Source organism: Paramormyrops kingsleyae, chromosome 15, assembly GCF_048594095.1.
Source record: "Paramormyrops kingsleyae isolate MSU_618 chromosome 15, PKINGS_0.4, whole genome shotgun sequence".
Taxonomy (NCBI): domain Eukaryota; kingdom Metazoa; phylum Chordata; class Actinopteri; order Osteoglossiformes; family Mormyridae; genus Paramormyrops; species Paramormyrops kingsleyae.
The window spans coordinates 20,873,015-21,161,372 of NC_132811.1; the positions used below are offsets into that span (position 1 = coordinate 20,873,015).

Here is a 288,358-nt window from a genome sequence, read left to right on the forward strand (position 1 = left end):
AACCAGCAATCACAATCATATTTTACAGAGCTGCACAATGTGCAATATTACACTTTTTCCTCAATTGCTTTGGCACATTTTGAGAAACATACTGAACATTCTCAAGCCTGTAAAAAAGTTCTTGCTTATAGTACACTTTACAGGTTACATAGATCACAGTATGTAAACTGTAAAATGATGCTGGTTGTATTTGTCATTTCGGTGGCACTTACTAATTCATTGATAGAATTACTTGCTTTTGAGACATGAGCTAATCATTTTGGGTGAGTGATGGCTTACTGCAGTTAAAGAATAGTGTGGTGCTATATGCATAATCTGTTTTGAGAAATGCTCTTATAGTTGTGAGAATGTTAAGTATGTTTCATGAAATGTGCCAAAGCAATCGAGAAAAACTGTAATTAACCAAGATCCAGGGTGTCCCCTGCCCCATGTCCTGTGACGGATCTGGCATCTTGTCCAGGGTGTCCCCTGCCCCATGTCCTGTGACGGATCTGGCATCTTGTCCAGGGTGTCCCCTGCCCCATGTCCTGTGACGGATCTGGCATCTTGTCCAGGGTGTCCCCTGCCCCATGTCCTGTGACGGATCTGGCATCCTGTCCAGGGTGTCCCCTGCCCCCTGTCCTGAGACAAAGTGATTCAATGCTAGTTAGTCTGCAGTGAAAAGTTCCACTGACAACCTGGAAAATTCAAAGGTGCTATATAAATGGCAAGTATTCCCTTCGCAGTGGACATCTTCCAGAAACTAAGAGCTCCAACACCAATTACGCGAGCGAGCGCCTCGCCAGGACGTGGGGTCTCGCACAGAGAGTCGCTCGCCTGTGCCCTCTGTCTCAGCCAAACCCCACTGCGAAGCCCACTGTGTTTAATGCGACGCTTAAAAAGCACAAGTCGGGTTAATGCCCCTGCTGGAAAAGCTTCCACTGCATAGCACATTACAGCACTGCAGCAGCCCGGGACGAAATCATTGTCGTTTGTATTAGCAAATTTATTTGGGGGCGATAAGTAAGGAATTGGATTTGTTTTCATGGCATGCTTCCTGATTTCTACTGACTCTGGACTATGTCTATTGAAGCTAGACTCTTTTCATTAATGTTGGACACTTATTACTGAACATGGACTTCTTACTGAACACGAACTGTTTCTATGGAAGCTGGACTCTTTCCATTAAAAAGTTCAAAAATAACAGCTCAGTACAGCAGTAGAACGCAGAAAGACTTCCCTGAACACACAACTTGTCCACCTTTAAAGTGGTTCTGAAAGTAAAAGTGGGCCCTACCCAGTACTAGCTAAGTGTTTATAATAAATTGGTTCCTACCCGGTACTACTGTAGCTAGGTTTACCTAGTAAAGTGGGTCCTGCCCTGTATGAGGGAACCACGCTGCCTTGGTGAAATGAACTGGAAAATAGTGAGAAATCACTCCACATACAGAGGGGGGGTGGGAGGGGGGGTACGATTTGAACCAAAAACCATGGAGGTTTTAAGCTGCAATAAGACAGAGTGTCATGATTAAACTAGCAGGCAATCTTGTGAGTGTTCTTAAACTTTTGAAATGAAATGATTTGGTTAGAATTTTGAGAAGACTTTCTTCAAGCATTTTTGAAGGATTTTGGGATCTCACACCTTGAAGGTGGAAATGGTTGATTTGTGATGACTTCAGCAGATTTCTTCACTCTAACTGGGCTCGTTTAGGGTTCTGGTTCTGCCTGAGAGCCCCCCCTTCCACCCGCATATGCCTTCATTACCATGCACATGGATTTGCTCTCTGCTGGCTTTGAAGCAGAGCCAGTGCACACATGAAACATTGTTGTTGCAGATTCAAGCAATGTTTTGTCAAACATTCTAGTTCCCTCATTTATAATTTCCAACACAGAATGGATTCATTTTCACGCCTCTGGAGTAACTCTGAACATTTTGGGGAAAGGCTCCATCTTCTGCATACACAAGTTTTAACTTACAAATGCGTAAAAGAGAGAAAATGACTTTAATGACTAACAGCTTCAGGCCACTTTTGGAAGTTCTGAGAAGGTTTATTTAGATGAATAAACCAACAGTGTTCAGCTGGGTTGAGTTGTGAACAATAAAGCAGATACAGTCTTGCATGTGTTTTTAATTTACCCATCCCCCATTCTCCTGAGATGAAGGGTTATCAGACTCTGATCCTTCCTTCAGCACCGAAAACTTCTGAATGCCTCCAGTGTGAAAGTCCAGATGATCCGGCCACCCCTCAGTGGCCCAGCTGTCCTATTACACTCTGCAGATCACTGTCAGATCTGTCTGGGGAAGATGAGCCTCACTGTGAGGATGTTTCTGCACATATAAGATGTCACTCATCTCAAAGTCATGGGTGGCGAACAGACCGACCATGGGAGATCATCCGATTAATCACGTCAGAGTGTGTCAAGCAGATGGACTTATGGGAAATGCAAGTTCAAACTCAGCTACTGTCACCTTGTTTCAGTCCAGGCTCCTTTACAAAACTCTGCAAGCTTATTAGGTAATGAATAATGCCCAGTTCTTCCTTGCTAGTTCGCCTACATCTGAATCCTGACTATACATTTTTATTTCTGCCCAAAAGAAAAACATTATTACAGTACCACTACAGCACACTTTGGTTTGCAGCACCTGTGAATAATTTTTAAAGGTTTTTTGATGATGCCATTTTCATCACTGCGCTGTTACCGTATCTTTGAGTCACCTGAGGGCTTCACCTCCCGGTGCCCTGGGGCCCTCGGGGTAAACGGGGGGAAAGCCCTTCCACCAAACCATGACACTGAGATAATATTTACGAACCCCTGAGCATGTCATGAATTTCTTTGCCCGAAGTGGGCCCCCATCTCCCCCTCGGACAGCAGCGAGATGGATAATAGCAGCGTGGTGGGGGCCACTGGCTGCGGGGCTGGTAAGCAGCCTCATTCTGGAACCCTCCATCTGGACGGCCATCAAAGGCCCAGCCGGGACCTGCAGCGGGTGAGGGTCCGGGCCTGGATGGGGGGGGAGGGGGGGGGACTTGAAAGGCACTCAGCAGGGTGTCTCGATGGGGGGCAGTTACAGCCGGTGAGGAGGCACATGCAGCTTGAGAGCCCAGTGAAGGCAGGCCAGCTTATTTGTGCACGGCTTCAGGTTCTTTAAAACATTGCTCTGGTCTTGTAAAGCCACCTCAAGTCGTTCCATATTTTTCTTCCCTGTATGACATAATGTTAAGCTTGGCAGCAGAGACTCTAAACAGCGATAAGGTCATTTCCACTCATCTAGCATATACACACACACACACACAGACACACACACACACACACACGTTTGTATACATAACTTTTTAGGCGGACCATCCATTCCTTTGCATGAGCATAACCCTAATATCAACTATGACAACCTTACCCCCTACCCAGCCCTAACCTTAACCATAAGTAACCAAACAGAATACAAGACTAGTTTTTTGATTGCATTCATAGATTTTTTGAAAATTTAGGTTTCTATTGTGGGGTCCTGAAAAATGTCCCTACAAGCTAAAACGTTACAGGTTTTACCTCATTGTGGGGAGGAAATGTGATCCCCGCAATGTGGTTAAATGCAATCCTACAAACGCACACTGACACTCACAAACACGGACACCCACACACACACACACACACACACACTATAAGAGGGAACTTTTCCATCTCTCAGACACGTTCTACATTGGCCTGCTTTGGCCTCAGTGGCACAGCATGCATCCATTCAGCCATCGTTTACTGGGTGAAGTCAACACAAGTAACGGAAATCTGACCTGCAGTTGGCAAGAGTTCACAAGGGTTCCCAAAAGAAGTCTACCCACTCCATGCCAGGGCCACAACATCCTGCCCCTCTGTGGTGAAGGCCACTCTTACACTATTGCCATCTCCCTGGCAACAGGGCCCCAATCAATGGGCTCGAGAAAGGGTACTGTCACCTGTAATACTCACACTGTGACCTCATCAGTCAGTGAAGGCATTCATGTCATTTCTGTTTTATATTGCTGTGAATTACAGTTCTACTACTTATGTCTGATTTCAGTCAAGGTACAATGTCTTGTGCAGAATTAATTTTCAGAGAATAGAAGATGTTTTGTGTGATGGTGCTCCTTGTCATTCTAATTCTTTATAATAATTGTGAATAACATGCCAAAGAAAGGACATGATCTAGCTTTGCACAGTGCTGTGTTCCAGATTTGATCTCAGATTCATGTTGTTTTTGTGAAAGCATTTTACTTAATCAGGCTGAATTGTTCCTACATATGAAATCTGTTTCATGGTATTTACACTTGCACTGTCTCTATTCATCTAAAATATGTGAAATGATGGGATGCTTTACTCCCCATTGAAGGAGTTCACCAAGGACATACTCCAGAGTGTTGAAGTTTGGGTTTCACAATAAGTATGACGCTGACTAGCTTGAAAGGTACTTCAGAAGCAGCAGATAAATAGCTCACCGTCCCCTATCTGTGGCCTGGGCAGTGGGGGGATCCGGCAAAGAATAACATGGATTCACAAACACTCAGATGTCCGCACACATGCACACACAGAGGTCCCGCCAGCAAAACACATGGCTCTCACGCTGATAATGGCTTCAGCAGAACGGAACGTTTCAGTATAGAGCCTCAGAGCTTTGGCAGGCTCTCTGGTCGCTTATCAGCCTCCTCTTTGTTTTTGTGCTGCACTGACCGGTGATGTTTGGTCTGTGCTAATCTGCAGTGGATACACACCACACATCATTTTGCTCTTTTCCTAGAAAACAGTGCATTTTGCTCTGTAGCCAAAATGCTAAATGTTATTCTGACAGAACAAAGATATCACTGCTTTAAATCTTGGCAGGTATTAGAGCGTCACTCTGCTCATGGTCTCTCAGGTTATTGAAATGATGAAAAAGGTCAGTTATGTCAGTCGCCTATAAGTTGCCTTTGTCCGGAGCTGTGTACATACATTGTGCAGCCCAAGGTGAAAGTGCATATTGGCAGAAGGAGTTTAGGTCCCTCGCCGAATGGTACAATAGCAGTTCCCCTATAGTAAATGGGAAGGTGAAAAGTTCAAAGGTGACAGTGTCAAAAGTCTGCATCCTCTCCTCATTGAGTCGTTATCTGGGTGGATCTAAGCCCAAACATTGGGGGACGCGATGTCCCCCGGCATGGAAACGGCCCCTAGAGAGAGGAGGCGATGACGTCAGGGTGCCTACGTGAAGAAAGAGAGGAAGTGAGACTTGGTCACCCCCAAGCAGCCGAAGTGGAGCCCTCCATGGGAAATGGGCACCGCACCCACAGGTCCCTGCTCTTCAGAAATGTCACCAAGATAGCGTTCTCCAAAGCGCTGGGGGGGGAATAAAAGAATATCTTTGTTAAGTTAACAGACAGGCTGCTTCTCCTGTGAAGCAATCAGGCCCAGTCTGGATAGAGGTCGACTTTCAGCCATTCATATGGTTGTCCCACTACAATTAGCCATGATCCCTGGAGGGAGCAAATGTCATCCAATCGGGTGAAGGTTCTGCAGGCCTTAGAGGAAATTATACAGTTTTTGGCTAACAAATGAGGTAACTAATTATGCAGTTAATTATTACAATTAAGAGCTGTGGCTGACTGGACAGCAGAGCGATTGCAGCACTCAAAAAGCATGGCTGGGTACCTGCTAAAGTAAGATTTATTTAAGGTCATTTTAAGATTAAAGGCAATTTACTGTCTACAAAATACTGTTGACTTGTTGGCAAAGAATGCAAATAACACTATTCAAATAACAATCCAAACTGCAATTTAATTATAATTAATAAGATGCTATAACTAATGACATGTTATCATGAAGCCAACTGTGCTGTGTAATTCTCTCGTTACTCCATCTCACCCAGCCAGTACGAATGTGTGTACAGGAACCAAAGAGCTCCGAAATTTAAACCTTGGCCTAAAGACTGATTTAAACCCCAGGGCTTGAACAGAAATCCTGGCATGGGAGAATTTGTTTTAATCTATCATGCTGAGATCCACCATCTGCTCTCCAGGTCCGTTTTTAAGCAGACAAGTGCAGAGCTAGAGAAGATGGAGTGGGAAGCTGATGTGACCACAGGTCTTGCATGCTTGAAACTGGTTTGTAATGCTGCTCTGGGTGATGACAGGGATCGTTAATTCCACACCTGGTTACTCCATGGTGTCAGAGTGTCTTATTTCACATCTTGAGGCAGCACTAATATATACTAACGGTAACAAAGGCCAACACACATAGCCCTGCTGCATCATCATAAATAAATAATAGCTTCCTTCACTGTGCTCATTAATAAGATTAGAATGCCTTGCACGTATAGACAGAATGATACAGTCTCATTTGGCTAAACTCTCAGTTCTGTGTTAGCCACAAATTCTGATAAATCAGTCTCTGAAGGACATGAACATGCACATACTAAAAATGTAGCAATTACAATGTTTGTTTGCATTGTATTGTTGCTTTATGTATGTGTGGGGGGGGGGGGGTTATTAGCCAATGTTTCTTTGTCTTCGGGAGACCTGTGTCAGTGTGAAGCTGACAATCGGCACATCCGTACGGCACATGGGCCTGATCGCAGCGAAAGGCACACAGACCACTGTTTGAAACGTCCCAAATGTGATTAGCATTTACTTCGGCGTTATATCAAAATGGAGCATTTATTCCAAAATCAGATTTTAGCCTCCAAGGTAAGAAAATATAAATAGACGGAAAAATACGCCACATTGCAGCATCTGTGTTCGATCACACAATCGCTGCTTTCATCACCGAAATGGAGATTAAATTGAGGCTGACAGAGGGAGCAGTCTGTACCCACCTCACCCACTACGACTGCTGGGCAAATCGCATTTATTCAGTCTGACGTGGTACCAGTCCAGTCTAATTACCCTGTGAGAACCAGTACCTCAGGCCATATGCCACTTTGAACCTGTGCCTTATAAAGTCCCTTATTGGTTGAGTTTAATGTGCTTCTCGGCATGTTGTGGAGCGTTATTTGATGAGTGTGAGACAGGTTAGTGAAGAATGATTGAGACTGGTGAAGAGCCAAAGCAGGAAACCCAAGAAGGAGGTCGTGCTCAATGGTAGAATGACTCACTTAAACCAAGTGCAACCTCCCAGCCATCAATGGATTATCCTTCTTCTTTTTAAAGGACGTTCAGGAATAGTTGTTGTTATGATTTCATCTATTATTCATGTTAAAAAGATTCCCCCAGGTCAACATGAGATGGAAATGCATGGGGACAACTTCAATGTGACAGGGAGGTTGGAGAATTTATGGAATTGTTATCTGTTGATCCCAATGATGAACTTCGGAGCATTAGATGCATTCTGATTTTTGCTTTGTTTCCTAACAACTTTATGCTTGGCCTCATTTGGTAGCATCATGGATTTAGCATTTTACAGATTCACCTTTCCGGTTTACCCTTATAGTATAGGTAGGCAGGGGCATTTTAAGGGGCATGGATACCAAGGCAGATTCCAGGGGCCTGCACTGCATAGGGGCTGCAAAAAGCTACCACCAAGGGCCGGATCAAAATTTAGGGGGGTTGGAAAATTTTGACAACTCTTGCCAACCTAAGCAGGGGGCCCAAGGTGACAATTCTCAGAATTGCTAGGTATATCCCTGAATATAGGTATTTAAATAAATAACAAATTGTCATTCAAATATTTTTTTTTCTTGTTAGCCGTGTAACTAATTTGTTTCTAGCCACAGTCCCAAATTATAGTCTTCGTTAGGGCTCCTTCAAACCTGTATCTGAGTCCATATGAATCTGCCATATGAATGAACTTAAATAACCCTATTCTGAATTAATGTCTGTTAGTTTCCGTCCGTCTTCCTGATCATGTTGTAATGGTTTTGATGTTGGGAGAGTATTTCAAATTATTTATAATTAAACACACAGAGGTTCAATGTTTATATAATTCAGAATCTCAGTAATACTGGTGCAGAGGACAGGCACACATCTGCAAAAGTATTGCCTCAAACTGCTGGCCAGGTGCCGCATAATTCCACAGGAGCAGTTTCTATGCTGCATCACGGTTAATCTACAGCCACGAAGTCCTACTGTGTAATAACTCATAAAATCATACTTCATTCAATTCCAGTCATTTTATTCTTCAGGTTAATCTGTTTTGTCCAGTTTTATTTTTCAATCTATTTCCCAAACACTGAGGTATCTACTGAATGGAGAGTATCTTAAATTGATGCCATAGTCTTTCTTAATATTTAATAGTTTCTCCATCTGTTGGTATCATGGTGTCATTTTACATTAACTGTTAATACTTGCAGAATGTACAAATCAGTAGAAAAACAGTGTGCTGCAAAAAGACTTTCAATCAAGACCTTCAGTTATACTTGTAATTCATGCAACCCGAACATATTTATCTGAGGTATAAAAATCTTTTAATTTTTCAATTTTTCTCTGATAAATATGTTTCCAAAATGTAAGGGAACACGTTAATTTTACATCAGTCATCGCAGGTAAAATATAATGAAGAGTGTTCATGGGGGTAAAATATATATAAAAATAAAGCCTCTATTGTTTAATTTCCCTTCAGCTCTCCATTCTGAGATTTTTTTTAAATAAAAATCTCGATGGCCTCATCCAGGGAATTCTAACAGCACAGAACGTCCTGCACTATCGTGCCAAATCAACGATGAACGGCCAGAGGATTCGCACAGGGTTATATCATTTGATTAAAGGCGTACTACGGGAAAAGCCAGTGGTAGTTTAGCCAAAGGCTATCCAAAAAAACGAAAAGACACTAAAATTATGCAGTGCCTCAGTCGAGGGATTCTTCTTGTTAAACATCCAATATCTCATTTTCCATTCATTACATAACTGCCCGTAATAAGTGTCTCAGTTGGGGAATTGTGGATTTCTGCTCTTGGAATCATACATGGGAGCCCAAGAGTGATGGTTTAGATTTGGTGTGAAGCAGTGGCGGCTGGTGAAAAAAATTCTTGGTGGGGCTGACGTACCAATAGATTTCCCTTCCTAGTCCAGTATAAGCATTCAAATGAAGTCAGAAAATGACAACAATTTCACAATCATAATTTAATTTCCTTCTCAAAATCAGCAGTTTCACAGATAAAGTAAATTAACATTGGAACAAACCACCGCAGAAGGTCCTGTTGTAGGCTTTAACTTTCTCCTTAGTTGGCTGGGTGATATTTATTTCGGGCTTCTCGGGTCCCAGCTCCTTAACATGGATTTTTTCCACCATCGTCCTTCTCGCAAAAGGGTGATTCAATAACAATCTCACCGAATTTGGTGGAAGCTGCCCCTCAACTGTCGTCGTCGCCATCATCTCTCTCTTACTGACTGACCTGAGAGCAATCCCAAAACTTTCCCGCATTTTCTGTAGCAGGGGCAAAATTTCCAGCACCCCAAAACCATTTAATTCGCCGATGCTGATAGGCCAAATCTTTAATATTTTCGCCTAGCAACCATACACGATTGGTTATTTCACTGCACTTCTGGGGTGCTTTGATGAGCGCCTAAGAATGAAAAATGATTGATGGAAATCTGTCCGTGGAAATTCACTGTTGAATGAGAGTCTGTTGGTGGAAATGTTGTTTAAATAATTCAGATTGGATGTAGGCACACACTATTAAGTAAAACTGACATTGATAAAAATATATATGTATATATATTTTTTTCATTTTTATATATTTTATACCCCCCCCCCCCCCCCCCCCCACATCTGGGAGGGCGGCGCCCGAGCGCCCCCTATGGGCCAGCCGCCACTGGTGTGAAGAGGCTTTGAGTGTGATTTAGCATAGCGAATATGCTAAGCTAACAGCCAGTAGTGTTTGACATTCTGTCACCTCTGTGTGAAGACCAGAGTGCTACTGACGAGAGGAACTCATCACAAAAGCTCCTAAGAAGATCAGATTGTCAGGAGAGTCTGTAGCACTGTTCCCAGAGCCTGTCTGACTAATGCTTGTTGCCCAAGAGACTCCTTCCTGATTATCTCAGGCCCTGATTCAGTTTCAAAACAGAGAACATCACTTCTCTTTGAGATCACTGCATTGAATTGAGGAATGCCAAGAAGAGGCGATCAGGAGAAGATGGTAGCTTTGAAGGGCCATTTTTTGGTTTACAACCATTTCAGATTTAATTTGTATTTACTGGTTTGACACAGTAGTCTTAATTACTTAATAACTTAATAGTCAGTTAACTTGCTCAAAATTATATGGCGCACAGCATACTCCACACAGAAGTATCTCCCAAATGCCCAAAAAACTTTTATTACAGGAGCCAAGTTGACGCATGAAAAATATAAGCAAATGCAGGAGTGTTGATCAAGGCTGAGCAGGAAAACAGGCACATGAATGAGGGTAGCGCTTCTGGGAACCGCTATCAAGGTTCCTGTGGAAAAGACAAAACTACATCCAAGGCCAAAATACACATACATTTTCAAGAACCACAGGGCAGGTTGAACAAATCATTTCAAACACACCAGGTCACCTGACTCTCCCTCCCAGTACGAGGCTGGGCCCCTCCCAGAATATTGTTCATAAATTTCTTAAATACAGTGGCACATTCATATATTACTAGTCATCAAAACCAGTTTGTCCAATTTATGGCAGTTTATTCCACATTGAGAAGATGTTTGTGCCAGTTCCTTTCAGGCACAGATAAACTGGCTCGCTGATGGAACCACGTGCCTCCTCCATCTGCCACTGCCACAAACAATTTCCTTTTTCCAGCTTTTCATTTCCTGTTCGAGGATAGAATACAAGAACGTCGATAAAAGCCACTCTGCCCCACTTTCTAGCATATTCTGGAGTCGTCCAGCCATCCTCATATCCTCTAGCATTTTCTCTCTGGCTGTGACCTGTCTCACTGCATTAGGAATTTAAATATGGTGCAGCATCCCAGACTCCATTCTCATAGCAGGGAATTCTGTCAGCAGGATCGGAACATGGGTAAAATAAAAGTTGTTGGCGTGTAACGAAATCCCTTCCCACAAATGAGCCTACGAACAAAACGCCTCATGTCCACAACAGGAACACTGCCGGGTGTTTTCCTTCAGTCTGGAACTCCGAGTAGAGTCAAGGAACCAGAGCTTTTGAAGCACACGTCAGTGAATGACAAAGTGCTTCATCCTGCACCAGCTGATTTAACTCAACATCCCAGTCGTCCCAGACTCCCGGGAGAGCAAAAACTGCAGTGGGAGACGAATACATTCACTCCATATGGAATTTTTAAATTAAACTGTCACATGGTGTTTTCCTTGCAGATAAAAATTTTGACTAACGAAAAACATGCAGAGCTGCTGTTGTGGACCATCCTGCTGTTATTGGCCGAACATACAAAGTGTCCTCACGGTGTCTCTCTGCTTTCTAAACTGTCAGCTTTCCTCAAGTAACAGCTTCTCCCACTTCAAGACATAATGCGCAGAGAGAAAAAAGAGAGAATCATTCATGAAATACTCTCAAGTGTAAATATAGCCCACTTTCTAATGGGGGCAAGAAAATACCAGATATGTATTAAAATACAAGACATTTTATTGCAGAACAGAAGTCTTCAGCCTGTTTACAGTTAGAGATACCTTTACAAAAAAAAATCTGGCGAGGGCGATGGATAAAAATGGAAGTAAAATTAATTATTATTTTGCGTCCACTTTGCAGAGTGCTGTGACAGTGCAGGGCTCATTGTCCATGACTAAATCAAATACATATGCTCCTTGTTGGTTACTGATAGCTTGCGATTGATGCATTGGCGACCACTGTATTACTGCACTCTCTGTATGCTAATAAAGTTAGCTAGTGACCTGGCAATGCTCAGCCTAACAAAATTTTTAGTTTTTTGAATGCACAGATTTTTTTTTTAAAAAACCTGAGGTTATCCTTGTGGGGACTAAAAAAGGTGAAAAGTCACAGGTTTTTATCACTTTGTGGGGAAATCCCGTGCCCACAATGTAATAATTGCAAAAATGTGCAGTAACATATATACAGTACACAGACTTACTATTGGCAATTGAGTGATTCCAGTTACCCCCGAGGTACAGTAGGAGGCATTGCAGTATACACTGGGTGAATTTGGGCAGTGGAGATGCAGATGATGGCTCAAGGAGAGTGGTATTTGTCCGGATTTGTGCTGGACATTTCCAGCAGGGGGAGGATGATCATACCCCGAAGCTTCTTCTTCCTTTGGCTGCAGTGTCAATGACACATACTTTCACACCAAATCCCTGGGTCAGGGAAGCCAATTTTTTTACTCTGAACATTCCCAACACTGAGCTGCATTGCTCAGTTTCTTGGGGTGTCATTCCAAGTCATCTGTTCCTTTTTAGCGAACCCAAATCATCATGGCCCATAGACCCAGCAAGAGCTGGATTTGTATTTAATTCCGGCTCGCCATGATATTCTTCTAGCACGCTGAAACTCTGAGTGCTGTCCAGCCTGATACTGGGGAATCTCTCGGGATTATAGCTCACCAGTATGGTAAAAATGGCTTACACTGAAATGTCACCACAGACACACGTTCCAGAATGAACGTTAAAAGTAACACTTTTCTCAGGCAGAAATGTCCATTACGTAATAGAAACAGCGGTGACATGCTGAGGCGGACAATATCTTTCACACCCCGTGACTGACTTTCTTGTGGCTTTTATACAAAATATTTTGGACACAACATGGGTATGACATCACTGAGCCGGCAGGAAGTGTCCTGTGTACAAACAGGATGTGGTAAAGGCTCGACGGAGACAGCAGCTCGCCATTTGCCTGATGCCTCCATCTCCGCTTCAGCACCATCTTGCTCCACAGCTGACTTTAATTTTGGATCCATTTTCCTGGCAAGGGTCTTGCTATAACTTTTGTATGACAGCATCTTTAACATTTTTTATTGTTAAAAAGCGTTTTTTTTTTTTTTTTTTTTTTATTTTACACAGTATTTCAATTGTTTTGAAAAAGACTTTAAAGTTGTTTCATCCTAACAGCCATCATCCGACTCAACCAAACCAAATCTCCAAAGAATGTACAAAAATCCCCAGATCATGATGTTGGAGGCTGACAGAAACACACTCAAATCTGAAAATGCTACCAGAGGTGCTCATGCAAAGCATTAACTACAAAGAGGACGACTGATTATGACAGGATGTTTCACTGAATTTTTGTTAACTAGTATAATTTCCAATACTTCAAAATGTCAAATCCTTTATGTCACTGGATTAAAAATAAGACCTTATTAATGCACTGCCTATACTATAATAACAGAGATATTTGATATTTCATGTTCAAATGGAGTCAACACTTTGATTTTATGAAGGGGAGCAAATACTTTCTGAAGCCCCAAATGTCTGTTCTGTCTTTATAATTAAATAACTGTGTATAACAGGAGGGATCCGAATGGGGGGGGGAGGGGGGTGACAGTGATCCGAATGGGGGTGACTAATGGTGTATATCAGGATGGATCAGAATGGGGGGGTGCCAGTGATCAGAATGGGGGTGACTGTTGGTGTATAACAGGAGTGATCAGAATGGGGAGTGACTTGGGGTATAACAAGAGTGATCAGAATGGGGGGGGGGGTGTCTGTTGGTATATAACAGGATGGATCAGAATGGGGGGTGACTGTTGGTATATAACAGGATGGATCAGAATGGGGGGGTGACAGTGATCAGAATGGGGAGTGACTGTTGCTGTATAACAGGAGTGATCAGAATGGGGGGTGACTTTGGGTATAACAAGAGTGATCAGAATGGGGGGGGGTTGACTGTTGATGTATAACAGGAGTGATCAGAATAGGGAGAGGTAGGGAAGGTGATTGGTAGCCAACCAGTGAGGTTGGGTGATGATGCTTTTCACTGGGAGTGAAACCAGGCTACAACGCACTAAACTCAGCTAAAGTGAGCGGATAGATGATATGAATATGCTGCTCTCTAGGTTGAAGCCAGCCTGGGGCCGTCCCAGGGGTCAACATGGCTTCGCTATTCCTTTTGGGCACCGTCTTCTTTTTTTCTTTCTCAAGTTTTATCAGACTTCAGGCCCATTTATGGAATTCTGTCACACCCTGACAAGTGCCTAGCGGGGACTTGGGCCGCGGCCATCCAAGGCCCGGTTCAGCCTAGGCTGTTATGCGGCTTCTGTGGAGCAATATGAGAAAAGCATAAACCAGGGGTGGCCAGTCTAATCCGCAAAGGGCCGGTGTGTATGCAGGTTTTTGGGATAACCAGTAGGTCAGCTGTCCAAACCCAGGTGTGAGGACTCTTCAGCCAATCAGTCCTCTACTTAGTCATATAATTAGGGAGTTGCAGCGAAAACCACTGCGGCCCTTTCTGGATAAGATTGGCCACCCCTGGCATAAACCATCCCCTGAATATGAAGGGCAGCAGAAACAGAACGAGCAGCACAATGTTTACCAACCTCTTACCCTCCGCTGAATAACAGAGTCTATGTTTGGCTGCACACTCTAATTTAATGCAAACTGACATGGCTGCTACTAAGATACCACATTTTCTCTGCACAGTCCAATACTTTTGACTATTTGTGCACCTGTGATCAGATAAATGCACATCAGATCAGAAAGCGAATGTGAAAAGACAATCCTTATGCCTGATTATGCATACCATCTATAAATATCCTCCTGAGACCCGAGGAAAAAAGTGTCCTTCAATTTTAGGTTATTTGTCTTTGGAGTAAATAAGACAACTTACAGTTTAGATTTTTTCAAATTTATTTTTATTTTTAATTTCACAGCATGTCCTCTTTAGTGTACAACATGAATAAATACATTTCCTTGCATGAGTGAAAAGATCGATGCAAAAACAAAATGTCCACTACAATGGACATAAATGAATGGGTGGAGTCTCAGGAGGATATAATGCCCTTCATTTTTCACTCTCAGTGCAGTCAGGACGGTGAGCCACTTGTAGGGGTTTAACCAAAAAGACTGAAAAAAATATGCTAAAGTTTGGTGCTGCATTCAGTGATTAGAGCATATTAAATTAAATCCGTACCTGGGCCATCCATCATCCATCCACCATCTATTCATTATCCATCCATCCATCCCTCCATCAATGGTCAGGCTCCTATTCCAGTTATATGAGGCTGGAGTACACTCTGAATGGGATGCTTGTCCATCACAGACCACACGCATCACACTTTATGGGCAATTTAAAGACCCCAATTAGCCTGTCTTTGAATTACAGGGAAAAAAACATGTAGCTAATGTTCTCGGGGCTTTAAAAAACTCTTCATAAGTAAGATGTCATCCAAACTCATTTAGAAGGTACTGTAACAGAGCTGCACCAAAAGGCAGAGCCTAGGCCACATTAGGACACATGCGCAGCCAGACTTTCACCAAATTCTCTTTTTGTATTTCAGATATGCCAAAGCTTAACTTGATTCATGCTGGTTGTATTTTCATTAATCACAAGTTTTCAAATGAGCAGTAATTTCACCAGAATTGTTAATGTATTTGTAAGAGTTCTTCTTCGAGTAGCTAGTGTTCAAGCATGATATGCTCTGGCCCGACACCAATTTTGGTTTTTCTGTGGACTTTGCATGTTCTCCAGTGTCTGTGTGGGTTTCTGTCAGTATGGGTATCAGCATGTTAGGCAGGTGTCAGGATGGGCACTGGGCTCTAGATAGGATTCCCAGGGGTGAGAAAGCGCCAAGCAGAGCAGACATAAACAAGGCGCCAGTGGACTGAATCAGGGTAAACAGCCACAATCAGCTGGTCTTCCCACCCAGAATGCCAGCAAAACAACAGACACCAGAAACTTGGAGCACAAATTGCACATTTCCCAGCTGACGCATTCCCATTGATCTCAACGTATGATTCTCCGGGGAAGTGTTTGGTGGACTCAGCTTGTCTGAGAAACTTCAAAGGGTAGCATGGATGCAAAAATGCGGCCGTAACACTGTAATCTCTGTAAAGCCACGGCCTTGTCTGAAGCAAAACTGCCAGTGCTAAACATTCACTGCAACGTTTAGGATTCAGAACTTTTACATGCCAATAAAAATCTCGGCAAGAATCCCGGCTTACGCTTTTATTGTCTTTCGTATATTTGTTTCTTGGCATGTGCATTTGATTAAACGTTCTTTGCGTGCAAGTAAACCATACAGTGTGTGTATGGTTATCCACATTATTCAAGGATCAGGCACTATGAACTCTGTGTAACAAAGTAACTTGTCTGGCATGGGGAGCAAAATGATACAAAATGCACGCCTCAGCTTTTTGGCAGGTGCCACCACGATAGCCTGCTGGGAACTGACCACGGGTGATAGGTGGGGGATTTGAGTAGATGAGTAGATGTTTGATCACATCAAAAGGAGGCCATGGTTTGAATGGACATATTTACTCTTGGCACATTAACTGATTTCATATCTCACTCTGGATCATTTGAAAAAACCCGTAGTTGTGGTAGGAACTTGAGCAGGGGTGGGGAACCTGATCCACGGAGGGCCAGTGTGGGTGCGGCTTTTTGGGATGACCTTTCTATCAGCCAATAATAAAGCCAGTGGTCCTTAACTCCAGTTCTGGGGACCCACTGTTACCGGCTGATTGAGAGGCTATCCCAAAAACTCGCACTCACAGCGGCTCTCCATGGATCCAGTTTCGCCAGCCCTGAACTAGAGTGTGACACATGTACCCAGATTTGTACTGTACACCTAAGGTCCTTGAAGGTCATATGACACATTTAGTTCTATGTCCTTCGTGACCTAAGTTGCTCATCTGAAGTCAGCGAGGGGCAGGTTTGGCTTATAGGGCATGTTGTCCTAGTCATGAGGCAGGTCCCCATTAAAACGTGTAATACAGGAGCCCTTGAAGGTCAACATCGCCATGGAAGCGTTCAACTGAGGGTCATACCTAATGCCCTCAGTGCCCTGTAGTCCAGAAGTTGCTGACTTAGAGATAGATAGATAGATAGATAGATAGATAGATAGATAGATAGATAGATAGATAGATAGATAGATAGATCCATTGTTAAAGTGGTTTTAGGGTTAATACATTTTGTTATTGTTTCATTGTTTATTTTTTTTAATTAGAACCAGCTTGCAAAGTCACATCATTCTGATAAAAAGAGAACAGTAACACAAATTGCCAAGCATGTGTTTCCAATTTTGCACACATGTCCTCAAAACACGAGTTTGAGTCCACTGTTTATTCGACTCTCAGGACAGGAAATGCACTGCATGACATCAGAACAAATGAGTGATGGACGTCTGCCAGCGGTCAATCCCATTGGTCCAGCAGCTTTCATTTCCTGCAGTGGCTGTGGCCTGTGTCTCCGGGTTTATAGTCTGATGGTCTGCGTCACCAGTTAACAATGAGTGGTTGTTGTCATACCTGCACCACTGAGTTCATTGTCACTAACAACCCTAAAATTAAAAGTATAGATGTGTGACCTTTGAGGTAATAATTAACACATTAGGGATTCCGTGAAGTCAGATGACAGGCCAGCTAAATCAAATTCGTGTGTACATGTAGCATCTGTCAAGCATCTGCTTTTTTTTCTTTTCTTCCATCACTGGTGGTGGGTGGTAATCATTAAAACATAAACTATAATTAGTTAAGATAATCATCATTATACAGGGTCTGCTGCTAACTCTTACTTGACTGCTCCAGTAAATGTTCAGGTTTATACTTAAGTAATTTGCATTTAATAAGCGACACCAGTGACTTAATGGAATTAGGCAGCGTATAAATGGTATGTTCCATGGCAGGATCATAGCAAACATCTCAAGCCCCAAATGAGTCAGGGGCAGCATCTCCTGCCTTTGGGAAATGGCAGGGTGGTGCCAAAAGCTATTGTTGTCTATCTCAGCTATAACTGATCTGGCGGGGGGGGTCCTGGGCGATTTCCTGACACAGTGTGATGTCATCACATTTCCACGTCCAGCACAAACATGCACAGGATGCTTGTCGACTCCAGATCCAAAGTCCTCCCGTCTCCAAGTTCAGATCTGTACCAAGACTCATCCCAGAAGTTACGAGCTCAGGGGAATAACTCTGGATGGGGTGCAATCCCTTGGCAGACCGCAGACACATATACACGGACAATTTGGAAATTCCAATTCACCATAACATGTTTTTGGACTGCGGTGGAATCCCTACGATGACATGGGGAGAACATGCAAGCTCCACACAACCTAGTTCCCAAGGTCTGGCAACTGAGAACATACCACCTCAACACTATCACCCCCTCATGTTCAGATCAGTCCTAACCAGACATTTCTACCAGAACCCATCTGTACAACTGCAGTGTGCAGAAGGTCAATACTTACAATAAGATATTATTTTAGGATTGTGTTATGGTAAGTGTATCCATCCTTTCAGTTTCTGTACCCACTTGTTCCATTCAGGATTGGAGGGGGTCCATATCCTATCCTGGGTGCTACGGGCACAAGGCAGGGAATAACCCAGGATGGGGCTCCAGACCGGAATACTGTGGAGGAAACCCCACGATGAAGCAGGGAGAACATGCAAACTCTACACATGGAACCATAGTGGAGACTGGAACACTGGTCCCAGAGGAGTGAGATAACAGTGCTAACCAGTACACCCAGCCAACACTGTGCTGTCCTTAGTATGTCCAAATAGAAGCATACAGAACATGAGGAATCATTCAGTTTTATTTCAATATCTCACCATGGACAGCATGGACCTGTGTTCTATCTCTCATATATTGTCTGAGTTTATAGGGTCACGAATGTAAACACATGATGTACCGGGTTGTACCCTTCCTCTAACGTTAATAGGCTAAGAAGCTGTTCGTCAAAGACACCCCAACCTCCCCAGCTGCTGAGGTCGGCTACTTGTTTTGAAACTAAGCGCATTTCACATAACGCCACTTGAACCCAGATCATACGCATCCTCCAGCTTTGTGCCATGACCTCGTGAGATATTTATTTATGCGTAATTGCGTTCAGAAATTGAATACTTAATCAAACAAAGCAAACGCCTCCCGCACTGTTGGAGGAGGACATTTGGATGTTTGTAAATGCACACTGGGGCCAGGAGGATCATACCACACACACTCAGAATGGAAAGGGGTCGGGTTCTGTGCTGATGGCCCCCTTCCTGTTTGGCCCGATCTTCGGCTTTGCAGGTCAAGCCATAGCCTGGACTCGCAGTGGAGATAATGACCTCCAGTCCAGAATGAGAAAGCTAACCCTTCTGTCAACAAGCACAGGGTGCAAACACGTTTTCAGCAAAAATCTCCACAATGAAGGGCTTTGGTCTGGGGATGCATTTTTCCATGGCAAGCTGTTAAACAGGGGGGTTGGTCTGGGTCCTCTTTTGTACACGTTGATGGATGGTGTGTGTTACTGCATTCTGCGTCACTGAAGATCGTGGCGGCGTTGCATGACATTGCTACTGCTGCGGCTGTACAGCATCTATGGTATTCCAAGCAACAAAAGATCCCTGCACCATCTCTAATTCAGAGGTCTGTCAGAGTAAATTGGGTTAGAAGTAACGATCAAGATACAAAATAATTTACTACACCATTTAAAATGTGCACTGTATTTTCTTCTGATATGAAAAGGCCAGTAACAATTAAGTATACAAATGACTCAATTAAAGCTGTCTAGAGTTCTCACTTCATGGATATTTGTAAGGACCAGCATGTCATTAATTTCACTGAATCTGGCCTTCAGAGCAGAGAGGAGATGCATTTGCTCAGGAGCTCATTGTAAATGACCGAGACAGCTGCGAATGGCACTCATGTGGTCAGCAGCCTGGACCAATGACGCGTCGTTGCTAAAGTTAGCTTGCCAGTGGAGTCCGAGCGCGCTCCGAAGCAACTCACATGTCATTTTCCATCAGGGCTGAACTCTGACCTTGGCACCCGGTTGCTCTCATCCTCGGGGAATGCCAGCATGCCGGCGCGATCTCATATGACACTTTCCCCGACACAAAGCTGCCGTTTGTGCGTGCTCATCAAGCCAGAGAGATTCTGCCCCCCAAACAATCGTCTGCATATTATGGAAACTCACGGAGCGGCCTGCTCCCCAAAATAGAGATGGAAATTATTATATCGGGCTGAGATGAATGCACTCTTCACAGACACTGCACCCTTTGTGTAAGCTAGAAGGCTGCCTTTAATTAAATACATGGGGGGTGGGTGATGCATCTACAGTACCCCTTCCAGCATGCCCCACAGCCCCTGCTGAAAGACCCCCCTCCCATCACCCAACCACAAGTCCACTACCATGAGAACAAACTCATGATCAGGGTGTCGGTTCCTCATCTTTATCCACATAGGAGATGTGGAGCAAGAGGGATGACTTCTTGAATGAGCTATCACTGCACTGAAGGGTTAGTATAGCGCTGCAATTCCTTCTATAAGAAAGACACTCATTTACCATATTTACTTGGGCATCAAGAGTTCCCAGGTGAAATAAAAACCACAGGCTACTTTAGGTGTACTTGTGTTACACATACTCTGTACAAGAATATTTCAGAGGATACAAGGCAGAGCGTAATCTTTTCGTGCCGAAATCCCCAGTGCTACTGATCTCCTCTTCTAACATTATAGCTGAGCCGAGGAAGGGAACAGAGCATCTTGACTGTTTAAATTTATCCACCAGTAACATCAGATGACATGAATAAGCCCCGTGACGCCAAATGAGTTATCAAGTCCACCATGTTCCTGTCGCTCCACATGCAGTCAGCCAACCGTGAAGAAGGTCAAGGGTCTTTTTTTAAAAGACTCACTTGGCAGACAGCTCTTGTTCACAAGCTACATCAAACGATAACTATGAATCTGAGTAAATATGAATCCCATGTACAAAATAAAGTGTCTCAACATTTTTAAGATGATTATTTAAAAAATTAGCTGTTTTTTTCATACATTATCCTAATTTTTGCATACATTAATTTGCAACTTAGTTCATAAAGTATGCTTTGTATTTGAAGTAGATACTGTAAATTATGAACATATTTAAGCCATTTGCTGACTATGAAATGTGTACATAAGTTTTATGTGTGATATATTTTAGACCATATGTGAGCCCGTGTGATGGGTCACAATGGCAGGGTCTCTTTAGGCCCCAAAGGCTGATCTTTCAGAAGAACCTTATGGGTATCAGGCTAGGCTGTTTGTCCTCCACACCATCTCCGCAGAGACACACATGGGGAGCCTCCTACAGAGCCGGAGGTGAAAGGCACACTGAGGGGCTGATAATGAGGCCCGCACACACACAGTGCCCCCACACGTGTGGCACACGCAGCACAGTCTCACGCACAGCCCCACACCCAACCTTCCGGACAACAGCTGGTGGCTACGTCCCCTACTGGAGCCTTTTTATTTCTGCCCCTCACTGGGGGCCTAGCACCATGTGGAAGGTTCTAGAAGGAGCTCTGAAGCATAGCCTAGGGCTGTGGGGTGCCCTCACGGTGAACATGCTGTGCATCTCTGAGGGCCATGCGTTTGCTGTCATGTTTAACATGTCACATTTCTGCTGGATCAAAGAGATTAATGGTTTATTCGGTACTTAAGCAAAGCAATATCGTTACTGTCATATAGGACACAGGATGGCCTTTGCTTTGTCGACATCCCTGAATTGTCGGAGACCTGCGGGTTCATTCCCAGCTTCCTTAATGACCTCGGATTATCCCAGCACCACATTTAACAGGGTCCAGGACGTGGGCAATGAAACACCCCTAATATTAGACTCTGTCCCTTCAAGTACTGCCAAGATTGTAGCTCCTCGGCAGCTGTCAGCACTGGAACATGCTAACATGCTATCATGCTAACGGGCGACAGCCAATGGTCTCTGAACGTGGCCAGTTCATTAATTGTATTTGACATAATCATCACAACTTTCAATTGATTTCAAATGACTCTGATGATTTTAAGCTTCTGTGGATCTAAAATTATTTCATGTCCATCTTAAGATCATTGTAATTCACCTAAAAAAATACAGCACTAATTCACAAACTTTCTGAGATGTTTCTCTGCGCATTTGAACATTTGAAAGCAAAATTTATTGAAGATTAAACTGTATGTCTTAGAAATTGTTTGGATTCTCCTTTAAACATTGTTAATACATCTTTGATTTTAGGCTGGTAAAGATGTCAAATTCATTGGACCAAGAATCCCAGCAAAAACAGACCCTTTACTGTGTTACGATAAAAACGGCAGGCCAGGCTTGCAGGACATGGCGTACTTTGGATCCTCTGCACTCGTGACAGATCCCTCTGGCAGTTTGTTTTCTGTGAAACACAATGACAGCATTGCCAAAACATAAACATGGCTTGAAATATCCCATGGGGACTGTCAGGCTTGTTTACTTATTTATTTGCAGTTATGCACAGATGGTTTCCATTTCGTTTAATCAGCTAGCTACTCATTACTGCATGTTGATATTGAACCATTTACCCATCGAACCATGTTTAATATCATTTTGCCCAATTACAGTATTGGTGGTGCAGAGTTCAGAGGCGGTAACTGAAGGTCACAGGGGCTACCTGATGAGCTATCATGCTGACCACCAGTAAAAACACAGCTTATTTATCAGAACAAAGTGTGATACGGACCGTGTGGTGGCTCGGTGACTGCCTCGGGCATTCAGGGGCCTGGGGTCCGGTCCCCACCTCCTTTCTGTATGTGTACGTTTGGCATGTTCTCCTTGTCCTCTGGGTTTTCAGGTTTCCATCCACAGGTCAGTCTCTCTATCTCCCATAGAATAGAATAGAATAGAATAGAATTTCTTTATTCAGGGGTGGTTTAAGGGTTTAAGGGGGGGGGTGGATGGCAATACCCCCATGACAACATTCATGGCCCCTCTAAATATGCATGCTACTTGGGTCTGAAATAAATGAAATATTATTATTACTATTATTATTATTTACATTTAAGTACATGAGATAAAAATTTGTGTGCTGGGAAGAGGCAAGACATAAACGTGAGCACATTTTCCTGACGGACTCTTAACGCAGTTGCGCTGGGTGGCTGAGTCGCTTCATTTGGTGAAAAGCAAACTTAACGACAGAAAAATAATCAAGCTTGTGGAAGCAGGACAGTCTTAACAGGAAATCAGAGTGAGTTACATATTTGTAAAAACTGTGAAATGTTACTGCAAAGCGCTGCATAAATAACACTGATTTACAAAATTGTCTTTTGCTTGTTAATGCTGGCAAGTTGGTGTAAGTCATATTTGGAAGACATTTAGGTCAAATGCATGTGCCCCCCCCCCTAACAGAACAACTGGCCACAGTTGAAATGGTCTATAACCACACTGTTTATTGCCATTGTACTGATTTATACAATTAAAATCAGGCACGTTACCTGAGCAGAGCTCTAAGAATGAATAAAAGTCACGGTAAAATAAACAAATACTATAAAAAGAAGAAGAATATAAAACTATATATGCGAGACACACACCCATGCACACACACACACATATATACACAATATGCCTACATATGTACACCTCGGGAATACTGGGCAATAATTCCTGAATATACAACCAAGGGTTTAGGATATTGCAAGGGGGGGAGCTATTGTACAGAATGTGTAGCCCAGTTGAAGGTATTGCACACTGTACATATAAATATTGCACAAGGTTAGTTATTGCACAATATATTTATATATAGGTCCATAGTACGTCCATGACCCTGATGGAGTGGTATCCTGTTCAGGGCGTCCCCTCTGTATTGGGGAAGCGATTCTGGCTGCTGGATGGGAAATATAATATTATGTTTATTTATGGTCTAAGTGAGGATTCACTTTCATTGCTGATTTAATTTGTTGGCGTTGTGTCTGTAAACATGGCTCAAATTTTAATACTTTTTGTCTGCCTAAAAATACTCTTTGCTTATTTGTGTCTTGACATTGTGGAGATTTACAGTGAAAGAAGAACATGGGCAATTTTGGCATGAACGTTTCAGCGCCAGGTAGAGCGGCTGACGCTTGATTCCATCCGCTGCCCCTGTTTCTCAAAAGCCATTTGAATAATATTTGAACAATAAGATTATGGTGCACCTGTGACTTTACTGATCAAGCGGCTTCCCTTGTTACAATATTATCGTCATTTTGGGCCTTGTGTTTTTGTATATCTTGTGTTTCCACTGAAATTATTTAGATGACATTGGGTAGTTCAGAGCACAGTATTAACGACTGCGAGTTCCAGCACTGGGATTCAGCATTTCTGGGTCAAAAAACCCAGACAGACTGAGGGTGTGGTGAAAATTGTGAACATAAGTTATTCTATTACATTCATTAAATTATGGTTGTTACGGAATCGCGCAAATAACTAACCGCATATTTATCCTGTTAACACTGGAGAGATTTCACTGTGGAATGACCGTCTGCTATAAATTCAGTAATTCATTTCCCAAAAGCTACACATTCATACATCCCATAGCTAGTAGCCAGTCACGAGCCTTTGGCAGATGAGTTGGGCGCAATCTCTGTTGTGTCCCTACCTCTCATCGCAGTCCGATGTCACCCATCAACATGCAGGCAGGGGCGGGAATGCAGGAGCACTTTAGCCCCCCTGCAGTCGCCCTTAAGCAATGCTTTCCTGCTGAGTCACACTCAAGCGAGGCATCCCGCTTGAACAGTGAGAACATCCCCCCCGACGTTACTTCATGGTGAAGGAAACAGCATCGAATAATGTGCTCGATCTTCACAGAGCATCCCGTTGTCTGTTCTTTTTGAAAATATGAAAGAAGAAGGGTCATCCATCTTGGGAGTGTTAACCAACAAAGGAAATGATGTCACTGCTCTTCTGTCAAATTAGTCCATTATATCTTCTCCCTGAATGGATGCTCTCGCCCACAGGGCGCCAAGCTGTCTGCCTTGTGTCTGTGCTGCCTCGTGCCTGTGCTGCCCTGTGCCTGTGCTGCCCCATGTCTGTGCTGCCCAGGGTCTGTGCTGCCCTGTGTCTGTGCTGCCTCGTGTCTGTGCTGCCCAGGGTCTGTGCTGCCCTGTGTCTGTGCTGCCTCGTGTCTGTGCTGCCCTGTGCCCGTGCTGCCCAGGGTCTTTGCTGCCCTGTGCCTGTGCTGCCCAGGGTCTGTGCGGCCCCGTGCCTGTGTTGTCCCGTGCCTGTGCTGCCCATGGTCTGTGCTGCCCTCCACGCTGTCCTGTTTCTTTCACATCTACGTTTGTTTCCACTGGAAGATACTAATCAGGCTTACACTCCTCCTCAGTCCTCCGTGTGAGCCAGGGACAAATGAGCACTCTTATGTGAGATTAAGCCATATTCTGCCTTTAGCTGTGTGTAGCATTTAAATTCATGACCACAAATCTTCTGCTGTGAAACTGTCACAGAGCACTAACTCAGAGTAACATTGGCTTATGGTAATTATCAAGCAGTGAATCGTTTGCAGTCCGTAGCCCTGCACATCTCAGATGTTGAGTACCAAACGAAGTGGTCCCTGGGGACGTGGCTGGGCCTTCATGCTTCACTGACTTCACAGGCTTCTTCGACACTGGATGGGAATCGCAGGTGCTCCTAATCCATCGCTGGATGGGCTTGTGTGCCATTTGCTGTAGCCATTCCAGGAACTGCACAGGCTCCAGAGACACACGGTCCAAGATCCAGTCCAAGGCTCTGCCATGAGCTCAGTCCCTGCCCACCAGGGCACATTCCTTACCTGTCATCGACATGTGCATTTAGTTGCCGTCGTCTGAGATCCAGGCCTCCAGTCAGGACAGAAGCAATGAAGATAAAAATCAGTTCAGGGGAGGCCTGACACTAGCAAAGCCATCCATCCATCCGTCTTTCTAACCACTTGTCCTGATCAGGGTCACAGGCATAACAAATACAACTCTGACAACAATGAGCATTACAGCTTCAACCCTGCCCATGCTGACCATCTTTGTCCAGTATTTCATTATCTCTGCAAGAAGGGAAAAGACACATCATTTTGCTGATGGTGTCTGAGTCCCTGCTCAACCCTCTGGATTTTAAGCTCTTCCCATAGCCTGTCAATCATTTATCTAGAGCTGAGCAGACCCCTTCTTCACAGAACGTCCACCTGAGACGACACTAGGATGCCAGCCGTGATTCCAGTTCTAGGTGTTTATACCGCGTTTTATGTCATGGGGGGGCATGTCTATGGGAACCCGGGTGTTTCCACTATCCTTCATGTTTTAGATGATTCTAAAATCATGTTAGAGCTGGAATACAGCTTAAGCACTGATTTGCTAAATGGGGAATTATTGTATTAGTTTCAAGTTCGTGGTCTGGAGTTTATGCTGTACGCATCGTTCAATTAAAGCCAAAGCACAGGAAACACACGCATGCGCTTCTTTCACAGTTAGGCTGCATTTCTCAGCTACGTACAGAACTATAAAACGATACAGCTTGGATTTCCATATTATCACAGCAGAGTCATGTTTGTGAGGCCTGGACATAAACACGCACGGCTGGAGCCCAGGGCCCTAAACTCAACTCACATCTTTATACCAGAAAGCTTTCAGCAAATGCTGGAACATTCTGTGCGTGGATGAAAAGTAGGTTATAATGAAAAGCCACACATGTTGTGATTGTGATATAAATGAATGTGATTGTGAAATAAATAAAGCTTATAAAAACAAAAGTCTGACGTGCAGGGCAGGTTTTCGGTCAAGTCTTCTAAGCCAGCTGCTTAATGAAGTGCATTTTATTCCTAATTACACATCAAACAAGAGATTTAGCGCAGAAAAGAAAAACAGATTTCTGGAGTACAACAATGAAAAAGATAAAGTCAGTGGGAAGGTTTCTGTGATTCGTCACCGGCTACAGAGTAACGTCAGAGTAGCTGTAGAGGACGAGAGACTGGGGTCGACGCGCTGTAAGGTTACTGCAGGCAGGCAGGGATCGTTAGCACACATACTAATCAGGCTGCAGGAGTTCCTGGAAACAAATTACCCCGGCCTCATCCCCGTCCAATTCCCAGATCCGATTTCTTTTTAAAAAGATTTGCAAAGATTACCTCCACATGTTCTCCGAACAACTTATGATACAAAACAAGAAAACATATATTGTTATTCCTCACTTAGAAATTATACTCTTGAAAGAAACCCCCTGCTCCCCATATGTTGGTCTAGTTCTGCTCATTAATGTTCATTCACATTGAATCAAATTGCTGTTATCTTATATGAAGTTTCGTCATAGTGTCTGGTGCTGATGTGTTCTCAATTGCTTTTAATTTATTTCGTTCTATGAAAGTGAATGTATTTCCAAGAAACACACGGCTAAATTTGTGCCGAGGACAGTCATCTCATTGCATCCGGCCTGATTCAGTCTTAGATAATTCAGGGCCGAGATTCTAGTGAATAAAGGAGTTGTAGGTACTGCTGTTCTGCCCCGCAGCTGTGAGTTCCTGCGTCCACATCTGCCACGGGAAGTGTGGATGATTATTTTCATCTCCGCCTGGGTTTCTCTTGCTCCTTTTCGCCTCCAAATGTTTCTGCCCTGAAAACCTCAGTGAGGAAACCTGAAACCCCAAAGATGTTTCTCATTTTCACATGTGAATGTTTCTCGTCTTTATAGACAATTGCGGGAAATTGCAAACTTTTGTTCCTGTAGTCATCCATTTGAAAACAGAGTAAAACAATTCATACGGGGTCATAGGGCTCGGAGTTCAGGGGTTTCCCGGACACAAGGGCATCTGTGGGATTCACTTGCCTTCACTGTTTGCAAAAACCAGACAGTTTGCGCAAACTGTGACAATCGCAGCTCTTTCTTCGGCTACCTCCCCCGGCCGGCATATTTGTGAGGGTCTTTTCGTGCACGCCAGCAGAATCCCGAATCCCTAAAGATTTTGCCCTGCAAACTATGCTGTGCGGTATGTGCTTTTCCGCCCAGTTGGATGACAGAAGTCTTTAGGAGAAATTCCTTGGAAAGCTCACATTACTCACATCCCGCTCGAGCTCCAAGAGCCTCGGCACCCTGACCGCGGAGCTGCCACAGCCCCAAGCGTACGTGTGGCCCCTGCACATGGTTAGCCTGGGTGCTGTCCTCAGGGATGGAGTTCATGTGCGGGCAGGTGTCTGGCCAGTGAGGGCGCCCCCCAGAGGCTGGATCCTGCAGAGCTGAGCTTCACACCACAGAAAGATGTCAACAATGGTCAGCACTATGTAGCTGTGATTCATGCATCAACCTGCTTAGATATTTCAGAGAATAAATGTCTGAGTTAAATGAAAAACACCACATATATGTACTTCCATCTTGTGGCATAACTGACATCAGCACGACATGGCATCAGTCTCACATGATCCAGCATTGTTCACATATATTTTCACATGTCATATGTACAGGCGCGGTTGGGTGAAGCCTTCACGTTCCCGTTCCTTTTGTCCTTCCCTGTTCCACTGTAAGGAGACTAATGACCCTAACTCCTCATTCCATGTTTTACTGTCGGAAAACAATCCCAGAAGACGTGTTTGTGTCCAGTGTAGCTCAAAGCACAATTTTTTTCTTTTATTTGAGCTATAAACATCAGTGGGGGCTTCATATTGTTGTAGCTATAATGAGAAAAAGTTAGCGTGGTGATGTCCATGTGGCAGGAGGTTCTGAAAACGCTGCTTTGCATTACGGATGCTGGGGCAGCTGATTATAAGCACAGAATCACACGTGATTTCAGCCCTATTGGCGTGTCCAAGATACTCCTCAGTCACTGAGGGAAATAATCCACTCAGCTAAGGCTTTGAAGCAGGCAGATGAGACACGGGTTCAAAATGACACTTAAGAGCAAACAGTGTGACGGTTTGAATCCCTGGGATGTGTGGAGGCTGGATCAGGGCCTGGAGGAGAGTAGCTAAGAGCTTCCACAGATATGGCTGTTCCTTCTTTGTAGCACGTAGACAAAGGGTGGCGCTCTGGAGAGCCTTTCTGTGTGCGAGCGAATGGAGGGATGAGAGGCAGGAGGCAGCTGATGGGCATCGGCTGCCTGCGAAGGCCACCCCTCACCCTGCATATCAACATATGCAACTCACAGTGCATCCCAGCAAGTAATGCGAAAACCCAGTATACCTGCATATGGGTGGTATAACATTAAAGCCTGCTTATTATTTGTATTCTTCTTCTTCTTCTTCTTATTATTATTATTATTATTATTATTATTATTATTATTATCGTTGTTGTTGCTTGCTGCCTGTATGTTGTACTGTGGACCTGGAGAACGTTACTTTCTGCTGTTGTTTACCTATATGCATGGGTGGCATGACAGTGAAGTGCCCTTGACTTAAGTTGACTTGATTTAATGAGCCAACCTGGTGCTGCTAACTTAACTGTTTAACTGCTGAACACTAAGCCACACTTCTGAGGGCATTTGGATGGATACTTGCCTGCTGTGTGCAGTCCTAAGTCATTCACGAAGGAGAGAAAAGGGGTCAGGAAATTTGAGCCAAGAAACATCTCGCTTGGTTCTCCTTCCCTGCCTGGATCTCGTCCATCCTGGCACAGGGAGTAGAGCTGATTAAGAATCCAGTGATGTAATCCGCAGGGACCCTCCCCCCGTAGCGGGCAGTAAATCACCGTGACCCCCACTCGCTGGCTCCCAGGGACCACGCAGGGGGCCGACATGCCGTCCAAAGAACGGCTCTACTCAGAGATCTGAGGAAAACTGATATTCAGCAAGGAGAAGTGGATAAACAACAGCATCTGTGATGGAATAATCTGTCAAAAAGAAAGATCTGCATCCTTTTGAAACCAGAGCACATTTTAAAATGTCCTCAGAGAAAGAGGAACATATGAGCCGCTCGAAAGCGACATTCTCTGTGGCAAACTGCAAGACTGCACTCAATTTTTCCAACAAGCCTCTTTCTGCACATGCTCTGGTTTTCCATTGCCTGTTGTAGGATAGAAGTTAAAGTGATACATCCTTGGAGCTTCTCAGTGTGAGGAGAGCCCTCACCAATGCCCTCGTCACCTTGCTGTGAGCTGCAGGAATGGGGGGACTTAGCCATGACAGACGTGCTGATCAGCCTCGTCACATGGGGGCCTGCACACGCACACGCACAAACAGACTCTGAAATCCCCCCCCCCACCCCGCCCACCCCAGCCCCACCGTGAGGCTGGAATGAAGATGATGAGGTGCCTTATCAGGCCAGTGAAGAGTGAGCAAGGCCCACTGGACAGGGTGCTTAACCAGTGGGCTGGAGGCCTCGTGATGACCCAAGACGAGTGTTCGATGGTTCAAGTCCCAGGGTTGGCAGAGTGATATCAAAGTTGGGTCCCTCAGAAAGGCTTCCTGTTGTTCTAGGAATTGTCTGGTGCAGCTTGGTCAAAAAAAGAAATGTTTTGAGTAAAAATAAATAACATGTAAAAGTACAATGTAGAGAAAAGAAAACAGACTATTAACATTTACAGAGTGGATATTTATTAAGTTGTTTTACCTGAGGATGTGCACTATAACTTGCAGTGCATGCTGGGAACTCGAGAGCACACTGACATTGGTGGAGTCCAGTGAGTAACAAGGACATTAGCACCAATGCTAATTGATAGCAGGCCTGGGATTGGGATTATAAACTGGTGTTTAAGACGGACAGCCATTGCTGCAGTGATGAGCTCTCTGTTGGGTTTATCAGTTCTCACATCACAAAACTATGTTTGGTATTTCCAAAGAGAGAGCTTTAATTCCTTAACCCATTTGTTTTAATTGTTCCTAGATAACACATTCAGTGAGGAATTGAATGTCGTTTATCTTGGTGATTAAGATGTTTCAGGTAATACGATATGGTTATAAAACTAACGTTTGCCTGGTCCACACTTGTGAATTTAGGACCAGATTAGTTTGTACTTACACAAAAGAAAAACAAATTCATTTCACTGTACTGCTGCATTTCCTGGCAAGATAAAAAGTTTAGCAGGTAACAGTCCATAGTATTAAGTAAGATAGGGTTTCCTGACTTCACAGCCAAAGTGATCGTGTTGTTTCTCTGGCAACGGCTTCAGTGTTAGGAAATAAATCCACAAAAACATTGAAGAAGCTGAAAGGAATCCTGCTTTACTGCGGTATTACATTCATCTTTGTGTTGATCAGGGAATTGGAATAGAAACTGAAATTTGAAAAGCTGACTTAGCAAACCACACTTCTAACAGCATGCATGACAAGCAGGAACACTGGCAGGAACAGCGCAAAATGTGGACATTGAAGCTGTTGATTGGTTGCTGGCAGTAGCAGCGTAAAATGTGAATGTCGAAAGCAGTCGATTGGCTCCTGCTAGGAACACCGCAAAACGTGAATGTCGAAGCAGTCGATTGGCTCCTGGGACTTATTATGACACCAATGGCTCAGGTGAGGGAAACATCTCTGGCAGGACAGCATCCTGGGAAGCGTGCAGAGCAGCCCAGACGATGGCCTCTCCCAGTTATTTTCCATTGTCGTTCCTTCCCCCATAATTTGCCAGCTAAATTTAACAAGTTTGACAAGCCCATTGTTCCGTACTGCAGTGTCTCCTCCTCCTGCCGGAACTGGCTTGTGATGGTTTGCATCCTTTCTCGTGTGGGAACGCAGGAAAGCGGAGACGGGAGGAGTCGCTGGTCAAACTGGTGGGGCTGCAAGATAGATATGCCATTTACAAACAGTGCACACAGGTAGTCATTTCTGATACTTTTATTTTATAAAATATTAACATTTCTAATTTATTCTTCTGTGAAAGAAACTCTAATGCCACCTAATTCAACCCCAAACAAATTTAAGAGACTGAAACAAACCTGCTTGAACAAACAGCAATAACATATAGCATTCCTGAGAATAACTTTGTCTGCAATTTTCATTTTATCCACCAGAGGGTATGTATGAAAATTTGGGCAGAGTCACGTTTGCTGATTTTCCTTACATGGATTCTTCCACTGTGATGTTTAATGTGAGATATCAACGTATTTCTTTTCTGAAGATCTAGGCTCATATACTAACTTGAACTTAAAACTCATAAAATCAATTATCAATGTCCTTTATCAACTCTTGCATCCTTGGGTGAGTCAGGAATTGTGGCAATGTTCAGTAGGTATCCAGTTCGAATCCCAGACCTGGCAGACTGATGCTGCCTTTGGGCCCATGAGCAAGGCCCTGACCCCACAGCTGGAAGGGCACAGCACACTGGCTGACCCTGCACTGTGACCCCCCAGCTGGAAAGGCGCAGCGCACTGGCTGACCCTGCACTGTAACCCCTCCAGCTCGAAGGGCACAGCGGACTGGCTGACCCTGTACTGTGACCCCCCAGCTGGAAGGGCACAGCGCACTGGCTGACCCTGCACTGTAACCCCTCCAGCTGGAAGGGCACAGCACACTGGCTGACCCTGTACTGTGACCCCCCAGCTGGAAGGGCACAGCACACTGGCTGACCCTGCACTGTAACCCCTCCAGCTGGAAGGGCACAGCACACTGGCTGACCCTGTACTGTGACCCCCCAGCTGGAAGGGCACAGCACACTGGCTGACCCTGTACTGTGACCCCCCAGCTGGAAGGGCACAGCACACTGGCTGACCCTGCACTGTAACCCCTCCAGCTGGAAGGGCACAGCACACTGGCTGACCCTGCACTGTGACCCCCCAGCTGTAAGGGCGCAGCGCACTGGCTGACCCTGTACTGTGAAGCCACAGCTTGCTCTCACTAGCATATCCATCTGTGTGTCTCATGGAAAACAAGATAGGGTAGTGGAAGACATAGTTTCGCTACTGGGAATTTCTGCCTATTCTATTTTTTTATTTGACTTGTTTTACGACTTTTGTCTTCACTTTTTCATATAACTTAAAAAGTTAAAAGCAGAGCATACTTTAGACGTATTGAAGTTATCTGTGTCGTCTTTAATGGCAAATTTCGCAATAAAAAATACATGCAAAATTAATCAATTAGGTCATGCAAATATCTTAACCATTTCCAAGTTCAAGATTATAAATCCTCATGAAGTCAGAGTCCAATTAGGAGAGAGAGTGGAACCAGTGAGAAAGTGGATGGTGTTGATCCATAGCTCCACCCTGCATGGGTGCTGCTGCAAATGACGTAATCCTCATGTAAACACAGCAAACAAAGTCCGTGGCCCGCAGATGGTAAGAGCAGCAGCATGCCCCAGGGCCCTTGGTGTGCATCCCAGTGAGCAAATCACCACGACCTCCACTCACCTGGACGGAAGGTTCTACGTATCTGATGTTCATCTCTATTTATAGCAGCGAAGCTGAGATGGAGGATCGGTGCTCTATGTCTGCTCTCCGCTCTCGGTTCTGGGTCCGTCAGATGATGGACTCACATGACCTGCCCGGCCTTTAAACATGTGGCACGTCAATATGAGGTCATTCCTTTGGAATAAGCTCTTCAGTTTAGCGTGGTATGTGTGTTGTATGCCAGTGAACCCCACCAGTGCTGGCCGCCCCTACACCACCTTTCAGAACACTCTCACACTCTGCTCCTGCTTGGCGTCATGTGAACCCTGCAGATGCCATCCTGTTCGATTGCACTTGAAAAGGAATCCCACCTGCCAAGTAAAACACTGGCCTTGTTTGGCAGGTCTCTCACTCGTTTCCACCAGGTTCTTAAACGATCTGTTACATTTGAAGTGCCGTTTGAGTGGGGGTGCGTAGGCTCTGCAGCTTTAGTTCGGGCACAGATGTTGGGCTGGCCGGTCCAGACCCTAAACTTTGTGTGGCAGACAAGTGTTACATTTACGGCGCCACGATGAGCTAATTGCAGTCAGGGTAATGTTATGGCAGCTTGCACCTGTTTGGAGCGAAAGCACAGTGCCCACTGCCCCCCTCCCAGAGAGGGCTTTCCAGGTAACAGCCAATCAGCACTTGCACCTGAGGGACATTGACACGTCACACAGGAGCATCGTAGAGTAGGCGTCATGTGACCCTAACAGATGCAGTGAGCAATTTCCATGTGAGAATGTGCTTTTCTCTAATGGCTCAGAGGAAGCACATTTTTCAAGGGTTTAAAGGATTAGACATGGTTAGGTTGCTGCCCTTGTAACCAAGACATTGTCAGTTCAGCTCAGAGATGGTGCCTTGTTTCACCTTTGAGCCAGTATTTAACTGCTGAAAGATTCAGTCGTTTTGCATGAAATTCTACCAGCAATGCTATTATATACAGCCGGCCTCTACACATGAATATTCACAGGGGACTTACACAGGCCATCCATACTCCATAAATCATGAGGAGAGCATGCAGTCCACACATGTAGGGTGGGACCGGGATGCTGGAGTGTAACATCATGACACACTGTAGTGAGTCACCGTGCCGAATGAATCACAAAGTGCTACAGCTACAGTACGTTTCCAGAAGATGCTTTACATTCATCTTCCAACCAAATATTATGTTATAGTAGAAAAGTTAACAAAGTAGACAGGAATGACCTTTCACCATACGCTGAGCTCAGCAATGTTCCATTATATTTTCTAGTTTTATTTGTCACAGACACAACCGTACACTGCAGTACTGTATAGTCAAGTTGCGCTGAAGGAAATATGCATTGCAAAGGAAAACAAAATAGTATAAAAAGATAAGAATTAATTAGAATAAAATAATAAAATAAAATAAAAATACAATGACAATAAAAGTAACAATCAAGAAAAAATAATGTCAAAATAGACAAAAGTAGAGAGCAGTATGTAAACAGCAGTAAAATAATATGCATGCACAGAATGGAATGATTAAAGTGAGAGAGTGACATAGCGTGACCTGTTAGCTATTATAATGTGTGTGGATGCTCCGATCGATCTGCAACTGATTTAAATTCGCCAGTTTGCAGTCTTAATTACTCAGTCAACGGGCTTTAATTTGACTGATCTCGAATACTGAATTTACAGATGACGTGCAATATGTGAGCTGATGACTTAAAATATGTTCATGAAGTTTCAAACACAGCAGCACTGTGCTGTCTCTGGTCTGACAGTTTTACCAGATACTGTATCTATTAAGGATGAAAGATCTGCAATTTGCAACATATGTGCAAAAGACGAGGCATGTGGAGCATCATCTGCTAAAGCATTTAAAACCACGAATGTCATTAAGACATTTGCATCTTCACCGAGAGTAATATGAGGAATATGAGCGCTTGAGTTTATCTCTGTGCTCTGGGTTGGTGAGTGGAGGGTACAGCTACACAAATTTTGGACGAGTAATGGACTCCCCCTAAAAAATGCAGAGATGCTTATCTTTCTTTTTTTTAAATCTACCTTTGTTTCTCGGACAAAAATTCTGAGCCTTTCATTTATTTGTTTGCTTATTTTGTGGTAATAAGTGTGATCGGCAGTTGGTGATCAGTTTTGGGCAAATCTGATTCCAGTCATCGAAAATCAGTGATCGGCCCCAAAAATCCTGATCAGAGCATCCCTGAATGTGTATGTATGTAACAGTGAGAAGTCAGCCAGGCAGAGGTGTCACTCTCACCTGGTGAGCCTCACTGAAGGTTTTCACTACTGTCTGCGTCTCTCAACATCTGTTTTAATGCTTTGATAATTTATTTCTAACTCCAGAGATCACAGGCGACCCCCAGTGAAATCGATGACTTCTACAGTACTGTACAAAAGTCTTATGCAGTCAAAGAAAATGTTTAAGGCTATTTATCTTGGTAGTAATTGTATATTTTCTCAGAAAAAAAGAACAATTTACCATTATATCATATTCAAACTAACAGTAATACAATAAAAAAATAAACAAGGACTTCGTCTGCTCTCCAAAAAGTTTACTGATATCTTCTTGGAAAGCTAGTTAAACTGTGCTTCAGTCCCCAAACCTCTCCTTATGGGCACCTAAGCCATTCTATGTATTCATTGAACTCAGTTAATCAGCTCAGTTAATTAATTAACTTGATTTGTTAAATAACTCAATGGTGTATTGATTAGTCAAACAAGGTGGGGTAGTGGCTGAGTCAAAAATACATGTGTGTATTGGACAGTTGCTGCAAATACTGTGGTGGTGATTGTAGGAGAACCTCAGCTGACAGACACAATATTGCAGGTTTACACCAACAAGAAAAAGATTTAAATATCATTTTCTATGACTACCTGAGGCTTTGGCAAAGTACTGTAAAAATAACTTAACACACAGTGCTAAGCACTAATCATGCAGGGTTTATCTCCTGAAAAGGTTAGCGGAAATGCTAACAGACGTACACTTGAGTTGCTCTTCCTCTTCCCCCTGGTACCTCGTCAGACGCCACCATTGTCCAGGGATATGAGTTAACATTTCTGACTGGATCAGCTGTATTACATTAAAATTATGCCCGATTAATGTGTTTTTCTAAGGGAGGTAATGCGTACCCAGGGCAGCGTGTCGCCACTCACATGCGTTACTTTACGGTACATTAAAATTCACCCTGTGGATAGCGTGCCTGGCCCTCTAAGGGAAGCTTCCCAGCCTTAGTCTGCTGTCAGACAGCCTTCCTGCTTACAGCCATTTAGCCCAGGAAGTGCCTCTTCATCCTAGAAAACCAAAGTTTTATGTGCGCTTGTCTTTACCCAAATCACAAGACAGACATGCACACATGGGAGGCAGTAAGAGTGCCGTTGGCCAGTTTGTTTGCTTGTCCATGTTGGGATGAGATACACCAGGAGCTGGAGCACCGTGTAGCTCACTGGCGGCGTGCCCTCCCCCCCAACCCCCCGGATGAAAGGGCCCGGCTGCACCCCCCCTCACCTGCTCCTGCCCCGGTGCACTCGGTGCCTTTTCTTCACACTGCGCTCTCTGGGAGGGGCTCTTTAAAATCCCACACTGCTGACGGAGGCCAAAAAACAGGCCAGAAAAACATCCGCCACCAACGATTTCTCATGGCTCCGAATGCTGATTTAACCTGAGATCCGTGCATGAAATGTTTATGAGTGAAGTTCATGAACTCCAGCTCTGCTCTTGACTAGAACCCGCATAGTAGGGTAACCATATCTAAGGGTCGGTTGCTTCTTTACAACGACGAGTGCTAGCAAACAGACAGTACCTCTCCATCCTGTCTAGATGAAGCTGCTCTGCACCATTTCGAGGAACCTCTTCCTAAAGCAGGTCCCATGGAGCACCAGGCCTCCACAGGACTGCCTGAAGTCCATGAGCACCATGCTCACCTGTGATTGACTTTGCATCCTCAATTCAAATGATCAAAGTGCAAAGATGCAGTGCCAGTGAGCCAGTAACCTTGAACTTGTCTTAAGGGCACCTCTGTGTGTAAGTGAATGCCCTGCTAGCGTCACTTTCTGGGTGATTCTGTGCCTCAGAAGACCAACTCAGCCTTAGCATCCACCCTTCAAAGTTGAGTGGACTGGGATTCCTCAAAGGAAAATTGTCTTGGAACACGCTGAAGACACATTCCTCTAAATCACAGACCTCCTGCTTCTCCGCCGGTGAAGAAAGGTCAGTGACAGCATTTCAGCAAGGGGGAGCCATCATGATTAGCTAGCAGACTTCAGTGATCTTCTGCAAGGTTGGGTGCTGCAGCTGTTAGCAGCGGCCATTGGGAAGCCCCCATGTCAACTGTGAGGGGGCACCTAGAGCTGTCAGCCCCCACTGTGGTAAATAAGGCCCTTTTGTCCTGCTCACTGTCTGTCACTGGGGGGGGGGCTCCTGCAGGAATTTGTGCCTGACAGAGGTGAGCCAAGACGAGCAGATTAACCCAGGAGTCACCGCTCTGGACCTTTACATTGCCGGAATGTTCTAAACATCCCCAGCTGCCCCAGGGGCAGCTTCAATACACATTCCTGGCATTAGCGGCTTATTGCTGCTGACCAGATAAGTTATAACCAATGCCAAGGAAGAGGGTGTGGCCTTCCCAAGCTGTGGGTTCTCTGTACTGTGACGATACATGCGGCGCCCCCTTCAGGGCTTTGTGGGGATGTCTCCTATTGGTACTATGGTATTTTTCTGAAAAATACCTGATATCTAAGTCTCAGAATCCACAGAAATGCCCTGAGAACAACTATTACTCATCCATCCCATCCCAAGAGCCCTTGCAGGAATGTAGCATAGCAGTCAGTTACGGGTTCTATATATGTTTTATTATACTTATTTTATTATATTTATAGTCATTCCCAAGTGAAAATACCTCCCACTTATCTACTCCATCATCTTCAGCACCAGAGAACATTACAGAGATTACAGTTTTTACATACCGGGCCGCCCCTTCTCCACCGGACATTGGCAGGAGCCAGTGTTGGGGGGCTCGTAGGGGGGGTGTGGGGACAGCTGGGCTTTGAGCAAAGCAGGTGCTGACCCAAACCCGGCAGTGACTTGATGGTCCCAGTGTCACGTTTCATCCTGCGGTTTGTGAGGCTCCCAATCACCCCCCACCCCCCCCCCCCCTTCCGCTTGGGGAGGCCGCAGCTGTGCCATTCCATGAAGGTGGGGCTGCAGCATGGCTGGGAGGGTCTGTAGGGGTCTGAATGGCACTCCGGTGGCTGATGCGGACCACGTGTTTGGGGTTTCCTGTATCGGTTTACCTCAAGCGCATTAATTGTAACGTTTTACCTGTAGCTTTCCTCTGTAGCGTTTTATCTGTAGATTTCCTCTGTAGCATTTTACCTGTAGCTTCCCCCTGTAGCATTTTACCTGTAGCTTCCCCCTGTAGCATTTTATCTGTAGCTTTCCTCTGTAGCATTTTACCTGTAGCTTCCCCCTGTAGCATTTTATCTGTAGCTTTCCTCTATAGCATTTTACCTGTAGCCTTTCTCTCCCACACATCACCCTGTGACAGTCCATGTCACCACGTTGAGGTGCTTCGGTGAAACCAAGTGTGTAAAGGAACATCAGCAGAATCAACAGATTACGGTCATCCTAATGAACTGAATCTGACTGTAGGGGCATTCCAAATCATATGAAGGTCAGATTTGTATTAACATTTACGTAACACGGTAAACAATGGTAATACAGAAACATAGGATAGTCATTTTCACAAGTAAATCTTTAACTTTAGGACATTTTCTTTTGTATCACCTATATTCTTCACAAGACTGTTTATTATCTGTTTAGCATGTGTAGCATGTTCTTTGCACGCACCATATGCAGAGACCCGTGTGTCTGATCGGTTATGCCAGTATGAGCAGCAAACACGCTGGAAAGATGCCTGGGCTGAACCCTGTCTGTGCTTTGCTCTTACCGTCATCTGTGACGCGCAGCGAAGCACAGATATCCGTCACTGACGTGTGTGCGTGTGAATGTACAATGAAGAGGATCTTCTGAGCACACCATCCTCACTGGGGAGCGCCAGGAGCTGGCAAAGATGTCGTGTCCCCGGGGTGCTCAGCTCTCAATCACGGTTATTACATGCTGTGTTTGCATGAGGAAATACAGCAGATTACCAACCACTGTGATGTCACTGCAGCCTGAATGGCGTGACCTTTCAGCTATGTGGGAAAACATGATTTTCCCGGTTTGCTTTGGGAGTTTTGGGAAATGGGGCAGGAAGAGTCCCTGACCTTAAGCTAACGCAGGACGGCAGTTTTTCGTGCTGAATCATGAGAGAGACAGATGTGTGCCCCCGAATATATCTGCCTGCTCTGCTCACCCAAACTGTACAGTGAGCCTGCACAATCCAAATCCAGCTGCATCTGTGAAAAGGCTCGAATTCCAGTTAGCACCCATTTCTCATTCAGTACAACTCATCACGTCAGTTTATAGTTTTTAATAATTGCGGGTATAATTGATGACCATTAAATATGCATCAGCAGTGATTAGGAGTACACACAGATGCTAGACGTCACATGTTATCTGTAATTATACAGCGCACTGATTACTGCACAACATTACTCTGGCCTGCAAGCCAAAGACAAGTCCTGTAGTGAGTGATAACTAGTAATGATGTGGCAGGAAAACCAGCATTTCAGGGAAAATTTAGTTAAAACAACAGATTTTTCATGGTAGCAGTATTTGCTCTGAGAGGTGTGTGATGCTGTCCTCGAAGGACACTAAGCTCTGACAGGTGATCCTGCCATTTTCTCCTCCCTCTTCCTGATATGTAGCGACACTTTTCAGGGCTGTTCGCTGTGAGGTGGCCAGACATGGTGGGCGGGACGTCCTCGCTCATTCTAATCGGGGAATTCCCGGTCTGGACCACAGACCTCCTCATTTTCTGCCTGGTGAAGAAAGCCCGATGACAGCATTTCAGTGTGGATGGGTGTGAGCATCATGATTAGCTACCCAAGGTCAGTGATGAACTGCAAAGTTCGGTGCTGCAGCTATTAGCAGCAGTCACTAGGAAACCCCCACGTCAACTGCAGGGGTTGGGGGCGGGGGGGGGACCTGAAGATGTCAGCCCCTACTGTGGTAAATAAGGTCAATTTCAATGGGTTCAGGACCAATTTCCTGAAGCCACTTGTCCTACTCAGGGTCATAGGGGGTCCGGAGCCTATCCCAAAGGCTACAGCCACAAGGCAAGGAGCGACCCAGCACAGGGCGCCAACCCATTGCAGGGCACACTCACACACCATTCACACACACATGCAATGGGGCAATTCGGCAACTCTATTAACCTCAGCATGCTTTTGGACTGTGGGAGGGAAACTAAAGTGGACCAAAGCATCTCACAGATAAATAAATGTACTTTTGAATAGCACCAGTAGCTCAGCTAGCATGACGCAACGTCACTTACACACTATGTTACTGTTGGGATGTATAGACAGGCGAGTGCTGCTTGGGGTTAGGGGCATGAAGGATGAGCCAAGCTCACGAATAGCACACAGGCCCCTGGAAATGACCGGGCAAAAGAAGCTTCCAGATGTGACCCAGGCCACAGACGCATCAGATCATAGCGGGAATCAGAGCTCCAGGTACTGTAACCAGTGTGAGTCTCCACATGTGCATTTACGTGCATGTTGGGGAAGCGTGAGCATAGTGCAGGAATGACTGGCTATGTTAAGGTAGGACGCCTTTAACAGCTCCATGGGTAGCATAAAACTGAGAATTTAGCCAAGAGGATTAAACAGCCGCTTTCTTTGACTGATCATACAAAACAATTTCTTAGTTTCTACAAGAATCTCAAACGGAACGATCCCATAGAAAATGTATTGCATCTATGCTGAGGAAGTGTCTGAATATTTAGTGTGAAGAAGTGTTTGTGTCCTGTTGGTAAATGTGTAAAAGGGAGAGTAAAAAAACTCACCATTGAATGAACTTTGTTTAAGTCCATAAAGGGGAGGATGGGATGCCTCAAGTTACCATGACAACAGCACCTAAAAGAGCTTGTTCAGTCAGCACTGATGTTTCAATAAAAAAGCAGAATCCGCATGTGAAAAGCAGGGAAAAACGATGGATGAATATGAAAACAGACACGTTAGCTGGAATCAAAAAGCAAACGACGGTATTAAAAACTCTGCGGTCACACGGTTGGTTACAGAGCAAAACCCACCTCATCATGGTCAACCCATTTCCCCTCATTAAAACAGAGTTTACTAGTTTTTAACCGTACATAATGATCCTTGACATATAAGCGGTCTTTTTCAGGTTGTTTATGTTATAATGTGTGGAACTTTGTCAAGGAAACAACATAAAACAGCAATCTTCTAAAACTGTAGTGAGGATTAAACCAATATGTTTATTTACATTGTTGGAATTCACTACTCATTACATTCTGATCAGCTGACTGCATAAACACGACTTTACCTGCTGGAGTTATGTGTTCATTTTTAAAAAAGGTATTAAGAGCAATTTTAATGTTGCAATTATATTAAGATGAATTTAATCTGTCAGCTGCTAAACCTTCATCTGCCCCCCAAAATAAAATGGCTGCTCCAGAAATCATAGCACTGGTTTCAACAGACGGGTTACTGGTGTGTTTCTAGTGTGTCAAACAAAAGGTGCTTAGCTTTTGTGTCCCCGTATTCTCTGTTCACTGGGTAAAGAACATCTGCCTTTTCAAGGCTGCTAGATGCTTATCTTCTTACCAAAACTGTGAAAATGGGGAGACGGGAGGCAACTCCCCCCCCCCCCCCCCCCCATTTTCACAATGAGGACCTTTCTGAGCACGGATATACATATGAATGAGCACCGACTCTCTCACTGCTGGTCTATTGAGGCTTTTGTGTTTGTCTCAGGCTGCGTTGAGAAGGGTTTCTGAGTCTGCTAATCTGCCATTTAGCTATAGACGTGAGGTGCCTGCAGTGTAGGTCACTGAATTCATTTGCACTCACCAGGAAAGAGAGAGACAGAATACCAACAGAACGATCCAGCCACTCAGCACATTCCGGGGCAGTGGAAGCCCAGGATCCTTCCCGTCTAAAGGCAGCCATACAGAGCCTCTACGCAGGGACCAGTCCAGAAACCCCGGGAAGCCAGTTTCTCAGAGAAACCACAGAGATCTGAGTGACTCGCATCAGTCCAGGCTACACCAGCTTTCTGGAACATCAAAACAGCAGGGCAAAGATGGCTTAAACTCTGCAGTCCAAGGTATATCTAGGATACAGGATTCTGGAAGATCACAGCAGAGCCAGAACAGTTTCACTGTTAGTTCTTAACTGTTAAATCACAGTTAAGTTCTACAGACAGTATAGTTTTGGATTCATGCTTTTTTGCAGACTCTTGCACATCGCAGTCACCTGCAGCTTCCCAGATGTCCTTTACGTTTTATCAGATTTATAAGAACATTTGATAAATGGGGCCATTGTTTTATTACTCTATAACTGACACTATGTACTTTCTAATCAGCCCTCTCAATGAACACACCCCATCCCACCACACCCTGCCTCGGCCAACAGACACCTGTAACATATCTAATAATTACACTCGGGGAGATAGAAGGAATTTCCCTGAACTGGAACCTCTGTGTGTCAATGAGATTGGCCCTTGCTGACCTGTATTCAGTCTCTGCGCTTCCCGCTGATCAGAGCTGGCTCTATGGACCTTTCCTGCTTTCACGTAGCGTTTGAGTCTCAGTATGTTTATGACAGTGACCCACACCCACCTTCCTTGACCACATTTCATGCTTTGTAATCCATTGTTTTGCATTTTGACTCATTAAACCACAGCTTTGACCGCGTTGTTTTTGCCCAGGGACATCCAAAAGCGCATGTGAGCATTAATTACGAAAAAATAAAGACAGAATTCAGGCTGTGGTGTTTTTCCTGAAATGAATCGTAGGCATGTCTGAAATCCTCTCAGGATAAACAGGATGAACTTGTTTCCTCCTCGGATGATTGAATACAAGTATAGACTGCAAACGTGAGCCGGAGTTATCCTGTTCCATCTGAGATCAGCTCCTCCCGGTGTGATTCATGAGAGGATCTTCAGAGAGCACACGTGAGGGGGAGACACCTGACAGATTTAATAGAAGGATGACGTCTTGAGAAGGTCCACCTGGAGCTACACACACTTGTCTCCTCTGACTGGCAACCAAGCTGCCATGTTTGCGTAATATTAGCACTCGCCGGAGCGTTCAGTCTGGGTGTCATTTTACAAGGATGCAGCCACATCACGCCGTGTGTGCTGATGGTGATGTAATTTTCATCAATGGAGCAGGCCTTGCAGACGGCCTACGGGGATGTACCATTCAGAAACGAGCCTCAATCACTCCTGATAATGCATTAGCCAGGGGAAAAGTAACAAAAAGTCAGAGTGAAGATTGGACCAGCATTTATATGATTCCTCCCAGATAACTACAAACTAAAATAAAATACGTTTGTAACTCTAATGTTATGCACCTTTGCATGTCCTTGCATCAGTGTTATTATAGTTCTGATGTTTTTTTAGTTTTTATGTTATTTTCAATTTTCATTTGAAATCCAGTTTAGTTTTAGTTAGTTTTCAGTGTGCTTTTATTTTAAAGATGTGTATCTTCAGTTAGCGACCTCCGGGGCATTAACACTCACTGGAGCTGTAATGCTGCCTGGGGAATTAGCACTTGCTAGGGCATTAGCGCTCACTGCAGCATTAGCACACGCTGTGGCATTCACGCTCGCTAGGGCATTAGCGCTCACTGCAGCATTAGCACACGCTGTGGCATTCACGCTCGCTAGGGCATTAGCGCTCACTGCAGCATTAGCACACGCTGTGGCATTCACGCTCGCTAGGGCATTAGCGCTCACTGCAGCATTAGCACACGCTGTGGCATTCACGCTCGCTAGGGCATTAGCGCTCACTGCAGCATTAGCACACGCTGTGGCATTCACGCTCGCTAGGGCATCACTCGCTAGGGCTCACTGAAGCATTAGCGTATGCTGAAGCTCTAACGCTCACTGAGCATTAGCACTCCCTGGATCATTAGTGCTCGCTGGAGCATTGGCGCACGCTAAGGAATTAGCGCTCACTGAAGCCTTAGCACTCCCTGGAGCTTTCGCAGTCCCTGGAGCATTAGTGCACACTGCAGCATTAGCACACGCTGGAGTTTTAGCTCTTGCTGGGGCATTAGCATACACTGTGGCATTAATGCTCACTGGGGCATTAGCACTCCCTGGGGTTTTTGTACTCTGGAGCATTAGTACACACTGCAGTATTAGCTCACACTGGAGCTTTAGCTCTTGCTGGAGCCGCATGCTACGGCCCGGCTGAGCCTCAGCTGAGGGCACCTGAAAAGCTGTCCCAGGTACCCAGGTGCATGGAAGGACACTGCACACTGGGCCCATTTATCTGTTGGATATGGCGCTGTAATAATTCACACATACACCTTCTGTTTATAATCCAAGTAGTGAAGCACAGCGCTGGTCCACACCCAACCAAGTCCATTCTTAAAGCAGACTTTTTCAGAGCACAATCATGCCTGAATAGGAAGTAGTATTAATCATGTATTTATTTCACATGACTTTAGGTCTTATTCACCACTTAACCTGATTCATCAAAAAAATAAGCTCCATAAATTCCACATAATTAGGTACATGGACATTTTTTAAAAAAGTATTAATAGTTTCTCCACTCATTTTTCTTCGATTCCTTTTAACACAGCTGTATATACATAGGAAATGATAAATATACATGTTAAAAGAATAGGATTATTTGGATCGCTATTCTATAAGTCTTTCATAAAAATAATTGGCATGAATTTAGTTGGGTCCTGCAGCTCGTGTTCAAACTCAGCCTGTTTCATTTGCAGATGCCCCAGGCAGTGGAACAAACTGGCCTTGTTCCACCAGGGGTCCAGGTTCGGCTGTTCTGCCCATGAATTCATTGGGCACCTGGCACCTGGCCAGTCACTGGTTGTATGCCATGATGGACATGATGCTCCTCCAATTGGCACTGAGATCTGTTATGGGGCATTAGCTGGTTGTTAGACTGACAAGATACCTGGTCTGTTATTGGCTGTCTGCCATGATGGACATGTCACTCCTCCAGTTGGCACTTAGATCTATTATGGGGAACTGGCTGGTTGTTAGACTGATTAGTTAGCCATGTTGCAGGCCAGGGGGGCTGGAGGATGCCACAGAGCCTGTCGTCTTGTGGCAAAGAGTCCCGCCTTGGTATCAGTGATGACCTGTACGGCGTGTCTTCAGTCGAACCAGAATGATCATCTGGCTCTGAGATCTGATAGGGCTGACTGGACATGCTGAGTTTACTTTCACTGTGGCTGAACACCAGAACATATGCAGAACGTGGCAGTGCATGAGGGTCCTCGGAGGACAGACAACTCTCAGTTTCCCATAGACAATAATCTGTCCCTCATCTGCGTCTGCTACCTGCTGACCCCTGGCCTCTAGGTTCAGGCAGTTATCATTAAAAAAGCCTTTGATAGTGACTATGACTGCATGTTTATGATGCAGAGTCCCGTCCATGATGTGATGCAGAGTCCCATCCATGATGTGATGCAGAGTCCCGTCCATGATGTGATGCAGAGTTCCGTCCATGATATGATGCAGAGTCCCGTCCATGATGTGATGCAGAGTCCTGTTCATGATACAATGCAGAGTCCCGTCCATGATATGATGCAGAGTTCCGTCCATGATGTGATGCAGAGTCCCGTCCATGATGAGATGTAGAGTCCTGTCCATGATACAATGCAGAGTCCCGTCCATGATATGATGCAGAGTTCCGTCCACGATGTGATGCAGAGTCCCATCCATGATATGATGCAGAGTCCCGTCCATGATGTGATGCAGAGTCCCGTCCATGATACGATGCAGAGTCCCGTCCATGATGTGATGCAGATCCCGTCCATGATGTGATGCAGAGTCCCGTCCACGATGTGTTCAAAATCCCCTGTGCATGCTGTCCATGGTGCACAGAGTCCCATCAAAACTCAACAGCACTATCAACAGATGGGTAGCAAAGCCTTGAAAAATAAATCAATATCTTTGTTGTTTCTCATAAACATAACCTTTTGTATATACACTTCATGGGTACCAATTTTTGAAGTAAAAATTTACTTATGCTTGAGGAAAGCTCTACAAAAAAAGTCATCTTATGAAGAAAAATAGAAAGTGAAATGCTGAATTTTGTACAGTTCCCTAAATCAAATATCTCACACAACTAGTTTAGTGTCTTAGCTTCCAAGTGCCTTGGCAGGAAAACAAATGCAGCTGTTTCATTCGCTGTTAGCTGTGCTACAGCAGGAAATGGCTCTGAGCCTCATAGCTTCAGAATCAGCATGGCAGTGTTGCGAAATTTTGCTGCAAAAATATTTAAAGGATAGTGAAAAACAAAAGATGAGGTTAAGTGCTTTATTTCAGCAAATATTTGTATTAATAGGGTAACGTTGTCTTTTGGAGTAACTTCCTGCTCTCCTATTGCAGCAAGAGAGACCGTCTCTGAACTCTGGGAAAGTTCACAAGTGGAAAATGTGATTTGTTGCAGCTTTAGCGGGATGGTAACAGGCATGAAATTGGCCATAAGGTGCCAGGTCTCTGAGTGGGAGCAAGATCGCTGCGTGCAACACAGAGGTCACTCTGCCCAGCAGTGAACTAACATGAGATGCAATGCCCAATGGTGAACTGGCATGAGACGCTTTGTCTAGTGATGAACTGGCGTGAGACAATCTGCCCAGTGGTGAACTCACATGAGACGCTCTGCCCAGTGGTGAACTCACAGGAGACGCTCTGCCCAGGGGTGAACTCATATGACATGCTCTGCCCAATGGTGAACTCGCATGAGACGCTCTGCCCAGTGGTGAACTCGCAAGAGACGCTCTGCCCAGTGGTGAACTCGCATGTGACACTCTGCCCAATGGTGAACTTGCACGCGATGATCTGCCCAGTGGTGAACCATTGTTTACAGCCCACCGGACAGCCCAGTGACCCGAAAGCTGGGCTGGTTGGGGAGGGCAGCAGGCCAGCTTGGGCTCCTGACATTGATTGTCCATCGTGTCTTAGTCACATAAGTGTTCAGTGAAAAACTTGCTGAATCCAACCATTTGTTTTTTATTTTAACAGTAAGTTACACAACATAAGATCCAAAAACAGCCCTTGACAGCCTCGGGCAGCCATCACCGGTCATGTTGAACCCAGCACAGAAATAAACCCCTTAATTTTGAAATGTACGCAAATGTCCCAGCAAACGGCTACGAGAGTCTAATGGTCATTATGGTGCTGGGTACTGGTTCTTCACATGAGCTTGCAGCCCCAAAGAGCTGAGGGGCCTCCCCCACTCCCACCACCCCCCCCCCCACCCCCGCGTGCCAGTGGGGGACCATGGGGAGGATTTTCACGCATCGTCCTTCTGAACTTCATGCTGATTTTTAGCTCTACAAAAGGCGACTCTGGACAGGCCAGTATCTCACTGCGCCACACAGAATGTCAGGCTGAAAAAGGAAGAAAATGGCTTTTCAATTTCCATATGAACAATATGCTTTTCTTTACAAATAGGCCAACTGACATTGCAAAGCACAAGAGGATTGAATTGTACCTTTCAACGCCCCACCCCCCACCAGAAACATCAAGATGAAACTGACAAGCTGAGACCAAAACTAATTCTCATACAATGGGGCAGACGAGCTCTCAATAAGGCAGTCTTCTGGTGTTTTATGACTATTCTCTAAGAACCATCCGGAACATCGTACATCTTTCCTGATCAGGATGTATTTGTTCATTAGCTGAGTGTGAAATCCAGCAGTGCCGGAAGGTCCAGATCGCATCTGCAACAGGCAGCTGTTTGCTTTGGGCGCCAGAAGAGAGTTTGCATTTTATACTAGAAGGACTTTCCTGTGTTTGCGCTCCATCCACATCAGGAACATATTCGGAGATGTCAAGGCCAAGGAACATTCCGTATGGAAGATTGACATTTTAAATAAAAATGATGGCAAACACGACACCAGTGACGTGCATCGTATCACCTGTGGTCCACATCTTCATTCACACAACTTAAAACTTTATTTAGCACCGCACCCCTAACACCAGCCACGTCACCAGACCTCACCGTGGACCATTCGCTTCTACATAGGATTGCTTTTCAGAAAGAACATTCCAGAAAGAATGCCGTCCTATAATCTTTTCCTCCATGTAAAGGAATTTAACTGAAGCAGCACAGTGCAGAGCTGGTGCAAGTTAGCAAAGGCTAACTTCACTCACACTCATTCCCCACTGCTGTGGAAGCTACATATAACATATAGTCGTACTGTTTCATATTAACAAAAACTCCAAAGAGATGTTTAAATGTTCTTATTTTGGAATAAACTTGCATTTTAGCTTTTTCTTTTAATGTTTTGCTGGTGTGAAATGCCTCTCTTTTACATAAAATTTGCACATTTGTTATGTCTCTGTGTATTTGCGGTGCTTTGCTCTGTGACTGTGTTGTGTTGCAGGACATTCCAGTGACAGCGGTGGTTAATTGTTCCTGTTCCTGCCATCGGCGATTGGGTTGGCAGCTGTATAAAGGGGTGCTGCTCCCGTGAGAGAGGACACTGCGCTCTTCCATTAGTGATGCTCCGCCCAGTCACATTCTGTCGTCATGACCGCTTTTTGCTTGTGTGAGAGACAGGCATGGCTCTGGCATTGTGCCTTGTTATTTTTGTTATTGGGTCTTGTCATTGGTTTGGTTATACGAGCCATTATTTGTATTATTTGTAATAAACCTTTTGTTTTACTGATTATTTTGTTTGTCGTGTGTTGGAGGTTTTTCTCCATCTCCTTTTCTTTGTTAAGGTGTCCTCTCCCTAGACTGCCACTTAACAAACTTCAAATCTATTCATTTTGTTAAACAAAGACCCTACATAAAATCCCCCTTTAGAAAAACAGAAAAAGAATTTGGAAAATAGGTCAACTTTTGTATTTCAGCATTTGACGGATGTTTGGATGGATTTTTTCGGATCTTCGGTTGTGATGTGATGTGAAAATGAAGCGAATGAATCCCATAAACTTAATGGTAACATATTTATTTTTAATACACATACACATACATTCCAATAAGAAGAATATATTAATGTTTGATTTTATGAATCACAAGATATTGCAATTTAATTTCTGCAGCATGTCAGTGTAATAGATATCACTGTATGCAGTTTATTGCACCAATCAGTAAAGGGTGTGACATTAACATTGCAGCTATTAGGGTGGCATTTTACTGTAAAGGTACATTTTACAGGTAGATTTTAGCAAAGTAAAGCAGGTATTGACACTCATGGTGGTATAAAGGTTAACCATTTCAGGTCAGGTCAGGTTGGGGAGCATGCACTGGTATGTTGCGTTGTGACACCCACCACATGATGAAACACCTCAGGATCCCGGTTGGCGACCCCCCAAGCAGACACTCGGTCCAGTCCCACCCTCCGGAAATGGCCGTCTATCTGCCGCATCCAGGTGTTATGTGGGCGTCCCCTTAGCCCCGCCCAACAGCTCAGGTCCTCAGCAATGAGGATCCTGTGAGCTGGATCAACCTCAGGGAATCACCTCACATTGCCTTAGTGCCATAACTGATGCTACCTCACAATGCAGGTAATGTGCCTCATTCGGGACTCCAAGAGCAACCGCTTATTCGACTAAAAGTCAAATCCGCGGCACCCAAAGATTCTCGGAAGAAACACAATACCGAAGGAGTCCAGTCTTTGTCTAAGGTCGCTGAATAGCGTCCATGTCTCACAGCCATGTAGCAAATCTGGGAGCACCAGGGCTCAAAAGACATGGACCTTCCTCCTCAGACAAAGATATCAGGAGCGCCTCACACCCTTTCCCAGACCTTATAACTCTCCATGTTCTCCCAGAGTCCCAATGACTGCATTGCCACAGTACTTAGCAGTACAAATGCACAGTTTTTTCCCTGACAGATAGAGAACCGCTTGCAGGGCCGGATTTTTCATCATACCCATTTCAAGGAGGTGAAAAGATTTTTCTAAAACAATTGTAGTTTGCACTTCAAGTTAATACAAATTATTATTATTAACTGAAATACTTCTCCAGCTGTCCAGCCATCCATCATCTAACCATTGTCGTGGGAATAAGCAGTTAAAAGTAAGTAAATAAAATGTATTTATTAAGCACTTTATAAACATTTAAATTTTAAATTTTTTTATTTTTAAAATCAGAAACTGAAGAGGCAGTCCTGCTATGGGTGGGAAGACGGTTCAACAGCCTGGGTGCTGTTACCAGTGCAGTGACCCTTTGATTTTAACCTCACCTGAGGAACTGGCAGTAGAAGCTGCTCAAATGACCTCAGCAGTTTTGTGGTGGTGGGTTGATGGATGGATGGATTGATGGATGGATGGATGGATGGAAGGAGGAAGCATGTAGACAGCATTTACACAGAGTGGTCATTTGTAGAAGAGTGAGCGTTGACAGTGCATAGAGACGCCTGTGTGTGGCTGCACAGAGGGATTATTACGGATCACACAGAGCCGGCTGCGGCCACCCAAAGGGGCAGCTCTGCGCTTCCTGCTCTCAGTGTAAACCGAATGTCTGCATTGCGCGCTTGGTATTTTCTCAGAGAGTGATTGAGATGCATAACATTTACCTAAAGGAACTGCATAATGGAGCTCCAAGCTGCCTGAAAACGTCTGATGTCTGGAAGGCTTCCCCCCCCCCCCAGTGCCCTGCTTGTGGCAGCGGTTTCGCCAGTGCATTATGGGAGAAACTGCAGTGCACATAAAGTCACTTTCAGGCATTCGCACACACAGAGGGCCCCAATAGTTCTGCTGACGGTGCGATCTGTACACTTCCCCAGGTCGAGGAAAATGGTGCATGACACCCGAAAGCGGAATATCGCAAAGTACTTCCATTTGATTGTGGGTGAGTAAGAAAACGCCATTGTCAGGCTTTGAGGACTTTAAACCATTGACTTTGGGGGCCTTGGTGATGAGGTGAAACGCAGTCACACACACACACTGCATCTAGCAATGCCTACATACTCATGCTGTAGTACACCTCACACTATAAACAGAATGTATATACACTCACCTAAAGGATTATTAGGAACACCATACTAATACGGTGTTTGACCCCCTTTCACCTTCAGAACTGCCTTAATTCTACGTGGCATTGATTCAACAAGGTGCTGAAAGCATTCTTTAGAAATGTTGGCCCATATTGATAGGATAGCATCTTGCAGTTGATGGAGATTTGTGGGATGCACATCCAGGGCACGAAGCTCCCGTTCCACCACATCCCAAAGGTGAACTATTGGGTTGAGATCTGGTGACTGTTGGGGCCATTTTAGTACAGTGAACTCATTGTCATGTTCAAGAAACCAATTTGAAATGATTCGAGCTTTGTGACATGGTGCATTATCCTGCTGGAAGTAGCCATCAGAGGATGGGTACATGGTGGTCATAAAGGGATGGACATGGTCAGAAACAATGCTCAGGTAGGCCGTGGCATTTAAACGATGCCCAATTGGCACTAAGGGGCCTAAAGTGTGCCAAGAAAACATCCCCCACACCATTACACCACCACCAGCAGCCTGCACAGTGGGAACAAGGCATGTTGGATCCATGTTCTCATTCTGTTTACGCCAAATTCTGACTCTACCATTTGAATGTCTCAACAGAAATCGAGACTCATCAGACCAGGCAACATTTTTCCAGTCTTCAACTGTCCAATTTTGGTGAGCTCGTGCAAATTGTAGCCTCTTTTTCCTATTTGTAGTGGAGATGAGTGGTACCCGGTGGGGTCTTCTGCTGTTGTAGCCCATCCGCCACAAGGTTGTGCGTGTTGTGGCTTCACAAATGCTTTGCTGCATACCTCGGTTGTAACGAGTGGTTATTTCAGTCAAAGTTGCTCTTCTATCAGCTTGAATCAGTCGGCCCATTCTCCTCTGACCTCTAGCATCAACAAGGCATTTTTGCCCACAGGACTGCCGCATACTGGATGTTTTTCCCTTTGCACACCATTCTTTGTAAACCCTAGAAATGGTTGTGCGTGAAAATCCCAGTAACTGAGCAGACTGTGAAATACTCAGACCGGCCCGTCTGGCACCAACAACCATGCCACGCTCAAAATTGCTTAAATCACCTTTCTTTCCCATTCTGACATTCAGTTTGGAGTTCAGGAGATTGTCTTGACCAGGACCAAACCCCTAAATACACTGAAGCAACTACTATGTGATTGGTTGATTAGATAATTGCATTAATGAGAAATTGAACAGGTGTTCCTAATAATCCTTTAGGTGAGTGTATATATACACTATATATATATATATATACAGACACACACATATATATAGTGACTGATCCAGGATGTCTGAATTCTATGAAAACTATAATATTGATTATATACAGTATATCGTTCTTCGTACAGGCAGCATGGTAGTGCAGTGGTTAGCACTGTCACCTCTGGGACCTGGAATCGGGTCTCCATCAGGATTCCATGTGTGTGGAGTTTGTATGTAGGTGCACCAGAAAAATTACCTCTGAGAAACTGATTTTCGTTTCACAAAACGAGTTAAGCTCAAAACAAAGACCTTGTTATGGAAAAATCTGCACACAAAATTCATCCTAGGAGCCACAAATGGCCCAAACGCCTACGAATCTATTTGTCATATAGTTATTTCTGGGCGCAAGGTTTTCTGGCACCATTTCACGCAAAGTATAAAGGTGTAATAATAAGCTCCTTGTTTTCAATTCCAACACCCAGAAAAGTCTCAAGGCAGTTTGGTTTGTGTCAAACCTGATTTTCAAGCTGATGATGCCCCAGCACTCGTTAATTTGACTGCTTGGCTAATGGAAAATAAGACAGAGAAACAGGGTAAACAGCCACACATGAGTTTGTTTGTGATGAGGTTTTTATTTAAAGGCATATGTATTATAACTAAGTACATTTAGCAGGGGGAAAATGCTAATAATTTCTTTTGTACAAAACCAGACAATACAAAAATACTAAAATATATCTTTTCATCTGTAGTTGTAATGAGATTTACGCTCCTTACAAATCCAGAATATTTTAGTTTACTAAATACAAAATATAGTCAATCGATGCATTTGTTTAAGCAGCATTTTGTAGGTAACACAGGTCATGACACAAACATTTTAATTCATAGTGGATATATCTAAAAAAGTCAGGCATAATATTTTACATAGTTCATTTTTAGTGATATATACATTATTTATACAGTTATCAAAAAAAACAGCTTACTGTGTTTGAAATGACAGGACGGACTAAATAATATGTAAGACGCGCAATGTACGAGTTTTCTTTTCAGGGTTCTTGCATAAAAAGTGAAATACCAAGACAAACTGTACATTATTATGGTTAATAAGGCAGAAGGCACAGTATTAATGGTGTTAGATGCAGTTATAACACACAAAAAAATCCACAGTTTTTTTTTTTTTTTTTGAAACATAATAACAGACGACGCCTCTGCCCCCCCCCAGACGGACGGCTGTATTCGTGTAGCAGACTGACGTTCAGGCCCCAACTTGTCTGAGACTGATCCACAGACTGGGGGTGGCGGGGGACGGGGGGGGCGCTTTTCTTTGTGTCAGTTCCCAACATGTTGTGCCGTTTGAGTCAACGGGGCCCATCCCAACCAGCGGAAAGAGCCCCCAGCCCAAATGTGCCTACCAGCCCCCGGAGTCAATCCCAAGACCCCCACCCCCCCCCACCCAGACAAACAGCCCCAGCCCACAACACTGACCCCACCGTGGCACTCAGCCTGGGGGTAAACAGCAACAGGACCCCATGTCTCTCCATCCACCAAAGTCCCCTCGCCGAACGTCCGTGCCATAACTAAACTTACACTGCAGTTCTGTTTGCAGGCATCCTAATGGGGCAAACAAGTGGCTCATTTATGCCGGGAATCCTCGTTTTCCTTGGAAAAGGACAAACACCCCCTTGGCGTCTGATTAAGGCTTTTTAAATCATCCCATTCAGGACAGTGAAATGGTGACAGTTAGCTTGGATATAGTGCTGTGAGTTATTTAATATTGTTAAATTTTGTGCAGAAAAATATCATTCCTATTACTAAGGAATTTGTTGTCCTATATGCATACAGGTTTGGAAACAGAGGGAATGCATGACCACTTCTGTCCCGGGGAAGAACTGGAGCGCAGTGAATCCTCACCCCCATTTCACGTTTTCGCTTCTCTTTCGTTCATTCTGGTGATTCCTCTTTGCCTTTTCATCCAGTTATTTCCCACAGAAGGAGAGCCATTCTGAGCCAATGAGCCAGTAGCTGCTCTTCAAAGTCACTCACATTTAGGATTCTGGCTCTCCTCTAACGTGGCTCTAATGAACGTCATGATGAATAGTCTTAGTAGTGGGAATTAGTTCCCTTGCCTACATTCTAGTGTCAGACGAGGAGAATGAGCAGCAGTGGGGGCCGGCTGTCAGTCAGGTGTATTTTCCACGTGGTTCCCATTGTCCTGGGGTGTGAACCCCCCCTCACACAATGTTATGGTGGTTGTTCCTGTCAGTTATGTCTGCTGGAGGAAGAAGCTCCTTCTTCACTGGAGATGGTGGCGAGACAGTCTTAGCCTTGGGCTTGAAGAGGTCAGACACATAGAAAACCTGGGAGATGGGAAAGAACAGGATTAAAGGGTGAATCAGGCCACACGGTTCAGTTCCGGAACGTTCTCCGCTCTTCAGATACAGTGATTATACTGGCAACTTCCTGCACCAGAGGTGTTCGACACCAAGGCTGGAAGCTCCATTCAGCTGTGGAAAGAAAATGTTTGTCCTAGTACTATATTACACATCGTGTGAATCACACTGTCAACTATAATTGCACATCGTTCATTTTCCACCAAGATTTTGTCATAGGTCGTGTTTAAGCAAGAAATTCACTTTCTTGCTTACTAATGATTAATTTAAAGAGTGGCAGCACTCAAGGGGGTAGAATTTTGCAAGGAAACTGTGGAGGCTGGTGTCTCAGGGTCACAGATTTAGAATGACCGAATGAAACCACGTGTGACAGCTTTCAGTCAAGAGCCACTGATGTAAGTCATTTATTGTAAGACCTGCTTACTCAGACAATCTGTGTTTTTCAATACCACATCTGATCCCTTTATGATTTTATAAAAATAAGATGGTTTACGGATCGCGTGTGTCGCTGGAGATGGGGTGAATTTCCTGGTTTAGCAGGATACTGTTGATAAGTATTCTGTTGAGTATTAGAAACATCCGTTAACCACTATGGCGTTTAGGGTGAAATGTTGAGCCTCACCTCATTGCACATGTTGAAGGGTATCCTGTGTTTCGTCAAACACAAAATCACAAGATCTTGTATGTGGACCTCACCGCTACACAGATCAATTGCTATGAAGCTTCTTGATAATCACAGTTCTGCACCATGAAAGCGCCATTGAGCCAGGAATAATGAATAATGGCGTGCTTGAGTTGCCCGCCTTGATGATGCTCTGGACGCAGGGACACAACTGCAGGAACTGTTTTTGCTAGCAGGCACAATTCTGTCATGTTTCCTCTGTCACTGTCCCATCAGATCTGGCAAGCCAACTGGTGCCAGTCAGAAAAGCCAGCGGCTAAAAAAAGGAATTCACTTCCTGTTTTGTGTAAAGAGTCCGGAATCCCAGACAGAGGCATTCTTTGCTTCGCTGTGGCTGTAACACCGAGTGAGATGCCCTTTGGGAGGAGCTGAACACTGGAGAAAGGGTGTAGCAGGAGATGGGCGTGTGACATCAGCTGCCTGCCAAACACGAAGTGAGGGAGCAGGCTCAGTGATGAGCGGCAAAGTGGCCGTGTATCCCTCCCTCAGGAAGTGTCATTTGTGCCATTATCTTCTGCAGTATGACAAGCAGCACTATTCTATAACGGAGGACAGTTAATTCTACTCTGACATGAACGGACCTTTTGTGTACAAGTGGTCACACAGGACTGCAGGACCAGAATATCTTAAAGAGGCCCTAGACTGAGCTCTGCCACGAGAGGCTGACCTGATGAGGAATGTCCTGACCCCAGTGTGAAGCCTTATCAGAGCTGGGAGACTTCCTGTGTCGTAACCTGTAGAATGCAAGCGACCTTCGCCTCACTCTAGGGCCCATTGTGCTTCGAATGCACAATCAGCAACAGGAACCAGCTATGAGCCTGTTTGCCCTGCTCCGGTCCAGCTGGAGACCCCGCAGCCAGTGGAGGGGTAGGGGTAGTGGTTGGGGGAAGGGGAGGGCCAGCAATGAGCTCCAGCGGATGTTAGCAGAGCGGCGGCCACAGAGATGAGACCAGGACTGAGGCAGCCCGAGGCTTCTCTGCTTCTGCCTCTGATTTTGAGGTCTTCTGGCAGACGTGTGTGACAGTGGCACAAGCAAGTGACTGGAAGAGTGAATTCACACTCAACGGATAACATGAGGGGAGATTAATCACAAGTCTCTATCCATGATTACGCTTCTCCTACGGTGGAGAATATTAAGTATGGAGAAGAGGCGGGCTTGAGTGGGTAAAAACTACATTCAAGAGAGACTCGAAGAATGATAGGATGGATAATGTCAGGAAATATGTGCAGAGAGAAAGGCCTTGATAAGTACAGCGCGGAGCGGGGGAGACGGCCTTAGCGTGGTTTCACAGCTGCTTCCTCATGCCTGACCTTGGGGTTGGCATTTCAGGAACACGCAGTCTGCCCCCCCTTCCCGCTGGCGTACGTTAAGGTCACGACACCGTGGACAGGAAGCCCCACGGGATGCGAGGTACTGAACTTCCTGTCGAACCACTCTTAACTATTCCTGCCTGTCTGCGACTAGAAAACGTCTAAGAGTTCGCTTAGTGATTCAGACCAGTTAAAATATATGGCACGACCGCTCATGTAAATCAATGTGGCCACCGGCATGTGCGAGCGAGTGTCCCGTCACGTCATGGCCCTGCCGTTTAAATCGCCACGTCCCAGTGCTCTCAGGGTCACTGACACAATGAAACTACAGTGGCAAGTGTCCATCTGGCAAGGAGTGCCGAGGGCCACTATTCATCGAGGGAGAGGAGCCCAGCTGGCTCCTTCCGCGGGAACACAAACGCGAATAAGAGCCGAAAATATGGAAAACAGACATTCGGCTCTTCCTGAAATCAAAACTGTTTTTCAATAAAAAGACATGCTATTTTCAATTTTTCTGGAGGAGAACAGAAAACGAAAATCCTTACGGAGTGTCACAGCATTCAGGCTGCCATAGCTGTGGCACAGATCCCAAATGTAGATGGGGAAAAAGGTCCGGAAAGTTTATACCAAATGACAAACAGGGCAGAGTTCACTCCGACCTCAAGTTTAAGGTTCTGTATTTGTAACCAAGCCAGGAGAACATCCAGCCATCCATTTACTCTATCCATTATTCAAGGTTGTGGGGGGGGGGGGTCTGGAGCCTAACCCAGAAGCTACCAGCACAAGACAATGAATAATACAGGATAGGGTGGCGACCCATCACAGGGGGCAAGCATGTGCGTGTCTGCACACACACACGGACACACACACAGACACACACAGGTTTGTAATTATATCTTTGTGGGGACTCCATTCATTTCTATGGGGAAAAAATCACAACAACACAACCTTAACCCCTACCCAGCCCTAAACTTAACCATAAGTAACCAAACAAAATACAAGACTTTTGGCATTTTTAGTTTTTTGATTGCAGTCATAGATTTTTATAAATCTGAGTTTCCCCTTGTGTGGTCTGAAAAGGTGATCCACAGAAGGACAAAATCACATTATGGGGACATTTGGGCCCCACAATGTAATATATACATGACTCACACACACCTACAGGCAAACTGGCAAACTTTTGGACTGTGGGGGGGAACCAGAGCACCTGGAAGAAACCCCACAAAAACACGGGGAGAACATGCAAACTCCACACACGCATACAGAGCCAGGGCAGAGACTCAAACCTCAGGCCGAAAGGCATCAGGCACCAGTGCTAACCACCGCGCCACCGTGTCACCCAGCCAGAATGAAAAGGAAGACTCACATTAGCCAAGCAGCGGAAGACCCAGACATTTAGTTATGGAGAATGAGCCAATACGTGAGAAACAGCACATCAGGCTTTAAGAAGTAATACTCCATTGCTGCAGTAATGAGCCTGTCGGTGTCAATTTCTGCGATTAATAGCATGTCTGGTCTTGAGAGTATCTAGGGTGACGGATTGTGAATGACTGCCAAGTTTAACCTGGAGCACAGTGACAGTAGTTAGCCTGAGACCTAGCGGTTGGCTGGTCTCAATGAAAGCCATTTCAATTCATGAAAATCTCTGCGACTGTGTTTGTGGGAGCAGGGAAGCCCTGTAAAGTCTGATGTTTCTTAACAAGGACCTGATAATAAGAAAGAGTCGTGAGATTGAAGGATGCAGCGAAGGTGGCGGCTCTGCCAAGCGTGTGCTCAGCGGCAAACATCACCAGCAACATTCTCCTCATCTCACAGCTGGCTGCCAGGTTTATGGAGAGAAATGATACCAATGTGGTAAGAGCATAAGAATGACACACTGTTTTTCACTAGAAACATTAGCCTGCTGTAATGAAATGTAATACAGATGCTCCTCTACTTACGAACGAGTTACGTTCCGAACGGCCCTTCGTAACTTGAAATGTTCGTAAGTCGTTATTTAACATCGTTTTAAGGGTATATGCAAGTACAAAGAAGTAGGATGCTGGGAGTACGTACGCTACACTGCTGCGTGGTGGGAGTAGCGGCCAGAAGTTGTACTAGGCGGAATTGGCGCGTAGAAAACAAAACTGATGTTGTGGACAGGAAACAGGAGCCCAAGGGACACAATTTGGACTTAAAGTCCTCTTTCTTCGTAAGTTGAAAGTTCGTTAGTAGAGGAGTGTCTGTATCTTCATTTTTTTTACGAGATACTTTGTGAAGCAGATTTCTATACTATGCTAATGGTCAAACAAACAGGCACATCCAGAGGTGACGGGGAATGTGAAGGAGATGGGTACAGGGGCCCGGAAGGGAGGACATGCGAGGCCGATTGCGACGACCGCGAGGAGGCACTCACCACGCAGTAGGCCACGAGTGCGCCCTGCACGAAGCCCGCCAGCACGTCGGTGGGGTGGTGCTTGTGGTCTGAGACGCGGGACAGTCCGGTGTAGAAAGCCATCATGAGGAGGGTGAACTGCAGGAGTGGCCTCAGGAGACGGGCGCCGCGCCACGTGAAGCGTGACTGAAGGTAGAACTACAGGGGGCGACATGGAGCAGATGTTAGTGTTGCCAATCAGACATTACAAATAATAACCCACCTGTCCATCCATTTTATCAAGAGATTTTAATGGTTTTAATGGTCAAAATCAACTTCCAGTTCTTCCAGCACTCAGATGTATGAGTTAAATGAATATATTTACTTTAGTATGATAAGCATTAGCGGAATGTTAGATGTACGTTTTCTAAAGTTAATAGAATGAAGTGGCTCTTCTTTCTGCTGGAAGACCAAAATCCAGATGCTCTAAGCTTATAACAATGTCAAGCGAGAAGCCGTAGACTTCCTGCTTCAGTCTCCTCTCGCTGAACTTCATCACTTAGTTTTCCTCAGTTTCCTGGAAGAGTGGCCAGGAAATGTGGACTGTGGGTGGAGCACAGATCTCTCCTTGACCTCCTCAGACAACAGAGCACTTAAGAAACCCAACAATGTGGAAGACATACGGGGCTGCTGTTAACGTAAAACTTCGAGTAACGGGGTGGACAAGGTCCTGCTTGACTTCTGGAGCTGCCTGTTAGCTGACTCCCAGATGGATAAAACTCTGTACATATATAAACTGCATAAATGATGACTTTTAGGAGGCATGGTGAGGTTCAAAATAAGGACCACAAACTTAAATAGACAGGGGGTGACCATTGGTTTTGGGATTTAGCCAAACAAGCCTAGAAGACTTCATATAGCCACAAAAAGTATGCAAAGCTCATCCATCCATCAATCCATCCATTTTCTGTACCCACTTGCCCTAAAATGGGACAAAGATATAAATATTACATTGTCCACCAAAAATCATATTTCACTAGCCACCATTAAATCAAAATTTCTCCTAAAAAGTACACTTGCAGCAACAGGTTTCTAGGTCAGTGCAAATGAGCGGAAGAATAAGGCAGCTATTGCAGCTCAAGAGGCAGTAAATGCAACATCTGTGAGCATCACACCACAGCAGAGGAACTCAGAGCTCCAGCCTGTGTGTAGGAGATTAGAAGGGGAGCAGGACACTGGTAATGTTTGTGACTAAACCATGAAATTACTGTGCTTGCTTGTTTTTTCTGATCAGCCTGTTTTATGGTTTCATAATGATGCTTTAGCTATAAGTTTACATGTTGTTTTACCATGAAATTTAGTTAGGTATTCAAAACTATTTTCAACCTGTTTATGTAACGTGTATTTCACAACTAAGCATTCCAGTGGCATGGGATCATTTTTATTAGCCGGACACAGCTAATCTTTAATCCATTTTCAGTTTAAAACCTTGCTACAGTGTACTCTATACACAGCAATTTTCCATAGTATTCGCAAAGTGTTAGTAGAGCAAAACGATAAGAAATACACAAGATATAATGTGACACAGAGATTTCTTCTTTATTCATTTAGCAGAAGGACTTTTGAGAAAGGAGGGCCGAAGGGTCATGAAGCAACTGGGGCTTAAGGGTCTTGCTGAAGTGAAACTACTTTGCGGATCCAGTGATTTAAACCAGGGACCTTCTGATCACAGACACAGCCTCTAACTGACTGGGCCAGACGCCTCCTATATGCCCACAGAGCAACAGAAAGAACATCAATAAACAGAACAAGCCCTCAATTTCAAAGGAAATATAGAAATACAAGCAGTAGAATACTGTTCACTGTGATCAACTTAGGTTGGGTCATCATAGTTAGAGTTGTATTGGATAATCCTTCCACTATACAAATGAATCAGTTCCACCCAAATAAGTCTTAGTATCTATAAACACTCAGGACACACTCAAATGTAGGGCAGACATATTATAGTAGTATGTCCACTACATTTCCCCACAAGTCCTTATTTCAAACACTATATGGATAAAAGTATTGGGACACACCTCTGAACCCATGAATTCAGGTGTGTCATTCAGAGCCATTGCCACAGGTGTGTAAAATCAAGCAGCTTTTTGAAAAAAATGGGTCGTTCTGTAGAGCTCAGTAAATTCAAGCGTGCTACTGTTGTAGGATGCCTCCCTTGCTATAAGTCAGTTTCCAAAATTTCTTCCCTGCTGGATATTCCACTTTCAACTGTAAGTGGTTTTATTCCAAAGTGGAATCGTTCAGGAACAACGGAAACTCAGCCACGAAGTGGCAGACCACGGATAGTAGTCTGCTGAGGGGCACAGTGCGTAAAAAAAAGCTCTATTGACTCGATAACTACAGAGGTCCAAACTTCCTCTGACATTGGGCCTCATTCACCAATATTTTCTTAAGAATTCTCTTAAATTTGTTCCTACGAAATTTGTTAAGAAAAACCCAAGTCGGATTCATGACGTGTTTTTAAGTAGCAGAATTGTTCGCACCTTTGTTCTTAAGAATGGTGAATCCCACGTCTTCGTAACTGAAAGCGCGTGCCAGTTTGTCCTAATTAGCATAGGGAAACGCCCTGCAATTTCCCATAAAAGGGCATGAGACTGTAGGACCTTGTGCAAGGAATGGCGAAGAGGCGCGCAGGTTGTGAGCCGCTTGGCACTAAGAGGAAAAAAAACTTAAGTAATGCTGAAGTAGAAGTATTAATACAGTAAAATCCCATTATAGTGGACTTGGCTTATAACAGAATATCGTCTATAATGGACGAGATCCGCTGGTCCCGGCCGTGCGCCTTCAAGAACATGCAGAAAACGTATCGGATATAGCGGACTCCCATATAACGGAATTTCACTTGTAATGGACAAATAATTTAGTCCCCAGAGCCACTTTTAGCTGTAGTTTTGTTCAGTTATAATGGACATGCAGCTCCTCCTACGAGGCACCTGGCGTGCCGGTGATATCCAGCGCAGATACGTAGTCGGGATTATTAATAGTCACACATCTGCTCAGGTAAAGTTGGATTACTACATGTACAATATAATAATCTATACCACAAGTGTGTCTGCTGGGGTGTGGCATGAGTAAATGGTGTCCTGTAGTTGTGTTCTGGCCATACAGCAACTCTGGATATAACGGACTTTGGATATAATGGACTGTTTTGCCAGGTCCCTTTAAGTCCGTTATAACTGGATTTTACTGAGCAGAAGGTAAATGCAAATAGACACATGTTATTTAGTAGCGTAACCAGTGGATATAAAGCCCCAGAGAAAGCTGATACATGGAGAGATATCACCTTCTCTGTGAGCGCTGTGTGCCAAATAAATCTAAGTGATCTTCAAACATGCGTTCCCTTCTCAGAGCACGATTGGCAAGCTCTTCAAGAAGTAACAGAAATGCCATTTTGATAGCAAGGCCAATGCGCAGAAACAGGCCTATTTATAATCCGCATGATAGCCGATCCGATTTTTACACTTAAAAATTATTTTTTATATTTTACTTTTATAAATTATTCAAATACTTTCATTTTATGAACTGTGGAATGAAAAAAACTGCTATAACCGATTATTTTGAACAAACTATCATTACTCAAATGTGCGTACGAATGGTCTTGAGTGTGTGTAGATTCTGTTCTTAGCGAAGAACAAATTCAGATAAGAAAACATTGGTGAATGTCAGAATCTTCGTAAAAAAGTGCGTACGTGGGGTTTAAGAACAAATTTGTTCGTAAGAATGGTTGATGAATGAGGCCCATTAACCCCAGCACAAAAACTGTGTGCTGGGAGCTTCATGGAATGGGCTTCCATGGCTGAGCAGCTGCATGCAAGCCTTCTCTGTCTGGGTCGAGGTTTGGCGGACGCCAGGAGAACGTTACCTGTATGACTGTATTGTGCCAACTGTAATGTCTGGTGGAGGAGGGATAATGGTGTGGGCTTGTTTTTCAGTGGTTAGGTAAGGCCCCTTAGTTCCAGTGAAGGGAACTCTTAGTGCTTCGGCATACCAAGACATTTTGGACAATTCCATGCTTCCAACTTCGTGGGAACAGTTTGGGGAAGGCCCTTTTCTGTTCCAGCATGACTGTGCCCCAATGCACAAAGCAAGGTCCATAAAGACATGGTTGGGTGAGTTTGCTGTGGAAGAACTTGACTGACTCGCATAGAGCCCTGACCTCAATCCCAATGAACACCTTTGGGATGAACTAGAACGGAGATTGTGAACCAGGACTTCATGTTCAACATCAGCGCCTGACCTCACAAATGCTCTTCTGGATGAGTGGGCAAAAATTCCCACAATCTTGAGGAAAGCCTTCCGGGAAGAGCGGCAGCTGTTATAGCAGCAAAGGGGGACCAACTCCATATTGGTGCCTATGGATTTAGAATGGGATGTTCCTGTAGGTGTAATGACCAAGTGTCCCAGTGCTTTTGTCCGTACAGTCCATGTACACTAATGTCCCCAGAGACACCTGCTCTCTCCTGCCTCTCCTGGTCACCATCTATGACCAGCACACAGGCCAAGTTGGCCCTTCTCTGTCTCCCAATGGTCCAATGCAGGTTTTATAACACCTCACAACAGCAGCCACACTGTTATTACCCTCTTCTCTCAGCACTGAGGTTTGCTATCACCTCACTATCTCAAAAGAAACGTCTCCTCTTCCATTTGAAGAGGACGGGTGCCACTGATTGCTAGCAAATGGAATTAATGCACAGAGGTCGACTCACGGTCTTTCTGTGAGTGAATTCTGAAGGCCACGAGGCCTCGGTGAATCCAGAGCAGGCTGCCCGCTGGATGGTGAGCTGCAGCAACGCCAATGGAGGTGCTGGAGGACCTCAAAGCCGGCAAAACTCCTCATATACTGTATGCTTCCTACATGTGATTGACCTGTTCATCCAGTACACAACCTCGGATCAAAATTACAAGCAGATATTGAGTTTTGACCACTAAATGTAGGACAAGAACAGAACTGAAATTATCCTGAGCCCTTTCCACAGACTGTGTGATTGGGCTGGAGAGAGGCCATTTGGAGCATGTTTCCGATTTGCCATCCAAAGAACACCCCCCTCCGCCAGTTCTCATGGATCTCCTCGGCCTCGGCGCCTTTCTGCCAGGTGGGACTGCCCTTCACGGCTCCCGATATGTGTCTGTGGAACTCTGGGGAACCCCCCCGGCTAAACCACAGGCCACCTGGTGCTCGGCGGCACATGGGGAGGTTGGAGAGGGCTGGGAAATCACGGCCTGGCCTGCTCAGGCATTAGCGGCAGCTTGCTGCCTCTCTGAGTCATTCCTCTAATTTCCATTGTTATCGTCTGCATCGGCTGCCCGCCCCGATGCACGAGCGCAGCTCGAACGAAAAAGAACACAGGGATGGATATCATGGCAAGACATCCTGCCCTGTAATTATGAGTCATTATCTGAAAGATTGCAAAACCTCTTTAATGCAAATACGCTAATGGGAATGAATGAAGTGGCAGACTTCAAAGCGCCGCACATGCTACAAAGGCCTCTGGTTTCTCCATGCCCTGATGGCACAGCTCATTCAGCATGAAGGGAACCACATTCATCCCAGTGACTAACGCTAACCAACCCCTTCCAGGGCCCTTCTGTCTCTGCTGAGCCGACAGTCAGCCCGCTGAAGCACACATACACTACCTGTTGCAGCAGGTAGGTCTCTCTGCACCACTTCAATATCAATACCATAAAGACATTAATAAGCAACAAGTTCAGTATCTCACCTGACACAAACCTGCTATGTCTAGCTTCAAAAAGTACAGCATTTCTTTCCCAAAGAACAGAGGTAGTAAAGTTTCTCAAGATTATATTATATTATATTATATATTACAATCCCCAGGTTAAGAACATCCATCTTACAGAAAGCTCATACTTATGAGATTGACAAAGCCTGTTGTATTAAAAATTTGGGTTAAATACAATGGTTCGTAATAACTTTGTGATGCTGGTGAAAACATTGGGCAGCTTTGGTGGTTCATCGACTTGAGGTACAGTACAGTACCGTATGTAATTACTTTTATTATTACTATATAATTATTATTATTGTGTACTGTATTATTATTCTGACTTACCTACAAATGTGACTTAAAAACAGGCTAAGGGCAGTTTTCCACCGCACCAAGTACCATACTTTTACGGTACTTTCACTCTTCCATTGACTTCTGGTTGAGTACCAGTACCAAAAGTTCCAATACGGAAAGTGCCAAACCAGCTGGGGTACTTCTTTGGTACTTTGGGGTGGGATTTGAAAGGCTTTCTTTGCCGATTGGTTATGCAAATAGCCTGCCTCTAAACATAATACAAACACCACCTTGAAAACAGTTGCAAATTCAGAAAACAATGATAAATGCCGTACAAAAAATGCAATTTGGTCACAAAAACATATACAACAAAAAATGCAGTTGGCATGGCGAGAAATTAAAAAGCATTTTGTCGAATATACTAATACAGCAGGCATATAGCATGCTGTCCTAGCAATATGATTTTGTTATAAATATATATAATGATTTTTTTGTAATAAATTTGAGGTATTTATAAAACAAAAAAGGAGTTAGTCAATTTCTCACAAACTCCGTCTTAAAGTGATTTAAACAGCAAGGATGTGATGTTGGTATTAATATTGAACATCACCAGCCGTATTATACACTACAACCATTTTTTGATTTCAGTACAAAATACCCTGCCTCGAGTTGTGATGTCATTCGGCACCTTGAAGTACTGTACTTTTGGTACTTTCTCAAAGTACCAAAAGTATGGTACCTGGTGTGGTGGAAAAACGCCCTTAGAGAACGGATGTCGTTCCTAACCTGGGCACTGCCTCTATATTACATTTATGACCACTTTACTGGACCACTCCAAGTTAACAGCTTAGCCCAAAGCTACAACAGCTGGAGCCCCTGAGGAATGAAAGCATTGTTGTGTGAAAACGCTCCAAGCCGTGCTCCTCCAACCAACGCACACGGGACACACACACAGGAAGACTGTTTACTCACCACCAGGTACAGCATGGCGAACATGGAGAAGGAGGCGTGGCCTGAGAAGAAGGACTTCCTGTGGGATATGACAGCACACAAGATAAATCACACTGTAAACGCTAGGATAATCACGACATCTATAAAAACAACATAAAACATGAGCAATATGAAATTCGTTTTTTTTTGTGCAACCACTGTGAGGAAAGTGAAGATTAAATTTTATTAGGATTTCATTCCAGTATGACTACTAACTACCAGTCTAATTATGATTTAATCAGTAGAGTTAATCAGTAGAGTTAATCAGGCCAATCAGATCACGGTGAGCTTTTTCCTGCATACCTTGCCTCTTGGACCCTGCTCTCCTGGCCTCGGCACTTGTAATCCACGACGTATCCCACAGAGCAGTTGATGAGGCTGAAATCGGGGTCACACACAGCCAGGAAGTGGGGGCGCATTCGGCCCACGGACACCTTGGCGATATCGGTGAATGATTGGCTGACGGCGCAGCCAAAAATGAAGAAGCCCACTTGTTTATAAAGAGCTGAGACGTAGGGGTTGCCGATGAAGGATCTGGAGCCTTGGCTCAGGTAGTGGATCCTGTAGCATTCACCTATGATTATCTGCGCAGGAGGAAACGCGTCTCAGGTAATCACGCTTTGCACAATCCCCCAGTGACGCAAATTCTGCTGCTTTTCTATCTGTCAGTTTCTTCAAGTCAGGGCAGTAGTTGAACGGATGCTGCGAGTGTTGACATCGCTAGACTTTGCATATTTTTATAGCAGCACAGAGTTTGAGTCACTGTCAGGTTGCACACTGGTCACACACATGCATAGACACGCAGGGGTGAACGTGGCAGAGGAGGAGTGTGGTGAGAGATGGCGGAGAAGAATGTCAGCATGGCCTGCCTTGCCTGGACAAACGATTGTTAGCGTAGCAGAATGTAAACGTTGCTGGTACGTTGCTAAAGCATTTTTCAGGAGCCCATCGTCTCACACGTACACCAGATTCTTTTCCTAGCAAACACTGCCAGCCACTCTTTGTGTTAGACGAATGACTTATGGAATGATGTTGGGATGAAGGGGAAAGTTTAGTGCTAAATTAGCCATTAGCGGTGGTTTTATTTCTACAGACAAACAGAACCATAAAAGCTTAGTAAAGTTTAAAACAAAGTAAACTGGCATTGAACTTAAAGCACATAAATAGCTGCCTGCTGTGTGAGTACCCTCCAGCATTAATAATTATATGTAACCAGGAGTGAGTAATCTAATAAAAGTGAGCGGCATGGCCCAGGCTTGGCAGGGCCATGACAGAAATACTGAAATGCACTGTTCCAGCAGGGGAGATGGAGGCCAAGCAGTGGTCACGCAGGGACGTGCTGATCAGACACATCAATCAGGAGTCATCCCGGGGACCTGACAGGCACCCAAAAACACATCGCTGTCCTCCACATCCTCTCAGTTGACTTACAAATAACCTAACTGAGTTTCTACAGGATCTTATCCATCTTTAACATCTCCAACAACAATTCCAGCACAACTAAAATGGCCAGTAGTAATAATGGGTCGCAAAAAGCTGAATAAACAAATATTGATTCTGTTATTAGTGGTGGCCTGTTGTGTCCTGTATCTAGTCCATAAACCTCTGGATGTAAAAAGTCCTCAGTTTTGCACCGGTGATGTTGAGAGCGCCACCAGCTGGTTACTCAAGCCCAAAGCCTCCAATGCTGCATAAAAGTTTAGGTCAGATGTAATCTGAACTATGTGGACTATGTTTAAAACTGCTACATGTGACAAACATAACTCCCAAAATGGACACCCCACACCTTCCCCGTGATAACATATGCCTGAACTCTATCTTCCCAAGTGGTTCTAATTCCAGGAATCGCTCACAACACAATTTGCTACATAACACCCGAAATTGCTCCCCACCAACAGACACCGACAGCTATGAGATTCCGTAGCCTGAGGGCCAGCAACGCTGGGAAGCCTGGCTCTAGAATGTTCCGCGGATTTATCAGGAAACTATGCACCATCCAAGAATGTTTCATTCCCATACATACTGGGGGACCGGCATAATGGCCCTACTGGGGGGGCTTCCTCCTCCCTGCTGGCTCAGCCCCTGGTTTTCTCTCAATGGCACTTTCACTGAAACTTAGTCCAGAATCTGACGAGTGGGTCTCAGAGACCCCATCAGCGAGTAGCTGGAGGCTTTCTGGAGGCAGCGAGGCAGCTTTGGCTCTCTGGGATGGAATTATTTATCGTTGCTATGCGAAGGGGATTTGCAGGGCAGCGACACGCACAGCGCCGACACCACGGGGAGGTGACGGAGAAAAGCAGAGGGACAGAGGAAGCCCATATTGAAGCCAAGAAGAGAGGGATAACTAAGGAGGAACGCTGAGGAGGGACGCTAAGGAGGGATCGCTAAGGAGGGACTCTTAGGATGGACCGTAAGGAGAGAGCCTAGGGAGGGATCGCTAAGGAGGGACCCTAAGAAGGGACCCTAAGAAGGGACCCTATGGAGGGACCCTAAGGAGGGATTGCTAAGAAGGGACTCTATGGAGGGACCCTAAGGAGGGATTGCTAAGAAGGGACTCTATGGAGGGACACTAAGAATGGACCATAAGGAGGGATCGCTAAGAAGGGACTCTAAAAGCTCATAATTTCCAACTCTACACAAAGGGCACGAGCAACACACTCGGCCTGCAGAGAGTATCTTCTCCTATTTGTACCTGTCAGTGCTTTTAAATTCCACAGAGGGTGGGGGTGGTGGTGGTGCCAACATTGATTTCGTTGAAAAGAAAAAAAGACTTACAGAAAAGACGGTAATAAGAATGCCAGCAGCGGTAAGCACAGCATCGCTTATGGTGTCTCCGTCTTTGAGCGGGAGCTTGATGGACTCGTCGCTGCAGTAAAAGCCGCGCCGGTAGGGCTCGACAGCGCTCGTTTCGATAACCAGGAAAGGCAGGCCGGCTACAGCGAGGTCGACAGGAAGTAGAGAGACAAGACAAAAAGAGAAGGGTTCAAAGTCAGTGAGGAGGACACTCAGACTTAGGTGCAGCGTGGGGCTGCCTGGGGGCGTGGCAAGGGGGCGGACGGGGCTCTGGGTGGGCGTGGTCTATGCTTCTGTCATTCCTTGCCATGAGAAAGTGGGCAAAGCTAACTAAGCTAACTAGCCTAACTAGCACCACCCCCATGCCCCTCCACTGCCCCGGCGAGCCCCCAGGCAGCACCGTGCTGTAACCGACTTACAGAGGTGATGGGCAGAATGAGGCCAACGGCTAGCAGCACCGACGAGGAGACGGTGCTTTTCTTATAGGAGAAGCGGATGCTGCCGTCATCACAGTAGAAGCCCCTCTGATAGGGCTGGACGCTCGACTTGTGGAGCATGAAGAAGGGAAAGGTGACTGTGCAAACAGACAACAGGAAGAGCGTCAGGCCTCGGGGGGGGCGCCACCCACCTACCTGCCAGTCCGGGGCGGGCTGGGATTTCAGGACACTGTCATTCTCACACCACGGATTACTGATTATTTTGTTTAGCATTTTTGGTTTGTTCAACTGAGCATTGAATGAATCTCTGGAGGTAACATCTGCATAACGATTATCCCTCAGCAGTATGCAATGAAAACAGGAGTAATGAGATTTCTGTCCAGATATTTAGAAAAACGATAGATCACTATTTTACTCTTCATCGTTCAGGATCATCTTCTCGTCCACTTTAATATTGTGTTTTGGAATCTTATATTAATGATTGAATTGCATATTTTTGCCAAGTCACACAGAAAAAGTGATCTACCTGTCTAACATGCTGGCAAACGTGCTGCATCAGCTTCCCCAGGGCAGACAAACAGAGAAATCTCTGATTAAGCTTGTGGCTACAAACAAAAAAAAAAAAGCACTTTCCTTAACCACCCAAAATCCTGAAAGCTCTCAAGAAGGGGAACTTTTACGTTCGTGTGGTAGTGGTTGGGGGAGACGAGTCAGCCTCAGGACCTTCAACTTTCAACCATAGATTTAGAAAAAAAAACAAACATGGTTGACTTTGAAGACCAGTCACTATGCTCTAGGGTTAGAAGGTGACAGGGTGACACAAACCCAGAGGACACATTGCGTCTCCAAATCCCGAAGGTGTTCAGAATGTGATCTTTCCATGGGAATCCATAGTTTTCTCCCCCAATTCTCAGGCCTGCTTCCAACGGCTCAAAGGTCAGACCCAACACAAAATAATTAAGTAGCTACTTTGAAACCCAAAATAAATACTTTTAAAGAATCGTAGGCACCATTACAAACAAGTTCAGTCTTCTCCAAAAACAACACAGATCAGATTTTCAATATAGACAGATGACAAGGAATATGGCGTAAAGTGCATCTCATAAATGATCTGCGGAAATACAGGAAATCCTCAATGAAAACCACTTAGATATGTGGGTTCTTAAGCGGTGCTGTGCTGTACATTTGGGATCAGGTGCTAGTTAGTGTTCTATTTCCTTTCTGTACCATTTGGACTGGCCTTTTTTCAGTTACTGCTAGAATGGATGCCATTAATAGACTAACAGCTGCACAAATAGAGGAGGGGATTTGGTGGGATTGGAGGGACAGAGGAAATTATACTGGATAGCTGTGTCATACTGTACTTTACATAAAATGCCATCGTTCAGCTGTTAAAGGGGGTGGATGGAGCTGCCCGAGGCAGTACTGTACATAACACCAAGATACCCGGTTCCTCCCGAATGGCCACTGAGGTTCTTTCAATCGCATTCATTTTCCACCCAGGAGAGTCAGCTCAAACACACTCAGGTAACGTTACCATGTTCCACTCATCACCCGGAAACCCAAGTAGAAAGTTCCGTAGAGTAACCAGCCTACTGAGTGCAATTCCCTATTGGACCAGTGGATCAGAAAATGCAAAAAGGTATCCTGAAAAAGTGGGGACACTTTGGGACATGGGAGACCACAGTGGGGGGATTTTAACAAACTGAGGAAGCGCTGAGGCAGACAGACCCCAGGGAGGGAGAGCAGATAGCATGAAGGGGCAGGGCGGAGCTTCCACTGAGAAACCCAGCGTCCATACAAAGCTCGAGTGGCTTTCTAAAAAACACTTTGACCAGTGAGGGGCCTGATCCAGCCCCAATCTTTCCACGCTGTATCTATCTGTTTACAAAAACCCCTCTGTCCCCATTGCCTCCCTCCAGCCTATGGGAGGCACTGTAGCAGAGTACCTTTGTATCGCCCTCCATACCATTGCCATGAGAGCAGCCTGGTATGTTGAAAACACTCACCCCCCCCCCTCCACCCCTGCCCCCCATTTCACCCCAAACAAAGCAAAAACCTGAAGAAAAACAAAAAGCCACTTTCCTGAGGCAGACAACTAGCGTACAGAGATGAGATGAGAAAGCAACAGAAAATGTGTATCCACATACAAGAAGAAAATGCGTGGGTAACTCCTTTATCTGGCAGTTTTTAGACGAAAGGAACAGAAAGGAAGCAGAGGAGAGGAACAGAAGAGGGCAGGAGAGACAGAGGAACAGGGTCCATTGAGTCTGAGTAAAATAAAGACCAGAAAAAGAGGAAAGAAGAGCCACTGGCATGGAGCGTAGAGCATGTGTGCTCAGTGACACAGGGGAGGTGGAGGAGAGACAGACAGGATGGGGAGCGAGACAGAATGAGCAGAAAGGCAGAACGAGTGGAGAGGCAGAAAGGGCAGAGAGGCAGAAAGGGCAGGGAGGCAGAAAGAGCGGAGAGGTAGAAAGGGCAGAGAGGCAGAAAGGGCAGAGAGACAGAAAGAGCAGATAGACGATGAGCTTTTCAGCATCTTTTTTTTTTTAAAGTTAGAAATGTATAAAGCAACAGTGGGTGGGGCTGGAGGGCTGAGCAGTGTGTTGGGGGTGTTGGTTACAGTCCCATGGGCAGGGACGTGTCTCCCATAATCAGCGATGTCAAACTGGCTGCTAAATTAGAAAACATTTCCATATAGAAATAGGCTGGGGGGTGGGGGGGGCAGTGCACCAGCGATGACAAACAGCCGTAGAGTGGTGCGGTGTCCCCCTAGTTTTGAGTGACTTATCAGATCTGGACACACAGCCTGCCACGTGAGGAAATCACCACACAGATCATGGGGGGCGACGGGGCCTCCCCAGGCTGCAAGAAGAATGGCCCATCAGAAGGCATGATATGCAGTGGAGGGGAACCTTCCTATCGGCATTCATATCATCCCTGCTTACAGGACCGCACCGGTCCAGCTGGGCTCACGAACGGCTCTTTCTCATTGAAGAAAAACACCACAGAATCCCTCTTTCTGAAACATCTACTGGTCTTCTCAGTACCTTCACATGGCCAAAATGCAAAGCAAAGCCAGCACTGAACTGAACCCGTCTCATTACAAAAAACAGGATTAGAGACGAGGGGATCTTCCAGCTCATCCTATCACTGTATTGAACACAAGCACTGGGATAAAGTACTTAGATAATGGCTGTAAAGCACCTTGGGATTTACCTGTAAATTCCTCACTTTCGCTAACTGGTTGGATAATTAAGCTTTACTTGTCTCAGAGCATCATCATATCAACACAAGGATTCCATTGCCGTTCCATCTCCAGCCTTCAGTGAAATGCTTCATATTGCAGAAGAGAATGATTGTATTAACCAAGTGCATAAAATGATCATGATGTAAGTGATTTTCCCATAATGGACAATGCAAACCATTCAGCTAGATGAGCAGGCTTTTGTTTCTGGCGTTATGCAACCTTTTAGATATCACTTGAAGAAACTCAAAATGAATTTTACAACAGTGTAATTGAATCTCCTTTTTAAAATTTGAAAATGAGCGCTAAAAACTGTAATTATATTTTTTTAACATTCTTTAAGCTTGCAATGTGAATGGAAAGAAGTTAATTGGGACTATAGTAATTCATCTCACCGATTATAACCTAACCTAACCTTATCTAACCTAACCTAACTTATCACTAACCCTACCCCCATGGTCAGAGAGTGTGGTCAGCCTTTGTCCTCAGCCTATTACTTAGTCTCTTACTGGCAGTGCAGAGATCAGTTGCAGCTCAGGGATGGGGCACTGACCAGAGAGAGTGATGGAGGACAGCAGGAAAAAAGGTAGGGTGACAGATGCCTACTGCTCTCCTCCAGAGCATGGTGTGCACGTGCCCTCCATCATTCTGCACACAGAGGTGGGGAAAGGAAGATGGGCTGGGTGGAGGGAGATGGGGGTGCAGTGGGAACCCACACACATACAAACAAATGCACCTACACACAGACACACACAAACACACACGCACCTTTTTTAACAGGAGCATTTCTCCTTTGCAACCAGTACCAGTTAGACGTGTATGCAGATCATCTGCTGTGCTTGCTACAAAACTACTTAACCACTGCGTGAAGATAATGTGTGCCAGGGCACAGGCCAGGGCTTGTCAAGGCATCATGCATCACAGGACCAGCTAGGGAACACAGTTCTAATCTGTCAACAACAGGGCGGCGCCAGTGTGCTGAAATGGACCTGTGGCAGTTTGTTAGGAAGCCAGTGAGACGTGCCAGTGTAGCCTGCTCAGTGTCCCATATTAATCATCACATCAGTGCCTCTAGATCAGGTAAAGCAAAAAGTTGGTACTCTGGGGGGGGCGGGGGGAGGAGGCAGGTCCCTGGTGTCTGCAAGGTCTCTATGCAGAATTTGGTGTCAGAAATTCACTGGCATCCTAACAGCTGAACAGCCACAGAGGGGCAAGTCCGGCGGTGAGGAAAATAAACACACATATACTGAAGCCAGCATGGGACACAATGAATATTCACTTCTGGAGACGGCCAGGCAGTGACATGCAGCGCGGCGGTGGGCCGTGTGGACAGAAAAGGCCACTCAGGCCCGAGCCCGTCAGCACAGCCCCCACCGTGTGTATTTAGGTGATCTCTAGCGTAGTTATATTTAGAAGTGAAGTTTGCGGGTGGAAATCCTCTTTAGCTGCCATGTGATTGCTGTGAGGAGATTCTTGGCAGGCCGGGTCTGCATTTTAAACTGGGGGGGGGGGGGGGTTTCACGCCTGGGCACATGCTGTAAACACAACGGTTCAGACTGCATTCTTCAACCCAAAGGAGAGCAATGGTGACATTGAACATGGGGCAGATCGGGCCTATAATTAGTACCCCGACACACCCGCAAACTCGAACTCTGTCCAGTCTTGAACTGCAGGAGTTTAGGAATGGGGGCAGCACCATTAAAGGGGGTACACAGAGACTTATAACGTCCGTTGAAAAATGCTGCTGTCATATATAGATCTGCTTAATGTATTCAGCTGTTAACAAATATAATATTGTTAGATAGGAGGCACTGTTTGTTTGTGATAACCAGACATTAGGAAATGCTCCCATAAAGAGATAACCAAAAATAATTCCTTAAAAAACTAAGAGATCATGTCTCGTGGCAGTCAAGGAGGGAGTTTGACTTGGTCAGAGTAAAGCTGACCGCACTTCATCATGGTCAGAATAAAGCCGACCGTGGTTTAAGTCGATCATGCTGCATCGTGGTTAGAGTAAAGCTGACCGCACTCCATCATGGTCAGAATGAAGCCGACCGTGGTTTACGTCGATCATGCTGCATCGTGGTTAGAGTAAAGCTGACCGCACTCCATCATGGTCAGAATGAAGCCGACCGTGGTTTACGTCGATCATGCTGCATCGTGGTTAGAGTAAAGCTGACCGCACTCCATCATGGTCAGAATGAAGCCGAACGTGGTTTACGTCGATCATGCTGCATCGTGGTTAGAGTAAAGCTGACCGCACTCCATCATGGTCAGAATAAAGCCGACCGTGGTTTAAGTCGATCATGCTGCATCGTGGTTAGAGTAAAGCTGACCGCACTCCATCATGGTCAGAATGAAGCCGACCGTGGTTTACGTCGATCATGCTGCATCGTGGTTAGAGTAAAGCTGACCGCACTCCATCATGGTCAGAATGAAGCCGACCGTGATTTAAGTCGATCATGCTGCATCGTGGTTAGAGTAAAGCTGACCGCACTCCATCATGGTCAGAATGAAGCCGACCGTGGTTTAAGTCGATCATGCTGCATCGTGGTTAGAGTAAAGCTGACCGCACTCCATCATGGTCAGAATAAAGCCGACCGTGGTTTACGTCGATCATGCTGCATCGTGGTTAGAGTAAAGCTGACCGCACTCCATCATGGTCAGAATGAAGCCGACCGTGATTTAAGTCGATCATGCTGCATCGTGGTTAGAGTAAAGCTGACCGCACTCCATCATGGTCAGAATGAAGCCGACCGTGGTTTAAGTCGATCATGCTGCATCGTGGTTAGAGTAAAGCTGACCGACCTCCATCATGGTCAGAATGAAGCCGACCGTGGTTTACGTCGATCATGCTGCATCGTGGTTAGAGTAAAGCTGACCGCACTCCATCATGGTCAGAATGAAGCCGACCGTGGTTTACGTCGATCATGCTGCATCGTGGTTAGAGTAAAGCTGACCGCACTCCATCATGGTCAGAATGAAGCCGACCGTGGTTTAAGTCGATCATGCTGCATCGTGGTTAGATTTAAGCCAACCGCACTCCATCATGGTCAGAATAAAGCCGACCGTGGTTTAAGTCGATCATGCTGCATCGTGGTTAGATTTAAGCCAACCGCACTCCATCATCTGAGTTCTTGCTGTTAGCTGGTTTACAACTTGAATGCCCAATGAGGGCGACTTTCATCAACTAAATGATAGAATGACTGAAAGAGGGAACGCAGCACCCCCTGTGGTTGGCATGGAGTCCAGGGTTGCGATTTCACCCCTGTGGTATCCTCAGTCAGAAGTGCGTTAAAGTGGCTGCGGTTTATGCCCATTCCAGAGGCCATTTTGGCTCCTTCTTGACCAGGCTGCCCCCCGGCTTGGACACCGTGACCTGTTTCCCGCTTCGGGGAGCTTTGTCTGCACAAGCTGCTGAGGTCAGCAGGTCGTAGGTTCAGCCAATCCCTTCCTTTCTTGTTCGCTCAACACATTAAGCAGGGTAAGGACCCACAGAGCGGCAGCAAACATGCCTGTTCAGAATTTTATTTAAATAAAAGACAGTCCGCACTTTGGCCAGACCGACACCCTCCCTGTGCAGGATGTTCTGTGGTAAAATTCCCAGCTGCCACAAGTGGTCACAAATCAGAATAAATGTCCTCACTGCTCCCGCAACACTCTTAGGCTTCAAAACAAGTCAGGAACTGAATTTGGGGCCTCGTATTTCAATTACTTCTGACACAGTGTAACCAAAGAAAACTATAATACAGCCACAGGTGGTTAGTAGCCAAAGAATTCACTGGTGGGAACTGAAATGCACCAACGGTATATACTATTTCACAAAGTCAGGTGAGCAACAGAACAGGAGGGGAAATAGGGCTCTCACTGTTTTTCATTTTCACGCCAACCAAAGTTGAGGATATAAATGTTTTTTGTTTTAAGAATGAATATGATCATTTAATGATTTTCCTGAACCAGCCAGACCTGTTTCGGTGTGAGGTGTAGGCGAAGTTGATTGCTTCTCTGCAGTGCCTTTGAACTCAAAGGTGCCGTCACACTTCAGATCACTGCTACTGTATATAAGATGCTGTGGGAATTTAAAAAATAAATGCTCAGGGGTCAGTGGGGCAGATCATGGCATTTCCACTTTCCCATCCATCATCAATCATCTGGCTGGCAATCTGGCAATCATCTTGAGCTCCTAACTAGTAGTTAGGGAGGCGGAGATCCAGAAACCAGACAAGCAGGATGACTTACTTTGAGGTGTCATGGGATATTAAATACAAAACTTGGGACTAGAATGGCAGTGAGAGCTAGATACACCACCTTTGCCTCAATCTTATGTTTCCATGGTGGTTGCAAAAGACTCCCCAACAAGTCTCCTCATGCAAGCGAAAGAGAAAGCACCTGTAAGGATCACCACAGAAGATCATCACCCCAGCCTGGTATTTTGCTACAGGCACAGGTGAAGATGAGAACACTTTCTCCAAAAAAGGGTTTCTCAGGTACATTGGTGTCATAATAATTTTTATTGTTCTACTAGGAATGATGAAAGAGTAATTAAATAATGACATCCTGACAATAAAAACACGGTTTACAGAACTGCTCAGTCACTCGAATGTTAACCATTTCTAAACTTTGACGGTGGGCTTTGTGGAAGTAGCGCCTTGAGTAAGATTGCAGTGATGGAGTACGCTTGCTAAATTTGGCCTCAACGCCACGCCTTGTGTAAGGCGACAGTGACAGCAGAGCGGTTTGGAGTACGCCTGCTCTGTTTGGCCTGACAGGGGCTCCTCAAGTACGATGACAATGACGACACAGTAGTTTGGAATTCGCTTGTTCTGTTTGGCCTGATAGAGGATCGTCGAGTAAGATGACAGTGACGGCAAGGCAGATCGGAGTACGCCTGCTCCGTTTGGCCTGATAGGGGCTCCTCGCAGGTCCTGACAAAGGGACACCAGTGCAGCACCCCCAAGTCCCCCTCCCCCCGGGCAGCTCTGACACATTCGTGCCCGTCGGCCTGTGGTCCATCCAAAGGCGGCTTTGTTCACATACAGGCAGAGCTTTTCTCTCGTGCTCTCGGGGGGCATCTATTGTTGACAGGAAGGGAGCCGCAGCAGCAGGGGCCGGGACAGAGATCCAGTTGGGTGCTGAGTCAAGTGAAGGGGGAAGAAAGGGATAACAGCAGAGGGCGCTCCAGTGCCTCACGTAGCGCTGAGAGCTGAACATGCCACAGCAAAAGCGGCAGTTTACCACACTTACTTATTAATAATTACAGTGCAAGTTAATTTCTGTCTTTTCTACTGGCGTAATTATGGACATACCCAAGGCTGTGAGTTATTCTCCATCTGCATCACGTCTCATGTGCTCTCCATGTTCTTAGTCATCCTTCATGAGAGGACGTCCAGAAAGCCCCAAATATAGGCTCATCCTTGTCTCTTCTCAGCAAGGACTTTCGGGGAAAACTTAAGTCTCTTATCAGTAAAATAAAAACTTTCACGGAACAGTTAACATTTTGTGTGTTAAACCCTTTGCAGAAGGAATATCATATTTCACTTGCCATCCTGTTAAGGTTTTCCAAAAGCAAAAGACACAAAATACCAGCACAATTCATCTTAACGACGCACAACTGCGGCGTGTCCTGTGGCTGTAGCACCACAGCGCATTAACAAAACAACGTTTTTCTGAGGTATAACATGGTATTACACCGCATTCAAAAGTTCAAGACTTTTTCCTGTAAAAGCTCAACAATAAACTATATGTTTTGTATAGAAAAAGTAACATATTAATATATAGTTCATTTTATTTGTAGAGTCATAAACATAAGATTTTATGGTGGTAACATAGACCACAGTGTTTATCCATCAAAAGCTTCTGGTCTGAGTTTCAAGAAAATGCCGATCCAGATGTTACACAATAAAACGCTTTATTTACTTACTGTTTTCCTCAACTGTACTTTTTTGCAGCTTAATTACATAAAGAGCAGTGTGGCTGCAGGGCTGCCTATGAATGTAAACAGAACCGCCCCCAGTCAATGACGCAATTCCCAGAAAAGGCACCCCCACACCAGTGGAGTGACCCCCCAGGAACGCCCCCTGGTCCCGACACCTCCTAATCGTCATTCCCATCACACAGACGCTGGCTTAGTCGCCCGGCACAGGGGACAAGAGACGTTCACAGCCTCCCCATTAGGGGCCGTGAGACGCTGCCTTAATCGCCGGCTTGCACAAGCCTTCATGCCCTTTAAATCTCACTGCTGTATAATTTGGTGATATTGTGAGCGGCCTCAGAAACCGCGCGACGTTGTAAAGGGAACGAGGCCCTTACGCGAGGCAGACAGGGCCGGCCATCACACCGGAGCGGTTTGGAGTCGAGGGCGGCTGGTCACCACACGCAGACACTGCCTCATTTCCCACGGAAGTCTGCTCTCCGCCATCCATCTCTCTGTCTATTGCACTGCCCACTGCAAGCTGCCCCGACATCTGCCCTCAGCCACACAGGCATGCGGGCGAGAACCTTCTCCATCACACGCTATGCACCAGCTTCCTGTCTGTTGCCAGGTGACCTCGATTAAGGTGTGTGACCCTAAACATAACAATGATGCTGCTTTTGCAGTGATTATCAAGCCTTTCCTATTATGACACAGCGAAAATTAAAACACTACTTATAATACGTCACAACCACCCACTTACCAAGGGAAATTAATCTGATTAATCTGTAGCAACTAAGCTCAACTATGGCAGAATGAATGCTTAACACTGAATGTCTGAGTCTATTTGGCCTAGACCGAAGAGAGAAATTTATGATCGGACCAAAAAAATATTCACCAAATTCCCCAGACAGAGCATTAGAGATTCCTCCATCAAATCCCTGATAAATGCTGTCTGTAGGGTTTAACTGTCAGCCAACAGCCTGCTCAGCTGCTAAAGCTCTGAAAGTCCATGTAATAATATGCAAGGTGATAGGCCGGGGTTTCTCTCCCAATTACTATGTAACCACGACGGTGGTCGATGGCAACGGCTGGGGAAAAAAAAAGGATTTCATTTCAGAGGGAAGTGGGCCACACCTAACTCAGCTGAGCCGCTGTGCCTCTGGCCACCCGTTCATGGATTTAGGCAAACATACTCACCTCCAAAATAATACCAGATGTCACTTCAAGAGAGACCTCTGCTTGCTCGCCAGTGAAGAATGCGGGAAATTCTTAAAAATATTTTTAGAACGGGCCAAGTCAAAAGAGTTCAAAAGGTAAATAGCGGCGTGAAAAATGCAGAAAGGGTCCAGGCAGAGAGTGGGCCGTCTTTAAGGCAGGTGTGCGGCGTTAACATGTTACAGGAGAACAGAAAGCAGTTCAAATGTGATATGAAAAGTGAAAGATTGTAAGATGCTTTCCGTACAAAGGACAATACATTTGATAATTACACATTTCTCTATGAAGGTTAAAAATATATATTAATGGCTGACAGTAGGTCTTCACACATTACATAATCTGAAGATTTTATTAGGTTTCTGATGGTTATACTGACCCCAGTGCATTGTTGGGCACTTTCACACCACAGGAACTTCTTTCAGGAACCACAACCTTTTTTCAGGAACCAGGAACTTTTGTTGTGTTTCCACGAAAGGAACTTGGCCTGATTAAAGCTCATCAGAGGTAGTTCCAGAACCCCTTTTTTAAGTCCCTACTCCAGACAAGGTACTTTTTGTTTGAACACAAACTACTGAGGAGTCTCTTACAATAATAGCTTGCTGACTATGCGGATGGACTGGGAAGAAAAGACAAAAGTTGTGGAGTTAAAAATAAGCAGATGGAATTATTTTTGGTAACTCAGTTACATTAAATGCATTGATGAATACCTTTTTGCACGTGTGCATCAAAAAATTTGCTTGATAACTGATATACACTTTTGTCTATATCGCTGGTACCAACAAATCCTTTGCAGCCTTGCAGTCTAGGTCTTCAAAACAGGACAGCCTTGTCGCGCTGCTGTCACACATTCAGTCTTCAAATGCAGCCTTAGAAAGCTGCAGCCACTGAACTGGGACACAGTTAGCCTATAAGGTTTTATGAAAAGGAAGTTGGTATCTCCACCGCTAACATGTGGCCCAGTGGATGTTCCAGTAGTGGGGATCAGTCCAAACCTCATACACATTCCAGTTTGTGTCCAATTATGCATTAACAGCAACTCTGTGTCAGTCTTTCTTAGGCATTATTTTTAGATAGCACAAGATCTCTTTTTTTCCCAACTTATTTTGCTTTAGTGTATTGCCACAGAAGAAAAGAAGATTATTAAACTTCAAATATAGGTAAGTGGTTGGTACCAACTCACCAAATTTCACAATTATGTCATCATACAAGACAACTGTACTGTATTTCAATCGATTGCTGTCCAATCGGTATAGTCCTATTTGCCATTTAAAAAAAGAAAAAAAAATTGGTCTGTGTGATTTAAAGTATTTGTGAGACATTGTTTTGATAAAGAGGAGTGACACAGGCACGCAGACCAGCAATACCGGATCAGGGTATCTCAGAAACAGACAACAGACGGGGAAGGGTGATGTGGAAGCGATCTGCACCGGAGCTCTTAGGGTCTGTCTGTTAAACAGCCTGTTGCAGATCGCATACTGTAAACCTGGTTAGGCTCGGCTCTGGCCGGATATATAAACAAAACACCACGATAATAAAGGACACCATCCCACGTCCCAGGGTTTTAACTGGGCCCCCGACACTCCGTTACAAACGCATCTCTCCTCTTTTTTTGATTCATGTCGAGTAACCCAGATTTCTCTGTAAATGGACATGTCTCTCTGTTGCCCTGCTGCCTTCTCCTAATTACCAGTTGTCCACTTCATATGAAGTCTACATTTCACTCAAACCCTGCTGAAACATAGATCAGAATGTAGCTATATTCTTATTGTGTTCAAAAATATTTTTATATACTCATTTTGTAATTTAAAAATTATATAGGCCTACGTGTTAAACACATTTAGTAAGCACACCATCCACATTAATTAAAAACATAAGGACATAAGGAAAAAATAAGGTCATTTGATAGCCGGGGGTGGGGGGGTTACATTGGCAGGAAGCTCTTATATAGAGAATGTGTGAGGTTGGCTCAAGTTTCTTAATGCTCTGCATCCCAAACCTGAAGAGCCACCAGTCTCATGGAGCCAAAGTGGTTCTGAAGGCGTCATGAAGCGTATGGGTGTCCTTTCAATTCACCGTGTTTACCACGAGAAACGTACAGAGAAAGCGAACACTAAACCATTCGCATTTCTATACAAATTTCCCAAACATTTATTTTCCAGGCACAATCTGTTGAAATTTAAAACGTTTCAGCACCATTATACGTCACGTTTGACCCGTGGCATTACAAACAGTCCACTTGTCATTAAGTTGGATCTTCTTAGTCCTCGCATTTGAATGAGACACATGACATATAATTCAGTGTTCCCTGTACCCTACAAATTGTTGATTGTTAGGCTTCTGCACATTCACGCATGCATAATTCAAAATAACTGAGGAGCAGACATTGCCTAAACATTTAATTAATGAGTTTTAAAATGATCCCAGATGTGTTGCAAGAAATTAAGTGTACTTTATCTTGGCCAACCCTTGATCAAATCTAATTTAGCTATGTGATTGATTTCCTAATGACCGACTGTAGATGCCTGGCATTTAATCGCATCTCAACATTCCTTGAATAATCTCTTTAAACTGTAATAAGACATCGGCTTTATTTAAATAAAAGTGATCATTAACACTTCGCATTACACGTCAATAGTCCCAGTTACATCCCTCACTGCGCTATATTCCTAGTTGATAAACGGCACTGGCACAGTCGTGTAATTTACAACAGTTGAAAATAAAGTCGTAAAAGCACTCACCTAAAAGCAAACAGAAGACATCTAAGATAATGAGAAGTTTCCTTTTGCAACTGTCCATGCCGTTGCTATTATTTAACGTTGCGTTTCCTCCGTTCCTGCTCTCTGGTGCCATTGCCTTCTCATATACGTACTTTTGCATTGACAACTGTCTTCCGTTTTTGGGTTAAAATCCAAAGCAAAATAGATGAATCATTAAAAAACATTAAGTTCCGAGAAACGTTTTGCATTCGGTGGGAGGGGACCATGCAATACTGATGAAAGCAAAACTTTTACAAAGTTCGCACCAGCCGATGCGATCGCTTTGATTTGCACTGCAGTAGTCTATTTATCTGCAGGTCAGACACGAACTATAACCGGTAACTTCGATTCTCCAAATTCGCTTGAAAACTTGAAACAAACAGAGAAATATATATAAATATATCTGTGTTTTTATGTAATAAATGGAAATTCAGTGCAGTCCTGCTGTGTTCAAGATCCGAACCTAATGCATAGTCTTCCGTGCCTGGCGATCAGCTCCCGTTTAAGGAAAACCTCCTCCTTCTTCTTCTTCTCCTCCTCCTCCCCAGAGTAGTGTAAGAAGCTCAGCCCCCTTCCCGAAGGTTTTTATCCCCAAACCTCCACTGGAGCGGTATATGAAAGGGCATCTTTGGTACTCCATGTGGTCGCGTTGGGTAAAAAAAAAGAAGAAAACTAAGGCAACAGTTGGTTGAGGAAAAAATGTACACATGCCCCCACGTGGCTGAAATTACAGCTCAGCTTCACTGATAAACAATCGTACAAATACATAAAGTAAATAAATAAACAAATGGGAAAAAAACGTATGATAGGAGTAGGATAGGAGTCACCTTCATATCGTAGACCTTTACTGATATTAAAATTACTATTAAATATATTAGGCTAAAATACCTTCCGATGTTACGTAGGTGCCTTCAGTAACAATTGTAGAAATATGAATGTTGATAATAAGTCCTTTTAAAGGTGTGGGATAATGTTTGTCTGAAACATGGCATCCATTAATCCATCCATTTTCCAACCGCTTATGCTGGTCGCCTAGGCAGGGGTGTTGCTAGAGATTTTGGGCCCCATGAAAGCATATCATATTAGGCCCCCCAGTCCAAACCAATCCAGTTATTTTCCTAATTTTTTAGGGCCCCTGTTGCCAGGGGCCCTTGGAATCGTCCTAACTTTCCTCCCCCTTACGGCGCCCCTGCGCCTTGGAATAATAATAATAATAATAGTAATAATAATAATAATAATAATAATAGGTTGTATGCCATTTGGTTTAACTGCATGGAATCAGAATCTTGTATTGTCCTAAAGGAAATTTTTCTAGGGTTTAATTTATAAAAACAGTTTTACAGTTTTTGTAGTATATAGGTATACATTTGAAATTAATATGAAACAGCACGTTTAGAAAATAATAAAAAATTCTGACATTTGTTAAGCAACTAAGTGTTGAATGGTATATATGAGGGGTGTGCAATCTTATCCGCAAAGGGCCGTTGTGTATGCGGGTTTTCGCTGCAACTACCTAATTACATTACTAATTAGAGGATAGATTGCCAGAAGAGTCCTCACACCTGGGTTTGGACAGCTGACCTACAGGTTATCCCAAAAACCTGCATACACACCGGCCCTTTGCGGATAAGATTACACACCCCTAGTGAATATACTGTGAAAATGAAACGTCTCCCTTGAATACGTAGTGCTACGCACTTTCTGCCATCTGGTGTTCAAAAATATGAATTACAAGCGTCTCGAATGGATATGTCATCTATAAACAGTGGTACCTCAGTTCTCGAACTCATTAGAACTCGAATTTCTTAAAAGTCGAACCAACCAGTTCGATAAAAAAAATTACCTAGAGCTCGATCTGAATCTCAGAAGTCAAACTGTGAACGCCGACATAAGGTAACTTGTACGCGCGGGGAAATGAGTCACGCTGCGCGTCTCTCAGCGGAAACAAAGGGTAATGCTTCAGTCTCAGCCTCGCGTTCGCTGTGATAGCATCCTGCATGTTTACACTAACTGAATACATATATTTAGACAGTAAAAAATACATTTACACAATGATAGACAGTAACAGTAATTATTATTATATAATAAAAAACATTTAAAAATGAAGATTTCTTATTCATTATTTTAATATTAATAATAAACCATTAATACGTTTAATTATAATAATATTGTTGTGCCGAGCAGGACGGAACAGACACAAAGGCGCAGACGTCAGGGTATCGGGGAATACGGGGTTTAATTACACGTAAGGCAGGCAAAACGCAGACGGACAATACAATGACAAGACTGGGGAAACAAACTGAAACGTGGGCGAAATACAGAGGACTATAATGACAACAACCAGAAACAACTCAGGGGATTCCACTCAGGGTTAACGAGGGGGCGTGGCACATGGAAGGAGCGGACGATCGTGGCAGGACATATTGTTTGGATACATTTTTCTTACTTTACAAATTACTGTTTTGATAAATGTGCTTAGGTGTGTTTAGTACAGTATATGCTCTTCTTGTTTTATCCGGTTCATTTTGTGTTTAAATGCTAAAAAAAAACATATTTAGGTGTAATTTTTGGCGCACGGAACCAATTAATTGGTTTTCCATTATTCATATGGGGAAAATTCGATCACAACTCGAACTTTTTAGGATTCGATCCGGAGTTCTGAACGGATTAAATTCGAGTTTTGAGGTACCACTGTGTCTGTTTATTAATATTCATCTACTTTACATTCGCTTATCCTTGACTATCATGTTTTTTTTTTTTTTGTTCAGTGTGCGTGCGTGCGTGTGTGTCGGGGGGGTGGCTAATAGCAGGTGTCTGGGGTGCGGTTAACTGGGATGCCAGTCCGTCACAGTGCAAATAGGACTATACGCACATTAACATGCATTATTATAATTATTATTATCGTCGTCGTTATCATTATCATCATCAAATGCAATACAAGCTAATAGCCTATATATGACCACAGAAAAGGCAAGAAGTTAATTTAATCTAATATTACACATAGGGCTATAATATCTGCTCACGATAGCCTATTTATCATAAAGTCGGTAAAATACGAGTTACCATCACAGATTGATGGGTACATAATTATTGCACATGAATACCCACGTAGCACCGGAATATCGGGAAACTGCATGGAAACGAAATACGCGTGAAGTCACCCGCCACGAGCTCCATGCATTAGTGATGCTGGGAGTGCATCGATATCAGATAGCAGGTTTCTCCAAACAGACTGACACACGCGTCCTGTGATCATGTGAGAAGTGCTGTTTCTTTATCAAGGAACGTAAGAATTGTGGGGGGGTCCAGTTGAGGACCGGGTCAGAGAAAATTAAATAAAAATGGAAACAGACTCGAGGTCGTGTGTGTAAGGCGCGGCATTGATTAATCCTATATAATATTTTATCAAAGCACTTCTGTTGAGTCCAGCTCAGGCATATTAACAAACATATTAAAAATCAGTGCGGTATTAAATTGTGCGCTGATTGATCATCAGTACAAGCAGAAGTACTAAGTTAAATTTATTTTTATATAGCGCCTTTCATAACACAGCCGCACCATGGTGCAAGAATGTGTGGCGACCCATTACTACATCGTGTATACGAAATGATGCATGACACGGAGAAATGTGGCGAGAGAACGTAAAGATGCCAGGACCGGGAGCAGCAAACGGACAGGAGCGTTTACGGGTGTGAGACAAACGCCGCACCGCGCCGCGCCGCACTCGGACCCGCCTCCCCGGGCACTCTGGGTAAAGCCGCGCCGGGCTGTCCCAAACGCTAAAATGGCTGAGAAGCAGAAATACGAAGGTAGGGTCAAAATAGGGCACTACATCCTGGGAGACACGCTCGGAGTCGGCACCTTCGGAAAAGTCAAGAGTTAAGTCATATCCTTTTTTAAATTCGCATGTTAACTAAATGTTGTAACGGATTGCAGGGGAAACCCTGCAGGTGTATGCCTGTATTTTTAAAACCCGATAGTGTAAAAGTTGCCGGTAGGAAGCGTACGCCGTTTGCGCAGTGTGGGGCGCTCCGGCCGCGGGTAGCGGGGAAAACTGCGTAAAGCGTATCTGAGAATGGGGAGGGTTATAAATGTAAATTCACATCGCACCAAAGATTGGAGGTATTCTGTTGCACTTTTATCCTGATCTGATACATTGTATGTTGAAAGCACGTTTGCGCGAAATAATTTTTTTATTATCGTGTATTCCTTAAATACCCGGCAGTTTGTCATCGCGTCCATTAATATAAACTGGAGCCCTTCAGGTGCAAATTATAAAATAACAGGAACATGTTACTGTTACTATGTAATCGTATTATATTTTACTGTTAAAAGCGGCATCCGACGCCCAAAAGGATTTCCGTGTCGTTTCGCTTACGGGCGCGGTCGATTAAAACGTTACTGATTTGCTTTAGTTTGACCTTGTAGCGTCAGTGAGAGATTATTTGATGTTTTTCATGTTGTTGTTGTTGTTTGTTTAGGAAACTGGAGATATCATAATCTATTTCGCATGTGTGTTTGTTTTCGGCAAGCGGATAAATGAATGCACTGTAGCCCCCACCCCCCTATACCGTAGTATTACTGATGTATCCTCATTTAAGTTTCCCATCACGTCACGATTGGTATTGTGCACACCCAGATTAACGTTGTTTTATAGTCATAAAACTGCTGCTTATACGATAGTTTAGCGGTTAAAATGGTGACACTTGACACTAAGGAGAGCTTCTTCAAATATAAATTTCACGGGATTTAATACATTGTAAGTTTTAGGTATTGTTCTAATATGCTGTAACATTACATGAAAACAAAGATCACAACAGTTATGCAATTACCCAGTATACCTTAAGTGTTGACTCTTTCACGCATTCTCCACTATAGTGTTTGAAATAGCAGAGAACAGTAGGACCTTAATGATTAGTAAATAGTGACATTCAGGTAGCATTTTTATTTTGGGACACATTCCTTCTCAGAATCACAGAACATTACAGGTTTTTCCCAGAAGGCCGGTGTGAAGGAATCGTCATTTATCATTAATTTAGGATTTTTAGCATTTTGCTTGCATGTTCCTCTGTCTGATTTAAGAGACTAATTAAAACAGTGTACACAAGATACAGGCATAATTGCTGTTGTTTCTATAGTCCTTAATATTATGTGGTAATCTTATACGGGATGTTGTGTTATGCATAAATTGTTTAGGAACAGGAGAATCTGAGTGGGGGGTTTCTGGCACTCCCCTCCTCTCTAAACACAGTTATAGTTAGCCTGAAAGTTATCTTGGGAAGCACAGAGTGAGGTGTACACTCAGAAAGGGCATCCGCCCTGCAGCGATGAGCACTGGCCCACCGGGCGGGGGTCTGAGAGGGCGGCTCACTCTGGCATCAGAGCTGTGAGAATAAGCCAGATTAACTGAGCCATCCTTTAAAGGCACAGAACCCTTTTCCCTCCATTAATAGCATTACTTCTATATACGGATCTTGCTAGAATTTTACTCGCATAATCTTAAATTCCAAAGTTAATCCCAGAGGGTACAGGTAAAATGCTTGGTGAACCGGCGGTTTGGACTACAGTCATGCAGCTTCAGGATGTAGTCCATTTCTGGTGCTGAAAGAGAGTTCGTTCCATTTTCTTTCTGGTTGTAGTCTATGTTTTTAAAATAGCTTCCAACTGCTAACTTCCAATAATTAGGTTCCTCTTTCGCATTGAGGACGTTACCCAGAAGACACAATTATGTCCCTCCTATAGGTCTCTGTGAAGCAACTGTTAAATGATCAGGGACTGGTTTCTCCAAACCTTCTTAACGCTACGTCCTTCGTAAGTTCTACCTTAAGGTGTCTGTTAACGCTCCAAGGTGTTTCCTGAAATATTCTTAGTTAAGTATATCTTCCGTAAGATACTCTTTCTTAAGGTTGGTCTCAGCCTCTTACTTGGCTCTTATACTGTCGGCTCATACTGCTCATTTAAAATAAGACTACAATCGCTAAGGGTACAGATTCATAACCAAATATCTAATTAAAAAATAACTGATCCATATCATAAAATAATTTTGTCTGATATATGACTGCAGTCTTCGTTAGGTTTCGTCCTTGCGCAGTGAATCGGCCTCAGTTACGCGGATTTATAATGAAAGATAAGGATCACGGCGTTAATTATGTATTTATTAATTGGGGGGGGTTCTGTCGATGTTGGGGTGGACACGCGTTACCCCAATTTTCTTCGCCGTTGGAATGCACACACCTCTGCAAATGTGCCAAAGTCACACTAGGCCGATATCAAAACTTTGGTTCATTAGGTATTTCGTTACGACGTATTTCGTTAAGATTCGACACTGCAGGTTCATTTACATGTTAGTCTAATGTATTTTCCACAACACGCGCCATGGAATAGTGCTTAATTGTCAATACTTAAGCACATCGGATATTTTCTTATGTTTAAACAGTAGCGCAACTTTTCTTTCGGCTGTTGTGCCATTGTTCGTCTCGATATCAATGACATGCACACATATTGGTTCAAGCAGGTGTTTTATAGAACAGATAAAAATAAAATGGTTGGGAGACTGCTTCGTGCAGTCAGTCGGCGAAAATCATATTTACGATTAGATGATTCAAGTTGTTAACGTTGTATTTTATTTTTAGGTTCTCCCAAGTTCTGATTACTGCAATATTTTGAAGCATTTCTGCAATATTATATTTATAAAGAACACCACTTTCTCTCATGCGGCAGTCAAGCAATTGCTGCATGGAGGGAATAATCAATTCTCGAGTCATCGATATCAACCAATCAGGTGTTCTAGCCCCAATTAAGGTCGCACTTAAGAGCCTCCCTTAAGCAACCTCTTAAGAGACTGTTCGGGTAACATACGTAGGAAAACAAATACCTTTCGGTAAGACGCTAAGAGTGACTTATCAAGAAACTGAGCCAAGACGTATTAATCAATTGCAGAACGTTCTTAGTGGGGACCTCACCGTGGTTAAAGTCCGTTTACCTTTTTCGCTGGTCTGGATAACGCTCTGTTGGACTTCATATTTGAGCAAAAGTGATGTGCTTGTGGTTTATTAGCTTGTTTTTTGGTGGAGCTATGCTGGTTTTCACCCTCTTCATGTTTAGGCGGTATTGTTTTACCCGGCTTCAGTGCAGTGGATCATGAGGGCCTCTCAATGAGGTTTCAGTCTGATTTGAAGTAGGGCTATTATGGGGGTATTAAGATTATTGTAATATATTGTGGCATCGGGCAGACCGAGGTATCGCAGCAGCAGAGAGACATGCTCTATGTTAGTAGCCCTGAAAAGGATTATATCAGACACCCAATAAATACCAAACCAATTATATGCAGGAAACACAAGGTTGTCAGACGCTGAACTATAAGATGCATACACGGTGGGAGATTTACACGAACTGAATATACGCGAGGATTGGACAGGGTACACACAAGACATGGGCAAACACACACGACAACGGGGAAATGCAACTATTAACATTAACAGCAACACAACAAGGACTACTTACAATTGACCGCGGGGCATGCGGCCCGCCGGTGCTGCATTATTGATAGATTTAATTTGCAAGTTAGTAAATATTTTTTAAATCTTTCAAAAAAATCTTACTAGTTAAGCTATAAACTTTTTTCCCCCTGGATACTCTAGTGATTTCAGTTATGTACATTGTTCTGATTTTAACAGCTAGGAATCTGAGATTTTAGGATCTGTTTACATGACTGTTGTCTGTGTAGCATTACAGATTTTCATGTTAAGGTCACTGTTCCCAAGAACGTCACCTTTGCTGCAATCTGTCTGTTATTGATCCCGGTTAAAAACACAGTCATGCTGACATAAGTTTGCTTTAAACATCAATTACAGACCAATGACTTATTTATGCTATGTCAGCAGCAGACCAATGGCAGTCTAGATCTGGGATATGATTCTTATCGAATAGGCAGATTTTATCATCAATATTAGAGGAGGACCTATCAGGGTTACTGGACATCCCACAAAATTTATTTCTGGCTACGGTGCTGTGGTCGTGACCTTCACTGACTCCAAGACACAAATGAATTACCTAGTGAGCATTAAGAAATTCTGTGAACAAGAATAATATGCGTGACATAAATAGAGATACGGTTGTTTCTGAGGAAATGGTGCTCGCTTAAGCATGATCATTGCAACAAAGAAATATGTCACTCTCATACAGTAGCAATCAGAAAACGCTTGTCCTTTTCACGTTACCATTTGTAATGATTTCATTGTCAGGACTGTGCGTAAATGCGGCAGTGGGGATTGGTGCCTAAAACGGTGGAACTGCACATGCGTAGAAAGGCTCGATAACACGTCTCGATAGGTAGCTGAACTTGACAGAAGACCGGTGTTCTGTCGATATATGCTGCCTTGTCGAAAAATGCCACCGTAGCGCTAATCGATAGCCCTAACTCTTACCCTAACCCTAACCCTAACCCCCCAAAACCCCTAAAACCCTTACCTTAACCCTAACCCTAACCACTAAAACCTTACCCTAATCCCAAGACGGTGGAATTGCACATGCGCAGAAAGGCTCGATAGCACGCCTCGATAGGTAGTATTTTTCGACAGAACACCGGCGCTTCGTTAACGGAGTCGTCGGGAGGGGGGCGGGTGGAAGCGGGTGTTCAGGACCAATCCCACAGCCCGGGGTGTTCGGCAGACTTATGGGCCATTGTTCTTGCATGCTGCAATAGCAATTAATCTGCTCCACTGACCAGCATCCCTAACAGGAGCTGACGGCAACCTCCTCAGTCTGACACTGATAACACACGTTGGCATTAGAAATTTACAACAGAGCACAGAAATTCCTCACTCTACGTCAGTTATTGGTTCGAAAAGGCACGACAAAAGCCCCTAAAAAATTGTACCAAACACCGGGTAAAAAAAAAAAAAAAATGTATTTTTTAAATTTGTAAGCTTTTATTTGATTCTGTACATTGTGATTTATTGTTATTATTATTATTATTATTTTTTTTTTTTTTTTTTTTTTTACATATTTTTAACATCGCCTGACCGACATAAGGTTGCGTGAACCGACTTAAGACGATGTGTATTTTTTGTATATTTTTAACAAAAAAAAAAAAACGATGTAAAGTGACGTTACACGAATCGACGTATGACGAGGTATTACTGTACTACCTTTGGAGTACAACAGAGATGCGTAGACATTTTCATATTTTTCAAGCTTAAATCTGCAGAAATGCTCTGTACTGTGAGCTGTAACTAAGTTCTATGTAATTCAGTGACCCCGTGTAACGTCAATGACTTAAATTGTCTTTCTCGTTTTCATAAAAGAGGATATCTTAGTAAGTTAGCTGTTATTTCTTCATATTGCCTGCATACTGACACAAAGGTCATTTTTGTTGATTTCATAGTATGGCTATTTACTACTATACTATTAGTACTATTAGTATTAATGTGCAGCCAAGACCAGTAAATAAACAATGTTATACACATAAGAAGAAGTCACTGTTAGCTTGCTAGCTCTGTGTGTGTCCATTTCCTGCAATATGCCTAATGGTATATTATCTGTATTATTTGTACTGGAGTTGATAATAGGAATTGGCATACTAATTGCTGGGGTGGGGAGGGGGTTCTATATTAAGAATAATTAGTGATTACGATGATAAAACTGTATCTTTTCTCGAGATTTCGACACATGCTTAGTAAATACTCTCTAAACACCCCACACCAACAGTCTGACATGCAGTGGCTTCTGTCTGTGATCTCTGTGAGAAGACATTCGCAACTTCGCTTGGTGGTTGATGACTATACTACTGACTGTATATTGTGCTGTATACTGTACAGAGGTTTACTATTTTAGTTTTATTGTATTTATCTTATGTCTTATGTTTATACTTTTTATATATATATAAGCCACTGCATGTCAGACTGTATACTGTGTGTATATATTACGAAGACGGGAGAGGAACAGCATTTCGATTCCCTTGTATGTTATGAACAAATAGGGAATTGACAGTAACAGTCTGTATATCCCATCAGTCGGAGAGCACCAGCTCACAGGACACAAGGTCGCAGTGAAAATCCTCAACCGGCAGAAGATCCGCAGCCTCGATGTGGTCGGAAAGATCAAGCGGGAGATTCAGAACCTCAAGCTGTTCCGGCACCCACACATCATCAAGCTGTGAGTATGCTGTGGTGTTGTCCCTTTACTGGGAGCCCAGTGGAAACATCTGGAGCGCAGTTATGCCCAGAGGAAGGAGGAAGTGGGATATTATATCAGTCACTCAGAGACGCAAGTGTTCAGCCAGCTGTGCTCCTGTACTGAGGGGTTTGTGGACTTTCACCCCACAGCTGGATTAGAAGAATCCAGCTTGTCCAGCCCACCCTGGATCTTGCTGCTAATTACATTTGATGTTACAGTATGGAGTGATTTAATAGCAGTGCCAGTGTTACTGCCTGTCGTCTGTTTCTGTATGAGCTTCCAGTCAGTAGGAAAGATTTATACAATAAAATATGTGAAACCTATGATAAGACTAAGATTTGATAGCACATAATGGTGTACACCCACAGAACCATCAATACAAGCACCTACAAGTAAATTGTAAATAAACAAGCGAATAATTGGACTACAGAGAAGTATATTTCATGTCCAAACAGGAGTTAACCCAAAACATTAGTAGCATTTTACAATTATAAGTATATTAGTGTCAGCAGGAAGGCTCCAGTCAAAGTCGATATGGGTGCTTTTGGCTGTTATGAAGATTATTTTATGTCGGAAAGTCTGCCTGCATCCTGTGTAAAAATCAGTTCAGGTAACAAAGCCCCAGTGATGACTGTTTCCTTAGAGGTTAATGCTGTGCTGTTATTTTTAGGACTTGAGCTGCACTGGTCAGTATGAAGCACCAGAGACCTCAGCACCCCACCGACGCTGTGAGGCAGACTCTGAAATAACTTATTTATCTCTCACAGTAGCAGCCCAGACATCTTCTATTCAATTTAGCAAAATATCCGCTGCAATCGTGGCAAAACTGTGAGGTTTGCTTTTCTCTGCAGCGCTATTGGCAAGCTGTTCTCCCTGATATCTCATTTGTCACCGTGACTGAGGAAGATTAAGGAAAATGGGATGTACTGTTTTAGAGACTGTAGTGAAAACCATGGTTAAACTCTTCCTCCGCTTTTGTAAACACGTCTGAAGGTCTTTCACCACGTATCTTTCAAGCTGTCTGCCTTGATTAGAGTCAAAACATCATGCTGAACATCAAATGCGGAAACATTATGGAGGTAAATATTGACTTCAGCTTGTATTGAATGTAGAAAATATGTTATTGACACGCAGCTACGTGTAGAAAAATTGTTATGGGATGCAATGCAGGGCTGAGATGATGCTGTCCTGCCAGCAAGAGCCATCTAACAAAATTCAGTATGTACAGTCGGTATATGACGGAGGCTGTAGGTAAGCTGTCCCACAGTGACATCCCAGACATGTTAATAGAGGATATGAGCCAGTTTACACAGGGTTATTTGTGGTACAGTGTTACTCCTGTGTACTGCTTTTGGTTCTATGACGATCAGGCAAACTGCAAAGATATTCAACCACAATGTTAATGTAAGCATGCTTAAAGCTACAGTGCCTGGTGTATGCATCTCAGATGGATTTCTGTATATACTACAGTGATACTTCATTTGTTTATCCTTCATCTCAGTAAAGGACTGGTATATTATCTGTATTATTTGTACTGGAATTGATCATAGGAATTGGCATATTAATTGCTGGGGGGGGGGGGGGTTCTATATTAAGAATAATTAGTAATTACGATGATAAAACTGTATCTTTTCTCAAGATTTTGATACATGCTTAGTAAATACTCTCTAAACACCACACACCAACAGTCTGACATGCAGTGGCTTCTGTCTGCTCTGCTGGACAAGCATAAAGTCTCCCCTGGTTTTCATCATTCATCAGAGGTGTTTTCTGAGTGTATAATTTCCCAGACCCCTCCCCCCATTAAGAATATTATAATGAAAATTTTTTATATTTAAAAATGTACTAAAACCATCATCATTGTATGTAGCAGTGATCACTGCTTTTCAATGTAATTTTTGATTTAATTATGGCCAATATATTAAAATGAGGTAACGCATTATAAAGTAGCTGTATATGGTTAGAACTATAATTTGCCCATTGTTTTTTTTTTACCGTTTTTTATGTTGGAATAGTAGTTTGTAATTAATTTTTCACATGGTCATGTGACTAACACAGACCGCCTTTCTGTTTCAGGTACCAGGTGATCAGCACACCTACAGACTTCTTCATGGTGATGGAGTACGTATCAGGAGGAGAGCTCTTTGACTATATCTGTAAGCATGGAAAGGTAAGATCAGGGAATCTTCTAGCTTATGTTCGAGACTGTAGTTGGTATATTAGTTTACCACTGTACCGGTGAATGTCGACGTGTTTGGCCATATCGGCACTGGCCCTTGGGAAACCTGATCTGAAAAAGTTAGTGAGGGCTGGACTTCATGAGTAATACGGACCAAACCTCCCTGACATCAGGCGATAAATTATTACGGGATTTTGGGGAATGCAACTGGACACCTCACTGAATGTCCTGTGGTCCACCGTGTTCCGGTAGCATTCTGTGGTCACGGCTGTGCTGCTTGTTGCAGGTGGAGGACACAGAGGCAAGGCGCCTCTTCCAGCAGATCATCTCCGCCGTGGATTACTGCCACCGCCACATGGTCGTCCACCGTGACCTGAAACCTGAGAACGTGCTACTGGATGGCAGCATGAATGCCAAGATCGCCGACTTTGGTAGGCCGTCGTGTCTAGCTGAGGGGCAAGGCCAACTGCTGGGTTGCTGGGTACATCAGCTTCGTTCTTGTTTGGTGGTGGTGGTGGTGGGGGGAGGGTGGAGGGTAGCTGCAACTTAATAGGTTTGGGGGGGGCCGCTAGCTGCCATTTGTCACCCCAGGCCATTTCTGGATAGTGCAGGACATGTGGGCTGAATTTGGCATCTAGTGTTGAGGGGATTATGAGTCAGATCAGCCGTTTGAATTGATCTTCAATGCAGGTACTGCTAAAGGTTAGAAAGGCCAACTTATTGGACGTAATAGAGAGGGAGAATTTCCAGTGTGCATTAATCATGACACCCTGATGAGTTTATTTAATTGTATTAATGAAGCCAATTTACCAAGTCTTTGCTTACAGGAATATAAAGAGAAAGTAAATAGTTATTGGTAAGCATTTTTTCTTTTAATATGCATAATCATAAAAGCTGATAGCCTGCATTTCATTATTTTTCCATCAATCCATATTCCAAACACTTGCCTGGCCACATGAAGCCAATCCCAGTCCGTCACAGGGCACGAAGCAGGGGACACTCTGGACAGGATGCCAGTCCGTCACAGGACACATGGGAGGGGACACCCTGGCCAGGATGCCAGTCCATCACAGGGCATATACACACTCACATGCTATGATCAATTTTTAGATGTCTTTGGTCTACACGAAGAAACCTGCACAAAAAGTGTAAACTCCACACACAGAATGGCGGTGGGATTTGAACCCCAAGCCTGGAAGTGTTTCCCAACCTGCAGGGAAAAACTTGGGGGTTGTTGATGGGATTGACACTCCAGCGACCCTAAAAACTTCACTTGGATCTAAAACAGCAGAAGGGACTCTTTTCTGCTCCACGGGAGTAGCTCCTCTGCAGCCACCCACAGGAAGGCTGCACATATCAGGAAGGGGGTGAGGAAAAGCCCTCAGGAGCCTCATCCCCAGACGATTGTAAAGCTCTGGAGTGCCAGTGGGGTCAGGCCTGTTGGCAATCAGCACTGGTGGGTAGTGTGGTGCTGAGCCATCCCCTAATGTATCGCAACACTCTCTTTTAAACTCTGCATTTCACTGATGGCACTTTGTGGTACACAGACCAGGGAGTGGCCAGATCTCTGTAGGTGGGTATAGCTATTATTGATGTGGTAGCTCCGATGGCTGCCATACTGAGGGAGTGGCTGTTGCTGTGGTAGTTTGGCTGCTTCTGATGATGTCTGATGTTACTCCTTTCAACAAGCATGTTATGAGACTCTGATTAAGGCACTCTTTGGGTGTCTTGTCTGTTGTCTCAGTGTATGCTCCGACTATGTCTAGTGATCTCTCTTGGTGGTTGATGACTGTACTACTGACTGTATATTGTGCTGTATTCTGTACAGAGATTTTGATTTGATGGGTCCCCACGAGGTCACACTCCTCAGGTCATGGGTGACTTCAATAGACCATTGGCACTGACAGGACTGCCAATGAGGAATATGTCAGTACCACTGGTCTAGCAACTGTGATGAAACTGGCTTTATGTTCCTGTTGCAGTCAGGGCAGGTGATGGAGCATCTTTTATGGAGGATACTTGCAGTTGTCACTTGCTGGGCCAGCTACTTTGAGCAGTTTAAAGCTGATCTACTGGCTAGGATGTTGGACATCTCTCGGTCCACAGTTCTTGAGGCTGATCCTCCACTTAGCTGTGAATCAGTCAATCTCACCGAGATTTCATGGGTGGTGAACCAGCTGGGAGTAGTGGAGGTCACAGGGATCTATGGTATCTTGAGTGAGTTATGGCAGAATGGCCATGTGGCACGTTTCCCTGAGGGTGATCCGGCTCGCAGGATCCTCAACACTGAGGTCCAAAGTGGCTGGACCAGGCCGAAGGGACCCTTGCATAACCCCTGGCTGTGGCAGATAGATTATCACTTCCGGAGGGTGGGACTGGACCGTGTGTCGGCCTGGGGTGTCGGCAACTGGGATCCTAAGTTGTTTCATCGTGCGGTGGGTGCGCCAACGTGCTGCACCAGTGCATGCTCCCTGACCTGACCTCACCCGGAGATGTAAAGTGATGGTGCTTCCTACTGTGTACGTGTCATAGTAAGAAATCTACCAAGGCTCCATATTCTCCATGCACTGCATTTTAACAACTTAATTCTTAATATTATTCATACCATTACCCCTGCGCACTATACGGAAGAGTATGGTGATGTGCTACATTCTTCTTTCAGGGCTCTCCAATATGATGTCTGATGGAGAGTTCCTCAGAACGAGCTGTGGATCCCCCAACTATGCAGCTCCTGAGGTCATCTCTGGCAGGTCCGACTAATCCCTCTCTCATCACCCTGTCCATCCCCCTGGAACGGGTCCTACGCCTATCTGTTGACATAATTTTGTACTTGTGTTATTGTACTGTATTATGTACCTTCCAGATATAGATGTTATGTGAACACTAACCAGACCACGTGTGAAACCTGAACTCTCTTCTTTTGTAATGGTAAATGATGTGACTATTTCACTTTAATATATAAATCTGGGCCCTTTCCAGCACAGATGTGCTAATATGCTGAGGAATGTGCAATCGAAATACATTTAGATTAGATACAGAGGCGGTAGCAGTGCAGTTAGTGTTTGCTGGGTGACGTTTGTAGGTGAAGGTAACGTGATGTTCTTCCCAGGCTGTATGCAGGCCCTGAGGTGGATATCTGGAGCTGTGGGGTGATCCTGTACGCCCTGCTATGTGGGACCCTGCCCTTTGACGACGAGCACGTGCCAACCTTGTTTAAGAAGATTCGAGGAGGGGTTTTCTACATGCCTGAGTACCTCAACCGCTCTGTGGCCAGCCTGCTGATGCTGATGCTGCAGGTGGATCCTCTGAAGAGAGCCACCATAAAAGACATCAGGTTTGCATTGTCACCGGCGTGCTGAAGGGCACAGGAACGCAAGGAAAACCGTACGGAGAGTGCTGGGGCCGCCATATTGCATTGCTAAGGTTCAGTGTTCTTCGGTAGCAGAACTGAGCAAATATAGGATTGCAGGAAATATAAAACTCATATTTATTATTTTCCCTATTAATTTTCATAGCTCCCCTGCAGTGGGTCGCACTACCTAACCATACGTTCGATTGTCAGTTTGGCTGCAAAGTGTACGTGACACTAGCTAGTTTTAAATTAACCCCGCATTTTGTCAGTTGCACTACTGCTACTTAAGTTACAATGTAGTTAGTAGCTACTAAAAAAAATATTATTGCACTGTGATGTTTTCACCATGGACAACCAATCGATATCACTGTCTGATATTACCAGAGCCAACTCGCTGTTCCACATGTTTGTTGAGTTACACATAGCTACTGATGTATTTTCTCTGTATTTGTGAAACGTATTTCAGCCACATGTGTATTGGAAACCCGTGATGTGCCACCACCATGCCGTGGTGCAGTGTAAGATGTGTGTGTGTTAGGTAGCTTGCTAGTTATGGTTCAGCAGTGCACAAAACGTTTGGTTTGGGCTCGTATCACATTTTTGTTTTGGATTGGCAAAGAAAAAGGAAACAAATTTAAACTTTGTTTTCCAGTTAATACGTAAAGATCTTAAGGAAAACTCAAAGCAAGAAACTCTTAACATGCCCTGTTCACGTGAACACGATTGCTTTGTCTGTATCTTTTCACTGCAACTCTGCATCATACACATGCAATAATATTTTTTCCGGTCTTATTCACTTATTTTTTCCTCATACTTTCATCAGAGCCAAACTTGATTTCTCTAGATCACGAAATAAAAGTTATCTCAGGAAAACAAAAAAGTTGTAATTAGGCACACAAACAGCATTTTTCAGGAGAAAGAGGGAAGCAGATTCCACAAAAAATGCCATGGCCAATGCTATTGAATCCATGCATTTTTTTTATTGCATTCTCACAAAAAAACTAAACGTCTCCCTTGTGCTATACATAGGGGGGGAACTTCAACTTTTAAAAAGCGACAGCAGCAGTGAAACTGTATTTCACACTATCATGGTTGAACTTTGCAGTTACAAACTGCAGAAAGGGATCCTCATGGTTCATGGATCAATTATGGTCCGTTTCACTGCTAGTATGTTTAGCAAATTAGTAATTTTGTTGTAATAAAGTTTATTAGACATTTATTAAGACATTTATTTGTATTCCTTGAGCTCAAGCATCTTATGTAGCAGAACAGATGCCAAGCACCTACAATAGGGTTAACTCGGACCAAAAGGCAGGGCAACAAATATTTCTAGCTTGCCAATGATGTTAACTGACTAGACTGTGGGTTGACAGCAAGCCTGTGACCTTGTTTTATCCTAAATCAGTGAATAAGGTAACAAGTTATTAAAATTATTTCTTATAACGGTGTAATGGTTCCATTTTCACCACTTTTTTTTTCTTCTTTTTTTAACAATGGACTTTACACCTAATGATAAAGATGTGTATAGTTTACGTTTGAACTTAATGTTACTTTGAAACTCCTTGTGTGGTGTAAACTCGAACGTAGGTGCAGTTTACGTCCACCGTATGCTACGATCGAACTTGTGCTTAACTGGTACAACCCACTGCATGTTATATAACCCATCTTTGCTTGAACTTCTTCAAGGGACTTTCAGGTCTCGCATTTTCCACGCAGATGGGCGACAGCATTATTAGCCAGTGTAACGTCGTGGTTTGGTTTACGATTTCCAGGGAGCACGAGTGGTTCAAACAGGATCTGCCTGGCTACCTGTTCCCCGAGGACCCTTCTTACGATGCCAACGTGATCGACGAGGAGGCGGTGCGGGAGGTCTGCGAGAAGTTTGAGAGCACCGAGTCCGAGGTGATGAGTAGCCTGTACAGCGGCGACCCACAGGACCAGCTGTCTGTGGCGTACCACCTGATCATCGACAACCGGCGCATCATGAACCAGGCCAGCGAGTTCTACCTGGCCTCCAGCCCGCCGACCGGCTCTTTCATGGAGGAAGGCATGCCTCTGCCCCCAGGGGTCAAGCCCCATCCTGAGCGCATGCCGCCACTGCTGGCAGACAGTCCCAAGGCCCGCTGCCCTCTGGACGCCCTGAACACCACGAAGCCCAAGCCGCTGGCCGTGAAGAAGGCCAAGTGGCACCTGGGCATCCGCAGCCAGAGCAAACCCTACGACATCATGGCGGAGGTGTACCGGGCCATGAAGCAGCTCGAGTACGACTGGAAGGTACAACCTGCTCATCCCAGAGCCACAGTCAGGAGTTGGTGCACGATGGTCCATTTCACCCCCGTCTACTAACATACATCTGAAAGTTACTTGAGCAATGGTCAGACAGCTTCAGGATCTTAGGAACTAGGCCTGTACCCAGTAAGAAGAGGAATGAATACTTTGTCTGTTCCTTTTTCCAGTATCAATATATTAAAGAAATTAAATGTCCTTTTACAGCAGAAAACAAAGATGGTGGTATAAGCGTGTGCATTCGTATGTGGATTACTTACAGTTAGGTACAGAAATAACATAATAGAATTGCTCAAGGTAAAGGTCTCACAGGGTTTGTGTCATGGGCTGCTTTGTTGGACAGGTAGTCAATCCCTATCACCTGCGGGTGCGACGGAAGAACCCAGTCACAGGGAACCTGGTGAAGATGAGTCTACAGCTCTACCAAGTGGACAATCGCAGCTATTTGCTGGACTTTAAGAGCATTGATGGTGAGTCATACTGAATAAACCTTCTCTGTGTCCCCTGAAGCCACCCACTCCCCGTGTCCCCACCCCTTCTTGACTCACAAGAACTAAACGCCCTTAGTGCCGGACATCTTGGTCTCTCCAGCCTGACTTGAGGGCAGCATAGCAGCAGGTACATGTGCTTCTTTAATGCTAGTGGTCACATCACCGCAATACAGGTGTCCCTCGATTCCCACAGACGACGTCACAGAGCAGAAGTCGGGCTCCTCCACTCCGCAGCGCTCTGGCTCAGCCGCAGGACTCCACCGGCCGCGGCTCAGCATCGACTCGGCCTCTCCTGCCGTGGAGGTGCCCCTGCTCAGCAGCTCGCTGCCAGGCTCCTTCACGGGCTGCGTGCCACTGCTCGCCCCGCGCCAGGGCAGCCACACCATGGACTTCTTTGAGATGTGCGCCAGCCTCATCACCACACTGGCACGCTGAGCTGCCCAGTCGAGCTGCCCTGCCGGCGTCCTGATTGGCCAGAGACTGCCTGGCACTAGGGGGCTATTCCTGGAGTAGTATCTGTGGTAAACCAATCAGCCGTACCCCCCACCCCCTCCGTGTTCACTGAATGCCAGCTGTAGCAATACATTGGCATATTACCCAGTGAGGTTGCAAATCTATTCATTTAGTATTTCTTGTTTCACATATATAAATATGTGTGTGTATGTATGTATGTATATTTATATTATTTACCATAGCCTCCTAACATTACTATTTAGATTTCTCACCAGAAATGAAATACACACATGAAAAAAGTTTTTATTTATTTTTAACATGTTTTATAAGTGCTTTATGTAAGTATTATACTTTCAGCTTTCAGGCTTTTATCTTGTGTTGTGCAGCAATTTGTATTTATAGCGCCTTGCCCTATATGGTCAGTAGGGAAGCCCAGTCAGCCAACACAGGCCGGCTGAGCGCTGCCGGCACCGCCCGTGTCCCATGATGCACCCCAGCTCCCACAGCTTGCCATTATCAGCAGCAGGTAAACCAGAACAGTGAGACTGGGACCTGGTAAATAACTCCTACCTTGATGAATCAGTCCAGTCTGGTTGCATGGTCAGAATCACATTTTGTCAGACGTCCCATTCGCAAATCTGTCATTTAACCGGTTGGCTTGTTTCCGGATGCTGTGACAACATCTAAAGACGCTTGGCACAAAACGTGCGGCCAGGTGCCGTGGATGCGGCCTGCAGTAATCCTGACGCTCCATATGAGCTGAGGTGGTGCAGCGGAGTAGTAAAGCGCTGGACATAAGCTGTAATCTCCAAAAGCTCTGCAGAAGTGCGACCAGCTCGGGCTGATAAGATTCAGCAGCTTTGGCTGGAGCAGATGAGCAACTAATCTCTTATACCCAGTCTCATTTAAGGTGAGGAGCGGAAAAATCCCCCGGAGAATGGCCACTCCCACCTTCCAAGCCACAGAGGCTGGGGGGGGGGGCAGAGCTGGAATGAGCTTTGGGATGGGAGGCCGTGCATTTGGCCCAGCGCTGCTAGACTGTCCCCGGACAGGCTGAGACAGACTCCTGCCAATGTAAAGACCACAGAAGTGTCTGTTAAGCCAGATAAGCAGCCTGTATCAGCAAGGCTGCACAATATGCACATTCTGTATATCAGCACATTAAAAGAAATGAGGCATAAATAAGCATATATCATCTTTTCAAGGATTTAGCTGAAGACAGGTGCTGCAAAAAGGTTGTTGTTAGTCTGTAAATAGTATTAAAACTGTCTGGTGTATTTGCTAAGATTGGGAATCGCTGTCAGCATCCGGCTGGTGTTGTGGTTTGGGGTGTTAGCAAGTAGCATTGGAAACAGCTAAGGTAACATCGCCTTCACGTTAAACCACAGAAACATCTTCGCTGTTGCCTTAACACACTTTTTTTATTTATTTTTTTTATTGAACTTCTGTGGTGGGACATATTTTATGTTAGAACTCCGTATTAGTGCAATATTTCACACGACCTCACTCTTCGGAAGTTACTGTGAATCGGGGTGAGACGCGGGTGAGCGCTCAGCAGTGGCGTTTTGGTGCCAACGTGGTTGCTGGTGCTATAACCAAACCGTAGAAATGAGGAACAGAGCAGCCCTGTGGCCAGTGAAAGGTTAATTTCTCTTCCTTCCGTCTTTGGAAAAAGCCTTGGAGTCACATCACTGGCTTTGTCTGAGAGGCAGTCAGATGGTCCCAGCTGCAAAAAAAGAGCGGGACAGGCGATCACTCATCCGTGCGTCAGTTCCTGCCGTCTCCTTTAATGGCTGCTCGCAGTACATGGCCAGACCGGTTGTCCCTGCGTGAGCTCTGTGTATTCCTCTGGTACCGCTTCATGTGTGTTTCTTGTGTATGCAGTGGTGGATTCTTGTCTTAGATCCTCGTGCACAACTGTGGCTCTTTTTAAAAACCATGTTGATTTTGTACTTGGAAGTAAAGTCTCATATTTGCCACCTACAAAGGAATGTATAAACCTCGTGAAATTGTCAGTGAAGCACGCTGTGGGTGTCTGACGGGCCGCGGATCCTCAGGGCTCTGTCTTGCGGCCTTCCTACACCATGTTCTCCAAGTCTACACTAAACGCTCCCACTGCGTCGTCTTGCTGTTTGGTTTTCCCCACTCTTCATGCAGGACCTGTGACGTACTCTGTGACTTGACCTGCTTATTGTGTCTTGTGGGTGTGTGGGAGTCTGAATGGGCTTTGTGTGTCTTGGTAAACTGTAAAAAATGCAGCCTCAGCATGCACAAAAACTGAATGAGATATCTTACTGCAGCGTGTCAGCATAAATTGTGCCACCTGCTGCTGAAAAAATGCAATTACACTCAATTACAGTACAATAACATGATTACAGGTTACAATCATTGTAGATAACACAAATGATATATAAAATGATATATAAAACAAAAAAAAAACTAACTAAATAACTGAGCTGTATGTTTGTGAACGATGTAGGGTGTTTTCTGCTAATTCACTTCCTGAAAACTATTTCTAGGTATTCTGTGAATCCTTACTTGACGTTCTGTTATCTAATTCCGTTTTTGTGATGAGGACGTTGAGGCTCTCTTATTCATAAACCGTGTCTTTGGGTCTGAGGAATGCATGCTTTAGAGTCGCACAGTGAAGACACTTGCTGTCACGTAATGTCCACTGTGCCCAGAAAACATGTTTGTATTTGATCTTCTGTGTGGATTTTAGCTGTACAATCTGCAGTGAGTACACAATAGATGGTTCTGGGGTGCATTTCCCAAAAGTTTTGTGACATTAAGTACGTTATCGTACTAAAGATCTTTAGTTGATTAGTGAGTCTTTCTCAAAACCCTTTGTAACAACTAAAGTAGTTAAGTTGACATAAATTTGTAAATTTAACAAGTGAACTGACCGAATTATTTTAATGAAGTCGTACTTCATTTCAGTTTTTGCCTGCTGTTCTGTCACAGAGAGACAAAGGTCGCCGTAAATGGATCACAGAAAAATACACACTGGAGGTCTTTTTTGGACAACGTGATAATAATAATATTTGGCCAAGGTTGCAATATAAAATTGTAATTGTAATGTAGGTTATAAAATATAGCAAAAAGGGCTCTTTGAAGTTGTTACAGCTCTATGTAAATTTAGTATTTACCAGGGTTGTGCATCATTCAGAACTAAATTGAGAATATCCCCTGAAATTTAATTCATGAATTTCTGCAGTGGGTAACTGGATGCAGAATTGCAATTTGAATTGAATGAAGTAGAATAAAAATGGAATTGAATTCACATAAATTAATATAAATTGTGTGTATGCTTTTAACAATATTTCAATGTGAATTACACAAGCATGTTAAAATACACAGCATATAATGTTGCAGTAAAAATGGTATTCAGAATGAAAGAATGCAACATTAGAAGAGCTTATAATTTAAGTAATTTTGTGTACCATCGTGAAAGAGCACTTCATACAGTAATCAAGTATCCCTATCCATCAGACAACCCACAGGTACTCACGTAAAAAGCTACTGAATACTCAAAAAAAATGCTGCCATGCATAAATGGTTAAATCTGAAAAAACAAAAAATATTTGCCCATGGAAAATGACGTAGTGGACCATCTAAACCAAATGTATATTACAATACAATAAGATAAAAGTTATATATAATTTTAAAAGTTATACATAATTAAACATTACCCACTCATACCTATATAAACTTAGTATATACATCTACCCTCTAGGAAATGTCTAATATATGATTATTTTCATTTTGCTATATTAAATCATATGTGATTTCATTGAATTTCTTTGAAGTGAAATCAATGAATTTTCTTCCTGTCATTGTCATGTCAATTCAAGTCAGGTAGGTTTATTTGTCATTTTAGCCATATACACAGTATATAGTGAAATGAAGCATTGTTTCTTCAGGGCAAAAGCGCACAAAAAAGGACAGAAACGACACAGGAGTACACAACTGCAATATACAGGACTAGACAACATACAGTGCAGTCGACAGTAGTAACTGTGCTGGTCTGAGATGGATGCTTGAATAAATAGTGTTATTACAGAAACGGTATTTATGACTTATACTGTATTTTAGCAGCAGCAAGATGCCAATAAATAGTAAATAAAGAGTAAGTAAAGAGTAGAAACAGCAGCAGCAGCACAGAGAGTGCATGCAACAACACAATTCTGTTGCCTTCACAAGTTCTCAGGGGTCCAAGATTTTCCCCCGAATGCTTCTGTGCTGCACAACATTGCAGTAATTATTGAATTATTAAAATGTTTTCTCATGTGTTTGCTGCGGAGGAGCCAGCTAAGAATTATAAATTCATTGGTTAAAGCTTTTGGGAAACATTCACATAACTCGCTTCTTTACCTACGTTGTTAGTTATCTTGTGTGTTATTTACCAAGGTCAGTCATTTTTGGGAGATGCACCCCTGACTGGTTACATGTCTGATGTGTTAATCACTGTTCCTCTCGGATTTTTGTTTTGCTTGTTCTGAATGATTCTCAGTACCAGTGTCATCTCACACCCCAGGTTTTGGACTCGAATCCTGCCTCCACTCCAAGTGTGTAGTTTGTATTGTGTTGTAAGGCTGTCCTCTCGCTGTTTGGTTAACTGGCATCTCTAAGCAGCCCATTGTGTGAGCCTTGTCTGGCATCCCATCCAGGACGCACCGTGGGCCTTATCCCCCCTCAGTCTGGTATGAAGGGTTGGAAGATGGACGGATTTTTCTTTGTACTGCACTGCATGGTGTTGCTGTTCTGATTTGCACTTTCTCCAATATTCATTGTGAAAAGACAGTCCTGTTATATTTTTGTGACATTATGAATTAAGCCAAATGCTGTTTTGGTGCAAAATTAAATGCTAATAATTATATATATGTATATATATTTGTGTGAATGTGTATATACGTGGTACTATGTTTCACCATAAGCAGTGGTTCAGGTCCAGAGAGTACAAATCCAGACCAAGATTTTTTTCTCAACCAACCAGTTGAGTATAGCGTCACAGTCAGAGTACTCAGCTGTTGGTTGAAATAAAACCCCGGTTTGGATTTGTACTTTCTTGACCTGAACTTTACACCTCTTATCATGGCACTATTGTACTACAGACCTGGGAAAACTGGTGTTATGGAATATTTCCATGTTGCCCTCGGTAGAAACTGCCATCACTGACAGGAGCTGTAACGTTTGTTACATATGGGATTGCATGGAGGCTCACTGGGTGGCACTGCTGTCTCATACTCAACCTAGAAATCACGTCTCTGTCCTTTAAGTGTCACAGGGAAAATCTGCAGACTCCACTGTCATATGAGTTTCCTGTGTCTTCCTGCGGTCTAAAGACATGCAATCAGGCTATTAGAGGTGGGATTCAAACCCACCGCCATATAGGTATGAGGCAACAATGCTCACCAGTGTCACCAAAACATGTTTTTATTTAATTCTCAAATTCATATGCAAAATATCTCCAACAGTGAGGTCAATGAACATTCCGATTGACCATTTCCAGTGAAGTTCCGCTCCACTGATGTTCCTTGTGTTACATATTCATGGCACCTGAGGAGTTTTGAGGCTGTCCGGATGTTCCTAGTAAATCCTAAAATTTTAAAGGCTTAAATTGCCTAAAGCTAACCCCATAAATTGCTGAGTCACTGTGGCCAAAGACATACAGTATGACTCAAATTAATGTGGCGGAAGGGGTTAGGGACCTTAGACAGGACCACGGCACCTGAAGCAAAGTAACCCGACCAGCTCCGATATCAGGGGCAGTCAAGAGGCAGCCAAATCCCGAAAACAGGATTTACGAGAGAGTACTGTTCTGGAGCCCACACCTTTTCGATCAGAAGAAAGCCAATTTTCCCATCTGTGAATAAAAGAAATGCTCATATAAAACGAGTCTAATAATATTCATTTTTCCAGTAATTTGTATCAGCATGCAGACCCGGGACACTTTCTCTTCCAAATGCCAAACCAAAGATTGCAGTACATCACAAGAAGAATAGAGTCATTCACAAAGAGCCATTGTAGCCATAGGCCAAAAGGAGAATGATATATACATATTGTAACTCTTAATGTTTTGGTATAGTTTCCACACTGGCTGAGCCAGAAATCCCGATGCCCCCTTGACCTTCAGTGTTCATCGGATCCCGTCGGTCCATGGATTCTGATTTTGCTTTCTCATGGTCACCTGCCCCCGTCCCCGTCATGTGCACTGGATTTTCATTGGTAGCTTATGAAACCGGTCACTCCCACCGTGAGAAGATGACCGGCTTGATAGAGGTAGGCTGACGTCCACTGCGATTCCCACCATGTGGCCAAAAGTATCAGTATCAGTCATCAATCAATGCTCAATACATTTAGTCTCACTAAAATACTGTACAGCGTGCTGGAGCAACAAAGGATGTGAACTGCGTGGGCAACCTTCCAGAGGTGACAACTGGAAACACTTTCCACTGAATTCATGGTTTTTATCTGTAACAACTGACATAACAGAAGATTAAATCATCCTCTTTGATGAACAGATAGTTGGTCCTTTTTAAAAATAACTAACGTACAAGACATCGAAAAATCATGCACTTATAGTTCATTTGCTTATACATTTCCTTAGACGGTAACAGTTTATAAAACAAATGTGTTTATTGTTAATAAATCACAGAGAACCATGGTTCTGGCATTCATTTAATCTGTTTCATCCCCAGTACTAATACTTATGTAAAACATTGTTAATACTTATTTAAAGCTTATGTCCATGTCTCAATTAGAATTTTTTATGTATTACATATAAAAGTAGAATATTTAAAGAGAATGAATAAAAATGATCATGTTATGGAATCACCATATATACAGATATTAAAGGGTCTTTGGGTTTCTGTGTTTTGTAGCCATATTGAAACACTATTCTGTTTTCAGGGTGTTTGCCACATGTTTCTAGTAAAATCAATGACTCCTGCCTTCTGGGGCTGAATGCAGTACTGAGTCCAAACAGTCTACATTGGTTATTCCTTTTCGTAAGCTAAAATTCATAAATGGCTTGAAAAACAACGCGGTACTTCTATACTTCGTCAGTAACTCGGGTCTCTTGATGAGATGAGAGCATTTCCTCATAGCAGATGACACCTGTAACTTCTATACCGACGCCCCCTGGTGGAAACCATCTGTCAAGTCTTGAACTCACAGCGGTCTGCCAACACAAACTGTAAGAGGAAAAAAGTATGCAAGCATTCCAATGGGTAAAGGCATCCCGGGAATGTTAAAAAAGGAATTCTGCCCTAAAGCTTGGGTTCAGTCACCAAAATGTGAGCCATGTTTATGTTCATAATGTACATAACCCCACCTCTATTATCTTGATGCCCTGCACATCCGTCTTGTTTTAGGATTAACGTTTTTGTCAATGTTGGGTTCATGATGTAAGGGACTGGGTTAAAACTTTCTGTGAATTACACGTACTGCCCCAAAACGTAGTTCACACAGGTTTGATGTTATAAGTTTGTGTGTGTGTGTGTGTTTCCCTACTATGCCCTGGCACAGCTTGGGGGCAGAAGGGGCAGGTTTGTCAGGTCCTGGTTCTGCCTTCCAGGATTATTTCCAGCTCCACCCTCATATGGGGTTGAGTGGTTCAGAGGAGATGAGGAATGCTCTACACGTCAGGCTGCTCGCTGAGAGCAAAAGATTACAAAAAGACAATTAACCTGCAGAATCACTAAGCAGATCAGTCCAAGGTGTCGGCATAGAGATCAGGAGGAGGAATGATGTCCATCACCGTTTCCTCTTCCTGGTTACGGCTTTTAGGGAAAATGAAAGAAAAAGACCCGCATCACAGAAAGCCACAGTGACATGGTGGCCAAGTTTAACTAGTGATAAGGAAATGAGATAAGGAAATGAGATGCATAATGTTCACACAATGGAGCGTGAAATACTCACAGGGATGACGGCTCGTTTTCATCATTTGTGATGCCTACAGGTAAAAATCAGTACAAGAAAATTATTGTTTCTGAGGGTATTCCTACAGTATCTACCAGTATCTACCAGGGCTGGACTGGCCTGTCGTACTGGGCATAGCGTTCTCCCAGAGGACCAGCAAAATTCATTAACAAATTTTTATTCTTATTATTTTATTCTTTCATTCGTTTGTATGTATGTATGTGTGTGTGTGGGCCTCCAAAAGTCCAGGGCTCATCTTTAATTACAGTCCAGCCCTGGTCTTCACCAAATCCCCCATTTAACTGAACAAGATGTATCATTAGAAAATCTTCATATCATACACTGCACGGGATGAGCTTTTTTCCTGAAGTTCTGCTTATTTGATTTATGTACCTAATCTTCTTTGCCATCTGGGTCCATGCTGACCCACCCTGGCCGCCCCAGGTCACACAGGAAGCCCAAACGAACCCAAAACCCGTGACGACAGAGCAGTATGCTGCCAGGTCACAGCCACCCAAACCCTTCCAGCCAGACTGCCCCAGGTCAAACACAGCAGCCTCACTTACTTGGTTCACTTCTGCATAGAGAGAGACAGAGAGAGAGAGAGAGAGAGAGAGGGATGAGTGAGATGCACATGGCCCAAGGAGACAGTCACTTCACGGCACCTTCATTAAAAGGCTCACCTTACTGATGGGCTGCTTTCTGTCACCTTCTGGTTCTGGAAGAATGTGGCCAACTTCTGAAGAGCTTCCAGGCTTGACGAGAGAGGAAGAGCAGGGAGAGGAGGATGCCACAGAAACAGTTTAATTTCTCAGAACAAGGCTTTTTCTCCACTCCGATGCTATTATAACAAGTTACTTTACCCACTGAAACCAATGAATGAACTGCAATTACGCTCTCATGTATTTCCACATACGGAACTGCCCACTGGCCCTGCCGCATCATGAATAGTGCCATAAATTAGTCACGGAACTTGCTGAATTTGACATGAAAGCCTGGTACCATTTTCCTTTGGGGGAGTCTTTGGTGCAGGTTAGGACAGGAAGGTGCATTAACTTACTGGGTAACGTTATTCTCCATGCTGCCATCGTGCTGGGTCTCCACGAGGCTGGAGTGCCGCTCTGTCGAGAGCAGATCATGGGCCAGATTTAATACTCAGCTGGTTTCATTTACCATTATTCAGCTCTGACCCTGAGGACCTTTTAGAAGAGCAAGTCTCTGAAATATATCTGCTTTTACAGTCCAGGGCACTACAAATGAGTCACAAAATACTGCAAGCTAAGATACTTTAGACAGAGATGACCTATTGTACAGCAAATCCAAAAAACAAAAACCATGGAGTCACTGAAAAAATGAACAAGCCATGAAGCATAACCAGAATAATTTGTTTCTCTATCGTAAATCATAGTATTTATGCTATTAATTTTACTCACTTATTTCAGGTGCTGAGAAATGATCAGGTTCCCTGTAAAATAAGAAGGTCCACATGTAAATAACTGCCAGACGGGTTTTAAATAAATTAACATAGAAATAAATACTTTAAATATAAAGTGCCAAATACGTTCTGAAAAATGCATCATTAGGTGATTTTGCTGTTGAGCATCATGGAGTACTTACACAGACCTAGATGGTACAGCTTACTACACACCTAGGCTATGTGGTGTAGACTACATAAGGCTAAAAAGTACAGTATAGTAAATACATGAACCAGAAACAAAGTTATTATCATCCAGTGTTATGTACTGTGTATAATATACTTTGACATGACTGGCAGTGCAGTAGGTTTGTTTACACCAGCGTCCCCCAAACCCGTCAGAAATGTGTCGTGCATTGATGACTTTGACGTCACTAGGCCACAGGAATTTTCCAGCTCCATTATAACCTTATGTCACCACCATCGTATATGCGGTCTGCCGTTCACCGGAACATCGTTATGTCAGGCATGACTGCATATTAGTACATTTTTATTTAGCAGATGTTTTTATCTAAAGTGACATACATTTGGGGAAGACAAATTCAGACAGTCCCTGCAGCAAACAGGAATGGAACCAGCAAGCAGGTGCACATTGTCCATTGGCAAGTTTGGAAATGTTCCCGGTGTGCTGGTCTTGTGAGTGCTGGTCTTTTTTCTACAGCCTATAACCCAGGGATGCCCAACCAGTAGGTCTATCTCGGCACAGACTGGTCAGTGGCAAATTCCTGGGCTGCTTTTCGTTGCCAGTCCCCCCCTGACCACAACCTTCTGACCTTCTGATCACAGACACGACATCATGACCTGAGATGCACACCCCCCCTTGACCCATTCCTACTCTACACAGGAAAAAATGATTAGTATATATTAATAGCATTAATAGCTTAGATATGAACAACCCCTTTAGCAGACTCACTTGGGCAGTGTGGGGGACATGGCTTCCTCATCGTCGTACGTCCATTCCTCACTGTCATCTGAAACTGAGCGAGAACCCAATCACATTTGTGTGAAGATACCCAGAATCCTCAGCACCATCTTTATGAAGCCTACTGCGGTATATTATATATAAACACTATATAAAGTATGAAATACTCACAACTGCCACCGGACAGGGGAAAGTGATTGGAGGACCTGAAAATGTGCGAATCACAGTCCTTCTGAGCAACAATGTCAAAGCTAAGACTGTCAGGGATTAAGCGCCATATATACACAGAATTTCAATAAAAAAGGGCCTCTGTCAGCTGGGTTACCTGCTGCCCACGCTGGTGGTCTCTCCGTTGACTGGTCCGCGGCCTGCAGCCTGGGCCGCCTTCTTTCCCAGCTCCATCATCTCCTGGATGTCCAGCTCGATCCCCTCCACGGAGATGTAGCCATCTGGGGGACAAAGACAACACACACGCCGCCTGTCAGTCCAGGGTGGCGGGAGCAGCCTGCGTCTAAGCTTGGGTGCGCTGAGCTGATACCTACCATACAGAAGTAGGGGCCTCCACACATACGTAAACACAGAAATGCACGCTTGTTTGTAAGTGTGCAGTGAAGTGCAAAATTGTTATAACTTCAATGAATAACAATAAACCTTATAATAATTTTAAATGCATATAATAATTTTTTTTTTTTTTTTAAACTGGCATCTTAATGCTGTTGTGGTGCGACAAACATAATCTGAGGGTTAGGACAGACATGAAAGCTAATTATTCCTAAGCATTTTAGAAGAATTCATTCTTAGGTTAACCCCCTTAGTATTAAAAAAGCTACAAAAAAGCAAAAAGCTAAATAAGAATATCTCCAGGGAGGCAGTGACGCTGGTGAAATGATGAACAAAAAGTGAAGTGCTGAAGTAAGGTTACCATCATTCACATCTGCTACCAGCTCAGCACCATCATGGCCGCCACGCTCACACTCACAGTTGTTGTCCGCGCTCCTCGCCAGCCACTTCCCCTTCGGGCAGTTGGTGGTGCGGATGATGCTGATGATGTCCCCGCTCTTCACGGCCAGGCTGTTCCTACGGCCTTTGCTGGCCACCGTCACCTTAGCCTGGTATATGACCTCCTCCTGCCCAGTAATCTGCATAAATAATAACACTGGCCAATCAGTCACCACGCAGTGCTAATGACATACTAATCGCTCTAACGGCCACGTGACAGCACAGCATTACACCTGAATGGCATGGGTCATACTAACAGCAGCGTGTCAGTATTCCAAGTATGTGAACTCCAGACCAGAATGACTGAAACACAGCTGCCTCAACTGAACTTGTTGGCAGACAGAAGCAACAGGCACAACAATTTCTTATTTCTCATCTATAAAATCAAATGTAAAATCATACTTGTACACCTCTGAAAATGAGAATACTTACAACTTAAAAATCAATTAACAAGCAGTGACACTCAGCATTGTTTGATTATAAAGTTTATCTGTTCTGTCCTGAAACACACAGGACACTTTCTGTGAAGCTGGGCATCCAGATGCTGCGATGCCTGACTGATATCACCGTAAAATATACTGCATTCAGTCTATAGCCGGGGGGCCCTGCTTTTCCCTGTATTTTTTCTCCCTACTTGGGGTTTTTTGGTTCATTTTTTCTCAGCTGCCATCTGTCTGTCTTTCTTTCATTCATTTCTTTCATTCATTTCATTTCCTTTTCTTGTATTACTATCCCTTAATGATGTTGTAATGTCTCATAACAAAGTACTCTGAAGCACCTTGGGGCAACTCTATTGTGAAAGGCGCTATATCAAAATAAATTAAACTGAACTGAACACGTATTTTAAAAAGCATTTAATGGGGTGTGGTGGCAAACTGCAGTGCTGTCGGGATTTCTGAGCTCAACAGCACCTCATGTGTCTGGAATGAGGAAGTATGTGGAAAAGCGTGCTGATGATGCTGTACAAACTCAGCAGAGGCTCAGAGCAGAGCTGGTGTCTCGTCATCCATGGAGAACTTCCTCCTTCCTTACCGTCTGTGCCGGGGCACAGGAAATATCACTAAGAACGTGAACTAAATGAGTGAAAAAAGGAATTTGTTATTACAAATTAAATAGAAAATTTGGTCGGGCGGAATGTAGCCAACAGGATAAACTAAAAAAAGGGAAGCAAAAAAAAACACACAACAGTAACATATTCAGAAAAACTAGCAACAAACAGAAAATGCTTCCAAAAAGCTAAAATAAATATATTAAATGACCCAGCCATTCGAAAATCTAGATCACATTGTGAATTGAACATAAAAATGTATAATGAATGACAAAGAGAAACAGAAGAGCAACCTGGCTGACACTATACAGCAGGCCTGTATGAATACCATGACGAGCCGGAAATTTCTTGAAGGTCTCTTTCATTGTTATTTTGACTGAGAGAATCACACTTGGGGACATGTGTAAGGAGCTGTCATCCAGATCATAAACATACAGGGCAACCCCCCCCCCCTCCCGCCTGCCTCCTGAAATGTCACCCTGGTGACAGACGGGTGACAGTGTCTCTCACGGTGTATGTATTACCCTTTTCCGTAGTCACATCAGATATCGCCCCTTGATAGAACTAAGTAATAAAGTACAGTCTTTAATAAAATCTGATAATGTGTGCTTTATTCACATGTGTGTTGTTTGATTACAAATAAGAAACTGTGGAGCACAGAGACATATACGAACACTATGAAGGGCGCTACAAATGCAACAAATGAAATATCCTAATATATCAGATTAATGCAGATCAGACTTAATAGTGAGCCCCCGCATAATGTAAGGTTACTCTCTTGCTGTGACCTCCATGGGTGGCAGCCCATGTTTGTGGGGGGGTTGCTGTGTGGCTTAGGCCACTGTGCCTCTGATCAGAGGGTCACAGGTTCAAATCCCAGCAGGCGACCGGCTGAGCCCATCTCCTGAATCATATGTCGCTTTGTAGAAGCACTGGTGCGTTTTAACCTTAGTGGGGCTCCCACAACATGCCCCCAACCTCTGCTTGTGGAGGAATGTATTCCTATGGCTTTTCTGCCTTTACAGCCCCCCACTACCTCACCTGGAACTTCTTCTTCAGCGTGCTCTCTTTCTTCTCCCTCTTTTTCTGCTCCTTCTTCTCCTTCTCCAGACGCTGCTTGTCTTTCTTCCTCAGCTCCTTCTCTCCCGGTCCACTGGGGTCACCTTTCTGCTCGCTCTTCTCCTGGCTGGGAGGGAAGAGTGGTGCCTTTGAGCACAGACTGACACCTCGGTTGGGATGGCGCCTCACAGTGGCCGCACAGGATAAGGGTCACTGAGGAAGCCCTGCCTCTTTCGGGTTCATTAGGAGAGACGGTGATTCTCAGCTTTAAACCCAACAGCCACTTCTCTTATATGGTTTGATAATGCAGAATCGGCACTTATCTTAATTAATGTAATTAAATTGGAAAACAGCAAAAAGAGGCAGAAATGGGCCATTTTCAATTAATGCCTCGTACATATTTTGGTTTCCTTTACTGACAAATTGGATAATTCTTTCACCATGCAGCAGAAAGTACAGAGATACCGTAACCCCCTAATTCTCACACCAATGAAAACCAAAACCGACGATTTCTTGTTATCTAACGATTCTAAAAATCCATCAGTGTTTATCATTTTTAAATCATTATTCATGGACTGAAAAAGAACTTTTGGATTAGAAGATTAGGCAGGAAACACACGATGATCCTTGTGGCAAAAGGACATACCGGGATTTTCGGAACCACGAATTCCTGGAGACATCTGGGGTCTGGACAAAAAGAAAACAGGAAAACACGAGAAAGACAGTTAAGGCCGGAAAACGCTGGAATATCAGAATGTACACATCATGAGTATGTGGTAATATGTGACAATAGCAAAACAAAGGCAAAAAGCACATTATATATTACTGTCAGGCTTCTCTCACAGTGTAACAAGTCAAACAGTTCGAAACACGATCACAGTGATCATAACAAAACAGTGATGGATGTGTTTAAAGCCATACAATGTGCTGCCATAACTGATTGTGAGTAATCAAAGACATCAACTGAAATGCAGTGTTGTAGTTACTCTTTTCCCATTTATTATTAATTGTGCAGTGTGGCACCAAACCCCATTTACCCAAAGCATTTACCATTGCCTGTGTTTCATAGGGGTCTGTAAAACAAAAACAAACAAAGGTGAAAAAACTGCGGAGGGATATACACTGTATTTAAATACACAGTTTACTTTGTTTCTGTGGCATACAAATTAAATCTTTGTCAGATAAGGATTTCAAGAAATATCTTTCATACAGGAACAGTCAGTACCTCTACCAGGATCTATACCAGAGAGTGTAGAAGATCATATTCATAATGTGTCATTTTTATCTTGAAGGCACATAGCCTTGCACTCGAGATCTACCTGCTATGACATCATAATGTAAGCAATACAGAAGCCGTCTCACTACTGCCAAAGGTTATCTTACTTTTGGGGTGTCCGTTACGTTTGCGCCCATTTAGACCCTTGCGGGTCTTCTTCTTGTCCTGAGCATCTTTGTGACTGACAGGGCTTTCATTTGGAGTCTGAACCCTACAAAGAAAAGTCATAAAAGAACTCAGTTCTGTCAGGAACCTCATAAATTTTATATTAAAATACAGATAAAATGGACATGAAAATAAAAAACATACTAATTTCAGTCAAAGTTTCATACAATCACATTACCCAGATACTGGCAAATGGTCAGCGATGGGCCCAGTCATCTCAGCAAGTGGATCATTGTGTTCCAATTCTCCATGGCCCGATTGCTCAAATTTTGGAACCTCACAGTCCGTAACTTCAGGTTCTGCGGCTTCAAACTCAGGGGCCTGAGATTCTTCAGGGTTAAACTCTGGTGTCCAATGATCTGGAAAATCTGAAGCTACCACTTCGTGGTCTGGACCTTCAATTTGCGACATCACAAAAGCTGGATCTTCAAGGACTGACTCTTCTTGTGCTGCAAATTCAAGGTCATATCATCTGAGACTACCAAATACATGCTTGAATTGCATAAGCAGTCTGCTCATAAATTCTTCAATAATATGGACCAAATATGTTCTTAGCCCTGTAAACTACTAAGCCTTTCCCATTTGTGCATTGCAAAAAATGATTCAAGAATCACATTACGCTTATACATTATTCTTGTGTTGCACATTTGGTGATTCGAGGTCCACAACTGACCTTAGTGGCTTCAGTGCGAAAGGACCCAAAGAATTTTTTTAGAAACTAACTTCAAAACCTGGCCTTCCAAAAAGTGACAGAGTGTCATTCTTGAGGTGCTGAGCAAATAAAAGGCTCAGAACTGAGACAAACATGTCAACAAACACAGGCACTTCTCCCCCGCTGATGTTATGAAAAGAATGTTCTCCTGTGTTGCACATTTCTCACCATAATTTAAAGAGCCTTTTCGTTGCCGTCGTCTTGTGGTTCTGTAACTGTGACGTTTGCATGGTTCCCCTTTGCAGTAAAGACTGAAGCTCTACCTCACAAGCCCCCTGATAGTGGCATACGTCTCACTGTACATAACCCCAGTGTTACAAATGCGATATTTCAGATACTCTCCCCTCCTTATGAATCACGCTGGGCACAAAGCAGCCTTTCAGTCTTTTGATATGTGGTCTAGCCTGGCCTTCAAATCCCAGCACACATATTTCTCACATGTTTAAATTTCACCGAGTGCTGTCTGTTTGTACCATACAATATAAATTTGTATATATATCAATGTGATGATATCATCATTCTGCCTTGAAAAAAGGGTAAAATAAATCAACGTGACCTTAATTCCAAATTCTAGCCTTGGGTTAGGATCAGCCAATCCATTCTTTTTCTTCAAATAGAAATTATTTGTATTTATGGTTACACTTTAATAAACACACAAAAAAACATACTTTGAGATGAACCGTTAATCTCAGCAGCTGGAGGAGAATCAGAGCAGGTTTGGGTGCAGCTTTCCACCAGTGGGTCCTGATAGTCTATGGGGGGCAGAACCAGCAGATTGCTATCCACCTCCTCTTGGGGTATGCTGGCAAAAGGCTGAGCTGGGGAGATCTTCATCTTAGCTTTCTCCAGAGCTCTCAGAACACGCTTGTCACAAGGTAGGGTCTTGCATAAAACAGGGTCAAGTTCAGCCTTCGGTTTTGTGGATTCAGCTGCAGCAGGGTGATCCTTTTTGGGAAAGCAGGTCCCCTGGCTTTCACCCAGCTTCTGGGCTTCTGTGAAGGCTTTTGTGGGTGTCTGGGTCTCTGTGAAGGCTTTGGCGGGTGTCGGGGTCTCTGTGAAGGCTTTGGCGGGTGTCGGGGTCTCTGTGAAGGCTTTGGCGGGTGTCGTGGCTCGTGGCTCTGCAGTCCCGCAGGCTGCACTGGTGGAGCCTTTACTGGTTTGGGGGGATTCCTTGTCAGGATTTAAGGTTGGTGTTGAGCTGACGGCTGGCTTTTCCCATTTAGGCGGAGGACTTTTGGCAGGAGTGAGCAGTGCCGGGCCTGAGCTGGCTTTACCTTCTTTAGCAGACACGAGAGGCATCTTTTTATCATTATGGGCCGGCTTCACCATGCAGACCTCATCCTTCTGGTTCAGATCCTGGACCTCTGCACTGAACATGGGCTTTTTATCATCCTCTTTGCCTTTGGGGGATGTGGGGGATGTGGGGGACATGGGCTGACATTCTGGCCGCTTCTTGCTTAACCCCTTATTGTCATCTTTGAAGACCACTCTTGGTATGACTGGCATCTTGTTCTCCATGGCTAAATTGATGGAGGTCAGAATGGAGGAGCGGCCCCCGGGAGGGGGAATCTGACTCGGTTTCTCTGGAAGAGCAGGTTTGCTTGTTATCTGTTTCACAGCTGCCTCTTCCTGAAACTTGGCCCGCAGGGACTTAAAGTCAGTGGCGTCCTGGCTTGGACCCTAAGTGAAGAAAAATATATATAATGTGAGAAATGTTCATATCTGGGAAAAAAAAAAACCTGATGCAACCAAGAGTAAAACCAACAAATGACACACAAAAGCAAAATATCATTGGCAAATGTGGCTGAAAGTTTTTTGTCAAAACCTGTAATATGTATCGTAAGCTTTTATTGAATTAATAGAAAAATACCGCGTCTGCGAATTCACTCAGAACACTACGGCCAACCTAGGCAGTGTGTCTGAAAGTGTGTGATATATCTTTGTGTTTGATTCATTTGTTAGAGACATTAGATAGATAGATAGATAGATAGATAGATAGATAGATAGATAGATAGATAAATAGATAGATAGATAGATAGATAGATAGATAGATAGATAGATAGATAGATAGATAGATAGAGCGTAAATCAGGGAAAACAAAGGTCTTGCATCAAAATGTATATAATTGCATATATAATATTGACATATGCTTATGTATAGTAATGACATTGGCAACACGCTTACGGAAAGCTCAGCATAAACGCACCAAGGAAGATTGTAAAGAAAACTTTTAAACTATGTATAAAACACATACATAAGAATAAACGTAAAAAGAATAAAATAAGAATAAAAGTACCACCATGTGCACATTAATTTGGCTGAAATTTAACTTTAAATATCTCGCAGGAGAATGGGGATGTCCAGTGGAATGTTAAATCTAGGTAATGCTAACTTCATAGCGTAACGCTTAGAAACTGTCAATTACACGTTATTTTCGTATCAAGACAAACTTTATTCTCTTACCTGCTCCATGGTCAATCTCGTGTAAAAGTCCCTGCAAAAACTGGATGGCGAATATCCTTTGTCTATTTATTTCTAGGAAACCTTCATAGTATGTACAGTATATGATTTTTCCCTATATTAATTCACGATACAAGACGCCGGTGCAGTTCCAGCATCAGCTTATTTTACTGCGGCATTTGTGAGACCGCCCCCGGCTTCTCTGAACTGCCAGACCTGCTTCTGGGTTGCAAATAAACCAGAGGACGGAAGATTCACGCAGAAATGATTCAGTCTGTCAGGCTCGTTTGACTTGTCCTTCCTCGGCGGCGCGCAGCGCGCTCTGCCTCTCCAGGAATGCCGCAGATCAGGTGCATCAGTGCTCCGCATTACTCCATACGAGGGTTCGCTACATGACTTCATGATCCGCATTAATGTCCATGTCTACTGTTTTAAAAAACGTCTATTTTTTTTTACTAATATGCCGTATGGGATAAGTACCCTAACCCCTAACAACCCCCCTCCACCCTCCGGTAATGATGCCTTGTTGTGGACTTGTAAAGTTACCAACGATAGATTACATGTGAACAAAGTGCAGTTTGATGTTAAAAATCTGTAAACTGTGATCGGTATAGTTAAGGTCTGCCTTATCATGCTGTACGAAAGCACTTTAAGTTTCAGGGCAGTGTGAGCTGACAAATCAGATTAAGTGTTTTTGAAATGCATTTCCTCATGCCATGTGCCTTCTTATCAGTACCTATAATCCAAAATCTACCTGAATATGATCATTTATACAATCACAACTGCCGTAACTATGGTATGTTTGACCATCCCTCATGATACTTGAGGAGGGTTCTGATTTTCAGTGGACCGCCGTGTTATACCCACGTCAATGTCGTTCTTCAAGTCTCTAGAGAGTAGAGCATCTCCTTAATGTAGCAGCAGATTATGCATGGAATGAGAGTGAAAGGCATCCTGGCCATATTAGAAAATTCCTAACTAAAATGACTGGATTAGTTGACAATTAGCATTAAAAGGGTTCAATTAACAGATAAACAGTGTTAAAGTGAAGTCTAAGACCCAGTTTAAAAGAAGCATGGCTAAACAAAGAGATAGATAGATAGATAGATAGATAGATAGATAGACAGACAGACACCCAATTAATCAGAAGAATTTCCTATTTAATCCACACCCACAGCTGACACAGATATTTAAGTAAGCATACAGTCATTATCAGCAGAAAGGGTGGTTCTTGCAGAGGACAAGTTAATGACTTTCCTCTTGGCACCATGTCATCTTTCCAATAAGTCAGTCTGCCACTTTTCTGCCCTGCTAGAGTTAAACACAAGTGAAGTGATTGTAACACACAAATCATCTGGGATCAAGTTCAGATGTGAAGTGGTTGGCCACACAAATTGACAGAAATCCCCAACATCAATAACCAACCTCCAAATCCAGCAATGTTCCAACACTGCTGGACTTCCAACAGAAAAGTAGAGCTTTTGAACTGCCAACTTTATATTAATACCCTTGCTTTCATAAAGAGATGTTAGACCAGCAGATACTTTTGGCCATATTGGATGGATGGATGGATGGATGATAGATAGATGAACAGAACAGTAAATGACACCCATATAGAGACTTCTTGGTTAATCTGCTCATGGAGTCTTAATAAAACAGACACTATATTATTGGTCAAACTGGTCAGGTTGGATTTCTTGCCCAAAAGGGTAGATGCTTGTCATTCCACAGAGTCCTTTGCAGTGCTGACAGTCGGAGCCGGCTACAGTCCAGGTAGGCAAGGTTACTGAGCTCTAGTGGTATCTCGATTTAAATAGCTAGAACAGGTTCCGGTAGCCTTTGTTTGAATGCTGTGACAAGAAGATGCGTGAATGAGGAACTAACCTGGATTTGCTCCAAAAAGATAGACACATGTGGAAAGGTTATGTTGCCTCATTTAAAAACACAAGTGACGCAGTGTAAATGAAACTTCCTGTGAGCCTCCCACGCTTTTGCTCAATTAAAAGCTAACTCTGGAGCAGGACTCTGGAGAATGTGAAGATGAAACTTGGAGGATGAGCTGTCACATAGGTAGCAAACCACAGGAGAGCCTGAAGCAATAAAGAATGCAAAGCAATGCCGTGGCAGGACATGCACTGATCCCAGGTCAGTGAGTAGGATTTCAAAAGGAAACTCTGGAGTAGTCTTACACTAAATCAGAGTATTATGGGTTTGTTAAATAACTGATACTCACTGCATGTGCATACCACAATGACTATTATTCTTATTTATCTCTGACAAGGAGAATAGGGACTAGCTAGACACCAAAGAGTGAGACCATTGGTGGGTTGTTGTCCTCTAGGAGAATCACAATGCTCGGCAGCAGGGCATTATTATGTATAGTATGCTTATTCGATCTGGGGTATGATAGAAGAGGGTGTCATTCATTTTCAGAAACCGAAACCAAACTAGTGCTTGTAGGACTATGGCCCAAAACCTCATCCTCTCAGAACTTTCTGTACTAACCTACTCAACCCACCAATCAGGTCAGGTACGAAGCACCATGCTGTATGTGGGGGGGGGGGGGGGGTAACCCACAGTTTGTGGTTGATAATATGAAGCTTCCCCTTGCTGCTCACAGCAGAGCCGAGAAAAGGAAATCATTATTCCTACCAAGAGGAAACAAATGCCAGCATTTTGTTTTCCTGTAACAATTGAACCACACCTTATGAATGATATGGATCTACCCCATGACATCCTGACAATGCCTAACGCTTCTTTTAATAAAGTCAAAAATTTTCAGCAAGTTTGTTGTGTACAGCTGTAAGCATCTCACTGTGGCACTCAAAAATGATAATTTATCCATCCTGTTACGGCCGCACCTTTCTTCAGCCCCATCTGTTCTTGCAGTGAAGGGCAGTGGGACGGGTGCTTCATTATTCTCATCATCTGCACCTGAGGAGTGGCTAGCTAATGAAAGGGGGCACCGTGGCTGCCTCCTTTGGCTCGCATTTTGTAACTCAGCGCAGGAAGGAACTGCTTGCCTGTTAATTGGATTTTCCTTCTAATGTGTTCCGCTAGTTGAAATTATGTCAGTCCATCACAGGAAGTATAGGGCATAAGGCTGGGTACACCCTGGGCGGGATGTCAGTCCGTCACAGGAAGTATAGGGCATAAGGCTGGGTACACCCTGGGCGGGATGTCAGTCCGTCACAGGAAGTATAGGGCATAAGGCTGGGTACACCCTGGCTGGGATGTCAGTCCGTCACAGGAAGTATAGGGCATAAGGCTGGGTACACCCTGGGCGCGATGTCAGTCCGTCACAGGAAGAATAGGGCATAAGGCTGGGTACACCCTGGGCGGGATGTCAGTCCGTCACAGGAAGTATAGGGCATAAGGCTGGGTACACCCTGGCTGGGATGTCAGTCCGTCACAGGAAGTATAGGGCATAAGGCTGGGTACACCCTGGGCGGGATGTCAGTCCGTCACAGGAAGTATAGGGCATAAGGCTGGGTACACCCTGGGCGGGATGTCAGTCCGTCACAGGAAGTATAGGGCATAAGGCTGGGTACACCCTGGGTGGGATGTCAGTCTGTCACAGGAAGTATAGGGTATAAGGCTGGGTACACCCTGGGCAGGATGTCAGTCTGTCACAGGGTACATGCGCTAATCTGGCAACTTAGATATTCCACTTAGCCAAGCTGCATTTCTTTGGATTGTAGGAGGGAGCCCTCGTATCCAACGGAAACCCACCTGACACAGGGGGGGGATCTCCTCATGTAGATGGGAGGTAGAATCCAACTCCTCCGGAGGTGTGGAGGTGTGAGGAGACGCAGAGTGACCCTCCTCAAGCAAAAGAACAAGTCCAAAAGCAAGCAGCACATCCACTTACAATGTTCATGTTTCTGTTTTTTTCTTTTATCATCAAATTTAGTTTCTTGTGCTACTTTATTTTAATGACCACAGAAATGCTATGGAAATGAAGAGGGAAAAAAAACCCACTTAATTATTTTGAGCCAAACACTAAATCAGCACTAAACATTAATTGGCCTCAAAGAAACATTTTATGCTGAGACACAAAAAATATATTTTTTTTTCTAGGCAAAAACTGATTTGGTGAATATGTGTATGTGGGAAGTGTTACTACAAAACACACCAAAGACAAGTCAGGTACATTTGTATGGGTGCCTGTTACAGTGTCTTGCTCAATGCTGTGCATCAGCGCGCAGAGATACTCTGCCCCGGTGTCAGTGTACGCAGGACCCGATCCTGCTCAAGGAGAAGTGTCACCTGCCAGCCATTCACGCTCTTATGCAATGAGATTCCACTCATAGCACAGCATGCAACCTCAATCTCCACAAAGGCCCCTATTATTAAGCAGAGCTTTCATTTTTTTTCAAGGTGCTACAGGATTCAATACTAAGCTATTACTGTAAAAAAAGAGACCTTTATTTGTCTGAACAAGAAATGAGTAAAATATCTAGCATGTTTAGTTCAGTTAACTAAAACGCTATGCAGCATTTTAATGCAGTATAAGACTATTTTTTTCAATCAGTCGCATACAGAAGAAGCAGACCGTGCGTTTTGCGTGTGTTTATTGGTAACAGTATTACATAGTGGCATCCATAAACCAAGAGAGCGTGATGAGATTCTAAAAAACCCACGGGCGCATGTTTACAGAAAGATAAAAATAATGTCGATTTACATTAACAAATCGTTAGCTGAGGTAAAGTTAAAATAAGTCTACAAACATACTCAAACAGTAATGCTTCCCTTTTTCTTACCTTTTTAAATTCAGTTAAGAGCTAAGAGTTGAAAAAATTACTCAAATCAGAACAGGCCTCTGGCTATGAAATAGGAAGTGGGTAACAGCACAGTCGTTTACAGAGAGACCGTCACACTCAGTTCCACGTCCCTAGTGCTTGGCAAGCCCACAGAACGAGCGCGTGGCACGTCTTCCCGTCGGGTGGCCGTGGGGCTGAGTACGAGGCTCTGTCACATCATGCGGGACACGGAGCGAGTCGTGACAGCTTGGTGGCCTTTTGCGTTTCTGGACGGAGCGTTACACACACCGTTCTCGCTCTGGTGATGCAGCTTACTCAAAGGATAGTTTACGCAGAGATGTACGAACGTGGAAGTGTGGCGGAGGCGGGGCAAGTGCATTTTGTGTCTTGGGCGATGGTTCGATATCAAAAGGAGCCGTCAAAAACACAACAGTGTGGTGTCCAAGGGCAACTGTCTGCTGGTTAAAGTTCAAGCTACAGGTGACACACTGCAAGAGCTCTGGGTTAATGTGGCAGACGAAAAGTCACTGGTCCTGTAAACAGACCATGGAAACATGATTTAAAAATGTAAAACTCACATTAATTAGTGCCCCAATACTGGAGCGAGCACTGTAGGGAAAGACAGCTCAAATGAGCATGTTTTTGCGGAGCTGATTCTGACAACAGCCATTAAAGGGAGTGTAAACGCCAACAACCCTCTGCGAGGTGTGGAACCCTTAAAAACACACACTTCAGGCTTTTGAAAGCTCTCCTGTCGTCCTTGAGATTTCTCTCAAGATCACAGTAAAAATTATGGGATGTCTAAAATGCAGGACAAAGGAGAGCTTAAAATCACGCAGAAAGTCTGTCGTCAAGCCAAGGTGTAAAAGTAATCGGGTGTTAAGGGAGGCAGGCTCATGAACTTGAATCGCTCCCTTAAATTCGCAACGACATAAGAAATCAAAGTTATGAATGATTTCAGGATACACAAGCAGCGTAAACCATCGATAGACTCACTGTATTGCTTGGGTACAACTACAACTGAGGCCTGTCTATTTTATGGCACAGAGGTCCCGGTGAAAAATGAACACTATTATTTACAAAATTAATTTGGCAAACTTTAGTTCAGATGCCTTAAAGCCATTTTTAACCTAAAATACATATAGAGACGACCCCAACGGCTCCCGTGACTTATAAAATAAAAACTCATTTTGTTTTGTGTTTTAATTAGTATTGTACAAAAGTTATAGGTAAGGAACAGTTCCATCACAGAATCAGAGTTGCCATGTCTGTGCCCAGCGACGCCCGTGTTGCCTGAAGCCCCGCCCACTCACGTCTCACGCAAAAGGAAATTCGGCCAGTGCCTTCACACGCCCTTCTCCAAATGGGGATCCACAGCTGGTCTTTTCTGCATAGCAGTCTAGCAGCAGATGGAATCGTGGGAAGAGCGAAGCGTCTGCTAACCGCCTCCGCTGCACCGAACGGCAAAACTGCGAAGGCTGTGGCGGCCATCTTGCGGACTTCCAAAGGGCACACTCCGTGCGAGGGAGTCCGGGGGCTGGGGGGGGGGATCACACATGGCCATGGACCAGCATCTCCTGTCCCTCAGCAGATCCGTGAAGAAAGCACAGTAGAAAATAGGGTCATGAAGAAAGAGTAACAGAGTCATTTCTCCTCTTGTTTTTTTTTTGGGTGGGGGTGGGGAGAGCAGCCTGGCTCTGTGGCCACCCGGACCCCTGCTGTGTCAGTCCCGAGTCCCCCTGTCATCCCCCTGCACACAGCCAGGGGCCAATAAAGTTCCTCAGCATTCCTGCTTCTTTCCTTTGCTTATCTGGGCATAAAGGGGATCCTTTCCCTGCAGATATGGGAGACAGGAGGTTAGTGTGTTGGGATTAGGGCAGGCCCCACCCTGGGCCAAAAATCTCTGAACATCCAGGGGAGAAAGGAGCAAAGAGAGAGAGAGAGAGTGAGTGTGAGACAGAGAGAAAGAGAGAGAGGGAGGAACTGGCAAATCTTTGAGAAGAGGAAAGCATGAAGTGCTCATTTTGTAAAAGATAATAGAATGATCATTCTTTCCTCGTTTCACACAAAGGAAAACCACACAGGGATGAAAAAAAATATTAAACGTTAATGTCCTCCTGAATACACCAAGCGCAATATGAGTAATTCCACTAAGGACAATTAGCAGTTAAAAACGGAAGGAGACTTTTTGCCAAAGTGATCCAGGTTTGCTTTGACTGCAGTGGCCATCCAAGCCAAGGTGACGCAGTCCGTATGTATGAACAGCAGGTGGCAGTAGTGCCCTTAGCACTAACACTGTAACAGCAGATCCTGAGTCACTTGTAATGATGCATTTGCTCACTGGTGCTGAACACTCAATACAAACACATAAATGTAAACCACGGACGAATCAACCAATCCGAATGAGGGGAGTGACGGTGTATTTAACTCTGCCTCACGTGTGTGTGTGCGTGTGTGTGTGTGCGTGTGCTTTTAAAGCTACGGCAAGCACATGGAAAAGAGGGAAATGCAATCTCAGTAAATATGGGAGATACAGCCAAGCTAATGCCGGCTTGGTCTTTTGTCTATTATCACTATAAACAACAATTACAGTTTTTTATAGTTCATAAGTATGTGGCTCTAAATGGTCATTAAAAAAACCCTGGAGTAAAAATTTAAACGTTTAAGAGCCTTAAATTGAGCTCTAAATCGAGCAATAATCATAAAATTGGTACCAAAATCCTGATGCCACATAAACATCTGCTGCTGTTTGCTGTCACACCGAGTCCCGGCATTTGGCGGGGGGTGGGGCAAAGTGACAGGGTGACCTCACCAAAGGGGGGGCTCGTCTCTGAGGGATGTGGCCGGGGAGCTGTCGGAGCTGAGGTGCGGCTGAGGTGCCCTGGTTATTCCCTCCCACCCCCCCCCCCGCCCCTCGCCCCAGACCGAGGTTTTCCACAGCGGCGGGCGATGGGCTAATGGCCCGTAAAGACACGCTATCCAGACGACCGCAGGGAAACGGCAGCGACGAGGTGGACAGACAAATGTCACCACTGACCGGGACATAGAGGGCCCCGAGAGCGTGGTGCGAGGCTCGCAGTGAGGTCATCGGACACGGGTGACTCTCACTGAGACCGGGGGGGGGGGCCTTACGGATGGCATTGGCAAAAGCCATGATTCAACTATTAGTGTCAAAAGGGAATTCAACTACTTTGTCGCCGGAAAGGGGGCTGGCTGTGCAATGCCCCCCCCCCCCCCCCCGAAACAACAAAACCCATAGAAACATAAGTGCTCAAAAAAATGGGTGCTTCCACATCCCTGGTGAGCACACACTGTCTTTTATTCCCATACAAAGAAGCTTTTGCCTGAAACAATAATACAGGAATTCTCCTCTTTTTCCGGCTCACTGCCTGTTTAAACAGTTCAGCCGTATATAAAAATATAAACACACAAAACATCCATGTTAAAGCTTTAAAGTTTGCAGTGAGGCTACGGATATGGATTTGCCATAAACTCCACACTTGTGATTTCTCATGCTTGGTCCTGCCATATTTATTTCTATTTTCTTTTTATTTTATCTTGTTGTGAAACTCAAGGCCCTTTAAGGCATCTTGAAATCCGGAATGCTCGGACGCATGTAATAAATTTGTGCACCGCATTCAATCACGGCAGCGCTGGTGTGTTTTAAAGTACCCAGGGTCACCGTTTCTGATGGTGAACAGAGACCAAAGACTCAGTGGGTTCCAATTAAATGGCGAAAACCCCCAACACTCTTATTTGCTAGCTGGGATCTATTAAATCAGCTTCATTATTAAACATTAACAGGTTTGATGAATTCATCTTTAATTCATTGGGAGCTCTGACAGGGAGAGTATGTCAGGGCAGAGGAGAAGGAGCACTTGAATAATATAGAGAGTCTTAATGAAATCATTTCTTCTGTAGGAAGCAGGATAGTGTTCAGGCCAAAGCTACTGCAACACAAACTATCATTTTAGCATCAGTCTCGTTTCATGGTGGGTGTTCGCTGACAGCGGCCCTGAAAACACTTTCAGAAAAGGTCTCCAGGAGACTCATGCTCTCACCGGCACGCTCACAGATACTCACCTCCTTCCGAATGCTTGGGAGAGAGATGTGACGCCACAGACGGACACACGAGCACGGCACATACCCCCAAGCACGGCAAGCAGGTACATCGAGGGGGCGTGGCATGACGTGCGGGGCAAGGAGGGCAGAGGGATCGTGCAAGCTGGGGTCGGGGTGGTGCTCATTCAGATGGTGGCAAGGCGGAGGAGGAGAGGGAGAAGAAGGACAGATACCTACCCTGACCTGCGCTATCTAGCTACCGACCTGTGGATCGGGCTGCTTGGTGGGGGGGTCTGCTGAAGGCTCTGAGGGGGGCTCTGCCAGGGGTTCGCTCGTGGAGGGGGACTGAGATCCCCCGGCCTGGAGGAGCAGACAAGAGACCATCTGAAAGGGAGAGCCGGGGAAAAGATGGGGAGGCAGAAAGAGGGGGGGGGGGGGGACAGATGGAGGGACAGAAAGAGGGGACAGACAGGAAGACGGATGGAGAAAGAAAGAAAGAAAATGGAATAGGCAGGGAGATGGATGGGGCAAGCAGATAGGCAGACAGGGCATGGAGAGGACAAATGCGGGAGAGACAGGACAAAAAAGGGGACAGACAGACAGAGGGACAGAAAGGGGAACTATCAATGGGACAGAAGCAGGGACAGACAGACAGAGGGACAGAAAGGGGAACTATCAATGGGACAGAAGCAGGGACAGACAGACAGAGGGACAGAAAGGGGAACTATCAATGGGACAGAAAGGGGAACTATCAATGGGACAGAAGCAGGGACAGACAGACAGACAGAGGGACAGAAAGAGGAACTATCAATGGGACAGAAGCAGGGACAGACAGACAGAAGGACAGAAAGGGGAACTATGAATGGGACAGAAGCAGGGACAGACAGACAGAGGGACAGAAAGGGGAACTATCAATGGGACAGAAGCAGGGACAGACAGACAGACAGAGGGACAGAAAGGGGAACTATCAATGGGACAGAAGCAGGGACAGACAGACAGACAGACAGAAGGACAGAAAGGGGAACTATCAATGGGACAGAAGCAGGGACAGACAGACAGACAGACAGAGGGACAGAAAGGGGAACTATCAATGGGACAGAAGCAGGGACAGACAGACAGAGGGACAAAAAGAGGAACTATCAATGGGACAGAAGCAGGGACAGACAGGGAATGGAGGGATCTCCACATGAGCAATTTCACAAGTTTCACTAGAAGGACGGAAATCATCATCTAATAGACTGGCTCTCCATCAATCCGTCATGTATTAAACACACACTTCAGTTTCACGTTCTAGTCCCTACAAATAAGGCGACATCTCAAAACATTTGCATTGCGCACTCAAAAAGACATGATAAACAGACGAATATCTTCAGGGAGCCACTTAACATGAAATTGGAATGAGACGCCCTTTATCCTACGATGGAACACAGGTCCCGCATTGCCGCGCTGCTCGGTGCCCAATCACGCTCATATGATTCCTGCAGAAGCTTCTGTCAATACAGCCTTGAGCTGTAAGCATTTATAGCTACCCGCCGTGTGTCAGAGCAGTGTGGGAATCGCGGCCCCTGGCCCCCGTGTGGCCCCCTCTGTGTGGACTGTGCATGCTCCTTTGTGCTACATTGTTTTTCGGCTGACTGACATCTCTAAATGCCCCCTGGGTGGAGTGTTTGTGTGCCCTGCCACGGCCTGGCATCCCGGCTGAGGTGAGTCACCACTGCCTGAAGGGGGGTTGAGCCCCGGAGAATAAGACCATTAGCATCAGCGAGAAGACGAAAGAAAATGTCTGTCACAACAAGCAGTATGAGTATTACACAGTAACACTGCCGCTACTGACAGGCGCTGTGGGAACACACACACACACACACACACACACACACACAGACACAGACAGACACACACACACACACACACACACAGACACAGACACACACACACACACACAGACACAGACAGACACACACACACACACACACACACACACACACAGACACAGACAGACACACACACACACACACACACACACACACAGACACAGACACACACACACACACACACACAGACACAGACACAGACAGACACACACACACACACACACACAGACACAGACAGACACACACACACACACACACACACACAGACACACACACACGCAGACAGACACACACACACACACACACAGACACAGACACACACACACACACACAGACACAGACAGACACACACACACACACACACACACACACAGACACAGACACAGACAGACACACACACACACACACACACACACACACAGACACACACACACACACACACACACACACACACAGACAGACACACACACACACACACACACAGACACACACACACACACACACAGACACAGACAGACACACACACACACACACAGACAGACACACACACACACACACACACACAGACAGACACACACACACACACACACAGACAGACACACACACACACACACACACACACACAGACAGACACACACACACACACACACACACACACACACAGACACAGACAGACACACACATACACACACACACACACACACACACACACAGACACACACATACACACACACACACACACACACACACACAGACACAGACAGACACACACACACACACATTTCTATTCATATCTTTGTGGGAACTCGCCATTCATTTCTATGGGGAAAACTCTAATCACAACAACAACAACCTTAACCCCTATCCAGCCCTAACCTTAATCTCAAGTAACCAAAATACAAGACTTATTTTAGTTTTTTGACTGCATTCACAGACCAAAAAAATGGTCCCAACAATGTCAAAATAACCCCCCTCACACACACACACACGCACACTTATAATGAAACAGTTTGCTTTCTAGCATATTTATACATAAATAAGATACCCATATTAAATGTAGTCACAGCATTCTTTTCATGCCCAAAATTCTGCATACAAAATCATATAATATAAATTTCAGTAAAAAAGAGGTAAAAATGATCTTTTAAGTTAAGTTGGCTAAATTTAGCTAGTTCATGAAATGAAAGGTTTCTTTGGTACTACACAATCCAGATCCTTGTTTCAGTTTTACTTACATGACAGTAAGTATATTTAGACTAAGCATTTCACTAAAATGACACAAGCGTGTTGAGTATATTGGACACTTACAGCAGCAGCTGCCTATAGGAACATGTCGAGATGGGGGGGTGTGAAAGATGTCCGACACTTACGAGGTGACGGTAGCTAATGCCGACCCAGTCTGACAGCAGCTATCAGCTCCATCTGCTGTTTGCCTGATGCATTGTGGGTCGGCAGAGCAGTTCCCCCCCCCCTCACTCAACCACCTACCCACGCATTCCACACGTGTATTTTATCCTGGAAAAACAGGCCTGCTTTCATCTCAGGGCCCACACTGTGACCCGCCTCCTCGAACCCAAGACCCTCATACTCACAGCGTCCTCCTCTCCGCTCCGGCTTGGACTGCCCTCGGCCTCGCCAAAGGAGTCATCGGTGGGGGGGTCGCTGGCATGCGAGGCCGACGATTTGGAGGGGGAGCTCTGCCGAGGGGCCGGGGTCGGGGCTTAAACGGGAAGGAAAGAGGTGGACGTTAGGACCCAGAGACACCTTCTCAGGTGCTGTCCTGCTGTCCTGCATCCTACTGAGACAATAAGCATAAGTAGAGTTTAACAGGCTCCATATAAGGGACCCATCTGTCATTTAGCCAAAAATCACTGATTCACACAAGCTCTGATTTACTGCCTAATTGACTTAGGATATCACAGATAACCCAGCTCACTTTACTTGGGAGACATGAAAATGTATGTAAAGCAGCCAACACGAGTACGTTTGAAATAAGCTACAAGGGTTCTTTCAATGAGCCATAATCTGGGTAATCACCAGTAGGAGTCTTGGCATTTCCTGACATTTAGACAGAGGTATTAAGGCTTCTCCATTTCAGGGGTAGTGACCCAGTCTGCAAGGGCCCAGCGAGATATGAGGTCATGTTTACCCCGTCACTGGATCATTTCAGGTAGGATTCATGGGGGTGAGAGGTTAAAGATGGAGTGCTCTGCAACGAGAGCAGCCCTAGCTGCCACAAACGTGACAGAACTCAGGTCCCATTGGCCACAGTCTATTCGCTTCTTTATGTTCCCACGAAACCAAACTTAGACCCAACTTGCAAACTGGACCACAGAACCAGATCCGAATCACCCAGCTAAGACAAATGGAACATCTGGACACTGAGATTGATGTTTAACCAGGGAGCCATAACAGCCCAAGCTAAACACATAACCAGATATGGGTTTCTCTACAGGTACTCCAAAATGCAGAGAAGAAGGGTGTTGTTGCGGAATAAGAGCGAGATCCACCACAGCGCGACACAACAAGAGCACGATCCCAGCTGTGGGAGGGTCTGCCCACTGTCGACGCTGGTGGGCGTGTCACTCGCGAACCGGGCAGCTGGCGCTGACCTCATCTCACCCGGTTCCGTGAGACCGCTCCCCAAAATCGGCGGCCTCTTCCTCAGGTGGCCCCCCCACCCATCTTGTACTCTTACTTGCCAAGTTTTGGACAGGGAAGTAGAAAGTAGGAAAAACAGGAATACTACCCAGAAAACCAGTCGGAGTGGTGCGGGGGGGGGACTCACGGGAATTGGTGGAGGGCGTGGTGGACGTGACGGGCGTCAGGGTCATCTGAGAGATGTCGAAGTCGTCACAGTCGTCGGCGTCCTGGGCCACGCCCATGCGGCCGAAGTAGCTGCTCAGGGCATCGGTGGCACTCGCCAGGCTGGCCTGCTCGCCCCTGCGCCCCCCTGCCACCGGCGCCAGCTTTGCCGCCTGGAAGTCTTTGAACATCTCCTTGCCGACCTTCTGCCGGGAGCGGTCGGCATGCGGGGGGCTGGAGGCGGCGGCGGCGGCCGGGGGCTCGCAGGACGGGGGCACGGCCACCACCGGCGCCAGCGTCTGGAACATGGCCGCCGGCAGCGGGCCCACAGTTTGCGTCGGCATGAAGGCAGCAGGGGGAAAGGCGCCCGCCATGGTGGCCCATTGCTGCTGGGTGCCAGGGAATAGGCTGGGCTGGCCCCAGATCACCGGCTGGGTTCCGGGGATGACCTGAGCCACCGGCACAGGGGGCTGCATGCCGAACGCTAGCGGGCCCTGGGCGGCGAATGGCTGCTGGCCCCAGTGGGCAGGCTGGACGGCTCCCATGGTGACGTAACCTAGGCAACGGGGGGAGGGGCAAGAGTGGGCAGGCATGACCCAGACATTTGTTATTATTATCATTATTAATAACACTTTTTAAATGTTAACATTAACACTTGTATTTATTTGAGCAAATATTTTGCTAATATCTTGTTTATAGACTGAACAGGCTTTTTATAGACGGAAAAAAAAAACAATTTGAACGCAATAAAACTAAAACGATATGACGAATGGAGCACTGGAAAGCAAATCTTCCTAAAAAGTTCAAGTGTCAAAACACACAGCCCACATCGGCTCTGTGTTATTCTTGCAAAGACTGGCCATTAAAGACCCTTTTAGAGCCCCAGTGAAAATGGCTTGCAGTCCTGACAGCCTGCGTGCGGACATGCCAGAGGGTCAGAAAAAAACACAGTCTCTCGGCTGCTCACCCTACGGCAAACACAGGAAACCCTGTAAATTAAAGTTGTATATGAAAATTAGATGCTGCGATTTTCATGGCTGGAGAAGAGGATGAAATCTGTTCAGACCAACTCAATTTAAGCCCCCGAACACTGGCAACTCCAGACGCTACGGCTAATCGCATTACATAAGGGGGCCTATAGGATATTTATTTTGGCAGATTGGCTAGCGACGCGCCGGCATTTTACAGTAAAATGACTAATGTACTAACGTGTTTCCATTTGCATATAGAGTGGCACCAAGATAACCTGCGCGATACGTGGCGTTTCAATTAAACTCTGTTTGCATTTCCAGCAACGGCTGCGGCTCTCAGGTGTTTGATGTGGGAGTCGCCTTGGCGCATGAATATGAATAAACGCTGCTTTGGGGCCCGCTTCAGAGGCAGGGCGGGGCCCCGCAGCCAAAGGGGGCGTCTAACGGGGACAGGGTCCAGTTAATTAAAATGTGAAACGTAAAGAACGAAAAAGAGGGATGACCTTCACGTACCCCCCCCCGGGCAGTCGCTTTTGCATAAACTTAGCGGGGAAGACGGCAGGGAGACCCTGAACGACAGACTACACAAGAGAAGGGGACCGACCCAGGCAGCACTGAGGAGGAGCGAGATGCCTCCCTTTTAGTGACGCTCCCTAAGCTGCCACTCTGCACCAGTGATGTCACTAGGGGGGTGTGGGTGATGCCAAAATGACAGTGTAGATCGTGTGATTGGTGGATTTAAACCAGCACCTTCTCCCGCATTGGATACTTTGCCACAAAATTCACTTTTGTAACTTTGTAATGTTTTCCGGTCAGAGGTGTCATTATCCACCAATCACAACGATGCTTGTTTCATGTGGTTTTGTCTGCACATGCTACAAACGCGTGCCATTTTTTTCCACACTGCTGGTGTTTTGCTGATTCTGTCACCTTTTCTGGTGTTTTTCAGCTACAATATTGGGACAGTTAGTATTCCTGGAATAAAAAGGTTTCCAGCAAGCCCCATCCACTAGGTTTAACTAATAAAGTAATTCAATGTAAAATTTTACAAAACAATTTTGCTGTGAATTCATAAAATCTAAGAAATAGATCACATTTAAGAAATTTTTAACTATATTAATCACAAATAATTCTATTATTAAGACTAATAATAAACTCAAATGTATAACAAATTACAATTATTGATTATACGTATAACTGATAACTAAATAGTTTCACACTTGGAGAAGGGGACAAATGCAAGGATTCTTGATACATGTTTAGAAATGTAACTTCAGTAACGGCCCATATTCATAATGTGATGATTACTATACTTATACGAGGAGCACATTCACAGAGCTCTCTGCCTGTGCTGTAGTAAAGGCCCATACTTGCATTGTGATTACTACACTCATACACGGAGCCCTCGGTCTGTGCTGTAGTAACGGCCCATACTCGTATTGTAATTACTACTCTCACACTCATTCACGGAGCCCTCAGTCCCTGCTGTAGTAACGGCCCATACTCCTATTGTAATTACTACACTCACACTCATTCACGGAGCCCTCGGCCTGTGCTGTAGTAACGGCCCATACTCCTATTGTAATTACTACACTCACACTCATACATGGAGCCCTCGGTCTGTGCTGTAGTAACGGCCCATACTCCTATTGTAATTACTACACTCACACTCATACATGGAGCCCTCGGTCTGTGCTGTAGTAACGGCCCATACTCCTATTGTAATTACTACACTCACACTGTGCTGTAGTAACTGCAGTCACTACTCTGCGCATTATGTTATGTTCTGAGGCCATTGTGGGTGGCAGTGGTGAAACAGCAGCACCACAAGCATGACAATACGGTTACCTGAGGGCACGGATGCAGGGTTGAAGGGGGCAAAGAGCTCCGACGGGGGCTGGTGGGTCAGGGAGGGGTCCAAGGTGTTGGCCGGAGAAGCAGGCGTCTGTGAGGAGGATTAGCGTCCCTCAGTTTGCCCCCATTTACCCCATAACACATAACCGAGGGTCATTTAGCAGCTGTTAGTGCCTCTGAAGGACTGAGGAGGTCACTGTGGACTGGAGTGACTTACGGAGGGAGAGGTGATGTCCGGGGGGGTGGACATGTCTCCAAACAGCTCCAGCTGGTTGATATTCTGCAATCAAAGGGAGGGGGAGGGAGGGCATGGTGGATGTCAGTAGCAATGACACCACTCCAGGGGGTGTCGGGAGGGGGGCTGATCACAGCACGTACCTCAGATAGCAGCTGGGTTCCTTGTGCTGTGGGGGGGGGGGGGGGGGGGGGGCGTGTTCACTAATTCACTAATTTATGGGTCTCTTAGTGGATGGGTCACATGGTGATGAGATGTTAGACTCATGGACATAATGAAATACGTACCTAAAAGCACCCAGAGGTCCGACTCAGCGCACTCCCACTCTGCCTGCCCATTACGGAGTAGTTCAGGGTGTAAATGGGGGAGCAGGCCAGCGAATGACTATGTCACATTTCACAGCGTGTACTGTTATTTAAATCACAATGTTAAGGCCTCAGGGTGATCTTTTTCCATCTTTAGTTATAGGAAGGACATTCGATCCTTTTCATGAAAAATGTCTTCAGATAAGCTGTAAGTTTTCTGGCCCTACAGCAGCGTGGAAAAAAAGCACCACGCGTCCACATGGCTTAAAGCTTTCCTGCAAATGACCAAATTACAGGAATACACTTTTAATTTTGTTTAAAATTCAAAGCTGCAGCAGAGAGCAGATGGTGCAGAATTACGCACTAACAAGCCTTATGTGAAATGCTGAATATCTGCTTTGCCGCTCTTTCACTGATCTCCTTTTCCACTAAAAATGCTACATCTTCATAGCCATATAGTGATTCTGTCAATAGCCTTTATATTAGGAAAAGATCACTGCAGCATTTCTCTCTTTGGTGTGCTGGGAGAATTTAGCCTTGGGGTTTATATTACACCTCTATGCCAGCCTGTGTTACAATCCAGCAAGCCAGCAGTGTCTCATCCCAAACCCTTCACTTACCTGAGACATTCCTACCACATCTCCACTGAAGCCAAGAGCTTAATTTCCTCATTTATTAAAGGCAGATGATGATCAGGTCAGAGACACTCTGTCACACAGAGAGTCTTACATGGGGAGTCTCATACAGTGAGATGGGGACAGGGATGGTGATACAACACAGGGACAGGGAGGGGGGTGTTGGATGGGGACAGGGAGGGGGTGTGAGATGCAGACAGGGATGGCGGGGGTGTGGAATAGAGTGGAGGGGGTACCTGGACTGGAGGTCCGGAGTGGTTCACAGCAGACACAGAACACCGTGCATGTTCTTCCCATCTCACGCCTCGAAAAAAATGACCGCTGAACATGGGGGTAACCCGTATCAGCCAATCACGCACGATTCCAAATTCACAGCCCCACTACTGGTTGTGCTTAGATAACAATAACTGGATTTAACTTGACTTGGATTTAAAGGTTTGAAAACCAATAAAATGAGCAAAACCCTTTTGTCTGTGAATTAAGGGATCCCATTACGTAAGGTGAGGAAGGGAGGAGCAGGTGCAGAGAAAGGTAGCACGACTGTTCCAGGCAGAGAGGCGTTCGGAGAACGGGGAGACACGGGAAATGAGGAGGAAAACACAGAAGTAGGACAGAGGAAGATGGGAAAGGCAAGGAGTGTCTGACAGCCACGGAAACATCCACTAATCCAAGAACAGGACACGGACACGTAATGGGTTCACGTCCATTCCAGGCGTCAGTTGGAAGCATGGCGTGAGCGGGGTGGGGAGAGGGAGGGAGGCGAGAGACCAGTACAGTGATGGAGGCTTGTTCAAATGGAGAAAAACAACAAGAGGTAGTGAGGCAAAGATCAGCACTTCAGCCCCAATTTAGTTCCAATGGGCTCCTAATCTGTGACATTATCAGAGCGCCTCCCTCTGGCTAACGTGTGAAGCTATCAGAGAGCCTCCCTTTGGCTAAGGTGTGAAGCTATCAGAGCGCCTCCTTCTGGCTAACGTGCGAATCTATCAGAGCGCCTCCCTTTGGCTGACGTGTGAAGCTATCAGAGCGCCTCCCTTTGGCTAAGGTGTGAAGCTATCAGAGCGCCTCCTTCTGGTTAACGTGCGAATCTATCAGAGCGCTTCCCTTTGGCTGACGTGTGAAGCTATCAGAGCGCCTCCCTTTGGCTGACGTGTGAAGCTATCAGAGCGCCTCCTTCTGGCTAATGTGCGAAGCTATCAGAGCGCCTCCTTCTCGCTGACGTGCGAATCTATCAGGGCGCCTCCTTCTGGCTAACGTGCGAAGATATCAGAGCGCCTCCTTCTGGCTAATGTGCGAAGCTATCAGAGCGCCTCCCTTTGGCTGACATGTGAAGCTATCAGAGTGCCTCCTTCTGGCTAACGTGCGAAGCTATCAGAGCGCCTCCCTTTGGCTAAGGTGTGAAGCTATCAGAGCGCCTCCCTTTGGCTGACGTGTGAAGCTATCAGAGCGCCTCCCTTGTCCTGCTCCTAGATGGTGTTTTTATTACCACCTTCGTTTGCTCTCACCTGACCTTGAATGACTTGAATGTCAAGTGCTCAAAGTTCCCCAAGGCAGAGGAGGCCACCGACCCAATAAAATGGCGTCAGAATCAAACCCCGGCAGCGGTGATTTATTAACCCCCTTCCGGGCCCAAGAGGACCAACTTTGAAGGGAAAGAACAACAGCACTGAGATCTTTGACACAGGGTACCCTACTCCCCCCCATCACCCACAATCTTAGAAAACCCCTGGATACAAATCCATTACCTGCGGACTTCATGTAAGCCATCAGATCCACTTGTGCTAATGAGCATGTATGAAGGTGATGGAGAATGGAGCTGGCCAGCGTGCTGAGTGGCCAGGCGAGGCAGCCGCCACCCTAACCCTCCCTGCCAGTGTCCTTGGCTAAAACAGCTTCATCACACGCCACTTTCTCTTCTGAAAATCTGCTGGTACCAGAAGTTCCCCCATCCTGCAGTTTGTCTAGGACGGATTCCCATTAAAGCTGCTGCTGCCCCCCCCCCCCCCTCAATATGGAGACCTCTTAATGTGCCTTTTCCATGGAGTGTGTAATTATCTGCGTGCATGTGTTTTGCATATATTTGATAAAGCCCAATTAATTAACATAACATCTGTAAATTCCAATTTCCTGGTTGACCATATGGATAAATTTCAATTCTTGTGACAAATTTAAAACCAGATTGTGGAAGCCTGTCTACTTTCAGCATACGTAAGTCTTTTGAAAAAAAAAAAAAGAGATATAGTGTATTATTTGCTTCTTTATTATTACACTTATCTAGTGGGCGCTTTCATGCAAAGCGACGCACATTTCAGAAGGCAGGGTTAGGACCACAGCATATTAGTAAAAGCCAAGGAGAGAAAAGCACCCTTCAAAGGACATAAAACGACAGCAAGAAAATGACAGTCGCATGTGTCACATTTAAAAGTGTAAAGGTTCACACGGCTGATTTCCTTGAGCCATTAAAATGTCTTCAATCAGAAAAAAATGAACATAATGCTACCTAGCAGCGGTACAAAGTTGAGTGATTCTTAAAGCTTATATGCACTTATATCCACAAATATGCAGATTCTCTGGAAGGATAGACAGCGGTACAGCGGGAGGGTCGGAGCATGTGAGCCCAGCTTTACGGATAATCCGCCCATTAAGAGGAGGGTGCTGACACCTCCGCTGCTTAGACCCTCTGACATATACAGGACTTCATTCACCGTCATGGATGGAACAGGTATTCACAGATATTCAGAGAGAAAGACGAGGGGCTGGGAAACTGAGCTCTATCCCTGGGGGGGGGAGACACTTCATTAGCTACGGATGTCACTGAGATAAAGAGCTGTGGGAAAAGGGGAGGAACAGAGCTCTTTCAGGACGTGAGATGAGTGACAGGCCTGCGTCATGGGAGATGCTGTGCGGACACACGTGTCACGTGTAAGCACACGCGCACACAGTACATACGCAGACAGTCAGACATACAGATGGACCGGTCAGGCAAAGAAACCGCATACGTGACTTTGGCATAAAAAAAAAAGACAGAATGGCGGCTATCAGTGTAGTGGGGCACTTTACCCAAAGCAACATTCAAGAATGTCCTGGTGACAAGACGGTGACACCAGGAAGGTGCGATCCCATTGACGCGTGCCTCTCTCGGCTAATATGCCGTGTTCTCTGAGACTCACTGCCGGTTTAAGAGCCACGGAAAGGTCCCCTTAAGCTATCCCCGGTTCGAGGCCAGGTCAGGGAACCAGGGCTGGGTATTGAGCTGATTGGGGATCTTTCAGCACTCAACAAGCTTCAGCTGAATGAACAGACCAGCAATAACACCTGAGAGGCTGCAGCCAATCCAATGGAGATAGTGAGGTTCAAAGGTCATCACTGACCAGGAAGAATGTCACGCAAGGTATGACTCATGAAACATAGCATTAATGCAATCAATATGTCTTTTCCAAACGTCTGGATAAGGTAGCAGGCATCCACAGAATGATCATGGTCTCATGACTACAGTCTAGCCACTGCGGATGGAACACTTACTATCTCCTTTGCAAACTGCTTTTCATCTCGTAGGCATACCCAGATGGAGGAAATATATTTTCTTCCACTCCCTTACTTCTAAACAACCCACACACTCCATTACAAATCTGCCGTAATGATGTTTGTGGAAAAACCTTGTATCTGAGACTAATATTACTGTTGCCCCCAAGCTATTGAAAATATATTTATTGTCCATATGGGTAGTTTAGAGTCAAGCATTTCTCACCAGAACACTACACTGCATGCAGCTATACCAAGCAAACACAACCTCGAGCAAACCTCTCAATATTCCTGACAAGCAAGAGAGAGCATCGAGAAAGACATTACAGACACTCCTAAGAGGATCGAGGCACCGTGGGCAATTACTACATGCTCAGGGCATAGATAATTCCAGAAAAAAGAAACAAACAAAACTTGCATGAAATTACTTTTTCGCCTAATATAAATTCTGTTTTGCATTTTCTTCTTGAGAACCATGAACTGTTTCCATCTTGATCTTTTCACAGTTGAAATTAAGACTGCAAATCATCCAATTTTTTGTTAACTCTGAAATTTCTGAAGCAGCACTTCACTCAGGCCAGTTTGACTAATGGAATATTTCAGAGGAGATGGCGCCCCCTGATGTAGGAGCTTGGGGAGGACGCCCACAGAGGACGGGCAGGAAGCTTCTGGTCTGACAGGGAGGAACCGGAGCTGCGGTGATTACGCCTCCCACCCCCACACTGACATGCTTAAGCAGAGCGGCAGGTGACCCGGGGCACAGAAGAGCCAGAGCAGTGCAAGGTCTGGAGCGATTGAGAGGTTTGCCGTTGGGACCCAAACAGAAACACAAACATCTACACTCACTGGGTGCCGTTTGGGAACATCATAGACCCCCTCCTTCTGCTGACTCGTAGGCACCTAGATTGGCAGGCGGTCGAGCCAAAAATAAGTAGAGAATAAGTCACCTTGAGACAAAGCGAACATCCCACATTACTGCGAGAATCTGCTTCCTCCAGTTCAAACGTATTGAGAGAGCCGCACTGTCTGCTTGTGACCGTCTTTGTGGCGAACTTCTAACGAAGCTCCCAAAAGCCGAATTTTAATGCATGCTTTGTAAAAAGCTTAATCTCCTTTGAGTTTTTACGTTTTTTGGCAGAACAGACGTCCTGACGTATCGACTGTAGTATTATCGCGTGTTAAGCTACCTCTTCGCCAAAACTAGCTCAGGTTAATTTATAGAAAACAGAGTTAGGGCAGGCTGCGATTTCCCCCCAAAGCCCGTCCGCGAGACGGCCCGCAGTGAGACCAGATACATTTTTATCAAGCCGACTGCCGCTGACAAATTGGCTTTATCTGCGAGATCCAGCTCACAGCCAATGGCGGCACGGATGCCTGCCAACTCCCCTCTCTGTTTACGGCTTTCGCGTTTATTCCATCGCCACCATTTATAATGTTCCCGTCTCTGGCTGCCTGATTGATATTCGGCAGATTTTGCACATGCTGCTGCTCGAGCTGATTTTTTTGTCTATTTTATTTAAAGATCAAAGAGGCCGGCTGCTGATTAATCTCTGGGCAGCTTTCATCTTATCACGCAGGAGGAGAGGGACGGCTGCTTACCAGCCAGCCGGGTATAAATCAGGCCCACAAAAGCCTGCGAGGAGGCTCACATGTGGACACCACACATGGGACACGCGCTGTGCCACGACGCCCAGGGCAGTACAGGACCCTCCATCGCAGCCACATAACTTGATGACTCCGAACGAACGTACATTACTGCTTTATAACTCAACGTTGTCTGCCAAATATGCAATTATAATTTCTGCGCTGCCTGGTCATCAGAAATGTCAGATAATACTTTAATAACCATAGCAACTCTATAGGGTCTTATACATGCTGAAGTATTTAACATTAAACATCCGGAATGAACATTAAAGCTTTTATGAGAATCGTCAGAGAAGCCCTGTACTTCTGTGTATTATATACCCCTCAGCACACGGCAGGACGTGCTTCAGGGTTGCAGCTGGCTACTCTTCTCTTTAATGATTTACGTCACTAATGCGGACGTGAAAATGCTCCATGTAGCGCACAACAAATTCAAGAATAACATGGGTGCCCAAAAATAAGACACCAGAACCAACTAAAAACAAGCCAGGAAAGAAAAATACCTTAAAAAGCAGCCTGATTCTATGACTGAAAAGCTGTAGTACTGTGGTCTTTCATAAACAAGATCATATAAAAACATTGAGAATATACATTTTAAAATGAACTTAAGAATTTGAGACAGATAATTGTGCTTAACTATTTATTAGATAACAGCTGTCATACTCAAATAATAAAATAAGATATACTTAAAAAAAGCTGGCTCCTCCCCTTTATGGGTAAAGGGGCGGGGCTTGATAATACCTGATAAATGCTTTCTTCTGACTGTGGGTCACGGATCAGCTCATGTCCAGCCTCAAACACAATGTACTACAACATCGGCAGCGGAGGAGAAGGGGGTGAGGGCAGAGGGAGACAGTGGAAGAGCAGAGAGGTGATTGGTAAACAGAATCAACACCAAGCACGGCCTGAGCAGCTAACGTCACACGTTGGTTGGCAGAGAGACCCATCCGACTCGCGAGAAGGCTGCACTCTCATGGCTGCCTGGACCTCACATGTGACCGTCACTCACATACCTGCCTGTCACATGACTAAAAAGAATTAAAGGTCTGTCTGGCTGACAGAATTACATTTTATCTTTCCATTTTTTAATTACCTCTTTTCTCTTTACTTTGTGATAGGTGAAACAATGCCATTTCAATCAAAAATTAATCTGGGACATTCCCAGAAAAGGGGGCACCCCCCCACCGATCACAAAGCTGTACGTCATCCGTAAGAAATATATCCCCACACTGGTGTCCAAACACAAATATCTTTCAAAATTAGCTGGCGTTCAGACACCTTACCGAGTCACACTGTCCGCTGTCTCCATTACGGACTTTACACCAATCCATTCTGGCTATCGTTGACATTATTCACAAACGTGATTGTGAGCGATTGCAAGCACACGCAGAACATGTGTCACACATGTGCTAAGGATATATTCCTCCACAAAGATGGGTAACTGTACGACCGCTCAGCATGCAACATTCGTGGCAAACTACACGGAAGTGTCCGGAAATGTTCGGCATCACCACACGTCATTCAAGTGTCTGCCATTAGAGGGTTATAGGGTTAAAGCTGTCTGCATTCAGTGAGTGCTGAAGAGTAACACTTTCGGGGGAAATGGTACATGGGCTGGCCTTTGTAAGCAAGAGGAGAGATACAATCGCACGACACTGCACTGGTAAAAAAAGGGGCAATCACGCCATGATCCTCCAGGTGGATTAAGAATACAGGAATGATGAAATAACATGAATTATTAATTCAAGGGGAGCAAAAGAAAGGTGGAGCAGTGTTATTGTCACATATGAGATTAAGAGAGATACCGTATAGAGAACAGGCACAGTGTAAGCAGGGAGGTGAAAACGCCGGGGAGGGTGGAGTGTTCAGGTTCTACCTGGTAAACGGGGTCCTCCACGTCGTCCTCCAGAATCGTCTTTGGAGGCGATTGAGAGGGAGAAACAGAGAGCGAGTCAGCCGGGGCGGGTTGGAGGGTTGGGAACAGAGACTCGGTGACGATGGGGGGTGAACTGACAGACTCGATGTCCAGTTGTGAAGATATTATTAGTGTGGTGTCGCATCTTCCTTAGGGGCTCTCTACTGTCCTCCAAGCCCCCCCACCCCCCCATCAACCTTGTGGCCCCTCTCACTGCAGGGAAGCCGCCGTCTGACAGATTTTGTCATTTAATTGTACATGCTGCCTGAATGGTATCGCCCAGCAAGATCTATGAGCCTGCGGCCACACTGCCACTCAGGAGGAGAGCCGGGAAGGGGGGGGGGGGGGTGCTCATCTCCTTAATGACGTGCGTAATTATATAGCCCCTGGCCCGCGGCCCCCAGCTGGCACCTTCATCCCTCATATGGGTCTCCCTTCTCAGGGTCAGTATACCTGCCGTGTGCCAGCCGCTGTCTGCTACTCTCAGGAGGAGCTAACGAGCGATCCTGCCAATCTGGGCCCCCCCTGTCTCATGCTGTCGGTCTGCCCACCCAGCACCAAAAACCCAAATACGTCTGTTAATTTACCCCTACTTTATCAGCACATACAGACATCACTATGCCAATATTACCACTTCAGATTCATACAGTAAAACATTCATTTAAAACACAATTTATGTAGGCTGCTTGGGATTTGAACCCACAACCTTTGTGTCGTTAGCACAATACTACTTATTGAGCTAAAGGAGATATAAGATGTACATTTAATATTCTGATGCACCTTCTTTAACTACAGTTACATGGTAACTGTACATGGCAGTGTGGGGACAAGGGGGCGTGGGGACATGGCAGTGTGGACAAGGGGGCGTGGGGACATGGCAGTGTGGGGACAAGGGGGCGTGGGGACATGGCAGTGTGGGGACATGGGGGCATGGGGACATGGCAGTGTGGGGATGAGGTGACGTGGGGACATGGCAGTGTGGGGACAAGGGGCATGGGGACATGGCAGTGTGGGGACAAGGGGGTGTGGGGACATGGCAGTGTGGGGACAAGGGGGCGTGGGGACATGGCAGTGTGGGGATGAGGTGACGTGGGGACATGGCAGTGTGGGGACATGGCAGTGTGGGGATGAGGTGACGTGGGGACATGGCAGTGTGGGGACAAGGGGGCATGGGGACATGGCAGTGTGGGGACATGGCAGTGTGGGAACGAGGGGGCGTGGGGACATGGAAGGTGACAAGGGGGCATGGGGACATTGCAGTGTGGCGGCAGGGGACACAGGAGAGCAGGGACGTGGGGACATGGGAGGGCAACAGAGCAGGGGACATGGAGAGTGAGGACACTGGGCTCACCTGGTAGACGGCCTGCTCGCACTGCTTGTCCTTCTGTGCCTTCTTCTCGAGCTCTTCCCGCTGTTTAATCTCGTAGATGAGCTGAAAGAGGTCGCGCAGGTCCAGGATCACCGGCTCCGCCTGGAAGATCAAAGCAGAGGCCAGACCTCAGTGGCTCAAAGTCAACAGGCTGTTATCAGGCAGCAAAACGAACCAGCTAAAGCACAGTGAACAAAAACAAACAACTGCCCCCTGTGCTGCCCCAACCCCCCACCAAAATACCTCAGAGGCTCACCCCCCGCCGTGCCCCACACAGACCCCAGGGGGCGCAGTCTGTGGGCCGGCTGCTTTCACAAACCCTGAATACAACTCAAGGTTCCTACACCCAGCAAGTAAAATAGGTCCACCATACCGCAACAGGGCTTTATACTGTTTTTTAAAGATCCATATGAAAATGAGGAAGAACAGCTCCGATGCAAGCGGCTGCCTACACAATGAAGCACCGTCACATGCGCCAGCATCTCGCATGTCTTTGCAAGGGGGGCTGCGAGGCTGCTTTCAGACACTCATCGATTTCCAGTGAGGATCGATGATGCACCCCACTAGGTGCACAGCAAACAGAAAGCTGGCGTGGGGGCGAGGGGGGCTAGGCCAGAGAAGACACACACACCTCACACACCCCGACGCCGTCAGTCACTGCACACTGGGGTGTTTATAAAGCCCCAACCATTATGAAGACTTTAGTTAAATATTCAGACAGACCCATGCAGATTCTGTCAGAACCCCCCCGGGCAGAACTCACAGACCGACAGGCAGATTCTGCCAAGACCCCCCCCAGCAGTACTCACAGATTGAGCCGTCTTGATGGCCACGAATCGGTGGTTCCCCTCCTTGCCGCAGACGTAGCCGAAGGCGCGATGGTCAGTGATATCCTTGGCGATGTAGGAGATCTCGTGGACTGCATGGTGGTGCTGGAGAACCTGCCCAGGCAAAGGCAGCATCGCACAGTGAGCAAAGCCTCCCTGCTTCCCATTTCAGCTCAATGACACTTCGGTCTGCCAGGATTATGGACAATCACAGGCACAATCCTTAAATTTCTACGTGGCTTGCCGTAGGTTTCCCCCAGATCTCTCCTGCTCACTTGACATCGCAGCTGTCTCGCAGCCAAAAAGCCCGGCAGGATGCTCTGTTGTTAAACGCCTCACCTCACGCACACCGGTGATTTTTCATTCATGGGAGCATCGTAATTAATTTGTGTCCTAAACCCTCAGCAGGCTTCCTGACACAGAGACCGGAGCAGACGATCTGGAGGAGGTCAGCTGTACCAACACCGCAGGTTGCCCCCATACAGAGTCCTTCAAATTACCTGCTAATCAACTAAATCTGTTATTCCCATGAAAGATGGAAAGAAAATTCATTAGTCCATTCTCAGGCCTACACTGCAACACTGCACTTCACCAGGGTGATCTCAAATTTACGTTTATCACATTTATCAATAGGCTACAGTATGTACGGAGTCAGACCCCAGCAAATATAAATCCTCCATCAGAGTTTTTGTTCCACCCCCCCACGACCCCCCTTGCTCACACACAGTGGCATTTATTTCTGATTAGACGTGGTATAGCACTTCAGAAAAATCGACAGAAGTCAGAGGAGGTGTAAATGTCAACCCCTGAGCTAAGCGATGAATTGATGAAGTTTTCTGTCAAGGTTGGGAAGTCTGAGGGAATCTACAAGGGTTACGGGATGAAACAACCCTGGAGTCTGGGGGGGGGGGGGGGGGGGGGGTCCCGCCAGAATCTGCATGGGTCCCGTCTGTGTATTTAACTAAAAACTAAACTTTATAATGGTTGGGGCTTTTTTCCCAGTGCCTAGCCTTGGAGCTCAAAGTAATATTACTGATAAGTTGAGCACTAAATATTCAAAAGTGGCTCGTACCTCTTAAAGTGAGCCTAAGGGCAGCAGACAGCCCCGGAATCGCTCTGCTGGACGGCAGGTCTGGCTGAGGACAGGAAACAAACCTGCTGATATACCACAGCTGGCATTCACTCCATGTCCCCTGTCTTTGGAAGAGGAAGGAACCAGGAAGGAACCACGCTCACCTTGTCACCTCTGCCAAATTTCAGAGCGAACGATGTGAGGTTTCAGATGTTCTTGCCCAGAAAACTACATAAAAAGGCTTTCCGGGTTGGTTTGAGCTCTCTGACGCTCCCCAGTGGATAAACACACATATTTCTACCTGATTTCTCACATGGTGTCACATGCACACCCCGAGGAAGGCAGCAGGAAGCTGTGCGGCTCATTGAAAGACCATCCAGGCCGAGCTGGAGGAACATCTCACACGCTGTCATGGATAAAGCCTGATGCAGCACGCTTATTACTCGCGGTGTGGGGCTTCCTTATGAAACCTGAATGAGAGGATTAGTGCACACATGCGAGAAGAATAACCCCCCCTACTGGTCGGCTTGGACTCTTCCCAGTTATCAGCATGAAAGCTCGACCTCATTAAAAATGTGAGCAAAGCAGGCCACGTGGAGGAGGAGGACGAGAGACAAGGTGACCTTGAGGCCTGGCATAAATGTGCCGCCCTGCTCCGAGCGCAGGCTGATCACGTCCCCCACTCACCGCACCCTCCAGCGTTATGGCATTTGTGGGTCAGAAACATCCATCCCTGCTAAGAAGGGGCAGAACTTCTGCTGGAGGCCTTTCTTCAAGGAGCAAGCGGCCTACTGCTGCCAGATGGCAGGGGAAGGGGAGCCAAATGGGGTGCGAGCCTCTCCACAGACCTGAGCACGAGGTGAGCACCACGCGGGCAGGCAAACGCAGCTGTTTCCGGGTCGAGATCCTACACGGGTGCATCTGACACCCACGGGACAACAATGTGTATTATCACCGCAATGGTGACACGCAGGCCCCACCCACTGACAACACTCTAAGGACAGAAGCTATTCACCTCCCATCTTACACATTAGACGCCACATCTAGACATCACACCGCACCACACAGAGGGAAGGGGGGGCGATTAGCCACTCATCCCCCCCTCATTATCTTAACTGCATTTTAGACATACATCCATGTCACACCACTCATCCACATAGGGCCTTGGAGGGAGAGGGGAGCTGTGCAGGTCCTGGGTCGGCTGCTTCTGCAGCCCGCAGCTGGACTGCACGGCTCCCTTCCCCTCTATTTTAACTCCACTTTAGACACTTAGGGCTTGGGGGGGCCGGTGGGTGTCTTTTCCCCATATGCTCCCCCATATCTCAACGACACCTTAGCTCACACACATGTACACCATCAATGATCAAGGTGGGTGGGGGGCGGTTGGGGGGCGGGCGGGGTGAGTGGTCCTGGGTGTGGCGGGGGCGGCGGGAGCCGGCGGGTGGGCTCGGGGGTGGGGCGGCCGCATCTGTGGGCAACACTCTAAGGACAGAAGGTGACTCTAAGGTCACAGAAGGTGACCGCAATGGCAACACACAGTCCCCAAACACCTACGACACACTAATGTCATGAATGTTAAAAGAGAAGGTGACCACAATGGTGACAAACTGGCCCCAACTGCAATGGTCACATGCATGCCCTGACCACCCACGACAAATCATACATATGTTAACGGAGAAGGTGCCCACAATAGTGACACACAGGGCCAAACCACCGGCGACATGCTAACGACGCGCATGCTAACACAGAAGGCAATCGCAGTGGAGACACAAGGGGCCCAACCACAGCAGACACGGCCTCCAGCAGCAGTGTAGACGCACAGCTGAGAGAAATGCTCAAGCAAATCGTCAGCATCAATGAAGAGACGAATCGGGATTAAACGTGCTTTGACACGTTTTACGAATCACGTCTGAATCTATTACGCCTGATTCACAAACAGCCCATTAGTTAGGAACCTCATACCTTTGGTCCAGCATTAAAATGGAATCAGAGGACAGCGTACTTGTCTCTAATAAGGTAATTACCTCATTATAAATATCTATGCAAAAACATCTCTAATGCATGAACAAAAGAAAAACACCGTGGTATTGTTCTAAGGCAGTGAAACCCCCTTGTTTCTCATTGTCCTGTAAGACAAAGTCCTTGCAGCAGGTTCACAAAGACAATTATTCAATCATTAACATTTCACTTTATTGCACCATTTGGGCTCAACGGCGGAACTCAACACTCATAGGTTCCTGTCGTCTCAAGCATGTTTTAATGAATAGGAAAGGAGATCTCACAGTAGGGAAGTATAAAAACCTTCGATGGAGTCAGTTTCACTTGCATTTTAACAATATTTGTCATTTCATTTATACGTCAACGCTAAACTGGCAAACTGCAGTAAAAGACAATCAATCACGCGAGTCCCCCTGGACGCTTGGATATGGAGAGAGCGGGAGAGCTCGCATAAATCCAATCTCCAGGAAGAGATCCCGCCTTCAGTCAGCAAGCCCCACCACTAAAACACTGTCAGGAAGGTCAATTTGCAGCGTAGAGCGGCTCAGACACCTTCCACACGATTCTGCACACGCATCCTGCGCACATACATTACCGCTGAGATTGAGGCCGTGGATGCACAGCTTACGCAGAGAGACGGATGCACGCAGCTTTAAGACACGGCTTACGTGTTCGGCCTGGCAGGGGCGACTCCCCAGGCCTGGTCCATGTTCACCAGGCTACACGCCCCCCCCCCGTGTCCCTCAGTGTGTCACCACATGCAAGGCCCTCTGTTTTCACAGTCAGAATCCAATTATGCGGCCAGAGAGCCAAAGCGCACGCTGCTGTTAGTTCTCACCTGGTCCCATTAAGTCCAAGTAACCGGCCAACTGGAAATATCCTGCTGTCAGCAGATTGTGGTCGTCACTCCTCCCAGCGATGCTGGGGGGGTGGGCTTTATTATGCTCAGACCAAGTTCACAAGCCAACAGGAGTCAAAACAGGATGTTCAACAATGAAGCAGAACGAGGGGTTAGGGTTGTGGGGGGGGGGGGTTCTGGCAAATGCCCGAGATCCAGTCAAAACAGACAAATGCACCAAGTGATGAACATGACCACCGTGTAATCACACCTGCGGATGAATGCACATGCTTCCAAATCACACCTGATTCAGTACCCCTGACTAACATACCGACATTTACATCACACCCAATTAAATCCCTACATGTAATGCACACACCCACTTTTAAATTACATCCAATCAAATAAAAAAAAAAAAAAAAAACATTTAATTAAATACCTCTGATGTACACACCCACCTTTACATCGCAACCAATTAAATGACTTTGCGTGATGAACACGCCCACCTTTAAATAGCATACAATTAAATAGCTTGAAAGAGATAAACATGCCCACTTTTAAAGTGCATCAATGTAAATGCCTGTAAATGTCAGACCCACCTACCTTGAAACTGCATCCAATTAAATTCCTGTAAGTGATGAAGATACCTGACTTTAAATTGAGCCCTTGTGTGGAATATGGTCTGCGGCAGGCAGCTGTGTGCAGAATTGGCTGATCACAGGCCTGCACCTCCAATCCCGCAGTGCTGTAGCTGTCATGCTGCCAGCGAGATTCAGAGCCCCAGATGAAGCACCACCCTTCATCTGTCGAATAAATACAGTGCACCCTAATAGTGGCTCTACCTACTCATCTGCCCGCCAACAAAGCCTTTCTAACCAGAAGAGGTGGTCAGGTGACCTCTGGCAACATGAGCCTGCAGGATGACTGGCGGCCTCTAGGCGGCAGTGTAGCCTCAGGGTCAGAGGTCACAGATGGAGAAGCATGTTCAGCGTGTGGCAGCGGTTTAACAGTCCAGCAAGCCTCCAGTGTGGCAGTGGACCTCTACCTCAGGCTTCCACATTGGGCCTCAACCTCAAGGGGCCTCGATATAGAACCTCCACCTCAGTCCTTCACCTCAGACCTACGTCTCGGGCTTCCGCCACATTTCATGTAGCCGCATTCTCATGAATGGATCTTTCGATGACTTTTGGACCGAATCCCCTCCACGGCTGGCTCTTTCTTTGCCCTTATTTCATGGACAGAGCTGTGGGGATTCCCGAACAAACACAAATCGGTTTCATTACACTTATTATAATTTTCCAGAGGAAACCACGGTGGCTAAGAGAACGATGAATACTTACCACTATCTCCCCCCCCCCTACATACACACAACATAAATGGCAAATGGGGGTTAGGCTTAATGTGGCTTTAATTCATTTCCCATCCACCAACGCTAACCCTTATCACACACACGCATACACGAACACTCACACACACACACACCCACACGCCAGATAGACAGTAAATCTTAAATTCAGTCCTCACAAGCAGAACTCCAAACAGAAAGCCCTTTTGACTAATTCTTTAGCGGGGGATAATTACACCCTTAAACGTGCTGTGTGATGCGGCCCTTGAGCTAATGAGGTCTGTGGGCTGTTTATTCCTTGGGATGCAGATACAGCAGAGTGATCGGCGCGTCGCTCACGCAGCTAATAATGCGATTAAAAAGCAGGCACGGTCAGATTAGCAGTGGGCTAACTCGCTAGGTCCCAGGGCCGGGCAGCACCCTGGACGTGGGTCGGCTTAATGGGAGGCCTTAATGCGAGCCAACAGGGCAGCGATGCAAAGCCCCACAGCATGAGTACAGACTCTGTTCTGGTAAGCAAGATCGCAAGTAGTCAGACGGGCATCTGCGGGGCTGCCTGCTGATTGGAGGGGAAAATCATCAGTTTCATTCTTCAGTCCTTCACGGTAACTGCAGAAGGGCCCCCACATGATGACGACAGGAGAACGAAGGAGGGTTTCCTCATCTCTGTGGGGTGTCATGCGGCTGCAAACACAGCATAGCACTTAGAGGAAGACTTCCATCTGAATGCGGCACCTCCCTCTTAGCCAGATTCCTCTGTGCCAGACAGTGCCAAGCCATCCCGTCCTTGCTAATTCTCTCTCTGTGCTATTGGATTGTTCCTGGCTCTCTTCCCCTTGGAGGGGGGGGGGGGGGGTTGGAATAATGAAAAGTTCCCCCCTCCAGCAGCCTTCCAGCTCTGTGACAACAGGAGGACATGAACCCAGCAGTGGCTGTGGATCCTGATGGCTTACGGGATGAAGGGAAGAGGAACAGCGACCAAGCAGTGATGGGCTACCTGGTAATGCGACCTCCAGCGCGTGGGTCATGCGACACACATTGCGATGCATTGTGGGCTTTCCTGACGGTGACGCCATGCTGAGATCTGCAGATGCACGGATGTTGTGCCACATTTGTTTCGTCCGCCCAGGTTATTGCAGCCATCAGCGTACAGCAGCGCGGGGATAACAGACACAACACCTCTTCAGGATGCGGCGTGGCGCTATGAGCGGGAGCCGCCCCTCTGCCAGATCCCCAAAATCAGCCCACCGGCAGCCAGCTGAGACCTCCTGTTTTTAATGAAACGCTAGACGGATTTGGTGAACCTAGTTGTCCCGGCCTCACCGGAGCCCCGGCTGCCAGGTCACCCTTAATTCATTAGTAATTCATTAGTATTAGCAAGGGGCCACCAAAGATATATAATCGATCTGAATTTTGGGCCCAATTCGTCCGTGTGGAATGGAGCGCGGCTAGCCGGGGGCGGGGAGGGACGGGGGGGCATGGCAGTGCTGCTGACATACCTAAGGCTCTGTGTGACGTTCACAGACTGCCCTGGCATGTTTACCCATAAACCCAGCCAAATACATGCTGGAGGCTGAGCGCACCTGCCCTCCTTTCAACACCCAGCATGGCGGTTAAGGGCTAATTACCTGCAGGGGCAGAGTGTTTCCATGACGCCTGACACGCTTGTACTGCAGAACATGTAGGTGTGTGTCAGCATGACAGCAGAGCATAATGGTGCAGGAAGGGGACGGCGGAAGAGGAGGATGGCGGATGTAGGAGGAGTACAGCACGTGATGGCACAGGAGGGGGATGCCACAAGAGGGGAATGGAGGAAGATGGCACAGGAGGGGGATGCCACAAGAGGGTAACGGCGGAAGATGGCACAGGAGGGGGATGCCACAAGAGGGTAACGGCGGAAGATGGCACAGGAGGGGGATGCCACAAGAGGGGAATGGAGGAAGATGGCACAGGAGGGGGATGCCACAAGAGGGCAACGGCGGAAGATGGCACAGGAGGGGGATGCAACAAGAGGGGAATGGAGGAAGATGGCACAGGAGGGGGATGCAACAAGAGGGTAACGGCGGAAGATGGCACAGGAGGGGGATGCCACAAGAGGGTAATGGCGGAAGATGGCACAGGAGGGGGATGCCACAAGAGGGTAATGGCGAAAGATGGTACAGGAGGGGGATGCCACAAGAGGGGAATGGCGAAAGATGGCACAGGAGGGGGATGCCACAAGTGGGGAATGGCAGAAGATGGCACAGGAGGGTGATGCCACAAGAGGGGGACAGCAGGGGATGACGTCAAAGATGGGCAGTGCATTCCTCCACGAGAGGAGGAAGGTGGGGGATGGCATCAAAGAAGGACAGTTTGTGAAGACACAAGAGTGGGATAGTGCAGCATGGTGACAGAGGAGGACAGTGCATGACGACACAACAGGAGGACAGCGGGGGATGACGTCAGAGAAGGGCAGTGCATGACAACACAAGAGGGGAACGGTGTGGGATGATGTCAGAGAACAACACTGCATGATGACCCAATAGGGGGACAGTTCGCAGCAGTACAGGAGGGGGGCAGAGAAAAGGGGATGGCGCAAGAGGGGGATGGCGACCCACCTCTGACTGCCGGAAAAGTAATGCTGCTCTTCGCCATGATTTTCACGTCACCTACTCTAAGATGTAAAAGATACTGCTGCCCCCTGATCGAGCTGAATCAGCACTCTGATTGGTTAGCCGTCTGTCTCTAACTAAACTCTGGCAGTGGTGCTTATTTCAGCTAAGGGTGCAATGTCATTAAAATATAAAAGTCTTAGACATGATTCACTAGGAAATACTCCTAAAAATTGAATAATCATTCAGATATGCTGGCTATCTGTCATTATCTGCTGCTCCCCAATAACCAAATGCCCACTACTGCCTGCTACCTAATCATGCTGTTTCCCCGTTTCCAGCTGCAGTTCACAGTGCTTCTAAAATCCAGAGCGTGCAGGTTGTGTTCAGCTGCATGCAGAGCGGAGCGTTTTCGGCTCTGTGCGGCACATTTTCGGCTCTGTGCGGTGCGTTTTCGGCTCTGTGCGGCGCGTTTTCGGCTCTGTGCGGCGCGTTTTCGGCTCTGTGCGGCGCGTTTCCGGCTCTGTGCGGCACGTTTTCGGCTCTGTGCGGAGCGTTTTCGGCTCTGTGCGGCGCGTTTTCGGCTCTGTGCGGCGCGTTTTCGGCTCTGTGCGGCACGTTTTCGGCTCTGTGCGGAGCGTTTCCGGCTCTGTGCGGCGCGTTTTCGGCTCTGTGCGGAGCGTTTTCGGCTCTGTGTGGTGCGTTTTCGGCTCTGTGCCGCGCGTTTTCGGCTCTGTGCGGAGCGTTTTCGGCTCTGTGCGGCGCGTTTTCGGCTCTGTGTGGCGCGTTTTCGGCTCTGTGCGGCGCGTTTTCTGCTCTGTAAGGCGCGTTTCCGGCTCTGTGCGGCACATTTTCGGCTCTGTGCGGAGCGTTTTCGGCTCTGTGCGGCGCGTTTTCGGCTCTGTGCGGCGCGTTTTCGGCTCTGTGCGGCGCGTTTTCGGCTCTGTGCGGAGCGTTTTCGGCTCTGTGCGGCGCGTTTTCGGCTCTGTGCGGCGCGTTTCCGGCTCTGTGCGGCACATTTTCGTCTCTGTGCGGAGCGTTTTCGGCTCTGTGCGGCGCGTTTTCGGCTCTGTGTGGCGCGTTTTCGGCTCTGTGCGGCGCGTTTTCGGCTCTGTGCGGAGCGTTTTCGGCTCTGTGCGGCGCGTTTTCGGCTCTGTGCGGCGCGTTTTCGGCTCTGTGCGGCGCGTTTTCGGCTCTGTGCGGCGCGTTTTCGGCTCTGTGCGGCGCGTTTTCGGCTCTGTGCGGTTCGTGTTCAGCAAGTCACCCCTGGACACGATGCTGATTAAAAGCACCACGTCACAGGAGCAGGGCAGCATTATTAGTTACAAGAAAAGGTCAACGAAGAGCTGGCAGCTGTCAGAGCCACCATGGCCGCTGATTAAAGGCCTGTCACACAGTGGCGGCGTCACCCCCGGCCGGTGAAACGAGCGTCTGAGGATGATGCCACCACTGCTGTGCCTCACTCTCGCCTACAGCCGCGGCTCCTTGACCAGCACCTCTGTCGGCAAACCCAGCTCCCAGACACACCATGGCTAACTCATGGATGACAGTCACATCTGCTTGGTTTGTCCTTGAAACATTAATGACAGTTTTCCTAACCTTCCCTCCTCGGCCGTGTCTATCGTGAAAGAGCAGACAGTTCTTCCTTTTCGTAAATATGAAATCATGCTTTGATATTTCCACAGTGAAAGCAAAATATGATTCAATAATTTACAGTGCATTTACATTGTGATATTTTGCATTTTATGCTAGATAATTCAGATTACTTAGCATGGCCCTTTGAGGGAGCTGTCAGCATGCCTTGGTTAGGGTCAGGGTTAACATGGTCCTGTGAGGGTCAGGGTTAGCATGGTCCTGTGACGGTTAGAGTTAGCATGGTCCTATGACGTTCAGGATTAGCATTACCCTGTGAGGGTCAGGGTTAACATGGTCCTGTGAGGGTCAGAATTAACATGGTCCTATGAGGGTCAGGGTTAGCATGGTCCTGTGAGGGTCAGGATTAGCATGGTCCTGTGAGGGTCAGGATTAGCATGGTCCTGTGTGGGTCAGGGTTAGCATGGTCCTGTGAGGGTCAGGATTAGCATAACCCTGTGAGGGTCAGGGTTAGCATGGTCCTGTGAGGGTCAGGGTTAGCATAACCCTGTGAAGGTCAGGGTTAGAGTGGTCCTCTGATGGTCAAGGTTAGCATGGCCCTGTGAGGGTCAGGGTTGACTTGCCCCTGTGTGGGTCAGGATTAGAGTGGTCCTCTGAGGGTCAGGGTTAGCATGGCCCTGTGAGGGTTAGGGTTAGCATGGTCCTGTGACGGTTAGGGTTAGCATGTCCTTGTGAGGGAGTCATTAGCATGCCCAGGTGAGGAAGCTGTCAGCATGCTCTGATGCGTGAGCTGTTAGCATTACACAGCCGTACCAAGCCAGCGAATGAACTCAGATAGACCTCAGGTTGACAGCAGCCCAGCTTCATGGTAGCTGCCCTTGCTTGAGGATGTGGTGACCTGAAGGTGAGTCCCTCTCATTCCAGCTCTCAGCAAAGGTCCAATGAGTCCACGCTATGTAAACAAAGCGTGCCTCGGGAACTTACCCCCGACTTCTCATCGAAAATCTTGATCCCACCGAAGGAAACGGTCAAGAAGACTTTCTGCTTATGTTCTCCTTTTGAGCGGGCGGCAGCAGCGATTCCCTGGGGGTGATTAAAGGAAAAGCAAGAGAGAAACATCATCACCTTATCCTGTTAATCTGTAGGCGTGGAGGTACCAGGTGAACTCTAACACAGTCAATATGCAGCCCGCGGTTTCTCTCTGCCACGGAACAGATGTCGTTGTCAATCATGATGGGCAGACAGATGAACCGCTGCTGACCAGTGTTAAAGCCACCCAGAGCACTACACCAGGTCTGCTTTTCAGATGGACATGGGCCTTGACTTCCAAGGGGCTGCCCCCCTACAACTACTGCTGCCACTGTTCCATACTAGTGTATCAAGCCATCTTGATCCAAGACACCCCTTTCATGTTAACATTGTGTACGATTACATAGCCTTTGAATTCCCATCCAAACACCATGACTGATTTCTACAAGCTGTCTGGTCTGAATCGAGTTTCTCTACCAAGCAAACTACCTACTTTTAGAGCTTGGAACAGGTAGATGAGAGGAGAAGTGAAACAGTTATCCGTTCCTATCAACTGGCAATCCCCTGCTCCTGGGAATTGATCGTACTAGCTTCAAAGGTCGATCAATGCCAATCCCAGACTCTCAGACAATGGGATGCGAATATCGATTGAACCATTTCTCTTGATGTGACCATACGTGGCAGGTGGGGGTGGTTCATTTGTGCTCCTCCTCTACCATCATGAGTCTTGGAATTTTGGATGGACACGATGGATGCTCTTACAAATTTCAGGTGGCATCTTGAATGTGAAAAGGGGTCAATCGAGTCTGCCCCCCCTCAGTCAACACAGATAGGTCAAGGATGCAGAGAAGACTGAGATTAGTAATAATAATTCCGAAACACTGGTTTACTGATTAGTAAAGGTTCTGTTGAATATGACTATGGATTTGCTGTCACGGTGACTGATGTAAACAGGCTTGATCAATCGTCTCCAGGACCCACAATCACAATTAAGCACCATGCAAATGCCCCTCATTCTGCAATCCCCTAGAGAGAGAACAGAGAGCATTGAGGTGGGCCCCCCCATTCCACAGACCTAGTCATGCCTCAGTTACTTATGGTGTGCCCATGGGATTTTTAAAAAAATTACTGGATCAGAGAAATAGCCAATCAGATTGTAGAGGAGGTGGGTCCAAGCAACTATAGGAGGCTGGACCAACCAATCAGATATCTTGGCCCCACCTCCTCTAGATGCTTGAATCCACCTCCTCTACAATCTGATTGGTCATCTCTCTGAACCAATCAATTTTTTGTTCTACCCTCAGAACATTTTTGTTTAAGTAAAACTCCCACTAGCTTATGATGTCTGCAGCTCTAATACCATTCCCTGACTCATGCTGGGAGATGCTCAACAGAAGCTCACCTTCATCTTCATCATGGAGTCTTGGCACAGCTTGTCCCCCCTCGCGGCCGTGACCTCGTCGATGCCGATCAGCTTGGCTTTGTAGCGCACTCCATCCCCCTTGAAGCGTTTAATCAGCCCGGCTTCGCTGCGATCCTGACCTGCGGATGCCGGGGGGTCATGTGTGTCAGGCCAGAGGTCACCCCCCTTACTCTGCAGCCAAAGCTGCGGTTAACAAGCTCCCGCACAATCGATACACGCAAGCCAGTCTCTGGCAGAAACAGTGCATTTGCATGGAGAAGAATCACTATAACAGACAGGTGATATTAGCAGAGCAGCTCATCAAACCAGCAGCAAAAAAGACACATTCAGCAAAAGTACAGTGCAGATCGATGTTTAAAATAAAAGCTTAATAAATTCACCCAGTCACTAACGCTGCTTTAAACTGACTGCCACTCACTCACCCTGCCTGCCTGATTGAATCTGATCAGTCGAAGTGAATTTTTCAAGCATAAGGACCTGTCTGAGGCAGACAGCTCTGAGGCAACAAATCTTATGGCACAATCTTATAGGACATTGTAGCTTATGGTGTTCTCAGCCATAGGTCCTGAATGAGGAAAATCAAATAAACATTTATATGTAACATAACTAGAAGCCATATTTTAACAGACACCCCACCATTTTAATAAAGAAAGTAAAAAAGAATCTGTTCTCAACGTTTTCCTGCGTTGGAGCCATAAAGGTTAAGGACACGGGTATTAGTCATTTCGACAGGTTCAGCAAATAGCATTTAGCAGCCCCCAGTGGCTGTCAGAACGGGCAGTCTCTGTCCACTAATACTTTTTGATCTGCAATCTGCAGCCTCCCTCCTAATTCATGAGGCAATGGGATTACATATTTCTCAGACACTGGTCCAAGGGAATGGGAGGTCATGTGACTGAAAGGTCACGTGACCAACAGGCCACCGATGGTCCCAAAGCTGACAACGCAGCCCAGAGGTCGCAGAAAAACTCCCCTCTGATGATTCTGCACTTCAGTATTTATATCACGACAAAGAGGATTTTGGAGCATCTCAGCAATCAGACCATCTTGCACTGTATTAGGACAGTGAATCAGGGCACTGGTTCTCCAGATGTGTGACAGGGTCATGTAATAAAAACCGTAATAAGGTGACACTGCTGTGTCACTGAGGATCAAGGGCTGCGCTGATGATCGCATCCCCGGTTTAATGCACAATTAGTGGAGGCAAGACTTTACCAAATAAGGACAAGTACACTGAGGGAGGGAACTTTTAAGGTAGCGACGTAGAAATTGGATGGGAGGGGGGTTGAATAAATGGAAGGATGCACCGAAACAGAGAGGGATCTTTATACCGTCGCATTAGGACAACATTGCAGTTAATGCGACCTGCTGCTGTGCTGCCCGGCATCAATCTGGAGCCGAGTCATAGCGGGATGACAGCTGGCCGCTAGCTCAGGGCGCCACATGAAAGGAAGGCCCGCCCCCTCTCTCGTGGCGCATGGCCAGAGACTCCCAAGACACAGCCGTATCGAGCGGCACAGACATGGGCAGGGGCGTGCCAACCAGACGGGAAAGACAGGAAGCTACCTGGCAGCCAGAGTCCTCGATTAAACCGCCTATGCTAACCGTCATCCCCCAGGTCCACCACTGGTTCCTCCACCAGCCCCCGGTTCCTCCACCACCTCTCATCCCCTGGCTCCCCCGCCACACCGGTATTCCTCCTCGTGGAACTACAGCAACTAATCCAGAAGTGTACCAAGCTTCACCGGACTTCCAGTTTGGGGTTTCTTGGTCACAAAACCTCCTTCAGGACAGGAAGGGAAACAGGAAGACGTACGAAGGAGCAACACAATCTGGAAGCCGACGTGACATGAGGCTGTTCAAATCAAATGCTCCTTCACCTACAAGCAAGATCTTCAAAAGGTTCAGCCTGTCACACGATCCGGCACAGAATCATACGTGACCAGATGACCTCGGAAAGAGATGCCACAGGGGACGAAGGCTGTGAATATTGTGGAAAAACTACAGGAAAATGTGGATTTCACTCTGTAACAGAGTTCTGCGATGTTGATTGCTGGCAGTACATGTCAGATGTTTTCATACGCTCGCTCGAGGCAGGGCAGGGGGTGGGTGACATTACGAGTTTAGCATCCAGGCCCTCAGAAGCGTGATGCTGAGGGTATTACTCTCCCTGGTTGGTAGTCCGCTCACGAGCAGCTCTGAAAACCTCTGCAGACACTGCCTCACATCTTACCACTGTGCTGCCAAGACAGAGCGCTATTGAGGCGTAACCACCGGCACCTCTGATGGCATCCCAATGGCTAGTAAAGCCTGGGAGACTCTAAGCTAATTAGTGCCCCTTCCCAAGCAATCGTTATTCTGTAAGGGCCTGAAAGCAAGTTCGCGTTGAAAGCAAAATACACAGAAATAAGTGCATTTCAATCAGTACATTACAACGTGGCAGCGGAAATGTGGGCAACGGCATCAGCTACACCATCAATAAGGTAAATACATAACATGCTCAACATCAGATAAAACGAAAAATGCCAAAATCCTCGTTGAAAAGCTTTCAGATTTATACCTCATAGAATCCTCATCAGCACAGAGACGGAGTCATAGAGGCCATCGGTGATTTGTTTTTGCTGCAAAACACACAAAAACAGCAATCTCACGCTCCTCTGGCTATAGGCATTTTATTTTCTTGTTTCCTGTTATAGGTCAGACCAACTGAGATCCTGCTAACATGATGTTTGCTGGATTAAGGGATTCTGGTCTCACGTGAAGTTAAACCTCTGACTCATTCAGAACGATCCAGAAAGACCTGGAAAGAGAAAGGTGGGGTATCTCTTTTCAGGTGTTTTTTTCTTTACCGAGAGGATACGGGAGAAAGGCAAAGCAGAGTAACGCAATCCCGCGCTCTCACGTCCCACGGCTCTGACAGCAGTGTCATTATGGGGAAATCGGCAAATGGCAAGACCCTCGGCAGGACAGTGCTGACAGCCTTCCACCACAGCGATGTGGTTCGGGGTGGGGAGGGCTATGGCAGCATGGCAACGGAACACAGCGCATGAAAGAAACCGAGTTAGGGTGGGGGGAGGGATTGTACAGCATCATGGTTACATAACGCAGTGCGTTAAACATGTTGTGTAGGAGGGCAGCATGGCGACGTAACACAGCACATTAAACATGTTGTGTTGGGGCAGCATGGCGACGTAACGCTGCACGCTAAACATGTTGTGTTGGGGCAGCATGGCGACGTAACGCTGCACGCTAAACATGTTGTGTTGGGGCAGCACGGCGACGTAACACAGCACATTAAACATGTTGTGTTGGGGCAGCATGGCGACGTAACGCTGCACGCTAAACATGTTGTGTTGGGGCAGCACGGCGACGTAACGCTGCACGCTAAACATGTTGTGTTGGGGCAGTACGGCGACGTAACGCTGCACGTTAAACATGTTGTGTTGGGGCAGCATGGTGACTTAAACAGCGTGTTAAACAAGGCAGGTTGAGGTCCGCCAGACAGTCTGGCAATATGGCTTATTTAATGCTCTCAGTCACATCACCATGTTGCCCCTGCATCCCCCCCCCCCCCCCCCAACACACACATGCCCTGCCTGTGTTGGGCCGCTGTGCCCTCTGCACACACTTCCCATTCGCCTGACCAAGCTCAGGAATGAGCTCTGAGGCCCACTGTCATGCGTGCCCCCACCCCTGCTGGATGTTCACGCGTGAGCCACCTCGCCGCTCACCTGCCACAGCCCCCACCAGATACGCTGCTTATCTGGAGCGCGGCGGATTCCGAGCCGATGTCGACGTGTGCAACTCGCGTCTTTGTTTTCCATTGTTCTTTAATTAGAATGCGGTAATTAAGACACCATAGGGGCCAAATCCGAGAGATTAACGTGTAATAAGCACTGGCGTTTGAAGTCACAGATGGGTAGTTCATTAGGCTGTGCGGGATTACGGGACCTCAGCTGCAAGTCACAATTAGAGGAAATCTCACTCGTTCTATTCCAGTGAGCAACTTTCACGAAGTTTGTAGGTGTCAAAAATCTAAATGGAAAATATGAATCCATGCAACATGTACGCTAATATAGAAAATCTTTCAAACTCAAAATATTTCATCGTCATCAAATAAATATATTTATATCCACTTGAGTACTACTAAAAAGGGCAACGATGTGCTCTATCTGAGCCTGTACTGACCCCTGACCTCTGACCCCTCACTTCCAAGTTACCAGCAATTCAGCCACCTCCTCCTGAATTTAATGTCCATTCCAGCAACTCATCTTGCTCTCCACAAATAACAAACCAAATACACCGAGCAGGACTGACTCCAGTGACAACAGGAAAGACAACATAGATGGTGTGGTGGTCAGAAACTTCTGCTCACAGAGCCTATGCCAACATCGCCCCCTATCGCAGAATCCGTGAATAACTTATGACCAAGTCTAGCTGGTGCCCCCTTCAGTACACGCTGGGCTATACAAGGGGGAATTTCATCTTATTTCAGCCTTCGGAGCAGAGACGTGTAACCTTTTGAGGAGAGGCATAAACAGTCACTTAAACGAGGCTCTTTTGTAACACCATCTTCATCAAAGAAACAGCTATTCGAAAATTAAATCATCTTTGATATTAGTGAGAGACACATCCATTTGGAAATAATAATATTCCAAATGTTGTGCAGAAATCAAAATTGAAGCAATTTCCCATTTTGTGTTTTACGTGCCGAAAGTGCACTTTTATTATCTGTTTGAAATTGAAATTACAGGAGTATGCTGCATAACGACGTTTCGACCAACGACAGACCGCATATGCGACGGTGACCCCGTAAGATTATACAGTAATGTAGCTGAAAAATTCCTAGTGCCTAGTGACCTTGTACCCATCAGAACGTCGGAGCACAACGCATTACTCACGTGTTTGTGGTGATAATGGTGTAAACAAACTTACTTAACTGCCAGTCGTATAAAAGTATAGCACATACAATTGTATACAGTACATAATACTTGATAATGACAGTAAACGACTATGTTACTGCATTATGCATTTACTATACTGTACTTTTTAGTGTTATGTAGGCTATGCTATATAGCCTAGGTATGTAGTAGGCTGTACCGTCTAGGTTTGTGTAAATACAGTCTAAGGTGTACAACGAAATCACCTAATGATGCATTTCTCAGAATGTATTCCTATCATTAAGCAACACGACTGCATTGAATTGCGTCTCAAACAGGTTGTGATCCTAATCGCTTGACAGAGACACTCGCTACCTCAACTTTTGACGGAGCGACGGAGACAGCAGAGGGCGGGCATGCCCCTTATGTTGGGGGAGAGCCGCGGCGGAGCACAGCGCCGGCTGCAGAAGGGATTACGCACGCCGGCTTCCCTCCTTGTCGGGGGGAGGCCCAGGTGTGTCGAGAGGCGACAGGCATAGACGTCATGCACCGGCCCTCATGATGTGCTAATCTGCGCGTGTCTGGGGACCCCCCCCCCCGTGTGCCGGGGGTTCTATGTTGATGCCACGCCGGGCATCCCCTGGATCCCACTGCGGACAAAACCCTCTCCGCCCTTCTCTGGTGCCCTCCTTCAGGGTTACGGGCGCGGGAGACAGGAGCAGACGCCTGGCAGCTGCTGTGACACCAAATGCCTAATCCTTAGCAACTTTCTCGCCCGACGTAGATGAGGCCAGATGACGGCGTGAAGCTAATCCAGCGAGCGCCCACGCTCGGTCTGCTCCGGGTGCTTCGACAGTCGGGGGGGGGTGGGGGGGTGAGTCGTCAATCAGGAATAAGGAAAATGAAAAACAACAAGCAAGAATGAGCGATGTGGGCTAGTGTGGCACCTACATTCCTCTATTTAGCTAGCTGAGCCCAGATTCTCATCTTAACTTTTAAAATCATACATTTTGCAAAACATCCACAGAGAGGCATGGATGAATAGATCATGCCCAGGATTTTGTTCCAGACATCGTCCTCGTCGGTCAGGTAACAACAGCGTGGAGGCAGATAGTGCCTCCCGTTTCACGTGGGCAAGGCAGGGGAACCCCCCCCCCCCTCCAGCTATACCGTGTTTATACGGTATAGCTGGTGGGGAATCGACCACCAACCTCCCCCCATACTTTTACCAGCTGCCCTTGAAGAACACGCTCCGGCTGAATTATTCATACACGCATTTTGTTTGTTTGTTCATCCTATCCTCAGCTTACATGCGTTTTCCTAGGGCCAATTGTTTCAAGGACCTCCCCCTGCACCAACACCATTGCCTCAACCCCCCCGATCGACGTCCTTACGTGCCCCCCCCCCCCCCACCAATGCCCTCGCCTCAACCCCCCCGCACTGGTACTCTTATCCCACCCCCCACACCGGCACCCTTACCCATCCCCACACTGACGCCCTCACCTGGACCCCCCCCCCCCCCCCTACACCTCGGCGTACAGTTTAACAGTTATTATGAATGATCTCGATTTTCTCAGGAGTGAGTATTAAAGCCAGGGACCTTTAACAGCGCCATGCTTTAGCATATCAGCATTAACTAGCAATGCCTCATTGGCTCTAATGCTATAAACCTGCGACAGTGGGCTGCTGTGTCCTTTCTGTGGCTTCCTGACCCTGTGGGGGGGTCCGGGGCAGCTGGTAATCACACAGGAGGGCAGCATGACAGCAAAGGGGGGCAAACGAAGACCCGCAGGGTGGCTGTGGCGCAAACACCCCGCAGACTCACCTCCCAAACACTGTTACACATAGGAAGAGGGGAACTTAACTCTGCATGCTTTATTGTGGCAAATTAATTGCCCATGTTGCACAGGGGGCTTTTAAATGCGCTCAACTGTGGTTTATTAACGGGGTGAGGAAAGCCTGCAAGTACATTAACCCAGCCGGGGTTTTTTAATGAGACACTTGGTGTAAAATTGGACGCTGACGCAAACCTGATGATGACTGACGTGAAGCGTCACCGTTTTAAAGTTTTCCGAGGGTGCAGACGCGATTACTGACTGCGAGCTTTGCTGATGGACAGCAGATCTCGATGAAAGGCCCGTAAATGCAGGCATGCCATATAAACACAGCGCAGACCTCAGTTTGGTGGCCAGAACACGTCCCTGAGAGACGGAAGTTGGTTTGGGTCAGCGCCCGCCTGGAGGGGTAGTGCCAGGTGAGGTCAGGTGACCATCTCGCTCTGCCCTGATTCATATCACCGAATCCACCTTCCTGCTGTTTATTCATATGTGTATTTTTTCAGCTACCCCAGAACTGGGTAACTTTGGTACAAGTGCAGCTAGGCTGAGCTTCCAGTGAGTGACCAGTAACAAGTGCAAGTTAGTTTTGGGCTCAAGAGCCGTACAAACGCTGTTAGGACACCAGGAACGCTCTTCAAAAACAAGAGAATCGAGGGAGAACTAAGTGTGAAGAAGCAGGCATCCAGAAGCAGTACCCTGTAACTCCTGAAAATATTCCATTCACTGAATCTCGTCGTCGCTACCAGGACTTCCACGTGATTTGTGCAAATTCACTAATCAGCAATAGCAAAAACAGAGCAAAGTCAAAAACATTCTTATGAAGGTTTATAAAGGACAAAAAAATGGGAAAGTGCACATTGATTTATCATTTATCAGTAACCATGAGGTGACGGTGATGATCGGGGGCTCCTCCGAGAGCTGCAGCCCTCCGGGATCCTCCGAGGGTTTCGTCAGCCACACCTGGTCCGCCCGGGCTCTTATTATCCCTGCCATTAATAACTGGTACATATTCATGTGCAGATGAAAATCTGATGAAAATGGGAAGCCCCCGTTTCTCAGAAGGCTGAGATGGGGGAGGGGCAGGTTGCCCCGAGCACCTGCTAATCCATCCCCGTTAGAGAGCACGGCCATTTAACAATGACAGAGTTACCGCGACGATGGCTGAAGCTTTTTGGTCTTTTGTCATGGCAGATGTCAAGACAGAGGACAGGACACAGACCAAGGAGACGGCAGCACCAGACGTGGGCAGATCTTACAGACAGTACGGTGGGTATAGGTCAGAACTCCAGCTCTTAAGGCACCGGATACGTGTGCAAAAGGCACCTGGGAGAGCAGAAACAAAGGAAACAGGCCTGAATAATAGAGCCTGAGAAAAGTACTTACAGAGAGTCCCCTGCGTAATTGGGCTCCGTGTGAGACCTAATAAATAATGCTGAATTATAAATGAAGGCTAAAGCATGTTTAAACAGGGACACTGATCACAGTGGACAAGGTCACATGACAAAGCCAACAAGACACACGCTGTTCCCAAGGAGGGGTGGGTGGCCCGGTTTGGCGAGTTTTTGGCAAATTTAAACACGCGGTAGTAGGAATTTTGGTAGTAGGAACTGTTACGTTTTAAAAACTGAAAGGTTACAGGTACTTCCTACTGTCATGGAAATGCTACATCTACATCACATCATTAATATGTAAAAGTAATACTGTGTTACATATGAATGATGCTCACCCCCGCATTTAAATGAGCCCCATTTTATGAACCCTTGTGACTTCCTGCCCCCTTGCCCCCTGTTGGGTATGGGGAGCCTGGCTTGGGGGTTTTGCTGGATATTTACCATATTCACCCCTCCACCATTATCATCCTTCTTGCACAGCCTAAGGACGGACACAATCGCCCACCTCCCTCCCCGTCCATCGCGTCCCCCACTGCAGACGGGTGGGCTCGCCGGGGGCACTCAGACCTCAGACGATGCGCTTCCCTCACTCCTGACCTCAGGCCCGTCTCATGTTTCACAGCAAATTAAATCAGCCCCCCCCTCCCCCCACCTTCCATGCGATCGATGCGAGGCTCCTGCACCAGGCCTCGCATTTCATCTTTAACTGACATTTCCTGCTTCGTTCAGTCAGCCTAGATTCCATTATATCCTTAACAATGTTGTTTTGACAAAAAAAAGACTGATAAAAAGATTGGAATTCTGACTAGGCCCTGTAAATTTTATTTAAATGTTATTTGTACGTGACTGCCAGCCGAAGCATAATAATGCATTGTGACATTAGGTACAGTGAAGGTGAAAGAGAAAATATGAGCTTTTAAAGATCAGTGTTATGCAGAGCGGTATTATTGGCATGAAGAACAACCTTCACCCATTACATTGGGGATCGTCAGCCATCACCCGTTACATTGGGGATCGTCAGCCATCACCCGTTACATTGGGGACCGTCAGCCATCACCCGTTACATTGGGGACCGTCAGCCATCACCCGTTACATTGGGGACCGTCAGCCATCACCCGTTACATTGGGGACCGTCAGCCTTCACCAGTTACATTGGGGACCGTCAGCCTTCACCCGTTACATTGGGGACCGGCAGCCTTCACCCGTTACATTGGGGACCGTCAGCCTTCACCTGTTACATTGGGGATCGTCAGCCTTCACCTGTTACATTGGGGACCGTCAGCCTTCACCCGTTACATTGGGGACCGGCAGCCTTCACCCGTTACATTGGGGACCGTCAGCCATCACCCGTTACATTGGGGACCGTCAGCCTTCACCTGTTACATTGGGGATCGTCAGCCTTCACCTGTTACATTGGGGACCGTCAGCCTTCACCCGTTACATTGGGGACCGTCAGCCTTCACCCGTTACATTGGGGACCGGCAGCCTTCACCCGTTACGTTGGGGACATTACAGTGCATATCTGAATAGACCTTGAAAACCCCACACTGGCACAGCTGCGAGTCACCTCCCAACCCCCCCCCCCCCACACACACACACACACCTGCCAGGTCACAGTCGACCTGGAACTGTTCCCCTATGGCCAGTAAAGAGAAGGTCAACCTTGTTTTTCTGCATCCTTCTGCACATCACAGACTCCGGCAGGAACAACCTGTATAAACCGTGTGAACTGAAGCCGTCCTGCAAGGGGACTGAAGATGGCACCATGGCTTATGGGCAGGCATCTAAAGAGACCTCTGAATCTCTGAATGCCTCCATTAGGGAACATCAGACAGTCAACCGTCTGGCATGACAGAACAGCAGACAGACATTATTTCACTTTTAAGAATCATTTTATAAAACCCCCTCGGGTTGGGGGGTGGGGGTCAAATAAACTAAGAGGCAAACGATTTGAAAGAAGAGCAAGCCCCCACCGTAAGCCGCATACACACACCTCCTGGTGCACCTGGAGTTTTGGCGCCGCCCTGCTGCTGGGACATGAGGGAGCGCATTAACACACCGGTGTGTTATCTCGCCTCCGCATGCACGTGGCCCGTTTCCTATTAAGCCATGGTTATTAATCACGGATTTGCGGCACGGTCCGGGCGACACTGATGTTAAATTGCTGGGCTGTGGGGGTCGTGCATCACGCCCCTCTGTACCTCTCTGTCTTTCACCTCACCCTCCTCCCTCCTTCCCTGCACCGAGCAGCCTGACGCTCCGGCCAGACGGCTTTATTTATTTATAAGCCCCACGCCGTTCCGCGGCGCTCTGCTCTAAAGGTGTGATGCATCTCCAAGTCCTCCTTTTCACTGGATTAACAAGCCCAGGAGCAGCGAAGCTCCCTCTGGTCTCTCAGCTCATTCTGAGAGCATGGGGGGGGGGGGGAGGAGGGACAGTCACAGCTCATACAAAAACCCCCACTCGCCCAGCCCTGCACAAAGACCTGCCCAGCACAAAGAAGACAGAACTGTGAATTATGTTTTGATTTTCATTTCAGAAATCATATTTCTACAGAAGCCCTCCAATATCTGTGCAGGAATTCTCCACTGTCATGTGACAATCAAGTAGGCTTTAATAACATATTGCCCAACAGCTGAAGGACGGACCTCCTTAAAAGGTCCTTAATGCTGCGGCTCTCCACCCAGCCCTCCCCAGCAGTACCCCACCTCCACACACATGTCCGGGACCCTCAAACCCCGCCCTGCCCCATCCTCCTCTGCACTTCCAGACCCTCATGCTGCTCTATCCCACCCCTCCCCACCCCATCCTGCCCAGTCTGCCCCGCAATGTGACACTGAAACAGGTATTTGATGAGCTCGGTCCTGACAGTAAATCTGGCACCAGCAGAAGTGAACAAACCCTTGGGACCCGCTGGCACCCCAGGTTAAAGGGCCATCTGTCGGCGGCCAGCCAACTCCCCGGCCGACTCTCAGCACTGCACCACCACTGCCGCCCGAGCCAGCCACACTGCAGCGCCACTGCAGCCCCACTGATTTAGGACGCACTCTGTAACACTAAATGCGAGCTGCCTCATTATCAGAGACATTCCTCCATGAGGCTCTAGAAAGCTGTGGAAAGATCTAACACCTTTGACAATGAAAACTCAACGTGTTAAGCTGATTGGCGTAGAGCACAACATGCCACCCCAGCTTTGAGCAACGGGTGGCCATTAGATGAATGAAATCCATGGGATTAGAGTGTTAAGGACACAAAGGCAACTAGTATGAAGCAACAACTTACTTCCTGATAGCAATTTTAGGAATTTGCTCATTCCGTACTACCTCTACAGGGCAAGGAAGACAAAGTCTGCTCTTATTTTCCTGGTTCTGGGACACAACACAATGTTTGGGGAACATAAAGAGGGCAAATCTGTTGCTGCCATCTGCCTCCTTCACTGCATGTGTGCTAATCACATTTACACACGTTTTAAATCAAGGCAGTTAATTATTGCAGCCGAGCCGAGCTTGGGACCATCCAAGAGCATAAAGGATAATCATCGTACCAATTACAGGACTCTTGTATACGAAACAACAGTAAACAAAATTAGAGATCTAATCTGATTAAACTGGCACTAATAAATATACAAGAAATAATGCATTTCAGCTATCCTTAAGTAAGGGTACCTCGGGACGACACTTGGAAACAAACGTCTATTCCAACGTGCTGATTTCTGATTAAACACACTCTGCAATAACTGTGAATCTCAGTGGATGACAAGGAGTGCAGGCAGACGGCAGAGATGCTGCCAATCAGGACGTCGTTACAATCTCGGAGGCACACTCAAATCCCCGGGAGAAGGCTCACAGGGGCACAGGAACAGAAACAGTGCGCTGATTAGTGTAACGTACATTCATACCAAATTACCCCGCATTCAACCGCCACCCCCCCAAATCTATCAAGTTCTGTTTCTGAAGACCTGAGATACCCGGAAAACGACAAGCGCCCCCCAGCTAGAACGGGAAGAAATGTGTATACTTTACGTCTGTTGCTCTGCTGGTTAGGCAATTTAAAACCAAAAAATAGCCAAAACAAAGAGCCGTGATTCAAGTTGTTCTGCATTGCTTTGCTGGGTTTGCAGAGCTACTGTTTATATTTTTTTTACTTTTAAAACTATGGCATCAGCTATACAAATCATAATCTTGTCTATTACTTTAATGTAAATATTACAAACACTTACAATTACATGGAGAATATCTATAAGTGACATATTGAAGTGACTCATATTAGCGCATATTTAAAAAGTGTAAATCATGTTCTATCCCTCAATAGCCAACTAACATAATTTTTCAGTTCATACTGAAGACAGAATGAAGTTTGCAGCAAAGAATGAATACTAAAACTGATTGGCATTCAAGTTTTATAATATGCAATGATTCAACGTGCACTGCGCACTTATCTATAGTTATATAGATGAGCCAAACATAAACATATATTTTAAAATAATTTTCTGTATATTTCTCTGCATATACTGGGTACTTTTTTATTTTTTGGTAAATTGCTACTGGAGAGCAACAGTTGCTATGGAGATGAGAGTCACTAAGGCTGTCAAAAAATAACTCCAACAAGCTGAAAGGGACCTTCAGGCTAAATACAAATGTTCTGTTTCATGCAGGCCTCAAAATATACTGCATAAAATTTTAAATAAAACTATTAGCTGTTGCTGCTGCTTGGCAGACAGGTAGCAAACAGCAAACAGGGGATTAAAGCCTTTTTGCCATGCAGGGATACGGCCCAATTTTCAGCTACACTACATGCAAATCAACAAACAAGCGCTAAAAAAAATCATTAAAACACATTATTACATTTAAAGGCTTATTTTAACACCACTACAGTTTAAACATGTTCTTTTTAATGGAAAGACAAGGAGGGCAGCTTGAAATGCAATCTGATTTTGTGACAGAACCCAGCATTTTCATCATATCAATGAACCCAAACTAATACTGTATACCCAGGCCCTGTCATATGCTGAACATGCCTTCTAGAACAGTCTGTAAATACCAGGCGAATAAGTTGACACACACCATGCACCTGTCAAGTTAAACTAATTAAAGTACACCAGTAAACCCATCGTCATAGTTTCTGTGACAAAACAATACCATCGATGTCTTAACAATAGAGATCCATTTGTGCGTTTACCAATTACATAATTACATAGCCATTTCATGTATTAGACACATATTACTCAGCTGCTTTAGCTAAACTAATGAATATGATATTAATTAGCCTGCTAGCCAGAGAGGGACACAGTGAGCCTCTGTGCTGCTGTTTAATGCCATTTAATATGTATTTATTATGCTTCTGTTTAAAGTTTATTTAATATACTCACAATCATGTTTATTTACTGTGCGCAAACCTTGAAAGCAAACATTAAAAAAGACATCTCACCTGATTTTAAGGAAGCTTCTCACCCAAGTACATTTGTTCATGATGAGAATTTAATATGGACCGATAACATCTCACTGCGTGACCGTACACATTCCACTGGGTATATGAAACCAAGGTCACGCCTTCAGAGGGACCAGGACGGTGTGGCGCGCTGGCCTCTGAGAAGGATCCTCACCCAGAGGACAAGCACGTCACTTCTGAAGAGCCATGTTCCCGGCACCACAGCGCAAAGAGGAACATGGGACAGGGGACCGTGTTTGATCCCATAGCACAAAGACAGGAAGTGCTTCAGCAGCACAGGGTTTGGATAGGCAGCAACAGGAGATGCACTGAAGCTCGTAACCAGGTCATCCAAATCCCCCCCCCCACTTGCTGCACCAGAGCAGTTTATCTCAGTGAGCAGCAGCGGTGCGGCGCTTCCGCCTGGCAGCCTTATCTGAGCCCCCCCCCTCTCTGCCGCGGACCCGCGGCGGCGTCCGTGTTTCCAAGCGGGGGTTCGGGAACGCCGAGCCGATCTGCAGGGCTGCCCGGCGCGTTTCATGCCGATTGTTGTTGGATTCGCACATCGGCGCTGACTCATGGCTCCACACAGCGTGGAAAAGAGGATTTCAGAAGCCACACATTTAAAAGCATTAAAATCTTCACAAATGCTTCTAAAGATATAATCACTCACATGCCACCTTACTTATTCAGCAGCAGAAATATATTCTTCTGTGATAATAATGCTACCTATATAGGTAATAATATTAATAATAATAATCATAATAATAATAATAACAGCAATAACAACAACAGTGAGCTTGGCAGTGAAGGGCAGGCCACTTTCTACGGTGCCCATGGAGCTGGGGGTTAAAGGCCTTGCTCAAGGGCCCATGGGCATGTGACCATTCTAACTAAGTGGAGTTTGAACCGACAACCTTCCGATCACAGGCACAGAACCACTGAACCACACACTGTCCACAAAATGCAAACCTATAAGCAAACCTGAGGAAGGTTTTCTGTTAAAAATGTTTAGAAAGAATTATGATCTTTAATTATCATTTTAGTCTATAAGCATTCTTCCAAAAGGACAGAAATTAGTGTAGGACACACAGGGACTCATAGTGAGGACAGACCACTGTCCACAGGGGGAACTCACAGGGAGGACAGACCACAATCCAATGGGGGACACAGGAGGACAGACCACTGTCCCCAGGGGGACACAGAGGGACTCACGGGGAAGGTAGACCACTGTCCACAGGAGGACTCACAGGGAGGACAGACCACAATCCAATGGGGAACACAGGAGGACAGACCACTGTCCACAGGGGGAACTCACAGGGAGGAGAGACCACTGTCCACAGGAGGACTCACAGGGAGGACAGACCACAATCCATTGGGGGACACAGGAGGACAGACCACTGTCCACAGGGGGACACAGAGGGACTGACGGGGGAGGTAGACCACTGTCCACAGGAGGACTCACAGGGAGGACAGACCACTGTCCACAGGGGGAACTCACAGGGAGGACAGACCACAATCCAATGGGGGACACAGGAGGACAGACCACTGTCCCCAGGGGGACACAGAGGGACTCACGGGGAAGGTAGACCACTGTCCACAGGAGGACTCACAGGGAGGACAGACCACAATCCAATGGGGGACACAGGAGGACAGACCACTGTCCCCAGGGGGACACAGAGGGACTCAGCAGAGCAGATCACTGTCCTCAGCAACCTACATTTTCACAGTTTGACAATTTTGGAAATGTAACAAATAGGACACAAAACTCAAAAGATAAATCATTGATAAAACAGACAAGATGGCAGATTTGGAATGCCACACCATTACTCTAGCATGCAATATTAATGACGATGAGAAAGAGGTCTTTGATTCTTCGCTGCTTTCATTTACTGTGCGCTGTCTGGTGAGTCAGCCATGACAGACGGGCCGTGAAGCGGACCGTAACTCGGAGGTCTTCCCAACAGCTCCGAGATTCTCCCCCGGCTGGAATGGAGACTCAGCGAAAGCAGGCAGGAGTGTCAGAGCCCTTAGCCAAGAGGAATAGCTTTAAGCTTCACCAAACAGCCTGGTCTGGGAACCGGAATCTCAGTGCGGAGCTAAGAAATTTATTTTGCATCTTATTTGTTAAAATGGTGCCATCTGTAGAGAACGAGACGAGTTTCAGGGTGGAGATCTGAAACACCGAAGACGCCGCTATCATATAACAAGACGTTTACGCCCGGAAACACTCCAATATTGTACAGTGATTCTCAACCACGTCACTCGCGTCAAATCAAATCACGTCAAATTAACCACCGTGACGGAAAAACACGCAGGGGTCACACTGGCGGCCCCCGTGAGCCACAGTGGGATTCTCACCCTGATGAGGTTTTACCCTGTGGTCAGCGCGGCCAGGCTCAGAACACGACACTGATATCGATCCCACAGAACAAAAGCAAAATACGGAATACTGCAGCCTCCCCGGCCTCCATTAAAACCCACAAAATTCAGCTTTGGTCAACGTGACACCGTGTGTGGTGTTAACCTCAGTGATGGAAAAGCTTCTTCTTGGATTAGTTGATATTTTTGCCGTCATGAGAGATTAGAGAGGCTGCATGGCCTTGTTCATGATAAATGGGTCAATGAGTCTCTCTTGATGTTGAACAAACCCGGAGACACTTTGAATAATGTACTGATTCTAACAGGCTCGGCCCACGATACTTTCCCGCTGAATAAAAGATGAACTAAACTCTACTGGTTACCAAGGAGATATGATTCAGCCAAGAACAGCAAGCAAATCTGCTCTTTCAAAGAGGGGACAGAGCTCTGAGAACATCTTGTATCTACAAAAAAACATTCACCATTCATACGAACATTCGCCACAACCATTCATGCTATTTGCTTTTGATACTTTTACTTTACTTTTACACTGTATCTCTACACAAATCTGAACAGAGAGGTAAAGAAACCCTTGTTTAAATAAGGTTTTAGCTGCTCAGCAAAGCATTACATTACAGAGATGCTTAATGTAAGAGCCAGAACAGAAACAAATTTGTACTTAAATATGGGGGCCATAACACCCCCAAGGATTATCAAAGGCTCCTGGCTGGGCAGGCAGGTTAATTACAATGGTAATTGGAGAGACCTGCAAACTAATTCAAGGAGAAGTGAAATGTTTATTTAACTTTGTCTCAGATGTTGATTTAGTGAAATAGGTTTGTTTGAAACGCGTTATCGATGAACTCTGAATCACAGAACACGCGCGTTAAAGCCGTGAAACAGGGGGCCCACACAGACCCCGGGGGGCTCAGCCCCGAGCTTAAGAGGCGGGTCTTCCCAGCATGATCACAGCGAGTGGAATATGGAACAAACAACAAAAACGAAAAATAAAGATCAAAATCCCTGGCCTGCAGCACAACAATCGCCACGGCAGGAACACACACAAATACAGCAGCAGCCAGTGGCGGTGACCCGACACCCAGGAAACTACAGCCAAACAGCAGTCCTACTGAGTGAAACCTACTTTATTACTTTGCTGTCCCCCCCTGACAATTTCTATTAGCCAACTGAATGGGGGGGGGGGGCAGAGGGGGGTGCCACACAAGCAGATTACAGACTGTACAGAAATAGGAACCGGGAACCAACACCATTATTCTGAATAATACAGCTGTCTGCACATCCACAGCTGAGGCACTCAGTAAATCTTCAGCACGTGAGCTGCTGCTTGACGTCTGTGTGTCTCCTGCAGGTACAGACCACATCGCTCAGGCGTCTCCTTAACCAGCACCGGGGAAAAACACAGAACCGCGCACGGCGCATGCCCCCCCACCCCCACCCTATTCAACATTACCATCAGGGTTTCCGAGAAATATATCAGGAGTTTCCCATTACAAGGTAATATTCTGAGACATCAGGAATAAAACAACACTGATCCATGCTGGCTTGTAGAAAAAAAAAATTTATATACAAATAAACTAAAGAAATGACCAATCTATCAGGGAAAGAGTCCCATAACAGTCCAGGGATAAAGAGAAACCAAATAAATCTCCTTTTTCCCCTCCAACATTAAAATGGAACATGTCTATGCTTCAGCACCAGACTTACATTATTTACAAAGTCTTTCCTGTAGATCACTATTGCTGTCTGCACAGGTCAACATTAAGTGGGATTACAGAAAGACAATGGCGGTTTTTGCTGCACACCCCCTGTTCCTCCATCAAGAGCCTCCCCACCGTGGGTCTCCTGGTGCAGCCCCACCAAGCTAAGGAGCCCCCTCCTCCTTCTTATACAGTAGATGTTGGAGAGCAAGACCTGCGATGCAAGCAGGAGCAGGAGAGCAGTCCATGGTGAAGGGAAACGCCGGAATGGACCAGAAACGGCTGTCTTTCACACATGTGCTCACAGGACTGGTGATGACGAAGATCTCCATGAAGTTTAAACAATATTAGCAGCATATCCACAAACGGGGGAGCAGAGTAACCCAGCGATGCATGAAAATGGCTGCATGCTGCCCTCAGCCTCAGGGACAGGGGACCCTTTAAGGAGCTTGTTACCCCATCAAGCCTCACGGACATCTGGGCTAAAGTGGCCTGTGACTCAACCTGCAGCTGGAAGTGTTGAAGTGTTTGGTTCTGATGGGTTTACACTGTCCCCGGGTTTGCTAAGTGGCACGCAGGCAGGTGCTGGTCCGGCCGACCCGGAGCCCAAGCTAGTTAGCGGGGGCCAGAGGGGTGAGAATGAACCCCCCCCCGCCCGTCTCCATCCACAGCTTCCTCAGCTTAAACACAGCCTCATTCGGAATTTCCACACTGCGCCGGATACGGTACGGAATCGGTACGCAAAAACGCTGACGCTGAATGCGCTCTGATGGCTATTTAAGGTGGCTCTGATGGCTATTTAAGGCGGCTCTGAGTCGGAACGGCCCACACCCATTCCCAGCGTATGGAAATGCACCCGGCCGGCAGCCTCCCGCATCCCGGAACGAGACGGCACACAATCTGCCAGCGATGCCCATTCCCATGCGCGGAATTGGCTGCCTAATACAGTCGCATGTGGACTTTCAGATATTCTAGCCTCATGCAGACACATTTATATTTCAGCAGCGTTCCACCAAAGCAGGGAAATTCCTGTTTTCCACGGTCTATATGCACTGAAAGCTGTCAGATGAATGAGTGATTATACAATAAAAAGAGCAGATTAAAAGGTCAGGAATTCTAATAACACATTTTATTTGACCTATCCCATCTCCCTTCTGCACAATAAAATGACACTGCTTTCAGGCAGTAGGAATTGAAATGTAATAAACATACAAGGAATAAAAATATACCAACACTACAGACGCTTCACCCTAAAGGTAAAATCATATTCGGATATCGGACGTTACAGGATGCTTTACGCTGGTATAAAAGCAGCAGCAGGAATATACAGAAAAGGAGAAAAAGAATTAACACATTGATTAGACAAATGAATCCAATGGCATTAAGATACCGAGGACAGTGTCTCCCGGTAAGTGCTACATATTAACAGATATTTAATTTGATTAAACAATTAGAGCGAGTGACATTTCTCTTTCTTATGCTTTACGCAAACAGGCAGCTGCGTTGAGGTTCAGCCCCTTATCAGGCTGATTTGGGGAAACGCTGGGAGACAGAGCTACAGATAAAACAGCTCCTTCCTCCAGCAGACCATCTCCTGCTCCTCCCCATCATGCACTCGCACGTTCAGTCCTACTGGACGTCAAGACTAATCGTAACCAAGGTTACCATAAAAAATATGGTCGTCCCCATGTAACACCGTGAGTGTGCTACAAATGCAACAAATGTGTTCATCACATGAAGGCAGATTTTAAAAATCATTTGTTTAAAATTTTTATCATTTGTGCTTTTTAAAAAAAATTAAATAAAATTAGGATTTTCAGGTGACTGGACTGCGGTTGTTTCCTACAATTCCCAGGGAGCCCGTCAGCATCACCTACATTACTCTTCATCTTTCTGTAGCATGGAGGCCTCATGGGAAATGGAGGTGTGGAAAGTGATGCGCAGAAAGAGGCCTAACGTTTGATATAAATAGGTACATTGGTTTAAAAAAGTGGAACGCAGAAAAATAAGGCAGAAGTGGGCGTGATGTGTGCTGACAGAGATAAATACGCTGAAAAAAGTCGTTATGCTCTGTAGGGGGTGTTTCCCAGTGATGTCAGCAAGTGACACCCTTCAGAGTCCCCGCCACCAGGACAGCTAACGAGTCCCCTGAATGCCACCACTCAGCCTGGGCCACAGTAATAATGAAGAAAGCAGCTTGTCAGAAATAGGTTTTTACGTAAATGTTTATTAAAGCCTCGTGCAGAAACAGCACAATTAAACACATCAGTCAACCCCCACCAGCCCACAGCACTCACACTCAGCTCTCCGTAAATCCCTCTTTCACACAGTTTACAGGGTCGAAGGGCCTCACACATCACTGGACGTGCTGAACCGAGATCACAGCCGAGACTGCCCTGGTACTTCAGCCGGGGACCCTCGAGAGGACAAACGGCACCGCAAACCAGCAGAGCGGCCGCCAATGGACCCAGGTGCGACGCGGCTTGTCGTTCACTTAAATGCTGAATGCAAATCTAAAACACGGGGGGGGGGGGGAAACAGGCTGGGAGAGTCCTTCATCTGAAAATGGTTAGGGGTCATGTTGGCACACCTGGCGACCTGCTCGAGGGTCTGTGCAACTTAAATCCCAAAGTTCCTGCAAGACCCACAACCAAGACAAGCATTTGGTAAGTGGGTAGATTGATGGAGGGTTCCTGGATAAATTCATAGGATGGCTCACTAATGAGCAAGAGAGCAAAACCCAGGTGGGCAAACAACAACAAAAGAAGGGCAGCTTCATATGTGTTGACATAATCCAACGGCCAGCCTGTTTCAAAGCGGCCAATCAGGAAGCAAACAGCTCCAGCGCTCACAGCAACATCGCACAAAAGTGCCTGTAATTGGGTTCCGCAGCAGAAAGCCTGCTTCTGTTCTGCCCCGAGCCACATTATGTGTGCGCCTTGGCAGGATTAAAAGCTTAAAAGCTGGATTTCATTCATGTGCTTTTATACAACAGTCAGAAAAGGGCCTCTTCACGTGACAACTGCAAATAGGAAGAAAAACAATGTTAAAGAACGACTGAATTACTAAATACCCCAGATGTAGCATGGAAAGGCAAAAAAAAAAAAACAGCATTATTTAAAGTGAGGAGGCTATAATGAAAACGATAAAAAAACAGGTTTAAAGCCATTATGAATGCAAAGCAATGCTACAAATTATTTGGGCTGCACATTCATATGCATGGGTCCTATGGCTACAGTATCTGCCTTTCCCTGTCAGTTGAGCTTAGGTTGGCCAGATAATCCATGTCAGGGAGACACTTTGAGCTACTTCAGGTTTTAAAAAATGCTTTAAAACTGAAAGGCTCCTGCACTTGGCTAAATTGTTCAATTCTTCTTGTGCTTTGACTGGTTTGTTTCTTTGACTGAAAGACTCATCCAGCTGTTTCACATTAACATTACTGACACATGCATGGTTATAGCAGACTGACCAATCAGCAGTGAGAACTTAGTGATTAAGAGAAATCCAGGTTCTTTTCATTGAAAAGTTAGTTTACAAATCCTTTCCTAGCTCAGTGGATTACCTGGTCACCCTAGTTGAGCTTCCAAATCAAAGGTTCCTTCCCAAACTTGGCTGAAGGGGGATCTAGAAATGTTCTGTTACCAAAACTTGGTTTGGATGTCAACCCTCAAGAAAGGCAACAAAACCATCAAACTGCACTAAAGCATCTGGGGATATTCCAACCAAGTTGGAAGCTGACCCCACTACCTTCCCGTTTCATAGATAGGTCACAGGACAAGGACATTACATACTTTGTGTATTGCAAACACCAGCACTCCCTGCTGGCTGGCAGAGCACATGACATGCGCCACGTATTCTAAACTCGGCCCCCTGCTGGCTGGAAGGGCACATGACATGCTCTACGTAGTGTAAACTCCACCCCCTGCTGGCTGGTAGGGCACATGACCTTCAATGGCCCCTCAAATAGCCCTTAAAAAAGGCCCTGTTCGAAAACAGAGGACAAACAGACCTTGAAGCAGCATGATCTTCATAGTGACCACGCCGTGGTCTTTCCAGGGACCATGAGGACAGGTGTGAAACGACAAAGAGAGTCAGTCTCTGAGATGTGCCATTTACCCAGCGTTGTGTCACCGTCTGTGGAAGCCGGGAGGCAGTCAGGTCATTTGCTCATTTAGCGAATGCTGGATTATAACCAGGAAGAAAAAGGTTGATATAGAAAGGAATAAAAGTCTGCTGATTAATTAATAACGATCCTTATGAGTGAGGAGCTGAAGATGAGAAAGTGGTGCCGTTTAAACACAGAATTTGAAATTAAAGCTTCGCGAGAAACTTACTGTTTTGATCAGCTGCAGCAGTTTCATGATCAGCAGTGTTTACCACCACTCAAACCAGGCACTGGTGTGCCCCCCCCAAGGCTATAAGGCCCCCCGTTGGCTGCAAACTTTAATGTTACTACATTAAATATTAAAGGGGTTCCTCTTTTAGGAGATGCGAGAACAGCATGTTCTGATATCCAGCTAGCTGGTTGCACTCTTCTGACGCTACTCGCTAGTTAACGTTAACATTACACGCAGCCAAGAAGCGATCAAATCCCCAAAGTCTTTTCCGTGTAAACTGCTTGGACACACTCACACTCACACTCACACTCACAGACTCGTGGGCGGGGCCGGCAGACAGCCCTGCCCCCTACCTCACCTCTCTTCCTGGATTCCTTCCTCACGCTGGGTCTGGCAGCCGGCTGAAGCTCCGCCTCAGTTGACATCCTACTGAGTCCTTATTCCTCTTCAAAGCTGGTCCGGTCCGGTCCGGTGGCGTACGCAGGCTCATTCAGGGGGGTCCCGCGCACTGCCGGTCAGTCGCTGCTTGCACTCAACCCTGACACGGCATCTCAGTCACTCTCGTCGAGGGCTGCGGGACAGGAACGGGGGCGTGATTTAGTAAGTGAGAGTAGCCGGTGACATTTTAAGGCTGCAGACATATGGATTTTACAAAAGTCCCTAAAAAGGATTTCAGATTGGTTATCTGCACGAGCACAGCAAGCACTACAGTGCAGATGCTCTTTTAAGGACTGCAGGGTAACCTGAGGACCAGGCAAGCATCCACCTGAGAGGGCGGACTGCATGTGGCCATCAGCGACTGGCAATAAGCCTCATTCAGGGAGGACAGAGGCGGCTGTGGCAGCGGTCGCTCAGAAAGGCAGCGCGGTCGATGCGTTTTTAATTAGATTAAAAGCACGGAGGGCCGAGGGCTTCACCATCAGCGACGGGGAGCCGAGTGGGAATCCCTGGCTGCTACCAGGACGCAGAAAGACAAGAAGCCGCTGCTAAGATCTTTCCAGAAAGTACACAGTGTCTGTGCTCATGACGGGCAGCTCAGCTTCAAAGCGATAACTGGATAATATTAAACACTCATGAACTATATATTATATATTATTTATATTATATTACATTTTGTCCCCATATGTGTTTTCATCTAGACTGCAAATGCTGAGTAAACCTGAAAGATCCTATTTTATTATTTTGGATGGGAATTCCAGAGGGATGGGAATTCCAGAGTTCGGGTGCAGTGTGGGAGAAGGCTCTTGCACTGATGATGGAGAGGTTAATTTCCAGGACAGAAAGCAGGCAAAGTCTTTGTGGGACCAAATGTCCCCACAATGTGATAAAAACTTGATATTTTGACATTTTTCTGGTCTCCACAAGGAGAAACTCAATTTTACATAAATCTGTGAATGCAATTAAAACACTAAAAAAGGAAAAAGTATTTTATTCCATTACTTATGTTTAGGGTTAGGGCTGGGTAGGGGTTAAATTTGTCATGGCTGGGATTAAGGTTATGCCCATAGAAATAAATGGACGGTCCCCACAAAGATAGGAATACAAACCTGTGTGTGTATGTGGGTATGAATGTTTTACCTCACAGAATATTACACTGTATTTTAGGGTGCCACCCTTCTGGAGGCTTTTAAACATACAGTGCAGCAGCACTGACACTGCCCAGCTGAGCACAGCAGCATATCAATAAAATATATATATTTTTAAATCGTACTTCAGAATTGATGTTCTTGGCATTTATAAAAATGACCCGGACCAGAGAGGCAACACTTTACACAAATTGGTAAAGGCATCCACGCTTATGCTGCTGAATAGTTAACGAGTTCCATCTCGACTCATTCCTTTTCTTAATTACAGTGTCCTGTTGTAATAATGTTCTGCAGTATTTCATATTTAATGAAGCTCCATTTTTCAGAATTTTAATGGTTCGGCAAGGACTAGTCAGCAGAAGTTCATGACAGGTCATTCGAGTAACGCGAAGATGATGTCAGGTGAGATTCTGCAGCTCTGTGGAGTATAATGCAAAACAGTGGCAGCTTTCTGTGTTTTGGTATGATAAGGCAAAATAAAATGTATGGCCAAATGCTGCAATAATTACCACAGCACATCTACAAGGCAAACCACAACCCTAGCAAGTAGCAGGGATTATTTCCCAGAATTCCTAGTAACTGGGCTCATCAGCAGTCAGCTTTTCCCTGAGAAAACCCAAAGGATCTGCAAATGTTCATCTGTATCCAGCTCTGCTCAGATCCACAGCTACTTTCACGTCACACATCTAAGAAAGGGTCTGATCAGCCAGCCTCACCAGCAACGTAACCAGCACTCCCAACCACAAAGCACTCCCCTATCCTTACACCACCGGAATGCCGCCCAAAACCCCATCACTCATCACCTTAATGTCTTAGAACACCAAATACATAAGATACAAAACTTATTAGCTCAAGAAAACTGGAGAGAAACAAGAGGAAACAGCATAAGACGTGATTCCTCAAAACAGAAAGGAAGGTGAAGATGTCGGATTTCTGGACCAGTCACAAGAATAACATGTTTCTCTGTTCGCTGAACTCCTACAAAAGCCAGGAGCAAAAAGCAAAGCTCTCCTCTAATAGCATCCAAGAGCGTAATTACTTCCTCCGGCCATCGGGGGAGGTATAACAGCAAAGGGAAAGACATTTTGGTTGAGAAGCTTCATCCCACAAAGACATTGCCTACAAGCTATCTTAGATAGTTCAGAACAGTTAATTGGCAGCCCTGTCTGTGAGAAATCTGCCAAACTTGCCACACAATACACTAAGGGTCACCCTCTGGATAACACCGTTTCTTTTGACAGGTTAGGGGTTCAAATGAGTGCAGTTTGAATGTTCTCCCCACATCCACGGATGTGCAGCTAAGCTAAATGACATCTCTATTGTATGTGCCCTGTGATGCACTGGCATCCTATGTCCTATTATTTAGCATTTTTATTTATCAGCCAAGGTGACATGCGAGGGAGGAAAGGTTGTGGTCAGATAGTAGAAGCAGCCAGGCAGCAGATGGGATTCAAACCCATGAGTTTCTATACTCAAGCACAGATCGCTGGCCCTACTTAGTCACACAGCAGCCTCCACACCAGGGGTGGGCAATCTTACCCAGAAAGGGCCGGTGTGTGTTGCGGGTTTTCCATACAACTCCCTAATTAGATTACTAATTAGAGGACTGACTGGCTGAAGAATCCTCACACCTGGGTTTGAACAGCTGACCTAAAGGTTATCCCCATACACACTGGTCCTTTGCAGATAAGACTGGCCACCCCTGCTCCACACGCTGCTGCACGTACCCCGGCCTTGTGCTCTGTGCTGTCTGTTATAGGCTCCAGGCCCTCCAGTCACCCCAGCCTTGTGCTCTGTGCTGTCTGTTATAGGCTCCAGGCCCTCCAGTCACCCCAGCCTTGTGCTCTGTGCTGCCTGTTATAGGCTCCAGGCCCTCCAGTCACCCCGACCTTGTGCTCTGTGCTGCCTGTTATAGGCTCCAGGCCCTCCATTCACCCTGGCCTTGTGTTCTGTGCTGCTTGTTATAGGCTCCAGGCCCTCCAGTCACCCCGGCCTTGTGCTCTGTGCTGCCTGGGATAGGCTCCAGGCCCTCCAGTCACCCCGGCCTTGTGCTCTGTGCTGCCTGGGATAGGCTCCAGGCCCTCCAGTCACCCCGGCCTTGTGCTCTGTGCTGCCTGGGTTAGGCTCCAAGCCCTCCAGTCACCCTGGCCTTGTGCTCTGTGCTGCCTGTTATAGGCTCCAGACCCTCCAGTTACCCCGGCCTTGTGCTCTGTGCTGCCTGTTATAGGCTCCAGGCCCTCCAGTCACTCCGGCTTTGTGCTCTGTGCTGTCTGGGATAGGCTCCAGACCCTCCAGTGATCCCGGCCTTGTGTTCTGTGCTGCCTGTTATAGGCTCCAGACCCTCCAGTGATCCCGGCCTTGTGCTCTGTGCTGCCTGTTATAGGCTCCAGGCCCTCCAGTCACCCCGGCCTTGTGCTCTGTGCTGCCTGTTATAGGCTCCAGACCCTCCAGTGATCCCAGCCTTGTGCTCTGTGCTGCCTGTTATAGGCTCCAGACCCTCCAGTCACCCCGGCCTTGTGCTCTGTGCTGCCTGTTATAGGCTCCAGGCCCTCCAGTGATCCCGCCCTTGTGCTCTGTGCTGCCTGTTATAAGCTCCAGACCCTCCAGTGATCCCAGCCTTGTGCTCTGTGCTGCCTGTTATAGGCTCCAGACTCTCCAGTGATCCCAGCCTTGTGCTCTGTGCTGCCTGGGATAGGTTCCAGGCCCTTCAGTGATCCCGGCCAGGATAAACGGGGAGATGGATGGATAATACGCCTGGATTGTGTCCATTCAAACACAGATCCAGGACCAACCAAGGAACGAAGGTATTCATTTTGTCTCCACCCTGTTAGCTAGACAAAACAGAGAAACCCCACTCTATAGACGCTAAAGCCGATTCCCTAAATCTGGGTTAAGTTCTCCTCCGGGAGAAGCAGTCACATTTACTGAGCACAAATATGGCACAATGTTCCAAAAATTGCCGTCTAAGTTTAGACCCAATTTCCTCAGTCCTAGATTTCAGAAAAAAAAATTACCAAGAGCTGACTCTGAGCAAAAGCTCCATCGAAGCCCCCCCCACCCCCCCACCCAGGAGGCAATGCCGAGTGACAAAGCTTTGGGTGAAGACCCGCGATTTACTAAATCTGTACGTTATGTGAACCAAACCACTGTCCCCAGGAGCTCAGTGAAAGTGCATTTATATTTAGGCTTATAGTGGATTTCACCCATCACTGATATTAAGATGCTTTTACTTCATTAGTAATATTGAGTTACATGCTCTGAATATTTATTTGTGTTATGTCAAGTGAATCTCCCAGTCAGATCACCATGAAGGTAAAAGTAGAAATTATACATTAATAAATGCTCACTTTATGACCTAAAAAATGTAAACATGATCCTGTGGGAATTTAAACAACAATAAACATACAGATTTAGACATCAGCTGATTCCACTAGAATGTGCCTTAAAGCAACAGAAACAATGTTTGATTTGGTTAATGTGTCTCACCGAGACACAGAATTAGATTAAAAAACAAACTCATCATTTATCCATCAGAATTATGAAATGCATATTTATCGCAGTCGGAAAGACTGACTTCACTTGTTCTGGATTGCCGTGTTGCCTTCCTTAACAGCAAACTGTGGTGGGGCCCAGCAGTCTTTGGGTTAAAATGATTTCTCTGCATTGATCAGACAGCAATCACACAAGTAAGTATATCAGTACCAGCTCACTTTTGCTCTGTGACAGTCACAGTTTGTCATTGCAAATCTGATTCTTCCTATGAGCATTTCAGATGTGTCTGAATGGTGAACATTTATTTTTACAAATAAATGTTCAAGAAAGGCTGAGCCAAAAGCAGGCATCTTACACAAAAGCCAGCTCCACCGTTACACCATCAGCGTGAACAGATGTGCCCGTTTGGGGATGATCCACCATGTTAGCAAACACTATATTCAGAAACAGGCGGGAAATTGGACGCCCGTAAGTCAGGCTGCAAACGTAATCCCCGTACATCACCCACAGCCAACAGAAAGACAGCGCCAAGGAGACCCCATGTGCTACGGCTAACAGTGCGGCACCCTCTACAGGTCGAACCCGGCAGTGCGGGCTGGGCAGCTGGAAAAGCCTACTTGGCCAGCTCGCGAAATGAGAGAAAAATGATAGACACACAGGGATTCCCCATCAACCACAGGTAACCAAAAAACCTAACTAAACAAATATTTAGTTTGCTGATTGCATTCACAGATTTTTATGAAACCAAGGCACATATTGTGGGGACCTGAAAAATGTACCCACAAGCTAAAAATAACAGGTTTTACCACACTGTGTTACACTGAGAGTAACAGACACACAGTCACAGACAAACACGGAGTAGCAGACACAGTCACAAACACACCGAGAGTCACCAATGCACACTGAGTCACAGACGCACAGTCACCGACACACCCTGAATAAAAGACCCACAGTCAGACGCACCCTGAGAGTCACAAACGCACAGTCACAGCCACAGACTGAGAGTCACAGACACACTGAGAGTCACAGACAGACACTGAGAGTCACAGACAGACACAGAGTAACAAACTCAAACACACACTGAAAGTAACAGAAACAGTCTCAGACAAAGTCACAGACACACAGTCACAGACACAGACACATCGTCAGCCAGCAACCTCGGCTTTGCAATTTCATTATACGCATTAGAGATGCAACGATCAGACCTATTAGATGGATTGGGTATCAGTCATGTGCGACGATCCACATCCGATACTTACTTATTTAGTTTTCGGCAGTGTGATTTCTTGCCATTTCTTATTAAATCAATTTGTAAAATCAACCTCTTTCCCTACTTAGCCACCTATGTTTTTTTGTGGCATTCAAGCTGAATGCTAATGCTGCCACTCAATTATTTTGCCACTCAGTGGGTGTGAGAGCAGTGACTTATGCCTGCTGTGACGTCATGCGCATAGATTCTGCAGTAGGAGGAGCATAAGAACTTCAGATAAGAAGGCAACATTCTGGGAGTATTTTACACTTTTAACTTTTAACTTGTAGCACATCAACTTGCAATCTTTGTAACAACAACGTTTTGAGAGGTGGAAGAAGCATTTAGTGAAAAAGCCCACTAAACAAAGTGCATGTAATTATGAGAGACAACACGAGCAATATGAAAAAAGCAGTGGATGATTTGGGAGTCGCTAGCTTGGGCTGTTTTGTGCACTCGATACAGCTTGTGATACACGAGGGGCTGCGATCACAATGAAGCTGCTGCCAGTGGGAGAAAAACTGTGGGGCATTTTATGCAATCGCCACCTGCGTATCCTCACTGGAAGATATTCAAATTGAACTCAAAATGCCTCAAAAATAAGACGTACAAACATGGTGGAACAGTACAGTTTTTATGTTTCTAGTAGCCTAATTATTGATTTTTTGTTTCACCCATTTCTCAATTTATGGGTGAACGTCTGTGAATAATATATATTTTTCTGCAAACTGCAGCCTGGTTCTTCCCTGTTTCTCATTAATGAAGGGCTTCTTCCTTGCTTTATGGAACTCAGTCCTGCTTCTAGGAGCCTGATACAAACCACCCTAGCAATGCACTTCACACCTGCACTTAATGTTTCCCATTCCTTTTGAAGATCACTTGATGTCATCCTTCGATTCATGAGAAACTGTCGGATAAGCTGACAGTCATCTCTGGCATTAGAAAGTCGCTTCGGCCTTTTACCTGGCTGGTTTCTGGTCGTTCCCAGTGTCTCCTTCTTCAGCTTATTCCTGTGTACTGCTGTCTTAGACATTCTGAACCTGGAAGCAACCTGCTGCTTAGTGTAGCTTCTGCCAGCAGAACCACGATTAAACCAGGATTTTAAAATGCAGATTTGTTTAAAAATATACATACATTGTTTAATTTGTATTTACTAGTAAATATTATTAATAATATATAAATATTTATTATATATATTCAGTATATTAAAATATTACAATAAAAAGAGCTCTTGTATCGGAATCTGTATCAGTATCGGCAGTTGTGTATCGGAATCGGATCAGAACTGAAAATCGGCCTGTCCCTAATACGTATCAAGCCTTGTATTGCAGCGCTATACTCTAAAATCCAAAAAGATATTAGGAATCATTTTGTATAATTGCAAAATAACCATTGCCTACATATATATACATTGATTAAAGTAATTTATTTTAATCTATCTTCCAGTTGCTCACCCAGCACAGGGCTGAGGGGGGCCTGCAGAAAGGCCAGAGTGGCGGCACACGTGGAACGGGACGGGACGCCCATCACAGATCACACTGTGAAGCACAATTTTGGGAAGCCAATTCATCTAAAGTGGGAGGAAACCAGAGCATCTAGAAGAGGATTCACCCCCCACCCCGAAGGCGTGAGGTGTCAGTGCTCAGCCAGGGCCCCCGTGGCTCATTTTATCAGACGTCGGTTTTTAATTCAATGTCTATTAATCATTACAGCAAGAAGTAAAGTCAACAGTCAGCACGGATCTACAGAAGCAGCCAAAAAGAAAAGCTGGCTGTCGAGAGGAAACGGGGCTGTGATGCACAGTGCCGGGTCCTTCAGGAGGATGGAGGATATACCACCATGCAGACATCTGCTGCACCTTCTTATTTTCTCTGCCATTTCTACACGATCATGAACAGCCTGTTAATCCTGTCATGGTCCCCAGTTCAGCGCCCAGCTCTCCTCTAACTCAGGAGGGCTGAGGACCAGCAGGCACCTTCGGGGACGGCCAGGCGCTGCCTGTCCTTGCACGGCACCCAGGACGTGTCGGGAGACGCGGGACACATGAAGGAGACCACTCTCCTCATTCCACCCGCCCTCCTGATGACATCACAGCGGTGGCCTGCTTACCACAAAGGGCCAGCCCAACAAACAGCAAATCTAGGAAATGACTTGCACTCCGCTGGGGTGCCTTGAACCTAAAGCTGAACACGGTGCTAAGGCAGGGGACAAAGGGACACCCTAACAATCGATGCAAGTGTAGGCCACTCTTTAGAATCTGCTCTTTGCTTTAACAGCCTCTGATTTCCTTCAAAGCTAATAAATGTTACGCATTCGGCATCAGAACAGCAGATGAAGATCTGGCTGCAGAACAACCATCTCCACCGAATCACCTGCGTCTTCTCTCATCACAACAGTAAGTTATGCTCTTCAGTGACCGGAACCTTCCACAGGTGCGTCCTATAAGGGGAACGAGTCCCTTGCTGTGACAGATCCGATCTGTCCGCCACTCATGCAGTGCCAGATGAGTTGGAACAGAAGCATTCAGAACCTGTAAAATCGGTTATTGTAACATGTGGACTCAAGCGTAGTCCTGCAGTCAGGTTAGTTAGGATATCAAGGAGTCCATCCATCCATCCATTTTCCAAACCGCTTATCCTTCTCTTACAGCTGAATACAGAAACAGACTTCCTAAGAGTGTGGGAGGTGGGAGATCACAAAGGAGCTAAAAATGTGAAGCGCAGCCCGTTGGCCGGCTGGGGGAGCTGACTGCAGACGAGAGGAAGGTCAATTCCTAATATTTTACCGTAAATTAAAAGCCATCTGTACCCCAGGTCACTTCCACTAAGGTGCAATGATGTAAAGCGTCTTTTTTCCCCGCATCCAAATTGGCGGTAGGAGCCACCAACGAATAGGTTAAGATTAAAGATGCTTTCATCTGCAGCACCAACCTATCACGCCGGTGGCTGAGCAGAAGAGCTATGGAAACGCGCCATACCACGCAAACGCACCCGTCTGCCACCCCGAGGGCGAGAGCGAGCAGCTTGTGGACGCGGCGCGTTTCCCGAAAACGGGCCCTTTCCGATCGTCACGTTTCACTGCCGAGCAAAGTCCTGCCCTGAATTAGACTGACAGCAGAAAGAGGAATTCACACAGAGCTGCTGCTCCAGAAAGTGATTACGATCATAATGATAATAAGTAATATTCTAATAAACGGGAAAGGGCACTTGTGCTGAAATCTGATTAATCTCCATAAAGAAACATAAGTTAGGCACAAGAGCTCCAGAAATAACAGATGAGATGCAGCTGGGCCCAAAGAGGTGAAGCAGAAGCTAACGTCACAAGCAGAGGAATCACCACAGCCTGTATTCCATGCCACCCCCTAATAGGGCGCCCCCTAGCTGTCTCCACACCTGACTGTGACCAATCACAGCGGGTCTTTAACAGAAAGGACACTGAGTGCTCATCAGAAATGACCTGACTGTGACCAATAGGGCTGCCGCAATTAATCGACGTATTCGATGACACCGATGCTGAAAATGTGTTGATATCAATATTTAAAATTGATGCATCATTTTTTATTATTTTAATAAAATTACCTTTATGATTTCTAAAACGCTTCAGTTCATTATTAACAAATGTTTTCCTTTAGTTTCACTACGTCATTATGGGAGTACTTCAAATTAGCACTAAATAAAAAGGTGGTTTTACACTCTGCGAATTGCAATACCACGGCAGCACTACCGCTATGCATGAGCAGCGGAAGAGAAAACACACAGACGCTACTCTAGATCACCAAAGAAGGCCAAATCACCATATTGTCTATTAATAGTTATTAAATTACCATTAATATAGAGAGCTTTTTAATATCTTTTGTCCTTCTAGCTGTTAAATACTGTTGCGCTGGGTGAGCGAGCGAGCCGGGAAGCAAGCGAGGCAAGCCGAGAATGCAGGCAAAGGGTTTATTCGGGTGGACGGGACCAAGACACCAATAAACATTAATGACGGATCTGGGGAAGACTGACTCAGACATGGACTAAATACAGAAGACAAGTCGAAATAACAAGGAACAGCTGGGCACGATTGGGAAAGCACACGTGGATAATGAGGGGGCGTGGCACACATCGGGATCGAACGGAGCGGATCGTGACAGAACCCCCCCCCAAAGGCGCGCACACCGGGCCTGAGAGGAGGCAACGGACGAGACCGGGGAACAGGATCTGGAAGACAAAAGTAAAACATCAACGAGACACCGGAAACAGGACAGAGACACAGAACAGGAACAAGGACCAGAAAAACGACAAGACCTGACAGAGGACAGGGAACGCGGACAGGCAGACAAAGAAAGGAGACAGAGAGGGGACAGAAAATGGAGGAACAAAAGGGCCGGGAGTGAACACGGGAGGCACAGAGGGACGAGCAGCAAAGACAGGAGGGACAAAGGGACCAGAAGGGAACGGAGGAGACACAGAGGGACGAGGAGCAGAAACAGACGGGACGGAGGGAAAGGGAGGAGGAGCCAGGGGAGCCCGAAGGAACCCAGGCGGGCGACGGGCAGCGGCCGGAGGGGCCGCAGGCGAGAGGGAGGAGAGAGCAGGAGGGGACCACCCAGGGGCCAAGGGAACGGGACGAGGGAGTGACGGAGGGAACACGGAGGGAGCAGGAGGGAACACCGGTGCAGGCAGGCAGGAGGGGGAAGCCGCGGCAGGCGGAGGCGCAGCCGAAGCCGGGGAAGGCGCCGTCCGACGCCAAGCCGGAGCAGGGGGGCCCGGAGGCGGCCGACACGGAGCCGGAGGCGGGACCGAGGACCGGCACCGAGGAACCAGGGGGGGATCCGGAGGCGACCGCCGACCCCGAGCCGGAGGACCCGCAGGCAGCCACCGAGCCACAGCCAGGGGCCGAACGGGCGAGCCAGGGGGCAGGGCGGGCGGGACCCGGGCCCGACGCCTGTGTCCCCGTCCCTTGCGGGACACCGAAAGGCGGGGTCCAGGAGGCTGGTGACCTCGCCGGGGCAAGGGCGTCATGAGGGAGGTTAGTCCTGGGCGGACAAGAGTCAAGGCCTCTAAAGAGGCAGCCGGCATAGCCGCAGGCGGGGCCGCGGGCAGAGCGGCGGCCTCAGGCGGGGCCGCGGGCAGAGCGGCGGCCTCAGGCGGGGCCGCGGGCAGGGCCGGCTGGACAGGCGAGACGGGCTGGGCCGGCGGGACAGGCGAGACGGGCTGGGCCGGCGGGACAGGCGAGACGGGCTGGGCCGGCGGGACAGGCGAGACGGGCTGGGCCGGCGAGCAGGGCTGGCCGGACAGGACAGGCGAGACGGGCAGGTCAGGAGCCGGCAGGACAGGCGAGACGGGCAGGTCAGGAGCCGGCAGGACAGGCGAGACGGGCAGGTCAGGAGCCGGCAGGACAGGCGAGACGGGCAGGTCAGGAGCCGGCAGGACAGGCGATACAGGCAGTTCAGGTGCCGGCAGGACGGGCGCCTCCGTCACGTGGCCAGCCGGGGGCGCCGCCACCACGCGGCCAACAGGGGGCGTCTCGGCGGGCGCCGCCGCCACGCGGCCAGCAGGGGGCGCCGCAGCGGGCGCCGCCACCACGCGGCCAGCAGGGGGCGCCGCAGCGGGCGCCGCCACCACGCGGCCAGCAGGGGGCGCCGAGGCGGGTGCCGCAGCCAGAGTGGTGGCAGCTGCAGGGACTGCAGGCAGAGCAGGCAGAGCAGGCAGGACAGGCGGGTCAGGCTGGACAAGCGGTGCCGCGGGCGGAGGGGCGGCAGCAGCAGCAGGCGGTGCCGCGGGCAGAGCGGCGGCGGCAGCAGCAGCAGGCGGTGCCGAGGAAGGCAGGTCCAAGATAGGCGCCAGGATCGGCGCCGGGCGTGCTGGCGCTGCCCCTTCAAGGGCCTTGGGGATCCGGGGAATCGAATCCCAGACGGCCCTGGCCCCTTTAAGGGCTAGCCGTGTTCCCTGGAAGGGGGAAGTCGCCTGCAATGGCAGGATAGCAGCAGCGAGACAGGGATCAGGCTGTTGCGGTGCCGCGGGCAGAGAGGCGGCAGCTGCAGCAGGCAGCGCAGCCGCGGGCAGTGTGGCGTCAGCAGCCGTTGCTGCTGCAGGCGGTGCAGCGGCGATGTCATTCCCGGCGGGGAGTAAGGAGCAGGCCCCCAAGAGCAGCGTCGGGGCGGCTGCTTCCCCTTTCCCCTTCCGCTTCTTCTTCTTCTTGCGGCTGGGGCATGACGATTGCGGCGGGGTTGCCTCGGAGAGGGCGAGCGGCTGAAGCCGCTTCTCCGTAACCCTGTCAAAGAGCTGTCGGAGGTTCTCGCGAACCTCCGCCATGACAGGCGCTGCCGTGAGCGGGGTTACCTCCTGAAGGAGGGTCCCGCTTTTACTGGCCAAGTCCAACAATCCGGAGTCCTCCTGGACCTCCGGTTGGTGAAGCCAGTACAGCACCTCGCGAAGCAGATCGATGCGCTGGTCATCCACCTGCGGAGGTGCGTTGGGGAGATCCGTCATTCTGTTGCGCTGGGTGAGCGAGCGAGCCGGGAAGCAAGCGAGGCAAGCCGAGAATGCAGGCAAAGGGTTTATTCGGGTGGACGGGACCAAGACACCAATAAACATTAATGACGGATCTGGGGAAGACTGACTCAGACATGGACTAAATACAGAAGACAAGTCGAAATAACAAGGAACAGCTGGGCACGATTGGGAAAGCACACGTGGATAATGAGGGGGCGTGGCACACATCGGGATCGAACGGAGCGGATCGTGACAAATACCCTGATTATTAAAGCCATAACGTTGTCTGCCTGTTACATTAGAATCTCCATTGATTAAGTGTTTGTGAAAATGTTTATCCTAAAATCTGATCTTATTTTTCGTTGATTGATGGCGCCAGTGTGTGCATTCGTGCGTATTGCCCTTGTTGGGACCAGTGTCGTTATCGTAAACTAAAACTGAACCGAAAACGTAAAATACATAAATGAAAATAATTTGTGAAATGAAATAAAAATGAAAACCATATTTACAAAAAAGAAAAAAAAAACATATTGGACTTTAATCTGCAAAAAGTCCCTCCACACAACCACCATCTTTTTACCTTGTTTAACCGCAGTATCTCCTCCTTTAAAAGATGTGGCTGCTGATCAGTCGCTTCCTTCATCGTGACTACAGTCCTTATCGCTTGAGTCGCATGTGACTCTAACTTAATTTAAAAAGCATCAGGACACGCCAAATTTATACAGATTACTAACTTTTGAGCATTACAATACGCACCTCATTAATATTTTTAGGTGCACTACTGATCTGCTTACCGAATTGACGGCGAAATTGTTCATATAGAGTAACTTAAACTAATGGTCAAGTTGATTTTCTGGAGGAAAATTAATCGTTTAGATTAATCGACCATTCGATAAAATAGTCGATAGATTAATCTATCTATCGAAATATAGTCGTTATTGTAAGCCCTAGTGACCAATCACAATGGGCCTTTAACAGGAAGGACTCCAACTGATTACCAGAAACGACCTGACTGTGACCAATCGCAGCAAGGTTTTAAACCCATTTTGGGAAAACCCAATAGAGCAGATTGCCAGGAGCATCCTGTGATTATAAGTATAATATATTATAAATATAATATATAAACACACATACACACACGCTTTCATTTTTTTTACTGTACCAAGGAACCAAGGGAAATTCACTTAATGATATAACAAAACATAAAGAAAAATGTAGCTATTTGTAGGGTATTATGTGCAACATTTTTCCCTAGTGATCAACAAAAATAATTAAAAAAAACAATAGGGATCCAGCAACTAATGTTACTCAGACCCCTAATGAATGTATCAGTTCACTGAATTAATACATCTCCCATACTGAACAAAAAAAAACACGCCCTTCACTAACTTTGAAATAAAACAGCACATACGGTATGTAAACAGGAAGCACTTTAACACGGTTACGTTTCAAGTCTGGTGAGCTGGTCATGAGACAACTTACTGAAAGGCACTCATTTTGTGTTGAATGGATCGTTAAACTTAACGACACACGGTGACATCCCAACTTCAGAGTCACCTTGTAAAACGTGTCCTTCCGAGTAGCCCGCTTCCAAGAATGATGGATGGATTCCCATCTTAATTCCAGTTTTCCAGCACGGACCCCACAGAATGAATTAGCGTCCCTCCTGAGGCAGCGAGGCAGCACCCGGGCATCACAGGCTGCAAAGCGTACCCGGTATCTCCATGGACGTCCACAAAGTGAGAGGATTTGGTTCTGGGAGAGCGGAGGTGTCAGGGAAGCAAGCGAGGCATTAAAGAGGCCTGAGACTCTAGCTGCCTTCAAAGCCGCCTCCAAGGCGAGATGATGTGAGGCAACGGGCTTCATTTCCAGGTGATGCACAATCCCGCCCCTGCTCCATCTCCTCCCACATGACGAACCCCCCATCCATGACGAGCCCCCGTGATACTCCCTCACCCTGCCATTTACCGTTCCCAATAACGAAATCCATCTGCCCTTTAGATATCCAACAGTCTGAAATGAACCAGAGGCACAGAAGCACGGCCGCACCCTCAAACAGCGTGGCCCGAGCACCAGAGAAGCCCCATCAGCCTTTGCAGAAATATCTCACTGGCGTTTTACAGCCCGTCCTTCTCAGGAGGCCTATCCTCAGCCATCGGCCGCAACCAAAAGTCATGGCCATTTCATCTGGGGCGGATCTCATTTATTTTATATGTTATTTTATTCCATCCATCCATCCATCTATCCATCTTCTAAGCGCTTATCCTGGACAGGGTCACCAGGAGGAGCTTCATATGACAGCCTACCTCAGACTACTCCTTGTTCACATTAACACCATCACCATGGATACGCAAAGGGACCTTTACCGTGGGCTTTGGACAACAGGGTTAGAGAGGAAGAGACTTCATCTGAGGCTGCATGAGGTGGGACACTGCTGAGCTGAGGATTTCAGGTCAGGCGGTAAATAGGGAGAGCATGGGGATGGGGGGGGGGGGGTGCATCTCACTCGCAGGGTCGCTCGAACAGCAACGGCAGCAAAGGAACGCCATTTTAGCAGCTCTCATTAGGCAGGGCAGATCCATCTCAGCAGGCGGCTAAACACTCCCAGTACTGCAGGGAAAAATCCGACATTCGACAGAAATATCACCGTCCTCCTTTCGAGACTAAAGGAATCAATCGGTGGAAAAGGCAGCCTTTGTTAAAGGAGGAGGAGCCCGAATTCGTATTTACGATCAACGGTCCTCTGCCTACGACGTTAAAAGGTACAAATAATGAGTAAATCAAATTAAACCATTAACCACCTTCACGAGTGAAGGATCACGTGTGCGGAGGGATTGCGTGCTGGTGGGGTGACACTGGGAGCATCTTTGTTTATTCCTGAGGCGGCAGCTGGAGGGCCCAGCTTACGGCTCCCTTATTTCACTCACACGCCTGAACCGTTGGGCACTCTGTATTTTCATGATTTACAGAGGGAAAATAAAGCCTGAATATGGAATGAGCGGCATTCTCCTGTGACTCTGCTGCCGCGCTCCTTGTTACTCCCGCTAAAATGTAAATTGGAGCCTCTTCTTTGCGCCCAGCCTTTGTGTCTGGGTCCCTGCCCTCCCCTTAATTAGCATCGCTCACTCCAGTGCCTTTTCCGCTTAATATTTCCATTCTGCGTCACCCACATGCATTTAATCTCTAGAGTCGGGTCAACAAGGGAGAGAGATTTTAAATATGCCCGTCGTTGGTCTTTTTTTAATGGACGCGTCTTTAAGAATTCATAAAGCCAATTTGTGGAGACTGTCGGATACTATAAGAATGCTAACAGATATCTAACGGCAAATCAATCTGCTCAGAAACAGGAGTCTAACCCACTTTTACAGCACACAGTGTCAGACACATAAATATATCTAATGAATAATAAGCCTAAAGATTTAATCACCAGGCATAAAAAAATCTGTTTTTTTTTAAAGAGTAGAAAATCTGGGTTTAACGAGGGAGGCAATCATCAATTATTCAAATCCACTGCACAAGCAGGTAGTTTCTGCAGTTTAGTACTGGGGTCACGCTGAAGTCTTGCACACCCCTTAGACAGCACCGTCCTCCCTTAGGTGCTTCCCCAGCTTCCTACAGCTTCCTACAGCTTCCTCTTTAATCTTGCCGAATTCCCTGATCGGATAAATGAAGGAAACTGGCTCTGCGGAGATCTGCGTCTCGCTGGCGCCCATGGGTAAAATTCCAGTTCACTGCTCACAAATCTTCTCAATATGCCCATCGCGCAGCAAAGTGACACGGGAGATGCAGCCACTGTGCGTTCTCCCGTCGACGACAATAAGCCGATTACCGGCCCCTGTTCTGCGTTTTCGTGGCATCGTTCTGCTAATGTCACCCCGGGGAGGGAACACAGGAGAACCCGCCTCGCTGGCCTTGCTGTGCGAGCGTTAGAGCTTGAAAAGCAAGCGTGAATCTCTAAACCAAACGTTTAGCCGCCTCTGTGTAAATGCTGATTAAATCTAAAAGACTTGATTAAATCAAAGTGCATAGCAACAACAAGCTACTACCATTAAAATGACGAACACGGCTTTACCACTCGTTAATCCAGGAAGCACAAACAGATATTAAACGTGTGCTTTCAAGGCCAAATAAAAGACTCAAAGACAATGGCTAGATGCTTTGGTAGGAAATGACCGCCAACTAATAAATAGATCCCACTACACTCAGACACTTGCCAGTAATGCTAATGTTAAGTCAATACCACTTGCTTAAATATTTTATGAAGCATCGAGCAAGGCTAATTGGTTAGCTTAAAGAACATTTTATCACTCTTGGTGGTGAAATATCTAACCTCTGCCTCAAAGCACATGAGTAATCATTAAAGAGCCGGTGAGCTCTGATGGGGATCAATCATCGAGCACTTTTGGGACTTAGGGTTTGCACTTTCACGCTCCTTCTGACAAAGACCAGCCCCGCATTCCTATGCTAAAGGAGAGAGCTGTTTGCAGATGGCCGCCTCACCACAGAAATCACTCGGCGCTGTTCTTCAGCCGACGTTTCCATGCAATCTGTGACTTTTTGGGTTAGAACTGCATCCCAAGACACCAGCGCATCGCTCAGATAATCCGCCATCAAACATGGCTCCACTGATTCACTTACAGTTACAGCTCTGAAGGGCTTGAAGCTTTGGGACTCTACCCGCCGGCGCTTCGGTATACATTATGAGAAAAGGCAACGTGCTGCGAATACGCTGAACGGCAAGACGCCCAGCCAGGCCCCTAACAGCCGCCACTGAGTATTTCCAAGCAAACCCTCACCAGCTAATTGCAGTGTAAGATGACAGAACGCGGTTTGTCTGTGCGCGCTAATTTGCCGGTGTGGGATCTGGGGATCAGGGCTGCCAGAGCTGTTTTTTGGCTTTCCCCTTAGGCGAGCAGATATGTTTGCGACGGAGGGGGGGGGGTATCAGCGTGGGGGATTTGAGCCTCAGGAAAGCCAGCCTATTCATGCCACATTTCTGGCACATTCAGCCAGAGGCCATTTCATATGGAGCACAGTGGCTCCGCTCGGGCCTTCGCCAAGCGGTGCATTAAACGGCCCGAATGTCTGCGTTAGGATTTCTCTGATCTCATAACGAAGGCATTGTGGCGATACCCACACCGGCTTACCGGAACGCCTCTGCAGAACAGGTGCGGCCTGCTGCATCTCAGCAGACGCAGCCTCCGATCCACTTCCTTTACGGTCTGACTGCTGCTGACTAAACGCGTTCTACTCTGTTCTGTGGATTGGCGGCGGTGACGGAGACGATCAAAGAGCTTTAGCGTGTATTAGAATCATGAGATATCACAGTAAAGTGTGTCTGTGAAGCGTCGCTCCTGGGGACACCATTGTCTTTCCGCTGAGACATCCTTTCTGTGGGGGGAAAAAAGCTCCCTCAACAATGAACCCATTTCTGAAACCGAAGTCCCTGGAAGAGGGAATTTGGTCAATTCGAAACGGGTGCATTTCTGACAACAGATGGACCAGTCATGTTTGTCAAGGGCAGAGGAACATCAGCAGAAGGTTTATGAGGACGGGGAAGGACGAGGAACATGCCTCGTGTAGAGCGTCGACGTTTACCTGCCCATTTAGCAACTGGTGGGCATGATGGATACTCATTAGCATAAAGCCCTCAACGCAACACAACGCAAACTTGCATGCAACCCACACGACATGGGCAGCCAGGGGTCGCTTGCAACTATGTCCTATATGAGGGAGTTTCAGATACAGTCTAGGTTCATATCCCATCATGCACAACATATTCAAGGTAACTAATAACCTCAAATTCAGACTCTACTTGTGTGGTTTACAGTGCCTTGCAGAAGTATTCACCCCCCTTGGCATTCTCTCTGTCTTGTTCCCTTACAACCTGGAATTTAAAAGAAAATTTGGGGGGTTTCTATCATTTAGGTTACACAACACAATTACCACTTTGCAGATGCAAATAATAAGACAAAAAAAAAGAAAACCTGAGCGTGCATAACTATTCACCCCCTCCCAGAGTCAATACTTTGTACAGCCACCTTTTGCAGCAATAACAGCGACAAGTCTCTTCAGGTGCATCTCCACAAGCTTGGCACATCTAAGTCTCTTTGGGTGCATCTCCACAAGCTTGGCACATCTAAGTCTCTTCAGGTACATCTCCACAAGCTTGGCACATCTAAGTCTCTTCAGGTACATCTCCACAAGCTTGGCACATCTAAGTCTCTTCAGGTACATCTCCACAAGCTTGGCACATCTAGACACTGGTATTTTTGCTCATTCTTCATGGCAGAACTGCTCCAGCTCCCTCAAGTTGGATGGGCGCCGCTTGTGTACAGCAATCTGTAAATCATACCAGAGACTCTCAATTGGACTGAGGTCTGGGCTTTGACTGGGCCATTCCAGGACATTTACCTGTTTCTCTTTAAACCACTGGAGTGTTGCTTTAGCAGTGTGTTTAGGGTCATTGTCGTGCTGGAAGGTGAACCTCCATCCCAGTCTCAAATCTTTGGAAGACTCAAACAGGTTTCCCTCGAGAATTCCTCTATATTTTGCACCATCCATCCTTCTTTCAATTCTGACCAGTATCCCAGTCCCTGTCGATGAAAACCAGCATGATGCTGCCCCCACCATGCTTCACTGTGGGGAGGTGTTACATAGTGTTGTCCTTAATGGCCAAAAAGTTCTATTTTAATCTCACCTGACCACAGCACCTTCTTCCACATGTTTGAGGAGTCTCCAATATAGTTTTTTTTTTTGCAAATTTCAAACGGTCTGCCTTATTGTTTTCGGTAAGCAATGGCTTTTTTTTGGCCACTCTTCCATGAAGCCCAGCTCTGTGCAGTGTGCAGTGTGCAGTGTGCGGCTTATAGTGACCCTATGAACAGTTACTCCCATCTCTGCAGCCTTCCTTTCCCGGTCTGTTAGTTTTGGTGGACGACCCTCTCTTGGCAGGTTTGCTGTGGTGCCATAATCATTCCATTTTCTAATAATGGATTTAATGGTGCTGCTTGGGATGTTCAGGGTTTGGGATATTTTTTTATAACCCAAGCCTGATCTGTACTTCTCTTTGTCTCTGACCTGTGTGGAGAGTTCCTTGGTCTTCATGCTGTCACCTGCTCAGTAGTAGCCCTTACTTAGTGGTGTTGCACTGGTGTTGGGGGCTATTAGAACAGGTGTATATATACTGAGATCATTTGATACTTAAGATCCACCTGTGAGCAATCTAACTAATGAAGTGGCTTTTAAAGGTAGTGGTTGGGTCTTCAAAGCAAAGGGGGTGGAAACATATGCATGCACCACTTTTCAGGTTTATATTTTTAGAATTATTTAAAACAAGTTTTCTTCCCTTTTAACTTCATTAATCTGTAGTTCTTTGTAGGTCCATCACTTAAATTCAAATTGAAAATCCATTTACATTCCAGGTTGTAAGGGAATAAAATAGAGAGAATTCCGGGGGGGGGGGCAAATACGTTTGCACAGCACTGTATGCTGCCCTTGGTGGCTCTCACTTCAGGACCAGCAGAGGTCCATCCCAAACTCCAGGCCCCATCCCTCAGCACCAGGGTCTGGATGGCTTCTCCTTCCCATGCCAGAAGACCCCCCTCCCCCCCATCCCCATGCCGAGGAGTGGGAGGCATGTCCAACCCCTGGGACAGATCCTGCGGCTGCAAAATCTCACCACAACAGCAGCAGCCACCTGCCACCTATAAAAACTGGCAGCATTTCCTGGTTCATCAACAAAGATTTCTGCAGAGATACTTTGCAGAAGCATTCAAACATGGATTTATTGTAAAAATGCAAACCATCTACGGACCTGTAGTAATACTATGACCAGTGAAAGCCAACAGAATGCAGGGTCTTATTATAATTTAGTAAACTGTCTATTTGAATCTGTAGTTTTTAAGGGACAGTGCCTTTAAAATGGCCTCCAGCCAATAAACCCAAGATTCCTGTGTCCAGTTAGCACAGCGCCAGAGTCAGTAACGACAGCAGAGATGAAGACCTGCTACACAAGGGGGAGGTACTCAGGGCCATCAATCACGGTCCGTGAACCAATGACAGCCTCACACGTAGAAAGCAGCAAATGCAATGAAATGTGGACAGCGGGGAGACAGGCAGATCAACAGCCAATTGCAAGAAATGCACAGGACTGTGGCTCTGTGACTGGAATCAGCAATCAGGGACCCGCACGTCTCCAGGGCGGCTCCCACACCCTCGAGAGTTATGCCTGCTTGTGCCACGTCACTACAGAAGCCAGTTAATTCAACTCAACATTTACACGTTAACTGGCCACAGTTATGAGTTGATAAAGTTTTGAAAAAACTCATTCATAACAAACATAACAAAAAGCAGAAGCATTTGAATCAGAGTTTAACCCTCAGTTCCGTTAATTATCAGTATCTCAGAAACACATGTGGTGACGGCGATTCGGCACACTGTCCCTCCACGGCAACACGGCTGTGAACTTTCTCCTCCTTCAGCCTCAGTTTAAATTCAGCTCACAGCAGCCTCCGCGTGACATTGTTAGAGCGGCACTCAGCGTCGAGGTCCAAGGCCATTTCTGGTGTGCAAGTTGCATTTCGCCGTTAACAAATGCATCATTACTTCTTTGCTCTTTAATACTCTGACACTTAAAAATGTACATTTAAATATGCCTTTAGACCTTTAGTAAAATGCACATTCACAGTTAAATATTCTACTTTAGTTTGTGGCAGGGCAAATGTGACTGATGTGACTGATTTTTGTGTCGGTGATACTGCACACACTAACACATCCAGACAAATTTGGAATATTATATAACTAAGAGCCAGGTCACATTGGAGCGTTCCCCCACATTGCTGCCGATGCATCACATACATTAAACACATTACACACTGCATAACACCTATATGGGGTTTATCAAAATATGCATTCAATCACAGACAGGGAATACACTGAGGCTAAACTCAACGTTTTCTGAAGGATTAAATATGAACTATATATATATATATATATATATATATATATATATATATATATATATATATATATATATTTTTTTTTTTTTTGTATCAAAATTGTCATGGGTGGCCAGAGGTCCAAATTTAATCATCGCCGAGTAATTTAGAGGAAAGTAAACACGTTACACCCTGTTACAGTGAGTATGAGAGTCAGCGCTGCGTTTACAGACACAGGGTCCATGCTTAATTCAGGATCGAGATTGGCAGTCAGCAAAGCCACAGAGCACCCGAACACTGCCGGGGGGGGGGAGTCAGTAGTAAATCAGCTTTAGGAACAAATCAGAAAACGTCCTCATCAGCATTCCTGCGAGGCTGTCACCGCACACACGCTGTGTGATCCGGCCCCCACCCCTTCCCCATGGAAACGGGCCCGAACCACAACCCCTCCCCATGGAAACAGACAGCTTGGGGCTGGATCCACCGCTGACCACCCCAACGGAACGACCCCTCTTCAAGGAGGTAGCCAGAATGGGCGTGCAGATGTATACTGTACCTACATCACGTTCACACGCAGACGTGACTGTGACTGAGGAGACTGCAAAACAGCCCAAGAGCAGCCGCTCGAATTCCTCTGTTACTTTAAAGATTCTTATGATATGCTAATGAAGCTCAGGAAGCAGATTTACGCCCTGCGGATGGGGCCAATAAACGTGGGCCTCTTGGCGTTTTAGGACTAATGAAGTTAAATGAGTTAAATCATCTTAAATAGCTGAATTCTCCTTCGCATCCACATCAGCAAGACGGAAAACAAGCGAGGACTTTATTGTGATTCAGCTGAGCCCCAAGGTGGGTTTGAGATGGGCATCTGAATATTAGATTGATACAAAGCCTTTTTTTTTTTTAAGACCGCCCCCCCACCAGCTCTGCATGGGGGGGGTTTCACCCACAGGAGCTCTCATAATCCACAGCTCACACAGGAAGATCGGAAAAAGATTGCTCCCACCATAACACCGGAATCATCCACCACAAATGACACCAAACCCCGAGGAGAATCTAGTGACCATCAGAGGTGATGTTCTGGTAATTCTATGAGACCTCCGCACCCTGTTGCACCTCCTTGCATATGCAGAGCGCCTGCAAGGATGCGCTTCTGGAAGATTCTGATGGGGCCGCTGGCTGGGTTATTAGATTCCCTCACAAGTAACAGGATCGGGACGGGTGACGGGAGACTGGCAATACCTTCCAACAAGCTCTTGGCAGAAATTGCCAATTAAACTTCTGACAAGAAACAATGATTATGGATGCTCTCCATCATCCTGGCGGAAAGCATGCCAGAAAGCACAGAAAGACCAGCCCAAGGTGTCCATCCCACAGAGACGCTACATCTCCAGTCCCGCGAGGCACCCGGAATCTCCAAATTACCCTCTGAGGACCTTGGCGATTTATTGTTTCCCTCTCCTTCGTCTCCTTCTCCTTCTAGACTTAGACTATTAGCTGAAAGAGCCCATTTAGCACAAGCTGTCAAAAACACTTGGATGAGATCCAGGCGTAAAAGTGCTAGAGAAGGCAAGGCCACCCTAAACCCGACAGTACCTCCAGCCTGCCAGAATGAGCTAGATACTCAGACACATCCATCCCAGGAGGCCGGACAGAGATTTAAGAGAAAGAGTAACATCTGGCACATTCTTCATGGTCTCATTCAACAGCACCTAAAGTTACTGACACCTTTACTAAATGATGAACTCACAATGAAAAATATGATACCAACTATTACCTTAACAGAAAAATGAATCAATATCAACATACACTAATAATTTACTTTACAGGAAATAATCATTTCTCTTTTGCTGAAAAGAGCCTGTTTATTAAGTACAAGATAAAATGGAATACAGATTGCAAAGAACTGATTATTGTATGGTAAAATGGTACTTATGGAGAAGAAAAGTAAGTATTCAATAATATTCATTAATTCTCTTCTATACCGCTTTTCTTGTACAGGGTTGTGAGGCAGTAGTGGTCAGAGCTCATGTGTCACCCTAGGAAAGCTTCACCCTGTACCGGGTGGGGGGGGGTTTGACTTCCAGCAGATTTCTAAACCAACACCCCCTCAGAAGATGCCACCCTGGGCAATTGCCCATCTTGCTGTTGTCTGGATCTGCCACTATATGGGGGCCCAGAGTGTAATCCAGAAACATCAGGCATAAAGCATGGAAACTAATATGTAAATATTTACATATTTAGCAGACGCTTTTGTCCAAAGTGACATACAAGCAGGCATATTGGGAACATTCATGCTGTCAAGGAATAAATAGGCGTAAGGGCAGATCGGCTGAGCTTTCAATGAGAGCACAGGTTCAAGGCCAAGCAGTTACTGGAGCTATCCACCAGCTAAGCAACTTCAGAAGTATTAACAAAGTGAGAACCTATTAAGACAAGGGACAGTAAATGCAACATAAGAGTAATCAGGTTAGTAAAGGAACTCACGGAACAGGGGAGTCCGGAGACGTTTCTTGCAGGTAGAGAGGGAGAGGGTAACCCAGACCAGATGTGCATCGCCAGCTCATTCTACCCTCCGAGAACAACAAAAGAGACCTGTCTGCTTTACCCTACTCGCATGGTGGAGGGAGCTTCAAGTGGCAATGGTTTGCTGACTGAAAGGAAAGAGGTGGGATAAAGGTGTTGAGGAACCTTTTGATGGAGATGTCCATTAATGGACCTGTACGCCTGTGAGGGTATGCTGGGAGCATTTAGCAGAGGTCTCTGTCGACTCACACCTCCAACAGAACTTCTTTTGTATTCTGAGGGAAGCTGAAGACATTGAGTCCGAATGGGCCATGTTCCATACCTCCATTGCTGAGGTAGCCATGCAGGACTGTAAGGCTGTTGGTGCCAGCTAGTAAGTATTCCTGTAGTGTTGTATCCTAACAAAGTTGAGGTAGCCATGAGGTTTGTGGTGGCAACCCCCAAGTCCAGTGGTGGACGCCAGCAGTAAAGGGAGCCATCAAGTTCCACATGGGGACCTTAGGTTGTGGGAGTCAGCAGAAAGGTACCAGCAGGCCCAGCAGACTGCAGATTTAGCAGTCATGGATGCAAAAACTTTAGTGAGGCTATGGAAAGTGACTTTCCGTCATTCTCAAGGAGATTCTGGGGCAACCAAGGAGGCGAGGGCATCAGGTTCAATGACCCCCAGGATTGCATCTTTGCTTTTTGCAGACAATGCGACCCTTTTTGCTTCTTTGAGCTGTGACCTCTGGTGTACACTGGAGAGTTTTGATATCAACTGTGAAGTGGACAGAATGAGGATCAGCATCTCCAAGTCTGAGACCATGGTTCTCATCCTGAAAATGGTGGATTGTCCCCTCCAGGTCAGAAATGAATTACTGAAGTGGAGGAGTTTAAGCATCTCAGGTTCTTGTTCACAAGTGAGGGAACAATTCAGAAGCAGATTGACAGGGGGACAATTACAGTACGTGGACATTGTACGGGTCTGTCATGGTAGAGCGAGAGCCAAGCCGAAAGGCAAAGCTATCGATTTACTGGTTGATCCATGTTCCTACCCTCACCGATGGTCGCGAGCTCTGGATAGTGACCAAAAAAATTAGATCACAGATAAAAGCATGGGAAATGAGGGTCCTTCATAGGGTATCTGGGCTTACCCTTAGAGACAGGGTGAGGAGCTCGGACATTTTGGGAGAAACATAAAGTAGAGCCACTGCCCCTCCACATCAGAAGCAGAGTCATCTGTCTAGGATGCCTCCCTGGGGAGATGCTTCAGGTTTGTCCAATCGGGTGGAGAATAGGGGCACACCCAGGACACCTAGGAGTGCCTTGGAATCCCCCTGGAAGAGCTGGAGGAGGTGGCAGAGAGGGAGGTCTGAACTTCCCTGCACAGACTACTGCCCCCACGACCCAGATAAACGAAGAAGAATAGATGGATGGATGGATGGATGGATGGATGGAGGGCACTCTGAAATAATGCTGAACTTCTGAAGTATAATCAAGGCCGATGAATGGAGATCAGCCACACCAGCTCACATTTTCTGGCCGGCCTCAGTCTATCAAACTGGTGCTTCTCACTTCATTAATGTAAAAAATGTGCATCGATTTTCATTGCCATCACAGCTGGCCTGTCTTCATTCCTCACCGGGAACTTCAGTGTGCTGGCATATTGATTTCATCGCTACTCCATCTCCTGCCCTGTTCACAAGCTCAAAGTTCCACCAGGACATTTGTGCACCAAGTCACATGATACAAAAGCACTGATGCACCATCTGTAAAAGTCATACATCCATATTCTGCTTGTCTGAATATCAGTGAACAGTGTCTGAAAAACGGTCAAGGAAAAACAGATAAGACCATTTCCTGAGAAGCTGAAATGCTGGGGGGGGGGGGAAATGATGTATTTTTTCCCAAGAATTCTAGTGCTTTTCCGAAATCATTGTTGGACCCATAAATTCATGGTCGGTCATTTTGGACCTAAATCCAAAGTAAAAGGTAGTAAGGAGGTTAAAGACACGGCTTACCATCCCCCCCCCCCACCCCCGGACTGCTTCAGTAGCCCGTGAGATTTGTGCAGACTGGATTTACAACATCCACGATTTAATTAAAAGAAAACAGCCACTCTGATGTTGTTAGGATACAATGCTACGGGAATACTTGCTTACCAGGCAGTCTTACACAAATGGCTTTACACTCGGGTCACCAGGCACTCACTGGGGTCCTGGCAAGTTCTCCATTGCAGAATGATGGTTCACTGACCCCACTCCACCCCCCCACCTCAATACCATGTCCTGTGTTAATCTAGATCAGTCATTGTCATTCCAATGCACATGAAGACCATTAAGGTTTCGATTTTCCAAGGGTTTTAGTGCCTGGAACCAGTTTAACACATTGAAGAGGAAGGAGAATGTTTATTATTAAGCAAAGTCTAAAGAATCAAACATCTAAAGTGATCTCAGGTGATCTCAGGTGTGTGCAAAGATGTCATCAAGCAGCCACTGACGCACTAAGCTGGCTGTAGTAAAAGGGGTTCACATAATTTTATGGTTAGTACACCGGTGTGTGTGACCCATGGCTGGACGAGGTATTCAAAGTCGAGTCAACCACGAAGACTGAAGGCTTTGGAAAGGCACAGATCCTGCGAGTGAGAAAAGGCAAGAAAATTCCAAGTACATCATCAGCCAAACCAATCAGGCATCTACAGAAGCCACTGGCCAGCAACAAACCTGAAGATATACAATCAGATCTGAGTCAAAGGAACACCAACCAAGGGTACAAAGAACATCTCCAGATCTAGAGTTACTAAAATAACGTTCCAGTGTTCACATTTTGTGTTTACGTTTTACATCTTAAAAATGTAGGCCTATAGTTCTCTACCAAGATGTGTTACGTTGCTAAAGCCGAAAATGAAGAATTAAAGAGACCATGTGAAGGTTCTGGGCATCCTATGACAGGCGGGGTTGTAGCTCTGCAGCTCTGCAGCCACTGACCCCTCACATCCACGTCAACTTTAGCTAAAATCTGAAGTTAGACTTTTCACACTGACAAATGGTGAATACTGAAATGATGAAGCCCTATCTCTTGCCCTCTCTCTTTTTGATTTTTTCCCCTCAATTCACTACCTCTACTCAAAGTGATGAGTAGATTGGGGGCTTTAACAAAATCACCAAATGAATTCAAATTTCAGATAATATGTGATAAAGTATTGCAGTAGCTGATACCTCCACTGCATAAAACCCATCCATCCATCCATCCATATTCTCTAATTACTTGTCCTATTCAGGGTCATTGAGGGGTCCTGAGTCTATCCCGGAGGCTACAGGCGCATGGCAGGGAACAACCCAGGATGAGGCGTCGGGCCTCTGAATAAATCCTTGCTCATATTCTTGCTCAAGTTTCATAATTACGTTAACAAGGGGAGTTTGTACAAGACGTATTTATCTGTGTATACGAGCCAACACGTCTGCCAGAGAGAGGCGCCAATCACCACAAGCAACTAATCTTGGAATAGAAGCACAACAGATGAGACAGCTCTACCCATGTTCCATTCATGGCTGGTGGAAACAGCATCTCCTGAAGCACTGCATCACGTGGACACTTCTGCAGGAGTTTGTCAATCCCAAAGCGCTGCCTACCATGTTCGGAGTTTACTGCCCCCCCACCCCATCTCTCTTTTGCCCACCATCTGGCCCAAACACTGGCACATTCCCAATGGCCCAGCCAGGCTACAGAGCTCAGCCCACATTGTGAGCTTTCAGGAGATTTCTGCAGGCTGCACTCTGCTATAAACAAGACAGAGGGGAGACCATCCATCTTTCACTTAGAGCAATTTTAGCAGCTAATTATGGAGGCTTCCGTCAAAGACTTGACGACTGGTACACCATGACATCCACGCTGGCGGGAAACGGCTCTCCATGGTTACCCGGCGCACTCCGTGCCACGGGGGAGATTCGCCGGCAGCGCCCAACATACTCGCTGGTGAAACACTGAGTCCCGCCTGATAATCTCCCCGGCGGAGTTTGTCTAGTTAATCTTGCGTGCGAGTAATTAAACATGCCGCAGCACCTGGAACGGCAGTCGTGTGAAATGTGTTTGTGGCCCCCTAGAGGCCGGTGCTATGTCGCTCCGCCGCATTCCCGCAGAGCCAGCTAATCACGTGCATCTCAGTCTCCAAAGAGAGTTAGTGTTATAGCTTTATAACATCCATCCATGACATGAATGTCATCAAATTACACCTGGATTTGGATAATAATTCATGCACCTCATATGTTATTAGTAACATCAACAACAACCACAGCGAATGGGAGATTCCCCCCCCCCCCCCCCCCATTAGCACAAAATTAACATGCAAACCTGCGTAACATGAATGCAGCATAGGGCTATCTCCACCCAGAACGCCATGTGATGGTGCCCGGCCTCTCCCCCATTTTGCCTTCCTGGAGTCCATCTCGCCCAGTCCCAGTTATCACAGAGTGTCTTTTGCCTCTTATCCATTTATTTCAGAAGCTGATGCCAGAGAGTGAATTAACGGTAGAAGCTGCGGAATTTCCTTTAGCGGGATGTCCGCCGACTCGGTTAAAACTCGACGGTGCATAATTAATCCCCATCGGGCTTAATGACATGCGAATGACGGGCCTTTTAGTGAACACACAGCAGGAAAAACCTTTAATTTACATGCACTAACCTTTGAATTTTATGTACATATCCTAATCCTAACCCAAATACATTTGTTAAAAATAAAGTCGCACCAAAATGTTCCCAGTAACTTCATTACCGTGCTGTTATGGTCATCCATCCACCCTACACACTGCCACTCTATAAAATAAATATTCACAGAAAAATAATCCTCCTTCTATAACTTAATGAGTTTTAAAACCTGAAAGCATAAGTCTGTGTAATCCTCCAGAATCCAAAATTTTGTAAAAATTACCTATAAACAACACATTAACACAAATTCAAAATAACACATTTAAAAACAAAATGATTTGGCACTTGTGAGTAGCACAATAAAAATATACTTAAATAAACTTGCTTTTTTGTTGAAGGATTAATAAATAAATAAATAAAATATAACTAGATAGATGCACAGCAGGATGTCTTCAAGTACTTCCACTCTGGCACAGAGGCATTCTGGGATTTACACCAACGCCGATGCCATCAGTGACTCATAGGTGTCTTATAAGGTATATTAACAGGGTGTTTTAACAAGCAATGAGGTTTAGGTACAGGAAGTTGTGATGGCTGTTATTTATGCCTCAAAAATAACTGGTCTACCGCTGGCAGCCCATGTAACTCCCAACACTCGCTGACTTTCGCAAACGCTGACCTCTGTCTTCTAACGGATTCATTTCTCGGGAAATATACACTCTGATGGAAACAGAGATAACAAGATATTCTCAATGACATCGTGAAGAACAGCAAGACAGGGTACCCATATGGTACATAACCTGCTTTTAGTAAATCTTGCTTTTGACACTTTCGCGACTCTTTCCAAAAGCCGCAGTGGTATTCGACACTGCAAATTGACAGTACAAATATGCTGGATCAGGCCAGTGCACCATTTAACTTAATAAACTCTGCCGGGCTTCCACACTTGGCTGTTGGGTGTTGACAAAGAGCCAACGTCAACGAGCTGGGCATGGACTCCTCAGGGACTCATGAAGGGTCACCGCAGAAGGGATGCTCAAAGGAGGGAGAGGACATCTTCGCAAACATACCCTCAGCCACCCCAGGACCCATCACCTTCCCGCTGGCACCTGTGTGATGTACTGCTGCTTTAAATCACCTTACTGCTGATATGAAAACCAGCAGTAGGTGACTGGTGAGAGAATAACGGTAAATCTCGCCGCGAGCGAGGGCCCAACAGCACGAGGTGGCGGCGAACAGGCTGCTGCTGGAGTCACAGTTATTTAAAGAGCACTCGTGCCCCGGGGACTCGCTGACCCAAACCCAATTTTGCCTCAAGGCATAAGGTGGTTTTGGTTCTACTGATTTATTCTGACACGTGTGTAGAGTCAGGAGTAGTCACACCATATCGCCCCCCGTAATAACTGCTGAAGGCTCTGATGTTTTTGTAATCTTTTCATTTTACGAGGGGGCTTCAGCGATCTGCCTGCTTGAGGAGGACAAGCGGGGTGCTGGGGGCTACAGGGTCCAAGGGAGATTAGGATCTGAACACCTCTCCTTCCGGTGGCCCCGTCTATCACACGACGGATTGCAGAATAAACACCCCCACCTTTCGCTCTCTCCGTCTTCATCCCAGCCCACATCTCCAGTCTCCCCATCTAGTCTCCCGATGTGCAGGCTCCCGATTGTGGAATTAATCCAAGCCAATCCCAACATCTGGCATTCCTACCGGCACCACGCCCAAAGCCGGTGGGGCCATCGCAAGGGACAGGACATGGCCAAAGCAAAAGGAGCAGATTATGAGAAGCCCCACCCAACACCACCACCCCCGGGAGAACCCTTAGGGGACGATCAGGCTGTACTAGAGACATCCTAACTGAACTATGCATGAAAGTCCAAGAGCTCGGGGGAAGGGTAATTGGGGCCCACAGCTGCATCGTGATCTGCAGGTTATCTCTCTGCACCACCTTTCCGACTACCGCCCCCCCCCCCCCACATGTGGCCCGTTTGTGGTTCTTCCCAAAATCATCTTGCTCTCACTGAATCCTGATGGTCTCCAGGTTCTCTTGGTCAATCCCTTAATTGCATGTTATGACGCTCATCCTCACGCTTCTCGCCCTCCAATGATGGTCGACTCTCAGCGCGGGTCAGTCCTCTCTATGAGGAAAACAATCAGCTAAAGCTGCCCGAATGCTTCCAATTCTGCCGCCTTTTGATCCAGTGCTGGATGCTTCACAGCTACAGGCACCGATATGAAGGTGTAGAAGGAGGACTCCACCGCTGGCATCTGGCTAAAACCTTCATTTGTTCACCCAGTGAACCTGGATACCAGATGCTGCCGGCACAGGCCAAAGCCATCCCCGCACCCCCCAGGAGAAGCGGAGGGGGCATCTTCTCAATGCCTACACCAGATGAAGGTATGAAGATGGAAGCGTAGCCATAACTCCCATCATGCACCTGGTACAAACCAAGGATTTCACAATAATTTCACAGCTACTGTAACCTCAGACCCCCGGAAAATACAAACTCTTCGATCCTCCCAGATCCCTCTTGAAATACAGTGTAGTTACCAAAGTCTGATTAACTCTATGCTGAATTCAGCACATCTGTGACTTTTTCTATCAGCCAACAAAAAACAGAACATGAAATATTAATCATTTTTAAAATCAAGCCTGACAGCCAAAAACAATCGTGAACCAGGGACCTTATATTTTTTTCCAGTAATATGATAACATTTCTTAGGGGTTAATATTACCGTAGCAATTGTAAGCATTTAACCGGCTTTATTAAATCGACCGGTAATCAACCCAGTTAGACATGCCCTTTACCGGCTCCCCTGGGTACACCACAAGGCCGGATAAGAAGCATCTGTGGCACCAAAGGAGATTCGAACATGAGCCCAGGAGCCAGATTCCAGTCAAACTCGATGGCCTCTTCTGAGCATAATGGCTTCCCCACTCGACCTCCACAACCACAGTGCCTCCGCTCCATGTATCCCCGATCAGCCTCCGTGAATATGGTGCCTCTGTTCCGTGTATCCCCGATCAGCCTCCGTGAATATGGTGCCTCCATTCCATGTATCCCCGATCAGCCTCCGTGAATATGGTGCCTCTGTTCCGTGTATCCCCGATCAGCCTCCGTGAATATGGTGCCTCTGTTCCGTGTATCCCCAATCAGCCTCAGTGAATATGGTGCCTCTGTTCCGTGTATCCCCGATCAGCCTCCGTGAATATGGTGCCTCTGTTCCGTGTATCCCCAATCAGCCTCAGTGAATATGGTGCCTCTGTTCCGTGTATCCCCAATCAGCCTCAGTGAATATGGTGCCTCTGTTCCGTGTATCCCGGATCAGCCTCCATGAATATGGTGCCTCCGTTCCATATTTCAATTCAATTCAATTTTATTTATATAGCGCATTATCACAACATTACATTGTCTCAATGTGCTTTACATTTCTGCCTCGTAAGGACCCCCCATTGAGTAAGCCAAAGGCAACGGTGGCAAGGAAAAACTCCCTAAGAGGAAGAAACCTTGGGAGGAACCAGACCCAAAGGGGGAGCCCATCCTCCAGGGGCCGGCAGATGAGTCAAACAAACAAGATGAAATATGATGAAATATATATCCCCGATCAGGCTCCGTGAATATGGTGCCTCTGTTCCGTGTATCCCCAATCAGCCTCAGTGAATATGGTGCCTCTGTTCCGTGTATCCCCGATCAGCCTCAGTGAATATGGTGCCTTTGTTCTGTGTATCCCCGATCAACCTCCTTGACCATGGTGCCTCCGCAACCATGGTGCCTCTCTTTCGTGTGTCTCCACTCAGCCTCCATACCCGCAGTGCCTCTGTCGCATGCGTGCCCGCTCAACCTGCAGTGCTTCTGCCCTGTATGTTCCCACTTAGCCTCTGTGACCGCAGGTCCCCACACAACCTCCGCCACTGCGTTGCCTCAGTCCCATCCCTATGTGTCCCTACTCTCCATCCATGACTGCGGTTACTCTGCCACGTGTGTAAAGGGACTCAAGAAGCAGTGAGATTACAAACGTGCCCATCTGCAGCATGTCAGGAGCCACTGCATGTGGGAAACACAAAAGGCTGTCGGGAGTGCCTCCTAGTGAGCCTATGTGGTACTGCAGCGGGCCATTCCACCACTATAACTCTTTCCTAAACACCTGGCTTAACTGCCTATTTCAGCTCTTTATACAGATTGAAAAGATCAAATTAGTCAACCTCATTCAGAGGCCGACCGGGGCTGCAGACCCAGCATGCATGCTAAACCAGTACCGCATGCTAAACCAGTACCGCTCCTCTTTCTCCACATCCCCCAGAAACAGGAACACAGAAACCAGCTTTAAATACAGCTAATCCAAGATGGAGCCAGAGTGTCACGCTCATGTCGCATCCTGGGCTTTTAAGGGGCTCTGGTAATTCAAAACAAACAAAAAGGACAGTAACAAAAGGTATTATAAAGGCAGGAAAGCAGCAGAAAAGAAGCAGACCTCTGGGAGGTGTAAAACAACAGCATAGAGGCCCAAAGGCTACAGAAGGCTGCTGCTGAATTCGCTTTTGTGCTGGAAGCAAGAGGAAGCAACAGAGAAAATGTAGCAGTGACTCTCTGCACGGCAATTATGGAGCGGGATAATATTATACATTAAAATGCAATTCATTACACTCCCACGGCACTGCCATCAAATGTCAGAAGCGTGGCGTGATACTGCTGGGAGGACAAACGGAGGCGTGCGAAGCCCCCCCACCCACCCACCCCCAGGGACGGCCCTGGATACGGCTTCCAGCCCCTTGGCTGGAGAAATGGGGATGTTGGGCACAAATTAATTAGCCGGAGCACTAATGTGGCGTGACTCGCGCTTCTGTCGCGGCTCAGAACGTGTCTCCGTGAACTTCATTCCGCGCAGCACGCCGAGGGAGAGACGCTGGAGTCGGGAAGCACGCTGGTATTTACCTAAAGACCGCTTTAGGCAAAAAAAAAAAATCACAGCAGACCTGCTGGCTATCCGAAAATACTCGTACATAACAAAACGACAAATTGTAACATCTGGCCTCATCTTCACCGCAAAATCAACAAGCATGTGAAGCCTCACCACAACATGTGAGGCCCAACATGTGAAACCTCACGACAAACGGGCAGCACCAGAACCGGATGTCGTCCCTCCCCATAAGCTGAGCCCCTTTTTCATAGGGGAATGTAAACTGCCGTAGAGACTTGGGCGGTTAAACAGTGGAAATGGAAACAGCGTGGCAGGGAAGATGGTGCAACCCCCCCCGTCAGCTTTCATACTGGCCTCACACTTATATATCCTCACCATTTATCCGGTTCCACAATAATTTTCATGTTTCCACTTTACCATTAGACTGCAGTTCCTTTTTCACCTGCTTGGGGGCGCCGTCACGTTAGCCGGTTCCGCAGTGCACCGGCAGAAGCCGCACACCACAGGAAAGTTTCCGTCTCGCCTGCAAATGCTACCGGCTAACATCGGAGGGACAGCTAACAGGACGAGTCCCTTTTTATAACCGTCTTTTTCATCTTTTCTTCTTGGGAATACCAGGAGCTACCGTGAAATTGACATGTAGGTGCTCTCTTCTGCACGCCATAACATAAACGTCACGTTTTGATTTACAGTGGTGTCAGGCGTCTTGTGAATAAGTATAGCGCCCTTCAAACTGCCGCATCCCGAGAAATCCACCATCACGCTAAAGACCTAAGAGTTAATTTCCTAAGATTTATGGAGGAGACAAGCCCACCACACAAAGCGATTAATGCAAAGCTGCTTATGACTCCCACACTGCATCCGAGTCACATCCATATCTGGCTAACTCAACGACAGCGTGTCTCACGGAGACAAGGAACGTGGAGGCGAGGTCAGTCCGGCGAGCGGGCTTCACTGCGGGGCGTCTGGGTGCTGCGGAACGGCGCGAGCGTACAGCTGCTGTCTGGGGTGTCGAAGCTGTCGATATGGTGAAGAGGCGCCGTCGGGCCTGAGCGTAAATGTGGGAAGGGGAATGGGTCCAAGCCACATCATGCAAACACGATTCATCGACTCCTCGGTCAACAGCCAAAAGTGAAGCTTTACAGTCATTTATTTTTTCTGAAAATATGACATTTAACCATGGCTCGGAAGGGAGTCAATATTATTCACGGCTGTGGGCTGTAGCTGCAGTTAGCAGCAGATCCACAGTGAGGTTCGTATTTAACTTCTGCATAACTAGACCTGAGACACGGAAAGGTCACTACATCTGCAGGACCTCAGGACCCATCTACATTCATGACCAAGTCCTCTCTATAGCTACACGATCTACATAATACAAGAATACAAAAATAATACACGATCCACATAATACAAAAATGCATGCTGGAGTAGAAAATCTACAGTCTTCATGATATGAAATTAATATGATGAAGAGATTCAACACTTATACAAAATACTAAGCATCCATCCATCCAATTTCGGTAACAGTTTATCTTATTCAGGATCATGGGGGTCCGGAGCCTATCCCAGAGGCTACGGGCACAAGGCAGGGAACAACCCAGGATGGGGTGCCAACCCATCGCAGGGCACAAGGCAGGGAACAACCCAGGATGGGGGGCCAACCCATCGCAGGGCACAAAGCAGGGAACAACCCAGGATGGGGGGCCAACCCATCGCAGGGCACAAAGCAGGGAACAACCCAGGATGGGGGGCCAACCCATCGCAGGGCACAAAGCAGGGAACAACCCAGGATGGGGGGCCAACCCATCGCAGGGCACACTCACACACCATTCACTCACCCACGCACACCTAAGGGCAATCTGGTAACTCCAGTTAACCTCAGCATGTTGTGGACTGTGGGGGGAAATCGCAGTACCTGGAGGAAACCCCAGGGGGAGAACATGCCAACTCCACACACATGGAACCCTGGCAGAGACCCAAACACGAGTCCCAGAGGTGTGGGGGACAATGCTACGCGTAACCACTGTGCCGCCCATACTAAGCATCAAATATATAAATATATTGGTCTTTTAATCGGTGAGGTGCCCTGTTTTTGACCAGAAAAAAAACACTAATTTTCAGAAATTCTGGTGAACACCGGACACTTTCATGTAACACAGGACATTTGAAGATATATTATCTAAGGAATAATGTCACAATAAAATAATATTAGGAATATATTATCCAGTAGGGGGCAGCACTGTAATCCCACACCTGCAGGTGGGGGGTTTGAACCCTGCTCTGTGTGCATTCCTCTGGGCACTTTGGTATGTATGCATGCATCAATATATTATTGTATGTGACACTGTGCGTTCCATCCAGGGCGTACCCCAGCCTTGTGCCCTGTGCTGTCTGGAACAGGCTCCAGGTTCTATACGACTGAGCACAATATGTAGGTAGAATATTAGACAGTATTTTAAATAATAACCAACCTGATTCATTTGGCTCCAAAGGTACAAACATGAATAATGCTTAGATATAGAGCAGTTAAAATGGCTAATTCCCACAAGTTCAGTTATAAAGAAATATTGTAACTACTACTCTTATGTAAGAGATGGACACAAGAACAGACCATGTGACTACAGATGGCTATCACTGCAGTTTAAGAACATGGTCCAATACAGCCTAAGATGGAACCTACGAAGTGAAAATACCGCCAAGGGTTAATGTAAAAAGGACAGCTTCAAAGGCTGGATGTTACTGCGCCAGACACAAATTACAGCTGATGCAATATTACTGTAGTCACATTGTAATAAGAATTAGCCCATGAGTCAGATGTGAGCATTTATTAAAGAACGATAAAGATGACAAGCAATGCAAATGACAGAATGTTAGTGTGAGTGTAGCTGAGTAACGATGACAGACTATACTCACAGGGGAGTAACTCGTAACCTGAACACAGCTCTCCGAGTGGTACGGTTTACCCCCCTCATGATACCTCCCACCCCCTGCCACAAACGCAAACTGGCTGTCCTCTGAAGTGCTTAACCAGCTGTGACACCAAGAGCTGCTCCAATTCAGACATTTAAACAATACAAAGTGTAAATATCATATTACAGCCTTTCCTTGGTGAGGTGTGCCTCATTTTGACAGCTGTACTCTTTAAGCTGCTCTCACCCTCGACGCCACGATGTCTTTGCAAGCACCTTTATGCCGGTACCTCGTTATGAATTCAGCGCACTCTTTAATGGGAAGCTATCTGAAAGCACATCACTTTGGAAATGGAGATGAACACGGAAGACGAGGCTTAGAGGTGAAGTGGTCAGGTCGCGGCAGCATCATTCTCAGCCCCCTCCTCCAAGCTCCCCGAAGCTTTCCCCCCCCCCCCCGATCAACCCTGTTGGGGTGTCCTCCACTTCCTACCCACAATGCACCGGTCACAATTCTGGCCAGCCAGCAGGACCCAGGATCAAGAAATTCAAACGCTATGGTGGGAGAGACGATGTTTCTGTGCAGGCGCCAAACTTAATGCCCCCCCCCCCCCCCAGAAGAGGAGTGCTCCCCCTGCAGGAGTCTTCACCAGGACAAATATCCGTGACCAGATAACAACACAGAATTAATATATTCAAACATGAGACTTTCAAACCCTGGGCTCTGGGCATCATCCCATACCAGGATAAGCAACTAGAAGATGGACAGATGGACAGACAGATGGATGGACATACAAATGGACGTGCAACATACCAGGCAAAGGATAAAAAAAACTCTGCCCAATAGTCTCGAAATGAAGGACTTCCTGTCTACAAACCCGAGTTCCTGATATCATCATCCAACGCAGGGAATCAATGAGGCAGCCAATTAGCAGCAGTCAATGTTTCCTTTCCCGATGAAACAAAGTTCTTCACTGACACACTGCACCCAGTGAATAAGGCCCTTCAGACCAGTGGACCATCCAGTTCAGGAGGCAAGAGACACACAAGTGAAACCGGCCACCATGTACTGTAGATAAACTGAGCGTCACGTCACAGTACCAAGAGATTCAATAACATACAGTAAGGCAGAGAATAATCATATAAATATTTAAAAACATGTTGGCAAAACAGCACTAACCACCAAGATGCCTATACAAACAACACACTCCTAAAACAGTACTGTGGCTCAAAATGAGTCCCACCAGCCATATGAACGCATTAATCAATAGCCGAGTGGAGACTCATTTAAAATTATGTAATTATTCAGTGTGGTGGATACAGTCGAATAATGTAACAAAACACAAAGAGAGTTACAGACAGCTTCTACCTGTTCTCTCGTTCTCTCACACACGCACACACACAGACACATATCTTTATGGGGACCGCTCATTCATTTCTTTGGGAAAAATGCTATTGATAACTATGAAAATCTTAACCCCTACCAAGCCCTAAGCATAAGTAGCCAAGAAAAATTCAACAGTTTTTGCATTTTTAGTTTTTTCATCATGTTGTGGGGACATTGTGTCCCCATAAGGTAAGGCATACCCGCTCACACACACACACACACGCACACACACACACGCACAGACACACACACACACATACACACACAGAAACATGCGCAAGACATTACATTAAACTGAACTTAATAACTCTGGTCAAGAGCATGAACTGTGCTAAAAATCATATTTTAATTTATAAAAGCGCTCAAAGCAGTGCGACATATGTTATGCACATGCAGTTGTCACATCAAAAGGACGGCTACAGCCAGCTGGATTGAGATTAATCTTGGGCACGACATTGAATTCTTTCATACCGTCATACCGTCCAGTGTCCACAGAGTCACAGAGTTTTTAAAAGCAACACTCTTGTGATATTTTGACATCTTGGTGATAAAATCTGCCAAGCAGGGAGGGGACGTTCCCCACAACAAAAATTTGCCAAGAGGCACATTTCATAACCCCCCAAAATACCACAGAATACCATACTACACATTTTACTTCATCATAGGAAACCAAACTCAGCATGCTTGGCAATTTTTATGATTGTTCCTTTTCACCATAATCTAGTTATGTTACACATCACTGTAATGTGTATCACTGTAATGTGTACCACCGCTGCTCTCGCGCGAGTGCTGCATCCAATCAATCATTTTCGTCCTTGCTGTCGGATTCACTTAAAAAAGTATGACGCGTTTTTGAGAAATTTAACAATGATGAGTAAGATGGGAAAATGCAAATAAGAACTGGTCACCAAAAGACCTTCACCTTCCACTGTGTGGAAGTATTCCATTGTGATGAGTAATTTGTTGGCAAAGTCCTGGCAAAAACACCAACTAAACTGACATTCTATTGATACATAAGTTCTATATGGCTATATTTGATTTAGGGTAATTTTTCAACTCCTTTTTTGCTTTATAATCATCTCAATGTATTGAAAATACAAATCACATCATGATATTCCTCTACTAGCCTGATGCCTCCTAACGTTCCCTGAATGTTCTTTTGTTGCACTTCTGGTGTTAATAATAATCTTTTTAGCTTCTTGCTTTCTTGGAAGTTGTGTATCTCCTGCTCCAATATGAGTTATTCTTGAACCTGGCCATTCAATGTAAGCTCAGTCTACAGTAGCTGCACATTTATGTCTAGCTGACTCCATGACAGCATGTATGTTTGCAATGTGATATGTGCTTCACTGATACATTGCTTTGGAAAAAAAGCATCTGCAAAATATCATTTACATATTTGGAAATTTTCCAATATCGTGCAGCTCTTCCTCATTAGAAAACAGACTAAAAGTGGAGGCATCTGGTACAATGAGCTGTAACTAAAAGATTCTAAATCCTTCCAAAGTGTTAAAAGTCAGCAATAGTTTTTATGAATTCATTGAAGGAACCAAAATTAATTATGTTACCAATTATTTATTACTGTAGCAAGTTTTAGACTGTTCTCAACTTATTTTTAGTAGCTATATTACCCAGAGAGTTTTCTGTTTTTCGCCATAGTGCCACTTTACAATAAGACTTCCCATATAAAGAGTTTATGAATGGTTTACAATCTGGTTATTAATTAGGTTGTAACACTATGTAAATTATTGATAGACAACTTTAAGCAAGTTGTAACAACAAGTTTTCTTTTTATTAATGAGTTACTACCATTTACAAGTCGCAAAGGGAGCCTTATTGTAAAGTGATACCTTTGTCATTTACAAATTCGCCAATAGTTATAGTATTAGGTTTAATTACTATATAATACCAATACGACAACAATATTGGTAAAATACTCGAAATCACCCCTAATTCTGTAAGTTAATGTAATTCATTACAGTTGTATATATGGTATGAATATAATAATACGAGATGCTCATTACAGAAGAGGGGGATGGGCGTTTCTACAAATACAAAAATACAGAGAGGAGGTTCGGCTCTATGCAGCCAGTGATGCTCTAAGCGATCCGGTCCGCGGTTGGGGAGATCAGGACGGAGTTTAACCGCGAGGTAGAGGAGCCAGCCTTCATCTGACAGGAGGATGTCGGCCACAGGCAGTAATTAAGATACAACTGCGGGAGGTCTTCTGGCTGTCCCCCGCCTCCCCAGAGGTGACAGCTTCACGAGAGCGGCGGCAGAAAGAGTGCAATCCTGTGTGTCTGAAGCACTCAGCCACAAGGTGAGAGAGAGGATGACGCACGGACACAGACGAAGGGTTACTGTAAGATCTCAGCAGAGGCTCCCAGCCTGCAGTGCCGCGTGACAAAGTGAGGAGATAAGAGCGAAGGAGCCTACAACACACACCAACCTAAAGGACGCTAACCGACCAGGTAAATTCACTTTCAACCAGCTGGACTGGATGCAGCTTTCAAGGGGACATGCCTGCAGCCCAGACCCCCTTCCCCCTCGAAACTGCGGGGCTTCACAGGGACACTGACCAAATCTGCTGATTCACCAGCAGGGCGGCAGCAGTGAACAACTGTGCCCAGCAGGCCGCCAGGAAGCTTTCCCTACCGAGTTCGCGCAGAAAAGACGTAAAACGCGCATCAAACTGAATATTCACAGCGTCCCTGACACTTCCTGCGTTTCACAGAAGGCTGGGGGGGCTTTGTGAGGGTGCAAAAATCACTCTCTGCATCTCCGGAGCCTGATTTTTACAAAGTGTGGCAGCAGACTCCAGGAGTTTAAGCAGCTGCATCATTTATTCAGAGACAATCAACCAAGAAAAAAAAATCATTAAAAAGCACTTTCATACAGAGAAGTCCTTTTGTGAAGTCCAGTAGACTGGGCGCCCCCCCCCCCCCCTGCTTTGTGCCCTATTCTGCCTGGGACAGATTGCAATCCCCCAAAACACGGTGGCTGGATGGATGGCAGGACCATTTTAATACATAGCCCCCCCCACCCACTAATGAGGGCCCCCAACTAATCTTGTTTAAAAAGAATTTAAACTCAAGCTGTTATAAGGGGGTTGGTCATGTACCAACCTCTACAAATTACTGAACAAAAATGAGTTTGAGGGTTTATTCACAATGGACATGGTTTCCAAGGAGACCATTTTGTCTGGTTGGATGATGCAGGCCGTGGTCAGAAAGGTGCATAACGTGGAACAGACAGCAGCCTCAGCCGACGCCACACTGGGAATACCGTGTTCCGGGTCAGTATCCCATCCGCAGAACCGTCACCACCGCGGTAGCTCCCGGACATCAGCTCATATTTAAAAATACTACGATGACTCCTGGGTTCATGGTTCAGCCGGTCAATTCAAGGCTTTCCTCGCCTTATAAGCCATAAAGAAACACAGAGCAGCCATCACACACACACACACACACAGCACAATGGTAGATGGCCCAGGATATTTTTCCCAACAGAATTCCAGGGAAATAAGCAGGAGCCAACATCCCCCTCAGATGGATTTACAGTGAAATACCACTGAAGTCACCCATATCTCTTTAGATACCAAAGAGTCATGCATTTCCTGCAGTAGGTGCAGCAAAGCAGCCTGACATGCGGCGTCCAGCAGAAAAATACAGGAGGACACAGTGAACCTAAAGAGATCAGGCGACGGACGCCCCAGCATACAAATTGGCTGCTTTATTCACCAGCTGAGATTTCCGCTATCGGGCGCAGTTGCTGCTCTGCCTCGCATTTCCTATGATCAGACTGTGGTGCTGAAGCGCCGATCGGCATCTTTTTTAATATAACAAGTAGCAACAAGGTGCGCATCTAGTTACAACAGTGTAACTTGTGAGTCTCCGTGTTACTCTGCTTCTGGATATTTTTGCAAATTGGGGCCACTGAAACATTGATTTTTTTTTTTTTTTTTTTTTTTGTCCTTCATACTTTTTGGAGGAATAAAGAAAAACTTGATTAGACCATTGTCGAGTCGCACAAATGCAGAAACTGTGGCTAATCCGGGCAGCCCTAACACTGCAGCCTGCCTTTTATCCAAGCCCCCATTCAGCGGACACGGGAGATTCCCACGAAGCTGTAACCCTCCCACCCCCATACACACACACACACACACACACATATCCACCCCCGTTCCCAGCACTTTAGCACAATGAGAGCCCATAGATCAGAGCCGCAGGACCCGCCGGGCGCACGCCTGCTCCCGCTTTTGGGCTCCCCGCAGCCCGGCGGCTATAACCGGGCTGACAGGCGCCCTGCCTGCATATCAAGAAAAGCGGCCGGTGCGTGTGACTGACCATAAGACCCCAAACCAAGCAGACCCGACAGAGCCATCAGCTACCCAGCAGCGGCTATAAGCTGATTTACAGAACCCTCGTATTCATTTCCCGAACCATCGCTGCAGTGGCGTTTTAACTGGATCCACAGCGCGGTGAATCGCCGCAAACCCATGCAATCACCAGCAACTGTTAGGTATTTTTTTGTAACAAAATTACCAAACTGATAGTTTATACTGATTACTAATATATACCACATATGCAATTAACTAATAAACTTGGCACAGTTTCCCTGTTTATCTCCTCTCCCATTAAAATCCAGTTACGCCAGGGGGCAAACGCGGATTACCGTCCTCCGTGTATCAGTTTGAAAATATGTGAAAACCCGAAGCACGAAACATAATACAGCAATAACGTAGGTTATAAACTAAACTATATGTAAAGCGGAAAAATACACAGTCACCTGTTTTCCACTTGGAGCTGATCTACCCGTATCTGCAAAATGTCGACGGGGTCGCCTGTAACACACACACCACCTTTTTTGCCGTATTTCTTCTGATTAAATGCATAATAGACATGATAAAAAATGCCGCGGCCACGCACTGGTTTACCTGGTTAAAGGTAAACTGGTCAGCATCAAGCTGTGTCCGATGCTCCTCATAACTGCAGCTCCGCGTCGCAATCCGTGGGTAACAACTACACATCAGGAAGGTTCTCAACTTGTTCGACACGGAAAGTGTAAAAAAAGATCTTAAATGCATCTTAAAGAAAATGCACTTGCAGGAATTACGCGACACATGCATCCATGGAAGACGTTTCGCAGATCGATGCATGTGATTTGCACGGTGCAGAAACGTCTCGCGGACCCGTGCATGCGATCGGCACCGCGCTGCACTTCCAGGGGCACTTGCTGCTCTTACCTTCCCGCTGATGTGAGAAAGCGATGCTCCGGCACTTGTCATAGTGGGAACCCAATTAACCCCCGATGGCGATGGCTACACAGGTCCATGACTGCTCTCAAAGCAAAGGTACCATCCCAGAAGTAAGTGAAGAGAGCCCGCACTACATCCTTCCTCGGCCAGGCTTTCTCACACTCCCGGCCGGCTGCCCCTCTCTCCAGGCTGGCCGACACCTCCGCCAAGGCAGCCAATACCGCGCCAGCCAGCGGTTAACTCTTCCCTGGTCTCGCTGACCTGGTTTATAAATACGGGAGCGGGAGGGTGAACAGGGGGTCCTGGATCGGAAATACAAATGGGAACGTTATGGTGAAGAAGAACTTTTGATACGCGCTGCTTGTTATTTACATAAGGTAAATGTGATGGGTATATAAACCCACATATGAGGAGTGAACTTTATACTGCATGGGTAAAGGATACGCGCATAAATGTGTGTGTATCTGTGTGTGTGTGTGTGTGTGTGTGTGTGTGTGTGTGTGTGAGCGGGTTTACCTATCCTTATGGGGACATAATGTCCCCATAACGTGATAAATATCCATTTTTTTTTCCCTTATGTGGACCGGTTTCCTGGTCCCCATAAGGGAAAACTCTATTTTATAAACATCGGTGACTGCTATGAAAAAACTAAAAATGCAAAAACTCTTGTATTATGTTAGGTTACTTATGGTTATGGTTAGGGCAGGGTAGGGGTTAAGGCTGTCATAGTTAGCGTTAGCATTTTTCCCATCGAAATGAATGAGCGGTCCCCATAAGGATATGTTTACCCTATACATGTGTGTGTGTGTGTGTGTGTGTGTGTGTAACAGATTACAGCAGACCATTTTTAAACGAATGTTCTACATCATATTAATTTCAATTACATTAATCATACTGAGAAAGACCAATTATTTCTGTGGGAACATACCTCACTCCACCAGCTGCCCTGATCTACAGATCAGCAGTGGCAAATGCTGGTATCCTGGTAAGGGCAGTGTGGAAAGTTGCCCATTGCCAGAGGTGGAAAGTTCAGGTTCAGAAAGTAGAAATCCAGACCAGGATTTTGTTTCAATCAACCAGTTGAGTACTCTGTGACTGTGACTCTTTATATTCAGCTGGTTGGTTGAAACAAAACCCTGGTCTGCATTTGTACTTTCTGAACCTGAACTTTCCACCTCTGGCCACCTCCTCGATAAATTTTAACATGGCCACCCTTACCCCTCTCCACCCCCGCAGTGATCAAGCTTGGCAGGGGAGTTTTCCTAGGGCATCACCTGGGCTTTGACAGCTACTGTACAGAAGGAATCCACATCTTCTGACCTGGTCAAGACGAGCTGAGATAAAGGTACGGTGGATTCAGTCTTTCACACCCAGTTACCAGTTTATTGTGCTCCATGAGGTCAGATTAAAATGACAGTTAACTGTCATGGAACTGATCTTAGTCATGGATGACACAATCAAACAGAATAAACACAAATGACCACAAAACAGCACAAGGAGGCAAATTCAGCAAATCCACCACCCCCAGACTCCCTCTCTGCCCAGATCTCTAAGCTTGGCTAACTGATAAGGTGGGGATACATGAATGCCTAGGTGGCCCTGTCTTGCAGTTGAATGACCCTGATATCTCCTCAGAAAGCTTCACATTGTTCCTTGGTGCTTCCAGCAGAAACATCATGTCTGGCTGGCACACTTTGTTTATGCAGGACTGTATCTTCTGCTGTCGACCCCCTCCTCTGCAACCCGCTCAAGTACGAATAAAGGAGAGACAAAACATGGCCTGTCAGAGGGATGCAGATGCCCTGATCTCCTGTAAGGTTTTCTGAAATCCTGCATTATGCAGCTTTGATGTTTATGCTCCAGATTCCCAGGAGAATTAGGACAGACTAATGACATCTCCCATGCTGACTGTCAGAACTGCCCCTAAGATGATCCTTTTGACTGCTGGATGTCACTCAATCTCAGGATAGACTTGAGTAACAGCTTGTCAGAAAGATCGCCCTGGATTCAAGTCATCTAGCATTGTGTTTATATTCAAGACGGTCTAACTGGTTCGGAGGTCAAAAAAACAATTTTTACTATCTTGTAGCAATACTAAATCTGAGAGAAAATTGTCTGCGCTGAGATATACCTGTATAAGGCGATATATCAGTATGCTGTCCTGGATAATTAAGAATAAGCATGCTTGTTATGTTTTTTAATTGAATTCTCCTGTTATCATTTGAAACTGTCACAGCCCTGTAATGAAAAATACTGAGCAGCTCATTACTTACTATGACCAGCTCATGAGGGAGAAATTATTGCAAGGTCACCAGACATCAATGATGTGAAAAAGCAGCATAGTTCTTCATACAATGGATTGCCAGCGTCCTTCCTCTTCTGATGGCAAGACACTTAGTTACGTTGTTACTGCTTGATTCTGATGTTACTGATTGAGTTGAATTCCCCTATGGTAAAGGTCCATTTTTGGGAATCCCCATAAATCTGATGGCCTTCCTTGCATTCAGCTCTGAGATCTAGATATGAAGTGGATTTTTCTGTTGCCATTTCTGTCTGTATTACAGTATTCACTGGTTGGGGGACGACGCTGGAAACAGAAACGAACCAAGATGACGAGAAAGGGCTCTCCAGATACAAATACGAAAGGGCCAAGTTTTGTCACGCTGGTTACACTGAGCAACTGAAAAATGTTATTTATTTGGAACTTCACATATATTCTTTTTAAATTTGATCATGATTGCTGTTTTTAAACATTATGGCCCTAGACACTAGAAGGCAATACTAATGCATTCTGCAGAATGACAGATTCAACACATCTAATCAACACATTAGATGGGTGTAGCAGTCTGACACAGCATAAGAAGAGTGCAAAAGCAGTGGCATTACTTTAAACTGTATAATGTCTGTGTTTCTAATGTTATACTGTTCCCCTAATTGCATTGTCATCTTACAAATTTGAGAATTTACTGGGTTGATCAATATAGCTTGTTCAGCTATTCTATTCTGTCGTCTCCGGATATGATACTATTTTCGTCTTGGGTTTTACTGCAAGTTGTGTCCTCCATATTTATGTGGGTAAACATTTAACAAAAACATCCCAGGAACAAACATGAGAATCATATATGATTTTTCTTTGATTATCTAGGCTAAATACGTTTACGATTATCAGATGCCTCAGTGTTTGCTCTTAAAATTTAACATAACTTGACATAGAATATGTGCAACGGAAGGGATGAGGACAAATGTTCAAAGGAGCAATAAATTGTTATTTGGTGCGATTAGGATTCGGTTTTTCATGCCATGGGACATTTTTCTTGCCAGACATTGTGACATTCTTATTACTTATTATTTGACATTGAAGTTCTTATGTGTGTGAATTGGTGAATTTATCAATGAGGATATTTCAACATGAACACTGAAATTGCATCTTCACCTATTCAAATTGAACCTCTCAAGCATTTTAGAGTTCACTTTTAGTAGAATATTTTGACAATAGTTGTCAGAATTACACTTTCATTTCATAGCAGGTAACCTTAATGCGCCTTGAAACCTCTTAGGGATAAAGCTATGGAAATGTTCAGAAGCTTCCATGAGATGGTTGAAATATCACAGAGATGACTGTGACACGGAAAACAGACGAGAGCATGGACAGTCCTGTAAAAATCTGCTCAGAGATGAAATGTGATTCACTGAAACCGCACATATTAATTTTATTTTTGACAAAAGCTAGCTTTGTTGGAGTCAGCCCTCTTCACTGAAAATTCCACACACCTCGTTCAAAATGAGCTCTCCACAAACATAGCTGTTTAAATAAATGGCAAGCGACTGGCTGCAAAGTCTACCAACTATTTAATGCTAATTTAAATACTTGTTTTTAAAAACATCCGTTCACCAAGCGTGTGGTTCTTTCGAGTTCATTGAGTTTTGATCTTGCTGTGTGTCTGCTTTTCTCTTGTAGGACATGCAGTGGAGAAAACAAGATTTGCAACATTACAGCACAGTAAAAGTTTTTATAATCAATTATTTAATAACACATTTTTTATGCATGTTGCTCTCATCCATTTTTAAATTGGTGATTATGCACTGCCTCCCTTTTCTAATAAGCTGAACCTTCGAGTTCCACCACAAGTTAGGTAAGACTAGTTAAAGGTTTAGATGATAGACTAAATCTCGTAACTGACTTAACAATTTTCTCAGGTGAAGCTGTATGTCAGAATGGCGTTTGATACGTAGTCAACCTTTAAAGAATAATTTCTTTCATTGGTGATGGCCTCCAAGCAGACACAATTATCTCCTGATTAATTTTGTGTGTAGAAGAAAACTTGGGCCAATGTCATTATGTAATTTAATTGGAACAATCATGAACCAACTTCCGTTGTATTATTCATATGGAGAAGATGCAGACACTGAACAAAATTGCCAACAAAAGTCATTAAATGTTACAACGCTGTCATCGTTCTTGGGCAAATTTACACCAGTCAGGAACACACCCCAGAGGTGTGTGAGCATGTCAAACTCCACTCAACTGTCTGTTCAAAGATTTTACTGGGTCTTTTTCATATCTGGGTCCTTGCTGTTTTCAGAAATAACATATGTAATGCATCAAATGCAAAACGCCAGCCTAACCTCAATTTCACCACGGCTGGTTTCCATTTCAATGGTTCTCAAGCAAGAGGAAATCACCTTGGGAAATAATGAGATGAGAACCCAGAGAAGGGCTTGTCACGTTTCGCCCGAGATCGCCTGAAAATCCTCTCACAGCCTCGCTTACAAGTCATCACTGTTTAAAAGGTATCTGTTCGACGAAGATGCGATTGTCGCCTTAAACCATAGCACAGTGATTATTAAACAGGCCCTCGGCTGAAAATCGGAGAGCAATTAGAGAGATGGGCAGGAACGGAACCTGGCAAATTCCGTTTAGCTGAGGTAAATATGTTCGGTGGCTGTCTCCAAGCGTTGCTGAAATGTTGTCTAGGGAGCAGTCATATGAGACCAAACCAACCCCTCACATTCACCACAGATTTTCATTTGTTTACAAACAGAGGTGCATTTTTCACAATTTCAAGATGGCAGAAAAAGGGCTGCATTGTTAGAGGATTTTGTTGCGAAACATGGTGCCAGACCACAGAATGTGCTCATTAAATGTGCTGCAAAGAAGGGGAATATGGCAAAAGTGGCCCAGAGCAAACTGGTTGCCATTAATTAGGGTTCCAGATCTCTCACTCTGATTCATTTAAATTAATTAGGTAATTCAGCACTCTGAATCAATGTACTGGGCATTATGCATGAAGGTATAGGCTAATGTCAAATACTTATGTAGCCAGGCCAGAGAGAGCTGCAGGGAGCTGTATGAGTGATCAGTGAACTGTAAGCTCACAACTGTATGAGACAAACTGGAGATTGTTAAATGATATATTCTTCAGTCATCGTTTATTAAATTAGCAGTCTCACATACTCAAGTGAAATAAAGGTTTTCTGTTCAAAACATGATTTCTCACATTCCACTTCTTTCCCAAGAGGAATGTACTGTTAAGATCATACCATCACACACTATTAACTTTATTTAAAATGTTACATTTATGGTATAGCAGTCAAATGTACATTATCTAATATTTAAATGAAAAGGTAGAAACAATTTGTAAACTGTCAAACCAAGGCTCCCTTGGAAGCTGGTACTCTTGGTGGCCACCTCTGTCACCCATAGGATTTTATATATGAGTATTTTATCACTTGTCAATACCTTCTTTCCTCGTTGTCCTCATCTTGTTTTGATCCCTCGCGATCCTGTTTCTTTTCACTCCCTGTCTTGCTTCATTTTATTTCCATTAAATCCCTTTTGGTTTGTCCAAAATGCCTGTCATCGAGTCTTCCTCCCTCATATTGTGACAGGATGACCGGACTCCCACAAACCTATATTTCCAATCCGGCTTCAATGCCTTCCTGCACCCGGTGGACCGAATACCCCGGGTGCCTCGGATCCTGGGACCAAAGGAGTTATCAACACTGAGGGTACCACCCCACCTCCAAATAGAGGACTTCATCTCCCTTCTCAAGGTCCATCAGGAGAGGAGGACTAACCCTGCAGCCTGGAGGATCCCCAAGGGCGTAGTTTTCTTCCAGTCTGGGGGAGATGTTAACGAGACTCTCCCTGGACCTTGATCTCCAGGAGGCAGGGAAGGGTTGGCGCTTGCTGGCGCAAGTGTGAGGAATAGTTGAGCATGAGGCTGGTCAGTATGGCGCTTCTCCAGAGCCCGCTGTGGTCCCACTGCATGCCACTTCTCCAGAGCCCTACGTCTGCCCATGAGGTGAAGTCATCCTGCCAGTTGGCTCCTCGCAGCTCAGCTCTGTTTAACCCATTAGCTCCTCACGGCTTGCCATTGATGCACCTGCTGGCCTCCCGCAGTTCCCCGCAGATCTACCCATAGCCTCCTCGCGGCTCTCCGTATCCCCTCCTGCTGTTACCCATCACAGGAGAGAGAAGCAGAGGAAGTTAGCGGTGCCCGTAGCTGTCCCTCCAGAGTCCTGCCCAGGAGAGGTTGCCACCATACCTCCAGAGCCCGACCCTGGTGAGACCATCCCCATGCTCCCAGAGCCCATCTTGACCTCTGCTGTGCCCCCAGAGCCCATCTTGACCTCTGCTGTGCCCCCAGAACCCACCTTCACCTCTGCTGTGCCCCCAGAGCCTGTTTTCACCTCTGCTGTGCCCACAGAGCCCGTCTATACCTCTGCTGTACCCCCAGAGCCCATCTTGACCTCTGCTGTGCCCCCAGAGCCCGTCTACACCTCTCCTGTGCCCCCAGATCCTGTTTTCACCTCTGCTGTGCCCCCAGAGCCTGCTTTCACCTCTGCTGTGCCCCCGGAGCCTGTTTTCACCTCTGCTGTGCCCCCAGAGCCTGCTTTCACCTCTGCTGTGCCCCCGGAGCCTGTTTTCACCTCTGCTGTGCCCCCAGAGCCTGCTTTCACCTCTGCTGTGCCCCCGGAGCCTGTTTTCACCTCTGCTGTGCCCCCAGAGCCTGTTTTCACCTCTGCTTTGCCCCCGGAGCCTGTTTTCACCTCTGCTGTGCCCCCGGAGCCTGTTTTCACCTCTGCTGTGCCCCCGGAGCCTGTTTTCACCTCTGCTGTGCCCCCGGAGCCTGTTTTCACCTCTGCTGTGCCCCTGGAGCCTGTTTTCACCTCTGCTGTGCCCCCGGAGCCTGTTTTCACCTCTGCTGTGCCCCCGGAGCCTGTTTTCACCTCTGCTGTGCCTACCTGAGTAACTCTCCTACTGCAGCCTTCAGGAGAGCAACTGCAACACCCTCCTGCTCCTGTCCTGCAGTCCCCTCAGCGCCCTCCTCTCCAGCAGTCCTTGTCCCAGTGCCCTGTCCTGATTTTATTTTCACCCGGTCTGTGTCTCCAGTGGCTTCCTCTTCTGTTCCCACCCCTATCTCTGCTGCTTCTCTACTTGTCTGCCCTGTTGCGGTACGGGCTCTTCTCTTTGTCTTTATCTGTTTCTTTTATTCCCAAGTCCCCGTCGATGTCTAGTGTTTCTCCCTGGCACCTGGTCATGTCCTGTGTCTAGTCTGTACCTGTTTATTTCCTTTTATTTTAATAAAACCCCTTTTGGTTTGTCCAAACTACCTGCCCTTGAGTTCTTCATCCCTCGTATTGTGATAGTCTGTGTGGTTTTGTCCGATAGTCTGTTCTGTTGTCCTGTTCGCCCCTGGTCTGACCCCTGCCTGTTCCGTGCCCCTCGTCATGCCATTTGTCCTGCCCTGTCCAGTGGCTCTGTCCCTCTGACCTTTTGTGGTGTCTGTCCTGCGTGCCCTGTTGGTCCTGCCATGCCCTGTCTAGTGTCCTGTCTGTTTCACTGCCCCGTGTGTCCACCCTGTTGTTCGATCTCCTAGGTCCCCATACCTGTTCGTCCTTCGTGCCCAGAGGGCATGCTTCGAGGGGTATACTGTCATGTCCTGCCCACCATATCTGCCTAACCATCCCGTCCCTCCCTAATGGGTCACACCTGATGCTTGTTTCCCCTCGTTAGTCCTTGTACTTCAGTTCCCTCGTTGTCGCTATTCCGATCATTAACACCACTCCTCTTGTTAGCCCATGTCCTTCTTTGGTGTAGACCTCTTGATTTGATCCCCTGTGTTCCTGTTTCTTTCCAGTCACTGTTTGTTTCATTTTATTTCAATAAAACCCACTTTGCCTTGCGAGTCATTTGTGAAAATGTTTTGAATTTGAAATAAGGAAAATATTTATAATAGTCCACCATCATTCATTAAAGAAAAAAAAAGTTTGAAGGAAACAGCTCCTTATTAATCAAAGTGTGATTAATATGCAATTTGGTATGGTCGATTGGTAAGCAAAGGTTACAACATATCATTATAAGCCATTCAGATTTTTAAAAATTAATATTATCAATAAATGAATTTAATAATCTATAAAGGTAAGCCCCTTGGACATAGCGTGGTATAACAGTAATAGTCCTACATAACAATAGTATATTCTTATAATATATTCATAATAATATTATAACGACGTGCAAAAAAAGCGTATATGAAATATTAAAAAGATGCACATTCTAGACAGCATGTGACTGCACACAGCATCGTTGATAAATCATTAATACCTTAACATCTTCCAGAGACCGTCATGTTTTCGGACATTAAAGCAGCTATTCCACAGTCTCTCAGCTGTGCTACCCGCATGCACAGTACAAACTGAGATTTAATTAAGAATATCAAAAATACATTATCCATCCATCCATTTATCCATCTTCCAGCCACTTACCCAGGTCAGGGTCACAGAGAATATGTATTACATCAAACAAGCTGTGCGACAGACTGGCGGCCCGTCCAGGGTGACTCCTCAGGGTATTCCCTCTGCCTCCAGAATCAGCCTCTGCCTCATTGTCACTCTGTGCTGGACACGCAGGTTCAGGAGAGTCTGCCAGGGCGTGAAGTATGGATGGCTGCTGATATCTCTTTCTGGAAAAAAACCTAATTTAACATGAAAACCCTTTAAAAAACAGATGTTATGTGATAATCACGTCCCCACCCCTCGATGCCCCCAGTGACTGGGTAACCAAATCTGTGACTTACTACCTTGGCTTATCACATATCATGTTTACACACCTGAGTGTGAACAACGTTTGTTTCAGACCATTAACAAAGTCAGCGGTGCTGCAGTCCACAGTGTCCGACTGGTGACCATCTCAGAAAGTTAAACAGCTTGTGGAAACGCCTAGTTATACCAGCCAGAGTTATAGCACATCAGTGACTGCTTGAAGACCAGCTACCCCAGGCTGGCTTTCAGAAGATCCTTTCTGCAAAGACAGACTGGGAGGTGAGCTCCACCAGAAATGTTCAATCAGACCCACGTCAGAGCTCTTGGGCATTTCACGCACATTAGTGAAACTGTGTATTTTGATCTCAGATGTCCTTATCCTGTTGTGCTTTTAAAGCACATATCTATACTGTTTGAGCTGACATGCCCAAGGTGAAAGATGTCTTGTAGCAAAACTGGTGTTTACATTTATTTTAGTATTATTTCCTCATGTATGAATATGCCACCTTTAGCTCACATTTAGAGCCACCATTGTTGTCCTGCATCATTCTCTTACATCATGCCTGTGCATCCATGCCATTGGTGCACTCCTGTGCCTGCCGTGATCACATGACCATCAGTGTTTGCCATTGGTCAGAGTCTTTATGAACTCACTGCCTTATTCATGCCTGATCTACTTCCTAGCACTTCCTAAACTTTAATTAATTTAACTTTAACTAAAATATTAAGTTATTTTTTCCCTATTTTGCTGGCTTAGCAGCTTGTTTAATTTTTAAAAACTATTCTCACTCCCATCTACCCCCAGGAGGCAGCGAAAGGTGCACAGCCTCACACTGAATAATATGGAAGGATAAGCTAAGTCTAGATACTGGCTGCCTATAAGCATAGAGGATGTAGGGCTAGTTCTGGCTTTGTCAGAAAATTTGCTATATTAATACGCTGCACTCCCAAAAATACATGAGACGAGGATGAGAAACCTCTCAATGGCAGGTGAACGGCAATCTCTCTGCTACTGTGTACATGCCCACATCACTGTAAACGACATCCTACAGCAGAAGAAATCATAAAGGTGCAAAGACCAGGATTTATAGATAGCTTATTTTACGCTATTTTTAGTTTTCTTTTTTTTCTCATCTTGGTAAAATCTGGAACAAAATGGAAGCACATTTCAGGAACTCTGAATGAAATCCAAAGGGCTGTAATGTCTTCAGCCCACAGACATTTTACCCCCAGATCTCTGAATAGCCTATAAGCCAAAAAAAGGAGAATTTGCTTTGACTGAAAAAGTTAGCAAAACAAAGCTTCCATCGCCAGAGGAACCAAGGACAGTCCCTCCCCCTGAGCCCTTTTCCAGGGGCTTATTTATAAACAAAAGCAACTAGACGGGTACAATAAAACCAAGGGCCACATTGGATGGGGCTCTTTGGCAGACGAACTGTCCCCATTGTCCCGTCTCCGCTCCGTCCCCCTTCCCAACAGGGTAATTGGACTGATCAGCGCCGGCGTAGAGGAGCTGAACTCCCCGACCAGCACAAACCCAGGCGTTACCAGACTGCAGATGAGCTGATTCTGTCTACTGTGAAAGTCAGAGAAGAGGCCCTTTACCTTGCGGATTACATACTGTTTCAGCCACCTCTCATTTCCTCGCATGACTACCGCGCGAGTCTGTCTCAGGAGATAATTAAAAACAGAAATGGATAATAAATTGCCTTTCAGCAGAAAAAAGATAAGAAAAACTCTTGCTGGGTATGTATTAAGAAAAGCCGACAGGGGTTCCAGCCTGGATGGTTTCACATTTATATTATAAAACAAATGCCGATGATCCGAAATATTATGAGAAGCAGAGGGTAACATAAGGGGTAAGAACATACACTCAGCACCGGAAGGTTATTGGCTCATTCCCATGTGTAGCCCTGTCTTCACCTTTGAGCAAGCTCCTTAACCAGTATGATCTATTTTTAGCTAATACATGGTCACAGTGAGTCTGGAGCATATCCCAGAAACCACTGGGCACACTGAGCATGGTATCAGTCCAGAGCAGGACACACACAAGCCATTTAGGAAAGGCGACTCACCGAAATCACAGCGCTTACATTCAGTTATTTAGCAGATACTTTTTACCCAAAGAGACATACAAGAAAGAAGAGCTAAGGGACAGAAAGCAAGGACAACCAGCATCCAGCACCCATGCAGCAGCTGGGGTTAAGGCCTCACTCAAGGGTCCAGTGGAGATCATGAGCTTCTGGATACAGGCACAGTTCCCTAATCCACTGGGCTGCAGTGTGAATGCTCTACGCACACATAGCTCAGGCAGGAGCTGCACGCACGACCCTGAAGGAGCGAGGCCACAGTGCAGCCCATCAATCCTCCATGACACCTTAGCAGAGTGTCGCGCAGCATTAACCATAGAATTGCAACTATTTTTGGACAAAATGATAAGCTAACAAAACAATAATGCAAATGCCAACAATACAAGGTTAATCTAGTCTATGAATTATTGTTATTGCAGCCATTATATTGAATACTATACCATTACTAGGCTGGGGTGGAATCTATTGTTTCATACCGTCCTACACACGGAATTTAAAAACAAAAAAGGAGAAGAACATAAATCAGGTAGACTGTGTAAACTCCGGAATCAAAGAAGCCTAAAGGGGCTTATAAGTGTGGAAGTTGAGCGCTTGGGAAACGAGGAGACTATTCCTTGTTGCACAACTGAAAAGATCAGCCTTCATTTATTGACACCACTCCACTTTTTCGTTGTTGCAGAACACACCATGTAACCACGCCCTAGGGTAGATGGGAGACACAGTTAACTAAACTACTAACAGTAGCTTGAATGTAAAGAACTGGGGCAAGATCGGTGTGAATAACATTAGTCCTGCCTGCAAATGGTATTGTATTTCCTATCAGTTTAAAAAAAAAACACAGCGGCAACTTCTGTGTTTTCAGGTAAATTCATATGCACAAATATTCTTAATGTAGAATGGAAATGAAACGGATGGAATGGACACTGTTATGTATACCTGTAACATGAAAACAAACAAAATATGTAGGTGTCACGTCCCGACCACGCCCCCGACGGACGGAGCTCACTCCCTAATCTGCGGAATCTCGTCCACCTGTACCAGCGGCTTTAAAAGGAGTCGCCTCGCTCTCCTCGGTGCGAGGTATTGTTGATTCCCATGCGACTTACTGAGCGTTTCTCTCCTTGTCTTCTTTGCAGCCCTAGCCCAGTCCTTCCGTGTTGGTCCCGATACCCCCCGCTTTCCCGACTCCCACCTGTGTCCGCCCGTCCCACGTCCTGTGTCCTCCCTCGGCTTGACTTCACCGGCTTCCTAGACCCCTTGCTCCGTGTCTCGATTACGTCTTCTGATCGCCCCCTCCGACTCTGTTTGCCTGGTCAAGTAAATAAAGCCCTTCCACGGAAGTCCCGTTTTCTCGTGTGCTCTGTGCCCGGTGACAGTAGGTCTATTCGGCTCACTGCGTACAGCCACATGCTTGCCTGTTAATTGGGGAAAAATAGCCTATAAATAGCAAAAATTTAAAATTATTTAGGCTAAGCCAGGGCTCAGTTCAATATAAAGAGGAGCATCTGCATTTTTGACGGTATGAAAAACAATACCTTTGAGATTTCTAAATACTGTTGTAATACCATAATACCGGCATACTACCCAAGCCCAACTATTACCACAAAGTCCAGACTGCAGTAACCAAGATCAGCTCTAGACATCGTAAATGTACCTGCAACACTATAGTAAGTTCAGAGATTAATTTATACTTATTTATTTGCCAAATGCATTTCTTGGCAAGGAAATATGGTGAACATTATCAAGAAGTGCTCAGAGATGCTGTATTCTTCCTTTTTATCTGCAATCCATCTTATATCTGCGTATCCTGGTCAGGATTTCAAGGATAGCATCAGGCACAAGGCTGCCCCCCCCCCCTCGACAGGATGCCAGTCTATTACAGGGCACGTTCACACACAATCACAGACTGTCAGCTAGGCTCAGTGCATATCTGGAGTACCTGGAGGAAACTGGGGGTGCATGTAAACACCAGACACAGAGCAGCGAGGATTCGAACCCTGGAAGTGTGAGGCCAGAGTTCTACCCTCTGGGATAAACATTCAGTGTTATACTCTGTCTTTTTCCTTCTAAATTTTGAAGGCAAAAGAAAATCTCTCTTAAAGGGCAAATAATTTAATGCTGATTTAGTGACAACGGGCTGGTCAATTAAGCTGTCGATAGGCAATGACGCAAAGATGGGCATTAACGGGGTAGAATCATGCCCGCTCTCAGCACTTCTCTACACTGGTCAGCAGTTGAGCTGTGTTAACCATCTTGTTAAAGCCACAGCGGTTTATGGGATCTGTGCTTATGTTTCTCTTGATGTTTAGTGGGTCTTTCTGGCTCTACCATCGAGCAGAAAATGCTGCTGCACAGAGTGCAGAATCTCTTCCCCAAGAACCACTTCTGCTTAATGTGTTATTAATGTATAAGAAAATGATATGAGGTATTATTGTACATTAGAATACACAACAAAAACATGAGTATTTTAAAACACTTTTTAGAATGAATTGAAATGCATTGTGGGATTGAATGTGATTATACCAGGGGTGGGCAATCTTATTCGCAGAGGACCGGTGTGTATGCGGGTTTTCGCTGCAGCTCCCTAATTAGATTACTAATTAGAGGACTGATTGGCTGAAGAGTCCTCACACCTGGGTTTGAACAGCTGACCTACAGGTTATCCCAAAAACCCGCATACACAACGGCCCTTTGTGGATAAGATTGGCCACCCCTGTATTACAGTACATGAAGCAAATAGAACATTGTGGATTAGTTAAATCAGTGTTTTAATTATAATATTACACATTCCAGTTGCATATATGAATTATGTTTCATTTTTCTCATTTATAATACTAATGCAGATGGAATATTAGATCAATAGGATCTTATTAAATCTTATTTTTATTTATAACTAACAGCAAAATCAAAGGCAATGCTCTGGACTATACTAGGCAGAAAAAAAAATCACTGCAAGGATTTCCTTTGCCACATTACTCAGAATAGGTAAATAATTCCAGTCCTATGAAAGGTCAAATGGATGTTTTCCAGTGACTAAACTGAATGACTGCACTGTATGCTGTGCTCATATTTAAAAAAGGGAAATTTATTCATGTCCAGTCATAATGATCACTGCTGTTCAGCTCTTCTTGTAGGCCAGACAATTGACCTTCCCTGCATTTGGTAGAGGATTGTGAGTTTATCATAAAAAAGAATGTAGATAATGAACATCTAGGTTGTATGGTGGAAAACAGCCTCTAAGCCAGCAGGAAACTGCATTACCTTGCAGGACTGAAGCAGCAATGGTTCCTAAGAGCATGATTTCTCCGGATCCACATCGCTCTGCAGGACTGAAGCAACGATGGTTCCTAAGAGCACAATTCTTCGGAGACCACATCACCCTGCAGGACTGGAGGAGTGACGGTTCATAAGAACATGATTCCTGAGGAACCACATCACCCTGCTGGACAAGAGGAATGATGGTACATAAGACAATGATTCCTCAGGAACCACATCACCCTGCTGGACTGAAGCAGCGATGGTTCCTAAGAACACTATTCCTTAGGAACTCTGTCTGGAAGGTGGCAGCCTTATCTGTCACCTGACCTTCAGCCATGGGGGGGTCAGTACAGTAATACTGTTTCTGACAAGGCTTCTGATGGCACTAAATTATGTGGAGTTTTTCCTGGGCCCCCCTCTTCTACCCTGTCTTTCTCTCCCTCTCTGTTTTTCTCTTGGTGGCTCTCTCTCTCTCTCAGTCTGTTATTCAGTCCTTTCCCTCTCTGTTTCTCTTTTACTTTTACTCTCCCTCTCTCTCTGCTTCACTGACTCTCTCCCTTCTTTCTCTATTTCCCTATTCTACCCCTTCCCGCTCTCTCTCACCTCTCCCTGTGCCCCCTCCCTCCCTCTGTTTTTCTGTCCTTCCTTTTCTTTTGCCCACTTTTTCTCTCTACCCCTCCTGCTTTCTGGTGCCTCCCCCACCCCCATCTATAGTGGCCGGGCATTGATAGCGCAGCAGCCTGAGATTCCATGTGACTCATTCCAGGGCTACAGGCGGCAATCCTGGAGCCCCAAGACCCATCTGTCCGCCGCGTCGCTCACTCCTTTGCCCCCTCCTCCATCCTCGGCACTCCAGTCCCATGTGTTTTGCCTATTAAGGCCAAGCAAGTGTAATGACTATCATTAAACTGGGCTTTGTGTGCTGGGAGGGACTGGCCAATGCATCTGCTCTATTCCACTTGGCCTGCAAAGGAGAAGCTGCAGCTCAGACACCCCTAAACCTCATTAAAAGCACCTGTGAACGATTCATTACTCTAATATAACTGCAGGGGACGAGGCGCCACAGAGCCATGGGCTCACGGAGCGGCAGGGGGGACCAAACAGCTCTGGGGGGGGGTAGTGGCGCATTTTTATCCTTGGGGCCAATATGGCGATAGACGAGACAGAGATGGAGTGACTGGTGAGGATCGAGGCACCAGTCTGCTGCGGCACAACAGCTCATCTGAGAATCCGCGAGGATCCATTTCAAAATGAACCTGGTGGGTTTGTTTTACGCACAGTATTTATATGTATAATGCACACATGTATGTCACATTCTCATGGGGAATTTAGAGCTACCAGCTGTGTGTCTGAATTACATGCAAATGGCTGAAGCCAATTCCTCAGATGGGAAAAATATATATCTTAGAGAAAATTCATTTGTACCTTCTTATGACGCCACAGCTGTCCCTGATCAACAACTCAGGACCTCCAGTCATCTCTATGGCTCTGAGCACTTAAATAGCACAAGGTCGGTGCCACAGGTGAGCGCTCTGCACCAGGGGTGTTGCATAATGCAGTATACATGGTATTATTATTATTATTATTATTATTATTATTATTATTACAAAAAGGGAATTAAACCCAGGCTGCATTAAGGAGGTCTTTCTGTCCTGCATTCCAGGGATTCCCCCAGTGCTTGTCATCACAGCAACTTTCTGGGACTGGAATGAAGGAATGAAAGAGGTAGCAGTGACCTCATCACAGGAGACTCCTGGCCCAGCCTTTTGGATGGAACAAATTCTGTTAAATTTAGACTGTAGATGGCTATTAAAACCTGGATCTGAGCACCACCACCCCCCCCATCTGCTCCAAGAGTTTCGGCCATGTAGTCTTCCCTCTGTGATCGGAATACCCTAATATCTGTGTCACTGTATCCTCTTAGCTGACACTCTGCCCTGCCACTAAGACAAAGGCTTTTGTTGAGCATACTCTCATCTACCATTCATAATGCCAGATATTTACCGGAGCAGCTGAGGTTAACAGTTTCTCCAAGCAGCTCCCATGAGACACGTTCTTGCTGGTTCCGGTCCGTAGGTAGCGTTCCACACTGCTTCTCCAAACGATTTTCCCTGGATCTACCCACTTATCTTCCCCGTGCACACATTTCTCCGGTAAGTGACAGCACCTCGTATTGTTGGTTACCATGATGCTTTTCACTGGTTTGCCAATCCAGCCTTCGCTTCATTCCACACTGTATGTGACACTATTTCTACAGTACAGTCCACGATGCATAAAAATATCCTGAGGAATAGCTATAATCAGAATTATGGTTATGGCCTGGTTGTCTTCATTTCTTGAAAATGCTACAAAGATATTTATATGAGTATAGATTTGGTGCAACATGAGGAAAACATTAGGAAATACAGTAGATGTTGCTGGAGTTGCCTTTCACATTAATCGATGCTTTTCAGTGATGACATAAAGATGACACTTACCTTCTCAACACTATCATTTCAACACCATTATGTGCCACGGTATGTTATGGCAATGAATCTCACCTATATGATGTCATTTCAACACTATGATGTAACATGGCATGACACGGGAATGAGTCTTATGTCTATGATGTCATTTGAATACCATTACATGCCATGGCATGCTGGGGGAATGAAACTCACCTCCTTGATGTCATTGCTCTATGATATCATTTTCACCACTATGATGTCATTTCACCAACATGAGGTACCATGGCATGACATGCGATTAGGGCTGGGCATCGTTCAAAATTCTTCAGTACCAGTACCAGAATGATACCTTGCTTTTGATACCGGTTCCTGAATAATACTTTTTTTCAATATAAATATGTTTTTAAATAAATTTCAATGACAACAAAAACACATTAAACATTACAGCACAAATCTTTTATTTGAACAAGTTGTTTTTTTAGTTATTGGTTAGTTACTGGGGGCACAGCATCTAGCAGAAAATCTTGAACTTGAGGTACAAAAATAACTCCATCTGTTCTGTCTCTTTTTCTACACTTAAGTGTAACTTTCATGTTAGGGCCACTGTTTGTGGTTAAGCAATCAGCAAATTTATTACTATAAGTGCCTTCAAAGAACTGCAATCGGACCGAATTCCGATGATCTCTAACACACATGCATATACATAAAAACCAATTCTCACTCTCTCCGGGTTTTCAGGTGATATACGACGATGTGGTCAGCCACTATATGTGGGTCATATTTGGGTATAAATGATGGACATATTTACACTGGTCCACCTAGTTATAAAATTTAGTCGCACTGTCTGAATGGTCACAGTCTGGAACCCTGTGGAGTCACACATTTGATTTCCTAGGCATGTCTTACACTATGTGACAAAAAAATAAAATAATACATGTGAGCCAGTTCACAGCTTTGTCTCTCTCTCTATGACATATTTTGTGTAACGTTACGTTAGACAGCCAATCATCAACGACTTTAGATCTTTACACAAAGATGCTGCATCCTTATTAGCTCACAGGCGCTGAGATTTACTGTGAGGGTATCGGAATTTGGCACCAAAAGATAATTAATTTTTTGATCCTCAGTAGGATCAGAACATTTTGGTCGGTACCACAAAAGTACCAAAGTTCAGTACACAGCCCTAAATGTAAATGAATCTCATCTCATTGATGTCATTTCAACATCAGGAAATGCCTTGGTATGATATGGGAATGAACCTCATCTCTATTGAAATGAAGTTCACATCTATAATGTCATTTCTGTATGTCATTCTCTCCTCTATGAGATAATTTCAACACCATGACATACCATGGCAGGACATGGGAATGAAACTCTTCTCTGTGATGTCATTTCAACATCACCATATGCCATGATATGATATGGGAACAACTCTCATCTATATGATGTCATACCAACACCATGTCATGCCAGAACATGATTTGGAAATGAAACCCAGCTCTATGATATAATTTAAACACCATGATGTGCCATATTATGATATGGGAATGAATCTCATCTCTATGATCTAATTTCACTATGGTGTCATTTTGACCTATATGATGTCATTTAAACACCATGATATGTCATGTGAATGAATCTCATCTTGTTGATGTCATTTCAACACCATGATATGTCATGGCCAGTACCGGTCCTAGCCAATGTGGCGCCCTAGGCGAGCATCAGTGCCGGCGTCCCCCTCAGAAGTTGACGCCCTAGGCGGCCGCCTATGTCACCTGTAGGATTGGCCAGTCCTGCATTAGATGACAGCTGTCAGCTCCACTGATTTAATATCTCGCAAACTGAAGGTACAGTATGTGGGCTTACCCGTGAAGCGCAAGCAGTGTAGATTCAAGGGCGGTCACTTTGTTAACGTCCAGTACTCTTTGAAGTGCGTTATATTTCGGGACGCTTCCCCCGTTCGCACCGAAAAAAACAGCCCCATGCGATCGGATAAATACTGACCCACACAGCCAAGCCTTATTCCCACAACGAATGCTGACCTCTTTCCTTCACTCTGGGAAAAATATTTTTGGTTCCTCCCACTACATATGGACGCATGTGTTGTGTTATTTATCGTTGCTTTCATCATAAAATACGAAGAAAAAAAAAGACTTTTAGATAGGCATGCAGTTAAATATTACATGGTTCCGTTGTTCCCCAAGTGTGCTTGAATTTTAAAAAAAGGCAATCTATTTAGATTTTAAACTTCGTCCGGAATCAGCCTTGTTTGATCTAGAATTGTTTCACACGCCTTATTGGCCAAAATTTTCCTTTTTGTCTTTTTTCAGTTTGTACACATCATCTGGGACAATTAAATAGTCCGCAGTCATTCACGCAATGCATGCCACTGGTGCCGTACAAAGATGGGTAGGTCTATGAGGTCCTGTGTTAAATTACCAGCTAAGCTTTCACAGGATTTACTTAAACGTCGTTTAGTCTGGAATTAGTAATACGCAGCCTGTACTACTTAATAGGCTTCGCTAAGCAGGTAAATTCATGTGAGCTTGTTCTTTTTCATTAAGACACATTAATACCAACTAGTTTTAAGAATAGTGGAATGTTACACTTTTTTCTTCCTCCGTTTGTGGCCCCCCCTGGATGGATGGCACCCTTAGCATTTGCCTATATTGCCTATGCCACAGGCCGGCCCTGGTCATGGCATGATATGGCGATGAATCTCACCTCTATGATGTTACTTCAATGCCACGAGACGCCATAGCATGATACGGGAATGAATCTCACCTCTATTCAGTCAGGCTGAGGGTTAATTCCTCAAAAACAACCGAGGACCCTCCATGATTCCCCAGAAATATTCAAGGAATTTCAGTTATAAAAGTCTACTAGCTATTCTCAATTATAATAAAAAAATACAAAAATGAAGGTGGCAGTTAATGTCACTCTTCATTGGTTTAGTTATTAGTTTGTGCTGAGTATTTTTCTCAACCTTTATAAAAGTGCTTTGGTAAAAGATCATAGTCTCTAAAGCAATGAACAAAATCTTAGTTTATGATTAACAAACCTAAATTGTATTTATCTCAGCATTATCATAACTGACAACATTGTCTGACATAATATTGTGCACAGAACATATTTCAGTCAAACATTTCCTTTACTTTCTCCAAACCTGCATGCAGCCCTTAATTATGACCAACTATATCTGCACACGATCAGATCTGATGTGTGTATGGATTTCCTGGGTGATGAGCCCATGTGGTTCGGCAGTGCTAAGTGACGGTGGACACTGATGACGACGATATCGAGCGTGTTGCTCAGTGGCTTCACCATGACGCCCGCGCTGCCCAGTCAGCAGCTACAGGCTCCAAGCTGCCATGGCAACCAAGTCACTGATGTATGACTGGTCAGGGAAAGTGTGGCAGCATGATGTTCTGACCGGGGTGTCAGAGACGCTGCTTCCAGCCAGGAAAGGGAGGCATTCACAGGGGCGGGGGAGACCTTGCCCTTAAATGCCATTCTTATAAAAAATAATAATTCACCAAGAAGTCACATTTCAAGAGTAAAAAATGTTACTTTGTACCGACAAGTTAACGGCAAACATTAATTAATTGCTTAAATAAAGGAAATGACAAGTCAGTCTTGAATGTTTTGAAATTTGGGACATTTAATTAAAATATGCAAATGGTTGCATAGCTTTCAGAGCACCAAACAGACATATTAAAGAGAATAATTTTACGGAAGACGATGGGTGAAGTTTTCTAAATGGGAAGATGAAAAAGAGAAAGAAAAGGATATGTTTGAACTCTTTTTTTTGAGTTCATGGAAGTCTTTTGTATTTAGATTTAATTCAATCTTTGATAAGTCAGAATCATATTAGATTGAATAATAGTGATTATATAGAAAAATCATTAATTATTTTATATGTTTCTCATGAAAAAAAATCACTTAAAACTCAAGATTTGAGCATATTACATGCTTATTAAATTAAATTCTCATACTTGGTTTGCTATTTTGAGAACAGGAAAAGCAAACTTCTTATTGATAATACTTCATGTCGACAGTTTGCTTTCTAGTCAAGTGATTTTTACAATATTATTACTGCATACTACCAATAATAATGAAGATGATGGTGCTTTGGGATATCTGTCCCCTGTCTTGCTCCTGATGTGGGATACCCATCTTGTTCCTGTCCCCTGTCACCTCTGACACACCCCTGATGTGGGATACCCATCTTGTTCCTGTCCCCTGTCACCTCTGACACACCCCTGGTGTGGGATACCCATCTTGTTCCTGTCCCCTGTCACCTCTGACACACCCCTGATGTGGGATACCCATCTTGTTCCTGTCCCCTGTCACCTCTGACTCACCCCTGATGTGGGATACCCATCTTGTTCCTGTCCCCTGTCACCTCTGACTCACCCCTGATGTGGGATACCCATCTTGTTCCTGTCCCCTGTCACCTCTGACTCACCCCTGATGTGGGATACCCATCTTGTTCCTGTCCCCTGTCACCTCTGACTCACCCCTGATGTGGGATACCCATCTTGTTCCTGTTCCCTGTCACCTCTGACTCACCCCTGATGTGGGATACCCATCTTGTTCCTGTCCCCTGTCACCTCTGACACACCCCTGATGTGGGATACCCATCTTGTTCCTGTCCCCTGTCACCTCTGACACACCCCTGATGTGGGATACCCATCTTGTTCCTGTCCCCTGTCACCTCTGACTCACCCCTGGTGTGGGATACCCATCTTGTTCCTGTTCCCTGTCACCTCTGACACACCCCTGATGTGGGATACCCATCTTGTTCCTGTCCCCTGTCACCTCTGACTCACCCCTGGTGTGGGATACCCATCTTGTTCCTGTTCCCTGTCACCTCTGACACACCCCTGATGTGGGATACCCATCTTGTTCCTGTCCCCTGTCACCTCTGACTCGCCCCTGATGTGGGATACCCATCTTGTTCCTGTCCCCTGTCACCTCTGACACACCCCTGATGTGGGATACCCATCTTGTTCCTGTCCCCTGTCACCTCTGACACACCCCTGATGTGGGATTCCCATCTTGTTCCTGTCCCCTGTCACCTCTGACTCACCACTGATGTGGGATACCCATCTTGTTCCTGTCCCCTGTCACCTCTGACACACCCCTGATGTGGGATACCCATCTTGTTCCTGTCCCATGTCACCTCTGACACACCCCTGATGTGGGATACCCATCTTGTTCCTGTCCCATGTCACCTCTGACACACCCCTGATGTGGGATACCCATCTTGTTCCTGTCCCCTGTCACCTCTGACTCACCCCTGATGTGGGATACCCATCTTGTTCCTGTCCCCTGTCACCTCTGACACACCCCTGGTGTGGGATACCCATCTTGTTCCTGTCCCCTGTCACCTCTGACACACCCCTGATGTGGGATACCCATCTTGTTCCTGTCCCCTGTCACCTCTGACTCACCCCTGATGTGGGATACCCATCTTGTTCCTGTCCCCTGTCACCTCTGACACACCCCTGATGTGGGATTCCCATCTTGTTCCTGTCCCCTGTCACCTCTGACTCACCACTGATGTGGGATACCCATCTTGTTCCTGTCCCCTGTCACCTCTGACACACCCCTGATGTGGGATACCCATCTTGTTCCTGTCCCCTGTCACCTCTGACACACCCCTGATGTGGGATACCCATCTTGTTCCTGTCCCCTGTCACCTCTGACTCACCCCTGATGTGGGATACCCATCTTGTTCCTGTCCCCTGTCACCTCTGACACACCCCTGATGTGGGATACCCATCTTGTTCCTCTCCCCAGCCATCTCTGTCTCACCCTCAGTGTGGCATATCCCTGTTTTTCCTGCCCCCTATCACCCCTGGGCACCCTCCGCTCCTGTGTCTGCAGTTTTCTTGCCAAATTTGTCAGAATGCATTAAAATATAAATAGTGGCGAACTTATCACAGTCACTGTCATACTACGCAGATGAAGGAGAAAGCAGAAATGATGCTCACAGAGATTTACATTTAAGTCTGTGCCAATCTTCCCTTTCAGTATTACTGTGCCAAGGGCTTATTACTACCTCAGATACTGCGAAAAGTGACAACTTTGCCCTTAAGTCTGTATTATTGCCATTTATATAAAATGCAACATTATTAATGACACAGTATGACAGCTTCACAGTGGCACTACATCATATGTCACATACGAATGAGACAGTGGGCCTACATTAATCTTTTTAGGTCTTTCTTTTCTCTACAATAGCTACTTATATGTGTTTTGTTTATGGATAAAATAAAATAAAATAAAATAAAATAAAATAAAATAAAGCATTAACCCTTTGATCCTGCCCGGGATAAATGGCTGGAAAATGGATGGATAGATGGATGGATGGATAGGTGCGTTATTTGAATTACCTTCTTAAAACCGCGGGACATTGCGCACTGCACCTCTGCAGTCTCCAGCATGTGTGTACTCTGCATAACAAGTCACTGTGTTGTCGTGTATTTCTCCAACATGCCTTAACCCTCCATAACAAGAAGAGAAACAATGAAAATTTAATCTTGTGGCTTTTTTACTGGAAGGTCACGTTCCCCGAAGCGTGCAGGCCGGGCTGTATTAGTTTCCCCGCTGTAGAAAACAAAACTGAATTAAACTGAGTAAATGACTCTGCTCGCTCGTTCTATTTTGCGGAACGCCCTCACTCCACGTGCCGTGACATTAATGTGCGCGTTCATATCGTCACGATCGGCATGGCCACATTTAGATAAAAACAGGCGCCGGAGAAACTGTGCTGGACTGCCAGCAAACCTGCAGTCAAACCAGTATCTAGGATTCTTCATCTAAGAAAAAAATGCAAAGAAAAACGCAGCTAACACTGTTCATCGTGTCCCTCCTTTTTAAAATGTGCAATGTCACAATCGCTACCCTGGACATATAGATGCAGCCTCATCTTCCTTCATAAACGTGACGAGTCTGACAACTTGCGTGTTGGATTCTGACATCTTCTCTGTGAACAGAGTGCAGCATCAGTCTGAAAAAACATCTGCAGATACTTACTATAAGGGGTTCCATTATACTCCACTCTGACATACTGCGCATCCCAAGTCACAAATAAAGCCCTAATATGATTTTAAAACACCATATAAAGAAGTACAAAATGCATTTTGCTCAATGCACTCCATTTAAGATGGCTAACTGCATTTGAAATGCAAATTTTAAAGAAGTCAGAGCATATGAACAATTTTTAGCAGATGAAATCTAATTGAGACTATTAATTTGGCAGAAATCCACTTAGTGAGAATGTATGGTCCTATTTACACAGAGTTTGGACTCTGGTGGGCATGATCAAATAATAAGCAGTGAACTGGCCATTCAGATGAATCGTACTGAAGATGAGCTGTGTTTTATTAGGTTGTATTATTTTGTTAGGCTGAATTGACTTTAATATTGGAAGAGTCAGGTGCAAAATCATAAAAATGCATGGAAAGATAGCAGAAAAATGGATTACAAATGAATGAGCAGGCTGCAGACACAAGTTGCAATGAGGTCCCAAGTCCCATGGTAAACCTGCAGCAAACCTGTGGTAAACCTACTGTAAACCTGTAGTAAATGCAGGAACTTCTGAGGAACAGCCAGCAGTCAAGCCATGACTGTTTAACGTCTCCTGCTTCCGATCATGGAAAGTTTTGGAGTTACAGGTCATTTTCCTCTTCATGGTACAGATTAATGGTGGCTTGTTTGTCCTACCTGCCAATGCAGGAGCCATCTTGTCCACAGCATGGAGGTGAGGAACCATCCCAGGTGACGAGTCTGAACTGTGCTTCAGACGCTCATGGGAGTTTTACTTACACAACAATGTTCTGAGGGCAGAACAAAAAGTGATTGGTTCAGAGAGATAACCAATCAATTTTTATTCTGCCCTCTGAACATTTTTGTGTAAGTAAAACTCCCATGAGCACTTCAGACAGAATTCGACGCCAAACTGCTTCAGCTACACTTGCTATTATTTTACTGCTGACAGTTATTTATTCCGCAGGCTGCTGGGATTGTTTTCTCAGGCTCGGTTATGCATGACTTGCTGGTTTATCTTATTCGAAGTGGCTATGGAGTGTTTATACGGAAATGTTAATATTCAAATGATAAATGTGCTTCAGCACTCTACAGGAGAATCACCCGTCATTAATTATGCTAATTATTGAATTACATGGACAATAATTATTTCATAATGTAAAAAGTAATCACTAAAAGAAGTACACATGTGCACACAGCCAGAAATATGAAAAAATAAAATATTTGAATAAAAGAGAAACACCCCTCATCTTTAAGTGCTGACGGATACGTACATAGCGAGATACATAAATGGAGCCGTGATCTGTAAGGACACAGAACTGAAGGCTGCTTCAAACTCCTATCAGGTCGCTGAGCCAGACGCTAAGCAAATGCAAGGCCACAGGTTTCAGAAAATCACATCTTAAACCCAAAGCCAGTTTCTACAGTGACCAAGCGGGACTCATGGATCAGGACAAATCAGCGGTAGTGCGGTAGTGTCAGTTGTTAAAGGTTAAAGGTGAATCTCAAACCCCCTGACTGCTGTGGAGAGACATATGCTGGAGCAGAATGGGGGGAAAGAAACAGAAAAATAGATAGAGAGAGAGACAGAGAGAGAGATACAGTAGGTCATCCAACATGTGAGGGGGAGGCCCGGATTCAGCCGAGCTGCAGACTCCAGCTACGGACCTGCTGGGAGCAGGACAGTGCTTATGTCAGGAGGCGACGAGACACTCCAGCAAAGCGACATGAGAGGGCGGAGCGGATGTGGCTCCACAGCTGAGGCGGCACGCCGGGCCTCATGAAAGGCAGGTGCCACCCGGGCCGGATAACAGGATCACGCTAAAGCGGCGGCGTCCTGCTGGGGCACCAGCCGCGTTTACCGGAGCACCTGTCACGCCATCGCTGAAGCAGCCTGGCGGTGAAGCAAGCGAGAGCAGGAGTGCTCTCTGTGTACAGTAAATACGCGTGCAGTGTAGGAGTAGGGACTGAACATAGCCCCTCACGGGTCATTTAAAAAGCTCACTCCACGCCCCCAGGCTCAGCATGAAGTAAGAGAGCTTGCACCCCAGCTGCAAACAGACACAGAGACACAGGTGTGGGGAGTTTCTCAGCAGAGGTAGATCAGTCTTCCTAAGACACCTGATTTACTGAAAGGGAAATCATCACAGCGCTCAGTAAGAAACGCTTTGTACTGAGAGCTCCTCAGTCCTGAAGCATGGAAGAGTACTTTTGATGGCAGACGTTTCATGACGAGGGTGATTCACCTTATATACTCATCATCAATCATTAGGACCGTGTACAGGAAAACAATCTGAGGTTATATTTTCAGAAAGATTTTTATGTATATCATAGGAATCAGCAGTATGGGAAATAATGAGGTTCATGTTAGTGTTTTATACACTGTGTGTGTCGGTACCTGGCCAGTAAACCTGGGCCTGCTTTGGGAATAAAACAAGCCTAAGTTAATATTTATCCCTCCTGTGACCTCTGCTGCCGTTCATGGTCAGGAGTGGTGATCACCTGACAGGCAGCCGTCAAACTCATCTTCAATAGGATGTGCCAGGCAGGTGTGTTTGTGCTTTGGTGTCTGGCTCAACCTTGAGGCCCTGTTTCTGGTCACCTGATCAGACCTTCAGGTGCCTCCTCCTTTTTCCCAATTCTCCATGGTTAACCTTTGATGTTTGGTCCACCTCAGCGGGAGGGGTGCGGTTAGGTTGACAGAATGTCCCTCCCACCGAGACGTGCTTCCTGGCTCAAAGCAGGACTGAGTATCCGTGTGAGACAAACATCCGTGGTTATGACCAATACATACGAGATAAATAATTAACATGCAGCAAGAGAAACTCAATAAAACACTTTAAGAACCCCAGTGACACTTCATTAACACCCATTCATGAACACAATAATGTTCTTTTTGCCACACTGACAAGTTCACAAAGCACCCCAAGGCACCTATAGGATCCAGTGAGCAAGAGCCTAAGATAAAAAGGACAGGGACTCCCATAAATCTGGCGTGGCTCTGCCTCAGAGGACCAGGCCTGTGACCCCCACTGCTGGACCAGCCCAATCTCAGCTTCTTCTCAGGCGCTGTCAGGTTGGGGGGGGGGGGGGGGGGTGGTCATAAGGAGTACTGAGCTGAGTGCAACAGCAAGCGGGTTGGATGTGTGGGACCATCTGACAGTGACTACAGGCCTGCCGCGGGATTGTAGGATAAGGATGGAGGAATGGAGAAGCTCATAACGAAAACCCAGAAATGAGACTAAACGAAAGTCGAACGACCACTAGGTCCCAGGATGTCCCTGATGCTTCAGTCCGAAGCCACCGCCGATTAACGCTATGCTGGGTCTCGCTGCTCATTCTGCAGCCTTGACGATAAAATGTTTTCAAGGCTCACTGTCTTTCTTTGCTGACTGATGTATCCTTTTATTTCCAATTTTATCACACGGTCACTAAGTAAAATCCCAACTAAGCCTCTGTAATACTCCAAAAATGGCCCCGTCAATAGATTAGAATTAATCCACGCTGCAAGTCTCATGTATACAGTATATAAAACAGAAAATAATTAAAAATTCAATGATTAATCCTTGAAAATGCTTTTTTTACTCCTTAAGATTGTAACAGAGAGCTGGGCGTGTGGCTCACTGGCAAAGCCATCAGTCTGGTCTCCCAACTCCGGCTGCCTGTGACAGGACAGGCGTGTGCCTGCTCACCAGTGAAGCCACTGTATCACTGCCAAACCCACACCTCTCTCGCATCTCACTGAAGGACGAATGTCCCATGACTGCTTTTTCTGCTTGAAACATACACTGCCCGGCCAAAAAAAATAGTCGCCATTTCAATTTATATCAGCAAATACATAAGAGCCAATGACTGGATCATTATTACAGCTCAGCAACGTCATGCAGCAATAAAGTGAAGTCAGCTGAGTACCTGAATCTACTGAATGGCCAGGTTACACCTCCATCCATCATCAATGGATTTTTTTCTTCCCTGTTGGCATGGGCATATTCCAGGACAAGAATGCCAAGATTCATTGGGTTCGAATTGTCAAAGAGTGATTCAGGGAGCATGAGGAATCATTTTCACGCATGACTTGGTCACCACAGAGTTGTGACCCTAACCTCATTGAAGGTCTTTGGGATGTGCTGAAGGAGGCTTTATGGAGGTTCAACTCCTTGTCAATACAGGATCTCAGTGAGAAATGAATCTGGATGAAAATAAATGCTGAGATGCTGCACATACCTGTGGAAGCAATGTCAAAACAAAAACCATAATCAAAGCTAAAGGTGGTCCAACGAAAAATTGAAATGGTGACTTTTTTTTAGCTGGGCAGTGAATAAATGTCTTATGTTGAAGGACATGTTAAAACAGCTGTGTCGGGGGGGTGAGGTCAGCTGACTGGTGCTAAATCGATGTCTCTCTCTCTCTCTGTCCCTGACCTGACTCAGGCCCCCATCTGTACTCCTTGTACTGTAGGTGTTCCACGACAAGTGCCTGAATTTTTATTTCTCATTCTTACCAAAGCAACTCTTTAATTCACCCCCCCTCACTGAGGTGACCCCAGTCCTTGTGCACCTCCACCCCATTAAAATTACATTCCCACCTGCCATAATTGTGTCATGTGATTATGTTCACCTTCATAAACTAAGTGATTCTCATCATAAATTTACAAAATATTCTTACATTTTGACCATTTTGAGGATTATTAGAATGCAGGTAAATTATTTGAGTAAAAAAAATGTCAAGTTCAAACAAATGTCATCTTTTTAATTTTTTGAGTTGATTTAATTACAAAATAACTGGCTGTAACTAACTACTCAGATGAGCTGGTAGTTAGACTGAGTGAGTTTTCAGTAATTAGTTATTCTGTCCTTCCATGGTTGAATTTAATAATCATTATCTCAGCTTGAGACAGGCTCAGATGACCGGTCATGCTCTCATTTAAGCAGTAATTTACTCTGCTTTTTTTTAAAGTAATCTAACAATCTGGTAGAGAGTCAATTAAAACAATGTTTGTGTTACTAAAATGGCACCTTGATGTTTCATATGTGTCACTTTAGATTCATGCACCTGAGGAGCCCCTTAATCCGCAGGAGGTGCTGTTTTGGTTACACAGATGATCACGTGTCAGTAAGACCACATGGTACACAGACCACATTGACTGAATTGGATCTGAACTGATATTTCATGGGGCGGATTGCTGTGATGTCAGGCTGAAATGTTCCTTCAGAAGGTCCCCAGCGCCTCACCCTGTGAAGCCCTCCCCCACATGGCACAACCTTTTTTGGACAAGATACAGGTAATATGGCCTTTTCTCCATTCAGAAGGCACCACGCTGCTCAGCACTTTTGCAGACTTGTGTGGAGGAATGTGTAGATATAGCTGGGGAGGGTGGGGGGAGGATGTTCAAGGACCACTGGGGGCTCTTTGGGGGGACGGGAGGGGTTCTGGTTTTATGGTGTGCTCGAAGACACAGTATCGGTCACGGGGCCACACATATTTTCTGTTGTCATGATCGTCTTCACAGGCATGTCATCAGGTTTTACAAACTGTATCTTCGCTGCATCTGCACTGTCTGCACCATTCAGCACCACTTCTATACCACATCTATACACTATACCTGCACCATGTTTGCACTTCTCTGCCCTGCATCTGCACCGCTCTGTCTTGCACCTACAGTGCCACTGTGCTAAGTCTGTACCACATCTGCACCACGCCTCAACACTACATCTGCACCATATCTGCTCAGTCTGCACTGCATCTGCACCACTTTGCATTTACACTATGTTTGCACTAAACCGGCTCCATATCTGCACCACATTTGCATCTGTACTGACTCTGCACTGCATCTCTCCTACATCTGTCCTAAGTCTGCAGCACATCTGCATCGTGTACAAACTACTCTGCATGCTGCCGTTTCCTCCCATTTCAGGTTCCCCCACCCAACATGATGGCTTCTGGACTGAGGATTGAGGATCGGGGGTGGGGCTGGGTGAGGGGCCCCACTCACACACAAGCCTTAGGAAATAGCCCCTCCGCTGCCCCCCATTTCATTAAGCACAAGTTTGGGAAACACTTAACTTCTGTCACTTGCCATCATGTCACAGCACTAGTGCCGCGGAGCCGGCCGAGCGGGCCCACTGATTCGTTCACAGCTCATTGATTTCCTTTGCCGATCCGAGTAGAGATGGGAGCCTGGGCCGGAGAAGGGGGATGGGAAGGATGAGAATGGGAAAGCTCATTACCACACAGGCTGTCCAGCCCTTAGTGGGGGCTGTTTCTGAATAACATACACATGCAATAATTTTCATAAGGCAGGAAGCTCTAAGGATGAACAGACAAGGTTATGTGGGGTATTGCTCAGCCAGACAGCCCTCTGCCCAGTATAACTGGGGGAATCTCATTCTGGGGGCAATTATCAATCTGCATGGGGCCCGAGGGAAAGGAGAGATTGATTTGGCTACTGGCAATTTCTCTCGCTTACACGACGACGCAGATAAAGTGTGGATCTTATCGACAGGACCGTTTGTTAAGACCACAAATAAATACAAGATACATAAATAGATGCATGAGAAGGAGGCCGGGAGACAGGCTGGGAGGGTCCAGACATTAAGAGGACACCAGGAAGATACGCCTTGGGGTGTGGGGGGGGGCAGACCATAGGAGGAAGCCAGGGAGACATATTGGGGGGGCCACACCATAGGAGGAGGTCAGGGAGACAGCTAGTGGGTGCCCAGACTTTAGGAGGGGGCAGGAGAGACAATCTTGGGGGGGAAAGACCTTACAAGGAGGCTAGGGAGGTGATCTGGGAGGGGGGGGAGACCTTTCTCAGCTCCTGGGAAAATGACACTAGTTAAGCCCACATCTTTATTATATGCTGCACAATAATTCTTTGTTTACACCTTGAAGGTGCAGGTGTTAAAGTGTATATCTATTCAGTTAAACTTCATTTAAATAGTTCCTAAGGATTTCGTTGCATCACGATAGCAGGTTCTGGGAAATGTCACACACGCACAAACATTGTACATATGCCATTGTTGCGGCACAGAACACTTGGGGTGACATGTAGTGCAAGGTCCACCGATCTTTATTTGACACGAGGGAAACACAAGTAGAATCGCAGAGTAGGCGTGTAGTTGGAGTCATGGAACTTGGAGTTAAGAAAGCCAGAGATATCCGTCTTTCGAAGAGGGCACACAACAAAGGGCAGCACATGTTGCAAATCCGGGGAGAAGGAACACGGACAAGAACGCTACAAGTGGGTAGGGTCAGGGCTAGATGGAAGATGGAGAGAAAATGCTCAGTAAGTCTCATGGGAATCAACAATACAGTGCTACCTCAGAACTCGAATTTAATCCGTTCAGAACTCTGGATCGAATCCTAAAAAGTTCGAGTTCTGATCGAATTCTCCCCATAAGAAATAATGGAAAACCAATTAATTGGTTCCCGGCCCCAAAAAATTACACCTAAATATGTTTTTTTTAGCATTTAAACACAAAATGAACCGAATAAAACAAGAAGAGCATATACTGTACTAAACACATCTAAGCACATTTATCAAAACAGTAATTTGTAAAGTAAGAAAATAAATGTATCCAAACAATGTGTAAATTTAAAAAAAAAAAACCTATGTGTCCTGCCCCGATCGTCCGCTCCTTCCGTGTGCCACGCCCCCTCGTTAACCCCGTGTAGAATCCCCGTGTGATCAGCTGTTTCTGGTTGTTGTCATTAGTCCTCTGTATTTCGTCCGCGTTTCAGTTTGTTTCCCCAGTCATTGTATTGTCCGTCTGCGTTTTGCCTGCCTTACCTGTAATTAAACCCCGTGTTCCCCGATACCCTGACATCTGCGCCTTTGTCTCCGTTTCGTCCTGCTCGGCACGACAATATTATTATAATTAAATGTATTAATGGTTTATTATTAATATTAAAATTATGAATAAGAACTCTTTATTTTTAAATGTATTTTATTATATAATAATACTTTTACTGTCTATCGTTGTCTAAATGTATTTTTAAATGTATTTTTAGACTGTCTAAATATATGTATTCAGCTAGTGTAAACATGCACAATGCTAACACAGCGAATGCGAGGCTGAGACTGAAGCTTTTCCCTTTGTTTCCGCTGTGACTCATTTCCCCGCGCGTACAAGTTATCTTATGTCGGCGTTCATGGTTTGACTTCTGAGATTCAGATCGAGCTCTAGGTCATTTTTTTTCAAACTGGTTGTTTCCACTTTTAAGAAATTCGAGTTCTAATGAGTTCGAGAACTGAGGTACCACTGTACCTTGTACTGAAATCGAGTCCACTAAGCTCTATTAAGGAGCTAGTTACAGATGTAGCTGATCCCTTTGATCACCTAGTGAGCTCATAAGGGAGGCATGTCAGAACATCCCCCCAAATGCCAGGGCCAGCCACCAGTGCTGGGTTAAGGATGTCTGGAGCTGTTACCCGTGCTTGTTCTGCTGGTCCTTAGCCTTCTCACTCCACGAGGTACTGCAACAGTCCCTGGCAAGCAGTACCCGGATGGTATAGGCTTCACCGTCTTCCAGCAGCATGGCCGGAGCTGGTGCCTCGCTGTTGCCTGTGGGATGGGCCACACTATACCGGACCGGAGTGAGCAGAGATACATGAGACACAGGCGAGATCTGGTATATGCTGGGAAGCTGCAGACGGTAAGTAACCGGTCCCACCTGGCGGAGGATGCAGAATGGCCTATTGTAGCAGGGTGCTAAGTTACTGGGGCAGCAGAGGTTCCTCATCAATAGCCATACCCACTGGCCTGGCCAGAGTGAGGGCTTGGGTTGGTGGTTGCGGTCAGCCTGTATCTTCTGATACTGAGACCAGGCCTCTACCTGTCTGCTGGACTGGCTCCACACCCTTCGACCGCGCCAGAACCAGTCCTCCATTCTAAGCAGCGCATCTGAACATTGCAGGGGCTAAAGATAGCCTGGGGGCAGGTAGCCAGCACTTGGACCTCCAGAAGGGTGGCATCCAGCTCTCGGGAGACCAGGTTTAGGAAACAGGTTCCAATGGCAGGATCGGAACAGGGTCTTTTTTCACCACTGCCAGGTCAAACTGGCGGGACAAGGCATTTACTTTAACATTATTCTTTCCTGGGATGTATGCCTTTGACTTGAACCTTGAAGCTTGCCTCGAGGCGAGGCGTTTAGTGATCTTTAGGTTTTCCAGGTTACCGTGATCAGTTGGCAACTAGAAGGGGTGACCTGCCACCTCAAGCCATTCCTCGAGGGCCAGCTTTATCGCCAGTTACTCCTGACTACCAATGTTGTACATGCGTTTGCAGGTGTCAACTTATGTGTAGACCCCCGCTGCCAGCCTAGTGCTGAGAGTGGACGGTGCCCTCCACCACCTCGGAGGCATCAACCTTCACGACAAAGTGCTCCATTGGGTCAGGCTGCTGGAGTATCAGACCAGAGCTGAAGAGGCCTTTATGGGTCTGAAGGGCCATGTCCACCTTAGCGGTCCGCTGGAGGGTGGTGCGACCAGCCCGTAGTAAGGCAGTGAGGGGGGAGGCCACGGAGCTGAATACCAGGACAAAGCGTCTATAAAAATTGATGAAACCGAGGAATCGTTGGAGCTCTTTGATGGTGATGGGCCGCGGTCAGTCCCAGACAACCTTGACATTCTCCTTGTCCATCCCCACTCCCCCGGGTTGGATATGGTACTGTGGGAACGTAATTATGGTCTTGTGCAATTCACATTTTTCCCCTTTCACAGGCAGATGATTCCTCCGGAGGCATTGCAGAACCTGACGGACATGGCTGACATGTTTCATGGGGGAGCTGGAGTAGACCAGCATGTCACCGATGTACACTATAACATATCGGTTTAACATGTCAACGAGAATTTAGCTCATGAAGTTTTGGAATATGGAGGGGCTATTAGCTAAGCCGTAAGGCATTACCAGAAATTCAAACTGACCAGTGATTGTGATGAACGATGTCTTCCACTCATCGCTGGCCCTGATGCAGATCAAATTGTAGGCACTACGGAGATCTAGTTCTGTGAAGATGCACGCCTCCTGAAGCTGCTCCAGGGCCAAGGCTATCAGGGGTAGTGGTCCCAAGCATTTTCAGGAAATGGCGTTCAGGGCCCATTGATGCACAGCCTCAGGTCTCCTGAGGAAATAGGGAGGTAGATGGACAGATGATACCTTGAGCTAAGCCCTCCCTGAAAAACTTCTCCATCATCTCCTCCTCAGGCTTGGACAGCACATAGAGGTGCCCTTTCGGTCACACAGCCTCTTCCCAATTCAATGGCACAGTCTCAAGTCACAAAGTGGGGGAACACCGAACACCTGGGACTTACTGAACACATTGGATCAGACTTCATCTCTTGGGGAGTGGACTTTCCACTGAGGAGACTCCCAGGAAATGATTATGTACCATACAAAACATGGGGTGGACCAGGCTCAGATCTCTCTCATGACCTAATCAATATGGGGGTTGTGGAGCTGCAACCAAAGATGACCAAGAATAATCCCATCCCGAACCATGGGCAGAACCAGGAACTAGATGTTCTTACCACATGTGATGCCAACCTGCATTCGCAGTGGGCTGTTTTGATGCATCACCTGACCAGTCGCAAGTTGCATGCCATCCACGCCCCAAATAGAGAGGGGGGCTGTTAGTGGTTTGAAGGGAAGGGAATGAAGTTTTGCCAGCCACCAGTCAATGAAATTCCTTGCTGAGCCTGAGTCTAGCAGAGCAGTCTCATCCAGTTGACCCTCAGACCAGGACAGGGAAACTGGGATCGCCACCTGCTTGGAAGAGACAGCAAGTAAGCACAAAACTCTGACGTGGTCCAGGATGAGGGTTCTGGGTTTGGTCGGACTGGGCAGGAGTGCATCAGATGTCCTGGTTCCCTGCAGTACAAGCAGAGCCTGTGTTGGACTCGGCAACGAAGCTCTGTGGGAGAGAGAGGCGCATGGCATGACAGTTATATTCCGGCATAAACAGGTGGCAGGCAACATGCACCATACGATGTAAATGATACAAGGAAACAGAGGTGAAAAAAACATTGGGAGTGGGGGGGCTTTCTGCCATACCAGATATACCTTGGTTGGGGAATTGAATCTAGAGAGGGGGAAGAGGACACCAGGACTTTAGCAGTAGGAGGTCAGAGGTTAACATGCGGCTAATTGTTCTCAGGGACACATGTCATGTGGCCAGTGCTCCACTATGCAGTGATGTGCAGCGTTAACACAGCTGGGGGCTTTAGGGGGGTCACTCTGCAAGCACTTTATAATAAAGACGAGTTGAAAGCATGGAGGACACAGGAAGACACGGAAAAGTCTTAACCAGTGATGAAGCCTTCTCGCAATCGAAGATGATTTGACAGCCAGAACACATAATTACCCACATTATGGTGTGTGACACAACATGCTCAATAATACTATCTCAAGGGAATATAAACAAAATGTAACCAGCTTACAGCCTGGTAACCAATGATGATTTTAAATAACTGAACGGCGACGTCTTTGACCAGAGTTCCACCTGTGTGTGGCAATAGTGCATCTTGGGCACTATAACCACCCTCCTCTCATGTGATATGCATCAAGTCTTGCTGTTGAGTTAATTTCACCATGAGCTGTATTACCTGGTGTACTGCAGTATGTGCCACAGTTAGGGTGACCACCTAATCCATGTCAGGAGAGCCACTATGAGCTACTTCAGCTTTTACGAACTACTTTAAACCTGAAAGGGTTCTGTGCTCTGCTAAAATGTTTGGTTAGTTCCTAGATTGAAAGACTGATCCAGCTGTTTCGCATTAACATTACTGACACATATGCATGATTATAGGAGACTGACCAATCAGCATACGGCAAGAACCCAGTGCTTAAGTGAAATCCTGGTCCTTTTAATTGAAATGTATGAAATGGTAGTTTACAAATCCTGTTGTAGCTCATAGTGTCCCTCTTGACATGGATTAGGTGGTCACCCTAGCCACAGTACTGGACTGTCTTAAACAATGTTTGCACTGTTAATGCATGAAGCAGTGACGGTTTTACTCAGGAAGACATCTGTGTGAGAATCTTAAAGCTGTCTGACCTGATGAATCCAACATGAACCCACACACAAACACACACACACACATACAGACACAGACACACAATCACACATAGACACACAAACACACATACACAGACAAACACACATACACGCCCACACAAAGACTGTACTCATATCTTTGTGGGAACCGTCCATTAATTTCTATGGGTAAAACCCTAATCCCAACATGACAATCTTAACCCCTACCTAGCTGTAACATTAACCATTAGTAACCAAACAAATTACAATTCTTTTGTCATTCTTAGTTTTTTGATTGTAGGCACAGTTTTTTTAATAAAATTTAATTTCCCCTTGTGGGGAACGAAAAAATGATGCCTACAGCGTCAAGAAAAAAGATATTTGACCCCCACAATGTAATGTATGTCTGACCCCCACAAACACACACACGTTGTTGCCCCATGGTACGTGGTGTGGCTTCGGGGACGAGGCCTCCTGACTCAGCAAAGGCTGGCATCTGGGAGGACTTGTTTCCAGTTCAGAAAACCAGTTTGCCTGACACTTAACCTACAAAACACACAACACAGGCTAATTGGGTAGCTAGAGAGGCTGGTCGATAAATAACGTCTCTACTAGCACTTGTCGGATCAGGAATTTTGTTTGGTTCACAGAGTAAAACATGCATTTTACTTGTTGGAGATGGAAATTTTGAGTATTTCTATGAACTGTAATAATGTGGGATGTTGTGTCTTGTACAAAAAGGAGTTGAAATGCCAGGCTAAATGACCCCACAAAACCCAGACTGCACAAAGGCCAGGAAACAGGTTTTATTCGTATATTTGTGATGAAGATGCTTGACCTCCTGATGGTAATATCACTGCAGATTCCTGTCCCAGCACACCCCCCCCCCCCATTTGTAAAGCACGACTCATAAGGATTTATTTTTTTTACATCCTCAAAGCAATTAAGTTAGAGAAGTTGCTGAAAAGAATAAAAAAAACACTCCAGCTTCTTCATGAATATGAATCTTGATTTCAGTTTAACACTCTGACCCAGGTGTGAATCATCCTTTAGAGCATTTTCCCGACCCATTCCTCGGGGGGGCCCCAGACAGTCCATGTTTTTTCTCCCTCCCAGCTTCTAGCACACTTGAATCAAACAAAAAAGGACACAGTATACCCAGTACAGCTGCGCTGGGAGCTGTTCAGGTGGTCCCTGAGGACTGGATTAAGAAACACTACTTTAGAGGATTGATGTGGAGAGATTTTCAGCAGAGGGACTCTGAGGTCCGCTGAGACTGGACAACTGCGACGTCTCCGGCGTGATGCCTTGTTGAACCCCACTGATCACGCAGCTGAATTAACCACCGGTGCCATTAAGGATAACTGACACAGAGCAAATTCAAATGCTCATCAGCATCCCAGTGATGATGCAGAGTCTGTGCTGAGAATGTTCTTTAACACTGTGGCTCACAATGTAATGAGACTGATGGCTGCCCCTTTGTAATGGAAGGCTATGATGCAATGTACGTATTGCCACTGAAATCGCTACATTCATAGCCATGTTCTTAGGGCAGACACTCCGGACCCTGAATGGCCAGGAAAGTTACCCCTCACTCTGATGTGTATGTGTGCGCATATATCTATACACTTATGGTTCAGTTTAGGAGTGGACTAAGTATATGGTCATCATTGTTAGGATTAGGGCTATGCCCTTAGGAATGAATGGAGAGTCCCCACAAAGAGTTAGATACCGATTCTGTCTGTGTGTGGAGTCGGAAGACTTGTACGTGGGTAAACTCTAAATGAGCCATAGTGTGCATAAGTGTACTGTGACAGACTAGCGTCCCACGGTGCCTTATGCCCTGTGTTTCCTGAATAAGGTCAGCATTAGATGGATGGGGTCGCTCCTTCCATTTCCATACCATTTGCATAAGCCACCTTATAACTTAACCTGAAACTAAGTAAATAATATTAAATGCCACAATGTCAAACATTCAAGATGGAACAAATTCAATGTACAAACTATGTTTCATTACATGTGGGTCATTGTTTTGACAGAATCCGCTGGTTGTCCATTTCATGTTGAGCATTCCCCTTGGTCTTTACCATATGTAAGTACACGCACACTCAGCCACCACTCGACCTGACTGAACTGGAGCACTTTCTGATAGTCCCACGCTAAGGGTGGCATAACTTATGGCCAAGGTGCATTGAGAAAACTCAATAAAGAGGCATTATTGGTACTTTATTGGTGGATTTTCCATCAATGTTGACCAATCTGGAACCTTAATATAGGCCAGTCAAAGTTTCGATTGAGATCTTCCCAGCCTCCAAACCTCAGTTCTCTTGTCCTTGGGTTCAGGTCCAGCATTATTATTTGCTGAAGTGACTTTTGTTTGGTGCGTTAAGCAACCTTGCCATGGAGATGGAGATGGACTGGGAGGGAGGCGGTCTAGTTCATATCCTGCTTGGCCTGCTGAATTCACTTTGATGTGGAGTGGAGGCTAGCACTGACCTGGGTGTGACCCTCCCCTCCCCCCAAGAAATACCCAGAATGATAGAGTGAGTGTGGTGACTAGGGCCAGAACTTCGAGAAACGATCTTTGACACCAACCCACTGGTTATAAGTTTACCCAGACCACTTTGTCAAATACTCAGGACACCCCCAGTCAGTGTAACCCCCCACCCCATTGTAAAAACACAAACAGCATGCAGCATGGCCCCCACCAGGGGATAACACACCCCTGTCTGATTTGCCGGAGGAGATGCTGCAGGCCAGTGGGCTGACGCTCTGTGCCGTGAAAACACGGGTCTCCCCCAGAAAAGAGGTCAACCAGCTGCCCCCCCCCCCCCCGCATTGAAGGCCCCCCCACCACAGTAAAATATGGAATATGTGTCTATATTTATATGTCCACATGTTTATATGTATTATTTGTGCATCTTTATTTCTGTTTCTACCTTTAATCTACTTTTATCCAATATGTTGCTTCTTGGACATTTGTCTTGACTGTAAGTTATATATTATATGATATATCTCATGCCATGTATGATATACCTCATATTATATGATATACCTCATATTATATGATATACCTCATGCCATGTATGATATACCTCATATTATATGATATACCTCATATTATATGATATACCTCATGTCATGTATGATATACCTCATATTATATGATATACCTCATGTCATGTATGATATACCTCATATTATATGATATACCTTCACCAATACTAATTTCAAATTTCCAAATGACCTTTTGTACTTAGTGGCAAATAAAAAGATTCTGCACCAGTACTAAGCTGAGAATTTGCACAGCCACAGAGATAAATGAATAAACATAATGTCTATACTGACAAGCACGATATGAGATGCAGGTACCGGAAACAGAGTGAAAAGTCCTGTGGTTTGCAGGCGGCCATGATCTTAAATGCAGAAGTTGTATGATTAATAACTGGATTCTCTTCAAAAAGCAAATGCAGCCAGTTTTTACTGAGCGCCCAGGTTCAGTCGGTCTGTGTGGGACTGGAGTGCTGGTTTCCAGCAGTAATGTATATTAATGAAGGTCATGGGGGATGGGGGGCTGGCATTCTTCACGGCTCCTTAACCGCTCAGACCAAAGAAATCCACTTCAAAGGCACATAATCATATGCAAGCTTCCTCACCATAAAAAGGCGCTTTTAAAGGGGGACAAAGCGCAGTGTGAACCCAGCTTTCCTTCTAGACTCGCAGCAGACCCCCGGCAGAGGCGAGCACATCGGGCAGTGCGTCGCCAAGCCAGACCCCTCGCGAGGCAGACAGTAACGCGACGCCACTCGGCCTCGTGGGGCACTGTGAGGCTCCCTGGGAAAGTGAGCGCAGAGCGTCAGGATTTTGGGTAGCCCGCTGGCAGGTCGGTGTCGCTCATGGGGGGTTTGGGGGTTTAGCACGGCCTGCTGGTGAGAGAGTGTTGGGCATGGGGGTTTAGCACGAAGCATCCTACGTTCAGCGTGGAGTGTAGGGGGTTTAGCATGGAGTGTCAGAGTTTAGCATGGAGTGTCAGGCCTTAGCGTGGAGTGTCAGAGTTTAGTATGGAGTGTCAGCAGTTTAGCATGGAGTGTCAGGCCTTAGCGTGGAGTGTCAGAGTTTAGTATGGAGTGTCAGGCCTTAGCGTGGAGTGTCAAAGTTTAGTATGGAGTGTCAGCAGTTTAGCATGGAGTGTCAGGCCTTAGCGTGGAGTGTTAGAGTTTAGTATGGAGTGTCAGCAGTTTAGCACAGAATGCAGGGGTTTAAGCGCAGAGTGTCAGAGGTTTAAGCGCAGAGTGTCAGAGGTTTAGCATGGAGTTTTGGGAGTTCAGTATGGAGTGTCAGGGGTTTAGCATGGAATGTTGGAGTTTAGCACAGAGTGTCAAGGGTTTAGTACGGAACTTCGGGGGTTTAGCATGGAGCTTCAGGGGATTAGCATGAAGTGTTGAAGTTTAGCATGGAGTGTCGGAGTTTAGCATAGAATATTGGAGTTTAGCACAGAGTGTCAAGGGTTTAGCACAGAGTGTCAGGGGATTAGCATGGAGCTTCGGGGGTTTAGCATGGAGTGTCGGCGTTTAGCACAGATTTTCAAGGGTTTAGCACAGAGTGTCAGGGTTTTGGGTGGACTGCTGATGAGTGATCACTGAGCATCAAGGTTTAGTGCAGCCTGCTGGTGAGTTTGCACCAAGCATGGGGAGTTTGACATGGCCCACTTGAGAGTCACTGCCAAGTGGCCCACTGGGCAATCAATGCAGAGCATCGGAGGTTTAGTGTGGCCTGCTGGTGCGTCAGTGTCAAGGTTTAGTGTGCTATGCTGGTGAGTCAATATCGAGCTTTGGGGTTTAGTGCAGCCCAGTGGCGGTGCAACATTGAGCATCGGGGTTTAATGTGGCCCACTGACGAGTCAGAGCAAGTGTGTTGGGGGTTTAGTATAGCTTGCTGGCGAGTCTGACCATGCCCACCTTGATGGACGAGTCTTTAATTAGCACTTCAAACGCTGCCACTCAAGGAAGGCATTCATGGTCTCCTTTCTGCTCTCCCGGCGGTTTGACGACAGTTTTCTAGGCCCATTTCTTTGGCACAGAGTGCTAATAAACATGGCGGGGGGTAGTGCCAGCAAGCTGAGGGTGGGGGCACAAACCTCTCACCAAGACGCGTGTTTAGCAAACACAATTTGCATGAACTGAGCATGGATGGCGTTCCATTTCACGGGAAACACTCACACATTAGCATAGTGCTAATATCCTGGCCAATCCTGTATGCGCTTGTCTCTGTTTCTGAGGCATAAATTCAACAAATAAAAAAAAACACATTTAGAGCAAAAATAAACAGAAAGATAGAGCATGTGCAGCTACTGGAAATGGGGCGCGGAGAGGCTGGGATGGGGAGCGGTAAGGCGATTTTCGGGGGCAGCTTGGGGACAGTGTTAGATTCAAGGAGTCTGCTGCGCAAACTCACTGCATTTTCTCGGTTTATGATGGAAACGCCTTCAAAACACTGAAACATCGCACAAACTGAGCAGGTTCCTGGAGCTGCAGTCTGCTTTATTGTTCAGCATTATTCATTGTTTGGTGTTATTTATGGTCCACCTTATTTACCGTTCCGAAGCTCAGTATCGTCTGATGCTTCTGTCTACTGTTATTCCTGGTTAATGTTATTGTTATCTGACCCTCTGCAGGATCCATGTGAGAACAAATCTTGATGTACTAAACACATATGAAAGCCACTGGAACCTGAATCTGATTAACCCTTTATATATTACTGGAGTGCAGTAAATAGTGGCCTGTCACAAGGGAGGTGCAGTGGCACAGGACAGATGAGGTGGCTAAACAACGGACTTAATCTACAAGAAAACAGAGCAGTAAACTAGGGCGTTACTGTGTGCATAAGTACAATCCAAGATAGTGACGAAATAGAAACCAGAGGAGATGAACAAAGTGAACATATTTATAATCCAAACACACAGTTGTGAAAGCACACAGTTCGGTTGCACTGCAGACTGCAAATTCTTTGTAGACAGTAAGCTATTGTGAAGGTGAATTTAGGGGTCTGAATGCAAACTAGAACAGACCAGTTTGTACATCTTAAATAGGCAACTGCAGAATTGTATATTCAATAGTGAAACGTTTGAACAGCACTCCACAGAAGGACAATAGTTCAAATCATCAAATTATTAATATGCAAAAAAAAAAAAAAATCACAGCAATTTTGTTGTGACTTTCTCTTTGACTGGATGTATTATCTCTCTGACAGTGAATATAGAGGTTTGATTTTTTTGTTATGCAAATTCACACACGGGCAAGACGGATTTTTTCATGGAGGCACTTGTAGGTTACAGAAGGGGCATCTTTAGATTTTCTTCATTAAATTAGGGAAGCTCTGGTTGCTGTCACATGTTCTTTGTGTTGTACACGTGTGTGAGGAATGCTCACATTTTCTCCTGTTAATATGAGCGATGGCCTTAATGCAGTTTGTGTGGAGCAGGCGCAGGACCCTGATCTGTGCTGTAAACTGCTAGGCTGGCAGCTCAAAGCGGAGCTGGGGGAGAGCAGCGAGGTCCCGGCAGCCACCCCCCAAACAGGACAGGTGTCCCAAGTCCCCTCCAGCATTCTCATTGACTCTGAGTCATGCTGAGCAAAGATTTTCTCAAACGTATGCATATAATGCAAGTATAATTTTAGCACTTCCCACAATTCCCAGAATGTACATAATCATTATGCAATTTAAGATAATATGTTTATTTTTTTTGTTTTACTCAGTAGAGAGAAGTTGATGACAGCCTTCATTTTTACTATTCTGATCCCTCTGTTGCCCCCTCTCCCCGCCCCCCCCCTCTCCCTGTACCCCTCCCGCGAAAAAGATGTGGGTCCATTAAAATCTTTGCTCATACTATTATCCAATTTGGCCAACAAAACACTGCATGCATTAATGCAATTGAAGAAATAATAGCATGTTTTGACTTTAACACAACACGTTAATGCGACAAATTTCCCATATATATATAAAATATATATGGCTTATATAACAATATTTTATATATATACAAAATATGGTTAACACTTTTGCTATGTGCCTGCATGCATGTCGTTGAGCATAATGACAATAAGATTGACTATGATAAAATACACCTGGCCTCCCCTGGCAATTGTCTGAAAATATTCAGGCGACTGTGAAATATGTCGCATGTTATACCGTCACTACGGAAGTGACGGCTGTCAATGATTTACGATTACTGAGCTGAAAAGGTGATGTCAGGTGCTGCAGTGCATGCGGCACCTGATTTTGGCCCATTTTCATGTCATCATACATTTTTAAGAAGATGTCAGACAAAAACAAGAGTGAAATTTTAAAACACTATAAAATACTGAATACTGAAAAGAGTCCTACGTGGAAATAACTGTCTGGTTAACAATCAGATATAGATGAAGGCTTGCGTGAATATACTTCTCTTTGTAAATAAGGTTGTAGATTTGTGTATGGATAGTCGCGACAGTGCCTGCCACTATTGTGGATCAGTATGGAAAACAAACCTACGGCCCTGTTTGAAAAATCTATTTTATATTTAAAATCACATTATTATGCATTGGCAAAACAAATGTGATGGTGACCTGATAGTAAGAGAACAAATGTTTTAAAAGCATTTCCCTGCAGTCGCCTCCTGCTGGCTGTTTCTGCCTAATTCACATTTTTAATTTATTTTTTAATTCACTCTGGAACATTCCTTGCCCATTCCACTGCACTCAATTCAATAAATCCTTCTAAATTATAAAATAATTCATAAAATATTAATCTGCAACCATTTGCATATTCAAATGGATAAAGTGTGAATCCAGTGCATGGAAAATGGAGAAGACATTAAATCCCTCCTCCTACCGTCCAGGCACACGATTAAAATGTCCTCATTTTGCCCTCAAACTTGGTCTATACCATCAGCATTATGAACCTGGGACTGCAGCCAGCAGTAGGCTGCTAAGTCCTCAAATTGTATGCAGTTGGCCCTGGAGATGTACAGCATAGGAACATCTCGTGTAGGACCTATAGCTGTAAGGTGTCATGGCTAGTTAAAAGCATTTATTGACCTGCATAAACAAGGTTTGACAACCTCAACCTGGGCCATCCATTCATCACACCAGATCTTCTGGCCCCTGAGACCAACTGTCCCAGTTATGGCATGGCTGGGTGACATGGGGTTTTATTGGGAACTGAAGACAGGGGAAACCAGAAACAAAAGGGACCACAAAGGTGTTAAAACAGGACTAGAAGATAATATGAGAACAGAGCCAGAACTACACAAGCATCTACAACAATGCAATTGAACCAGTAGCAATTAGCCTGTAACACATATAGAAAACATGCAAGAATCAAATGCGATGACCAGCTGAAAAGAAGATGGATGGGAACTTAAAAACAAGGTCATGATGAGGGACAAGTGTGGGCCATTACTAGTTACAGACTAGTAACAGGTGAGAGTACTGTAATTGACAAATGCCAAGGGTTCAAACACTAGGGGATACCAGAATCACAGGTACAGACATTACTACCAAACACTAGGGGATACCAGAATCACAGGTACAGACATTACAGTACCACCAAACACTAGGGGATACCAGAATCACAGGTACAGACATTATTACCAAACACTAGGGGATACCAGAATCACACGTACAGACATTGTTACCAAACACTAGGGGATACCAGGATCACAGGTACAGACATTATTACCAAACACTAGGGGATACCAGAATCACAGGTACAGACATTACCACCAAACACTAGGGGATACCAGAATCACAGGTACAGACATTACTACCAAACTAAAGACATACAATCAGGGATAAAAGGTACAACAGGGATCCAAACAAATACAATAGCACATGATTAACAAGATCTACATAATAAGGGTGTTAAACCTAAGGAAACTATGAGGAACATAGAATGGCGATGCCAGTGACACCAGCTGACCAAACAGGGAAATGACACAGGGCAGCTATGCAATGCTGGCTACTTGAAAGCATGAATCCCTATATCAGAAACCAGCTAATCAAAAACCCAAAGCAAGATGCCCTTCAACAAGAACCATTGCCCTCAAGCTAGTACCTTCTGGCAACTGACAGACATAGATAAAACAAACCTCTGACCAAACTCTGCCCTATACCCTAAGAGCAATGGCAGTGATTGAACAGTGAGAATTACTCACTGTTCTGCTAATATAAGTGTGAGCTCAAACCAGTCCAGAGCAGCTTCAGTTACCTGATGAGTAAATCAGGTGCAGGTGTGACATAAGGTGTTTAGAAACCTCTTGTGTATGATCTATAGCTGTAAGGTGTTGAGGAGCTTCTTGTGTACAATCTATAGATGTTTAGGAGCTTATCCTGTAGGAGCTGTAAGGTATTTAGAAGTTTCTCATGTAGCATCTATAGCTGTAAGGTGTTTAGGAGCTTCTTGTGTAGGACCTGTAGCTGTAAGACGTTTAGGGGCTTCTCGTGTAGGAGCTGTAAGGTGTTTAGGGGCTTCTCGTGTAGGAGCTGTAAGATGTTTAGGAGCTTCTCGTGTAGGAGCTGTAAGGTGTTTAGGGGCTTCTCGTGTAGGATCTATAACTGTGTAGTTAAATTAATTCATGTGAATACCCATAATGAGAAGCACTGCTAAAAATCCATTGCTCCCACCACAGTGGAATTTAAGACGTAACTACCGTCTTAATGTTGGAGAAACATCCCGCCACACACACACACACACACACACACCAGGTAACATGGCCTGTTCTTCACAAAGCCTGCTTCAAAGTCTTAACTCTGGAATTAGGGTTACCCCACCTGAAGCCCCCCTCACCCCACAGACAGGATCCAGCTGCCATTAACACGGACCTTAAACGAATCATTTGCCAGACCTGTCAGTAGCAGAGCATTATTCACTTCTAATTAGTTGTTTTAATTAGTCCACGTTTTAGCTAATTAATCTATAGATAATTAGTCTATATTAAAATCGGTGCTGCCCTTTTGGGAGAGGACATTCAATTTGGGGGAGGGACAAGTCAATGACACTAAGTGTGAGTTTGGGGAACAAAGAAGGGAAAAAAAATCAAAGTTCTGAATGGTGGATACAGGTGCAGAGAGGGTGAGATCACCAGTCCCATGATGCACCATGTCTCTGCTACACTGCAGTACAGCCGCATTGTATACACTATTCTGTATGATGTCATTCATCAAATTCATCTTTAATTCTGCTGTCTAAGATCAGGGAAAGGGGAGAATGAAACCTGTATTTCATATAAGTGCTGGCCATTGTACACTTGCTATTTCATGTTAAGAGGAAGGCTAGGAGAGCTCCTTTACTGACACTCTCTGGAGGTGTTCTTTGGTGTCTGCCTGGCTGAGAAAAGAAAAGAGAGCTGTAAATAGGAGATGACATCATTCCTGTCCGGGCAGGAGTCCCCGGCAGTTAGGTCAGTGCAGGTCTCTTAAGTGTAGCCATCATAGCTGATGAGCAGGGAGATATTTTTAACACGGGCACGTTTTCTTGGGCGTTACACCCCGAATGTGCCACGAATGGCCCAGTTACACAGCGAGTTTCACACACGCTACAAACAGTGTAGGTGTTATAAAAATACAGGCATTCATAGTGTGTGTTAAAAGAGGGAGAGGAACATATGTGAATGAGTAGAAGCTTAGGAGAACTCCAAGTTCCCAAGATCTGCATTCATACCTATTCTTCAATGATACTAGACAGGCAATGTATAGAGCTACAAATGATACTAGAATGGAATGGATATAGGATTGGTGTGGGTATCTGAATTGTGGGGAGAGGAGGGTACTTCAAACCCTCTCCGACGCATCTAATATATTAGTCTTTTAACACTGGAGGAGCTCAGATCCATTCTAAATGCACACATATAACCACTGTGACAGGTGGACAGAGTAGGCAAACATATAAATGAAAGTGTTATCAAAATGCTAACATTTCACTTAAAGTTTTACATTGCATTCTAATAAGGTGTTATTCAATGGGCAGTAAGGGTTTATGGATATATAACATATATAATGTACTGTACACGTGGATGATTTATGGTGTACAGTTATAAAGCTTATATTCATAGGACGTTTACATTTAAAATAACCAATCACATATGAATAGAAGTGGAAGGAAGTGCAATATGATTGGACAGCCAATATGGGGCATGACCAATGTTATATCTTTATCCCACATAAGGGAGTCGGCAGCCATTCGTGCAGAGCAGTAAAGCACCATGCAGTGCATAACACTGTCTACAGCAATATTCGTGTAAGGCTGTATAGTAAAGAACCACCAATTAAAGTCATGCCCTATTTCAAAGGTGGACAATACAAACAATTTATTGTGCAGTTATTAAAACACAATGCGGCCTGAAAGTCTCAACAAAGTACTGTAATAATCATCATTTCTTAATAAAACACAACAGGCACCACAGTAACAAAAATAAATCCAGGCATTTAATTCACAGAGACACAGGAATGCATTGGTAGTCAACTAAGCATAATTAGCATCTTCTCAGTCCAGTGATGGATTGTGTTGAAACATGCGAGCGTGCTTCCTATCAGCTACCATGTGTGTGTGCTGAAATCATGATTCCCGAGGGAGGGCCAGTTGTGGGGGCGGGGGAGGGTCACTTTAGACTGACACGCGCTTGAAGACGGAAGACCCACGCAATGCGGGGAGTGTGGAGTGATTCTGGAGACAGTGCTGGGCACTGCGTGACCCGGGTGAGTCCCGTGGAATGATCAGATGCGGCTAATTGCTGTCAGAGATAACAACCAATCTGGGGGGGGGGGTGTGGTGTCCTCCAAGGAACCTCACACCCCCACTAACACTTGCGCTGTGTCATCTGAGCCCAGGAAAAGCTAGACGTCCAGGGAGATTCGAGACAGCAAAGAGGTATAAAGTGGGATCGCAGACAATGATCACCTTCTGAGAAACAAACATCCCCATTCGCAGCTCAACAAGGACAGAGGGCCTCGGTCTCCTTTGGGTCCTGCGGACAGGAGATCACTTTGTCCCGAATGGAAATGGAAAGCAGAGGCACTTTAACTGTAACAGCAGCCTTTCATGCCTCAGAGATATTAATGATCATTTTCCATGTAGCCAACAGGCCAGAATCAAGCCTGCAAAGTCCTTCTTCCGTTACCTAAAACTGGTTCCCGTCCACCTGGATTGTTGGCTGTGGTGAAGGGCACCTCCACCTGTCCAGGATGACCTAGGATGCACACGTGCACAGCTACGGGGGCACATGCTGAAAACGGCTGATATGATCCACGGGAAGAGGCACAGCGATAGTCTGACGCTTATTAACATTCATGAAGCCTTTAAACGCCTTTTAATATTCAGCCTGAGAGCAGTGTTCATGATTCAACCTGCTAGTCAAGACAGGATAATGTTTTTAGCAAATTATTATGGGAAACAAATAAAATGCCGGGAAGTGCCTGTTTTTTTTTTCCAAGTAGAGTCAATTGACCCCTAAACCACAGCCGTCAGAAAACGTAGCTCTTCACAATTTATAGGTTGTGATGCATCATTAAAATCCCACTAAACCTGTCAGCCAGAGAGTTTAAAAATATGTAAGTTTTAATGACTTACAGGCAACATAAATACTAGTGTAATATGAAGGAGACAACCTGAGGCAACTTCAGCAGCAGCAGGAAGAAAAACACACATCGTTGCAACAGGCCACCCAGCTTCACTTAAAATGTATATAAAAATATTGTACAACATGCAGTATATTGACTGTGGACAGGAGTCCCATCCAGGCTTTACCCCAACCCAGATGGATGGATGGATGGATGGATGGATGAATGATGGATGGATACCAATTATGCCAATTGTGCTGCTGTTGGACATCAGAATTTATTACACTGGCATGTATATATCTTGTTTTGCTTGAATAATGTATGTGTTAAGTAACAGGAAAGGTGAGGTAAGTGTGCTCGACCTATGCAGCAGTGTTTGGTGTGGTGGGTTACTAAGCACACACATGCGCACACACACATGGAGACTCACATACATACATAGAAAAGTCCAGATAAATGCTGATCTCAAACATGGGTGTTGAGGGTTAGGTTGTTGAGAAATAGCATGATGGCAGGATGCCTGTCGAAGCACTGGGCTGCAGCGTCAGGCAGCGTCAGGCGGTGTTAGGCAGCATCAGGCGGAGTCAGGCGGTGTTAGGCAGCGTCAGGCGGAGTCAGGCGGCGTTAGGCAGCGTCAGGCGGAGTCAGGCAGCGTCAGGCGGCGTCAGTCGGAGTCAGGCGGTGTTAGGCAGCGTCAGGCGGAGTCAGGCGGTGTTAGGCAGCGTCAGGCGGAGTCAGGCGGTGTTAGGCAGAGTCAGGCGGAGTCAGGCGGTGTTAGGCAGCGTCAGGCGGAGTCAGGCGGTGTTAGGCAGCATCAGGCGGTGTTAGGCAGCATCAGGCGGTGTTAGGCAGCGTCAGGCGGAGTCAGGCAGCATCAGGCGGTGTTAGGCAGCGTCAGGCGGTGTTAGGCAGCGTCAGGCGGAGTCAGGAGGTGTTAGGCAGAGTCAGGCGGTGTTAGGCAGCGTCAGGCGGTGTTAGGCAGCGTCAGGCGGTGTTAGGCAGCATCAGGCGGTGTTAGGCAGCGTCAGGCGGAGTCAGGCGGTGTTAGGCAGCATCAGGTGGTGTCAGGCAGGTCTGCTGCGTCCTTTTACCTCAATCTGACAAACGATGGCCATGCTACGGTCAGAACCGCTACCTTCTGCTGAAATCGGTACCCTTCCTGAATCTCTTGTATTGAAGCTTTGCCCTATGCTGAGACTGTCAGTGAAAATCAAAACTGTCCCATTTTAGTCCCCCAATGGCACCGACCACCGGCGCATCTGTGCTCGCCGTCTGAATGCAGAAGCCCTTGGATTCCATTAAAAATAACTTTGAGGATTTCTGCTGACCGAACCCCCCCCCCCAAACCCCCCCAAAATGTGAAAAAGGACAAAACAAATTGGACGCCCTAAATGATTTGTATTACACCTTTGGTGTAATGACAGCCACAAAGCCTCCAGCCTGCATGCCCCCCCCCCGGCCCCCTGCTCCCTCTCCTCTGCCTCTCTGCCCTGCCGCCCTCCCCAGCCCAGCTAATAATGTCTCTCTAAAATGGCTTCAGACACCAGCTCAGTGTTGGCTTTGTGATGCGTGCCGGATTCCAATGGACAGAGAAATCTTTCCTTCTCCTCCAGCCTCCACCCCTCCTTCTCTCCTCCATATCAGAGAAGACATCCATCTCCATGCCTGACGTTTAATTCCCGGTGCCTGAGATGCAGGAGGAATGGAGACAGGCAGCCTGGCTGTGGATCTGAGACCATGAGGATGATCCGGCTCCGGTCTGTATCACTCTGCCAGCCTGGGTTAAAAGCCAAAGGGAAGAGTATATATCCACAAACACACCTCTCCAGAGCTGTATGAGTGCAGAGATCGAGAACAGGGTAACAACAACACTGACCCGGGAGAATCATTTATGGGACACGCGTACAGAATGATCTAGGAGGGTTGATCCTTGGTGATCCTTGGGTGCAACAGATAGCGGGACCATGCAGATGCAGCTTCTCGTGTTCTCAGCTAGCATACAAACCTGCAAGCTCAGTGAAAAGGTTGTGCATACGCTGGAATTCTCTACATTTGTATGTTATTCACTTAACATTTACTAAACATACTCTCAGTGTTCTTTGCAACAACAAATACATTTACAGTATGTCCACCATCTGAGTACCTTTATTAGCAAGAACGTCATTTCTTTCATTCATCAAAGTAACCTCCTTTAGCAGTTACAAAGCAGACCATGCTTGAGGCATTCTTTCTTCAAGGGACATTAAATACTGCTCTCTTTCATGGGATGAAACAGGTAACTAGTGCATTTAAAGTTAAAGGACGGCCTAGAGTTTGACTGCCATCACCACACATCCAGTTAATAGGATGTCAGACATGCACTGTTACATACTCTTTCCATGTTATAAAGGAAACTTGCTTTGACTTATATTTTCATGCTTAACAAGAATAAAAAATCAGCAATTTATAATGCAAAAGTGGTAAAAAAAAAATCTGTGGTGTGCAAAAACTTTTGACTGGTAGCATATATGTTTCTTCAAAGCAGGAACAGCCCGTCCAATTCACAGAGCGTTGCCATTGGCGAGACCACACCTGATACCCGATACCCACGACCAAGCCGGGACGCCACCCCGCCTCCTCTCAGCGAGCGGCTGGCACCAAGCCTGGTACATTCAAACTGCATGGTATGGAGAAGGGGTATCTGTTTGATATGCCCTCAGTGGGAAAAGAGAGGATGGCAGTAATGACACGCAGACCCACCCTCTCTCTCTCTCTCACCATCAAGGGGTATTAGGCCCAGTTTGGGGCTGTCTGTGGAACAGAGATTAGAGTCACGGCAGAGGGGCCACCATGCCATCCTACACCCCGAGGATCATCACAGTGCTTTGGAGAACATTCCCATTACAGCCCACCCCCCCATCACTTTGATCTCTGCATGAGCTCCCCTCATTAGCCAATTAGGAGCAGGGGGCGGGCCATCCTTATATTTGCTGTGATCTCTTTAACAGAGACAGGGATATAGAAATCGTTAAACAGAAAAAGGCAGTAAAGAAAGAGGTGTGGCCTTTTCATAAGCATTAAAAACTGCTGAAACACATAGAACAGGCTATTATTTCGGTCCCCCGCTTGCATCCAATGTGTTACTTTTGATGAAAAATCTATTATTAAAAAGAAAAATGGGGTAACGTTAAAGAAAGTAAATGAATGGATTTCCTCAAGCAGCAATATCCTGAAGTCGCGGTACATCCTTACCCTTGACCTTGATTGTTAGAGTAACATGTTCCTTTAGCATGTAGAGTAAAACTCGGTACCTAAGCAAACCGTTCCCCCTTTACCGTGATGTCGTCAGGGACATGCCTTCAAACAAGGTCAATGGGAATGCCCTTCCAGTGTCACACGGCACGAGTCACAAATCACCACGCAGTCCCCGCGTCATTATCCGGTTAGGTCTCGACAGCTGTTACACACGACGGCGTATCAATGCATGGGAATACCAATCAGCCCCCCCAGCTGCCAGGAGGGGGGGGGGGGTGGGCACAGAGGAGAGAGTCACCGTAATCCATTTTAATTAGAGACGCTCATCATGCAAACTGATAAGGAATCAGTCATTGTAACTGCAGGTACTGACGATTAGCCAGGCCTGTTAACATCTTGGCCGGGGGGGGTGATGAAACAGCAGTGTTGGCCAGCATGATTCTTTCACCAGCCCAAAGTCAAAATCAATTCCCAGACAGCAGAGCTGAATTGGCCACCAAATCTCCCCCCTGACCTATGCACACCTCTCCCCCCCACCCAGTCAGGGCACCTCTCTGAAGACGTTTTGAAAGAGGAATATCGTAACACGTTAATTTGTAAGATTACTGGCAATTGAGTTGTGTGATGTGATTTTCAATCAGCTCAGAAGGTGTGTATTCAAGGTGTGTATTCAAGAGGTTCATGCTTGACGTCTAGCTGAAGAGCTTGTTTTTCATTGCTGGGGTGGGAGTACATGCCCCCCAGCTGTGGAAATCTCTGTCTTAATATTTATTATTATTACTTACTGGATTCTTGGATAAAAAAAAAAATGTATCAAAATTTCTCAGTTATCCCACAAGAAGAGTGAGATATTTGCCAAACCAGCCCAAGCTAAAAGGGGCATCATCAGCATGTTCCTGTAGCTGGGCTGCCAGTGAGCAAGTATTCGGTATCAGAGGCAGCAGGACTGAGCTCAGTAAGGCCACCAGGCTCCCAGCAGGGAGTGGCTGGAATCAGAGGCAGCAGGACTGAGCCCAGTATGGCCACCGGGCTCTCAGTCAGCAAGCGGCCGGGATCAGGGGCGGTGGGACTGAACCCAGTTTGGCCACTGGGCTCTCAGTCAGCAAGCAGCTGGAATCAGAGGCGGTGGGACTGAACCCAGTTTGGCCACTGGGCTCTCAGTCAGCAAGCGGCCGGGATCAGGGGCGGTGGGACTGAACCCAGTTTGGCCACTGGGCTCTCAGTCAGCAAGCGGCCGGGATCAGGGGCGGTGGGACTGAACCCAGTTTGGCCACTGGGCTCTCAGTCAGCAAGCGGCCGGGATCAGGGGCGGTGGGACTGAACCCAGTTTGGCCACTGGGCTCTCAGTCAGCAAGCGGCCGGGATCAGGGGCGGTGGGACTGAACCCAGTTTGGCCACTGGGCTCTCAGTCAGCAAGCGGCCGGGATCAGGGGCGGTGGGACTGAACCCAGTTTGGCCACTGGGCTCTCAGTCAGCAAGCGGCCGGGATCAGGGGCGGTGGGACTGAACCCAGTTTGGCCACTGGGCTCTCAGTCAGCAAGCAGCTGGAATCAGAGGCGGTGGGACTGAACCCAGTTTGGCCACTGGGCTCTCAGTCAGCAAGCAGCTGGAATCAGAGGCGGTGGGACTGAACCCAGTTTGGCCACTGGGCTCTCGGTCAGTGAGTGGCCAAGATCAGAGGCGGCAGGACTGAGTCCGGTAAGGCCACGAGGCTGTCTGTCAGGGAGTGGCTGGGTTCAGAGGCAATGGGACTGAGCCGGGTACAGCCACGAGGCTGTCATTCTGGGAGTGACTGAGATCAGGAGCAGCGGAACCAAGTCCAGAATGGTCACTGGGCTACTAGCCAGGAAGTGGTTGGCACCAGGGGTGGCAGGAGCAAACCCAGTATAGCCTGAAAAGTCCATTGTGAATGTAGTTATTCTGTGATGCAGGTGATGTCAACCAGCAGCCATGCCACCCATCTGTGCCCTCTGCCTGGCCCTGTCCCCCACCACCACCACCACCAGCACCACCACCACAACCACCACAATTCAAGGGCCCTTGGCAGCCAAACACCCTCCCTCCATGTTTCCATCAGAGGCCCTATAGGGTCAGGGGCCCTTGTAGGCAGAGGATCAAAGAATGTAGGCCCTCTAAAATAGACAAACGAAAATACATTGTTGATAAGCGTTGCAAATTGTTTTGGGCTAGGGGCCCCACGGGCCCCCTGCACCCCAAGGGCCCCTGGGCAGCGGCCCCGCTGGCCCGGTCCGTAATCCGTCCCTGCCCCAGGGTATAGCCCAGCGTGACAGAGCAGTCCTGCTGTCCCTACAGCTGCATGCGGGATGCAGAATCCCCGCAGCGCCATCCCCAGCACATCCAACCACATGACTCCTCCGATTGAAGCACTCCTCTGCTCTCATTTGCTGCCGTGCTGTCATGTTCCTATCGCACATCAGGTGGGCTTCTCAGAGCTTTGTGAATGCTGGCTCGTTTCAAAGATAAAAAAAACAAATCTAGAAAACTAATCCAGAAACAATCTGTGTGGTGAAGGTTAAAAGCAAAGTCACCATTCAAAATCCCCTTGTTCGGGGGATAAAGAGAAGGATTGATTTACTCTTTTAAGTTTCAAGGTGGTATAATCTTTACCTGTATGCTTTCACATAGACATGACTGTCAAACGGCTGGAAAGCTACTCCTCAGAGGCAGGATATGCACAAAGGCTTTACAAAGTGCAGCTTGATGTAGTGGAGAGGAGTTGAGGAATCAAACAATCAAAAAAGTCAAAGAATCGAGAAAACAAGGAATCAAAGAATCAAGGAATCAAAGCATCAAAAAGTCAAGGAATCAAAGAATCAAGACTTCAACGTATGTCAGGAAGGACAGCTGGCACCTGTATCAGGGACTAAAGAGGACAAGTGAAGAGGCGGTGGAGCATTTTTGGGCCAGTTAATTAAAGGGCCAGAGGTGGGTGACCACTAATGTTGCGGAGGGTGCATCTAAGGGTTAGGGTAGGGTTAGGGTTAAGGTTAAGGTAGGGTGCATCTAAGGGTTAGGGTTAGGGTTAAGGTAGGGTGCATCTAATGGTTAGGGTATGGTGCATCTAAGGGTTAGGGTAGGGTTAGGGTTAGGGTAGGATGCATCTAATGGTTAGGTTAGGGTTAGGGTAGGGTGCATCTAATGGTTAGGTTAGGGTTAGGGTAGGGTGCATCTAACGGTTAGGGTAGGGTACATCTAAGGGCAATAAAACTACTCCCTACAATGCATCTTCACTCCTGTGTCACCAGTGGTGACAAGAATGAGATGTTCACATGGTAGGGAGGAGTGCTGTGATCATTCTCTGTATGACACATTATTATCGCCCTCTTTCATAGTCTTCACAGTATTTGTTCCCATGTGTCTATCATGCTGTCTGAAGAAGGAGTTGCGACATCCTTCAGATTATGCTCACACATATTTTAAAACCACATTTCAACATTCATTTTCCCTCTTACTTTTATATTATTCACGTTACTTTTCATTTCATATGATTCATATTTCACCCATTTATATCATTCATGTTCCTGTTTCATATTATTCATGTTCCTACCTGTGTCATATTGTGCATGTTCCTGTATCATAGTAAGTTCCATTTACAGTATATTATTCATGTTCCTGCCCGTTTCATATTATTCCTATTCTTTTTCATATTATCATGTTCCCACCTTTTTAATATGATTCATGTTCCTGTTTCATTTTATTCATATTCCTGCCTGTTTCATATGATCCCTGTTCCTGGTTCATATTTGTCATGTTCCTACCTGTTTCGTATGATTCATGTTCCTTTTTCACATTATTTCCACGGTGTGAATCACATGCCACTGCACAGCAACATGATGGAGGGAAAATCAGCAATTCATGGGTGACAGAAAGCGACGGCACACTTGGCAGGTGGCTGGCACGTCCTGGCCAGTTAGTCCGTCCCTCGGCTGAACGACGCCAGCCTGCCTTGTCTCCACGTGGCCTCCAGCCATGTTTGGAGAATGACCCGAGCCAGGTTTAAAATGGGAGCAGTGCTCTACAGCTAGCTTGCTACTCAGGGAGCACTTGAAGTCTCAGAGGACTCACTACTGCTCTCTGAATAGCCTGTCTTTCACCATATTTATGAAATATATTCTGTCTCAATGTAATATAGATATTGAGATCTTTGCCTGAGCAGATTAAGTACGATTTATCTAAAAAAGCTAAGGTGGTTTAATGCCACTCAGCCTTCAGCTGGGGCTGCCCAGCACCCATTTTGTGCTTCACACTAAAGCCACACGGTGCGTTTCCATCGTGAGAAAGCAAAACACAAACAGTGAGAGGGATCACCACAGAAGGGCTGCATAGCCCAGTTTAAACAGGCTGCACGCTGGGGATTCAGGGCTGATCGATACCACTGGAACTCCCTTTATGGTCCGGATGGGAGTGTAAAGATGGATGCCTTAACCTGTGACTTATTACCTCCAGCTGTCACAGCAATCGAACCGATGCACACGCACACACACTCACACACACATAAACACACACACACACACTGAAAGACAGAGAAAAGTGACATGGATTTAGTAGGATTGTGTAAAAGCCAGCATAAAAAGCTATAGAAGAGGTATGAACTCATGGTTTTAAATGAATGAAAGGCAGGATTCAGCACAGAGTAGGTTCAGTTTCAGCACCAAAAGCCTGTAAAAAGGAAGTTCTGTAAAACAGAACCCTGAGCATGTAGCCTTGCAGAGCAGGGGTGGTTTCAGTGCGTTACAGGGGCTGGGGGCTTGGAGCCAGACGAGGAAGCCTAAGTGCTGTGACATCTCCATCTCACATTTCTCAGCTAATTTCGAATGTTAACCCATTTTTTGGCTTTTGATGTCAGTTTTTTTTTTCCCTTAAGCACCAGTGGCGCTGCAAAATGTTTAACTGCAGTTTACTGCGCTGCACCTGTGGCCCTGCTTATGTATTTTATGATGCAGCTCACTGCACTGTACCTGTGGTCCTACTAGTGTATTTTCTGATGCAGCTCACTACACTGCACCTCTAGTCTAGCCTGTGCCCTTTATGATGCAGCTCACTGTAATTCATCTCTGGTCCTGCCTGTGTATTTTATGATGATCCTCACTGCAATGCACCTGTATTGCAATGATCCTCCTGTATGTGTTATGATGCAGCTCACTGCACTGTACCTGTGGTCCTGCCTGTGTATTTTATGATGCAGCTCTCCTTCACTGCACCTCTAGTCCTGCCTGTGCCCTTTATGATGCATCTCAGTGCAATGCACCTGTGATCCTGCTGTATATTTTATGATGTGGCCCACTGCACTGCACCTGTGATTCTGCCTGTGCATTGTAAGACTGCAGTTCACTGGACTGCACCTGTGATCTTGCTGTGTATCTTAAAATGATGTGGCCCACTGCAATGCACCTGTGATTCTGCCTGTGTATTGTAAGACTGCAGCTTACTGTGCATTTTATGGTCCAGTTCACTGCACTGCAGCTGTGATCCTACTGTGTATGCCATTATGCAATTTACTGAACTACACCTGTGATCCTGCTGTATGTTTTATGGTTCAGCTCATTGTACTGCACTGTGATCCTGCCTGTGTATATTTTGACGCAGCTCACTGCACTACATCGGTGATCATGCTGTGTATGTTATTATGCAATTCACTGAGCTGCATCTGTGATCCTTCCTATGTACATTTTGTCACAGCTCACTGCACTGCAGCTGTGATCATGCTGTGTATGTTATTATGCAGCTCAGTGCACTGCACCTGTGATCCTACCACTGTATGTTATGATGCAGCTCACTGTGCTGCACCTGTAGTCCTGCCTGTGTATTTTATGATGCAGCTCACTGCACTGCACTTATTGTCCTGCCTGTATTTGTTATGACTGCAGTTCACTACAGCCCTGTCTGTAATTTATGAACACTTATTTTTATATAAACAGAGGCACACACATGTTAATAGGAGGCAATAGGTTTTAAAAATTACGACAACAAAGACTGAATTATTCCCTTTACTTCTGGTGAAAGGTAATTATATACATAAAAGCTTTTAGCTGTTAAACAGTCATACTGCGGAGCTCTCAACATTCAGTCTCATTTCCTCTGAAAATCCCTGGATGCTTTAGAAAGCCATTTAGCTGTAATAATGAATAGTGTACTATTTTATGTCATCTCACCCTGGATGAACAAATCAACCGAGCTACTAATTAAAAGAATGAGTGAACGAATGAATTAATGAGTCAATAAATAACAGCTGATCCTGAGCTCATATCTCTGCGCGGTGAGACAGCCCGTCGGGGTCCGTTACGGCGAGGAGAGGAGGAAGCAGCAGTCGCGAGTCAGCGAGTGAGCAGCATGTCAAACGTGGCAGTAACGGAGCACGCCGTAATCACACATACACACCTCTCTGCGCGCACACTTTGGGCCAGTCACTGTTAATTATATAAACTGAATGGGTACAAAGCTGCAGAGGTTGTCCTCCTGTCTAAAAGGCTTGGCGACAGTGATGCCCCTGCTATGATTCCCGTATGAACCATTATCCAGCAACAGCAAAGCAATCACAGGAGAAAATAGGATCCTTTCTGGACGACACATGCCTCTTTTATCTAGCCCTTTGAAGATATGGCTTCTTTACATCCATTACAAATTTGCTGTTACATTACCTGGCCATGCAAGTGGTTAGTAAAAAACACCACGGATGCCGGGATTTCAGGGTAAAGGCGGGATTACCGGCTCGTTCCTCCTCACCCTGGAATTACGACGGGTTCTTGGGCAGCCGCTTTGTGTTTCACTGGTAGTAAATTGACCAGGCAAGCTGCTGGAAGCAGGGAACGGCCGATCTTTCTGCCCCTCGCCCTGCACATCAGTCAGCGCTGACGTTCATTATTCCGCTAATGCCGTGTTTATGGTGCATATGGTTTTCAGGGAGGCACATGCGTGGCTGGCCGGAACAGCTATGTACAGTGAGCCATCCATCTTCAGCGCTTCTAGGAGCTGCCTTGTCTTACACCCCCCCTGCACACCATTAGTATTCCTCTCACTGGATGAGTACTGTTGGGAGGGGAGGGCGGGGTGCAGCACACTATCCCAGGACTCACACGTACTCACACATATGTGAATACAAGTGGGGGACGGCCACAGGCTCTGTAATACGGCCCCCTCGCTTGTGCAGAACCGTGCGTCACGTTTCGTGTTTATACACACAAATAGGCATTTTGCTCTAAAGAGTGTCTGTAATGTGAGAGCGGAACTACTAATCAATAATGCCACTGGATGCGATTTCAGGTCCAGTCCAGCAGCTCTGCGACTTCAGACAACATAATTAAACCTGCTGGGCATATCAACTCACATAAACACAAAGAGTGGATTTTAGCCAAGATTTACAGTTAGTTAACCACCTGCTTCACAGCTAGTTATTTATTTACCTATTCCAGACATGAGCCATGCATTACCACTAAATATTGATTCACACAGGCATCTGACGTGCTTAAAACCAAAAGGCAAATAAAACACAATAAATAATGTACCAAACACAATCCACAAACAAGCACGAGTCCTGAGTGCTCAGCTTGTAGCAACGGTTTAGCTCTCATTTTTGCTGACAGACCTTAATGCAGTGGATGCAGACGTAGCATGACACATTAGCACTTCAAATGGCCTTCATCTGGCACGTTAAAGTTTTCCCTGCTAGTCATTTTCATGGTTGTAGGCTGAGTGACTGCGTCTATGATCTACCCAGTTACGGATCTAGATATTCCTTCCATTTACCTAACTGGTGATCTTCTCAGAAGAAACTCCCCCAATAAATCTTCATCCCAGGGAAGCTTTCAATTACCATCAGATTAACCATTTTCTGAAATTAAATCTATGACATATGCCTGCATTTAAGACTCTCCCAAAAGAAGAAAACTAATTTCAGACCTTTCAAATGGCACTTCTGTGAGCACAATTTCCACGTCACAAATTATTGTAGCTAGCTAACTTAGTAGTGTTTTTACCTTTCTCTGACAGAAATAAGAGCTTGAACTTGCTTTCAGTTAGACTTGTTGTAGAATGATATGAATTGAATGTTATCTACGTTTATTTATAGGACAGTACCATAGTAATTCCAAAGCATTTTCCCAGACCAAAGCAGAGCAAAGTGAACATATATTCGAAGGGATAACATCTCCCAGAGTCAATTAATATAGAGAGGAAGTGACAAAGTCATTGTAATGAAGGATTCTGTGTACACAGCATATATGAAAACAGCCGGTGAGTTCATAAACACTGACAACATTAGCAGGAAGCATCGGCTGTCTCAGTTTATTGACACACTTAGTGTCGATACTGTCTCCAGGGGAAACGGGTGCAAATTACTCTAGTCGTCATTTCTCAGTATTTTAGTAGGAAACAGGAGTAACACACAGGAAAATGGGGGGGGGGGGGTTTGTTTTTACTGGTCATGCACGGAAAAAATAATAGGGCAGTACTACATTTACTGGTACAACTGCTGTGGTAAGGTAGCCATCTGTAATCAAAACAGAGCGTGCACCCCCTAGGGATTACGCAACATGGCAAAAATGCAAAACCTGAAGACCTGAAACATGTCTCAGAATAAGGAATGAATCACTCTGTCGGTAATGAAGGTAACAGTCGTCTGTAACTGAGGTGAAGAGAGTGGTCTGCACTGACAGCCAGCTGTCGGTTTAACCAACTTTCCTTTGTGTTAAACCTGGCTGACTCACAGACGGCAAAGCCACCCACCCAAAACCCTGAAGCCCGTTGGGGTGGGTGTGGTGGGTATGCTGGCATTCAACAGAACCTTCCGGTAAAACTCCCCTGAAATCGCAGCTGGCTTATCGACAGCCGTGAGGTCGATGGCCAGCCCAAGCTGGAAGGCTAGGAGTTGGTTTCTCCTGCCTGCTGACCGCCGGCACTCAAAGCAACCCAGGAGGAATTACGTAGGCTGCAACGCCATGATTGGCCGCGATCCCGGCCAATAGCAAAGTCCCACGAGGGAAATGAATGTGGAGTGCCGGGGGCGTCCCTCTTGGAGCCCGGGCCGTCACAATGAATGACACCTCGCTTTAGGTGACACTGGATCTCACCAGATAATCCTGCTGGCTTTTCTTTGAAGTGGCCTTAAAGAGCAATATGAGATTATGCTCTCCAAAAAGTAGACCCGATATCACCCAGCGGGGCTTTGAGGGACGGCTTTGAGGCCCAGCGATCCATGACGGGCTGCGGGGAAATGCTGTATGTCTGAAGCCTCACAGACCTACCTCTGAATCCACAGATGCAACAGCACAATAAGCCACTGTAATATGAAGGTGCATTGCAGATTCATGGAGCTCTATGTAGGCCTTTGTTCATGTTTACGTTATTCGTGTATAATTATTATTACGTTACATCAGGAGGATTGTTCAGCAGCTCCTTTAGTAGACTCCATTATTATTATTATAAGTATTATTATTATTATTATTATTATTATTATTATTAGTCACAATATATTTACAAGTGTAGTATTTGCTGACTGTTGTTAATCTCAAACGAAATCAGCATACCAACAGCTCCCTTTGGCTAAATTACAGAAATCAACTTGAAAGTTAGTCTGTCCTGGTAGCTACACACCACACATGCAGGGGCATTTTTTGTTGCTCAAAGAAGGGCAAACATACTGTATAGTAAATAGGAACCTATGGGTCTGCGTGAGTATTAGAAGAACGAGTGAAGAACGTTGTTGCATGAAGCTCTTCCGCTGTTTGGAGTCAGTAGCCTAAGCAGGCACCCACCAGCCGTGCTAGATAAGCTCACATCATCGCTAAACTCAATGACAACAGTGCATCTCTCTCATCTATTTTTTCCAGGTTAAATAAATTCCCGCCAGACAGTCCCATTCATCATGTCGGGACTGCACTCCCCATCTCGTCTTGGCAGCCGCCGTCTCACTTCAATCACACGAGGAAAAACGGCGCGCGCTCTCAGCCGGCGTTAGCGTGATTGCGGAGGGCGGGGAATCGATGGAGGAGCATTAGAGGGAGGAGGTGGCCTCGGCGGCCGCGCGTAATGGCGTCGCGGCCAAATTGCAAAATGCACTTAGAAAATTATTGTGCATCGCCGTTTTAGACTCGATGTTTTCGAGAGACACTAATTTGAAGATGAGAGGTGCTCTTTGAGGACGATGCTCCTCCACGCCGAAAAGGCCCACCGGCAGCGACCGATCCACAGCCGTCGGGAGAACGAGATTGTGCCAAACGAGCTTGGTGTCTGAAGAAGGGCAGCCAGTTACCCAGGATACGGGTCCGGCGAGCATTTAATAAAATGTTCAGCTGGCATCCAAACAGCACGTGATGACCATTCATCCATCCATAGGCGTAAATTATGGGGGGGCTGATAATCAAAACCAACCAATACAACCATCTGGACCCCTTTAAAAGGGTGGTGACCTACATCCCCCAGTGTTCAACCCAAAGCTGATCCATCGATCGATTGATTCATCCATCCATCCACACCATCCAACCATGTGTCCAGGACATGGGCGTGGAGATATCGTTACCAAATAATCATTAGTAATTTTACTTTAATCATTATATTAATGAGACGTGTTTGATTTTAAAACATCATTGTTCTACACAGAATCCATCTGAAGCATCCAGTCAGCATTCGTATGGGACAATTAAAAAATATAGCAATGAAATTGCAGATCATTGGTGAATAGCATTAAGTAAGCAGAGAGTCCAAATGGAGAGCTACTTCAGCGCGTCCTTGTGCGAACAGCTGCGGTTGGGGAGCTGAGCCACGTGACGTGGGACAGGGCGAGCCGCCCCGGGTTAATTGGGGACACGGTTTTCATTTTCAGGGTTAACAGGGACCGGGTGGGGGTGGCGGAGGGGGAGGCAGGGGTAATGGAGGGACTGTTTCAGTGAAAAAGACTGTGCACCCCCACCTAACTAAACCCAGCAGTGGGGGTGGAGCAGCCAAGTAAACCACAAAGCGGGTCGTGGTACATGTTAAGTCTGCAGGCTGAGAAAGAACAGGACATATGAAATGATGCCATCGGACCAACGAGCACAAACAGCCCCGCTCACCTTCTCTCAGTCCCTGGGGGAGACACACACCAATCATCGCGCTTCATTATTGGCCTGGGACCACACTGGGGAGGGATACCACAGGCACCGCTCTTCATGGTCCTGGGTCGCCCACTCCCAGTTCTCCCATCTGTAGATAGCGTTTAAAGCACTCTCCCCCTCCCCAGACTTTCTGAATCCCAGCACAAATCGTATCTGGGTTGAGGAAAATAGATTCCTGTCTGTTTCAGTTTCATTCTATTTACTGGCAAAATATGGATTTGGAGGGGGGGGAGGGATATGACTAATGGCTGTCTCAAAAGACGAGAGACCCATATTAAACAAAAGCATTTATTTAGAAGTACCGTTAGAATCAAATCACAGAGCATGTCTTAAACAGCGACTGTAAAATGTATCTCCTCACTGAGGTGGTCATGTGTGCTTCGAAATACCCAACATCTCTAGCTTATCACCTTGTCGAGGGTCTACCGCACCTCCCTCGGACATTTACACCTCAGCTGCGCTCTCCTTACACATCTCTTTAACCCAAAGGAGGTTTATCTTTAGCCTTCCTGTGACCATAACATCCCAATCTACCAAGAATTATCTCCAACCTTTGCGGTTCCCATGGAAACCCAGCTGAAGTTTCATAAATGAGCACATTGTGTTTTTCCGTCATTATGCTTTAAGGTACAGGTTGGAGTTTGGAGCTTCAGGGGGTTGAGCTGGGAAGCAGGTGGCCAAAGCTCACAAACGTAGCTACCAGCAGAGATCTCCTTGGACTGGATATTCTCATCACCAAACCGTGTATTTCAACTTCATGAAAGAATGAGAAATGAAATAAACCTTGTGCACAGACCTTTGGTGCCACGTTATATTGTTCTTACATTAGTCTATCTATTATTCATATTTTCATTTTATTCCTGTAGCACAGCATTATTAAAATGCTGAAAACAGTGAGGAGACCATTATTCGCATTATCTGTGAAAGTTATTTTCCTGCCTATTAAAACATCCGACGGCACTGTGTCCATCAAAGCATTTCGCAGAGAACTTGTGCTATGCGTGCTGTGCTTGCGTGACTATTACTGCTTGCCGACATTAATAATTTCACTCAGATTTGATTCATTGAAAATTCCTTTGAGTTCAATCATTTTCCAGCTTTCCTAGCAATCAGATACTGGTGTATCAATCAGGCCAGTTTCTTCCATGAAGGGACCTTAAGCTAAACAGGCTGTCGCCCAGGACCCCCTCCCCTTACTCCCCCCTTGAATCGAGGTGCTGTGTAGATGACAGCATCTATGAAGCGGCAGAGTCAGGGCTCCCAAATCACTGCTTACGGATACCGTTACCAATCTCACCGATAAATGAGAATCTGGGAGGTGCATCACAAGCAGAATCCCAAAATGTAAAAATGATGATCATTTCTTTTTTTACGAGAGAGCATATTCAGTTCATTACCTTTCTGCAGATGTAAAAAGTAACCAGCCTGTAAAATACTGCAGGTCTTTCCAGCAGCTCCTGGGTTTGGTGCATCTCACCATCTGGCTTTGCTTACTTAGTGATTGTCCATTCCAGATTGACTAGGTTGGACCTTCTAGCCCTGAGGGCAGTGCCCTTTTCCGCCTCGGTGGAGAGATCATCATGATGCACTGGGAACATTTGAATGAAATAGAGCCGCATCAGTCTCAGCCATCAAAGGTCTGAGGTGTGAACAGGTCCATGGTGAGGGTGGGGCAGTTAACCCAGCTCTCAGACGGGGCTTCTGATGGCGCTGATTGTTTAATAAAAGTTCCTGACATCACTGACGAAGGGTTTTTCGCAATACCAAGAACGCAAAGAGTGTACTTGTGGTCTTAGCAAGAGTGGTCTTGCTAAGCTGCCTCCCAAGAATTAACTTGGGATGCAGTGAATCATGGGATAGTTCTTGTTGGTTAGGATGCAACCGATCCTTAATATTTGGTGTCGGGCAAGAACGACATCCAGGGATTTTACCTTCCTCTGTACTTCTGTTCTTAGTATTGGAGCAGATCTTCGGCAATGGAAGATGACGTCAAATGAGTGTGCAAGAAAACATGGTCAACTGCTCCTTCACCAAAAGAGACGAATAATATATAAATAACATGAAAGCGCATACTGTTTTTCAGGTAGTGAAGGTGAGG

At 45.9% G+C, this 288,358-nt stretch overlaps 4 protein-coding genes and 2 long non-coding RNA genes across 13 annotated transcripts; 2 read left to right on the forward strand and 4 right to left on the reverse strand.

Annotated features, from left to right (window-relative positions):
* Window positions 1-21,901: 21,901 nt before the first annotated feature.
* Window positions 21,902-24,561, reverse strand: LOC111834943 (uncharacterized). Its single transcript, XR_002836112.2, has 3 exons — window positions 24,367-24,561; window positions 22,477-22,611; window positions 21,902-22,152 (listed from the first exon to the last, which is right to left on the reverse strand). It is a non-coding gene; the product is annotated as an uncharacterized lncRNA (long non-coding RNA).
* Window positions 24,562-52,890: 28,329 nt separating this feature from the next.
* Window positions 52,891-83,043, reverse strand: LOC111834893 (phospholipid phosphatase 3-like). 2 transcript variants are annotated; one of them, XM_023794708.2, is made up of 6 exons: window positions 82,423-83,043; window positions 69,288-69,442; window positions 66,379-66,659; window positions 66,058-66,115; window positions 59,054-59,230; window positions 52,891-54,632 (listed from the first exon to the last, which is right to left on the reverse strand). In XM_023794708.2, exons 1-6 carry the CDS (start codon window positions 82,559-82,561, stop codon window positions 54,507-54,509), a joined length of 936 nt encoding a protein of 311 aa, XP_023650476.2. In that variant the 5' UTR covers window positions 82,562-83,043; the 3' UTR covers window positions 52,891-54,506. The 2 variants fall into 2 exon arrangements, with proteins under 2 accessions (XP_023650476.2, XP_023650475.1); XM_023794707.2 differs by lacking the exon at window positions 69,288-69,442 and adding an exon at window positions 68,851-69,008 and having other exon boundaries at window positions 82,423-83,041.
* Window positions 83,044-86,040: 2,997 nt separating this feature from the next.
* Window positions 86,041-106,256, forward strand: prkaa2 (protein kinase, AMP-activated, alpha 2 catalytic subunit). The gene is made up of 9 exons (XM_023794489.2): window positions 86,041-86,318; window positions 92,454-92,595; window positions 94,693-94,786; window positions 95,082-95,226; window positions 97,458-97,545; window positions 97,905-98,129; window positions 99,920-100,421; window positions 100,777-100,903; window positions 101,118-106,256. The coding sequence occupies exons 1-9, from the start codon at window positions 86,054-86,056 to the stop codon at window positions 101,357-101,359; spliced, it is 1,830 nt and encodes a 609-aa protein (XP_023650257.2). The 5' UTR covers window positions 86,041-86,053; the 3' UTR covers window positions 101,360-106,256.
* Window positions 106,257-109,865: 3,609 nt separating this feature from the next.
* On the reverse strand, window positions 109,866-119,702 carry LOC111834802 (uncharacterized). 3 transcript variants are annotated; one of them, XM_072699511.1, is made up of 14 exons: window positions 119,419-119,702; window positions 117,624-118,635; window positions 116,422-116,692; window positions 116,186-116,289; window positions 115,853-115,875; window positions 115,449-115,489; window positions 114,785-114,929; window positions 112,676-112,835; window positions 112,022-112,145; window positions 111,868-111,902; window positions 110,734-111,745; window positions 110,361-110,421; window positions 109,984-110,055; window positions 109,866-109,877 (listed from the first exon to the last, which is right to left on the reverse strand). In XM_072699511.1, the coding sequence occupies exons 1-11, from the start codon at window positions 119,425-119,427 to the stop codon at window positions 111,684-111,686; spliced, it is 1,986 nt and encodes a 661-aa protein (XP_072555612.1). In that variant the 5' UTR covers window positions 119,428-119,702; the 3' UTR covers window positions 109,866-109,877; window positions 109,984-110,055; window positions 110,361-110,421; window positions 110,734-111,683. The 3 variants fall into 3 exon arrangements, with proteins under 3 accessions (XP_072555612.1, XP_072555611.1, XP_023650256.2); XM_072699510.1 differs by having other exon boundaries at window positions 110,734-111,751; XM_023794488.2 differs by lacking the exons at window positions 109,866-109,877; window positions 109,984-110,055; window positions 110,361-110,421; window positions 111,868-111,902 and having other exon boundaries at window positions 111,687-111,751.
* Window positions 119,703-123,972: 4,270 nt separating this feature from the next.
* On the reverse strand, window positions 123,973-223,609 carry LOC111834874 (disabled homolog 1-like). Of its 5 annotated transcripts, none has more exons than XM_023794659.2 (15): window positions 223,385-223,609; window positions 180,393-180,605; window positions 158,062-158,201; window positions 156,615-156,713; window positions 146,176-146,307; window positions 145,349-145,468; window positions 143,959-143,997; window positions 142,824-142,889; window positions 141,285-141,338; window positions 135,959-136,021; window positions 135,736-135,832; window positions 132,900-133,472; window positions 131,704-131,831; window positions 128,505-128,600; window positions 123,973-126,012 (listed from the first exon to the last, which is right to left on the reverse strand). In XM_023794659.2, exons 2-15 carry the CDS (start codon window positions 180,457-180,459, stop codon window positions 125,959-125,961), a joined length of 1,728 nt encoding a protein of 575 aa, XP_023650427.1. In that variant the 5' UTR covers window positions 180,460-180,605; window positions 223,385-223,609; the 3' UTR covers window positions 123,973-125,958. The 5 variants fall into 5 exon arrangements, with proteins under 5 accessions (XP_023650427.1, XP_023650431.1, XP_023650428.1 ...); XM_023794663.2 differs by having other exon boundaries at window positions 128,478-128,600; window positions 223,385-223,608; XM_023794660.2 differs by lacking the exon at window positions 223,385-223,609 and adding an exon at window positions 223,076-223,373.
* Window positions 223,610-223,682: 73 nt separating this feature from the next.
* LOC111834875 (uncharacterized) lies at window positions 223,683-225,728 on the forward strand. Its single transcript, XR_002836089.2, has 3 exons — window positions 223,683-223,773; window positions 224,633-224,741; window positions 225,103-225,728. It is a non-coding gene; the product is annotated as an uncharacterized lncRNA (long non-coding RNA).
* The last annotated feature ends 62,630 nt before the right edge of the window (window positions 225,729-288,358 follow it).

Excerpts from the sequence above, each read along its gene's own strand:
- LOC111834874 (XM_023794659.2), bottom strand. The coding sequence starts at position 180,459 with ATGTCAACTGAGGCGGAGCTTCAGCCGGCTGCCAGACCCAGCGTGAGG. Across the intron at positions 133,473-135,735 it reads CCCTGCATCCGTGCCCTCAG|GTTACGTCACCATGGGAGCC; the intron begins GTAACCGTATTG and ends CCCGTTGCCTAG. Across the intron at positions 128,601-131,703 it reads GGAGCGGAGAGGAGGACGCT|GCCGGGGGATCTCAGTCCCC; the intron begins GTGAGTATGAGG and ends CTGCTCCTCCAG.
- LOC111834802 (XM_072699510.1), bottom strand. Across the intron at positions 111,903-112,021 it reads ACCACCAGCGTGGGCAGCAG|GTCCTCCAATCACTTTCCCC; the intron begins GTAACCCAGCTG and ends GCACATTTTCAG. Across the intron at positions 111,752-111,867 it reads TCCCCTGTCCGGTGGCAGTT|TTTCAGATGACAGTGAGGAA; the intron begins GTGAGTATTTCA and ends GTTCTCGCTCAG.
- LOC111834893 (XM_023794707.2), bottom strand. The coding sequence starts at position 82,561 with ATGCAAAAGTACGTATATGAGAAGGCAATGGCACCAGAGAGCAGGAAC. Across the intron at positions 69,009-82,422 it reads TGTCTTCTGTTTGCTTTTAG|CCGGCCTGCCTTTCCTGGTT; the intron begins GTGAGTGCTTTT and ends ACCTCGCTGTAG. Across the intron at positions 54,633-59,053 it reads CACTCGTGGCCTACTGCGTG|GTTTTCTATGTGTCTGACCT; the intron begins GTGAGTGCCTCC and ends CCCATCTCCCAG.
- prkaa2 (XM_023794489.2), top strand. The coding sequence starts at position 86,054 with ATGACACGGAGAAATGTGGCGAGAGAACGTAAAGATGCCAGGACCGGG. Across the intron at positions 95,227-97,457 it reads TGCCAAGATCGCCGACTTTG|GGCTCTCCAATATGATGTCT; the intron begins GTAGGCCGTCGT and ends TTCTTCTTTCAG. Across the intron at positions 100,904-101,117 it reads GGACTTTAAGAGCATTGATG|ACGACGTCACAGAGCAGAAG; the intron begins GTGAGTCATACT and ends CGATTCCCACAG.